This window comes from Rhyacophila brunnea, unplaced genomic scaffold, assembly GCF_057557595.1.
Source record: "Rhyacophila brunnea isolate RB1 unplaced genomic scaffold, BYU_Rbru_1.0 scaffold_9, whole genome shotgun sequence".
In the NCBI taxonomy this organism is placed as follows: Eukaryota; Metazoa; Arthropoda; class Insecta; order Trichoptera; family Rhyacophilidae; genus Rhyacophila; species Rhyacophila brunnea.
This window is the reverse complement of record NW_028233361.1, coordinates 11942539-12230896: the sequence shown is the minus strand read 5'-3', so window position 1 is coordinate 12230896 and position 288358 is coordinate 11942539. Positions and strand designations below refer to the sequence as shown.

Genomic DNA, 288358 nt, shown 5'->3' with positions numbered 1-288358 from the left:
GTCATTGTGCAGCAGTTATTTACTCACACACAATTTTAATTTTAGCATTCGACTGTACAGATGTACCTACATACCAGTGGCGAGGGACAGGGACGTAAATAGTGCACATATTTTCGGTCATACTTATTTGTTTTCATTTAACTAAGAATACAATTTGCAGGTGGTGCTGGTTGGTTTTTAAAATTCAATTAAACCATGTATAATAAACCAAATCATAATAGTTTAGGTATGCTATTGGCGATCCGACAAAATAGTGCACGTATTTTTGGTTATACTTATTTGTTTACGTTGAATTAAGAATGCATATTACAAATGGTTTTAGTTAGTATTTTAAAATTCACTAAACCCTGCCTAACCCAACCATAATCGATAAAAAATATTCTTATTTGTATAACATGTCTAAAACTATGTAAGTATGGTTTAATGGCATAATTTTAGATATTTTATATATATAGACGAATATTTTTTTACTTTTATCTACTAAAAACTAACTAATACTATTTGCAAATTGTAGACTTAGTTATGAAAACAATGAAAAGAAATATGTTAGACTGACAAAGTTTAGTGTGTACTATTTATGTCGGATTTCAACAACCTTCGCCATGCCTCGCAGCCATGACCTGGCTGCGAGGATTGATAAACATCCCTCGTGATAGCAGGCAAAATTTTCCTGAGAGCAAAAGTGCCCTACGACAGTCAAGAGAGTGAAAAGTGAGTATGCCTTGTAGAAAGGCAGTTGGAAAATAATAATATATATGTATATATCAGGGGCTAATAAGGTCGGTCGCTAAAAATATTTAATTTATTCACCCCAATTACAATGACACCTTACAATGTTGGAAAAGTAATTCAAGCTCATCCAGAAGCTCAAAATAAAATTAATGTGTTCAAAATAAAATAACTATAGTAGTTATGTAAATAAAATTTTCGTATGTACCTACAACACTTTATTTATTTTCTTAGTAAGATTCTATTTTGGTTTTAAAAAAAGTATTATATATGTGATATACCTATATAATATGTTCTTCATTTCAGAAAAAGTAAATCATAATAATATATTGTACTATTTCTTGTTCAAACGAGTCAAAACTACTCGCTCTTACAATCCGCTAGTTCTTATCTCTTCTCTTTCATATAATTATCAATCAATACACTCATATTGTGAAGAACACAAGTGATGGGAACTTGGAAGAAATTCTACAGGAAAATATTATTAAAATAAATGTAAATTTCTATCCTTGCAGTTTGATGAGTCGATAGATTACACGGATATTGCACAACTACCTATGCGCTTTTATTCGATTTGTTTAAGACATGTTTGCTTCAGAAGAATTATAAACAGTTTTACCAATGGAGGAACGATCCAAAAGAGAAGATATATTTAATGCATTTAAGTTGTATATAAATCGTACTCGATTTCCTATTTATAAACTTAGTATAAGTAACGACTGACGGAGCTCCTGCTATGGTTGAGAATCATGTAGGGTTTATTACTTTATGTAAAAATGAGGAAATAGTACCCACTTTTATCAGTTATCATTGCATTATACACCGGGTCGACCAGTTAGGTAAGAAAAATACAAATCACAAATTTGCTCGAATAGTAAAAAAAGTCGCCTGCGGAGTTATTTTCCTCGAGGTATATTTAAATTTTACAATACATGGCTGTGCGATGCAATTTGATGCGATATGATTATTGATGTAATTAAATGATAATTCATATTGTATAGAATTTATTTTAAGTATGTTTCCTGGCAAAGGGTTAGATGTTACTTGGCTACTACAAAATTTCTAATATTCGATATACAGGTAAATTGTGTAACTACGAGGGTGGGTCAATAAGTCCTTAGAAAAGCCGACAGGTGGCGCGACTAGTACTGTAAGCGGTTTGTTTTCATGCAGCGGCACTACCGTTTCAGTATGCTGCGAAGTTTCAATCAGATTGGTCGGGTTGTTGTGTGTTTCTCGTACATTTAAAAAAAAAATTTGCTTGTGGAAAATGGAAAAATGGAAAATGGAGAAAATTGAGTTTAGAGCTGTTATTAAACATTTTAATATAAAAGGGTTAACAGCAAAGGAAATAAAAAATGAGTTGGATTTAGTTCACGGCATATCTGCTCCTTCACTTGCAACTATTTATAACTGGTTAAATGAATTTAAACGTGGTCGTACATCAACAAAGGATGAACCACGCTCAGGACGTCCTGTAGAGGTGACTACACCAGAAATGATCAATAAAATCCACGATATGGTGTTAAGTGACCGAAGATTAAAGTTGAGTGAGATAATTGAGGTTACAGGGATCTCAAAAGGTAGCGTCATTTCTATTTTACATGACAAATTGGGCATGAAAAAAATTTCTGCAAGATGGGTGCCGCGTTTGCTCACAGTCGACAATAAACGCAATAGGGTGGTGGCCTCTAAAGCCCTGTTGTCGCTCATGCAACGCAATCCGGATGAATTTTTTCGTCGCTTTGTGACTGTAGATGAAACATGGATACACCACTATACTCCCGAGACGAAAGAACAGTCAAAGCAGTGGATTGCGAAGGCAAACCATGTCCAAAGAAGGCGAAAACCGTAAAATCAGCTGGTAAGGTTATGGCTACTGTATTTTGGGATGCACGTGAAATTATTTTCGTTGACTATTTGGAAAAAGGAAAAACAATAACAGGGGATTATTATGCATCTTTATTGGACCAGCTAAAAAACAAAATTGAAGAAAAACGGCCTCATTTAAACAGGAAAAAAATCCTCTTTCATCAGGACAATGCCCGTGTTCACACATGTTTACGATCAATGGCTAAAATTGAAGAATTGAAGTTCGAATTGGTCGACCACCCACCGTATTCGCCAGATTTAGCCCCCCCCCCAGTGACTTTTTCCTTTTCCCAAACTTAAAAAAATGGCTAAGTGGACAACGTTTTTTTTCAAATGAAGAAGTCATCGATCGGACAAATGCTTATTTTGAGGACCTTCCGAAAACTTATTTTTCTGACGGTTTAAAAAAAATTGAGAAACGTCTAACCAAGTGGATTGAGCTCCAAGGAGATTATGTTGAGAAATAAAAAAAAAATACAAAAATAAAAACTGTTTTAATGCTTTTTTCTAAGGAATTATTGACCCACCCTCGTATGTTGAAATTACAGTTAATGTGTACCTACTTAATTTTTTTAGAAGTGAAAGATATAATAATTGTCATTAATTCGATGTTTCTGTATCGTTATTTTTTGTATGTATAAAATATCTGTTTTCAAAATACGTATTTGAATTATAAAAAAATGTGTTTTTATTGTTCTCTCATGATATAATTACAAGTGATATCAGTCGATCGCCATAAATATTTTTTTCAACTAGTCGATCATAGAAAAAAAAGGTATGGTTTATAGGTATTTATGATATTTATTGAATTTTACTATTCAGCGTATCCCTGTAGTCTTGCGGTGAGAACTATGAATGCCCACACACTGCTTGCAGCCAGTGTTGCCATAGTATGAAAGATAAGCGAGAGCATTTTAAATATTTAAGTGGCAGATATTCTGTCATAAATTTGTGCTCGGGTAAGACAAAAGACTATTTTTGTGTCAAAGAAATTCAACGTTCTTTACTAATTACTACGCGCCATACTTATCGGCATCCCTGCCAGATAAATTTCAAATACCAACTTAGCTTGATAAAGATAATCATTATAATCATCAGCCTGGATTACTTTACATCTAGACGAAGGTCTCTGCAAGCCAGTGACGTCCCGTGGGGGTAGGCAGATTGGGCGTCGCTTGGGGGTTGCTGTTATTCAAAGAGCGGCAAATCGAGGAGAATCATTAGATATATATAGAAAGCTACCTAAACTTAGTAATAACGGAAATATCTTTCAATTAAAAAATCAGCTTACTGGTTGGAAACTAGGAAAAAGGTACTATAAAATTTTCAAAAAGACTTTTTTTGTCGGGTTCGCGATGTCTAGTTTACTTTTTACTTACACTTTACAGTTATTGAAGTTGTCAGGTGTATTTTTAAATGTACCTATCTGTATATGTACCTACCGTAGACTCACAATATTGTCTATTATAGCAGAGATGGCATTTATATTAGATTTAGTAGTATAAATACCTATATCTTGTTAGTAATGTATCCATACAACACAATTCTTAGATATTGGAGTCATGAAAGGATGATAAAAAGTACTTTATAAAAAAGAAGTGGCGACATTTTGGCACTGCCTAGGGTCAGTATTTTGTTTAGGAACGTCACTGCTGCAAGCTGAGTTTATTTGTGGACATAGGCGATTTTATTTGACGTAGATGATTCAATCGATTCGTCAAAAAATTTTAAATAGGCCCTCGAATAGTTCAATCCAGTCATAAAATCATTAAAGTATACGAAAAGTATACCACAAATTTAGCAAGTATGAATTAATGTTGCCAAAAGCATAAAATGCCAGTATTACACCAAAGACGAAATCTACCCTAACCACTCCCGAATTTATTGTGAAAATTTATTCAAAAATATTATTTAGTTACTAGAACTAGATAAATTGCTAAAATCTTCAAATGCAAATGCTCGTGTATGGATTTTAATATTTTTATTTTTCTTTAAAAGTAGATAGACTGTTTTCAATAAGACTGCAATAAAAAAATGTTTGAAGTTTATGGTTTTGATTTTATTTTTTATCGTGGGTTACAGTCAGTGCCTCGTGAATCCGCGTCTCTAAACTCCCCACTGCATGACGTGCATTTCGTTATCATTTGTATCTAACAACATAATATAATTTAATCCAGCGGTTTCTAGATCTACCGTTTGGACGTTTTGTAGCACTGGACTGGATTTATCCAGCCACTGTCACTTTTTCAAGGTTCGGTCTGCTTAAACGAATTGTCGCGAATGGTAATATGGCGTTTCTACTAAAGGTTGCATTCTAAGGATTCCGTTCCCAAATAACATGGCAACGTCGCTGGTTGAGCCAAACTGTGGTCGCATTCATCATTAGTCCCCACCTACTCAAATCCCCTTATTTATTATTGCCACAAGATCAGACGATAAGTAATAATTACGGGTCATAATACGATCGTGATGGCGAATAAGGCAGTTAGCTTGAATGACATCAAGTAAGCGATCGTGTTGCGAGCTCCTGATGGCTTAGCCGTCATTAATTACCGAGTGACAAAACATATCTGTTCGACCTTCGTTGCACTAAGCCTGTTGCGGGTTCAGTGAACGTCGCGTCCATCAATAATCCATCCTGAACTTATCATCATGATTCATCAACCTCATAATATATCATCCATCCAAAAGTGTACCTATCATCCGTTTACCTGTGCGTGAGTGCGTGAACACAGCACTAGTTCCAGTGCACGCCAGCACTCTCAACATCAACGGTCAGTGTCTGGCATTCTGTGTAAACCCCTCCCCCCTAGATTTGTAATCCACCATCCTGCATCACCTTCAAACTTACAGTCTACTGCTAAAAGCGCCCGCTTTTGGCCATTGAAATTTTAAGAAAAACAGATAGTGAATGCCATTTTGATAGCTGGATTTTGATGCCATGTGTTAACGTAAATAATCGGTACTCGTTTCAATAAAATTATGATGTAAGTATTTGAAACTAGTAAACGACTTTTATAACATTTTTATTTGACAACTATTGATTAGCTTTTCAATTTCGCCACAAAGGAAGCCACTCGATTGACTCATTATGCGTTATGGACACAAAAATCGGCTACATAACAAATAAGCCAATTTATTGACATGACTATGCATAGGGTTCTTTGTTTGTTAAAATATTTACTTTACCAGAAACTGTATCATATTAACGATTATAAATATATATTATTTCATTTCCAAGAATTAATTATTATTATCAGAAAAAACATTTTCTACGATCGTAAATCATTTCATGCGCCGTAATTTTCTTTCTCTCTCGACGTCACGTGTCAAATGAATAACCAATGAGGTTGCTTGTTATATTTTGTTTTCTTTTGTTGGCCAATCCGCCGCGAATTCCCGCGAGATATAATTATTATTTTTTCTATTGAAAACTCGACAGCGTCTGTTGATACAGCTATGGTATGCATGACGTGATATTATTTCGGTCAACATTACGTCAACATAAATGAAAATAACTGAACACATAAAAAACAACGTTGATTATGCTTTGTTGGGTTTTGTAAAATAATTGATAGTACCTATACATTTTTGATTTACCGATGGACGCAGTACAAGACGAAAAAAATGTTGGAAATACACGACAGTTCAATAAAACAGTAATACAATGTACTACGGTTGTTAACAGTAGCGTGCGATGATTTTTGAGATGATGGATGTTTCTCAAAATAAGCAGTTTAAAAATGTATTAAATATGTATTTGACATTGCAATCGATATACCTACTTATGCAGGATTTATCTGGAAAGTGTACTTTTCCCTATTCATTTTACAGCTATATTTGCAACGCAGCGATTGTAACAAAATACGGGTAACATTTAGGTAGCTTATTTTCAAATTAAATAATGTTATTTATTTATTTAAGGGCCCACATGCTCAGCGGAAGTCAAAATGGAGCTTTTATGGTATTTTCAGAGCATAACGGTGGACATTCCTTAAACGTTGTAGATAATCTATTTATATAATTTTGAAGCCTCTTTATCCTTTATATTTATTTTAAACATTTGATGACTGCATAAAGTATTTTTATTACATAAAATAGTATTCTTTCAAACCTCTCGCTCTAATGTTTTAGAATAAAGTCATATTTCAGTACATCCATGTGCAGTGGTGTTAAGATTTTTTTCGATTTATTAACTTTTAAATATATTTACATAACCATTAGTAAAATTATGTTAAAATTATATAGTGACATATTTACGATAAAAAAAATATATTTTAAAATTTTTGTGATCCCAAATTTGACAAGAATTAGGTATTTTATTATTCAAAAAATGGGCACGATTAACACATTTGAAGATAATTCTAAAGATACTGATTATAAGCTATGTCCTTGAACATTTAAATTTGATAAACATTCTACGAATAATGTTTGCTTTATAATAATTATTGACCAATGAATAAGGTAGTATTTTTTTGAAATACGCCATTTCTATTGGCATTTCCCAGTGGCTAAGCTACAACATACGGCCGTAGGCATAAATTGACAAACGATAAATGAAGTAAGGAGTAAGATCGTGATCACGTGCGTTTGATCATGTACCGTTTAAAAAAAATCGGTTAGGTCGAATTTGGAACCATAAGGATTACGAAATATAATTTTTTATCGTAAATATGTCACTATATAATGTTAACATAAATTTTACTAATGGTTTTGTAAATGCGTTTAAAAATTAATAAATCTAAAAAATCGTAACACCATTGCTCATGGACTTACTGAAATATGACTATATTTTAAAACATTAGATCGAGAGGTATAAAAGAATACTATTTTATGTAATAAAAATACTTTATGCAGTTATCAAATATTTAAAATAAATTTAAAGGATAATAAGGCTTCAAAATTATATAAATAAATTATCTACAACGTTTAAGGCATGTCCAGGGTTATGCTCTGAAAATACCATAAAAGCTCCATTTTGACCTACGGTGAGCATGTGGGCCGTTAAGCTCTTAAGGATATATACAATTTTAGAATTATCTTGGAATAAATTAAGGTGTGCTGCATCCACATCATCTATAAACCGCACGTCACTGGTTGTTAAATATTTTTTATTTAGTAACTTTTTATAAACCAGCGTGTTATTCTATATACAAGACTGCTATCGAGGGTGGTTTTTTTATATTTTTTTATTGAGGTATCATAATTTTTACAATAAGTTAAGTAGTTGTAAGTGATACAATAAGTGCTATGTTTTAACAGAACCTGTTTTGGCTGTGAAATATCACGAAAAATAAAAATTACAAAAAAATTAATGAGAAGAATGAAACTTTTGTACATTTTTTAATATTTTTTTAAATTCAGGTGTTAATTTTGTGATTGATATTCTCAAAACTACTTCTAAATGGGCATCGGAGATATTTGATCGTAAAGAATTTTTATCGAGGTTCATGATTGAAAATTTTTGTTCACATAATATATAGGTTGGTCCAAAAATAACGAACATTTTTCTTGCATAATCTTTAAGTTGGTCGAATTTATCTGAATTAAGTGCATTGTAAAATTCTGAGATTTCTTCATGACGATGCAATTCTCTTAAATCAGTGTCACACTGCAGATTAATAATCTCAAAATGTAGCTCTGTCGGTACACTATCAATCAGTGGCGCTACCGGGAGGGGGGGGGGAGGGGGCAAGGGGCCCTGGTACCCCCCAAACATGAAAATTATCAGAATGATTTTAAACATTTAAATTGAAAGCCAATAAACTATATCTTGGGCTTAGGCAAATAACACGGCAAAAAAATGATTTGTAATTCTCAGCACCCTTTTAAGAAAAATTTCTTTTATTTTAATTTCTAACACGAAAATTTCGAAACACTAATGTCAGGTTTTTTAGAAACCCAATCCCTAATGGAACTGTCAAAAAATTCTCGGTGTCCACCCAAATTTCGGAGTGGTGTAGGTCATGGCTGGGAAGGGCTGACAGGGCTCTAGCTTGGGGGTCTGGGCTGTAGGGGACCCGGCGTGTCGGGTTGATCAGATAAGTGAGATAAACACACATCATAAATTAGCTTTAATAGTAAAAAAGTCACCTGCGGAGCTATTATACTTCATGGCCATAAACATTTTCAATGATATAATTGTGCAATATGTTTTTTGATTATTGTGTGTCGATACTCGACAGCTCCATTATTAAAGTAGATGTATTAAAAATCGCCAATAATTCACTGTATAAGTAGGTACCCTTAATTTGAACTAAAACACAATTTGAAAAAAGTTAATGTAGTGTTTCACACTGCCTTTAATCTTAGCGGTAGGTAGGGGCTCGCCAAATATCCAAGCCTGAGGGCCCGTTTCAGGATGTGGGGACCATGGTGTAGGTACACCGAGTGCAATAGATACACGACCGATAAACGAGAAATTAGGCTGTGAAGAAGAAAACGAGCCTATGGAACTAATTTGAATTCTCCTCCTTGCCCCCCCCCCAATATTAAATCCTGGGTGCGCCACTGCTATCAATATCTATTGATCTACATACAATATCTACATCCCGAGCGAGATTACAATCCGAAATGTCTTTCCATTCATTCCCAATCGATGTTCAACGTAGAAAATAGTGGTTACATAATGTGAGACGAGACGCAAGGAAGACGTACTGAGATAATACATTTACGACACAACAAAATATTCAAATTTTAATCTACTGTCAATATTTTTTAAAAATATATAAAAAAAGTTATTCGTAATCAGAAGTACAATTAATGATGGCGGGCCGCAAAAAATACCCGCGGGCCGCAGTTTGCCCCCCCCCTGACGGTTAACTTATTGTAAAAACGTTTTTAAATGTATTCCGTTGTCCCCATTATTATTATCTGATGTATTCATATGCTTTCCATTTAAAAAATAGGTAGACATTCCTTATATCATGTTTACATTTAAAAACAACAAAAGAAGATTATTTAAGTATTTTAAGATGAAATTGCTAGTATCATTATCATCAAAGACGTATCGGCAAAAGAAGATACTTTCAAAATACTTTATTTCGTGGCACTGAGCGGAAAAGATTTTCCAGAGTAAAGCGAGAGTAAAAACTTCTCACAAGTAACGGGAATTGGATTATGTGAGACGGGGAAATACTTTATGCACACATATCGAATTCACGGACCGGAAAGGTCGCCGTTTCTTCTGACGGTTATTCCCCGGAAAACTTCCTCAACGACATTATTCGAAGCAATCGCGCCGAGCTTAATAGACACAATGAAACAGTGAACAGTTCCACGGGATTTATAAGTGAATTTGGCGCAGGTGTTGTGAATTTCCAGCTATTTAAATTGTATTGAAAAACTTTTTAATTGAAGGTAAACCAATTAATATTGTTTAGTGCTAAAACTGAGTGTGGGGGCATAGTAATTGAATGGGTAGGTAGGTACCTACGATTTGTTTTTAAGTGGTATTTACTTCACAAGTTTTAGCCAGGCCAGGTTTTAATGCATATCGATCAAAAAATAAGAATTTTGAGTATCTTTGATAGCTAAGTCCGAACAATAATAATTTGTAGACGTCGTATTTAAGATGTATTATGCAAATATGAAGTCCTTACAAAAATCATATTATTGCCATAAAAGAGTATTAGTGTTAACAGTTTTTTTACAGCTAAATTCACCGTAAGCTGTTGTGATATTTTTACTAGTTGTTATTTTTACTAACCAATTTACAGATCTAAAAATATTTGTTTTAGAACACTAACCTAATTAATTAAAAATGAAAAAAAGAGACACTGACTAAATTATACCGGTTATGGTTGGTATTATTATGGTGTATGATGGACAATACAATAATATTATTGTGTTTTATTTTAATTAATACAATGTTTTTCACAAATTAAACGGTTAAAATTATCAAAAGTACACCGCATAATACATTACTTTAAAAACTAATAAATAGCTACTTATATAAAATATTTTTGGTTGCGCTTTTTGCAGTGGACTGTAAATTGAAGATGCTTGTGGATTATGGATCTGGTAGGGGGGATGTAAGTGATTCAATCCAAGCACTAACATTTGATGTTGAGAGGGCTGGTACGCTGGAGCTGGTTCGGTGTTCACGCACTCACACATTGGTAAATGGACTCATGGTTTGATTTGTGTTTTAAAATAAATTATGATGACAAGTTCAGGATGGATGATAGACGCTACGTTCACACAAACCATATCAGATTTAGCGATACAAAGGTCGAACAGATGCGTTTTGGGTGGTTAACGCGGCTTTGGTCGTATCGTATCAGATCACGGCGCGATAGAGTCTTGGCTTTAACAGGACTAGGCGCGTCCTTGAAGTAACTGAATGTAGCTCACAATCATGGTCGACTCATGACTCGTAACTGCTGATCGCCTGGTCTTTGAGGTAGGTGGGAAAAAGCGACCATAATTGGCCCAACCAATTTTGTATTGGGTTTTGTATCGATTCTAGAATGTTTTACGTTCAATAATTAGGTTATAGAAAAAAATATTTTCTATGTTTTACATATTATATTAAAATACTTATATTTGAGCTTCTTTTAATTTTTTGCACTATTAATATTTGCAATGTTTTGTAAATATTGTTCACACAAATATTCTAAGCAATAATTATCGTGCAATGTATAAAAAACATATAAATCTAAGCATGTAGCTGTAATTAACTAATACAAGACGTTTTTATGTCATTAAACATAAGAAAAAATCGGATAACATAGCTTTTTTGTTAAGTGCAAAAAAAAAAAATATATTTGACTAATTTAATCGTTGGCCTTATTTAAAAACGTCAGCTTTAATTAGTACCTACATTATTATATTTAGACTACGTTTGTATAGAATATTTTCTGTAATATACTATTATTTGATCCCTTTATATTTCCAAGTGTATTTTGTATAAAGTGTAAAATAAAATATAAACATCCTTTTTCGCACGCCACTGGTTCACCCCAATCACTATCATTATTTTGGCCTCTTCGGCATAGGTACTGAAAACTTTCCGGGTTGTGTATCGGATGTTTGTACATAATATAACATGAGATGGCAGTGGCAAGAAACTTATGTTATTACACAATAATATATTTTTCAATAAAAAGGACAATATATTTTTAAACTATATGAAGGTATGTTTTCTGATATAGGTAGATACTTATTTCAAAATTACATCGTTAGTAGTTTCAATAAGAAGAAAACGATATTTAAAAAAATTAGTATATTAACAAAATACATTAAGTTGTTAAAACTTTTTATGTGACATTTTTTGTCGAAAATGGGTTATGGCTATACTAATAATTTATTGTTCACGCACGATTGCCGAGCGGCTTATGCGTCGGCTTACTTATAATTTCATGGGTCCCAGGTTCGAATCCTATGTCTCGCAAAAACATATTATATGGTTTTTTAAATCTGTGTTTGGAGTCAGAGTATGGACCTAATAGATTGAGAAAGTGGCTGACATTCATTTCTCGTAAAACAAAAATCTTTCAATACAAACCTCTACGTTGTAGACTTGTAGAGGTTCATATTATTATGATCTTATTAGGATCAAATATGGTCAAAAGAAAAAGAAAGAAAAACACTCTCAATTTGGAACATAGGTACCACTAAAATTTAAATTTAATTAATTCGAAAAACCTTAGATGTAATAAACATTATAGTTATAATATTACAAAAATAATCGCCCTCCACTTCTTCTTCTTCTTTTTCTTCTTCTTCAATGGCGCTACAGCTCAAGTCGAGCCCTGGCCTCCTCCACTGCCGTCCTCCAGCCGGAACGGTCCTCAGCACGTCTTTTCCAGTTCCTGATTTTTAGCAGCTGGTTGTCATCTTTTGTAATGTTATAACCCCATCGTGTGCGTGGCTTTCCCACTGGCCTTTTCCCGCTGAGTTTCCTTCGAGGATCTTCTTCGGTATCCGTGACTTAGGCATGCGCTGGACATGGCCTGCCCAGTTTAGCCTCTGGAGTTTTATGAAGGTGGAGAGTTTTGAATCTTGGTATAAGCGGTATAGTTCCGTGTTGTACCTTATTCTCCACTCCCCACCAACATTCATGGGTCCGTATATAATCGCCCTCCACTACCTTGTACTTATATAAATAGAGACTTAAGGTTTATATTAATTTTTATGCTTATAAATTAGTTTTTGTCTCTCTTGTAAAAATTTAATATTGTCACATCGATATTATAACAATTATATTTAATATAGATATGTTAAAAAAAAAGTAGCGTATAACCAGGGAATACAAAAGTAATGGAAAGTTAAATACCTTATAATGTATTGTGAGGCTTGTAAGAAGGTATGCATTTTGATTGTGAAGAAATGTACCTAAAACTTAAATAACTACGTGATAAATATCTTTTTTTTCAATATGTATTATCTGTATGTATTAAAGTCTGTCACGTAAACACAACGCGCGTTTACCACAATGCTTACGGGCCCTTTTAAATAATTTTGTAATTGACGTGTTCATTTGCACTTGAAAAGTAATTAGCAAAAACACAATTTTGTGCGGCCCGTAAGCATTGGGTATCGATAATATTTGAAGGATTTTCCACTACAATAATTATTGTGATGAATCCGAATCGGCAACAAGTTCTTCACGCCACTAACAGAATGTCGCCTTTTGATTTTTTGCCATACGGTAAAAACCGTATTAATGTGAAGTGAGCGTAAAGGCGCCTAGCTAGACACTAGACGGAAGTTCCGTCGCTGAAATTACGCCGCGGTAAATCTGTTACTAAACATTGCAGCCACATTCAATATTCCGTGGCAGATTATCAGTCGACTGCCAACGCTTATTTACTTGCGGACGCGACGCCGACTATCCGTCAAATACAATGCAACCTCGCCGATCTGACGCTGACGGAAAATCGGTTCACGGAGGACGGAGCAAACGCCGATGTTCAGCGGCCCGCTGACGGACAACCGATCTTCCGCGTAATGTGCCCGATGACTGCAAATTATATCAAATAAAATGTATTGGCGTTCCGCGTAGTGTAGCGCTGGCTTAAGGCTTGCCTTTCTTCATTTCAAGGATAGTTTACTTAGTTTACTACATCTACCTACTACTCGTACCTCTAAACAATCAGGTATTTTAGATATTTTCTTTATGTAATGACGTATTGCTATCAGTGTTGTTAAAAATATGTCGGATAGGGTAAGAAAATAAGTTAGTTGGCAGAAAAAATGCTAGATTGTCTCATAATTAAAAATGTACTGAAAATGGCATCTCGAAAAAACATTTCTTTTGCTAAAACAGTTTATAAAAAAAATTTGTATTTATTAGCAACTGATACATAAGTTGTACAATTAAAAAATGATGCAACCGAATCAAAAATATATATTACATAATTTATTTTAGTGTTAAAAAATAATTACACGATAAAAAGAACTTTTCATATACAATCATTTTTAAATATTTAATCATTTTTTGCTATTTTGCAACAAACAAACAAATATAGAATACTGAAATGTCATTTAGATTGCAATAGTAACGCACGTATATATTAATAATTTAGTTGATAGGACCCCAGACCCCCTAGCAACCAATAATAGTGGATTGGATTACGGATTTCTTCCAAAATAACTTTTCATACAAAACAGAATTAATTGAAAATTAATTTAATTCTAATTAAAGATGGCTAAAGGTATTAAAAAAATGCATTGAAATCGTGTTCTGATATATTATAAAAGTTTCAAATATCTAGCTAGTCGAAAAGTTAGTTAAAAATCGATTGCAAGATTTGTACCCGACAAACAACCACCGGAAAAATAAGAATACGACCTAATAAAAACGGTGTAATAAGTAATATATAATATTTTCATGCGAAATCTGGTGTAATATTATATTTTTTTTATGAGAAATATTAGGCTGTCGGTGGTGTAGAAAATTGCCATTCACAAGATGCATAGTTTGTCAGTTAGATTTTTATTTTAAAAATGATAGATTTGCCATGAAAAACGAAACACTGATTACTATAACTAATAATGGCATCGAAATAAACAAACAAACTTTACTATTCTAGATTGCTTACTTAATAACAAATGATTATCTCTAAGATACCATGTTCACACACATTGACATGTTGCAACATTAATTATTGTGTTTATTTGAGAGTAGAGTTTTGCGAAGAATCCTTGTTCAAGAAAGTGGCATTTGGAGTTCAAGGTATGATGGAGAAGTTGTACACATTTAGGGAGTAAATCGTAGCTAAGAGATCACGTAGCATATGAAAATGATCGGTCACGTGCATATTATAATGCTGGATGATAGATATATCAGCAAGACGGGGTAGCAACGAGGCTCCTAGTGCAAGATAATACCTAGACGACCGAAACTGAGAAGGCTTGACTGCGCCACAGGAGATATTTAGATATGAGAATGCTTGGTCAAAGCAACTGGATCGTGTCGGCGCTTTATTGCCCAGGATTGAGAGAGTTTTTAAAGGAGGCCAAGATCCGCTAAGGCTTGTAGTGCTATAAATGATGATAGTGATTGAATTGACATGGTATAACTGAATCATGAATATAAGTTTATTTCGTCGCACCAACAGCAAAAGTTTGTGACATTTTGATGGCTTTGAGTTATGACTGTAGTTTTGTTCGTATTTTTTTCTCTACATATGTATAGGCAAAATGACATTTGCGGAGCTAAATCGATGAAATTGGAAATTTACGAAAGAAAATACAGGACACTTGTGTATTTTGGACATTTGTAAACTAATCTTCAATTAACGTATAACAAAAACGTAACATGCCCACGACTTCGCCAGTCTATATGCAGTGGTTACAAAAATAATGTCAGAAAAGGGTATTATTAAAATGTATAATTATTTCAAAGGCTTTTGTATAAAAGAAAAGATTTTGTGCAAAGAAGGGCCATTGAGATAGACAATCTTCACACAATATGAAAAAAAAATGTAAATTGCATTTCAATCTGTAATAAATAACAATATTTATTTTTATTTTTTGAAAACACTCTTGATAAAATATAGCCTATGAAAAAATCTTTTTTGAAAAAAGTGAGATACCCGGCAGGAATGTTGGAGTGTAATTAAAGTCAGTTAGTAATTAAAGTAATAAATACTTTAAGGTATTAAAATGCCAATAGTTGAAATTTGTTGCAATTAAGCATGGCAGTCGTAACATAATGGTAATGCACAGAGCACTATACCCAAGAGACGCAGGTTTGATTCCTGCCGGGTGTCCTTTTTTCAAAAAAGATTTATTATATTGGCTATATTTTCTTATTAGCGTTTTCAAAATTATGTATGTTCAATAATTAGAATGGTACATTCTTAAAATCTTGTGAGTTATTCGTTGAATAAAAGTAGTTTAAGTAATAAGTCACCTGTGTTCTGAATTTTACTTCAAAATATTAAATAAATAACCTCAACAAATCTCAAAATAATAATTTTAATAAAACATTTTAAAGCCTCCTATATTTATATATTTTTTTGGCTTTCCCCGCATTAAGTCACAAACCAAAACTAACAGTAAAACGTAAAAATGTACTATTTTATTAAATCACTTGGGTGTTATTAATCTTCAGCTAATACTGCCGTATATATTATATTATTCATGAACGGATATTCTAAAAGTGTTATTAATTCAAGATTTAAAGGGCAAAAACCGCTTCGGATTACACATCGTTAGAGAAGAGGCTAATAATAGATTGCTTTGCTAACCACGTGAAATGTGAGATGATATTTGCCCTTTGACGTCGAAATGCGCAGAGCCAAATATAAACTGCTTTCCATATTATTATGCAAGCTCGACGACAAGAATGTGATTAATTTAAGATATTTACATAAATTTACTAGAGAAAACCATTTTTCTAATACAACAATTCACTGTAATATTATTATTCTACCATCACATCTATTATATACACAATACTGCTATAAATAGGCCGCTATCGGCAGCTATCAAGGGTGGTTTTTCATTTTTTGTATCGAAGTAGTAGCACTTATTGTAACAATTATAAAAAAATTGTTATAATTGTTATAATACGTGCTATGTTTTAACAGCACCTCTTTTGGCTGTGATAAATTTTTGAGCGAGATGGACAGTTTTGACTGTTTAGACGGCTTGAAATTGTTACGATAAGTGCTAATACTCCGATACAAGAAATGAAAAACTACCCTCGATAGCTGCCGATAGCGGCATACATCAGTCTTGTGTATAGCATGAATGCGCAGGCAGTAGTGAATTGTGGAGGTAGTCAATTAATATCCGACATAAATAGTGCACACTAAACTTTGTCAGTCAAACGCATTTGTTTTCATTGAACTAAGACTACAATGTGTAAATAGTGTTTGTAAGTTTTTAAAATTCAATTAAACCTTGCCTAATCCAAAGCCATAGTAGATAATAGTAAAAATATCGTTTATCCGTTGATCTGCATGCAATCTTGTAACTTTATAGGTACGCACATTTTTTTGTTATGTCCGCGATAATACGTGCTGTCAGCAGTAAATCCATGCACGTGTAAACGGAGTATTATTACTATAAAACATAAAAAAAGTCAACATACATACTATTAATGAACAGATTGCAGATTATTCGCCATCGCAGCTCCTTATTTAAACTTCATTATCGATGTAAATTTGATTTTTTTTACCACAATCGCTTCAATATGGTCCAATATGGTCCTGCAAAGATTGGATGATATACTAACAGACTTTTAAAAATATTTTTACAAAGTATGGTTGTCAGCATTTTTCAAATTGAAAAAAAAAACAAACTTCATTTTTTACAAGCTGTGGGCTTGAACCCGTGATCCCTGGCTTCGTGTATATACGAAGATGACCGCTCTATCAACTAGCGTGGTGTGGGTGCTAAATTTCACTTGAAGAAGGCGGGGCGAGTTGCGTTTTAGTAATTTTGCGGCGTCTTATTGCAGACGTTAAGATCCATGACCGATCCAAATAAGATCATATTATAAGCTTCCACAGAATGGAGGTTTGTATTAACAGATTTTTGTTTTGACGAGAAATGAATGTCAGCCACTTGCTCAAACTATTAGGTCCATACTTTGACTCATACATAGTTTGAAAAACAATATTGTGTACTTGCCAGACACAGGATTCAAACTTGGGACCCATGACGCCATAGGCCGACGCTTAAGCCGGGCGGCTATCGTGGAGATCTCTTCACTTTTTTTTTGTATGTCCGTATTATTTTAGCTTCAGAGAGGCATTGTATATTATGAAATAGATTTTCAAAATTATTGCCAATAAGTTTCCGAAAAGTTGAAAATTTTAAAGAATAAGGTTTATAAAAAATATCGGTGTGTGTACTTATGTACGCGCGTTAGAAGCTATACTTCTTTGGCGTAACAAAACAAAACTTGTGATAAACTAGATTCTTTGACTAGCTCTTCATTATCTTGTTAAATTACACACTCAAGAAAAGGGACCGCTTATTGAAACGCCGTTGGTATATTTCTATACACTTTAACTTATATTACTAAATTATATTATTATTTATCGTTGTTTTTATTCTTAAAGTAACAACTGCCACTATGACGTTTAATAGTTTGTTTACGTAAGGAATTGAAAATGGCCAACAATAATAAATTCGCTGCCTAGCAACGGAACAATTCTAAACTATAATATATATATATAAAACACGATTGCAGTATCATTCTGTGGCGTAATGGTTGTGCGTTCGGCTGATAACCGAACAATCGTTGGTTTGAATCCAATCGAGTGTGTTTTTTTGTGAGAAAAAATAAATTATGTGTTACGTCACACGCCAAAAATACACTCGGATCTGATTTTCTAAACGCGCCTAAAGAAGATTAACTTCAAAAAATCATGAAACATGTTAAAATATATTTTTTTTAATATTATGTAATAATATAATTATGATAGCTATTAGAATCAGGAGTTTTATATCACACCATAATACATTATGTTGTTATTTAAAAGCAGATTAAATATTTTATGCGGAAGAGCTCGGTACAGGCCACTTAGCTATTTTTAAAAACGATTTATTGAACTTTAAAATATTTACTAACGGAAAAAGGTTATCTATGGAGGCTGTGAAACATTTACGCCTTTAAAGGGTCGCCGAACAAACACTGCGGGATATTTCCACATTATGTGTTACTAACGTCAAATATATTACTGAAACATTGTAAATATTTTGAAGGTACAGTGTCTACGGAAGCTTTTTATCTTTACCGTAAAACATCTTTATTAAGCTCATCCCACCACATGTAAAAGGCTTCAAGTGTCTGGAAACAACATAATTCCGACACCTAATGCAACACCATGTGTCATACTCCTTGGCGCAATTATTGAAAAGAAAATATTTCGAGTAAAGTATCATTAAAAAAAATAATTACAAGATAAGAAGAACTTTCTATATACCACGTTTTTAAATTTTCTGTTATCGTGCGTTACACGTATATATTATTAATTTAGTTGCTAGAACCATCCCCTTAGCAACCAATAATAGTGTTTTACTTTTTACGATTTTTTTTCCGAAATAACCTTTCATAGATGGCTAAAAGTATTAAAAGAATGCATTGTCGTCGTGTTCTGATATACTCTAAAAGTTTCAAATGTCTATCTAGTCGTAAAGTTAGTTAAAAATCGATTGCAGATTTAACAAGAAAAATTTTGTACTGGACAAACAAGAATACGAGCTAATAAAAACGTGGTAAAACACCTTATACTTTTTATCCGGTAGACATATTGCATGAATAAGTGCAGATTACATCTTCCTCTTTTGTGTGAGTGCGGATATATTTAAACCAGTGAGAATTTTGTTGACACTCGCTCCCTGCATTGGCAAAGGGTAGAGAGAGGTAGGCTGTTAAAATCCGACATAAAATGCAGGGTTTCAAACCGAAACTGAACCGAAAACCGAAAAAATCGTTATTTTTGACGGAACAAAAACTAGAACCGAACAGAAAAAAAAAATTGGTTTTTTTGGTTCGGGACTTGTTCAAATATAAGCGTTAATATTATATTACTCCCCACCTCAGTTGTCGTTCATGAATGTCAAATTCAAGGCTCAAAGAAATCATTTTCGATCGGGTGACGCATCTTGATATAATTCTCATATGTAATTTATAATATATTATTTAAAAAATATATATGGCTACGTCTGTGTGGTGCAGCATAACCATTGATTTAAGAGCGTGGCGTCAGGTTATCATACAAGTACTTACCAATAAATGTGCTAAATTATAATGGAAAATATTTTTTTAATACAAATACAAACATATTAAAATGAATCACTCAGAGCTGAACCGAACACCGAATACTGGAAAAACCGTTATTTTTTCGGAACGAAAACCGAAACAAAAAAAAATAACGGTTCAAACACTAAACAGTCAGTCATAAGTATTTATTTTCATTGAACTAAGATTACAATTTGCAGATAGTGTAAGTTAGTTTTTCTAAAATGAAATGATTAGATAATTAGATACCTACTCACTAATTATACATTCAATAAGCGGATAAATCGTCATTACTGGAAAACAATGTCACTAAGTAATGTATTTAAAATTTAATAGAGTAAAGTTTTAAGTAAGACATTTTACAAAACAAAAAAAAACCTTATAATATGTCATGTCCAGTATCCAATCTAAGCATTACCGTTCCACAGCACTGAGGGTACTTGATAGAGTTTGAATTAAAAGCTTAATCAAATTACCTAAGTTTTGTACTATTCTATTAGAGAGATTTTAATATATATTAATTGCAAGTACCTACTTATGTAATAATTTGTTGTATAAACGAGAATTAACTTTATTGTTTATCAGTGTGTATGTGCCACTATTAGTAAGTGTGCATAGTGCCCAGAGATGCCGTAAAACGATACCTGACTTGCTTAACTCATTCCCTGCTGACTAGATAATGATTTTTTAATTACCACCTTTAAAATGCACGTTAATTACATCGATCGGCCGCCTGGCCATTACGCGCCAGATGCGTCTTCAGCGTCCAAAGTATTAAATGACTAAAATGGAATATTATAAAACTTGATCAATTAGTAATTACTATTTCAGTTATAAGACAGACAAAATGCGTGCCTGTTTCCGAAATTACACAAAAATAAATACTACATTTAAAAGATTTACCTCAACGAATAAATAGTTTCTTCTTGATCGTGACTAACTTGAAATTCAGTTATCTCCTGAGCGACCACGACTCTTCACCTCTCTCGATTTTCCGCTTTTCAAGGATATAGTGAAGGTTGCATCTAGTGAGTTCCTTTATTTGGTCACACCAGCGCTTCGAACCTCTTTCTTTGCTTTGCCTTCTCTGGGGGTTAAAAAAACTGCAGAATTAATACGTCTTAAACAAATTGTAGAGAGCCAGTCTTTTGTCTAGAATCTCTAAATGATTGACTGGTTTGCTCTGTGTTCTATCCAAGAAATACAAAGCATTCGGTGCCTACACCACATTTTGAAGGTATATATTATTATTGCCTACTCCTCCATTGTATACATTACTAGTCAAAATACTAAGAAAAATATTTTGACAACATCGTAGTTTGATACCTATGTTAAATGTTTCAAACCGTGTCTGGAAACTTGTGCGAATGCAGTTCGCCGTATCACGCTTCACCGTGATATGTTGTATCGGAAACAGGTATTTGGCCATAAATTAAAGACCTTCCAATCTCTTTGGGTCATGTAGTGCTGACATAAAATTCATGCCTAAATAAAGCACGTTTCTTGTTGGTTTATACTTTACAGGAAGCCAGCAGCAAACACATTTTGAAAATAGCCGATATACTGGATTATTTGTTAGGTTAAGTTAGGTTTTCATTCAAGAGTTCATGAATTCTGCCAAAATCAGCTATAAAAATTGAATTGATGTTAATATTGAATCTAATAAAACTGGAGACCTTATAGTATACGGTCATTTCTTTCCGATAAGAAAACTCAAGGTGAGCTGTGACACGGTGAAATGTTTTGCAAACAATTTCTATATTGTAACCGTTTGAAACATTGGTCAAGTTTATAATTATTATTGTTGATCTCTAGACCGCATTCTAGCCCTTCATAAAACGGTCCATTAAATTATGAGGGTAGAAAAAACGCCATAATTTTATTTTATTACATTAAAATTCTTCACATACGAAATTATTCATGATGACTGACTGTGAGATTTTTAAACTACCTACACATGTTTTGAAAAAAACTTTTGGCAGAGTACAAAAAAAGATAACAGCTTCTCCCGCGTCAGTGTAAATATAATGGGAAAAGTTAAAACCTGTGTAAAATGATTCTGGGATTTCCGTGGAATCACCTTTCTAGATTTTTAGAGCGATGTTTTCTTTCAGATTACTTAGCCCATAGAAATTTACGACGGACATTATCATGCCGGTGGAATTTTGCAAAATTCTTTTCTGCAATTCTACAAACAATTTACAGTATACCTTGTATTAAATGTTTCCTTTTCGAACGTCTTCAAAGTGCTTAGTTTTAAATTCTGTGGAAAGTATTCAAATTAAATTAGGTAGTATCACCTGTTTGCATTGAGCAAATTGAATTGACGAGCGTTAAAATTGAAGTCTTTTTCACCTGAATCCTCTCATTAATTAAATTGGATTATTTGTTGTCACTTTCAAACATTCTGCTTTTCTAAATGATGTATGTGTTGTCAACTTAGCAATTTGCTGGCGTGATAAAGTATTAATAAACCTTTAGCTTGCAAAATACGCTTCTGGCGTATGAGATTCAATCTAACGTTCTTATCATACAAAAGCTATAATAATACAACACAATATAATATAATATTAATATGCTGGCCTCTTATGCTTTATAATATATATAATTAAATGTAACATAAGACATTTAAATGATCATAAAATTTGTTACCTATTTATTTTACGGTTGTATGATGATATTTATTAGTTGCGAAACGATATTTCGTCTTCAATATATTTTGTTCTCACAAAACAATCTTCAAAAATATGATATATTTTAAAGTGATAGTTAAAACAGTTCAAAATGACTATTTAATTTTCGTTAGCTTTGATAGCAAACTATTTTACCTATCTATAAACAAATATAAATTTTCGAACTCAAAATCAATATACATTTAACTGTCTGTAAATTAACCAAGCAATGCTGTGCTAACAGTGAATTCAACAATATAAATTTGGATATTTTAAGCAAAAATTTAAAACAGAATAGAGATAGAAATGTCATTGTACCATGTACATAATATTATTATTTGGTAGTATCTTATAGATATATTTACCATAGATACAGCAAATAATTTATGTTGGTAATTAAAGAATATCATAGCCGTTTGTGTTACAATGTGAATTTAAGTTATGTGACCATTTTCACTCCTAACCGAACCGTATAGACCTACAAAATAAAATATATTTGTCATAGCTTATTCCTAGATGATGTTGCCTAAAACTTGGCACATTAAATTTAGCCACAAAGTAATTAAAAATAAAGAATCTCGAAAAACCAAAGTAACTTGAGAATTAGTTGATTTCGTCGTAATAAAGTAGGGGGTAGGTAGCTAAGTTGGTAAAGAAAATTGGCCGGAAACTGATTTCGCTCGACACAATATCCTTATCAAGACTTTCTCTAATATTTATGTCTATGAAGGTTAAAAAATAAATCCATATTTTCGTACATATCCGTGGTAATAATATCTTTTCAGATTAGTCTTTTGTGAAATGTTAAATAATAATAATATATTCTACTTAATGCAAATGTTTACAATAATTGAATCGCAATATTTTGTGTTTTGTATATTATTTTATTTTTTATTTTATTGGTTTATTATATTTTATCTCAGGTTTAATGTTTTCCCATTCAATTAATATTTATAGTTAGAGAAATACCGTTTATTATTATAAATATGATTTTATATTTCATTTGTGATCTGTCAGCAATTAGACATGCTAATTTCAATACAGATGGGTAAATTTTTCATTAAAAAGGCATAAGTATATAACGGAATTCTTAATGAAAAAAATTGTATTATATAATATAAGAACTAATATCAAATAGTGTCTATTTACTTTAATAACACATACAAAATAAATGATTCCGGTATTTTTCAGGTAAAATCTCAACGTTTACAAAAGCTCATATTATAGAGTAAAAGCTCACGTCTGTCGTATCCTACAGGCGCCGCGAAGGTAGTTTTGTAACCCTGGCCGTACCATGACCCACTGACCCCGTTATACAATTCCTTCCAGTCCCGTCCGTTTGTTTGAATATCTCCTTCCATGAATTTCAATTCCAGGCCAGCAAGGGTTCGACGTCTACGTCAACTGGATCTAATATTCGTTACAGCAAATTGTGAGGGCTGTGAATAGGATATTATTGATGTGTCTTTTTATTGAGAGTGTATTTTTTGCAATATAACAATGTAAATGGATACCTTTTTATATTCACGCCAACTAAATATGGCGTAAACTCGACACTTTGAATTCTTATGTAAATTCGATATAATGTAAGGTTTGAGAAACTGCAGAGTTTGGACAACTTATAAACTGTTAAAAGAGTATTTATTTTAGTGAATAAAAAAATGCCGAATTGAAATTGAAAACAATTAAATCATGAATGGTCAAAATCAAACATCAATGGTGAACGTACAAATTGGTAATTCATACAATTTTTAAACTTATATTATTATGTAAATAGAAATAGAAAAAATAAAGTTAAAATTAATAGGTTATCCTATTCACTGCTGCGAGACAGTGAGCGATCTAATATTCCCGCGCTGCAATTTAGGTGTTTTCTCTGGGTCTTTAATCGAAACATGGTACAAACCAATGACTTAGATTTAGAAGATTCAACTATCCATTGATAATATTGTCTTTCTGAGAAACAGGTTACGATGGTTATTGATTTGTATGGATTCGATCTTGTGATTTATTGTAATTAGGTTATACCTATTATACTATGATATTAAACAAACTTTTAATAATTAAAACACAAATAAAAATCGGTTTAAATATATTACACTATAATGGTCTTACGTGACGATTGACTTTTGATAAAAAACACAAAATAAATAAACACAAAATAAAATAAAATAAAATAGAAATAATCGATTTCATCTGCTAAGAGGGACGTTCGTATGTTTATTTTATATTTAAAAAATATTGTCATAGCTATTATCATTAAACATAATATAGGGTGCAATAATATGGGCTTACTAATTATATATAATTAATATATATCATATTAATATCTAATACAGAAAGTATGATAGTATGAGTTATCAAATTATTACTATAGATTAATTTTTAAAACGTCATAGCAGTATGATTTTTTTTCGATTCCCACCAAAAATTATATTAAATTTGTGTTCAGTATTGTTTGAAAAATTATTATGTTAAGATACACAGTAAGTTGTACAGCTTATACAAGTTGTTAGAATTTATTACTACAATAATAAATCTATTCGAGCTACGCTTCGGGCATTGCGTGAAATTCATCATCAAAATAATCGACCTACAAAGCTTACTATTTGTAATTAAATTAGAAAATTCGAGTCCAACGGTAATATGTGTAATATTAAGAATCTAAATCGTTAAAAATGTAAACGTACTGCTGAAAATATCGATGTTGTGAATGTAAGTGTGGATGAAAATCCAGAACAATCAAATACACGTCGTTTTCAAGAATTTGGACTTTCTTATGTTACTACATGGAATGTTGTTCATAAAATTTTGCATTTGAAGGCGTATGATTACTGATTATTTTAGTGTCGAAATTTTGCTGATTGTGCTATAGAACAACTTAAAAAAAAGATTAATTCATGAAAAAATCATCTTCAGCGATGAAGCACATTTTTGGTTAAATGGCTTCGTAAATAAGCACAATTATCACATTTGGAGTAATGAAAACCCACATGATATTCTTGAAATATTTACAAAAAATTAATAGTTTGGTGTGGTTTATGGTCTAGAGCAGCGATTTAAAACTGGGAGGGGCGGAGTGTTGCAAAGGTAGGCGCGAAAAGTCGGCCCACATGCTCAGCGTAGGTAAAAATGCAGCTTTTATGGTATATTCAGAGCATAACCCTGGACATTCCTTAAACGTTTTAGATAATCTATTTATATAATTTTAGAGCCTTATTATCCTTTAAATTTTTTTTAAACATTTGATGACTGCATAAAGTATTTTTATTACATATAATAGTATTCTTTTAAACCTCTCGCTCTAATCTTTTAGCATATAGTCATATTTCATTACATCCATGTGCAGTGGTGTTAAGATTTTTTAGATTTATTAATTTTTAAACGCATTTACAAAACTATAAGTAAAATTAATGTTAACAATATACAGTGGTATATTTACGATAAAAAGTTATATTTTATAATCTATGTGATCCCAAATTTGACAAGAATTAGGCATTTTATTATTCAAAAAATGGGCAAGATTAACACATTTGAAGATAATTCTAAATATACTGAATATAAGCTATGTTTTTGACCATTCAAATGTGATAAACATCTAAAAATTTAAAACTTAAAAAACACAACCTTTTTTTTCTTCGGGCCAAATACATATATTTGTAAAGTAATGCGGGCCGCATCACTACTGGTGTGACGAAAAAAATCATGAAACCCCCCTTTTTTTACAAAACATTTTTGAGATTTTAAAAATTATGCGTGTTTTTTAAATTAATCGTGTGCAATAGCACCATTCTTATACCATATCTGATGTGGACCGTAATGACAATCCTCTTCGGGTGTCACTATCTGTGCGTCAAAGTCGAAACGAATCTCAATATATACGAAATTCCTGATATTAAATGTGTTTCGGGCCGAACATAAAAGCTTAAAGGGCCGCAGGTTGAGTATCGCTGATCTAGATGATATGTGGTTCCAACACTTCCAACAAGATGGTGCAACAAGCCATACAGCTCGTGACATGATCAACTCATTGAGAGAAATATTCAGTTTATTAATCTTTATTTTATATCCCTATATTTTATGGTACAAATTCTTTTCATAATTAATTATCATATTGTTATAAACTTGCTAAACTTGTAATTTGTAATGCTCCTTTCATGTTATATATTATTATTTATGAATAAATGTTAACGCCAAGTGTAAAATTTACTCGCCATGTTCGTTGACTGATATACTTACATACATAATAAAGTAATTTATTGGTCACTTTATCTCTTTCTCTCCATTAAATTATACGTTATCGAATGTAATTGAATTGAACACGTAATATTTTAAAGGAAAAGTATGCTGCATATGACGTAGGTAGTGACAAACGTCCAGTCAGTGAAAAATGAACAGTCAGTTTAACGAGTGTCATAATACCTTTTATACTATCCAATACACAAAATATTTCAGGGATGCCATACAACGTTTCTCCTCGGTTTGGTTTTAGATCGTATGACAGGTGTTTTAAAAAACCCAGTGTTGCCAACTGTCATTCAGAAAAATATGATTCAGTAAGAAAATAAAATAGATAGCAGAGAAAAATGGTAGACTTTCTCATGTTTCAAAAAAGTGTCAAGATACTAGTCTATTAAAAAAGTTATACTTATTTGTTTGAGCCAATGACGATCCTAATCTGATCCCTAACCCAATCCAATATTCGCTACATGCGTATCATAATTATTGTCGCTATCCAGGTACTGTCATACTAAGCACGTTAATAAATAGATACCAGTGAGTTATATTACGAACTCCGTTGATTGAACACCTGTAAAGCCGTTGATACCGGTACTTGTGAATTGACCGTAAACCGCTATGTATACAGGTTAACTCATCCATCTAGTATCTTTTCGACCTCCATCCCGACCCTATTGTTTCTCTTTCATCATACCTGAAGATTTTGATCATCCTGAAGTTAAATCATCTTCTGCTGATACTCTCAGGGTGGAATGAACGCTACCCCCAGCTCTTTCACTTGGTCGCTCCAGCGTGCCAACAAATTTTCTCTGTTCTACCTTCCCGTCATTTAAATACGGCATTATAAGCACGATCATATTATGTACATAAAAAAATGTATGATTTCGGTGTTTGGTCATTTAAATTTGTCCAGAACGCAATGCGGATGTTTTTTTATTTATTGAAACCATGTCCAATCCTAAGAAGATCATTTGGGCCACCACAGAGTGGAGGTTTGCATTAACAGATTTTTATGAGAAATGTATGTTAGCTACTTGCTTCACTTATTAGGTCCATACTCTGACTCCAAACACACATTGAAAAATAGTAGTGTATTTGCAGACCCAGGGTTCAAACCTGGGACACAACGACATTATCAGTTAACGCATGCGCCGCTCGGACATCGTGGGCATAACAAAATATACTTACACATTGAAAATATATAACATTTTAAATATTATTACAAAAACATATACATCGTTATTCCGTCACTAGATGACTCTGATTCTAATTATATTCCCTCTTAAAAACCTAAAACCATAGTTGCAGACAAAAAAATCCAATAAAAATCATAGTTATACGAGGGTGGTCCCAGAAGTACCCGACCTAACAAAGAAAACACGAAAAATTTGGTAATTCTTTTTTTATTTCTCTATGTAGTCTCTTTTTAGGTCGATACACTTTTCCAGCGATGTTCAATAGCTTTGATACCCTATAATAATCGTCGAGCTTCTCAAAATAGCCATCAACCGCCGACTCCACCTCTTCATTGTTGGCAAATCTTTTACCACCGAGCCATTTTTTCAAGTTTGGAAACTGAAAATAATTCGAGGGGGCTAAATCTGGCGAACAGGGTGCGGTGCGTGAGGAAGCAATTCTTACTTTAACTCATTGATTGATTGATTTTGGCCATCGCGATAACTGATGTGTGAACTGATGAATTGTCCTGATGAAACAAAACTTTCTTTTTTACCAAATGCGGTTGTTTTTTTTCTTGATTTAATTACTCAAACGCTGCAATAAGTTTGCATAATACATGCCGTTGATTGATTTTACTTTCTGAAGATAATCAATGAAAATTACCCCACGCGTACCCCAAAAAACTGACGCCATGACCTTGCTTGCAGATGGAACTGTCTTCGCCTTCTTTGGAGCCAATTATCCCCTTTCAGTCGATTGTTTTGACTATTATTTCGTCTCAGGTGTGAAATGATGGCCCATGTTCCATCCATGGTTATGAATAGACGCAAAAACTCTGCTTTATTGCTGTGAAACTTTTCCAAACACTCGATTGAAACATCCTCACGATGCTGTTTTTGTTCCATTGTGAGTAATCGCGGCAGCCAGCTTGCGCACAGCTTTCTCATGTCCAAATTTTTAGTCAATATGTGATGTACAGCACTTTTAGAAATGCCTACCATGTCTACTAGCTCGCGCAATTTCAGTCGACGTTCATCCAATACCATTTTGTGGATTTCCGTCACCATTTCTAGCATGGTCACCTCATTTGGTCGACCACTGCGATGTTCGTCTTGGCAGAACGTACAGCCTCGTTTAAACTCAACCACCATATATGTTACTATTGTAAACAAAAAAGCAGACACCCCGAAAGTAGAATCTAGCGCCGCTTTGATATTGGTTGGACTGAAGCCTTTCAAATGAAAGTATTATATCACATAAATTCTGGGACTACCGGTATATAGATCTGATGATTAACAACCTATATTTGGAGAAAATACTGAAAGAAGAAGAATAATTTAATACCAGAATAAAATACTTGTATTTTACATTGTAAAATTAAAAGCCTTTTGAAAGAATTAGGTGGCCCCTATAATGGGTACACCTAAACCTTCTTAATTGAAGACACGCAGATTTTGGTATGGCATCAAAATAATAATATATCTCTCTCTTTCGCTTCTACCCTCTTACATTGTACGAAGAATTTCTTGAATGCCATAAAATAATTAATTACTACTCACGTGTGCAGAATGACAGGTATTCCCTGGTAAAATATAATATATTACCTAAAACCTATGTCACGGAAACATTGTGTGCTTTAGGTTTAAGCTATTAAAATATATTATGTCGCATTCATTTATTCAAGATGATACTTATATATCATTAAGTGAGAGTTTTGTACTACGAGTATAATAATATTCTAAAGTAATTGCGTATTATGTACCCGTACCTTTTAGATTCGCATGGAGGTCAACGCTGTATTATGTGAGCACAGAATGCTTACACGCGTTGAACGGTCTCGGCTTTTATGCTTAAGGCTACACTGATACGACTGCGTTGCACACTCGTATTCATAAGCTGACACTTTAGTCCTTAGTGATTGATATAGTCATAAAGAGGTCCTTCGTGTGGCTTTAGAAATCCTTAGTTCGAAGCAGGCTTGAGAGTGTGTCTATTGTTTGCGCACTGTATCAGTTGAAGTACGGTCTTATTGTAAAGTTGGTTCAGAAGAATTAATTGGTAAGTACCTACTCTTTTACCTGATGCTTTTTGGATACTATCCATAGCTTCATCCGGCCGATTTTCTTATAGGTATGCTTACATACTGTAGTCTAAGAGTCAGAAGGTTTTTATATTTAGCTAAGTATTTTTTCTAACTTATACAGGGTGTAAATGCAGGGTGAAATTAATTTGTCATTATCATACCGTTAACTAGCAAAGCGGTAATGATTTGTATTTTGTAATAATAATTGTCTCATTTTTTTTTTATCTTGAGCTGATTTGACCTAACCAGTGTCACTCTTGTGTTGGACGCCAAACCAACAACTATTATTTAAATATTGTATTCTTACTTTAAATTTATTATGTGATTCCATGTTATAACCTAGTGTCGTGGTCGGTAAACCACGGCTCGCAAGCCATATGTGGCTCTTTAGCCCCTTGGATGTAGCTTTATCAATAGCAGTTAACGAGTCTTGTGACATAAATAATACAGCACAAGTTTCACGTTTTCTACGATTTATTTCATCTACAGGTCCTAAAGAAGAACTTGTAGGATTATTGCCACTCAAATATCAAACGCGTGGAGAGGATATTGCAAAAATGCTGTAATTGAGTGTATGGAAAAACATCATATTCCACTCGATAAAATTGTGTCAATTTCAACAGACGGGGGGACGTTAAGTATAACCGACGTAAGAAAAGGAGTTGTTTTTTTAAAAAAAATATTTTGTCTATTTTGAAAGACAAAAAAACACGAGATACTTACTTACCGTTGCACCATTCGTCAAGAAGAGCTTTGTGCGCTGATATTTGCAAAGTTACGGAATTGGTGATTAAGATTATCAACTCTATTATAGATAAAGCTTATGGTTAAAGAATTATGTAGCTCTCAATTTGAACATCTCTGTGCTGATGTTGGAGAAAAGCAAATGTGAACATGTTTCACAGCACAAGTTTAATAAGACCTGGAAAAGGAAGACATGCTGATTTTTAATACCTGGAATAGTATTCTTGACTCATATGATCAGTTTAAGAAACTAGCGTTTGCTGTTATTTCCCTTTCCGGTTCTACATATTCATGCGAACAATCTTTTTCAAGCATGAACCTTATCAAGAGTAAATTGAGAAGTCGTTTTATTGATGAGATCCTGGAATCGTGCCTCAAATTAAAGACAACAACATACAAACCTGACGTATCCAAACTTTTCAAGGAGATGCAAGGCCATTGTTCACATTAAGTGTATGTCATGATTTAATTTTATGGGTAACTTACTTACAATTTAATTTTTATTAATAAATAAGAGCATTATTAAGTATGATATCAAGTTGTATTCTGTGTAGATACCTATAGTTTAATTAAGACTTAAAGTTTATTTAGTTTAAACAGTGTACCTACATTTATAGTTAAAGTTTAAGAAATTTGGCTCTCAAAAGAAAATCTCAATCGTTGTACTGTTGATATTTAGTTCTATTAACTAATGAGTTTTGCTGACCACTGACCTAGTGGAATAAAACATATGAATTTTACTATAACTTACCAAGTTTTTAGTATCCGCAAACCTATAATAATAGTGTGGCCTGTCATTTATACTTTGAATGCTAACTGTACCAATTTTAACTGTTAACCGATGATTTGTGTGTTGTTATTATTGACATTTCTATTATTGAGTCACCTAGTTTGCGTGGTTGGCCGGTTGACTAGAAATCAAAGCGGTTTATCGTGATCAACTTCAAGAACGCTTTGCAGCAAATCTAAAGATCCGTATAATAGACAGGGAACCCAGGCTTACCATACTGGATATGATCGGCACTATAAGCTAAGTGTAAAAAATATAAGATAAACTTAAACACATATTAAAGAGTATGATATTTTGAATAATAATTGCGTCTGTACCATAATAATATGCATTAAAATTTATCACTTAAATATAACGTGCATTCAATATGTGAGGATAATTGGAGCACTTTGTTTAACTTGAGTTTTATGACCTGGCCGTCATAAAGTATCCTGCTTCAAAATCATAGTTAATGGCGATGCTTTTATCATTTATTTCTTAGTAATCTGTTTTGTGATAATAGGTAATAATTCGTTGGTTTTGTAACGTCACATTTTCTACAACTCATCTCATTATTAAGGCATTCCCCCCCTCCTTAGAGCGTGACGTTGCATATGGACGACCCCTTAAATAATAAAGTTACTGTCTAAAGTTCTCACCATTATGACAATATCACACAACAAAGCATGTATTTTTTAAAAATGATATTTCTTATAATATTGTTTGCACACATTTTATACGTTATGGTAGAATTAAAATTTTCAAACGAATAATAAAAGCTTTGTGTATATTATCCAAACTCACAGACACTCTTTGTTATAATATTTTACAGTCGTGCACAACCTGCGGCATGCTACGCCATTTATTACCAATATTGATATATTGTCTACAGGAAAGGTTCGTTGTTTGCAGAAACATCGAGTATCGACTAGTTTGAGGTTGGTTGAACCAATTATGGTCGCTTTCATCCCTCCTACCTCAAAGCCCTAGTTATTGTCGCAAGTCCAGGCAATCAGCAGTCGATTGTGATTGAATAACATTCGATTACCTCAAGTTACCCTAAGAAAACGGACGCGTGTAGGCTCGTTAAAACTTAACCGTCATTAAACGAGTAATATACAGACTGATTGATGACTAACAAAAAGTTGTTCGTAGATCACCGCCAGGTCAACTTGATATAGTGTGACGGTCGTCCAAGTGATAATTCTGAACACCTGGCAAGCTGTGATACTGGCTCTTGTCATTCATCAACCTCATTTATCATAACATTCATCAAAAATATACCGTACGAGTACCTACTAGGACGTGAGGCCATGCAGGCCACCTACAGCCAGACCGCAGAACATCATAAAAGTCAAGTGTCATGTGTAAACGAGTGTAATCGCCCCCCCCCTCCCCAGCATCCACATCCATCATCAAAATCATTTCACCAATCAATTACAGACCACTATGAAAAGCGCAACCAGGGGTCATTAATATGATGTTTAAATTAAAATATTTTCCATACATAATTTTGAAAAACACTTCTGAGAAAATATATATTATAACCAATAGATAAAATCTTTTTGAAAAAAGTTAGACACCCAGCAGGATTCGAACCTGCATCTTTTGTGCTTATGCCCCGTCCGCGCATTGTCCACTATGCTACTAAGTGACATACTAATTACGACAAATTTTAACTATTGTCCTTTTATAATACATGCTCATCAGCGCTCTTTCAAATCAAGCTACTTATTGGCAATCGGTTAATGGTTAATATAATGGTTAATTTGGTTAATTTAAATATTTTCATTTATGTGGACGGCATTATGCAATGATCATTATGACTGAACCATCTGAAAGAAGTCACCACCTTTAATAGTGAGTTAAAAGAAAATTACGTCATATGCACACCCGAGAGTAAGTCAATCAGATAAAGTCACGGATAGTATCCGTACAGCTTAGAGTAGAGTTGTACATCACTGTCATAATATCATATTATACATTTTTCAGGTCGCTTTCCCTCAGTTTGGCCGCAGCGAAAATGTACAACGCTCCAGTTTTAATTGTTTTGCCAGCATTTGCTTTTGTTTGAGGCAATGTTTTGCGACTTTTATAACTCAAAATGTAAACATTTGTTTTCTTGGTTACTTTGATAATATCTTCCCTCGGTTTTATTTTGTTAAGATAACGTCTCGAGATTATATTATTAATAACCGTTACATTGTTATGTTTAATGACATTTTATTTACCGTAAACGAACGTTCATAAATGAATAAGTAAGATTTTTTATATGAAATTCTTTACAATCTAAGCGAGAAAGATATATATATATATATATATATTACATTTAACACGGTTTATTTAAGTATTGTTCTCATAAAATGAATTTACATGGGTCATTGTTTTATTTTAATAAATTAAGGTTTACCACTATTTTATTTAAGTTAAATTTCTACTATTCAAAATCGTGTAGGTTTTCTGAAAACAAGTCCATGTGCAGTGCTGCAGGTATTGACGCCGACATTCCTCTGCGGGTTTCCGGTCTGCCAGCCAAGTTAGTGACCGAGTTCAAATACGTAGGTTGCCACTCTTGCTAACGATGGTGGTATTTCCAGTATACTTGGCGTCGCATGGAGGTCTGGGATGTGTTTTGTGAGGACCAAAATGTCGTTTGATAAACGCGTGCGTGCTACGTATGCTCCTCTTGTATGGCTGTGAGACGTAGCATCTTACGAAGCTTCAAAGATCTCGGCATTTGAGCTTTGAGAATCAATATCTCCGCCAAATCTTAGGGTCATAACTTTGCACTTTTTTGCAATTTTTACTACAGTGGTTCACCTCTTTGTCTGATTATTTCGCATAAAATTAGATCAAGTAATTCTCCCGTGTATTATAAATGTAGTAATAAATAAATAAATAGATAATATATATGGTTGTGCAATTTATATTCCCATTCCACTCCTTATCTCCTCACCCACCTCCTTATCCGCAGTGTAATTGTTACCAGACAATCAATAAGCAATTACGGGTCATGAGAGACGGTGTTACAAAGAACATGGAGTTGCATCTCGACAGCGGGCGTGTGCGGGCTTCTAATAGCTTTCCGTTGCTTAAGTGATTGACTCAATAGATACAGACTCAATAGATACAGACTCATTCATAATCTATCATCATCATTCATACACCCTAACATATAATCTATAAAATTGTGTCACAAAGTGCGTGAGTGTACGAACCGGGTGACCCAAAATAACAATACCGCGCGAGCGAAAGTTGAAACCAGACCACGGAGCCATCATACATCATCACAAAGGTCAGTGTCTGGCACTTTGTTCTATCGCCCCCACCCCTAGATCCGACCTCCTCATCTTCCCACAAAATAATTACAGTCCACTTAAAAAGCTCAACCAAGATATAAAAACATATTTTAGATTATATTAAGTACTTGCATCATTTTCATTCTAGAGCCGGAGTGCAAAGTTATGAAGTAGAAAATCTACATTGGTACGATCGCGTGAGAAATACTCGAGTTCGTGAGCGGACACAGCAACCCTCGGTGATTTAGGTCATCATGAGGAGATGCTTCACGCGGTTGAGACATGTGTTCTGGATGCCACCAGAAAGTGCGGCAGTTCGTACCCTTGTGAAACAGCTTCAAGGGTTCCCTCATCCTGTAACGGTGCTAGAAAAGCAATCTAAGCACTGAAGGGCTGGCATGGCGGGAGGCGTAAGAGTAAAGTTGACGACGGATAGAAGAAAATAGCGCAAATTTGTGTTTGCCCTATGCCCCAATGCTGTGGCGTGACAGGATGAAAGAAGAATAGAAGGATTTTTCACAACCAAGGTATCACCTTTCTTCATCTTCAGGTACTATGCGCACTCACCAATGGCAAGTGCACTCTGACGCATATTATAAATAAATAAAAAGCCTTTTTATTTCTTACAAACAAAAGTAAATGACAGTTAAATGATTATAATATCTAATGAATATATATATAACCTATGAATATATCTATTATGTATATATATATCAATCTATGGTTGTATTATCTACTTATTTTCTAGTTTATATAATATTAATTATTACTATTTTTTTTTTTAAATATTTTTGTATAATACATATATGTATTAAGATTTTTTTTTGTATATAATACTATTAGAAAATGTTTATAAATTGAACAATGGTATGTAATTAGTTTGTTTGGTTACTAAGAACCCCTCTTCGGGTGAAGGCCTCCTCCAAAGTGTTAATCTCTGGTCTCTCTGGTTTCTTTCTCCATACCCGTTTGATTTCGTAGCTAAGTATTCGTCTTGTCTGGGTTACCCTATTTTTGCATTTAGGTCACCCATTATTATAAAAGTTTTATGTGCTTGGTTAATACTTTGTTTAAATTTGTATAAAAAGTATCAATTTCTTCTTCTTTCGCTATTTCTGTGGGTGCGTATACTTGTATGAGAGATAATTCGTTTACTTGTATTTTTAAATTCAATAGTGCCACTCTATCTGTTATACCTATGAAGTTTTCTATGTTGCACTCTTGAGTTTTTATGTATTAAAAATCCGACGCCATACTTTCCAGACTGACGCATATAATATATTAATTAATGCAGTAAAAGAACGTGAAAACTTTATAACTAAAACGAGTCAAAAAATTAGTTTTTTTAAATTTTACGTGGTTAGAAATAAAGTGGCAGATACATTAGATACCCACTTTTGATAAATTCAGTAAGCGAATTAAAATATCATTACACATAATAATGGAAATCGGATAATATAAAAACAAATAAACAATGTTAAGGTATATTATTACCTACCATAAATATTATATAATATTATAGTTTCGTATGTAAAATTTTAGATTGCATAAAGTAATTATTAGAGGTTATTAGGGAAGGTCAGGGTTCAGCTGGTCATACGGATAGGCACTGCAACTATGGTCTATTTATTTCTAATATTTCCTGATAAAATAATTTATTATGATCACCCGTATTACTATGAAGCAATTTCGCACCCTTTTCATTATCAAATGTATGATTGTCATCTAACCTTTTTGTAGTCTTTGGGGTGGTAATTGTTCTGAAATTCTAATATTTGATTTTAACGTGGTTAATTCTACGCGCTCTTCATTATTTATAAATTGAGTTATTACAATAAAATACCGGTTTGACACTCCCGTTACTGTAGTGTCACCTAAGGTTACCCAGCCCATTAACTGCACATATTTCAGTTTGCACTTAGGTAATCATCTTCACTTTTCCTAGAATCATCAAAGGTACATCTAATTAAATGTTATTATTTTCAAAATTGATTGCATTTTCCAGTAAATACAATATATAATTGATATATATTCGTCAGATTTAATTTGATAAATTATTATAAATGCACATCAAACAGACCATCGCATTCTATTACAAACAAAATACATAGTATAGTAAAAGTATATATGACAAAGAGAGATATACTAAATTGTAAAAAAATGTATATTATATGAAAGTAAGGGTCGTGGTCAAGATACTACTAAAATTTGTAGGGTGTAAGAATAAATTGCAATTCTTATATGATTATAATTAAGTGTTTATGTCTTTTTGATCCTTTTATGGATACAACACAAGGTGACTAGGTATTGCGGTACCGGTATTCAATTATTAATCGATACCGAAATACCGGTTTCAAAAATATAAAAAATACCGGTATCTTCGGTATTAAGAAAGCATACACGTTTATATTTTTCGAAAATGAATTTAATATTATTTTTCACTACTTACTACTATATTGAACATATATAATTCTGAAAAACACTTTCTGAGAGAATATATTATAACCAATAGAAAAAATCTTTTTTGAAAAAAAGTAAGCCAACCCGACGATTTAAGAACCAAAAATCGATTGCCAAAGTAGCTTGATTTGGAAGAGCACTGATGAGTAAGTATTAAAATTGACCAATAGTTAAAATTTGTCGCAATTAGTATGTCACCTCGTAGCATAGTGGTAATGCAATGGATAGGGCGTAAACCTGGGAGATACGGGGTTCGATTCCCCGTCAGGTTGGCTTACTTTTTTTCAAAAAAGATTTTTTCTATTGGTTTATAATATATTCTCTGAGAAAATGTTTTTCAAAATTATATATGTTCAATAATCAGAATGACATATTCTTAAATCTTGTGAATTATTCGTTGAATAAAAGAAATAGTTAATTATAACTTACTACTTTATTGTATATTAAATTTAGTGTATATGTTTTATCCTGCCAAAACGCTAATATCGACTGAAATCAAAAAAAGTTAAATAATAAGAAAACAAAATCTCTCAAATGTTTTTATAGAATTTTTGCGATGAATTAACATATTTCAAAAAAAAAGACATTCGTGGCAAATATATCCAATTATTTTGTAACTATTGATCAAACGTTGAATATTAAAACAATTTTCCTACACTCAAACTTAGCCTTAGCCTTAGGACTTGTAAAAATTAGCAGTTCTAAAATATTATGATTTATACATATCTATAAAGGTCAACATAATAAATGAGGGCACTTTAGGTTGCTACAAAATAGTATTTTAATAGTTATATTTATTAATAGGTAATTTTTCTATAGTATGTTTCGACGAATACCGGTATTCAATACCGAAATACCGGTATTGATACATTCATTCGGTATTGCAATCCCTGAAGGTGTCATCACCGTAATGGATGGAGTTTATTAGCAGCGTACGGTGAAGGTTAATAACATCTTTATTATTAATAGTGAAATATTATGACTATTTATTTTGTAAGTGTTATTTCATAAAGTTGTCTTGTAATAATATTGCGAGGTTATAATATGCAATTTAAATACAGTCATAATATCTTCCAGATATATTATGTTGGCTGAAACGTTTTGGTAATATTTCACGAAAGGATTTTCCTTTAAAACCTTATTCACAGTTTTGCCCATATCAGCTAAGTTGCAAAACCAGAGCCCCCACAAGGAAACTTTCAGCTGACCCACTTTGGGTGTAAAACTAATAAAGAAGCTTCCTTCGCAAACTTTTCAAAAATGTTAGACTTTGCTTAACCTCATCGCGAATTAGGCGAGATAATTGTAATTGAATTGTCTGATAAAGGGAAATCCCCAAATTTAGGGAAACAATTTTTCCGAAGGGCTGCCGCTAAATAATTTCCAACTTGAATAAATTTAACTAACGATGGAAGTTTGTGGGATAGATGTTTCGTTGAATATAAATCTATAACTTTTATATTGGTAATAACCAGAAGTAAATTAATTTAATTTAAAATTATAACGCTTGTAGCTTTATTGAGAAACAGTGCTGATATTATAACAGCTTTTAAATTTATTATTATATAAAGGAAATAATATGATATTTTTTCAATGTTATATTAGAGATAACCGAATTGACTCCTGACTACTACACCAGTCAGTTTTTGACAGGCCATGGTGCATTCGCTGCCAAGCTCTACGAGCTTGTACTTGTTACCCGACCGACATGTAAATGTGGCGGAGAACTATAGGATGCAAACCAAATCGTTTGGGAATGTCCGAGAATCTGCTCCGAGAGGTAAGAGATGCTTAAGTCGGTCCAACCAGCTGTTCGACCCATCAGGCCGTCCGACCTGGTCGTCACAACGGCCAATTATATTGCTTCTAAAAAAATTGCGGCATCTTAATGTGGACGTGAAGACCTCTTCACATAATTTTGTTTGTCCGTATTGTTTTAGCTTTGTTTTTTTTGTATCTTATATATCATTAAATTCATTTATTTCTGTTAAGTCTCCATGCCTTTTTCTACCATGGCACTTTTTCTTAAATTACGTTTTTCAATAAACTCAGTCAAAGCTCACTTGAGAGCGTGGTGATCTCAATCTTGGGCATCTGCTCCTGAAACATTGCCGGCGAAAAAAACTGCCGATGTTTCACACCCAAACGTAGGGTCTCGTGATACGCTCAATTAAGACCGAGTGTGATGCGGAGCGGGTTGGTTTGAAGGGGTATATGTTTATGTTGTTAATACTTGATGAAAAGACAACATATTTTTTACAATAAACACTTTAATAATAATATGTTAGTTATATTGTTATTTTCCGTAATGATTTCCACAATTATTTATTAATCAGTGCTAGATCAGTTCACTAAATTCAATTTTTTTTAACAACGGCAACGGACTTGTTATAAATAAATAAGTACGGAACATAAAAAATATTAACATATTATTTAAGTGTTATAATATTTAAATAATTATAGATATGCATTGTACAAATACGATTTTAATATTATCGACCGAGGGCACTTCATGAAATTTCAATTTCAATAATTCTAATCGATTTAAGGTGTGTACTATTTCTATCGACACGCGCTAGAGTAAGATAAAAGGTCTACATATGTGTGAGCTAGTTTCCAAAAGTGTCGCCGGTAAATCGGGACGAAACGCTTCACATAGCGTTGATAACCTGCGGGCTCGTGTTGCTAAAATTGCTATTTTTTGTGTTAAACATTAAGTCAGTGGTAAATATTTAAGTAGAAAAGATGGTTCTTTGTGTTGTCTTAAAATGTGGTAGCCGTACTGATAAGCAAGAAGATGGTATTATTACGTTTCATAGGTAAGTGATAATTTGTTTGTATATTATTATATATTTTAATATCAGTGACCTAGTGTTTCTTTAAAATAACTTAAATTATGGATATCTTTATCTTATGTTTGCATTTTGGCCGCATAAAAATACTATATAACGTAAAAAAATAGAAAATTATATTTTATTCTGAGCGTCTAGTGCGAGCACTTTGGGCGAGCTCTAGCGAAATGGTCTATGGCCTCGAACATTCGTAGACGAATGCGTTCGCTCGCCCACAAACCAAACGCAATGCACGCGGCTTCATTTAGCAATGCAACGGGTGGCGTCTAGATGTATCTATAGTCTAAGATTTGAGTCATTTTTTGCTTTCGTCATTTGGAATCTTATGCGCAGTCACCGATCGAAAATACACACTGACAACGAATTGGTAAGTGCGTATACTGACTAAAGATGGCAAGAGGCGAATTCCGGTTTGCAAAAAATACTCGAATAGAATAGTAGAAAACTAAATCAATTAGAAATAAGATTTTACATTATAAAGTGTGTATAGGTTTAATTTATTATGTATAGATGTGGTCATCATAGATGATGGACGTAAAACTGACAGGGATCGAAGATATCACCTTCATATTATTATTATATAATGTCTACTCAATGTTATATTATTTTTAATTAACTATTTTTTTTATTCAAGGAATAATTAACAATATTTAAGAATGTAACATTCTAATCGTTGAATATTCATAATTTTGAAAACACTTCTGAGAAAATATATCACAACCAATAGAAAAAGTCTTTTTGAAAAAAGTAAGACACCCCGCAGGAATCGAACCTGCATCTCCAGTTTAAAAAAAACTTGCAAATCGTAACGCCGAATTTACAATTGCAAGGCTAAAGTCAAAAGGGGACTACGCATCTTTAAAGATAGGGATCCCTGTTAAACTGAGTACGTTGATTCTAAAGCCTGATAATTGGCCACGTTACTCATTCATTAAAGAATGGGTGTCAAAAATTGAAACACCACGGCTGCCAACCAGCTGACTCATTAATATTTGCCCAAGGCAATTTTTGTTCTACTATCAAAATGTAGGTAGCTTAAAGACAAAAGCTGTCGATTTTTTGGCTGACGACTATGATGTCATAGGGTTAACTGAAACATGGCTCAATGGCAGTGTTTTTAATCTCGAATATTTTGGAAGTGAGTACTTAGTCTTTAAGAGGGATCGAGATTCCGGCGCAGGCTACAGGTAGGGTGGAGGCTGTATTTTGGGGGTTAGAAGCATGGAGGGGTTGAAGACCGAACGTGTCCATGCTTTAGAAACTCCAAATGAGGACCTTTGGGTGAAACTAACCTCTGATGGAGTCACTATTTACGTTTGTGTTGTATATTTTCCTCCAGCCAGTGATGTGGAGGTGTATAAATGTTTTGTTGAGAATATGCTATGTAGTGTCAGCTTGATTGTAGACAGAAGTATTATTGGGATGGGAGACTTTAATCTAACTTCAGCACGCAACGGTAAAAGGGTCAACAGTGGCCTGGAATTTATATGCGCTGTTTTTGGATTTTCTCAGTACAATGATATTTCTAACTCTAGTAATGGGCTTCTGGATAGGGTATTCAGCAACATCAATTTGTCAGTTTTCCGATGCATGTCCCCTCTTGTACGAGAGGATGGCTATCATCCTACTTTGGTTTTTGTGCTCAGGTTTCGGTCGACTCGCCAGCTACGAACTGAAATACCCTCACATGAAACCGATCGGTGCAGGGGATGGAAGTTTCAAGGCGGAAACTTCAAGCTACTTTACTCATTAATGAGTGAAGTGGATTGGAGTGAGTTGCTCAGGATTTGAGATGTAAATGAGGCGGTACAATTCTTTTATAATACTGTATAATATAATGTGTTTGATAAATGTTTTTCAAGGAAGTCCCCATGTCGTGGTGGGAGGGGATACCCGATGTGGTTTTCTCGAGAGATTATTAGGGACATTCAGATCAAGCATTGCTATCACAAAGCTTGGAAGGCTGAGCATGGTCAACTCGACTATGAAATGTTTAGCTATTATCACTTGAGAGTAAGGCAAGCTGTTCGAATGGCCTATCGAACATATATGGAATCGGTAGAAGATTGCATTCGTGAAAATACCAAATCGTTTTGGGATTATATTAAATCATTAAGAAGGGATGGCGGATATGCCGATTAGATGAGTTGGAAAGGCGAAGAAATGACCGGACATGGTGTGGCAGAAGCATTTGCTGGTCACTTCAGGTCTGTCTACGCAAGTAGTATTCCTTATTTGGATGTTGATTCCCACTCCACGTCGAGACAGCTATCATGCGGTGCCCAGTCCATTGATATTTTTCTAGTTGATGAGAGTGATGTGTTAAAATTTATTAAAAAACTAAAAAATACTCACTCTTTGGGACCTGATAACGTCCCTACATTTTTTTAAAGGGTAAATTGATTTTGTCAAAGGCCCACTTGCATATATGTTTATATAATCTTACAATGGAGACAGGTATCTTTCCGGAAACGTGGAAGATGTCGAAGGTTACTCCAATCCATAAGAGTGGTACAGAGTCATCAGTGGAGAATTACAGGCCGGTAGCTGTTCTCTCTGCACTAGCAAAAGTTCTAGAGATGATCATGCACAACATGATTTCTCCAAAAATTGAGTCATTTATAATAAATAAACAGCATGGATTTAGAGCAGGCCGATCAACGGAAACTAACCTGATGGTATTTACCAATTATGTGTCATCGGCACCGGATAGAGGCCATCAGGTTGACTGTTCTTACAATGACTTCTCGAAAGCATTTGACAAAGTCGATCAAGATGTCCTGATGGAAAAACTCCAACTTATTGGATTGTCTGATCGGTTTTTGAAGCTCTTCGGGAGTTATTTTAGGAACCGTCAACAATACGTGTCGTACGGCCTTTATCAGTCACAGACCTTTTGCACATTTTCTAGTGTCCCTCAGGACTCAAACTTACGGCCGTTGCTATTCACGATTTTTATAAATGACATAGCATTGGTAATAAAAAATGCTATGTTTTTGTTGTTTGCTGATGACTTGAAACTCTTTTTGGAAGTTGTCACCTTGGACGATTGTCGTCAGCTCCAACTTGATATAGATAATATATTAGATTGGGGCAGGCGTAACAAACTAGAATTCAATATTGATAAATGCAATCTTTTGTCGTTTACCAGAGCCTCAAAAGTGTTGTTTTTCCAATACTCGATGCATGGCCGAGTTCTGTTACGAATATCATCTGTAAGGGATCTTGGCATTACGTTTAAGAGTAGACTGACATTTATTAGCCAAATAGTTACCATTTGTAACAAAGCGCTTAAAATGTTGGGCTTCGTCATGCGTACTTCCCGGGTCTTTTCGGATATTACGGTATTAAAACATTTATTTAATTCTTTAGTTCAAAGCAGACTTGAGAGTGGTTCTTTTGTTTGGGCACCGCATCAATTGAAGTATAGCCTTATGGTGGAGAGGGTTTAGAAGAAATTCTTGAGACACCTTTATTTGAAGTCGTACGGATACTATCCGTGGCTTTATCCAACTGAATTTCTCTTAGGCATGCTTACGTACTGCAGTTTGCAATTTAGAAGAAATTTTTATTTAGCTACGTATTTTTTTCGACTTATACGAGGTATAAATGAGAACTCTGCCATTCTGGGCAGTGTTGACTTGTGTGTCCCTGATAACTATCTTAGAAATAGAGAACATCAGTTGTTTATTCTCCCAAGGTGCAGAACCAACTTGCCACTTAATACTACTTGCCGTTTAATAACATACTATCTATCTCTTTTTTATGTAACACTTACTGTTTTAAATTTATTTCTTGGTTTCTATATGTCATGTTGTGAACGTCTTAAACTTATAATATGTAATGTCCACAATATGTTAAAAATAAATAAATTGAAATTGAAATCTCTCGGGTATTGCACCCATGCACAATGCACATATATCACTGTGCTAAAGGCATCATACTTAATTGCAATAAATTTTAACTAATACAATAATAGGGTTTCTTATGATTTATTTTATTGTGTTAACTGCCAATACATGGTGGAACTGCATTATATTATTGATTAATATAATAAAACGCAGTTTTTATTGTACATATTCCACTTTTTTATTTAATTTAATTATCTTATGATTTGTTAATTGCGACAATATCAAATTTTTATTTTTTATATATATATCAAATTTTATTTTTAGTATGGTCCCAATATTTAAGCTCGATTTGATATAAATAAAAAGGATTTCAAGTTATACACATTTATATTTTTATAAAAATCGGTGTTTTTTAAATAAATATAAAAATATTAAAACGATGAATTAGTCAAAAATCTACACAAAGAAAAATTGAAAATAAACTAAATTTTAATAATAAATATGACCATAAAATATAATGTAATAATACATGCAACGTATTCACATTTTATTACATTTTTTATAAGTTTATCTTTGTATATTTTTAATGTTTCAGATACATATTTATTAATTAATACAGTTAAAATTGTAAATTATCAAAAAAAAACTCAAATTGTAAGCTTCTTATTTTTCCGCTAGGTTCTCTGCTGGCATGCCTCATCCCTTAATGATAAATGCGAGATGGCACAATATTTTAGCTAGTTGCGATTAAAGTTGTATCAGCCGCATATTTGAGTTTAAAGATTTTAACGGAATATGTGTAACATATTCGTACCCAATAAACGGTATTATGTTTTCACAAAATACAGCATGACTCAATACCATAAAAAATTGCCACAAAAATAAGGAACACCTTGTTTTACTTGAACATTTTCGGTGTGTAAATAGCTTATTTTATGGGGTGTTTACTTATGTAGCGTAGTTAAAATAATAAAACCGCGGGGTCTTATTTGTTTTAAATCATGGACAATTTGAGCGTGTCAATGAAATCGTTCGTTAATTCAATACAAATAAAAGAAGTGCTTGAGAAGCGTATAAAATAATTATATCGGCTCAGTCGAAAACATCTAACGAAGTGCCAAGTGCTGAAATGAAGTCCGCCCATTTTGTATTCCCGCGCATTTACAATTCGTCCGCATAAAAGCAACACAGAAGAGAACACAGCAAATTTAAAGCCTGCGTATCAAACGGAAGTATTTAGCGACTTTCTTTTTTCTTTCTGGTTGTTTGAATAAAGACTTGAGTAGAAATTAAAAAAAAATGTACGATCTTAACACTCTTGCATAGCAAACGTGTAATGAATAAAGCGAAATATTATTTTTTTTATTCAACGAACAACGCAATTTCGCAATCGCTTCATAAATATATAAAAAAACTAGTAGTTAATTTATTCGTAATAAGATAGGACGCACATAGTTTAGTTGTCAGAGCATATTGACGCGAATCCAGCGAAAAAAAAGGTTTCAAAAGATTTTTAAGTAGCCATATATTTATTTGAATTGTTTTCAAATTATGTAGGAAATGAAAAAACGTTTGCGTAAAAATATAAAAAAATGAAGTACTGAATTACTTAATCATAAATTGATTATATTTTCTTATTTACTCGTTTGCAAAAATCTGCCGTAACTAAAGAGTCGGTATAAGTTTGCCAAAGTGGTAATACGTATAATATCTATGCATTTTCTTCTGTATAGACAATGTTCTAGTATATTTTTCTGAAGTCCATGTTCTTGGAAATGATTCACTGGCAGAACATTCAAGTCAAGGTATGCTTAGGGATTGCAATACCGAATGAATATATTATCAATACAGGTATTTCGGTATTTCTTCTTGAATACCAGTATTCGTCAAAACAAATTATAGGAAAAAATAGTACCTAAATAAACCTAGTAAATATACCTATCATAATACTTTTTTATAGCAACCTAAACACCTTCATTTATTATGTTAACCTTTATAAATATGTATAGATCATAATATATTAGAACTGATAATTTTTACAAATAGTACTATAAGTCCGGGTACAGAAAAATTGCTCTAAAATTATAATGTTTGATCAATAGTTATATAATAATTGGAAATATTTTGTTTCCTTTTTCGAAATATGTTAATTCATCGCGACAATTCTATAAATACAATTGAGAGACTTTTGATGATTTCAGTCAATATATTAAATAGGGTAGCGTTTTGGCAGCATAAAACATAATATGTTATACACTAAATTTAATATACAATATAATAGTAAGTAGTGTAAAATAAAATTTCGAAAAAAATAGACATGTATGCTTTCTTAATATCAAAGACACCGGTATTTTTATGTTTTAAACCAGTATTTCGGTATCAATTAATAATTTAATACCGGTTTTTAAATACCGGTATTGCAATCCCTACGTATGTTTTGTTAACATCTTAAAGCTAATCGAATCTGTTCATGAATATTACTTAATATTATCATGATCACATATTAAATGTAGGCTAATTCCTAGTTACATAGTAGCAAGATCAACAGAAGTAAATTACGGCCTAGTTCCTGATAACCTGGTTCTACCTATGCCAGTTCAATTAGATAACGACTGAAATGTTGATTAAACCCCATATTACTGATGATGCCTTCTTTTGCCCACGTCTTACCTTCCCATACACCGTAAACTAGAGAATAACTTTGGGGGAAATAGTCATAAATTAACTAATATAATTATTCATTGCAAAAATATGTAAAAATTTACAGATATTATTTCGTGAGATCGTAGTGTTGAAGAGCGACGCTGTCGGCAATGCATCGGTAGGCGAGATTCTTTGTAGTAAGAATGTCATCGTGCGGCGTCGGCAGCGTCCACGTAGACCGTCGTTATTAGCAAGTGAGATGAACCTCGAGGGAGCGAGCCTTTAGAGAAAATGCACCATTCGTATACAAGACGGGTCGCGAACATAAAACACCCTCCACTTAAGACCGCAAAAGCCTACCGTTTTTCAGTTCAACTCGAATATAGCCTTTCTGATACTCCTCGGTGGGTATTGTTAGCCAAAACCAGATTTTTTACAAACGGATATAAACAGAATAGATTTTCTGTTTTCAACCAAATGACCGTTTTTAATAGTTTTTATTTATTAGTTATTCAAAATTAACTATTGGTTGGACCATTTATATTCGCATTCCATCCTTATTTCCCCACCCACCTCGAAATTCCTTGGTATTGTCACAAAACCAGGCAAATGCGGAGTTACGGTTATAATTCGAGGGTAAATGCAAGAGACATTCAGTTAGATTGACACAGCGGACGCGTGCGGGTTTCTAATAGCTTTCCGTCGCTTAGGCATTGATTCAATAATACAGACTTATTCAGAAGTAGTTCGTCAGCTTGATATAGTGGGACCGTCGGATAATTCTGAATACCTAGCAAGCCGTGATAGCGGCTATCATCATTCATACAATCTGCCATCATCATTCATTTATCATTATCATCCATAAACAAGTGTACCGTCAAATGGACGTCATCCGGATTCCACATCGTCCTTCAAATTATACAGTTCACTACGAAAAGCGCCACCAACTATAATTATTTGTTACAAAAGCCTTAGAAATTCTACCATATGGCATAATTTACTTAGGTATATAAACTTAAAATTAAAATGTAATCCACAAACTCTGTATGTATTGTAAAGAGTGAGAAAGGTGAATAACCTAACGGCCACCGTGACTAACATAAAACTATAATATAATATCGCAACATCGTAATATTATTATAAACAAAGCTATTTTTGAATGTCAATTGAATTTCAAAACAATATCGTTTTAAAATTATACTATTCATATTATTTATTTAGAACTAGCGAGTATCCGGCATGCGCTGCAATGCCACTAAAAAAAGTGTAATTCTGTTTATTGTGCTTTCGGATACTTATACAATATTTTTTATTTTTCCGTCGTACGCGAATAATCAGAAGGTTTTCCAACGCATGCTTGAGTCATGGATACCAAAGAATATCGTCGAAAGAAATCCAGGGGGAAAAGACCAGTGGGAAAGCCACGCATACGATGGGGTGATAACAATACAAAAGATGCCAACCAGCTGCTAAAAATCAGGAACTGGAAAAGACGTGCGGAGGACCGTTCCAGCTGGAGGATGGCGGTGGAGGAGGCCAGGGTTCGACTTGAGCTGTAGCGCCATCGAAGAAGAAGAAGAATAGAGGAAGAAGAAGATAGTTGTACTAATTCAGAAATCTTCGCGGGCGTGCGCACAACAACTGATCAAAGTTTCATTACAATCGTTATGTTTTACTTTTGATTTGTAATAAATTATTATTGTTAACGAAAATAGCTGTACAGTCATCTGTTTAAGCAAAGATGGTTGAAATAGCGGTTTGCAAAATTTTTCACACACAGGTTTTGAGATTTTTTTCTTTCAAAGTAGGTACATTCTGCATTAACAATTTGTTTACGGGCCGCACAAAATTGTGTTTTTGCTAATTGCTTTTCAAATGCAAATTAACACGTTAATTACAAACTTAATTAAAAGGGGGCTGACGGTATTTATTTCGATAAAATACCCTTGAGACCGAAGTGAATATAATCATAATAACACGCCAGTAAAATTTGATTTTTTATTAATTCGTCATTGGCACTTCTGAATCGATTATAACCGCTGTATGGCAAAGATGAGTTTTTTTGTTTTGTTACGCCAAAGAAATATAACTTCTAACGCACGTACATAAGAAGTACACACACCGATTCTTTGCTAATTGGACAACAATTACTATAACATAGTAAGGTACTGTATTATTAAAATGGATAGACTTTGAAAAACATAGTTGCATTCATTAACAGACTACTTATTTTCCATGTACTGAAATATTTTCTGGTCCCTGAGAAACCTTTAAGTTTTTAATGAAAAATTACTTCTAATGACATATTATAATGGCACAAAGTTTATTGCACGAAGTTTAGCGAGTAAACAAAAAAATATAATTTTGAAAATAAAATGCCGGTCCTGAAGACAACATTGATTTTCTTAAAATGGCAGACGGCTTCGTTAAAAGAAAATTGTACGTAAAAATCAAATTATTTACATGAAAAAATAATACTTAGTTATTACTCCGTGCATATGTAAATTTACATTAAAAATGAGGTCAATTTATGGACTTATTAAGCACTAAACTTATTATTTTGTTTGCGTGAGCTTTTTACCATGTAATAGAGTCAGGCTTAGAATTTATAATAGGGTTAATTATATATTCAAATGAAGTAAAACCTATCATATTTTTTATGATAGTAAGTACATAGATTATTGGTAGGTATATTAGATTTTTCCATACTGATGGCAATGAGCTAGATAGAAATGTATCTTTATGAATAATTAATGAACTTCGTTTTAGGTGATTTAATGTGTATAGTGACTATTTATGTGTCCCTGTCAAGGATATTGACAAAAATTTTATTATAAAAAGATGGAGTCTAAACATATTGTGAAATAACCAAAAAGAAATATAATAAACCGCGACTAAAGAATCAGAAATTTTAAGACGGTACTTCAGTGAAACGGCAAATAATTTTCAACTATAGGTGCGACGAAATTTTGGACTCGCTGGCAATCGGAGAGCGAACGTGGAGCTGTGAACACGTCAATTTGTTACGTGATGGCGACGGGGGTATTAATTTTTAAATCGTGTAAAGATGACTAAAAAACGTTACCCATTTACTTAAAAAAGAAAACATGTCAATGAATATATTACTGTTACTATTATTGTTACTAATAAAACAATAAACAGAACATTAAATGGACGCATGCTGGATTTATATGACAAATTATATTTCGTTCGGCACGCGTCATTTGCGCAATCCGTGCATCAGCTAGCCACGATATTTTTAGACCATGCCTCAACTGAGGTATAGCTTTAAAGGCTAAAATGCAAGAAATACTTTTACTTATTGAATCGAGAGGTATAATAATATTTTGCTTTCAGAATAAGTTAAATGAAAATTTAATAGATTTGAAAACTAAAACAATGATAAATACGTAATCCTCATAAATGAGGACATTGTTTTAGTTCATTGCATCGGTGTCGACTAAAAAATATCATATATTATAAAGTTATAGCATTTATATTTTATTGTGAATTTCGTAAATTATTTCTTTAATTCAACGAATTATTCACAATATTTTAGAATATTTAGTTTAATAATATAGTTTTCTGAGAGTTTCCGAACCGAGAAGGGAGTTCGTCAGGAATGTGTTTTATCTCCCCAGTTATTCAATATATATGGAGAGCATATAATGCGAAGAGCCCTAGATCATTGGCAAAGCGGAATAACAATTGGTGGCCAGAAAATACACAACTTAAGATTCGCAGATGATACCACACTAATCGCTGCTGATGAAAGAGAACTCACAGAGCAGAAAATGCGACCGGAAAACCTGGAGAGACTGGTAGTTTTGGGTAGCCTCCAGGGAAGGCAAAGCAGAGGAAGAGCGTCTGCGCGATGGAGCGACCAAGCGACAGAGCTGACTGGGGGCACCATCCATTCTGTCCTGAGAGAAGCGGAAGATCGAGACGGATGGAAAGTCTTGGTCGCTTAAAAGATGGCGAAATTTAAATGTAGTCACGATCCTCAGCCATGAGTGCACGACCAAGAAGAGAGATATTGAACATACATAATTTGAAAGTAGATTAACGCAAATCCAGTGAATACACTTTCACGTCAGGCGTTGTACTTAAAAAAAATCTACTAGGTATATTATATTCTTATGAACTTTCAAATTATGTACATATTTTTATGTTTAATGTGAATTTTATCAAAAGTAATGCTTGAATGCCAGGTATGTAGTAGAGGAACCAACACTAATCAATCAACAAATTCTGTAGAATTCGAGCATTCGAACACGTTTATAGTCCGACATTGATTTAACGGAACACATATAATTGCTTGCGAATCTTTTTCACATTCCCGTTTTTGGCCTACAACTATTTGGCTCACGACAATTGGACCATGAACACCTGGGCACCGAATTAAATGCGCAAAGAAACACACATACGTTACGACTTAAACCATCAAGTAGACAGGCAAGTCTAATATAAAAATGCAAGTTACAAGGTCGCTCCGATCCTTCACTAAAACATAAGTAGCCTGGTGGTACCTCCGCTACAAGGAACTACATTGGAGAATGTATATTTTTTACCTAGTCTCTCAAAAGGTTACCGACCAATGAGGTAGATAGTGTTTGCCACTTTTTTAAATTCAATTAAATCCTAAATCAAAGTAATATTAGATAATAGTGAAAAAAAAATCATTTATTTATTAAATAATATCAAAAATTATGCCATTAACCCATACATAATTTAAGATATTTTATAAATGGAAGAATATTTTTATCATCAATTTGTTTAGTCTAGTATTCACTTATTAATGTATATTTGGTTAAAAATATGAATTAATAATTTAAGAAATACATATTAGTAATAAAATAAAATATATAAATATTTGTCGGAAGTTGGATTCGAACCCACGCCAACAGAACTTCAATTCAAAATTAGACCGCTCGGCCACGATGATGTGAAAAATTGTAATAAAATAGTAATGGTAACATTTTTGCGTTACACCGAATTTGTGCACACAATTATTTTAATCTTACGTCGAGCGGTAAAACATATTACACATGTTAAAATCCACAATTTCTTTCTAATCCTTGTACTATAGCGATGTTCTGCAAGATTTTTTCCAAATCGGTCAGTATTTATTCTGAAATAGATGTATTCGATGTATTTTAACGATTTTTTCTTTGTTTGCAATATGTTGCACAAACCTGCAATATATATTTCGCAGAACTTTGCATAAATTATATACCTACAGTAAATTTAATTATTATTACCTTCATTATTTACGTATTGTATCGCGCTCGGCCTCGCTCTAACTGTATCATATTTTCTGTCAATACTATCAAACTTTACGCTTATGTGGTATGATTATAAAAGGTCAATATGGTTACGCAATGTTTTGTCAATCAAAGCAGTCGGCATAACATAAATTTTTAGATAATATTCTTACTATTTAATATATCTTTCCGACTATTTTTTCAATTACCATCTCATTTGAGCATTTGAGATATTCCTTTTTTCAGTCCATTAAACCACATTTAAATTGTAAAGAACCTTGTTTGAATGATTTTAAAAGACGATGAATGTTTGTGTAGAATTCTATCAAAGTTTGCTTTGATCAGGGTATCCGTTTTACGTATCGAAAAATACGATCTTATGGTGGAACGAATAACTTTTTTTCTTAGTTAAAAAACGAATAACCGTGAGCGTCTTCTTTAAGGCTATAATTCAGCTGGGGTACGGTCTAAAACGATCGTGACTGCACGACGCGAAGAATGTGCAAACAACGCGTGCAGAACGAAACATAATTTGTCACAAAAATTCAACATGCGTCCATTTAGTGTTATGTTTATTGTTCTATTCGTAATAATAATAATAATATATTCATTGACATGTTTTCTTTTTCAAGTAAATGGGTAACGTTTTTTAGTCATCTATACACGATTTAGGAATTAATTTCCCAGACGCCATCACAAAACAAATTGACGTGTTCACAACTCGACTTTCGCTCTCCGATTGGCAGCCAGTGCGAAATTTCATCACACCTACATTTGAAAATTGTTTGCCGTTTACTTATGTAGGTACGCTCTTAACGAACTGCCAAATACAAACAAAGCATTATATGAACTTATACTTTGACATTTGCACATTTAATTAGTTTTTCAATAGTCTTATAATATAATAAACATTTTTTTTGTTGAAAATTATAAAGGGGACACTTTATTGTGAAAAAAAGTGACCAATTCATATTTATTAATAAATATCACATTGGCTAGATCTAAACGTACAATAATAATATTGTTAACGCAGTTTATTAGTAGTACAAAATTAGTATGATATTTCTACAATTAAATCTACTATCTAAAAATTATTAGCAAGTTCAAGTAAGTTACAACAAAAAATCTTGGAGTGATCCGTGACGTCGGTTATTAATTAACTACTTTGATTTAAAATACAAAAGCCGATCGCCAATAGTAGCTCAATTTGGAAAGCGTTTCAGTGATTATTAAAAGCCATTGGTTAAAATTTGTCGCAATTAAGTATGATTCCTTCAGCATAGTGGTCTATGTGCGTGGGCGCGATATCCGAGAGATGCAGGTTTGATTCCTGCGGGGTGTCTTACTTTTTTAAAAAAGATTTTTTCTATTTGTATATTTTCTCGTGATCCGTGACGTCGGTTAGTAATTAAAGTAATACCTACTTTGTTTTAAAATATAAAATTCGATCGCCAATAGTAACTCAATTTGGAAAGCGCTTCAGAGAGTTTTAAGAGCCATTAGTTAAAATTTGTCGCAATTAAGTATGGCGCCTATAGAATGGGCGCAAATCCCAAAAGATGCAGGTTCGATGCTACTGGGTGTCTTACTTTAAAAAAAAAAGATTTTTTCTTTTAGTTAATATATTTTCTCAGAAGTGTAAAATTATTTATGTTCAATTAAATCTACATTGCAAAATTATAGCTAATGTATTATAATTATATATCCAGGACCGATGTGGCATAAGGCTAAAAGGAGTCAAGACCCAGGAGCCTCAAATTCGTAATGCATGGACAGTCCAAAAAATAATTTAAATAATGCGATTAATGCCGCAATGATATGGCCAAAAACAAAAACATTGTGAGCGAAACAAACAATAATACATACTTAATAATATTTGAGTAAATACTGAAATAGCTTGTGTTACATTCAATTTTAGTTGTTCTTTTTAAAATTTAAACATCCTACGGTTAAGCGAATAATATATAATAGTTTTCAATATGTAAATAAATACTTACATATAAAATATGAAAAATAAACATTGCTTAATTGCATTTTCATTTTCGTATACAAAAGTTCCATCGGAATTTCTATGGCATGCTTTTTCCAACAGTAAGTATTTCAATCTGACTGGATTTGTAGAAGGGAAATACAATTTAGGCTTGTTTCAAAAGTGCGTTGACTGATTCATAAATGTATGCATTCATGAATCAGTCAACGCACTTTTGAAATTACGATAATTTTATTGCATTTTAAAATTAATGTTTGTATTTTTAAACTCTTTCAAAATAAGGCAGATCTTAATATATTTTTGAATATTTTATTTGCGTATTTGTTTGACTTACCTTTCACAGACAATATTTGAATTATTACAATGTGAATGTTTTAGTTTCTCTAAAAACAATACTTCACGTTTTGTCTTGCAAAGTTCTTTTTGCAAATTTTTTTCAAAGTCTCGTTTGATCATATATATATGTAGTAAAAATGTTTAAAACAATAAAATCCATTCGTAATAAATGCAAGTTTTAGTAATATAAATGCATATTTAATAATTTATCGTATTTATTTAACTGAATCTAAAATCGTATTGAAATGATTGCGATTTTTTTTAAAGATGCGAGTGATAGTGTAATGGAGGCGACCTTCGTGGTACAGTGCGTAAGGCGCTGTCCTTCCACCCGAGATTTCTGGGTTTGATTCCCGGTGAGGACACAATATTTATGTGTTTTTCTCAAAACCTGGGTGAATGTGATTGTTCAAAATTACTAACAACCACCTTGTACGGAAAAGCAAGGACATGGTCATAGTATTATGAAATTTTCTACGAATGAATCCGCAATACTAGATTATTTTGGGAAAATGTTAGTAAATAGATTTACTTGTGCTTGTAATATTTTAAATATACCTAGTAGTAGGTGTTTTTTAACGTTTTTGACAATATTATTATGTCTTACTTTTTTGCTGTTGTAGTTATCATGCAAAATATTTTTATTTAATTTTCATTGGTCTAAAAAACACATCGTAGGCGAATCAAGGTAAATATTAATGTTTACTTTACAAAAATAATTAACTCTCAAAGAGTTTCTGTTGTACCATATTTTTAACCATAAACAAAGGGGCATTTAAAAATAATTCCTGGTATTTCTTGAAAACATCTTAAACATTTTTCTGTAATTTTACTTTATGTTTTTGACGGCAATCAGAAGCACTTTTTTATAATTTAGAATTGTATGGCTATTTAGAGGAACAAAATATGGCTTTGTTCATTGGTCCGATTAAAAAATAAATTTGAACAGGGTCGGCTTAGGCTAGGGATATTATTAAACAAAAACATGAAATTAACAGATTATTGAATAATGCACATATGAATAATAAAGATGTTAAAGAACACTTTGATATGTTGTATTAATTATCCAGATAGAGCTTAATTATATTAAACGAAAGCTGAAAAAGGTGCATCGAAGATAATAAACTTTATGGATTGCAGATTAATCTGTAGAAAATTTATTGTGATTGAGAAAAAACATCTAACATAAGTATGGACAATACAAACATAGACCCCATCCGAACCAAACCGCCCCGCACCATACTCGGTCTTAATCAAGGCCTCACGATTCGATGAAAAGCATCAGCGCCTGGGAATCTCTCAGGAGCAAATACCCAAGACTGAGATCACCACAAATTCAAGTGTGCTTTAACTGAGTTTACAAAAAAAATCGAATAAAACATGCCTATGGAAGACGGAAGGGTGAGTTATCAAAACTAAACGATTCTAATTAATAAATATATAGTAAAAAAGACAATGCTAAAACAATTCAAACAGATCTTAATGTTTACAATAAGATGCCGCAAAAATTTTAAACGCAACAAAATTACCCAGGTCGGACGGCCGGTGGGCCCTGGTTGGACCTGCGCAGAGGATGTGGTTTGCATTCTGTATTTATCCGCCATATGGATAAATTGAACGGGTAACAAGACCAAGCTCATAGAGCCTGCCAGCAAAGCCATCATGTCCAGTCAAAAATGTAATGGTCTGAAGTGAAAGCGGTCATCTCCATTCGCCATTTGATATTTGGAAATAGAAAAATGTGTGCGTACCTCTTGATACCGTGATGCCTTTATAACTACTGTCGAACAAGAACTTCTTGTCCACATGTTAAAACTGTGATCTAACAAGCTCCTACTGTTTAGTTAATCGCACTTCCGTTTTCAAATGAGTAAATGTATCATTTCATTTTACGCTTCCGTGGTGTACAGATCTATAACTTTACGTAATTTGATGCTTTTTTGTAATAAAAAATATGTCAGTCATCTAAAATGATCAGGAAAAATATTAAAATTATTATGATGTAGTAAACTTTTTGTTTATTGCGAAGAAGACAAGGAGTCGTACCTAAAAAGAGAGCCGATACATTATTTAAACACGCGTTGCCACCATGACAGGTATTTCACTGAGAAATTTTCCATATGCGACTACAGCGACTTCCGGTTCTCGACAAGATTTTGTTGTCGGATAGTAGTGGACACCAAACCATGATTATTAGACAATATAATATACATATTTAAAGGTGAAAAGACGAAATTTAAGGATCTTACTGTATCGAATCGTTGTAATAAGCCACCATTTTTTATACAAAAAAGTTAATATTTCTTACGTATATAATAATGTTTACTACCAATTTAACCATAATAATTACAAGATAAAAAGAACTTTTTATATACAACTTTTTTAAATTCTGTTCAATCATATAAACTTGACTTGACTAGCTTAAACGATCAAAAAAATTTGTACTTGATAGAAATATTACTGAAATGTCATTTTGACATTTCATATTGATTTCCATAGTAACGCACGTATATATTATTAATTTAGTTGCTAGGACCCCAGACCCTTAGCAATCAATAATAGTGGATTGGATTACGGATTCTTCCGAAATAACTTTCCATACAAAACAGAATTAACTGAAAATGAATTCAATTCTACTAAAAGATGGCTAAAAGTATTAAAAGAACGCATTGGCATCGTGTCCCGATATATTCAAAAAGTTTCAAATGTCTAGCTAGTCGGGAAGTTAGTTAAATATCGATTGCAAGATTTGTACTGGATAAATAACCACCGGACAAATAAGAATACGACCTAATAAAAACGTTGTAAAAATGAATAAACACTGTCAGTTATTGATGAGAGATGATGAAAATACGTGAGAATGTGTAATATTTAACATAAACAAAAGAAGACTAATAATGGTAAACTAAATAAAATCTTTGCAATATAAAAATAACAACACATCCAGTGCAAAAATAACTGAAAGTTAATCCACGTTTAATAAGATAATGAAAGAAAATGTAATCATAACGAATTCAGATATAAACATATCGGAATAATAAGCCAATTTGATCAATAACCAGCAAAATGTACCCTATTGTTTGATTAATATGTTCTCTTCACCCTATTAAAAATCTAGTCGAGAGTTGCTATTTGAGAATGGCTTGGAACTCGTATTATAATTCAAATTTAACCTGGCATCTTTTGCATTGTAGAGAAAGAAACTCGGAGACAAAGAAGCATTTTGACGAGTACGAGAAGGACTTTTCGCCCATTATAATAATGGGCCAAAAGTCCTCAATGCGACTCTATTTGGCTATGAATAAAAGACACGGTTTGAGTGACATAATAATTATAATATTACCGAAATGAAAATTTAAAATTTTAAGGAAAACTCCCTTGCAGTGGTCGCAGTTGCCTTGATTACTTTTGATAAATACAAAATCCAATTATAAATTGTTAAGAAGCCATGAGCCTACGCTAATTAAAAGTGAGACCTCTCTCTTTGAAATATCATGTTTATTTTTGTTAATCAAAGAAAACGAAAAAAGTCAACATGAAATAATTATAACTCAGTGAAAATTCGCAAACAGAGAAATGACATCGATCAAAGAGTATAACATTCGAATTCATGTTCGAGATATAATTTAACACTAGCAATAGATGATTGATAATAGATTGAAGAAATAGACTAGGTAATTCATAGTAATTCCAAATTCTTTCCTCAACATTGCGAACTTGTTATGTTTTCGGTAACGGAAATTCTGACGGGCCCCGATCATTTACGTGGTCCAGTGGGGTGCCGGACGAAATCCCGAAAGCCGAAATCCCGAATGCTGAAATCCCGAATGGCCGAAATCCCGAAAGCCGAAATCCCGAATGCCGAAATCCCGAATGCTGAAATACCGAATGGCCAAAATCCTGAATGGCCGGAATCCCGACGGCCAAAATCCCGAAAAATAAAAAAATACAAACAGTAATGATTGCGCAATCGTTAATTGCTCAAATTTTACAAGAGAGACAAAAAACAATTTTTTGTAGAACTAATGGGAGTTTGTCTCTCCTGTAAAAATTTGCGCAATCTCAACACAATTTTTTTTTTGTCTGTATTGTAAAATTTTCGCAATTCACGATAAGTGTTAATATTGAGCAATTATTGCTGTTTGTATTTTTTTATTTTTCGGGATTTCGGCCTTCGGGATTCCGGCCATTCGGGATTTCAGCATTCGTGATTTCGGCCTTCGGGATTTCGGCTTTCGGGATTTAGGCTTTCGGAATTTTGACCCAAACCCGGTCCAGTGGAAGGTGTATATCAGTAATAAGACTCAATGGATGCTATTCTTCAGTGATTTTTATTCGTCATGACCTCAAAGTACAGTTACACGGTGAAAATAAAGAGAAATAACTCAACTCGGAGAGAAAAGCTGAGTTAAGTTTGAACAAGTTGAAAGGTCCGAGTTGAATGGTATTAGAATCATTTACAACGGTGTAAATATGAAATTGTAAGTAAGTAATATTAGTGACGCTAGTGAGCAAAAATCTTAATCAAATAATCAAAATATATTGAATACTTAACAATAAATAATTACAAGGTAAAAGAACTTTTTATATACAACGTTTTTATTTTTTTCTTGATGCTCAATGTGGTCAAACTTGTACTTGATATGAAGTAAATAAAAAACAAACAAAAAAACAAATATAGTATATCTACTGAAATGTCATTTTGACATTTTATTTGGATTTCCATAGTAACGCACGTATATATTAATAATTAAGTTGCTAGGATCACCCCCTTAGCAACCAATAATAGTCTTTTACTTTTTACGGATTTTTCTGAAATAACTTTCCATACAAAACAGAATTAACTGAAAATGAATTCAATTCTGCGTAAAGATGACTAAAAGTATTAAAAGAATGCATTGGCATCGTGTTCTGATATATTCTAAAAGTTTCAAATGTCTAGCTAGTCGGGAAGTTAGTTAAAAATCGATTGCAAGATTTGTACTGGACAAACAACCACCGGACAAACAAGAATACGAGCTAATAAAAACGTTGTAAAATATTATAGTCATATAAACGCATTATATCAAAATACTTCCCACTTTTAATAAATAAATCTGGACGAGTTTCGTCCGTCTCAGAGGGACATTTTCAATAAAATAATCTTTATAAATCAGGCATTTATCAAAACAAATTCAAAAGGTGACACTAATGCCAATACATTAAATTATCCATCCAATAATATTTTGTCAATAACAATATAATTTAAATAAATGAAATAGGATATTAATAATTTACTAGCTGAGCCAGCTGGCTCTCGCCAGTCTGTCTCGCTAGGTCTTGCAGACAGCTTTTCATCATGGTGACTTGGTGTTGGATTTTAATATAATAATTGTAAAGTGTGTATATACGGCGCCATAGTTTTGCCTTCGGGATGGATTTTCATTCACGTCAGACAATTGAAAATTTATCTGATTTGCATGTCGTCACTGCAAATACAAATTTGGAGTCATGTGCGTAGTCTATTCTGGAGTCTGGCCTTCTCAATATCATCTGACACCATTTCAGGCTGCTAAGCCTAGCAAAACAGCTGGCAATCGCCGATTGCTACCACTGTCATTTTAATTTTAATACAATATATGTGTAGGTATGTGCATTTAAATATGATAAATAGTTATACATCTCAATCGTGATTATCATAAATAGCGATCCAATATAACGCGAATATTAATCTCTTTCGGGTCCCATTTACATAATAGAAAAAGGTTAGCAGCATAAAAAATAAATTTAAACATTATTTTGTTTCATTGTCTATAAAAAATAAATGCTTGGAGCCACAGAATAATATTTTAAAAATCATATTTTGTTTTAAAAATTTTCCTTAAACAATATAGTTTCCCGGTGCGGGACATTCATATCGAGACAAATGTTGATAAATAATGAAGTAATACATATTATATCTGATAAGAATAGGAATTTATAAGACCTAAAGATGTGGAATCAGCTTAAAAAGGCCTTCATCCAGCAGTGGATTGATACAGGTTGATGACGATAATGACGATATAAATGGGTAGGTATATAAAATCACAAATTTAAAAAAATATTGCAGTTTATATGACCAAGAAGAGTAGAATTAGGTTGGGATAACCTTCATCCAGCAGTGGATTAATCTTTTTTTTTTTTCTAGATGCCTTCATGGATACCTCGCATTTACTATCGAGGTTTCTTAAGGACTTTGGCACGCAAACTACTCTACTTGATGCTAGTCAAATGAAAATTGTGCCGGCTGAGAGAATATGCCTTATTGAAAACTGTTCTTCTACCCGCATCGGGTATTGCTAATTTAAATTCGGCCAGGGCCTATGAAACCGCCTTGCAAAAACCCTGGAAAATTCTTAGTAGCGCAAGGCGGAGGTGATTCTGATGAATATTTTGTCGTATTCAGGCATGAATCGTCTTTACATGTCACCATTTAATCTTGGTTGATGATGATAATGACGATATTATGAATGGGAAAATATAACATCAGCAATTTTGATAAATATAGTAATTCATATGACCGACAGAAATTCAAACAACTTAGAGAGGCCTTCATCCACCGGTGGATTGATTCAGGTTCATAATGATAATGGAAATATAAATAGATATAATATATTATCACCGATTTTGATAAATACAGCAATTCAAATGACAGAAAGGAGTAGAATCAGGCATGGGAGGCCTTTATCCAGCAATAGATGGGTTCAGGTCAATGATGATAAGGACGATAGAAATAGGTATAATATAGTAGTAGAATCAGGTTGCGGAACTCTTCATCCAGCAGTGAATTGATCCTGGTTGATGATGATGACGATATGAATATATAGATAAATGTAATATCACCGATTTTGATAAATACAGAAATTCATATCACAGAAAGGAGTAGAATCAGGCTAAGGAGGTCTTTAAGTAGTGGATTGGTTCAGGTCAATGATAATGATGATGACGATATGAATATGTAAATAAATATAATATCACCGATTTTGATAAATGCAGAAATTCATATGACAGAAAGGAGTAGAATCTGGCTAGGGAGGTCTTTATTAAGCAGTGCATTGGTTCAGGTCGATGATGATGATGATGATGACGATATGAATATGTAGATAAATATAATATCACCGATTTTGATAAATACAGAAATTCATATGACAGAAAGGAGGAGAATTAGTCTAAGGGGGTCTTTATTAAGCAGTGGATTGGTTCAGGTATATGATAATGATGATGATGATGATGACGATATGAATGTGTAGATACATATAATATCACAGATTTTGATAAGTACATACATTCATATGACAAAAGGAGTAGAATCAAGCTAGAGAGGTCTTTATTAAGCAGTGGATGGATCCTGGTTGATGATGATGATGACGATATGAATATTTAAATAAATATAATATCACCGATTTTGATAAATACAGAAATTCATATGACAGAAAGGAGTAGAATCTGGCTAGGGAAGTCTTTATTAAACAGTGGATTGGTTCAGGTCGATGATGATGATGATGATGACGATATGAATATGTAGATGAATATAATATCACCGATTTTGATAAATACAGAAATTCATAATGACAGAAAGGAGGAGAATTAGGCTAAGGGGGTCTTTATTAAGCAGTGGATTGGTTCAGGTATATGATAATGATGATGATGATGATGACGATATGAATGTGTAGATACATTTATAATATCACAGATTTTGATAAATACATACATTCATATGACAAAAGGAGTAGAATCAGGCTAGGGAGGTCTTTATTAAGCAGTGGATGGATCCTGGTTGATGATGATGATGACGATATGAATATGTTTTTAAACATAATATCACCGATTTTGATAAATACAGCAATTCATATGACAGAAAGGAGTAGAACCGGACTAGGGAGGCCATTATCCAGCAGTGGATTGGTTCAGGTCGATGATATAAGAATGATAGAAATAGGTATAATATCACAAATTCGTTAAACCGATAGTAGTAGAATCAGGTTGCGGAACCCTTCATCCAGTAGTGGATTGATCCTAGTTGATGATGATGATGATGATTATCATGACGATATGAATATGTAGATAAATAACATTAGAAATTCAATACTGTCAAGAATACAATCAACGTAGAGAGGCCTTCATCCAGCAGTGGATTTATTGAGGCTCGTGATAATAATGGCATTATATATAGATAGGTAGATAATAATATAATATCACTGATTTTGATAAATATAACAATTCATGTGTAAGTAAGGAGTAGAATAAGGCTGAGGAGGCCTTCATCCAGCAGTGTATAGGTCAAGATTGATGATGATAGGGACGAAAAAAATAGGTAGATATTATACAATATCACACATTTTGATAACTATAACAATTCGTATTAATTTATATAACTATAACGAATTGTTATAGTTATAACAATTCGTATTAATTTCTTTCATTGTTTGCAATGGCAACTTTTTTAGTATGGAAATTAGTAGCCTAGGTAATTATTCAATAAGAAAAATAGTGGGTGAACAGCCACAAAGAAGTATTTAAAAAAATCAAATTTGGAATATCACGTTATCTATGATATGACGGACAGTGGCGGACACACCTATCAGATTTTTATTTACGCAGTGAATTGTAGCAAGATTATGGTTTTTTCACCGGAAAAAAGTGCGCCAATGCCTACATTACAATATTTGAATAAAAATAATCGAATTTGTTTGTCAAATAAAGGATTATAAGGTCTTAAGCGACGAAGACGTCATTCTGCTGTACGTTAAATGAAATATGGCGTATCGTATACGGTATGTAAGAAAATATCGGATATAAACGTCAAGTACCTGTAAAATCATTGAAAATTTGTGAAATGTGGTCAATTCAAACGGTAGATGAATCGGTAGCGCACATTTCGAAGTGAAGATGTAAAAATAACAATAAAATGTCGCTTAAATGAGCTGTTAGTGAATTTTCCAAAATATCTTAGGATAATAATAATGAAAGACTCGTACATCATTATTTCATTTAGTTGAGTTGAGTTAATTTAGTTAAAAATGTCCCTCTGAGGCGAACGAAACCAGTCCAGATTTTTTTTTTAAAAGTGGAAAAAGTACTATAAAAATATTTACGTTTTATTAAATTAAAAATACAATGCATTTCCACCATGAATTGACAGTTAACACAATAAAAGAAATATTAAACGCTGTTAATGCATATAAGTAATATTTTTTTTTATATATTGCTATTCAAACAACACAAACATCGTTCAACAATCGCTATTATGTATTTTGATATAATGCGTTTGTATGACTATAATATTTTTTCGATCGTAATGATAGTGAAGATTTTTGCTCATTTCTTGATGAATGTTACATTACAAGGTTCAGTTTGAGTTTTAAATGAGAAATAGTAATCTTTAATATAAACTACCTAACATTATTTTTTGCTTAATCAAAATTACCTTTGATGTGAAGAAATAATTCAAAGCATTTAGTATGACTAATACAAACTGACAAGGCGTCTATATTTTGAATTCTGCATAAATAATCGAAAATTAAACTGCCTTGTCTGAAGTGTCATCTTGAAAGGCTTAGTAGACTGAAATATATGAGTTGAAATAGAGTCAGGAGATTGTGATGGGTACATCACAGGAATTTATTTTCAAGTAAATATTGACATCTTAAAGCTAATTTTCAAATTCAAATTCAAATTTTATTTATTTTACAAACCTATAGTGAACATTACAAATTATTAATTTAAGACGTTCACAACATGACATTTAGAAACAAAGAAATAGTATTATATAAAAAGAAATAGATCAGTACTAAGTTATTAAGGCGATACTTCAGTGAAACGGCATATAATTTTCAACTATAGGCGCGACGAAATTTTGGACTTGGAGAGGAAACATCGAGGTGTCAATACGTCATTTTGTTACGTGATGGCGACGGGGGTATTAATTCTTAAATCGTGTAAAGATTACTAAAAATGTTACTCATTTACTTTAAAAAGTAAATATGTCAATGAATATATTATTATTGTTACTAATAGAACATACGTTCCCACCACCACCACCCGTCATATATGCACAGCCGTGGATATGCAAGGCCGCTTTCCATGACGCTTTAAACGTGTCTGAAAGAAGTGATTTTAAGTGCTCATTCTGTCCCGAGACGGAGCCGCACGGGACTGATGCTGCAACCATGCACCGTAGTGCTTAAAGAAGAAAGTTAAGAAAGATTTTTTTGTTTTTGTTTTTTGGACTGGCTCTGCTGTCCGCTGACGTTAAGCGCTTTGTGTACCCGAATACTGGGTGTCACGAATTGAAATGGATGAGTCTACAGAAGAGTCACGACTATCCCGCTCCCCATACGACGTTGCGAATTTCTCGAATGCCGCAAAGTTGGCCTCGGTTGCTATCAGATCTCCATGACCAAGTAGGCCGTGAGGACGGACCCTGGCAAACAGCTCCGCTCGTTCGAATTCCATAAGCGGGCAATCCCAGAGGATGTGTTCAACATCTTGGTGGAGAACATGGTGTGTAAAATTCCCACCTCCGCTCCCGTTATGTATATGCAGCCACGTCATACGCGGCCGGCTAACATAACCCTTACGTGTGCCAGATCAAAGAATTTAAGCCCTCATTTTGTCCCGAGCAGAGCCGCACGGGACTGGTGATGCAACCTTGCACCGAAGTGCGAATGCATGATGTTAATTTATATGGCAACTATCAGAGTGACTTTAGTTTGAAGAGTCGCAAGGGGAGTCGAGAGTGTCCCGCCCCCCGTACGCTCTGGCGAATTTAGTAAAGGCCGCAAAATTGGCCTCGGTTGCCACCATGTCCGCGTGTCCTATTGGGCCCGAATGGGGTCGGACCCGGGCAAACAACTCCGCTCGTTCGGGGCCCATAAGTGAACAGTCCCACAGGACGTGCTCTGCGTCCTGCTGGTCGTGTCCACACGAGCAACCCGACCCATGTCCTGCCAAACCAAACCCCTGCAGTTTTGCCGCAAAGTTTCCATGGCCAGTCATGAATTGACTAGTCCAGTGGGTAGGCACCAGTCTCCTCGTCATGTGTCTCACCGAGACATCTGGAAAGTATAGAAAAGTCTGGCGGCCCTTAGAGGAGGCCACCCATCTCGCCTGCCATGCCGCATATGCGGTCTTGTAGACCAGCTCAGATACAGTTTTTCTGTAGCTCACGCCCTCCACTCTCGATGGCGGTGTCAGAGGGACACCGGCGAGAGTTGTATTGATCCTCCTCATAAGGAGAGTGATCGATCCTCTAATTTGAACGTGCAAGTCGAGGGGCAAGACCCCCGCAAGGACCGCCAGGGCATCCGAAGATGTAGTCCTATAGGCCTTAGTAAGGCCAATCAGAGCAGCCCTCTGTCCGCTAAGCAGAGCCCTCTTCACAATTGTCAGCGAGGCTTTGGTGTGCCACACGCTGGAGGCATAGCCAGCGATGCCCATGAATATAGCCTCGTAGGCGATTCTCAGGGCCCGAGGCTTTAGGCCCCAATTGTTGCCCGCCAGGCGAGCAACCTTCTGATAGGCTGAGTTGGCCTTAGCCACAATTACTTTAGCATGCTTCAAAAAGGTCTGCTTCTCGTCCAGAACGACCCCCAAGTAGGTCACCTCTCGAGAAAACCTTATAGCAGAGTCGCCGAAGCGCACTGCGGGTGATCGCTTATTTATGTTTATCCTTGAGCTGCCCTTTAGGAGGATAGCTTCCGTTTTGCCAGGTGCAAATGCAAGCTTATTAAGCTTACCCCAGTTAAGGATTCTCGATAATGCGTCCTTAGCTACGCGCTCGAGTGTCGGACGGCTCGACGAGCCAACTAGTAAAAGAAGGTCATCAGCGTACGCGACGAGCGCGCAGCCCGGTGGCAGAGGTAACGTCAAAACATCGTCAAAAAGTATATTCCATAGCAAGGGGCCAAGCACGGAACCCTGCGGACACCCCATGGTGGTCTCCCTGTAAATCAATTCAGTGCTAGAGTCGTATATAACTTCCCTTTTATTAAAATAGCTTTGCACTAGGGCAAAGAGGTCCCCCGGGATCTGTCGGAGCCGAAGCTTAGATAGAATTAATGGCCACCATGCGGTGTCGAAGGCACCGGCTATGTCCAAAAAGAAGCCTGCCACAATAACTCCTTCTGAGTCCTCAACAAATTTCTGTGCAAATCTGATAGCGTCCTCAGTAGACTTGCCGGGTCTAAAGCCAAATTGCCTCTCCGAGATAGGGTAGATTCTCTCAAGGTGGTCCTCCAGTCTTCTGCTGATTAACCGCTCCAATATCTTACCCAGCACTGGCAGAAGAGTGATTGGACGGTACGCTTTTGGGTCATGCGGTGGTCGTGTGCTCATCTTAGGTATAATCCTAAGGAGACCCTTCTTCCAACAGTCCGGGAAGATGCTTCTGCTCATGCAGTCAGCATACAGCCCGACTATCTCATGAGGTGCTCGAAGCCACGCCCTTCTGGCAATCACATTGCTAATCCCATCAGGTCCGGGGGCTTTGCCCGCCCTGAGGCCATCAAAAATTAATCCCACCTCCGACTGGGTAAGCTCAGGAGAATGGTGAGTTTCCAACGGCAAGATTGCAGATAGTCTTAGTTGACAGGTTCTGTCATCTTCATGTGCCGTAGGTATGTCCTGTGGAATTAGAGCTTCCAGCAGTATGGATGCAGACTCTGCGCTGTCCATCGCAAAGGTGCCATCGGGGCGCCGCATAGCCGCCATGACTTTACCAGGCCTTGAGCCCAGCTTTATCACGCGGAAAGGCGGTCCTCACGGATCATAGCCCCCCATTTCAGAGACAAATCCCGCCAGTGCTTTTTCTTGGCCTTATTTAACTCTTTTTTGAATTTTGCCCTTGCGAATTTATAAGCAATCTCCGTAGGTTCGTCATTTCTGGGTAAGTCGTTCTGAGATCTTCAAGCTCTTTGCAATTTTCTTTGGGCAAGTCTCATGGTCCTTCTCAAAGACGTCAATTTTGGTATCCACCATGGCGCAAGGTTGGGTGGCCTCAGAGAGGTTCTACCCAGCGTGGACTCCGCAGTTTGAGTAATGAACGCAGTCAAGTCATTGGCTCTTTGGTGGAGATTGTCAGCCGACATGGCAGAGGCCAGTCCACCAATTTTGACGTCGAAAGCATCCCAATTGACACCGCTCGTCCGGAAGCGCCTGGGAAGTAGTAGGTTCTCGGTTTGGCTCAATGGAGCCGCATCTCCCGCAACTCTGAACGAAAATGTGATCAGACGGTGATCGCTAGCCACCGCGTCCGTGTGGACCTGCCAGTCCACGGCGCGTCTGGCAACGCCACTGGATGTCAGAGTGACATCAATATGTGACTCACCATTTCTGGTGGAGAAAGTAGCCGGCCCGTTAGGGTCATTTAGCACCGTCAAATCAAAGGCGGCCAAGAGCTCCTCAAGCGGCTCAGGTTTGTCCTTGTTACGTCTGGGCCCAGAGGGGGCCCAGAGCAAGGACTGGACGTTAACGTCCGCCCCAACAATTATCTGCTTGCCTCTGCAAGCATATAAGATTTTCTCCAGTTGTTTTGTGCAATACAGGGTAGAAGAACTGTACTGAAAATACGCAGATATAACTACAATAGAGAGCCCCCTGTTATTAGCAATCTCCGCCACCGCGAAGAGCTCATTGGATAGATGCGAGAGATGCAACACAGTCAGTGCGGTGTCAATTACAAATATGCAAGCTAGAGATTTCGGGGTAGCTTGTATGATACGGCCACCGCTTAGGCCCCGATTGGGACCAAAGGCGTATGGCTCTTGTATCATAATTATGTCCGTATTCTGATCCCGAGCAACCTCAAGCAGCTCGGCAGATGTGGCTCGACCTCTGCCCACGTTTATCTGAGCGAAGGAGATCATTGCGGACAGTAATCAGTGCGGCTTCTTTCCTCCTCAATAGCGTGTAGGCGCGCGGGACAGTCGGGATCGGTGGCCAAGTGGCCGTTCGGCTTCTTGTAGCGCGTGCACGCAGGGCACTTGCCCGGTTCGTCAGCGGTGGGGCAGTCTGCTCTGTCATGCCCTTCTTTAGTGCAGTGGCCGCACGTTGTAACCTTAGCGTTGCAACCCTTAGCCATGTGTCCGTATAAGTGGCACTTTGCACACTTGACAAGTCCGCAAAAGTCACGCACAGGGAACGAATTCCACCCCATGAAAAGTCTGCCATCATTAAGCAGCGCCTCTCGAGCCTTTCCAGGGATCGACATTATCATATGACAACGTTCGGTCTTCGGTCCCGCCTTGTGGCTCAGTTTAGTTCCAGCGTAACCCTCAGATGCAAGGCCAGACGCCTCCTGGGTATTGTTTATGATTGCCTCCTTGAGCTGCTCTTCTGTCGTCTCAATGGGTACATTAAAAATTATGACGCGGGGAAGCTTTCTCCCCGCGACTTGGGCCTTTAAGCCGGCCTCAGTCAGCCCAGGGGCAGCCATGAGCCGCTTAGCCTCGTCGTCACTTTTGGGATGCACGATGATCCCGCCTCCCCGGATCTTGCGTACCCCGGTGATGTGCAATCCCAAAGTTTCAGGCACAATAGTTTTCATGACCGCTTCCTTTGTGGCAGTCGATTCTTGGCCCTCCTTAGTCGGATAAAACATCACCCCCGGCCTGGCGACAGTTTTCGGAGGAACTGGTGGCCATTCGGAGACTCTAGTTGGTTGAGCCTCTCTACGGGTTACGTCACTCCAAAGAGCCCTGGGAGGAGCATTAGAAGGAGCCTGGATGATGGCTCTCGTTAAGGAGGCACGATCCTTCACAATTGCCTTGTGTGCCTCCAGCTCTATCGCCATGGCCCACGTTTCAGTGATTGCCATCTCAAGCTCCTCGGCAACTGCGTTCACGGTTGCTATGGCAATACGACTGTCCTTCTCGAGGGTGGCAAGCGCCCTTTTGATGGCAATCGTCGCCCTGGACGCACTCTCCTGAGACTCAGAGAGAATACTCAAAGCCACGGGACTGATCTCCTCGCAAGATGCTGAGGTTGAACCAGCCCTTGACTTAACGCCCTTGCCCTTTGAAGTGGTGGAAGTGCTCTGCTTGTCTTTCTCTTTTTCTTTCTCAGGCCTTTTATCCTTGACCTTGGGGGCCTGCTTTGGGTCACCAATCCCCTCAGCCACGTCCGACTTCCGCTTCCTAGTGGACATTCCTTCCACTTGCATGGGGTCCCCTTTGTGGTTGACCATGGCGCTAGGTAACACTCGTCACACGTCACTCACTCAACCAAAATTTATCGCACAATAAATATTATTGTTACAATAATTACGTAACTATTATTAAACGAATTAAAAGTCACAATTCCCAGGAAAGTCCAAGGGGAAAACACACAAAAGTTTCACAAATCGTATTCCAAGGGCAGGCGAAGGTATTAGTATAGAAACGGGATCAAAAACTTGTGAATAGCAGGGTCAAAATTGAAGATAACGAAAGCGAAATAATAGCGATGCAAAAACACGTCCGCACGGCTCGACAGTTCAGTCGCAACTCCTTGGTGGAGAACAATAAACAGAACATTAAATGGACGCATGTAGGATTTATATGACAAATTATGTTTCGGTCAGCATGCGTCATTTGCACCCGTGACCCGCAATCCACGTATCGTCTAGCCACGATCTTTTTAGACCATGCCTCAACTGAAGTATAGCCTTAAACAGTAGAAAAGTGTAAATACAAAAAAATATAAATTAGATACGAGGAAGTAAACCGAATGAGCTAAGCAGATCCAATTTTAAGAATTTATGTAAGACCGTCCACCTATACTCATCCTCACGTAAGTGGAATATATCAACATTCCAATGTGATTTGTTTGAACAGAGTTATTACCCTTCCAATTGGCATCACCAATGGCAGGTTAGTTCTGCTCCTTGGGAGAACACACAACTGATGCTCCCAATTTCTAAGATAGTTATCAGGAACACACAAGTCAATTTTACCAAGAATGACAGAGTTCTCATTTACACCACGTATCAGTCGAAAAAAATACGTGGCCAAATATTGATATCTTATTGCATTTAAACTACAGTATCTAAGCATACCTAAGAGAAAGCCAGTTGGATAAAGCTACGGGTAGTATCTATATTATAATCGATTATTTTATAACGTTTCGGCCCAGTTTATTGACAGTTTAACGTTTTATATTTAGTTTTTTCATCTCAATTATTAATTTCATTTATATGTCATATAATTTCATCTAAATATATATTATCTTATTATAGCCATGAGATACAAGCTAGGCATAGTTGTCCGACTTTAAATAGCGGAGTATACTTAAAGGCAGGCTCTGATTTGACAAGCTTTTATGAATGAAGGATAGAGGGAGAAATAGACCCTGTGCGTGATGTGATTAACTAACTTTGCCTCTGTGAAAAATCTCCGACGCTTTCTTAGCCTTGTTCCGTTTTACTGTCTCGTCTGAGCAATTTACTCCGGTTTACATTACACTATTCAACGTTCGAAAAGTAGATTATGTATACAAGTATATCTATGTATGTATAAAAAAGCTTCTAAACTCTATAAGCTTTGGAAAATGGTGGTCGCACCGGAATTCATATGCGGGCACGACCAACATGATGCTGAACTAATAGTTACCATGAGATTCTTCTGAAATGGGATAAGAAATAGCCAAGTTATTGGAAGCTGTTCACCATAATAAAATTGAAGAAAATTAAGACGCGTTGTGCAGGGGATTGGACAATTTTGATTTCTACATAAAATAAAAATGATACTTCAGTACTGAGGATCCATAATTTCAATTAAAAAAAAAATGAAACATGAGCGAGTCAACTATTTTGATTTATTTATGGTTGGTAAATTTGTGAAGCTCAAAAATCTTGAAAATACCAAAATAATCTAAATTTAGGGTTTTTTTAATTGCCTTATATTAGTAAGCTTATGAATTCTACGGGTCTTTTAAAAAGTGTATTATTCGAGAATATGTTTAATTAATATACATAATTTGAAAATATCTCATGCATATTCACACTAGAAAAAATCATTTTGTAGAAAAAAATACGTCGCCCAACGGGACTTGAACCTGTATTTGCTGAATTCGTGCCGTATGCTTTTCCAATTAAGCTACGGATATCTAAGTTAATTACAATGATTTTAACTAGTAGTTGCTACATAAACTGCTTATCGAGTAGCGTTATAATGTTGGTTATCGGCTTTAGTGTATTAAATTAAAGTAAGTATCAATTAATTCCTTAATCACTAACCGACGTCACGGATTACTCCATTATTTAGTTTTTATACGTAGGTACTTAGACTTGGTAATAATTTAATAAACTTATAACCTCCATTTTTTTTTTTTTAATTTTTCAACAGCCAGAATCAGATGTTTTGATGTTTATTATTTTGTGAAGTTTTTTGGAGGATTTTTTTTATTATTTGCACGGAGTTCCAAGAGCCCATTGCTCTTTTCTAGTACTGGGCAGTCATTTATGACATATCAAAACGTTTAAGACGAGTTGCCATCACATAGACAGCAGTCATCGTCTCTCAGTTTGATTATTTTTAAATATGCTTTCAGTGCTCTATTTTTGAGATAGTTTTTATGCTTCTGATAAGAGTGGTAGTGAAAATGATGCTAAAATTTGCAAGAGAGACATAACTTCAAGAAGATGAAGAGAGAAGGACTGGCTTTGTGTTGACATTTAATAGTTATAGCCACATCACCACTCACGGCTGAAAATCCTAAAGAGTGGTTTTATGAAAACACAAGTTCCCTATTCCAAGCAGCAGGTTATAGGGTTGGTGTTAGTAAAGAGTCCACGGACCTTAAAAAATCGGTGTGTGTGTACATAATGTACGCGCGTTAGAAGTTATACTTCTTTGGCGTAACAAAACTTGTGATAACATACATTCTTCGACTAGCTCTTAATTATCTTGTTAAATTACACAGTCAAAAAAAGTGTCGCCTATTGGAGCGCCGTTGGTTTATTTTTATACACTTTAACTTATATTAGTAATTATATAATTATTTCTCGTTGTTTTTATTTTTAAAGTAACAACTGTCACTCTGACGTTTAATCGTTTGTTTACGTAAGGAATTGCAAATGGCCGACAATAATAAATTCGTTGACTAGGCAACGGAACAATTCTACTATCAAACTTGCGATTGTATACAGCTGACTGATTCGCAGCTAACTTTATAATGTCGGATACTTTGGTAACGATGTGCGCGCGCAGCTCTCAATTTCACTCTCTACCAAACGCCCCAAAAGAAGTATAACTTCAAAAAAGGTAGTGATATGTGAAGGAAAAAAAGATAACTTAAAATAATCCAGTGAGAGCAGTTTAAAATATATTAAATTCAACTGTGTTTGACATTTAGTACGAAGGCAAACATAATTTTCCGCGTCTACGAAAATTTCGAAGTTCACGCCTTTAAATATTTCTTATACCTCTCAAATTGGTTTCCTTTCATCATGTTGTTTGCCATCAAATTGAATTCATTGAATTTCTTATGCGAATGTTAATGTTTACCCATCTCGTTTGAGAAATAAATTTCATATTTGTGTTATAAGCATCTCCGGGCTGTACATATAAGGATTTCCGACACACGTTAAGTGGGTTAGTATACCTGCAAAAAATATTTATTCGATTTTCATTATCAGGATAGCTTCTATTATACACTGTAGTAACATTTCAATATAAACAATTTTTTTTCTTTATAAATAGTTCTTTTAACAATTCCACATCGGGTTTGTTCATTAAGACAATAAGCTGACTTTGACTACCTGTCGCTAAATTATATTGTGTGCAATGTTCCCTGCAAGGTGTGCGCGTGTACGGGCGCACAGCTACAAAAATGTGTCCACACACATGTTTTCATCCCCCGCACAGTCCTCATATAAAAATATTGTAAAAGAAAGTTTCCTTTGCCAGATTTTAGTTTTGCTCGAATGCACAAAACCATCACATGCACGATTCTTCGACACATTCCTCGTGTCAAGTGCGACTAACGAGAGCATGCAAGTGAAATTTTACGTCGAGTGAGATCACTGTATTATTAAAATATGTGTTTTAATGAAAAATTGTGTGTGTGTTTGTGGGGGAGGGGGTATGAATTTACCGCACCGGGTGACGGCCCGTCACTGACGGGTGATACCAACCCTAGTTACGCCACTGCTCAGATGCGTTGATGATCCGCACACACAATAGAAAAATTAAAAGGAACTTGATTGTATGTCCCATAATTTTTGAGACACTGGACACTGCTTTGAAGACAATTAAACTTTGTTAGTCATACGTATTATTTGTTTTTATTGAACTAAGTACAAATTTCAGGGTTCGGTGTTAGTTAATTTTTAAAAATCAATTAAACCCTGCCTAAACCAAAACATTGAAATCAAATGTCAAATGCATACCACAAGCGTATCCAGTGCAACCGTCGTGGTAACCATAATTGTACACAACTCTTCGTGAAAACTCCGTTATTCAAACCACCTACGTCCGTGTTACCGGCACAGGGTGTCTCTTCATTTATCATATCATTCATCAAAACTGATCCGTGCGAGTGCTTACTAGGACGTGAGCGCATGCATCTGGGACCAGCTTCAGCCAGACAGCTGAATATCAATAAGGTCAGTGCCTGGACTAGCTCCCGTGGCCCAATCCCCCAGCATCCACATCCACCATCGCAATCATTCCCTCACTCAATTATTACAGTCCACTATGAAAAGCGCAACCATATAGAATTACATAATCAAGAAATAGTTTTCACTGGAGAGACACTAAGTATTACTGAAGTTGTCAATAATTATCTCAATGTTCTACTATTTGATGGTCAGAAGACTTCTATGATTTATATACTTGGGGGTAGATATCATTGGCCGTGAAAAATTGAAAACGAAGCTTGGTATCCCAATATTTATGGGTGGCGAATAAATAAGATGTAGTTGGTCGTAACTGTCACAGATGCTTACAATACTAACAGTACTAGCATATCCAGTATATAGAGAGCATTAATTATTTGTGAGAGATAGACGGAAGTATAATATACTTATTATTTTTTTAACACTACACCAGTCCATGATGCCCAATGACAGTAGTGTAATTAGTAATAGAAGTCAAATAATTACAAATTCCTAGACTTTGATAAAATCACATAAATATATTGTGACCTCACCTGGAATCGAATCCGCAGTATTCAGATAAAAAACTAGCGCCTTACGCACTAGATTAATTTTGAATAATGCCGTATTTGAAGGTATAGTCATAAGAAAACCCTCACTTTATTATACTGTCAGTAAAAGATACTGTTATCATCATAATTTTCCGTCTCCCGCTGATTACATTACCGCACCTCGTAATATTTCTCATGTACGTACGGTCTAAGCTGTGTAATAATAATAAAAAGTATATTCCTATAATCAATGAGCGGAGTTATGTTGTTTGCAAAGTTCTTTTAAATTTATTTCTGCTAAGAGTTCATTGCTTAAGATATTCATTTTTAATGTAGCTTTTTATTTACGCGACAGTAAAAGGTGTCCAAGTGAGAGGGCGCGCGCAATAAAAACGAAAATTTCAAATTGAATTTTTTATTCGGCCAATATTGCGTGTATTTTTATGAAGTTTAAAAAGAAAGTAATGCCTTTAATAAATGGGGGCGGTGTAGGTAATGCCCTCCACTGTCCTACCAAGTTTTAACAGGGCTTATAATTTGTTTTTTTTTTGTTACTAACCTTATAACAACTTAAATTGTCCTCCGCATAAATATATATTGAGGATTAAGTACAAGTGAAAATTAAAAAAAAATACAATAATTCTAGTTAAATACTTTTTATTATAGAAATATTAATATTCATTTGATGCCTATTAAGTTCCTAAATGCGATTATAATAATGTTTTCTGATAAAGTAGGTAAAACTAATTGATTTAGTTTTGAACAGAGAATTACATTTTTTTCTATGATTTTACCGAGGCTTTGATTGCGACTCGCTGTCACATCGTCTCTTCTCATCTGGAAGAGAATCCGCCGATCAGGCCTTTACTCCAATTGTGTTAAAGAACTTTACAATTTTGCCAAGCTCCTCCGCCTAAGCCACCGCCAGGGCACCTTTCAATTCGTCGACATTCTCAAAGATATCCGCAATTCGCAGCTGTACTCTGTATCATTCATATTTATGGAATTGCTCAACTATATTTATTATATACAATGCTTTCCAAAACATACAATTCATCGTACATATGCAAATTGCTTCTTCCCATGAGCACATCAAATCTTTTACCCATCGTGTGTCCCGTTCTTATCCTCAGTATCATTTAATTATTATCAATATTTTCAACAAATATTATTGCCCATACAAGTTGAGTGTATAAATATCTGTAAGTATTATTGTGTATTCCTAACTAGTCAATAATGTACAGTTGAAGCAGACTAAACCAGTCTAATATTAAAATAATTATTACATATTATTATTGTGTTTAAGTCATTAATTGAATGGCGTTGCCTTTTCGCAAAAAAGTGCGTTATTCTTTTTTTTTTTATATGAATGAAAGTTTATTTAAAAACTTGCAGTGTTCTGCAGTGTTGAAAGTGTGCTGGTAAAATACTTATGGTTTTTATTCACATACTATTAAGTGTGATTAATTAAAAAGTAATATTCACAATAAACGTTTACCACCATGCTTTTAAGCGTTAATTTAATTAGTAAAATGCATTTCTACCAAGAATTATTGACAGTTAACACTATAAAAGAAATTAGAAATTGTGTTAGTTTCCAAATCGCTAACGATGATTTAACATTTTAATACATTGGACAGACACTTGAAATAAATTTTTTGCAAAACACTAATATGATCAGTTGTTATGTAGGTATAGATAAAAAACATGGTGCATGACAAAGAGATGGATGAAGTGCTGGGCTCATTTGAGCTGTAGAGGTCTTATCAGCAACAATAACTGTCATACTGTTATCTATGCCCATGCTGTCGTATAGACAACAGTAGATAGCTTTTGATACCTCCTTAGTAATCAAGAACTTAATTTAGAACTTTAGAAAGAAACTCATATTATCCCAATCCTTTTTTCTATAGTATTGAGGTATGCTGTTATACACATATTGTTTTTCAGTTTGTGTTCAGTATCAGAGTATGGACTTAATAGGTTGAGAATGTGACTAATATCCATTTCTTGTAAAAACAACTGTAATACAAACCACCATTCTGTGAAGGTCTATTTGATATTATTAGGATCGGATCGGTCAAAAGAAAAAATATACGAATGATAAACTATATGAATATTTTACGGAGAGTTGAGACTCTCGAGATATGGCTCTATTGACACATTCTCAACTTTCTTTGGACTGTCCAGACTGTTTTTTTTGAAATAAACAAAAAAGGCTGAGAACTTCGGTATACTATCCAAACTACAAAAGGAGATAGTACATTGTGTCATAGTACCTATAGCTATGTAACCATATCTACATATTTTTATATATTGATATAAAAATATCTTATTGTAAAATTACTAGTACCAGCTTATATATTTTATATATTTTCTGGTTCACTTACCCCAATAAAGTTGACATTGATTCAGTTAAGATCATCGTAAAATTAATTATTATTATCGACAGGCTTATGATACACCCCTGTCCATCGATAAGGGCTGATCAAAGATGGCAGCACCTCTGGGGGATGATTATTTCTAAGGGCCAGACCTGTTTTTTCTCATTCCAATACGGTTCGGTGACATCCTTTAGGCTGTCTTTACACGAACATGTTTTCAATATTGCCATCATAATATTTCAAAGTAGAGTTTTGTATATGTATAGAATTATTTTAATACATGATTAATAAAAAATAAATCTTGGAAAAAGTCAAATAGGTAGTAGTTGTACACAGACAGTGGCGAAGGTTGAAGGTAGGCTGTTAAGATTCGATATAAATAGTGCAAACTAAACTTTGTCAGTCAATCGTATTGGTTTTCATTCAACTAAGACTACAGTACTGGGTAGAATGTAAATAGTGTTTGTTAGTTTTTAAATTCAATTAAACCCTGCCTAATCTAAGCCAAAGTAGATAATAGTCAATAAATATTTATTTTTTTAAAATACGCCATTAAACCATACATCATTATAGATATTTTATATAATATAGAAGAATGTTTTTTATCGATTATGGTTTAGTAAGGCCAGAACTTTGAATTCTAAAAGAAATCTTGACTGCCTACCTTGATTACAACAGATAACTTAATTATATCACCTTTTATTGTATAAAATCCTTTTTAATATCAATTTGTAGACAAAAAACGTTTAGAATGACTACAATAATAACAATCGAAATAATGTGAAAAATAGTCGTGAACAGTAATAATAATGTAACTTTACTAACTATCCAATTCATATACATTGTCTCGCTTAAATAAAATTATAAAATACTAAGTCAATCTAAATAATACTCTTCATTAGTAATAATAATTATTGTTTATATGCTTTCATTTCGTGTGAAAATTACTTTATGGTTTGTCCCCGATCGTAGCGCTGATGTGAGAGGGTGTGAAAATGGGCGGAAACTGTCAACTGCCTACCTTTGAATCTAAAGAACGGTATTGCCAACACTCACCTTTATTTCTCTATATGCCTCTATTTTTATAATACATTTTTATTTAGAAGTATCATATTATAGTTCGATTTTTTAAACATATTGTACACATTATTTATCCCTCGTGGTATAGTATTCAACTTAGAAAATATCCATTATGAAATTGATACAAAATAACTGCTTAGCACTATAATATTTAATTATACCGGCCGGACCATTCAAACGGAACGTACGTGCATAAATTCTTTCATTTATATATCTGTCATAATTTATTTATTTATCTATCTGCATATAACGTATTAAAGAAACATGTTATAATATGTGAATATGTAGGAGAGACCAAGAAAAGGAGAAAAGAATTTAAATGAGTAATATGAGAGAAAACATACACAGGAAAACAGGCAAATTCAATATTTGAAAAACAAACTGACATGTAACTAAATGAATAATTGTTTAATAAATGATAGGATACTCTAATAATGATTTGACAAATGTTTACAGTTCAGCAGTAACATATCGAGTACATAGAAAGTATTAAAAGTCAATACAATTAATTTGTGACAGATTGACGGAAAGGTATAAAGAAGTATTGTATCGGATAGAAAACGCGATTTTGAAAATGATAGATCTCTAAAAATGTCATTTTCTGTAAGGATATGCTCAGTTCAAATTAAAAAAAATATTGGTAGTGGATAAACCGGATTTCCATGTAATAATTTCTGTTGTTGAACTAAGCCACATTCAAGAATATTATTTATATTATAATTTGATACTGAAGTGTTAAGTATTGTGACGTTGCAGACGTCGCCAACGGGCTAATTAACAATCATAATTAGTGGAGAGGTTTTTCTCTCGCGGGCAACACAAAAATCCTGCGGTTGGCACTTCAAGCTTCCGGGTTGGATAAGTCGTGGGGGGAATCGATGTCAGGCGATCGAATTTTGTTTGGATCTCCTTCCTTTTCTGGTTGACCCTTGGAAACGAGAGGACGTGGGAGGAGCGATTCCCGCTTGGCAATTGCCAAGCGGCTGTAAATACATTTCAATTTCTTTTTTAGTATTAATTAATTTTAAGTATTTGCTTTAATTATAACCTCACTCACATGTGGATATTTTGGTTTAAGTTAGGTTAGTTGCTGAGAACTTATTGTGTTAATATTTTAGTTTGCAGACGCTAATATTGTGTCTTTTGTATAACGTAAATATTTATGTATTTTAACATCGTCGTTTATGAACGGTGGTGATTTTTCTATGGCGTCATGTCGCCATTTTTGTACCATTGACTTTTAATTACATTTTCATTAAATACAGTGAGGTTAAATTATCACGGTGTTTCATTTAATTTATTGTATCCCATAATATTATGTTCTTTTCTTTCATAGAAAAGGCTTTGGCGTCCAATAGAGTCAAGTTTTCAGTGCTCGCAATTAACTCCTGCAGCGGTATGGTAAACATTATCCATCGAATACCAATTGATTTCGATGGTCCTTTCCGTAACAGGATTGGAATTCATCAGAGAGATAGTGTGGAAACCCAGTACCCTGAGCTAGCGGTGCCTGTTATCCACATAGCTTGGATAACAGTGTTAAATGGTGGTCGGTTGTTATTTTTCATTTAACAGTATTTAAGAATATTAGATTGTTATAATTGAAAAACCTCAGAAACTAATGGAAAAATGGTTACGTCCATTTTTGTATTTTCATTGAAACATGCTGATAGATTTTTACAACGTTTTTATTAGCTCGTATTCTTGTTTGTCCGGTGGTTGTTTGTCCAGTACAAATCTTGCAATCGATTTTTAACTAACTTCCCGACTAGCTAGACATTTGAAATTAGAAAATAAGAATATACCAGAACACGATGCCAATGCATTCTTTGAATACTTTTAGTCATCTTTACGCAGAATTGAATTCATTTTCAGTTAATTCTGTGTTGTATAGAAAGTTATTTCAGAAAAATCCGTAAAAAGTAAAAGACTATTATTGGATGCTAAAGGGGTGGTGCTAGCAACTAAATTATTAATATATACGTGCGTTACTATGGAAATCAAAATGAAATTTCAAATTGACATTCCAGTATTCTATATTTGTTTGTTTTTTATTTACTTCATATCAAGTACAAGTTTGAGCATATTGAGCATAATAATTTAACAGCAAATTTAAAAACGTTGTATATAAAAAAATCTTTTTATCTTGTAATTATTTATTGTTAATTCTTAATAAGAGTAATTAATTTTATTAACTCCCAATTTTTTAATAAAAATTGATTAAGTGATAATATCCTAATTGAGAGTGCTGTTTTAATCATTTAAATAAATCCAAACTATTGTGATTTACTCTGTTGTTTATTTTATAAAAGTAGTTCTGGATATTATAATTGAGTTACTGGCAATATTGGCGTAGGGTATTTCCGTACGATCTACCGTGACAGGAAATACCTCTGGCGAATGAAGAATTCCACTTCACATTCCTATAGAACCTTCTTTCGGTGCCAGCATGGCCGCAGCTAGACGTTAATACAGCTTATCGCCATCCGTGAAAAAGGTGTCCCAACCTCTCTAAATGATCACGGGAAACCGAAAGATATAATGATGGCTTTATAGGAAAAGTTACGTATGTGTAATAAAGCTTTAATATGAAAATGCTTATATCTCCGTTATAATTTCTAATATAGTCATGAAATAGTATATTATAAATAAATTAATAACTAGTAAATTAAAACAAAATACTTTAATATAATAATAATTTAATAAAGATTAGAACAGTTAGTTAGTAAATTTATATGAATTAGCTTTAAAAAAAAACTTAAAAATGGAGTCCAATAGTCGGGCTATATGGGTGACTTTCATCAATCAGTCAATCACCTCCAGCTAATGATGCTGTTGACTTTAATACAATTTTATTAATAATATATGTCACATAAACAGCGCTAGGGGGCGGAGGCATACTAATGCAGTGAGTTTTACTATGCTTTAGTCTAGAGCAGGGGTTCCCAACCTTTACCTTGTACTCTAGAGCACATTCTAAAATATCGGTAGGGTGGTGGGCACCACCTATTTTTAATCGAGAAACTCCTTTCATAACTTCTCATTTTCCCATAATTTATTTTCTTATATTCATAATTTATTAATAAATAATAAACCAAAATGTTTCAAAATAATAAAACTATTGTTTAAATTGCATACGCACAGAGAAATGTATTTACAAAACGTAAACAAAGTAAACAAAAAACACAAATATAAAGAAAACATTTTATGAAAAAATAGAATATCAATATGTCAATGTGATCTTTGGCATTGAATATCATTGACCAGTGCCTCATAATTAGGAGAGTATGACGATAATCCTGTTAGCAAACAATCATAAAGATGCTCATCGGTGAGTCGAGATCTATATCTTGATTTTATTAAGTTCATGTTTGAAAACAATGATTCGCATAAATATGTCGAACCGAAAAATGATTCAATTTTATACGCCGCTTTTTTAAAAAATGGGAACTTTTCTCTGTCCGCTGTATTCCAAAAGTCCTCTGATATTAAGGATTTAAGCAAAATATCATTCTAAAGCTCCAAAATTTCTAACTCTAGATCTTCTGTCTTACCTTGAACAAAATCTGCAATACATGCGGCCATTTTCATTACATTTATTTGGCAAGTAAAAGGATTGATACAGAAGGAAACAATTGGCTCGATATCTGTAAACTGCAAAAATCTCTCTTCAAATTGTTTTTTTAACACTTGAAGATGCTTAATAAATAATGACCCGTTTAATTCATTGTAACCTAGCATTTTATTTATATGTGGGATATGCACGAGAGAATTGATCTGCAGATGTGATATCAACAAATCCAATTTAGCTTTAAATGACTTTACAGAGCTTATCATTTCAGCTATGTTTTTGTCTTTCCCCTGCAACTCCAAATTTAAAGAATTCAATTTTTCCATGATGTCTGTGAGAAATCCCAAATCAATCATCCAGCGAGAGTCAGCTAGTTCATCATAATTTTCCTTTTTATCGTTTATAAATGTTTTTATTTCTTCAATTAAACTCACAAATCTTGTAAGAACCTTTCCTTTACTGAGCCAACGTACTTCAGTATGCAGAATAAGATCATGTTTTTTATCTTCAGTATCTTATCAGTAACAGGGCCTTGAAAAGTCGGTGTTGCAAATTGCAAAGGAGCTGCTCGAATAGTATTGATTATTTTTGTAACTATTTTCATAACGTGTTCAAATGGCAATATTTTACAACACAGAGCTTCCTGGTGGATAATAAATACAGTGGTATGACATAAAGTTTGAAAATGATTCTTCCTTCTTGCAGAGGGCAATAAATCCTTTGTTTTTACCTACCATTGCTGGTGCCCCATCGGTGGTTATTGCAGACAGCTTGTGCAAAGGCATATTTATTGACTTGGCGAATGTTCTGAATGTATTATAAATATCCTCACTCCTTTTCTGTCCTTTCATAGGTAATATTTGCAACATAATATCCTCTTTTACTGTGAAGTTACTAAATATCATTCTCACCATAACTGCTAACTGTGCGGTGTCTGATATATCTGTTGACTCGTCAAATTGTAGCGAGAACCAGTCACATATTTCCAAGGCAGTCTTTAACTGAGTTTGTATGTCTGTTGAAATTGCATGTATTCTTCTTGTGACGGTGTTATTTGACAACTGTAAGTCTTGTATTGCTGAGACAATCTCACGTTTGTTAGAAAATCTATCAAACAAACAATCGACACCAGTCAAAAATAGTTTTTTAAACAACTCACATCAATGAAAGGTTTCTTCATTTTTGCGAGCATGTGAGAAATTTTGAAAGAAGCAATGGTGGCCTTTTTAGAATTTTCCACATGTCTAGTGAAAACAGTCTGTTGTGCAGTAAGACTTGATTTTAGTTAACATATTTTTTTCTTTCTTACTTCAGATTTAAGTGGATAATTCACATCAAAAGTGGCATGAATTGTCTGAAAGTGTCATTCAACAATATGTTTTTTTGGCACTGAAATACTACTACCACACAACAAACAGACGCATTTATTTTTCACATTAATATGATTCGTCCCAGTCAGTGTTAAAATTATAGGTTCGTTGTCTTTTACTCGGTCCACTCATTTTAGAACTATATAGAAGGAATATCAAAACTCCTAATTCGTGTTTCATCAGACGAAGATGTCTCCTAGCTAACTGTTGCGACCCGAATGGGGCAGCAATCGCAATCACAGTGAAGTAAAAGTCCCTCCACCAAACCCACCCCGTACCACCCTCGGTCTTAATCGAGAGTATCACGGGACCCATCAATTGGTGATGTGAAGCATCTAAAAATTGGCCTGGGAGTGTCCTGGGAGAAGATGCCCAACACTTAGATTGCTACGCTCAAAGTGAGCTCTGACTGAGTTTACTGAGTTTACTCTAATGCAATGTGCCAGGGAGAGAAAAAGCACATGGAAATTACTAAAAAAAAAATGAAGCTACTTGTTTATTAAATTAAAGAACGAAGCTAATCATACAGGCAGCAAAATTTATGTGAAGAGATCTTCACGCCCGTAGTAAGACGCCGCAAATTTTTGAAAGCAAGATAATTGGCCTTAGTAGCAACCAAGTTGGACGGGCCGATAGGTTCAACAGCTGGTTGGACCGACCTGAGCATTTTCTCCCGTTCGGAGCACATACTCAGACACTCCCATAGGATGTGGTTGGCATCCTGTATTTCCCCTCCGCATGGACATGTCGGACGGCTTGCAAGTCCAAGCTCGAAGAGCTTGCCAGCGAATCCACCCTGACCAGTCACAAATTGACTGGTGTAATGGTCTGGAGTCAGGTATTTGGTTATCTCCATTTGCCACTGTATGTCTGGAAAAAACGTATATGTGTGCCGGCCCTTGGTCGATTTGTTCCACTTTAACTGCCAGGTCTTAAAGGCCGCATCGAGCGACATGAGTCTAATTCTGCGCCTCAATAATGCTACTCCTTCACCAGCTATCCGAGGGGGGGGGGGGGGGGGGGAGACGAGGTGAAAATCACCAACGTCGGCCTCCTCGCCCTTGAGGAACAATATTGAAGCGCCGCTGACCTGAATGTGCAGGTCAAGTGGGAGAATGCCGGCCAGGACCGGGAGCGCGTCAGTTAAGGTAGTACGGTAGGCCTTGGTAATGGACAAGAGCGCGATGCGCTGACCTCTTAAAAGAGAGATTCTAAATTTGACACTTTTGGGAATGCGCGGGCACCAAGCACTGGCGGCATAAGCCGCGATTCCCATAAAAATGGCGCCATAGGCGATCTTGAGCGCCCTTACTTTTAAGCCCCATCCTTCACCAGCCATGCGGCCGATCCTCTGGAAGGCCACCCCAGCCTTGTGGACTCGAATCGCAATTACAATGACAACAACGCGGTTCCAGGCGGGGAATGCTATTTGCACATCACTCTTTGTACACGCCGAAAACCCAAACTGAGCCGATGATTGCCGAAGCAACCGGGACGATAAGAGCACGTGACTACTGTCACGTGCTTTGGCGTTCATCGGCTCAGTTCGTGGCGTTCGTTCACTTCGGGTTTTCTGCGTGTGTCAGGCTAGCGTGAAAATTCTGTCTCTCTCGAATAGTGGCGGGCACATACGAATCGTTTCGCGGGCGCCATGGTGCCCGCGGGCACGGGGTTGGGAACCCCTGGTCTAGAGTATAGAGTCCAGAGGTCGGCAATCGTATTGGAATGAAAGGAACGCTACAATTATTTATGTAGAAATCTAGTAAGGGCGGAAAATTTGTTTAAATGTATTTTTTGACTTATGTAACATATTGAATATCTTTACAGAAAAGCTTAATCGAATTTATGCTGATATTTTAAATTTCTGATTAATTTAATAAAATGCAATTTTTTCAGAAGTTATTCCACTTTTAATTTATAAATTTGGACCGGTTTTGTCTGCCTTAGAGGGACAGTTGAAAATGTCCCTCTAAGGCAGACAAAACTTTTCAAACTTTTCGAAACTCAAAAGTTTGCGTTCTATTAAATTAATCAATAATACAATGCATAACACCATGAATTAACAGTTAACACAATAGAAGGAAAAGAAAATAGATTCTTCGGCTAGCATGATTATTATGACTTGTGTATATATTGTCTGTATTATAATATTAGTCTACACTAGGGAATCAAGTCCCGAGCCATAATTCTTATCCCGGGATTTTGGAATTACAATTTGACAATCCCGGGATTGGCATTTTTTCCATAGTTAATATATTTTTTTATATTTACAAATAACATTGATACAATCGGTAAAAAATTAAATATCTAGTATTATTTGTACTATTTAAGACATTTTTATTGTTAATATTGTGTACATTCAATCTTAAAAATACATTAGTTTAATGGAGTAAATAATATTGTTATATAAATAATAATGTGAATTTAATATGAGATTGTTGTTTCTGATAGTAAATACTTAATGAATGGGTTAGCGAGATTTAACATAGTAAGCCAAATCGTGGTGTATGCCCTTTCCGCTTCATACATCTAATTAGTCAGCCAAATATGAAACTGCCGTAAAACGTTCATGAGATCATGGTGGAATTACTTTGTTAAAAGTGCGAAGCATTGTTTTTTCCAATCTTTCTCATTTTTATTAATTTATGTGAAAAAATAAAATGAATCGGCAACTTTTATATGGGTATAAATCAAACTTCATTCAAACACCGCTTATTTCTAGATAAGTTTTTTTTTTTAAGTATTTTTTCTGTTACATTTTCGTTTTTATTTTATTTTCCATAAAAAATGATAAAAAAATCAATCCCGAAATCTTCGGGATTATGTTTACCAATCACGGGATTCATAGGTATCGAAAATAGCTCGGGATCCCGGGATTGGAATCCCTAGTCTACACTGATAGATATGCCCATAAGATTAAAAGACGTACCAAGCCCATTTTCGTTTCAACTTACATGGAACTCAGCGTTATAATTGGCCCATTGGCTATGTACTATCTAATATCAATAAGCCAACCATTGTTCGCCTTCGATTGTCTTACAAAATGTCTTTAGCTAGTATCATATTATTATAATATAATTAAAGCTAATACTATAATTATGATAAATCAGACAAGACATCCTTCCTAGACATACAAAAAATATGATAAATGTGTTATGGATCTGTAACTCCCCTCTGTATAATATCGCCCCAATGACAATAAATTGTCTTTTGTGGATTCATCGATACCCTAAGTTACTAATAATGTACTATTGTTAAGAATATTCGATCGATGTGATTTCGACTATTACGATGTACCTACTCAATATCATATTATCGATCAACCCCAATTTATCCACCCTATCTAGCTGTGTTACTACACACATATAAACCCTTGTACTTGAACTAAGCATCACTAATATTACTTACTTACTATTTCATATTAATACTATTGTAAATGATCCTTGGATTCATTCAACTCGGACCATTCAACTTGTTCAAACATAGTTCAGCTCTGCTCACCGAGTTGTTTCACTGCGGATCGAACCCTATTGAGTTCTTTCCCTTTTATTTATACACCATGTAATTGTAAATTGAGTATTGACGAATAAACATCTCTGAAGATTAACATCCATCGAGTCTTATTACTGACATGAACCTTCCACTGGATCACGAGAAGGATCGGAGCCCGTAGGTGAGGATTTCCGTTGCCGAAAACATAACAAATGTATAAGATGGTTTTTCACAAAAAGCCGGGGTATTGAATTCTAGCGCTAGTGATTAATTATTTTTGAATGCAATAAAGGAACTGCTCACAGTAAATGAAGATGTTCGATTATAGGTTTCGTTCAAATCAATAACGTATAACCACTATTTCAATATGAAACAATCATCATGTTCGACAAATAATAGTTTACCATATTGCACCCAAAGTATGAGCAAAAACTAGAACTATGATCGAGATGTATAATTTCGTGTCATGGTCTGACTATAGTAGGCCTTGATTTTTTATTGGAATTCGCTTATAAGTCATGTTTTATTGCCATTTAATATTACGCGGCTGAAATGGGTCGAGTAACCAAAGTAAACACTTAATAGAAGCAAATTTGAGAAACGCCTGTGAAAGCAATCAAGTAAATATTATTATTTTACTTCGTTTGAATAATGGTAGAAATATAGGTTTATTTTAATACAATAATAATATATTTACTCGATACCTTGATTTCTGTGTAACATATACTTGAGTAAACCATTTCATTTATTCAACGATTAATTCTCAAGATTTAAGAATGTAACATTATATATATTGAACATACATAACTAGAAAATACCTCAAATATATACCTAACCTAACCTACCAGAAAAAATTCTACCTTAATTTAATATACAAAACCGATAGCTAACCTTACAACGTAATTTGTAAAGCTAATAGTTAAAATTATTGTAATTAAGTAGGATGCCTGTAGCTTAATTCGATAAAGCACATTGGCACGATACCAGTGGTTATACAGATTCAAATCCCGTCGGATGTCGTATTTTTTTTTGTAAAAGAGATTTTTTCTTGTAGATGTAAAATATATATCTGGGGTGTTTTCAAGTTCAATACAATTAAGTAGTTTAAGAATTGCCATATGAATTCCTTAATTTTACCACTATTTAGTGGCGGCGTCATTTGTGTTAGTTTACGTTTAATGCTGGCATCTCTTTACCTGGTCTTTGATTATTTGGAGATAATAATTTCTAGTCAAGTGGGGTCGCAACAAATATTCCCAGCGGACGTCGCGTTGTCGACCTCTGGTTTAAGCTTTATCCTAGTTTTCATACTTTACATAAGTTGATCTTCCCTGGGGATATCTACAAGCTGCTAGGACAAATCGGTTCACAAAGTTTTCAATAATAATTTTGGAATAATGTTGCAGATGTGGCTTTTTTAAGTTATTTTTCTCAAAAGTTATAAAACAGTCATGTAGCTTTAAATAAATTGTATACAGAACGATTTCTCCAAATATGGAAAACCTACTATACACACAACAAAGAATTTTATTTGTATTTTTTTTTCAACCAAAAAAATCCAAAAAAAATATGTTTACCCCAGTTGTTCCTGACCCCTGTATTATAATGTAGGTACTTACTATTAATTGCATCGATTTTTATATATATCAAGCTTTTAGTTTTCAAGTCCGTAATTTTCCATATTTTTGTTCATGTACCCCAGATTATAGATTGTAATTCACGTTAGGAATAAAATATTCATTTTTCACACATTCAGGTAGATGTATGCACATTGAAGTTTGGTTGGGCCAAATATGATAGCCCTCATCCTTTCTTCCCACCTACCCTCGAATCCTTATTTATTGTTGTCGCCAGACCATGGCGACCGGCAGTTACGGATCATGACTAGACCGAGATTGCAATTTACATTGAGTTAGCTCAAGACAACTGGTGCGTACCGCATTACCGCTGAACCACAGTTTATTGATTAATTCAATCAACTCATACAGCGTTGACGACACGGCTGCCGTGTTGGCATTAGATGGTTATTAGATATAATTAGCATGTTAATTCAATGTAGTATTTAATATTAATTAGGTGGTGCGCAGTGAATGAGTTAAATAGACTGTTTCAAAAGTTAGCTCGAGAGACATCAAGAAAGCGGTCGCGTTACGGGCTTTTGATAGGTCAGCCATCGTTCCAAACGTCTTTAATAATATTATCAATATTAAATGTGCCTTTCCTTTACATGACAAGCTGAAATAATTTTTTACTTAACACATTGCACACTCAATAATCGTACTACCTTACAGTCACTTGGTACTTTTGTATTACTTGGTTGTATTTTTTTATTTTTTTCATTAAGGAAACAAACAGTTACATATTGATTACAAAAATTTAAAATATAATATTGAAAAGTTATTGCAACCAGCAAAGTTTCCATGTATACAATATAATATAGTTAAGCCTAACAAGATAGAGATAAATATAAAGAAATTACATAAGAAAATTACATGAGAAAAATGAGGAAGAATAATGAATAATTAAATTGTATACAAAAAAGTAATATATACCTATATCTATTTATACAAAATTTTGGAGATAGCGCATTTAAATAAAACAGGTGAGTAATTAAAAGAATCAACGGTGGAGAAATACATATTATAATTTAATTTATAATTTAATTTGATACCTTTTTATTCATAAAGAAATGTGTGATGACTTGAAAACGGCGCTTATCTCATTTTTTATTTATACGCCATTTGTAATCCTCTGAATCCTAATTAATGCGTTATATTGAAAATAAAAATGGCCACTAATGTCAACAAACATTGTGTTCAGTTGATCAAAATGTTGCGCTAATACTATAAAATCGTGAAATAAATTTGTTTGGACAAGATCCATTTATCACTTCCAGCAGTCTTTCTTTGGGTTGGACATAATTTAAAAGCTTTACAGTAGATGAATTTATCCAATCTTTGACGTTATTGTAAAAATATTTTGACAGTATACTAAATTGTACATAAAAATTCATTTTTTTCAAATAGCATACCGTAAATTTAACATAAATGTAGTAAAGTTACTCGAGAATACAGAAATTTGAATAACATCAAAAATATTATTTATAACCCTATTTCTCAATGAATAATATACAAAAAAATATATGAAGTAGTATTCATTATTGAATAATATAAAAAATAATATGCTTTGAAACACTTCAGTAATATACCGATTAGAAAAAATATCAACACCGACCGGCAATCAAACCTGCACATTTGCTGGCAACCGATCAATGAAGATTATTCTACCGATATTTTTCAAAACTATTTTTTTCTAATCGATATGTTTTTGAGGTTATATTTATATGTATGTAAATTATAATAAATGTTCAGCAGATGCCCGTATATTTATTTTATTAAGTTAACTAACTATAAAACAAGAAGTATTTTTTTACAAGGAAGAAGTGATTATATTATTATAACCGAATGTAACAATTAAAAATTTGTGGTAAATAAAGATTTTGTATTTCATAATAATAATAATATTAATAATAATAAAAAAAAATTTGCGACTCGTTTTCAGTTATCAGTGCAATCCTTGTCCACCCGAAGAGTGATTGCTCTTTTAAGGTGATGTTTTTACCTACCAGAGGCAGCTAGCGGAAAAATACGAAGCTTGCAATTTGAGACATTTTTTGGACAATTTACAATTTCAACTGTGTTAGTTAATAAATAATATTTATCTGAAAACATTTAAAAGAATTTATTTTTTTATTTTTAGCGAAAGATAAACTTACAATTCAAAAAAATATAATGAAATGTGAATTTGTGAATCGGACTCCACTTTATTATTAGATATATTATTTTATGGTCATATTTATTATTAAAATTTAGTTTATTACATTTTTTAAACATAATTTAAGAGATTTTTGACTAATTCATAGTTTTAATATTTTTTATATTCATTTTAAAAAACATCGATTTTTATAAAAATATAAATGTGTAAATGCTGTGTATCGTATCTTGCGATTAACCTGCTTGATGGCAACATAAAAGTTATTTTTTTAACTATATAGTATTTGTGGATGTGTTCAGGTTAAATTTTTCTATGTAGTTTTGAAGTTTGAGTTTAAAAGTTGTGGATCATTTTTAACATTGTATATATATTATGTAAAAAGATTTTTATCATATTATATTGATTTATCAGTTTTTGGAAATAGTCTCATTATATTAAATTCTTAGTAAACTCAAAATGTATATTGATGTAAAGATGTAATAATAACTAAAACTTCAAAAAGGTAACCTGCTATACATAGGAGGTGTAAGAATAAAAAAAATAAGATTAATGTATAAAACATACTATAGGTAGTTATCTAATTTAAATGGCAAAACCTCGAAATTGTATTATTACAAAATATAAATAAAGCTAAGATGCTTGGCATGGGCTTCTAACGTAATAATTAATTTATCAAGTAAACGGTTAGGTTAATTATTATAATTATCATTGTTCGTAGAAGGCATTTTCGGAGAAATTCCCAGTTGATATAATACACCGCAGGTTTCCTTTAGTGCTAGTTGGTTCGTGGTTTCTACCTGTTTGAGCCTATATTAATGAAATCAATGCTTAATATTACATAGTGGGTATACCGAGGGAAGTCTGATGACCCTCTCTTTGTCTTTGTTTAAAATTATTTGAATATAAAAAGTCGTAATATTTAATAGTTACATCTATTATATTATTTAACACAATGTAGAGAAAATATATATGTTAAAATAATCATAATATATTCATTATATTATCATGAAATTTATGAATAAACATATTTGGTTGAGCCTTTTAAGTGGACTGTAATTATTTTAGGGGAAGATGAGGAGGTCGGATCTAGGGGTGAGGGCGATGGAACAGGATGCCAGACACTGACATTTGTGATGATGTATGATGGCTCTGTGGTCTGGTTTCAACTTTTGCTCGCGCGGTGTTGTTGTTTTGGGTCAACCGGTTCGTACACTCCCGCACTTTGTGACACAGTTTTATGGATTATATGTGAGGGTGTATGAATGATGATGATAGATTCTGAATGAGTCTGTATCTATTGAGGCAATTACTTAAGCCATGGAAAGCTATTAGAAGCCTGCACACGCCCGCCGTCGAGATGCAACTGAATATTCTTTGTAACATCGTCTCTCATCACCCGTAATTGCTCATTGATTGTATGGTGACAATAACACTGGGTATTAGGAGGTGGGTGAGGAGATAAGCAGTGGAATGGGAATATAAATGGCCCAACCAATATTTTTATATTATATTTCTATATTAACCCTTAACCAGGCCGTGATAAACTGGAAATAGTTAAGTTATTCTAAATAGTGATTTGTACTTATGAAAGGCTTAGAAATAAAACATAGAACAAGTTTTTCAAAACAAAGTTATTACAAAAAAATGTGTAGGAAATATATTTCCTATGCCCACATAGGTACACATTCATGTGGAAAATAACAGTCCCTATGACTATTTAGAAAAAAAACGGAATCAACTAAAATAAGTATAAAAACAAATGAACTTAAAAATAAAATGAAAATCATCAATTAAGAAATAAAAAATAAAAGAGATAATAACATCATTTTTTTCCGGACACTACGAAATTATCGTCTTCATTTTTGTTTTCTGACAAGCCTACCAGTTTCTTCGATTGTTTTTTTAATTCACGTTGCGTTAATAAATTCTTTAAATGCCGGAAGGATTGGAAAGGTGGTACCCGGCGGCCCACGAATTTATATAAAGAAATAAATCCTTGGAAACCTCATTATTTAGAAATATATTAAAATTATAACATAAAAACTTTTATATCGGTTAAGAATATCACCATGATTACAAGAGATGGCAGTATATTATGTACAATATATTAATTTATTTAAAACAACTGACCAGAGCTAGTGTAGTGAGTGTAAAGTACAGCGTGTATCCATGCTCTATTTATATGACCGGCCTTGTTTGTACGGATTTGTAGAGCGAGTAAACGCGCTTATGGTATACATAAGGGTATAGTAAGATACATTCATTCATAAAATTTTACATATAATTATTTTCAATAAACACTACCTATTGTTTTTATCATTATAATTTGTCTAAAACACGTGTAAAACAATAAATTTGTTATTTTAATCGTGATTGATTGACCAAAGCAGAGCTAGTTTGATTTTTGTTTAAAATTCATGCCGTTTACCAAGACCCGCTGCCCTCCAGCGAAAGCGACCACTAATTTAAACACTTTCGCATTTTATACATGAGAAAAGATCAGTCATCTATCAGTAGAGCTCGCGAGCACCAGATTTAAAATAAAGCATACGAATGCTTGTTTTTTTCTGAGGCAACCAAACCGTTTTTTAATATTGAGCCCCTTTCAATAAGTTAAAAATCAATTCAATAAGCTTTTATAATCATCATATAAATAATGTGCTTTGTCGAATGTGTTTATGAGTATCAAAATAAATGTGTTTGCTCATATCCGACCATAAATAAACTACCTGTGATCAATTACCTACCACGCCCCTCCTCTAATCGAAATCGTGTTAAAGCTATAGACCACTGGTGTCACACTTTATTATATTCTATGTTATTTTAATTAATAAAATATTTCTTCACAGAGAATTGAGAGTAAACACTATTCATTATAATAATAAATTCATGTAGCCTTTTACGAATCATGAAAACATTTTTTTCACATTTATGTGTGGGTATATTTTAAAAATAATATTTTGCATATGCTTGGCAACTGGGAAAATGAAATATCACAATATCAGAATCTTCATTGATTTGATGGTTCATCGATCCAATGGATTTAAAGCATGTGATAGTATGACTGAACTAGCAGCATCACCCGGCGCTGCTCAAGAGTGGAATGGTTAATATTTGAAAATAAAAATTCTAAATTTAGTACGTAGAGTGTAAAGGATTGAATTTAAAAAAAGTAAAAAAAATATAATATTCGAGATTTTTATATTTAACATATTATAGTTTATTTTTGTAAATGTATTTCATTTAAATATCTCAAAAGTAGTAGGCTACATATTCAATTTCTTTAACGGCCCACGTGCTCGTCGTAGGTCAAAATTGAGTTTTTATTGTATTTTCAAACCATGATCCTGGACACTCCTTAAACGTTGTAGATAATCTATTTAGATAATTTTGAAGCCTTATTATCCTTTATAGTTATTTTAAACATTTGATGACGGCATAAAGTATTTTTGTTACATAAAGTAGTATTCTTTTAAACCTCTTGCTCTAATGTTTTAGAATATAGTCATATTTTGGTACATAACTGTGCAGTGGTGTTAAGATTTTTTACATTTATTAATTTTTAAACGCATTTATTAAACCATTAATTAGTATAATTTATTACGAGATAATTTTTGTAAAATATTCACGATAAAAAATTATATTGATAATCTCTGTGATCCCAAATTTGACAAGAATTAGGCTTTTTATTATTCAAAAAATCGGCAAGATTAACACATTTGAAGATGATTCTAAAGATATTTATTATAAGCTATGTCTTTGACCATTCAAGTGTGATAAACATCTTATGAATAATGATTGCTTTATAATAATTATTGACCTAAGAATAAGGTAGTGTTTTTTTGAAATACGCCATTTCTTTTGTCATTTCCCAGTGGTTAAGCTACAACATACGGCCGTAGCCATGAATTGACAAACTATAATTGAAGTAGGGAGTAAAATGATATTGACGCGCGTGTTTCTTCTTCGAATGTGTTAATCTTGCCGATTTTTTGAATAATAAAATGCCTAATTCTTGTCAAATTTGGGATCACAGAGATTATCAATATTATTTTTTATCGTGAATATTTTACAAAAATTATCTCGTAATAAATTATACTAATGGTTTCATAAATGCGTTTATAAATTAATAATTGTAAAAAATCTTACCACCACTACACAGTTATGTACCGAAATATGACTATATTCTAAAACATTAGAGCGAGAGGTTTAAAAGAATACTATTTTATGTAACAAAAATACTTTATGCAGTCATCAAATGTTTAAAATAACTATAAAGGATAATAAGGCTTCAAAATTATATAAATAGATTATCTACAACGTTTAAGGAGTGTCCAGGATCATGGTTTGAAAATACAATAAAAACTCAATTTTGACCTTCGACGAGCATGTCCCCCCTTGGCTTTTCTATATAATATAAATATCCATCCATAATAATTATGAATATCCAATCCATCATTCCAGGGCTTTTCGATATAAAATATTTGTGGCTTTTCCATTTGGTGCCAAAATATATGGATTTTTACTACTCCCCAGTCTTGATGCAGCTACATACAATTGTCTGTGAGTGAAGCATTCCAATCTAATGTGGCAGCACTGCGACGTCCGCGCCGCGCCAGCTCGGTTGGCTGTTTGCCGATTAGCGATTTTAATAACACAATTATGTGCATCTAACTTTGCCATTTGACCTCCGATCGAGCTGAAATAAACGGCAATATTTTTTTAAATGTACATATTTTAGCAAAATTTTCAATAAAAAATGCGGAATGCAACATTAACTTCCGCGTTTTAAAGCATTTTTTTTTTCAAAAACCGTAAAACTGTCCTCCGGGTGCAACGGGTAAAATCTAAATTCGAGACCTCCACCACGCACTCCAGATTGTTGACCTCCGTCCACTGTCCAAATTTTGTCGAAATTTGACTGTACGTGTGGATTTGTATAAAGAAAAACCGACACGACGATACAAACAAATATATTTTCGAAATTATAGTATAGATTTATCCAGCGGTTCCTTTTCCTTCCTTTCTTGTTATGCCCAACATACACCTTTACGTGCCACGTTGCGTGTAATTTAATATATTTTGTTATTATATGCCCGAATCCCACATAGTTCAAGATTTTTTTAATGTTTCTCAGGCAGTTTTATATTTAATAATTTTAATAAATAATAATAACATAATATTCTCAATTGTATATCTCGACGAATAGATAGAATAATGGAGTAGGAAAAAATAATAGAAATGGAACGAAATTGTTTAGTTTTGCGGTGAATACGTGACAACTCAACACACATGACCGAAAGAAATATAATCAGCTTGAAGAGACATTCATTCAGTAGTGGATAGATCCAGATTGATGATTATGATGTAGTGAATATCACTACTTAAACTACTAAGTAATACATTGATAATATTGTATGGTATAGTATGTGTATTGTATTTTAATTTAATTGATAAGTATGAATAGAGTTCATACTATACTATAAATACTAATCGCTATCATGAACTATTTCATAATTGAAAAAATCACACGCTCGAATGCTATAGCATACATTAGGGACAGGTATGCCTACGTGTCCCTAATTTAAAAAAAAATGCCGCTACGGCGTCTGAGATTTTCATTCATTTTCACCAACGCAGACAGAGAACGTTTCGGATTGAATTAAACCCAATGAAAATTTTAGTTGTGGGGCTCCAGAGCGCCAGGCCGCGGGGGACGCAGCCTGGGGGCGGGGGCGGCACCGAGGCGCGAGCGGGGTTGTAGGGGCGCTCACTTGTTACTCTGCCCGGGCAGCAACAGTCTGCCGTGGTGACGCGCCGGGAAAACGCGTCGCGGCGCCCAGCGATTACTCACTTGACACTTGGCACAGCGTCGCTCGTCATTCTATCACCGAATCGCTTAGCTTTTCTTTTTTATTCTCAATCAATGGACGCAATCATTAAGTAAATTGTAAAATTTATGATGAGTCAATACCCGTAACTGATCAGTAAAAATTTACCTATGTATGTTGAAGTTTAAGACAACACTAATCTGTCACCTGACTATATTGTGTTTATGAGTATTTGAACTAACTTCCTGTGCTAATAGTAAACAAACATTAAATAAATCGATAATTAAAATACATTACATCTCAACAAATTAAATAAATAATTACATGCTTTCAAAAAGAGTCCGAATGAAAGCTTTTTGTTATTTGTTTGTTAAAAAATATATTTTAAACTAAACATATATCTTACCAAACTTTTGGTATTTTGGTTTATTATATATTTTAAAGAAAACAGGTAATGGAGTTTATCCATATTGTATAAATTTCAGTAGTCATACTACAGTTGATAAAGCATATTATTATTCATAAGGTTGGCTAATAATTAATTGTGTTATTAAAAAAAAAGTCTCATGATTTTTTTTATTTTTATGAGAACAATAGTGAAACTTTGAATTTTATGTGGATTTTTAGTGTGGATGTTCAATACGAAGCAGAGGAAGAAATATTTTTACTGGTGAGGAACCAATTGTTTTAAAATTTACAAATATTATTATTATTTTATACAGTACATTGATTAGTAATCTTTATTTTATTACTGTTTTTACTGCTTAAGTATTTGTCACCTACTTTAATAGATGATATTTAATAAAAAAAACTTTCACCTATTAATTGTAGTACAAAAAATGACTGGAAAAAGTGTTTTTATTTGAATGAGTAATATTTGTTTAACCAAAACGAAACAATGTTTTGAAATGATGATAGGCATAATTTTATATAAAATGAGATCCCATTTTTCACATACAAACCGTGAATTTTCTTTAAATTTCTGTTAATAATTTTCAGTTCGAAATGCTTAAATATGTACATGAGGACAAATTATCTCTCCAAAGACTAATTGAGTCTCTTTTTCATGACCTCACCTAATTGTAATTATCGAAAATTGAAAATTATGAATGATATTAGCATATTAGTTTTAGATATAATTTACGTTCAGCATATTGTTATCATTTCAGATACATATAAATAATATATTATTTAATACATACAAACTAATGAGAGTATAATTTATAGGTCGAGATAAACCGTATCTTTGTCTATGGATTTATGTTTATATAAAGATATAATTTATTGAAAAAAATACTAAAAGAAGAAGAAAGAAGAAAATATTTTTTCGACCATGTCCGATCCTCATAGGATCATATGGGCCTCCACAGAGTAGAGGTTTGTATTAACAGATTTTGTTTTTTACGAGAAATGGATGTCAGCCACTTGCTCAACCTATTAGGTTCATACCCTGTCTCACAACATGTAAAACATGAAAAACAACATGTGTACTTGCCAGACCCAGGATTTGAACCTGAGACCCACGGCGTGATAGTCCAACGCTTAAGCCGCGCGGCCACCGTGGGTGTATTTAGGTAGGTAATAATACGATGTGGTTCTTTAAAGAATCCGCATTTCGGAATATTTTTTTAATAGTAGTTTTAATCGTTGACTTTAAAACATATTTATTTATCTTTTTAATGTTTTGTGTTTAAATCTGAATTATCAATAAATTGTATTTAATTGCAAGCTTCCTATATTATATGACTATACCAAGAATAATTATTAGTATAAACAACAGAGGCGACGGGTGGAAGTAGGCTTAAGATCCGAAATAAATAATGCACATAAAACTTTGTTAGTCATACGTATTTGTTTCTATTGAACTAAGACTACAATTATTTACAGGTGGTGTTGGTTAGTTTTTAAAAATCAAACCCAGCCTGATACCAAAGCAAACCGTAATAGTTTTGATATATTTTGGGCGATCCGACAAGATTGTGCACACTTTTTCAATCATATTTATTTGTTTTTGTTGAAATTTAAATACATATTTCACATTTTGTTGGTTATTTTTTAAAATTCATTAAGCCCTGCCTAAACCACACTATAATAGATAAAAAATATTTCTCTATCTACCGACTAACTTTCTTCAAGGCATGCTTGCCTTTCATTCTCTTGAAGCTCATAGTTCACTTCTGCTCTTAAAGCATTTTTCCCTGCTCTCACGTGGTATCATTTTCAATCCCGATATTCTAGAAAATTTAAATTTTTACGCACCCGTTAATTACATGCGTGGTCGCAGCCATGACCTATTTTGGGTGAAAGCTGTTTCCTCATGTCAGACTCACCAGGCACCAATAGCGAGGGCTGTGCGGTTGTTCAATGCACTCCCCAGAGATGTAGATATTTTTGGCGATCCGTTATATTTTCTGTTTTTTAAATTCTATTTTATTGTTTAATTTGTATTTTTTGAATTATTGTTGTTTTTTTTTTATTTTATTTCTTTTGTATAAAACTATTTTTGCTTTCTTTTTTTCCTCCACCTTGTTTTTTATGATTTTCTGAACAGATTATTTGTAATTTTTATTGTAAATGTCATGTTGTGAAGGTCCTGAATTAATAATTTGTTATGTACTCAACGTGTTTTTTTCAAATAAATAAATAAATATATATCCAAAGTTAGTTATTTATCTATATAGACAAAATATTAAGTATTTTTTTAGATAGATGAGTATTTTTGACTAATATTATTATTATGGTTTGGTTTTCTCATGGTTTAATTGAATTTGAAAAAGTAACCAACACCATCTGTAAATTGAAGTCTTGGTTCAATAAAAACAAATACGCATGACTGACAAAGTTTAGTTTTAGTGTGCTCTATTTATGGTGGATCTAAACAGCCTACCTTTACCCTTATCCACTGATAGACAATTGAGCGTAGTTATGCACAAAGCAGCCGAGCCACACAAACCTCAAACAGAGATAGAAGCACTTTTATGTAAATTGTGTTTCTTTAAATCAGCAAAGCCTCTGTATACTGTGTATACTTTTTGAATGATAGATATTATATATATGATTTTGTATAACTTTTGAAGAGATAAAAGCATATAATCTATGAAATTTTGGTGTTTTAGCAGTCCAGGTGTTTTGAGTAAAATGATTTTTTTTAGAATATGCATTCTGCAGAATGCAGCCATCTCTTATTTTTGTAAGAAAAAACTTTATTTTTGATTATTTTCTTTATGGGAATTTTAAAATTCTGAAAATAATTCGAAAAACTTGTAAATTATACATCAATATTTAGCTGCCTGGCACTATTTTTTTTATGAAAAATCGGTATATTATATTATATATAATAAAATGAAAAACATATAATGTAATTGAGAAAATAATGTTTATTAATTGAATGTAGAAAAACACACCTTACAGTCACGATTTTTAAAATTACGTAAGTACATAATATTATCATTTGGCTGCTTTTTGCAGAACGAATTTTGCATATTTTTAGAACGCATTTATATGACATTTTTGTATGACAGCAGCTTGGTTGCTTTATGCAAATCGAAAATGTCATATTCTGCGATTTGCAAAATCTTTAAAACGCATTTATATGAGATGTTTGTATGACAGCAGCTTGGCTGATTTGTGCAGAACGTAAAACAAACGTGTGAGATTATGGAAATCACAATAACTCATTTTTTTTAAAATCGTGGCTTGGATGCTTTGTGCATAACTACGCTCAATTCATATTAAACATACATAATTTTGAAAATACTCTTAACACTTTTGAAAATATACATATAGAAAAAATCTTTTTATAAAAAGTAAGATACCCCGCAGGAATCGAACCTGCATCTCTCGGGTATCGCGCCCACGCATATATACCACTATGCTGAAGGAGTCATACGCGGAGTAATTGCGACAAATTTTAACCAGTGACTTTTAATTCTCACTGAAGCGCTTTCCAAATTGAGCTACTATTGGCGATCGGATTTTATATTTTAAATCAAAATAGTTAATTAATAACCGACGTCAAGGATCACTCCAAGATTTTTTGTAGTAACTTACTTGGACTTGCTTATCATTTTGAGTTAACTTTTTTTTTATTCAACGAATATAATTATTCGTTAACGTAATATTAAATTCGTTGAATAAAAAAATAGTTAATTAAACATTCATATTAAGATTATAAATTTAAATTACGTTTTCCCTGAAAGCCTGGCGCTATATAAAATACGTTGTTATAAATTATCATTTATTACTTATTGAAAATCAATATTTTTCATTGAGGCTATATCATAAAAATATACGAAATACTGACAGTTGTCCTTATAAATTATGATTGACACGCTGAATATTTGATTTTGTTTCTGCCAGTTGCCTTATGTCAGTCATTATAATAGTATAACTAGACTCGTGTTAGATTTAATCGAATATCATTCAAGTTTATTTGAAGTCACGGTAATTTCATTTTTAAATTATTGAATTATGACTCTATCGATTACGAAGCAAAAAAGCTTGCGTAAGGGATTAGTCAACCAATCGATGAGTCGAAACGAAGGCACCTATTAAATTCTAACTATAAAAGTACCCTAATTTATATTGTAATTATAACATTACCATAATTTATAATCAAATTATAGAATTACCATAATTTATAATGTAATTATAAAAGTACGAATCGTCCCAACCATGCCATTAATGTGGAAAATGATACTTCTGAGATATTCAAGTTTAAAGATTTCTGGGAATTCATTATGATATCCTAGGATTATTATGAGCCTTAAAATTTTCATTTATATAATAATATTACTTATTTTGGGAACTTGTTGTATATTCTGTATTTGACATATCGAAAAGTAACTTCTTTATTTTTTTTACACAAATGTGCCACAAGAGTGCCTCTGGCTAATTTGTATTTCATGTTTTTAGGTGCGCAGTTTAGTGAAAAGTAAGGTCATTATTTCGCCTATTTCTAGAGCCAGTAGCACTTATAGTCTTTAGCATAATAAAATTTTGTTAATTTCTAGCATATCCGTGCACTTGAGTAAATTTAGTCGAAAAGACACTTTCGTGCCTTTGGTTCATTGGGACGATATTGTTTAAGGCAAATTTCTTGATTTATGTCACTACATAAATATAATATTAAGAAAACTACTACGCTTGTCATGATAGTGACTATGCGGCAATTATATATATATATTTAATTGACTCTACGTGCGGATCTTACCTCCCTCACGTAGAGGTTTCGTAATATTTTTTTTTTACTACCAATGATATTAGCTACTTGTTCAACCTAATAGGTCCCAGCTCTTAGTCTAAATACACATTGAAAGACAACTGATTTTTTCAGCCATTTTAGGCGTTGACACATCATTGGAAAATCATATAAGTATATATATTTATAAATAAATCACCTTGTAGTAGACTAAGTAATGAAAAAGTTAAAATCTAAAAAAATCCAATATTTAACAATAATTTTTTTTCAATGCTGATCAATTAAATAAGATCTTTTATTATGTTAATTTAGTGTAAGCAATAAGTTAATATGTTCTATGGGAGTAAAGGTACGTATTTATAACTTACACGATTCAAATGGAATAAAAAACTATAATTAAATACAATTTCATACAAAATTTATTTTCTATGTCTCAGGTTAATGTCTCAGAATAAGTTAAATTAATCTCAACATACATTTTAAACGTAAAATTAACACGCTATGGTCATGGATGAAGAGTTTTCGTTGTTCATAATAATATAAGTGTCAATGTGTGAAGTGAAGTCAATATTTATAATCAGTAGGTAATGAAACACATATATTATAACTGGTAATTCATTTGTGTAAGGTATGTTTATTTAAAAAAAAGTAATTGTTATATTATTAAATTGATTTAATTTTATATCTTGGTGAAACGTTTTAAAACAAACAAAAAATAACTAACACTATAAATATTTGTTATTTCTTTCAACTAACTAAATACTATTAAAACTAAATACATGTTGTACAAAGGATACCATGTAGTCGTTTTTCATTATATTTGAATTCAATTAAAACATGTTATATTCAAAATATGTAAATAAAAAATATCTATGAATAAATTATTTTACATTATTTAATGTTACCCCATTTCCACTCGTTAAGTATATAATCTAACATAAAATTGTACACAGTCGCTTTTGTGGCACTATCTTCGTGTCAGAATACATACATATTTGGGTGGTGATAATTCAATAAACATACAATATCGGACTTAGTATAAGGAAAATAAAGAAAATCTGTTGAATAAAATTGGTCAGCCGTTTTTTGGTTTTACATAATATTGTTGTGTAGGGTAAAATCTCTGATTCGACAAAATTTAAATTTTACAGAGAGATAAAACACTGTTTTAAAAGTAAAAAAATGATCGTAGACTTAATTTTTTTGCAACTTTCCATTTATCGAAATAACAAATAATCATCGAGGGTTTGGAATAGCTCCAATGTAATTATATTCAAGGTATTGCGGTCTTATTAATATAAGACATGTTACATCAGAGTTTATTTATTTAATTAAATGTATTTTTTGTAGTACACAGACCATCTAGAGCTTTATCAAAATTATAACAATAAACAAACAACGATTATAAAAGAAAAAGACAAAATTGACACATTTTTTTTAAGCAATGAAGTAACAGTTCCCGGTCCGTGGAAGTCTTCGGACGAATAAATGGGCATTTATTTCTATAAAGTCAGCTGCTGCAAACATGGGACTCCGAAAAACAAAATATATGCCAGTTCTCCATAGTACAACAAATAATATTAATATCTTTATCACTGGCGGCGATACTTTAGCCGACGTCTTAGTTGTGCAGTAAAAACATTCTGTGCTTATTTTTACAAAACTTGAGTTAATTTAGTTTTGTTGTAAATTGCTGTGTATCACATAATATATTATTTTAGCTTTCTTTGTGCGAATATCGCCTCGTGCAGTCACATAATAATATATGAAATATCAAACCAATAAAATGGTTCCAACAACATAATACTCGTATGTACGCATTTAAAAATGTTCTACATATTGAATATACAATAATTTTATGAACAGTGATCTACATAATAGTCGTAACATAAAAATTTGTTTTGACTTTATCAATGTGTATAAACTCATCACACATAAAAATTTATTTGCGACAGAAGTTTTCATTTATTTATTTACATACAGTGAATTTGACGAATTAAAACGTTCACAATATAACCCGAAAAATAGTAGGTATTAAAACAGTATTAAAAACGAAGAAATATAAGCATTATTAGAAAAACAGTATAGGTATCATGTAAACAAAGAGAAAATGCTAAAATTTTAAAGTACACGGAAATACGTCGAAAGAGCTAAGTGACCCAATTTTAATAATAATAATAACGCAGTCATTATTATGACATATTAAATTTGATTATGTACGACTTCATACTTTATATTTCTAATTTGCTTATATATCTATTTTCGACCGTCTTTCCCTTGAATTATTAAGTATTTTATTTAGACATGAATTGTATCTAAATACTCTTTATATGACTCAAAGAGGTTGGACGGTCTTTAATAATATGCAATACATATAATAATAAGTATTATACGAACGTATATTTCCGATACAACCTTTCACGATAAGGCGAACTGCATTCGTACAAATTTCCGGACACAGTCCAAATTATATACCCATTCTCAAGTCTAATTCAAACAAAGGAATTATAAAAAAATTGAAAAATCGTAATATCCGGGAAGATCCGGGAAGAATGCAAGAAGCCCAACATTATTTCGTAGCGCTTTTTTACAAATGATAGCCATATGGCCAGTAAATTGTCTGCGTAAGCATTTGATATACTAATTAGTATTTTTCAGGTAGGTATAGCTCTCGACATTTAGGTTTAAGTTTTTGTAATTTGATAACTTTTGTCAACACTGTGTCTACTACACTACGCATGTGTAGAAAAGGGTTGTTTATAATATAGTAAAAGGATAGTCGGTAAAATTACAAGTTATAATTAAGTAAGGAGAGTAATTTTTTTAAATTGGAGTGGAGAGTAATTACAGTTAAAATAGTAGTAAACTAATGTGTAATTGGTGTAAGGGGGGACATGCTCGTCGAAGGTCAAAATTGAGTTTTTATTGTATTTTCAAACCATGATCCTGGACACTCCTTAAACGTTGTAGATAATCTATTTATATAATTTTGAAGCCTTATTATCTTTTATAGTTATTTTAAACATTTAATGACTGCATAAAGTATTTTTGTTGCATAAAATAGTATTCTTTTAAACCTCTCGCTCTAATGTTTTAGAATATAGTCATATTTCGGTACATAACTGTACAGTGGTGTTAAGATTTATTACGAGATAATTTTTGTAAAATATTCACGATAAAAAATTATATTGATAATCTCTGTGATCCCAAATTTGACAAGAATTAGGCATTTTATTATTTAAAAAATCGGCAAGATTTACACATTTCAAGATGATTCTAAAGATACTTATTATAAGCTATGTCGCTACAGCCGTATATTGTAGCTTAACCACTGGGGAATGACAAAAGAAATGGCGTATTTCAAAAAAACACTACCTTATTCTTAGGTCAATAATTATTATAAAGCAATCATTATTCATAAGATGTTTATCACACTTGAATGGTCAAAAACATAGTTTATAATAAATTTCCTTAGAATTATCTTGAAAAGTGTTAATCTTGCCGATTTTTTGAATAATAAAATGCCTAATTCTTGTCACAGAGACTATCAATATATTTTTTTATCGTGAATATTTTACAAAAATTATCTCGTAATAAATTATACTAATGGTTTCATAAATGCGTTTAAAAATTAATAAACGTAAAAAATCTTAACACCACTGCACAGTTATGTAACGAAATATGACTATATTCTAAAACATTAGAGCGAGAGGTTTAAAGAATACTATTTTATGTAACAAAAATACTTTATGCAGTCATCAAATGTTTAAAATAACTATAAAGGATAATAAGGCTTCAAAATTATATAAATAGATTATCTACAACGTTTAAGGAGTGTCCAGGATCATGGTTTGAAAATACAATAAAAACTCAATTTTGACCTACGACGAGCACGTGGGCCGTTATATTTCGAAATTAAAATTTATCATAATAATGTTTTCATACATGTTTTCTTTTTCAAAATATGTTAATTATTCATCGCGACAATTCTATACTTCAGTATTTGAGGGATTATGTTTTATTATTATTTAAATCTTGTTGGTTTCAGTCAATATATTTTCATTTAGGAAGCATTAACCTTACACACTAAATTTAATATGCAATATAGTACTTAGTAAGTTTTTTTCTTCTTTTATTGTGTTATCTGTTAATTAATGGTGAAAATGCATTGTTGTATTATTGATTTAATTTATTAAAACGAAATTTTTAGTACTTTTTCCACATTTAATAAATAAATCTGGACCGGTTTCTTCCGCCTCAGAGGGAAATTTTCAACTCAAATTGAACAGTTGAACATCAACTCAGTTGAAAATATCCCTCTGATTCGAACAAAACCGGTCCAGATTTATTTAATAAAAGTGGAAAAAAGTACTAAAAATTGCGTTTTATTAAATTAAATCAATAATAGTAGTAAGTAATGAAAAATACCATAAAATTCATATCAGAAAATCATAAACGCGTATGCTTTCTTAATTCCAAAAATCCCGGTATTTTAGATTTTTAAAACTGGTATTTCGGTATTAATAAATATTAAAATTGAATACCGGTATTGCAATCCCAACCATCACCATTGAAAATATTTAATTTTGTTAAATAAACCTTGAAAAGGGAAAATAATATATTAATACAATATTTTATTTCAGTATTGATTTTATTTTATATTGTCATGTATACATTTGTAAAAAAAAATGGTACCTAGTATAAACATTTATTTTTATCTCTAAAATCAAATGATGTAGAAAGTGAGATAAAAAAACATCTTAAATTCCACACGTAAGTTTTCTTCGAACTGTCTAGAAATGAATTTCAGGGAATTGCCTCAGGTCAAGGGTATTTGCGCATAAAGACCGTGACATGTTTCATGGGTATTGTATTAGTTTAAGCTTTCCACGAAGAGAGAGGACTTCAGAATTTCAACGCGAGATATGTACGTCTTGTCTCTTTACCTGACCTAGTATTATATAGCGATATTCTCAAGCAATGACCTATATACCCAATAAAAACTTGTAAATTAATAGAAAATATATAAGCATCTGAAGAGTACAGTATTATTTAGTAGTAACGCCTTACAACTGAGTGTATATGATTACCCTTAAAATGCATGTTGTTCACAACGGTAATTTTCGAATTATTAACGTGTCCTATTTTTCCGTGAACTTTTTGTATTCGAATGTACGTTAATACCTTTTAGAACTCACGTGTGTGTTGTGGAGTCGTTCATTTGGGCATTTTGATGTTTGGGGAGTGGGAAACATTGTAACGGGCACAAATTGATAACAATGGATAACACAGATGTTTATTTTATAATTCCGCGTAAAATTATGTTTTATTACACTAAAGCGTTGACAAGCATTGGCCAATTAACGCCTTAGCAACGCATGTTCCATGTTTAATAATTTTAGCCATCAGGGTTTAAGTAACCATCATCTAAGGGGCCCAGGGGGGCGAATATATTTTGCATTGCATTTTGACGTCCGTCTTATATTTTTATTAATTTTTATTTATCTTTTAGAATTCATAATTATTTTTTTCGTTACATTTAACAATTTTTTAAATATATATGATATTTATTTGTCAAATATATATTATTATTATGTAGTATTATTTGTCTAAGTTAAGTAAGTTTCATTGTAAATAATGTGCCCGACATTTTAATTCTGGTTATAGATGTGCTCCTGATCGAGAGAAGGTTGGAAGCCTCTGCTCTACATAATGAGGCAATCAAAATATTCACCTATAAAGTAATATAACAATTCAAGCAGCATATTAATCATTTCGTATAATATCTACCTGACCTAGCCTTACATAGACAAGCTTACGACGGCATTCTATAGCAGGCTGAATTATGGAGATTTTAAAGGCTGCATAGTAATGAAGCAGTAAATTGATTACTCGTTCTCAATAGAATCTTGCAAATTCAGAAGCTGATTTACATTAGAGCTTAATTTTGAGCATAGCTTTGTCATGATATCCTAAGAGCTTATTATATCTTCATCTACAATAAATTTATATTATAATAGTTTAGTATATTATTATTAATATTATATTGTTTAGAATAAATTTATTTTGTTTGTTATCTAATAAATATTATACAGTTCGACTAAAAGGACTTTAGTTCTCTAAATGGACCAAATATTTCAGGGATTTTATTCTCAACAAGCGAAAAATATATTTGTAATTATGACACCCTATTTATTTTCTTACTATACAAAACCTTTCAAAATTTTAATGACCGCATATCATTTTTTTATATTAATTTATACTAAATTATAATATTAATGAGATAATACCTATCTGTAGTTAAATTATTTTTTGCGAGACCCTTTCAAAACTTTCCATTGAGGCTTGCAATATTGGAAAATTTGCTAACGTTTCAAGGATAATATACCTATACGAGTAAATATTTCAAAGATATTGAAACATTCTTCTTGAATAGAGATGTAGCCTAAAATTTTGAAAGTGAACCTCCGGAGTGACGTCACTGGGACCTTTAAGTCTCAATATTCAACATAGTATTATTTGAGAAAATATATTAAAACCAATAGAAAAACATCTTAAAAAGTAAGACACCCCACAGGAATCGAACCTGCATCTCACGGGTATCGCGCCCACGGACATTGACCACAATGCTAAAGGAGTCATACTTAATTACGACAAATTTTAACTAATGGCTTTTAATACTCAGTGAAGTGCTTTCTAAATTGAGCTACAGTATTAAAGTAACAAAAGAACAGCCAACTTCTGGAGTGACACATTGTACCTATTAAAGAGCCGACACGACGAAAATAAGAATACTACTGAAAGTTTAATATGGAGGAAGATTGAACATATTATTTAAAATAATTTACATATAATATATCAAAATATATTTATAAATTCATGATGTTTTATTATATTATTATACCAAAGATCATTATTTTCAATTCAATTCAATTAATAATAAATTATCAAATACAGATTTTATTAAAAATATATCTAGACCAACATGATATGGAATTACACTGCCCGTTAGTTAGTAATCGTTGGAGGACTGCTTGTACCCCGCTAATTACTTACCACACAACACCCTATCTAACGTACATTTCTCGTATATATTATTCTTTATACCGAGAGTTATCGTCATAGTGATGCATGATGTAAATGTTTGACTTTCATACCTCGCTTACTACTATAATGAGCCTCGTTGCTTCCACAGCGGATTTGGTCAAAGTGCTGTTAAGTTTAGGATAAGGGAAATAAATAAGGTAGGTAGAATGAATAGAAAGAATCAGGACCATGGCTTATTCATAAGGTGTGGAATTTTTGGTTTCAATACAATATTCCGTTGTCACCATTGAGGTTATGCGGAACTGTCAACGTATAGTTAAAATATATCTTTTGCATACGAAGTTACTAAAATTAACTATCGCACAACTGACGGCTCATGGTAATCTAAATCAAGAGAAAGATCAATGAAAGAGTAAGGATTAAAGCAATTGGAGGGTCGCCACTCAATCTTAAGGACATAGGATCATAACATGTGAGCAATTATTAAAGAAATAAAAACACGATTAGTTAAGACGACCAAGTATATTCTGATATAATGGTGTATATGTTACGCCGAATGTGTAAAATTGACTATTACATGAAATGGGTAAAATTTTGCCTAATTCATGTAATAGTCAAGCCCGTTGCCTTATTCATGAATTATGTCAATTATATGCCAAGTGCGTGAATTCGCCAGTGTATGAAATTCTTAAACTATCAACATGACAGTAGAAAAAGTAAATTTAATACGGATGGTGGTACTGTTCGGTTATACCGGAGGCAGCGGAAAACGCATTTTGAAAATAGCCGATAAACTGGATTATTTGTTAGTTTGGGTTAGTTTAGGTTCGGTTAGGTTGGGTTAGGTTAGTTTGGGTTAGTTTAGGTTCGGTTAGGTTGGGTTAGGTTAGGTTAGGTTAGGTTAGGTTTGGTTAGGTTAACCTAACAAATAATCCAGTTTATCGGCTATCTTCAAAATGCGTTTTCCGCTGCCTCCGGTATAACCGAACAGTACCATTATTTCTAATATGTTCATATTGAATGAATTACCTGTAACAGGATCTCGTTGTTTAATGTTTATGCAATATCCGTCTTGTCCCTTCCAGAAAATTAGCGGATATTGGAGAGCGTCCTATGAACGGTGTGTGTCAGCGATGAACTCCAGATTATTGTTTCTTCTTCGAATAACGATTTCTCGCGTCGATGTGCGGTCGCCAACCATGATTCCAGCAATGTCGTCAACAACAGTCGCATTTAATCGACGTACGTGCTCTCCAGCTGGTGTTTTATCAGGATTGATGACAATAGCGTGATTGTCACTTTGCAATTCGTGCATGTGTGCTTTGAAGAATTTCAATAATTCGTTGTGCTCATTCAACAGGGCGTCCAGTTCGCTGACGATGCGCCTGGCATTAGGCGAATTGAGGCTATTGTAACCGCAACGTGCATCCACATGATTGATGTCCTCACCGCCGCGCCCATGAAGTAGATTTGTAAAAATGTATGTGGTTCGTTTGGCATTGGTAGCAATGAGCCTACTTTGTGGTATACTTGGCCTTTGATTTTGAACGTAGAATGGAATTGTTGACCATTTGCCGCAGTATTGTGAACTATTTCTGTTGCTCCGGACCAAGTCATTTGGAAGCATGAATTGAATGTGCGAATGGACTTCAGGAACAGGTTTGAATCTGGAACCGTGCCGATGAGCAAGCCGTTCAATGGTTCTGGTGGTATCTCAATTTCTGGTAGTTGCACTTTTCCTGATGCGCAACACATACCGGCTGACTCATGTTTGAATTTGAGCGCATGACGATGGGGACATTCCTTGTCCATAGCACCAATTAGCACTTTCGGATGAGCGGAATATTCAATATCTGGCTCGTACTCGAATGCGAGACGAAGGAACGAAGCGGATGTAAATGTTTGATGTACTTGTTGGCGTTGTCGGTCATTTGCTCTGCGTGTGTTAACTACGAACCGGCGCGCTTGGCTCCGTTCCAATTGTCGTTGTTGATTTCGTTCAGCTCGTGCCTCTTGTGATTGAGATGCACGCAATTGCGACATGCTTACACGCACGTTTTTTTTATCTTGTTGGATTTGTTCGTCTGTTCTTTCTGCTCTACTATTTCGCACGTTTGTTGCTTTATTCGTTCGACAGCCCAAATGGCCCCCCTTGCGTCTTGCTGGCATTGTGCACTGTAATACTCGCACATCAAAATAGATAAATTAAAATAAATCGTACAAAATTTTGCACGCACTGCGTTGTGATATGCCGAATGAAATGTCAAAATGACGCGACGCTTCTCTTAAATTCTTCTCGGACGTAGCGCCATCTGTCATTCAACAACATAAATAATTTCGTTCTGTTTGAAATACGAACGACGGTTAAATTTGTTCATACAAAAATAATAAAATCGCGATTAAACAATGGGAGGGTAGGGGTAGTAGGGTGAAAATTTAGGGTTATATGTATTTTTTATGCCAAATTATAAAAAAAAATACAAAAAAAAAATTGTCAAAAAAATAAAAGAAAATTTTTCTGGATAGAGATACCCTAATCACCTAGCGGTATGAAATATACTTGTTGATCTATTCTTATACCTAACAAATATACATAAAAAAAATCATAAAAATCGGTCGAGCCATTTCGGAGGAGTTCGACCACAAACATCGTGACACGAGATTTTTATATATAATAGAGATTATTATTAGGTTAGGTGTCATATTTAAAAAAAGGGAAAAGTGTGTAAAATAGTATCGTTAGAATGATAATAGAAAAGGTTCAACAATTGTATGCACAATCGTTAAACATGGAGTGCCAACTAATTCAATCAATAAAACATGAAATATTTAGTACTATTAATCTCACAGCGTATGAGTTCGGCTTTCTGTTAACTTAAACCTTATGTAAAGAATGCTTTATAAATCATTATCTACCTCGAATAAAATGTCATTTGTAAACTCGTTTGAAATATTAAATTATAATTTTTGGGCGCCTTGAAAGGTGTGTATTTACAAATTAAATATAACAATATAAAAATAAGAACACAGCTTAATCGTTAAAAGTGTTATTTAATTACACACAACCAATTTACATTGAAATTTAAAACTGATACGAAAACAAATACAAATTTTAATATAAATTTGAGAAGCGTTCCTTGGTACGGGACATAGAGTATTTCTTTTAAGATGGTAATGATTACTTAGCTTTATGTTTTACGTGTGATGGCTGGAATTTCATCTTGGCTGGAATTATGAACTGCGAACCCCTTCCTGTCCGAAAGGAAGTAACTACAAATGGCGTTGAAACTGTATCTAAATGTTAACCGATAACGTCCGTGCTGCACTTAATCTAATCCCGGAGTGAAATCTTGTGGGCGGAAATTAGTTGTTTGTTGACATCACGCTTTCAAAAAAGCGGGAAGAACCCCCATTGGTTCTTTTTTTTTTACCGTCATTGTTTTAGAAACAAGGGTTGACACACACTTTTTAACAAGGTTGTGCCAAATTTTGTTATTTAATTAACATTATTTATTTAAGTCTGCGTTTGAAATGTAGACATGTCACGTGAAATGTAACATGACATAGGTTAGGTTTTGACGTTAGCTAACAAGTCAACAAACTATAAAATCATACTATCACAAACAAACAATCGACCATTGCACGATTGATACCCAAGTACGAATCAAATCGCGAAAATACCTTTTAATAAAATTCTTCCGTTATCATATTATAGTTCTAGATTTTTTGTGCATAGTAAATGGATATGAACGTTATTGTAGTTATTGATTGGTATATTTTTATATAATAAATGACATTTGACACATTTGGTTAGTTTGATTAGTTGCAAAAAACACCACTAAACTTGAGCGCGACCTTCTATTTTGACCAATAAATGAGGATTTGACACATTTGGTTTAGTTGAAAAAAACACCACCGTCGCGCTACTATCTAATTTGCCCAATGCATGAACTAGGCGATCCATTATATATTCTGTTTTTTAAATTCTATTTTATTGTTTAATTTGTATTTTTTGAATTATTGTTGTTTTTTTTATTTTATTTCTTTTCTATAAAACTATTTTTGCTTTCTTTTTTTTCCTCCACCTTGTTTTTTTCTGATTTTCTGAACTGATAAGTTGTAATTTTTATTCTAAATGTCATGTTGTGAATGTCCTGAATTAATAATTTGTTATGTACCTACTCAACGTATCTTTTTAAAATAAATAAATAAAATAATTAGGTACAAGATAAAAAGAACTTTTTATATACCACGTTTTTAAATTTTCTGTTGAATCATATTATAAACTTGACAATTCTATGTATTAATAAATACTTTTTTTTGTACTTGATAGAAATACTGAATAAATATAGAATACTGAAATATCATTTTGAGATTTCATATTTATTTCCATAGTAACGCACGTATATATTAATAATTTAGTTGTTAGGACCCCCTTAGCAACCTATAATAGTGTTTATTTTACGATTTTTTTCCGAAATAACTTTCCATACAAAAGAGAATTAACTGAAAATAAATTCAATTCTGCTTAAAGATGGCTAAAAGTATTAAAAGAATGCATTGGCATCGTGTTCTGATATATTCTAAAAGTTTCAAATGTCTAGCTAGTCGGGAAGTTAGTTGAAAATCGATTGCGAGATTTGTATTGGACAAACAAGAAAAAATTTGTACTGCAAAAATAAGAATACGAGCTAATAAAACGTGGTAATAAATAAAACTCAGCTCCTCTCCTCGCGCCGAAAATTCAAATCGCAATTACCCGTTCCGCTCCGCGATGTCCTTCTGCCGACCATAGTGCTAAATACTGCTGGCCGGCAGAATAAAATGGTTATAATTGTTGAACCTACAGTGCATTCTCTATGCTAAGAAAATCCACATTTAATTTTAACCATAAACACGTTGACTGGAGCTAAAACCGCTGGTGAGTTTCTCCACTCACAAGTTCTTACAATCTGGTTTACCCACAAATAGTAAACATGTACATGTGTAATTAGCTATGGCGAAGTTTTAATTAGTGTCATATTATAATATTCAAACGCGTAATTAAAATATATAGAACGTTATATTTATTAGTTTTGTAGAGTATTAATATATAACTAATGTAGTCTTCATTTGAATAAATTTGTCGTTAGTTCAAAGGTAAAACACGTTAACATTTTTTAAGCTACACAAAAAAACGGATTTAATATTCCTTTACTTCCTATCTTAGAATAATAAGTACTTTATTTTTCCTTGAATACGTTTTTAGAATAAAATTATAACCTACAATGTTTTATAGATACACAATATTTTTTCCACCATTGATTAAACAAAATAATATACGAATTTGTTCTATAAACACAATGAGCGTAAATAATTTATACCTAGCTATATTTTATTAGAGTTTTCTTTACATTAATTTATTATGATAGATAGTTGAAATAAATTTATGAACTTCTGCGTTATAACTCAAGCATTATACCCTGTAAATAATAAAAAATATATTCTTTAATATTATTAGCCAGCCGTGGATGAAACGTTTAAAAACTTTTTTTTCGAAAGCTCGTTAGAAAGCTTTCCTTTATGTCACTATTTCGAATCCTGCAAGTATATAATTCATGAAAATTGCTACAACAGCTATCGATATATTTCACCAACGTGATGGTGACTTTACATGAACGTTGTTTTATAATTTCATTAAAAATTGAGTATGTTTAACTCAATCTGGAAATAGTTCTCTGTGATCTCAATAGGTTCTTATTATTATTTTATAAAACGTTTTTTTTATATATTTTTTTTCATAATTAATTAAAATAAAAGACAATTTAATGAATGTTGTCTATATTATCTTTGGTCTGCAGGTAGGGTTTCGTTTAAAATATTGAGTATAGATTCAACATCGCAGTAATTTTAACGTACCCACACGTATAAATTGTTAACTGAATTTGTCACCGTAACAGTACGCGATGCATCATAATGTATTTTAACCTTGAGTTTCAGCATCATATCTCCATTATTAATAATCGAATAACACACTCTCGATACTCTAATCACTCGATATGCTATTACCGCACTGCGCGCATCTGTGAAAGTATTGTAAGAGTGTCACTTTTGTTTTTTCTTTACGACTCGATTAAAATAAACAATTCCTTATGTTATTCAAATTTAGAATTTGTGTTATACGTGTATATTTAATACGTCTTCTCCTTGTGCTTTTTCTCATGCGTTACAGATAATTTAAGACAAACATTTAAGGTAGGTTTTACTTCAGCCAAATAGCGTAGCGCTATTTGATTTTTTTAGAAAATATTTTGCGTATTTTTATACGCTCGTTGATGATTCTTTTCAACAGTTTTAATTTGAAATTCATACAAAGTAACTGTCAAAACTCTTTCCATGTTGTTTCGATAAGTAATCATGGTATCGCGTGCCCACGAATAAAGGAACACAGTATTTTTGTCATAAATTCCACCATAGGTACATTATTGTTAAACTATTAATAACTCTATGACAACACTGAATCGGTGATATAAGTCTTGTTTGTGTGATATAATTTCGAACTGGTAAATTATTTAATTTAATTAGCCTATATTTTGCTTAATAGCGCCAGACTTGTTTGAACCCAAAATTGTTCTTAAGGATTGGTAACGGGTTCGGTTCTAGTGGAAATATTATCAGGAGTTCCACAGTTCAGTTTTGGTTCTTTAAATTAAGCCACACTTAACTAAGGTACATATCTTAATAAGCTATGTATCTAATCGCATGCTTATAATATAGATTATAATTTAATATTTAGGCGTTTATTCATCAATAGTAAATATCATGATATTATAACAGTTTTATAAGTAATAACCTAACTTTACTGTGCATCAGGGAATTACTCTTTTCGATTGTAAATCATTTCCCTCCTTCTAACGGGTAGCATATTATAATATCATTACTGACACATTATTATTGAAAATAATATATTGTTTTAAAAAACTTAAGAAATCAATTTTTTTAGAAGTAACATTAGAAAAAAGTTGGACAAGTTGGATTCGATCTTTAATCTATCATTATTCCAGTGAGTGTTAGAGCTACTGATCTGTTTAATGGTTCATATGAATAAATTCATTCTAATGTTACGTCACTCAAAAATTTCAAATTCAACAAATAGAAGGCGAGCTTTCTAAGTAAATTAATAACAAATAAATTATAATTATTCGTGCAAGGACATGATTAATAAATTTTGTTAACACCTGACGCCATCTATTCTTCTTTTCTTTTGACCATGTCCGATCCTAAAAAGATCATAATATGGGCCTCCACAGGGTGGAGGTTTTGTATTAACAGATTTATTGTTTTTACGAGAAATGGATGTTAGCCACTTGCTCAACCTATTAGGTCCATACTCTGACTCATAAGCAAATTGAAAAACAATATGTGTACTTGCCAGACTAGTATAATATTATTAGAATGAGTTGTATGTTTTTGTACAATATTGTTATGTTCAAAATGAACATAACTAAATTTCATACCGTTGGCAACCCCGACGATTATCTATGGTCACGTCGATGGAGCGTACGCAATTTGAAAGATGTCTCTGATGGAATTTCCGGCCGCAACGGACGTCGCGAGGTGTGGAATAAGCAACTTGGCTTTTTGATTCTGACTGTCGTCTAGTATAGTCGTGCTCCGCTTGAGTTTTACCCAACATTTATAATGGACGTCACTTAACGAAGCACGATGCAGCCGCAGTGTTTGAAGCCTCTGATCGTTCCAGTTTGGTATTTTAAAACTATTATTTGATTCACTATTCTTCCAATGTTTCTTTTCAAACTTAGCCGCTTGTATTCATTATAGTATTTCCAAATTTCAATATCGAGCCGCTTAATAACCTTTTAATGTATTTCTAAACTCTTGCTTTGACGATAATATAGTTACTGTCAAGTATATAAATTGCTATTTTATTTATTGTTCCCACTTTATTCCATACTGTTAAATAATTATAATCTTTCACGGTCTCAAGATCGTGTGGCGTCCATGACTTTATTATGTACACCTTGAATCATAGATTGCATGTGCCTTCAGCCGTGTAATCCCTTGTTTTCTAATTAAATTTTACAGTTGTCAGTTGCGAGGTAATTATTGTTCGGCTTAAAAAAGATCAGGTAATCCACGGCCCTTCCTTTTGTTTCTCTTGGGTCTCATGCTCTCTTGCTATTTAACTATACTTTATTCTATTCTATTTAGAAACTCCTTCTATTTTGTGATTGTGACGACAAAAATCGCAATCACAAAATATTAATACGAGTATATCAATATCTTATTATTTAAAATAATATAGTATTTTGAAAAACTTAAGAAACCAATTTTTTAGAAATAACATTAGAAAAAAGCAGGACCAAATTGGACTCGAGATTATATTTGATTATCCCAGTGAATGCTTTTATGCTTTAAGCTACTGATCGCTTGATTTATACGAATTCATTCTAATAACTACGTTAATCTAAATACTTCAAATTCAACCAATGAAGGCAAGCTTTATAATTAAATAAATAAAGGTATGTATTAATATTACTATAAATATTATCACCCACTATAGTCGCGCGGCGTAAGCGTCGGGCTATAACGTCATGGGTCCCAGGTTCGAGTCCTGGGTCTAGCAAATACACATATTGTTTTTTCAATTCGTGTTTGAGTCAGAGCATGGACCTAATAGATTTAGCAAGTGGCTATCATCCATTTCTCGTAAAAACAAAAACAATGTTAATGCAAACCTCTCTCTGTGGAGGTCTTTTTATGATCTTGTTAGATTGGACATGGTAAAAAAATAGTTAGACTAAGTGGGACTCGAGCTTAAATCTATGATTGTCCCGGTGAGTGCTTTTATGATTTAAGCTACCGATCTGTTTATTATTGACACGAATTAATTTTAATGACTACGTTATCTGTGAACTTCCAATTCCACCAATGGAAGGCAGATAAAAAATATTAATACTAGTAATAATTATTTATAATCGCAAGGACATACTTAATAAATTTGGTTAATACCTGGCGCCATCTATAATCATATTTGCAATACAAATTTCCTTCATTAACTACACAGCTGTTTGTCTTCCATTGCATTGGTGAATTTAAAAATATTTCTAATAACGTATTATTTATTATATATAATTAGCTTGGTTCATAAATACCTTACCCAGATTATGTAATATTTGAACTTGAATCTCACAAGGTCCAACTCTTTTGTAGGATTTTATCTTTTAGCTATGCTTCTGAGGTTTTTAAAAATGGTGTATACGAGTATTTCTTTATTTTATTAAGCATAAATACGTGACATTTTACGACGAATATTTTGTTATCTGAAAGACATAACAAAAAGTATCAATTATACCATAATTTATTACAAGTCACACAGCAAAAACTCATAAAACGATAAAACCAGGCAAAATAAATATATTATGTGACACATCATTTTTTATCGGTATTAAATTGTACGTTTCTGTGGAGGCTCCGCGGGCTTAATGAATACAGTTTTTGTCCGTAACAGAGATATTTATGGCGGCAGTTACTTTTCCTTGACCGTTTTAGTAACTACCCGTTCGCTTGAATTGTTATTTTATTTGGTGCGCTGATATACCTCATGCACATCTCTATGCCCCAACGATATTTTTATTTTAAAAGCTTTTCGTTTATTTTTTCATTTATAAATTCGATATTAAATAACAGAAACTTTTTAAATAAAAAAAATTATAATTTTGAAAGAACTATACATTATTTAAATAATTTAAAATTCAAAATATTATTCTTCCACAATCTAAGCCTTCGAGTTTAATTTCTACAGGGAGGTATTGAACTATTATTTTATAATTGATTTGTAAAAATATTTCCCACGGTAGCCGAGCGGCTTACAATGTCGTGGGTCCCAGGTTTGAATCCTTGGTCTGACAATAATTACATATAATAAGTTTCAATTTATGTTTGAGTCAGAGTAATGTGGTGACATATTAGGTCAGTGGTCGGCAAACTCATTAGTCAATAGAGCCAAATATCAAAAGTACAATGATTGAGATTTCTTTTGAGAGCCAAATTTCTTAAGCTTAAATTATATACATAGGTAGTAGGTACACTGTTTATTTACTTAAAGGCCCACGTGCTCCGCGTAGGTCAAAATGGAACTTTTATGGTATTTTCAAACCATGATCCTGGACATTCCTTAAACGTTTTAGATAATCTATTTATATAATTTTGAAGCCTAATTCTTTATATTTATTTTAAACATTTGATGACTGCATAAAGTAAGTTTTTTTAATTCTATAAATTACATTACAAGTGAATTAATCCTCGAAGCGCCTAGTTTCAAAACCCCCTAAAACGATTTTAAGTAGTTTTGATAAAAATGAGAAAAACTCATAGGTATCTATTAAATCTACTAAGTCCCAAAGACTACGATGGGTGGAACATGTGGAGAGAATGCCTGAAGTTAGAGGATCATGACAAAGTGGCTACCCCAACGGAAGAGACCCAGAGGCCGTCCAAGAAGGAGATGGGATGACGCCGTAGAAGTGGACTGGCTTCATATAGGAAGACCCAGTAACTGGAGAAGTGTGGCGAGAGACCGGAGTGAGTGGAGAGCGGTTGTGCAGGAGGCCAAATCCCACCCCGGGATGTAGCGCCATGAAAGAAGAAGATCTATTAAATCTGTGAACATTATCTATTTATTTCGTACATTCTAAAGAGTATTTTGGTTTAGCCATTTTAGGAGTATTTGAAAAGCACACCCAACCATTTTAGCGGTTTTTGAAATTCACCTTAATTTAGGTATTGACGGTTTTTGGCGTTTTTTTTTAAATTCAATTTTTGGCCATCATATTATAGGTAACAAAAATATCCGGTACAGTTCGGTTATGAGGAATACAGCGGAAAACACATTTTGAAAATACCCGATATACTGGATTACTCATAACCGAACTGTACCTCTAAATACATAATATCTAACTCAAAATTTTTCAAAAACTGTTTTAGGGGGATTTGAAACTAGGTGCTTCTGTCCCTATATTTTGAGCTATCGATCCATTTATGATTTGTGAAAATTATTTTTAATACTTGCGTTCATCTTCTATTTGAATTTCCGTCAATAATTATTGTAAAACATTTTTTTTCGGATTTGAACTGCACAGAATTGCACAGAAAAGTAAATCCACAGTTAATGAAGCTCAAAACGTCAACTGCTGACAGCTGTTGTCACAAAATTGCAATTAACTTCCTGATAGTCAATTTTGCTGGACAATTTCCGTGAACGGCGATATGCGTGTTCGTTTCGAAAAATTGACTTTTCATTTACGAAATAAAGTTTGACGACTTTCGTGTGTTTCTCTACGGTTAAAATTTCTCTACAAGTAGTAAAACAATTTCTCTTAAACTATGACTCAATATAAATTTTAAAACCAACAAAATTGAAGATTATTATGCAAGACGTGTTGATAACATAATTATTTAAAAAAAATGCTATAACCAAAGACATATGAATTACCAAATATGTTCCAAAGTAGCACATAAATCAATTCAAACCACCATTTTGTATGTAAAATAACAATGACGTAATACTTATAGGTTATATGACAACAATTCTTAAATGGTAATACCTACTCACAAATAATATCAATAGTGCCTTTTAAATTTGGATATTTTTACCACTTTTTTTTAGCTCGTATTCTTGTTTATCCGGTGGTTGTTTATCCAGTACAAATCTTGCAATCAATTTTTAACTAACTTTTCGACTAGCTAGACATTTGAAACTTTTAGAATATACCAGAACACGATGCCAATGCATTCTTTTAATACTTTTAGCCATCTTTAAGAAGAATTGAATTCATTTTCAGTAAATTCTGTTTTGTATGAAAAGTTATTTCGGAAGAAATCCGTAATCCAATCCACTATTATTGGTTGCTAGGGGTCTGGGGTCCTAGCATCTAAATTATTAATATATACGTGCGTTACTATGGAAATCAAAATGACATTTCAGTATTCTATATTTCTTTTTTTGTTGCAAAATAGCAAAAACATGATTTGTTGAAAATTGCCTTATTTGTCCTAAATTATTAATACATAGAATTGTCAAGTTTACGTGATTTAACAGAAAATTTAAAAACGTGGTATATAAAAAGTTCTATTTATCTTGTAATCATTATTCTTGAGTAGGGTAACGGAGATAAAAGATTTGAGCGTATTGTATGATGCAAAGTTCACTTTCAATCAGCATATTCTTAACATCAGTACCAGATCTAGCAAAATTCTTGCTTTTGTTATGAGGGTTTTAAAATAATTTGAAAACGTCAGAGTGCTACGTACACTATACATATCATTTGTGTTAAGTATTATTGAATATGCTAGTATTATTTGGAGTCCTAACAGGTTCGTCCACGCAATTACCTAACCACCAACCTAACCAACCTAACCTAACCTAACACGTCCGTCCACGCAATTAAGTTGGACCAAGTCCACAATATAGATTTCTTAGATTTCTCTACTTAAGAACATTCGGATTCTTTCCTTATGATAATAATAATAAAATGAATTTTTAGACTAGTTTTCTTCTGGGTATGCTATCAATGCAATTCTTGTCCACCCGAAGTGTGATTGCTCTTTTAAAGCATTTCTTTTTACTTCTTCGTGGGTACATTTACAATCCGTATATACTGGCAAATATTATTTTCATGTTCCCACCAATATCATTCTTAACTGGCAAATATTAATTTTCATGTTCCCACCAATATCACTCGTAGCTCCACGGTCTTCAAGATACCTCGTCGCAGGACAGATGTTATGTTTCACGATGCTGTGTATCGTGCAATTAGCTTATTTGATGGCACCATAATGGTTGATTTGTTTTGTATTAACTATATAATGTTTGTGGACGTATTAAATAGGTTAAATTTATAATTGTATAAATTATCATATTTCATTAATATTTACACATGCTGTCTTTTTATTGTTATTTGTAATTAAGATATTTTTATACATTTGTATTTATTATGTATTATGGCGCATTGGCCAATAGCTGTGTTGCCGTAATACTCTTTTTATAAATAAATAAATAAAACCCATTTTAAACTCTACGTCTAGGGTCTTCATAATACCTCGGCGCAGGATGGGTGTGATTTCATGATGCTGTGTATTGTGCGATTAACTTATTTGATGGCACATAGGAACATAAAGGTTGATTTTTTTAAAACTATATCATGTTTGTGAACGTGTTAAATACGTTAAATTTATAATTGTATTTATCATTTTACTTTAATATCTACATAAGCACATATTTTCTTGTTATAATGGTTGTTATTAGTAACTAAGTTATTTTTATAATTTGTATTAATTATGTATTATGGCGCATTGGCCAATCGCTGTAATGCCACAATACTCTTTTCTAAATAAATAAATAAAAACTAAAACAACTATTCTTGGCGGCTGAGAAAATTGCATTGCAGTGAACTGTCAGAAACATAAATAGAGCGAAAAACCGTTTCGAATGGTAGGTAGGTACCAAAAATTGAACGTAGTTATACACAAAGTAGCCAGGCCACAATTTTGAAAAAAATGAGTTATGTGATTTCCATAATCTCACACGTTTGTTTTACGTTCTGTTAATATGTGTAATATGTAGGTATTCTTAATCCAAAGAAAACAAATTAAGTGTTAATGAAAAAGTGTGCACAATTTTGTCGTATCGCCCAAAGTATACCTCCCAAAACTATGACAGTTTGGTTTCGGCATGGTTTATACCTATTTACTAAAAAAAAGTATGTCATGTAATCACCATATTTATAAACATGATAATTCAAACCATTTCAAATAAATTTTCTACTTTTAACATCGATTTTAACTTATGAAATTCGCGGGCGTCCGGAAACCCGATTAGCAACGATTTTTCTTGCTGCAAATTCGCACACTCGACGTAAAATTATTGCACAAGTTTGATCTTATCCGTAAGGCAATGTGCGTTGTGAATAATTTACATTAGTCTGTGAAAGGGTCTGATCTTAATTTTAAAATGAAGACATTTACAATTTATACTCAACCGTCGGCTTATAATGTCGTGGGTCACAGGTTAGACTCCTGTGTCTGGTAAATACACATATTGTTTTTTGGTTTGTGTTTGGAGTTAGAGTATGGACTTAATAGGTTGAGCAAGTGGCTAACATCAATTTCTCTAAAAACAAAATCTGTTATATAACCTCCATTCGGTGGTTGCCCATATGATTTTCTAAGGATCAAACATGGTGAAGTAGTAGTATATGGTATAAATATATAATTAAGTGATTATGAAAATTTAATTTCTATGATGAAAATAGACAGGAAATACAAAGTTTACATATTATTTACGCTTAGCTCACAAAGATACCACAAATTCTTCATTTTCGATCTTTTCTTTCGACCATGTCCGATCCTAATAGGATCATATTATGGGCCTCCACAGAGTAGAGGTTTGTATTAACAGATTTTATTGTTTACGAGAAATGGATGTCAGCCACTTGCTCAACCTATTAGGTCCATACCCTGACACAGACAAATTTAAAAACAATATGTGTACTTGCCAGCCCCAGGATTCGAACCTGGGACCCACGGCGTTATAGTCCAACGCTTAAGCCACGCGGCCACCGTGGGTGTGGGGGTTCGATCTTTACAAATATAAATATGTAGAATTATTGTGTTGAGAATGTCGTAGAAGAGAAATTGAAGCGAATGAAACTGGATTGAATCTTTATACTTATATTATATTGTATATAAATAATTTCAATACACTTAAAAAATATAGCTATAAATGACTGTCGCATGCATGAAATGAGCATCGGATTCCGGCCAACAGGGTTTACCAATTTTTATTCCAAAACCTCGTTGCATAAAATAGTTTATTACGTATTCTATTTTATTTAATAGTATAATAATGTTAACTTAATATCACAATATCATAATAACACAATGTCATATTGTATATGCCACATTGTTAATCCACAGATTAACGACACATTTTTATATTCATAGAGTAGTGACGCTAGACCAAATGTGCTACATTTATTATTCAGAATTCTCCTGGCTCTGAATTACTCTGGCAGACGATAGAGAGTAGGTAGCTGGCATTAATACTCTTATACGGTGTACAAACAACAAGCTCTTAGAGGCAGTTTATGAATAAAAATGTGATACACATTCTAGCCACATGAGGCGACATTTATATTGTAACATATCTCTATTATATCACAGCGGTTCGGAAACTGTTTTATGCCAATTTTTTAATTAATATCTTCTTCTTTTTCTTAGTTTTATGTATATCCTTAATGCCATAATAAGTACATAAATACTGAATCACCTGTCTTTAGTTAACTTTTACTTATAGGGTAAAAGAATACTGTCAAGCCACAAAGATTATTAAAAGTGTCACATGGTGTCTATATGCTTCATCTAAGAAATGGACAAGGACTAAGTTAGTATCTAAACTGATTACTCATAGTATTTATGTAGTGGTCAATGACTTCGGGTCTTGTCAGCATTATTTCGACAGTGTAAAAATTACCAAGTCATTTAAATCATCGCACAATCGTCGCATCTACAGTAAACAATGGGATCGAAAGTTCGAAGTGCAATAATGCGGAGGCCAGCATATTTATCAATTACAAACTTCATCAGCAATGACTTGCAATTTACCAAATATTCATGCATATAATTCGCCAGTCATAGTTGATGAATTAGTCAGTCTAAATGCCCATTAGTACCAATCTTAATCTCCGATAGTCCGATCAGTAAGCTTCGTGTCAGTTGCTCCGCACGGCATTCTGTTCCACCGAGCTCGGACCTCGGAACAGTATTATAAGTATTGTTACTTAATGCTCTTGTAACATACTCTTGTACCGATTTTTTGTTTACGCTGCAAATAAAACTCGCTCATCCATCCAATGGAGCAACCAACAAATCTCGACTTATCATCTCTCCTCCAGTCGACCTCAATTTACACCTCCTGGTCATCCCCAATCACAGCGATCTCGTCCCTCAACAATAAGACCCGCCAAAATTATGTAATAAATTCTTCCATTTGATCACTCCGCATCAACGGAGCGTATGTGTAGGTTTCGTTCTTTATCTGATATTGATATGACTGGCTTGAGTCGGGAGCTATCTATCCGTAAGTCAGTGATTCATTATTTTATAAGTAGCCGCTACATCACTGACTCATAAGCCGGCTCGCACATAAAAACTCGTCTCGTCTGCAACGTGTCGAATACGTTGATATGACGTCATCGTTATTCACAAAACACACGTTGCCAAATGGAGCTCCACATATTGGTAGAATGAGACTTTTCAGTTGGAATAAAAACATCTAGTGCTGCTAGCAATAAATCGCATGCGTTTCGAGCTGCGAGTCGATGACGCCAGAACGCGTACACACATACTAATTGGTCATTTCTATACCAGCTCACCGGTCACCACATTCAAACGTATATTGTTTCTAGAGATTACACGCAACTGTCGCTAGGTAGATATGCGCGGTTTTCATATGTAACACCGGATCAAAGTTCCTAGATTGTTTGATTTATGACCATGCGGCAGACTAGGCGAGTTTATATAACGTGAGAAGCGGAAAACTTAACAGCTGTGACATATTATATTCCAATATTATTTATATTAATGCGCATTTCAGTCGGACTTTTTATGAACGATCTGAAGTCAAACATGAATTTTGAAGATGAATAAAGACAGAATGGAAAAGTGACCTGTTAGGTTCTCCAGTTTATAATACAGGAGAAAATCAGCATAGGCCTGGGTAAAAGAAGATTTTCTTGGTTATGCAACCTCTGTTAATGACACAACTTCCCATTATACACATTTATATTTTTTATAAAAATCGATGTTTTTTAAAATAGATATAAAAAATATTAAAACTATGAATTAGTCAAAAATCGCTTAAGTGATGCTTAGAAAACTTAATTAACTAAATATGACCATAAAATATATTATGTAATAATAGGGTGCGGTCCGATTCAACAAATTCACATTTTATTACATTTTTTACAATTATTGTAAGTTTATCTTTGACTTAAAATAAAAAAATATTTTTCTTTTTAATGTTTTCAGATACATATTTATTCATTAATACAGTTGAAATTGTAAATTATCAAAAAAATGTCTCAAATTGCAAGCTTGTATTTTTCCGCTAGGTGCCTCTTTAAAAAAGGCTCAGTAAAGACTTCACCTTAAATGCAATATATTTGAAAAAAATAACACAATTTAATATTTGAGAAACACTGTTATAGCGTATAATACCTTACCTGGGGGTAATAGCTATGGTTACTATCATAAGCATCACTGAAACATATTATTATGAAAGCTTTTTGTAATACATATAACATAACATCGAGTTTCATTGAAACATGGTATTTTAGTATCGTAGTAATACAACAAATTGTATTCTTAACAAGTCGTAATTTTACTAAAATAATGTAAAATATTTGACAATACAATAATTAGAGACCTTCGATATTCGATAATATAATCATTAATCATGACTGATATATGTATTAAAAGTGACTAATATCGCTTGTAGAAGATAGGCAGACGATTATAAGTATGAAGAATAAACATAATGCACAGTAATTAGAAATAAATCATTCATTGCTATACCTAATCGCCAACTCCATATTCCAATAGCTCTTATTACGTTCACGGCCATTAAATAACAATCCTCGCGCAAATAACATCGTAAGTCAATTATAGTATTTAAATCATCAGACATAGGTTCCCACACTTTCAGTATTTCTACCCACCCATTCATACAGTCCACTTAAATTAGTAACTTAATTCATTTAGTGCCGACAATGCGACTGACGCGTTTGCATTACCTGGCCATTAGATATAATTAACATGAAATTTAAGTGTGGTAATTAAATATTATTTAACAGGTCAGCAGTTATTGTGATAATTAATAGTAATTCTCAGTAGATACTTAATGTGCGGCATTTTTTCCTGCAAAAATATATTTTTTGGAAACTTCTGAAGAATTGCATTAGTTATTTTCAAACAAAACCATATTAGTCTGTTACCAACAATTTCAATATATTTCACCTCCTTCACGTCATGTTGTAGTGTGTAAACTGTGGACAAACTTATTTCTGTACTCTTATAATTTTCACCGTTATCCGTCAGCGTTGATCTACTGCTGGATGAAATTCTCCCCTAGCTGCCTCTACTCTTCTTGGTCCCTTATTCTTTACTAACTCGTAAAGCCACTGAAATTTATGATTTCGTCGATTGAGCAGGTTTTAAGGCATCACACTGTGGTCATTTTGTTTCAACTGGGAAAGATAATGACGGCATTTCATTTGCCGAGCAATATATTCAACACATCGCATACTCTCGCTGCCTCATTATTTATTGGTTTAGTTTGTGTTTATGCCAACATGCACCCAGGGGCGGCTCTACCTTATAGATTTGAAGGGACCATCCTCACATCATTCTCATGCCAAAAACACACGTTCGATATATTTATCATTGTCACCTCATTTATAGGATTAAATAAACTATTTTTTTTTATCCATCTAAACAAGTCGGAATTTTAAAGAAAAATTTAATATTATTATACAAATAAAAAAAAGGAATGATTGTAAAGTATGTAATAACATAATGATGATTACGCGGTATTACAATTATCATTAATAAATTAAATACGCCATATTTCACGGTGACACATATGTACAATTAATTAAGAACACCATGGCGTCTATTTTTCGCTGACCGGGATCACTCAGTCCCTCCATCGCCGTGGTACAAATCTCGTTCATTAGCATTAGTATGCGCATACTGGGGAGCAAATCAAATAAACCCTAGGTGAGTAAAAATGCTCGCTGTCCAAAACTGATAATGGTCTATAATAATTATTATTATTAATTCAGATAATATTGTGTGATTAAGTAACGACTCAGATAATCATGTTATTTATTCTGAAAAATTACTAATTTCTTCATTCATAAAATTATATTATTATAAATAGCTTGGTACATAATGTGTAAAAAAAGAAAGTAGGTAGTGCTGAAAGTTTGGAAGTCACATATTCAATATTTTGCAGGAGGGCAGTTTTAACATAGTTAATCTAATCTAGTTAAAATACTCACTCGCGTTCGGCCTAAAACTCCTTATGTTGGACTTCTGCACTTTTGCAATTAATCTTTTTGCTATAGCTTAAAACAAACATGACTTTAATTGGACGTCCACTCTTTCAGCTCTAAAGTAGGTATAATAATTGGACTACCGTCGTTTTAGAAGTAAGTATTTTGAAAACCGTGTGACATTGGAGTCCCAAATTTTTAGCATTAAGAGAACGTGAATACATATTTAAATCTACATACTTAACTCAAAACTGATAAAAATATGACTTGTTTTTACTCTAAGGTACAGATGTATCTAATATATAAAAAATAATATTTGTTTGTTTGTTTGTTCGTTTTGAATACACTGCCATACCGTTCATCCGATTGCGATAAAACTTTGTTAACTTATTGCTTGCACTTTCATGAAGAGTATAGTAAGAGTAGAGTAAGAGTATCTTATATATAAAAATGAATGTCTGTCTGTCTGTCTGTATGCCTGTTTGTCTGTCTGTCTTTCTGTCTGTCCCGTATGCGTTCCTATACCATTCATCCGATTGCGATGAAATTTTGGTAAGTGGTTGTATGCACACCCGCAAAGGTTTCTGAATTAGAAAAATTATCATCTTCTTCTTCTTCATCATTCTATTTTCTTTTATTCGTATGGTTCCTATACCATTCATCCGATTGCGATAAAACCTTCGTCAGTTGTTGTGGTAACACCCGCAAAGGTTTCTGAATAAGTACAACCATCTTCTTCTTCTTCTTCTTCATCATTCTATCTTCTTTTATTTGTATAGTCCCTATACCATTCATCCGATTGCGATGAAACTTTTGTTAGTGGTGGTGCCAACACCTGCAAAGGTTTCTGAATTAGTAAAACCATCTTCTTTTACGTCTGCTTCATTATATCTTCTTTTATTCGTATGGTTCCTGTACCATTCATCCGATTGCGATGAAACCTTCGTCAGTTGTTGTAGTAAGACCCGCAAATGTTTCTGAATAAGTACAACCATCTCCTTCTTCTTCTTTTCCTTCATCATTCTATGTTCTTTTATTTTGTATGGTCCCTATACCATTCATCCGATTGCGATGAAACTTTCTTTAATGGTTGTGCCAACACCTGTGAAGGTTTCTGAATTAGTACAACTATCTTCTTCTTCTTCATCATTTTATATTCTTTTATTCGTATGGTTCCTACACTAATCATCCGATTGCGATGAAACCTTTGTCAGTTATTGTTGTAACACCCGCAAAGGTTTCTGAATTAGTACAACAATATTCTTCTTTTATTTTATTTTCTTCTATTCGTATGCGTTTCTATTCCATTCATCCGATTGCAATAAAACTTTCGTCAATAATTGAGCCAAAACCCGCAAAGGTTTCTGAATTAGAATAACCATCTCCTTCTTCTTCTATTTTATCTTCTATTCGCAATGAAAATTTGGTGAGTTGTTGTGCGCATGCCCACGAAGATTTCTGAACTAGAAAATCATCTTCTTCTTCTATTCGTATGCGTTCCTATAACATTCATCTGATTGCGATGAAACTTTTATGAGTTGTTGTGCGCACACCTGCAAAGGTTTCTAAATTAGTATTATATAAAATACAACGTTTAGTGTTTGTTTGATCCATGCAATTTTGATTTTTTTTTATTACATATTAATAACATTATTAACGTTTGCATATTTTGGATTCGATTTTAATTTAGTGGTCTTTTGTTTGACCTTTACTCCTATTGGAATTATTTTCATATTGCCATATTGTATAACACAGATATTTTAATATAAAAAAATAATTACCTCTTATTATTTTTTAAATATCTAAGATAAATGTATCCACGAAGCGACCCTGTTCGAAACCGGGTACTTCAGCTAGTATTTAATAATTGGCTAAGCCCCACTGCATTCACCTTTCCATGACACGTTACGCTACTTATATTTTTTGATTCTTAGGTCCACTTATGAAGGTAAATTAGTTCTAATGGAATTAAGGTAATAAAATTTAAACTCTTCTCGTATTTTAATAATTTATCAGGTATATTGTGTCTTTTGACTTCATATTACAAAGATTTGGTAATTATTTGCATAATAGAATTATGCCCGTACGGGATTAGTACTACTTGATGATGAAATCCATAGTGTCAAAACTCTCCTGTACTGTGAAAAGTTTCGAACTAAGAAGTTCCACCAGACGACATTAAATTTGGAAACGTTGACACGTGTCTGCTTCGCTTCTAGCTGTGCACGTGCGTTCATTAAACTGTCTCGCTTATAGAGTTAATTTAATAGGCGAAAACTTAAATATTTACGCCAGTTAGTAATGACTTGTGGGGGGGTTTATTGATAAATGCTCAAACTTGAGGTTCTGCGTCAAGGAAAACCTTTTTTAGATGTTATTTATTAAGGCAATCCATTCGTATTAATCTAATTATCATTACTAGAATGATAAAGCTTAGAACATATACCTTTTATTCGGTGGGTTTCAATAATTAAGAATTGTAACGAAGAATGGTATTTATTTGAAAATCAAAACATTACATCTTAATATTCTTAACCGGAGAACAGATTATCAAGATATAAATATAAAAGCCGGTCATCAGCTTTGAAACCGCATTTAATTTAATACTTTGACAGTCAGGTCTTAAAATGCAAGAAATACAAAGCGCGTAGAGTGTCATATCAATATTTAATGCGCGCTTCGTTTACGTGTCAAACTTTAATTCATACAAACGTGGTTATTGAAAAAAAAACATGTAATTACTTATTTAAGTTTATCCCATATTTCTAAAAACTCTACAGCCTCGCCAGAAAGCAACCCACTTCCCAATGGTTTTGTGTAGTGCACTTTACTTGGTCTTAATCATGTGTAACACAGGGTCCTGAATTTAGATATGAAGCATCGGCATTTTTTATGACTGGGAATGTCTCAGGAGTAGCTTATTTCTTAAGAGATTATTTCTTAATTTTTGCGTTGAAATAAAGATAGAGGAAGTTTTCTTTGGTGAAGAAGAATGATAATGATCGTTTATTTTAAATTTAATTCTTTGAATAATGGCTTACTATAAAATAGAATTTTTATAGAGAAATGCCAATACAAACTCATTAGCATTTACTACTAGGTCATATTTAAAGTTTTGGAAGTAGATGATTAAGTGTAGATAAAAGGTCATAGTTGCTTGGTTGTTTAGTTTAGAGGAGAGTTTATTGATCGATATAAGAATACAATAAATACAATAAAACTTTAACAATGATGATAAAGATGACGGCGTGAGATTATAATCGCGGGTAATGATTTAATGGTGTGATCAAGAGATTGATTACATTAATGGACTGAGAGACTTGATTCGAGTGGAATGATGGTTTTCTATGTCGAGCAAAGGATTTGTGACAATAGTAGTGCGTCGCGTGGCGGACTCGATGAGTTGAGTGAGGATGCATGCATTGTCCTCCAAATTTATTCAAATACAAATACATATATAACAAGAAATATTATCACAATTAACAAATCTAAACATACCCTACTGATCTTGCTATGATTGAGAAAATACTGATAATATTATCGTACTACTGTTTTGGTTTGATAAAAACAAATTAAAGTGCATACATAAGTACTTATTATAGTGTGTTACTCATATAAATCACAAATCTGAAATTAAAAAGTATTGTACATACATAAATTAGACATTTTCAGAACATCCTTATTAGGAAATACGGTTTTAAAAAATATAAGTGCTTTAAGTTTAAAGCACATTGGCTTAAATTAAAAAAAAACGGATTTGGGTAGTTAGCACCCTGTTTGAACAAAAAAAATTGAAAGAATACATACCTCTTTTGCATATTTAAAAAAATATATTGTCATGAATAAATGCATTGGTGTCTTAAATAGTAAATCATTCTGTCTATAATACGGTAGCTTTTCTATTAGCTCTATTTCTAAGGTTGTGTATAATAAATAAAGAAAGTTTATTTATTAAATTCTGGATATTATTCAGTTCCAAAGATAATAATAATTAACATACTTTTAATCGTATCACCTTTTTTTAACTAACTGAAGAGTATGTGGTTTAGTGAGTTTGGTTTATTAAGTTTCCCAAATTTTCTCTGTTTATTAGGCGGGCCTGAAATGGGCATTGTTATTTTCCGGCAAAAAATACAGAACAGCAAAGCAGCCTGTTGATGCGGCGAGCTGAGCACATGTAACCGACGGAGCCTCCACCATAAAAGACGCCATAAAACACCGCAAAGCACCTCGCGGGAATCGGCCGACGCCCGCGCCCTCTTCGCCACTTGCCATTGCAAGCTTTTATACCCTAACGTTAGTGTTTAATATTTCATCACACGGAGCTTTTTTAAAGTCTCGGACTTAACGACTTATAACACAAAAAGTTTTTGGGCTTTTAAAAGAAACAGTAAGTGCCGGAGAATTTTATTTTATTATTGTCAAAATACTTAACATCTTGTGTGCAAGTAAGAAATACATATACTTAACATCTTAGTCGGAAATTAAAATATATAAAGTTTCTATACCATGAAATATTTTATATTGATAAATATAATTAATCTCAGGTATAAGCTTTCAGATCGTGATTTACAAAAAAGTTAATTTTCTTTGAAGAATGTTATATTGGTACTCCATTTTTGGAGCACCATATCACCCTATTTTATAAAACGTATTATAACTGAATTGTTACTCGTACCTATTTACTGAATACTAAGAGGCTATCCATAGACTGAAACCGTATGCGGTTTAGAACCGTGTGCTATGCAAAACTTATGATTTCTGTTCATGAAAATGTATTTTCACTATGTTTGTAAATGTAAGTGTATGATATTAACGAATACGATCAGATGCTTATAATATACTTTGTTAAAGTATATTTCTATCAACATAATTCATTAATTTTGTATGACATATGGTTCAAAACCACTAACGGTTTCAGTTTATGGATGGCTTATAAGTCTGTGAGTATAAAGATAATAATAATAATTTGAGGTCGGAGGGAAATATAGGGATGAGGGTGACCATAGTTGGCCCAACCAGTATGTTTTTATATGTACTGTGTCATACAATTTATAAAGCTATTTTGCTTTTTGTTTCATTGACAAATTGAGTCGCTCAGAAATTATCAATTAAAATATGACAGTAATATTTGAGTAGATTAATAGCAAAAATGCTATACATTATTTATATACGAGATATACGTATATAAATAATGACATAGTTCCGATAAGTTTTTATGTACATTATAAGTTCATATTATAGATATTTTATTAAAAGAGTATACTGAGCTATCTTTACTTTTGATTTTATTAAAGATAACTTTGTTATTTAGTCATTATTTATTAAAAATTTCAGCGAGTAACTTTTGTGAATTTCGAAAAAATGATGGTGTTAGTAGGTACACAGTCAAAATGGCAATACCAATTTTTTTGTTAATTTGATCGAATAACTAATAGTAAAGTAAATAAATTACTTAAACTCTATTCTTATTTTTGAAAAAGAAAGAACTATAATCAATAGTAGTTGTCCCAGAATAAATATGGTAATAGAAAAGAAGGTTTAGTTTAGATTTATTATATACACAATAAATGACTATTTGAAACATCATAACGATTGCATAAATTTTTGAGCCGGGAACGTATAATGAATGATTCTGCGACTAGTTGAGAGTATTAAAATGTTCAAACACTATTTCCATAACTATATTTAAAATGATAATAAATTTCTGGAAGTTATTATTCACTCGTTCATGAAAATGCGATATTACAGATGAAAGCTTATACTTATATTCCGGCTTTTATTGTATTTCAAAAGACTTTTATTCTTAAAACAGCACAGAAGTATATACACAAATTTGAATTTCTTTGCTAATCCGCATCTCAAGTTATGAATATTTTTCAATAAAATTATTGGGTCTTTGTCAATAATGAGATTGCCACACTTTTCAAAACCTTTCAAAGTGAAAAGGAATGAATAAATAATAATAATATATTTTATTAATGGAGGAAAGACGTCTCGCATCAATCATGTTTCCATTATGAATATCATTATTTGCGAATTACAATTCATCACGTGGCGTGAATCAAAATAAAAATCTCGTTGTATTCTTGTGCGAGGCATTCAAATTTTCTCATTCCGGGAATAATTTTTTAAATCCCCTTAAAATGCCGTCCCTTTTCTATATTGCTCTGGCTCCGCCCAACTAAATAAATGATTTTTCTTACTGCGCGAATGGAAATTATGCGAACGATTTTCTTTATATGGAAAACCTTTTCACCATGACTCCATACGTAAGCTGCTTAAATGTGGCATGTTTATAATACGAACATGAGCGATATTTATTACATCCTCTTTAGAAATGAAATATTTTAATACTAAGATATTATTATTGAGACGTGTACGAAATGCGAATATAAGGAAGATATTAAATAGGTACATACTTATCTAATATAATCTTCAAAGACCTTTTTATTATGTTTTATTTTGTATAAATATTATGTTTAATATATAATAATACGATATGAATGTTAGATGTTTTTACAACATTTATTTATTAAAAAAAAATATATATATTTTATGATAAAACAGTAATTGGCAAATACATCACATAATATATAATACATGTATAAAGTACGTAGTAGATATATAAATAAAATATACTTAAATACTGGAATAATGACAAGAAATATAACATAATACAGCCTTATGGTGGAGAGGGTCCAAAAGAAATTTTGGAGACTCCTTTACTTTCGGCTGTATGGATATTATCCGTGGCTCTATCTGACTGACTTTCTTTTAGGTATGCTTACATACTGTAGCTTAAAGTTTAGAAAGGATATTTATTTAGCTACACATATTTTTCGACTTATAGGCGGCGTAAATGGAAACTTTGGTCGTAGTGACTTGTGTGACGTAGTGACTGATAATTATCTTAGGAATCGAGGGCATCCGTTGTTTGTTCTTCAAAGGTGCAGAACTAACCTGCCATTAGTGTTGCCAATTGGTAGGGTAATAACTATGTTTAAGCAAAACGCTTCGGATAATAATATATTGCACTTACATGAGGTGAATTCAGGTGGAATCTAGTTCACTATAAATGCTTCCATGTATTTTTATTTTTCTAAATATGATATTTTACCAAATAGATAAACTGCGTGATTAATAGGATTATCAAAAATCTGATCCATTAGGCAGATGAATATTATAAGACTTATGAAAACCGCGGAGTTTCTGTTAAAGAAATAAACATAATATTATTCTTATTTAACCAAATCCTTCAGGAATCTTGCATCGTCCCAGATCAACATCCCGTATCTCCACCGCATACACTATATGGATGGTATTTAGTGGTTTTCTAGGACAGAAAAGTCAAGTTAAAATTCTCAACTACAATAATAACGAACTCTCAAATTAAAAAAATATGAAATAAATGTAACAAAGGAAAATTATACAAATGTATAGAGATATGAGTGCCTTGGTGTATACTTATTCGGTCAGATTTTAAGGTCGGCGAAACGGTGGGAAAAAATATGCATAGATAGCTGTGTTGCAGCGGTCATTTTATTGTCATAATTATGTGAGATCTCAACTAATTTACCAATAGTATAATTTAAAACCATTCATTAATTGAATATTCAAATTCCTTCGATAGCTTTGCCCTTATCCGAATAACAGGTAGGTAGCTCTACGTTCATAAACTCTCTCGTTCATTTCGATAAAGAAGCATTGAAACTTCCTTCATTCTTTATCTATACATACGCACTATATTGCTATGCTTATAATGTACCTTTTTACAATATTGTAAATATTAGAAAACTGTTTAATTTGTAAAAATAATTCTTTTCTTTGGTGAGTAATAACTGAGAGAAGTTGAAAAGGGTCATTGGCGCCATATATATATAATACATATCACGTGGTGATGAACGTACAACCACGTTTTATCATTTTAACTGGACATTTTCAACTAATATAATATAACATACTTACATAACTTGAACACCCACTAGAAAAAATTATATTTGAAAAAAATACGAAACTCGACGGGATTTTAACCCGTATAACCCTTGGTGTCACGCTAATCCTTGCATTTTCTGAGGTGTTTTCAAGTTATGTATGTTCAAGATATGGAATGTTACATTCTTAAAATCTTGTGAATTATATAATAAAGTAGCTATTATTTTATGATGTCAGTTATATAAAATCCAATATATTTTTAAAGAATTATTTGACTTATAAAATCTATTGTTACAACGTTTTTATTAGCTCGTATTCTTGTTTGCCCGGTGGTTGTTTGTCCAGTACAAATCTTGCTATCGATTTTTAACTAACTTACCGACTAGCTAGACATTTAAAACTTTTAGAATATATCAGAACACGATGCCAATGCATTCTTTTAATACTTTTAGCCTTCTTTAAGCAGAATTGAATTCATTTTCAGTTAATTCTGTTTTGTATGAAAAGTTATTTCGGAAGAAATCCGTAATCCAATCTACTCTCAAATTATTGGTTGCTAAGGAGGTGGTGCTAGCAACTAAATTAATAATATATACGTGCGTTACTATAGAAATCAAAATGACATTTCAGTATTTTATATTTGTTTGTTTGTTGCAAAATAGCAATAAAATATTTTGCTGACAATTGGCTTATTTATCGTAAATTATTAATACATAGAATTGTCAAGTTTATATTATTCAACAGGAAATTTAAAAACGTGGTACATAAAAAGTTCTTTTTATCTTGTAATTATTTATTAATTAAACTAGTCAAAAAATCGGTTTGGTTGGTATGAGGTGTTTGGGACAGCAAAAACATGTAATGTACATGTAACCTTCTAAATATCATGAAGATTATTATAATATTTATCTCCAGTTTTAGTACATCTTTCGTTTATAATTTACTTCTATTATGGACTTTTTATCTATGACATTATGTATAAAAAGGCTAATAAAATACAAAAAAACTATATTTGACATGATACACAAAGTTATCAAAATATAAATCAATAATAAATACGAAGATTCAATACCAATACATTTGTAATAACTGAGTTATAACAATTTTAGTATAGTATAGTATCAGTGTGCTTTTGTGATCCTGAAAAATTCACCCCGTCTCCAATGGGCTTAAATGATTAGATTACTCACCCCGCCGCTTAAATACTTGAGTTGGAATCTCACTTAATCCAATTTTTTCTAATAAAATATTTTAATGTACTCTATTAATAAGAATCTAACATTACATCTTGGGCGGCTCTGGTGGTGCAGTGCGTAAGGTGCTTGCCTTCTACCCAAGAGTTCTGGGTTCGATTTTCGGTGAGGACACAATATATATTTGTTTTTCTCAAAGGTGTTTGTGATTGTTCAAAATTACTAACAACGACCATGTAAAAAAATGCAAGGATATTGTTAATAATAATTCTAAAAAATAATTACAACGTTTATCATTGTAAGATTTGTAAGGTAGGTATACATTTAAAATTTATCTCAAAATTTTGTGTTTGTAATTATATCTATAGATTGAATTAACAAAATGATAATTCATTACTAATATTATTAATTTATCTAATAGTAGTAAGTAAGTTTTCAAGCAATAATCTTTATTTAGATAAGTATACTATACCCACAGTGATCACAAGTTTAAATGGATATGCTAATATATTAAAATTTTCACTTGATATTTTGACACTATCTTTTCTACAGTTCGTCATCTTGCCTATCACGAAACAAAATAAACAAAGAAGCGTACCACACGAACTCTTCAAAATAAAACGATCTTGAAAGAAATTCGCGGGCTGCATATTTTATTCAGGTAGTTGAAGCATTCATTTTGGTTCTCACTGGCAATATTCTATGAAAACGCCGACGTAAATTGAGAAACGTTCCCATGGCAACACCATTGGAGTGTACATACAAACGCATTTGGCTTGGTTCAAATGAAGCCTTCTCCACCAAACTGGTTACTTATTAACTCGGCAGCAGTTACTTTGTAATGATGTTATGAAAATGCAGATAAAATTGTTTGCTTTGAAATTAGATTTTAAAACAAAAAATCTTTAGCCGATGTAGAGTAAAATTGACTGAAGGAAAATAATGTGATACTATAATATTTCATCACGAAATATTATAATACCGAAATTAGCGATACATGATTAGTATCACAAATACTGTGACACTAATTATTAACGCCTCCGGATATATTCCGACCGCCTCCCACCTAGAGTTGGGTTTCGGGAATTCTCGAGAAATTTTCGAGATTTTCCATTTCGAATCTGGAGAATTGAAATTTTTAACATTTCGGGAAATTCCGGATTTCGAGAATCTTTTCTCGGGATTCGAGATTTCTTCATTATCAAATGTTAATTGAAAAAACGATTTTCTATATGGATAAAGTGGACAGAACACACAAAACGTTCAAAGACTGATCGAATACAATGAAGTGAACGTCGACTCAATCAGGGAAAATCAGGAAATTTTGTGTCTCAAAAGCGTACGCGATTGTCAGACGCAGCGATTGACAGTCTGTGTTTTTAAAAGTCTATTTTAATAAGTAATGTTTTGAATTATTTTTGTTTTCCTACATCTATTTTGTTTGTCTTCTTACATAAATTTTTCGAATGTGTCTGTTTTTACACTTATTTTAGGATTTTTACAGTTTTTTTTTCAATTTCCCGACATCTCGAGAATTTTCAAGATTTTTTTTCTGGAAATCCTGAATCTCGAAAATTCAAAATTCCATCATTTCGGGAAATCCCGAATCTCGAGATTGAGATTTTCTCGGGAAATACCCAACTCTACTCCCACCGTAGCAGTTAAAACATTTGTCTAGACGGGCTCATTATAAACCCATGATGGCGCAGTTTGTAGTCAGCAATCCGCCTGCTCGTGTAAAATGGCTCTAAGTCTACTATATGACGTAATTTGATTTCATATTTAATCCCCATACCTCTTGACGTGAATCATTTAACCCTTTCAAATCAATTCATTTAGCACACAGGTGGGAGACAACAAAGTGTTGGCTAGTTGCTACTCAGAACTAAATAGCTTATGATGCATCACGTCACATTGTGTATTGTTACGGTTCATAATTATAATGTTCTAAGTACATGTCATGACGTAAAAAAAAAATATTTACTGGATGTTCTTATGGGCAAGTGAAAAACCCTATTGACATTCGACCATGCGAACAGCAAAGCTCAAAAATTGTAAGAGAAAATATGACATATTATATTTTATGACACTGCCAAAAGTTGGTAAGTCTCAAAATCATGTTATGGAGTAATAATTGCAATTTGAAGTCTGGCAAGCCTTCTAAAATAAAGCATATTGCTAATTTATTTGTGATTTATGTGTATATCGGGTGACATTTTTTTTTTTCTAGCACACATATTATATATAATTAAATACACATAATCAGTTGTTAACTTTAAATCACTAAATTATTGACCTACCAATTTTTGCCAGCATCTCCACGAATAACGTAAGAAGTTTTTAGATAAATAGAGAAATTTAGTGAAATACAATGACTAAGAATATTTTTTATAACATACTATAGTCACATACAATATGCGTCTGTTTCTATATAATGCTATTGTAGATATTAGCTATGTTGTATTATTAACACAGCTGTTAGAACCCTAAGTTTTTAATAGTTTACTTTTAGGTTCCGTATGGGGTTTGGATCCATCAAGTCAAAAAAATAAGAACCTCGGTTCCGGCTGTTTTAAAAACCCATATACCTGTCATACCTAAGCTATAAGTATATTATTGATATTTTATTTTAGTTTCTCAAAAAAATATGTGTCAATTCCATTTTTTTTCAATATATCTTATATATATACAAAATAATAGATAGACAAAATGTATTAATTAACATAAAAGGTTTATAAGGACTGTCATTTTTTGTCGATGTCTGGTTTACTTCCGTTACCCTTCGACGTCCTTAGTGACCAACAAGGACACGTCTAGATTTGCGAATTACGTTTCAATTATAGGAAGGTTCATACTTCCCTAATTTTTAATTTATCCATATATTTTAGTCAGTCACTCGCAAGTTTTAGAAGTTATCAGGTTTATTTTTAAATGTTTCTGAAATCGTAATTAAATTTGATACTGTTCGTTTGCATAATCATTAGCAACCTTGGCCCTAGTAGTAAATATTTCACGATGAAATACTAATTATACACTATAATCGACTTGCCTGAATAGATAGTGCATATGGACACCATACTTTGTAGGCTTTCAACCACATAAGTATTTTTATGTCAAATACTACGTCATAATAATAAGAGTATAATTTATTAATTACTATTCTTTAGAATTACCAGATATATCATGGGTGAATTAATTAATGGTGATCAAAAATAATCGAACAATATAACCGTCGAAATAATGTTGACATAACAAAATATATCAATTGTTATTGAATAATTTTAAAATTAGTATTCAATAAAGTAATATATTGATAACACAAATCAGTGTTTCGAGTATACTTTAACCTTTTCAATGAGATGGGTAAATTCTCACAATACATTAATATTCAAGTAGCTGAGGTCGATGTCTATATTATGAAGGACCTATATCATTACGTACTGAGTTTAAAATTTTAACCAAAAGACACTACATTCTCTCGTACCGTCTAATTGAAGCGTGGTATATATATTATTCATATACTCGTAGAACTAGATGCTTCGTTGCAGGGGTGGCAAATGCATATTAATAATCTGTTGATAAATTTAAATAAAACCGTTGGTTTTTTGTTGAAATAAATTATTAACAAGTACGTAAGGACTCCTATGGTGGCCGAATGATAACGTGTCTGGTTTTAGTAGTCTTATTATATATTTACCTATGGTATAATTCTAATACACAAAATACATAATAATACTTATGTATCACCAGAAAACGAATGATACCACAGAACAGATTAAGAGCATACAGCAGTGAAACGGCAACTAATTTTCAACAATAGGTGGGACGAAAAATCGCGCTTGTTGCCAATCGGAGAGCGATAGTCGAGCTGTGAGTACGTCAATTTGTTTTGTGATGGCGTCGGAGGAATATATTCTTAAATCGTGTAAAGATGACTAAAAAACGTTACGCATTTACTCGAAAAAGAAAACATGTCAACGAATATATCGACGGCCCCAGGAAAAACCGGTGTAAGTCTAAAATCACAAATGTTCAGGAGAGCGAAAAAACTAAAATATTTACGCTATTAAATTCATCATATAAAATGAGTGAGTTTTTTCTAATCTTATTTAAGTAAATCAGATAGACCATTTTATGGTATATATTTCTATCAAAATTTAATGGTGATTAATTGATTAACAGCTAAGATAATGACCAAAAATCGTTTTTATTTGGAATAATATTACGCGCTTGATGTTTTGACTCGGTTCAACATGCTTTTGCGCGGACAAAATAGATCACTGACTCCGCACAGCAGACTTATATTCTGGCATAGAACGGTTTTTTACGTCGCGTTTTTCTTACTCTATACGATTTTATTAAACACAACCATAGTTATCGTGCTCTTGTACGGAACAACCATTATAGCGCATTATTTAGCTCGAAATAGGACAGCGTGAATACAAAATAATGACAAAGAGTAAGGAGACATATTGACATACAGTTTTTTTGTACGAAGTTTTTATTACAGAAAAGTATCTAAGTATGATAATTTTTAAAAAATCAAAAAAAAAATGTAAATTATTTTAGTTATTTATATAAATATTGTTAATATTTACAATAAGTAATATAAATTATTCAGGAAAATGGTAATTATGGAAGGATAAAAAAAGTTATGTAAGAAATTAAAATATAACGCAAGTAACTACGAGAGAGAAAAAATGTTTATTTTTATACATAATAACACAATTTACATTAAAAATATGGAAAGAACAATCATAATTTTAATAAATATTTTATGTTAATACAAATAAATCACATTTTATTCATTTTATTGGATTATTGATAACACAATTTATATTAAAAATATGGAAAGAACAATCATAATGTCAATAATTATTTTATGCTAATACAAATAAATCACATTTTATTGGATGATTGATAACACAATTTACATTAAAAATATGGAAAGAACAATCGTAATGTTAATAATTATTTTATATTAATACAGATAAATCACATTTTATACATTTTATTGGATTATTGATAACACAATTTATATTAAAAATATGGAAAGAACAATCATATTGTTCATAATTATTTTATGTTAATACAAATAAATCACATTTAATTAATTTTATTGGATTATAATTGATAACACAATTTAAATTAAAAATATGGAAAGAACAATCATAATGTTATTAATTATTTTATGCTAATACAAATATCTCACATTTTATTACTTTTATTGGATAGTTTATACACCAATCAACTATTTTTCCTGCCTTCGAAATATATGTGGAGCCAGTATTGATTGATGTTTTCAAAATATTTTTTTTCCAATTAATTTCTTGTCGTCTTCTCTTTGCACCTTTAGATGGAGAATACGTTGATCGTACATCATTTTCATCATGTGTAGTCGAATTGGGATTATTTGATTTTTCATTTGTCAAGGTATCATTGTCCATTATGATTTATGGAATGGCGATTATGTCATTACAATGCACTGAAGTGGACGGAATCGCAATATCTTGATAATCATTGCGGTATGTTTGTATTGAATCAGTTTGCGGTTTCGATATTTCATCCATTAAGTAATCCAAAACTTCAGGAGATGCGCATTTAAAATATTCGTCAATATCTGGAGCACTTGATGTAAACAAAATTATACTGGGACAGTATTCTGAATAGCTAGAATTGTAATCCTTACCTGTCGTATCGTTAGAATCTGTAAAAACAAAATATAAAATTAAAATTTAATACTCCAATGTATATACCCTATGATTAAAAAAGTAGATAACAGAGTGATACCAGTAAAAAACATTCCTAAAGATGAGTTTACAGTACCTAAACTTATAGAATTGCTTATTTTTCAGAAATATTAAAACTTAAATGTTTTCTAACATCTCAATATTTCGTGGTATTCAGAAAATACATAGATCGTCTGCTACATATATAACAAAAAAATAGGTTTTATCAATATAAAACGCAATATAATTCAAATACTTATTCCCCATAATTTACTACCTATGAGGGTTTGTTTCTTCTACTTTGATTGGATAGTGTTATAAAACTTATAAACCAACACAAAATCTTTAAAAAAATAAAATCTTCTATTGAAGCATAAAAAAACGGTTTGTTGTGAAATTATGTCAAATAATATTACATAAATTGTATTATATTTTAATAAGTGGTTAATATACACACAGTCTCTTCACCAAGAATCGAATAATATTTTAATAGTCTTACGTTGTTATAGTGGTTATATCATATTATGCTTACCTATGACTTCATCGTTGTCAAGGGATTCTTCATTCACCATGTTTTTCACATTGCAGAATACGCCACTTGCTTCATCCAATATACAAGTATAATCTTTAAATCAATATACAAGCACATTAGATACCATGATTTGGTAGATATTCATAAAATATCTCATTTAAATAGTAAAGTAGTTAAATATATAAAAATACAGATAAGTATGAATTACAATGAAGAAATGTACAAAATAAAATTATTTTAGAGGGTTGGCGCAAACCAGCAATCATTGCGTTATGCATTAAATTTATAAATTAATCAACTTAATATTAACATAAGCTAATTGGTTATCAAATAGTATTTTCTTTAAATAGTGGATATCATTATCTAAGCGTTTCATTATGAACTTTCAAAGAAACAGGGTTTAATATCAATTTTCATTCATATCTAATTCTTTTTTATTTAGGTAATTATACAAAATGTAAACTCTGTCCAATTTTACTAGGATTAAATAGCTAATAACTTTCATAATAATAAAACAATCATAATCAATAAGTAAAAAGTATGTAAATGTATGTACTTACCACTCTCACCACTACTAGATTTTTCAAAATTAATTGATAATTTATTTTGAAGTCCACCCGATGCTAAATGCAATATATGTTTTGCGCGATCAGATATGATATAAGTACTAATTAAATTTTAAAGAAAATAACGATAATTATAAACCGTTGATCATAACATCATATAAATAATACCAATTAGGTCACTAGTCATAAACACAAAGATTGCATAGGTAGGTACTTAATACTTATTTGTAAATAATGATAAAAATTCTCAGTCGCTAATCAATGGGAAAGTTAAACGAAGAAATTATTCTGTGTACATTTCACCATCTACACGACGTTTTATTTGTTTCATCTTTTCCTAAATTTCTATTATAATAATATATAGGTATAATATAAGGCACCAAGCCCAAAAATTTAAAATTAAAAGAAATTCTTCAATATTTATGTAGAAACGAATAAATGCTTCTTTGACTGCATTTTGTATATTTTTGTTAATGTTTTATTGCGGCCAATAAATGCGTCTCTGTGAAAGCCCGCCTAATCCTTTTAGGACATCCCGCCAAATAAAATTATTTTCCCAGGATACTTAGAAGTGAGTAAATTTAATGATTTTGTCTACGAGACATATTTAAAGTGATAATATAATAACAATACTGGCTACATTGTCATATTTGCAAAAATATTATGTACATGTGCTGTACTTAGGCCCACATTCAATAATTTAATGTTTGAATTTATTTTGATCTTAGCCGAAGTCATAATATTATTATAAAAAGGTAATATTCCCACAAAATTTTATCGATCTTTTGTAAAAACTCACTATTTTGAAGTGTCATAAAAAGGATTACCTATTTAACTTGTTTGTGTCATAAATATCAGTCCAAAATTACTATGTATTCCATTACACAAATAATAAAATTAAGTATCTTTACTAGGTATTTGTTTTCTATTAAATAATGAAAATTGTCAAAATTAGAAATAACATTACCGACTATTTTTGTAGGAATTTGTAATAATTTCAAGAGCAATTTGTTTTATTAGTGTATATTATGTTTTCCTACTAGGATACATGGTGGTATAATACGTATCGAAATTATCGGCAGAGTGCATAAAACGTTTGAACTGAACCTTGTGTTGAGTTTAAATAGCAGGGTGTTTAGTCAACGTGTGTTTCAGTCTCCAATGTAAGCATTCAAATTTTTATGTCTTGTTAATTAATAGAAAATCCGAAAAATTAAGATTCTTACAATCTGTAGCAATAATGACGTATATGTTGACGAACACACACAAATACAGAAAAAGGATCGAATGAATAAATGAGCAATCAAGAGTCTGCGGCGTATTTAGGTATGTCCAACCCTTAAATTGAGATGGGCCGGACATAATATATTGCAGATGAAACGACCGCTGAATGAATGCAATAATCCAGTAGTTTTAGAGGAACGTAAGATAATTAGAATTATAATAATAATGCTATATTGACAAGATATTTAAGTTCGATGAAATCACGTGCCCGTGAAAAATAATTAACCAAAAAGAATGGAAAAAGCGTGAGGAGGCCTTTACCACAGTGAATAGAAACAGGTGATGAAATAATATAGTTTCACAAATTTTAATGCAAATTAATTTGTTTTCTACGAGGAATTTATTTTATATTAAGTAATATAATATTTTCACATTCGGATATAATACTACTGACCAGTTTTTAATTATTAATGCGCATAAATTCTGAAAATATCAATCTTTTTCGAAGATATACCAAAACAAATTACGAGTCTTATGTGATACATCAATATAAAACATGGTGTCTATTCAGATATCCGTGAAAGAGCGTAATAGCAAGTATTATGAGCCTCTTATTCGAAAGAAAGAGCGCACGACACGTTGTTTATTTAGATATGACTATACTTTTCGGAAATTTCTGTGAACACAAATTTAGTCGACGCAATATGTTGATATATTGCACAATCGTCGAAAACCTAACTTTGTCAATTTTTATGCTAGAGACCTGAAATTTTTACAGGACATGCACAAAAAATATGATATTATAAAAAGCTAATAAAACTTAATACGCTATTTTCAGACTTATAATGGTTTTTCTAGGGCACGTCGATATTATTATTTTTACGAATATAACAATAAACAGAACATTAAATGGACGCAAGTTGAATTTTTATGAAAAATTATCTTTTGTTCGTCACGCATCGTTTGCACAATCTGCGTATCGCGTAGTCATGATCTTTTTAGACCATGCTTCAGCAGAAGTATAGCCTTAAGAAATAAAATTCCGATAGGATATATTTCAATACAATAATTTGCCGTAGGGTTTTGAATGTGTTAGTGTCCTGCAAAAATGACCAACGCATTATAGCTGTGCAATATTGTATGTTGTTATCTTCATTTCACCAATATTAAATAAGAGTCGATGCATAAACCGAGAACAGTTGTCAGTATTCGACGAATGATGTATTCTTCCACGCTCGAAATCGGATGCCTGCTTCTCCACACCCGTTAGGTATTTCAGTTCCCATTATTTCTGATTTCCTTGAATGATAGTATTAAAAAATACGGTATACCTTGAAATATGACACGTCATATACAAAGGTTCAGCATTACTACACAACTGTCTGAAAATATTCTGCTTTTCACTTTGTACCTTATTACGTATTGATGCCGTTAAAAGGTCCCTTTACTTAGGAAGGATAATGGTATGAATACTTAATTTGGTATGCAAAAAGTGTTTCAAACTAATTTCGCGCACGGGTTTACATATTTGTCATTTGATAATGAACGACAAGAAAACTCAGAATAGTTTTCAATAAAATTATTTCTTTCATCACAGTGTGTTATACTTCTTCTTTGAAACTTTGGATACGCGACAGACCCATTCTGAAGAGATAATTACGTATTGAAATATAGTGTATGAATGCGAAGGTTGCTATGTGTCAAAAATGGTTCTATTTAGCGAACGTTGCTCTACGTAGAAAGAAGGTTGCATAGTATTACGATAGCTTTTGAAACTAGAGATACCAAATCGGATATTTTAGTTTGTTTAAAGGACCGGAAGCCAATCAAATATCACGATAATACTTGTTTAAGGTTATAAGCAATTTATGCAATATACACTGTTAATTTTTTGAAAATCAAATTAAAAATAAAATTGTATGAGTAGATAATAAATTTTCTTTCCATATTATATTCAATATTTGCATTTGAATTTGCAAGTATCACATCACGACTTTATGAGCGAATGCATTCGGTGATTAAAATACTCATGAAGAGACGCTTCACGTGATTGGGATATGCGTTTCGGATGCCGTCAGAGAGTGCGACCCTCCATACCCTTGTAGCATAATCTCAAAGTGTACCATACCTTGAAACGGTCCTACAAAACCTATCTACGTGCTGCAGGTTTCAAATGGCAGCGAAACGTAACTACGGACCAAAGGGAAGTGTCGAGATCTTGTGTATGCCCTAAACATGGCCCTCACATCCTGAAGCGGGCCTCCAGGCTAAGATTTTTGGCGGGCCTCTCTACCTATCGTTAAAGATAAAGGCAGTATGATGCTCTACAGTAGCGTTTTCCAAATGGTGTACGCGGTAAAATAAATGTGTATATTTAGTGTTTTTTTGTATAGGTATTTTAATACATACATTTGAATTAAGGAGTTGTCGAGTATCAAGTACAAAATAAAAAAATTGTATCCTACAACCACATAATTTTAAATAATAACATTATTGAAGAAAAGAAGCGCCGATTTTTGATGTGTATTTCACTTAACTGGTCGACTCGCCACGCCAGGCCCTTCCTGAGGCCGGGCCCCCAGGCTAGAGCCCTGTCAGCCCCCCCTTTGTGGGGCCATGGCCCTAACATTGGTACGTGACAGGGTTAAATAAAATAAATAATGAAACATATACTTTTGAGAAATCTACAACCAATAGAAAAATCTTTTTTTCTTGAAAAAAAATACGACACCAACAGGATTCGTATCTGCATCTCCCGAGAATCGCGCCCATGTGCACTGACCACTATTCTATAGGTATATAATTGCTTATCTAATTGCGACAAATTTTAATTAATGGTTCTGAAAATACTCTCTGAAACGCCTTCTGTTTAATAAAAATAAGGTTATATTTTTAAAATCTAAAATTATTCATTGGATAAAAAAAATAATGAAATAATGAAACATTCGATGAATATTTTGTATTAAAAGACAATTTCAAAATAATTTACATCGCTTCACAAATTCCATTAATATAATATTAAATAATTAATTAATTAATATCCTAAGTGAGTATTTTACACTAAATATAAAATGAACCATTTTTTTTTATTCAGCGAATAATTTACAAGATTTTGAGAATGTAACATTCCATACATTGAACATACATGACTTGAAAACATCTCAGATATATACCTACTAGAAAAAATAATATTTGAAAAAAAAATACGATATTCAATGGGATTTGAACCCGTATAACCAGCATACACGAAATGCTTATCAAATTGTGCTATTATTGACAATCGGATTTTGTGTATTAAATCAAGGAATATTAATTACCTTAATTACTAACAAATATGATTTTTTCTAGTGGATATATATATCCTGAGGTGTTTTCAAGTTATGTATGTTCAAATATAAAATGATTTATATTGAGTTTTATTTTAATTAGTCATTTAATTATGTAGGTGATATGTATATATTACGTTTTGTGCTGCATAAGAGTGGTGTATATCGACAATATTCGTTTAAAAATGTCATTCTCATAAATGATTATATTATTAGGCACACAATAGAAACCTACAACGCATACATCTTTAAAAACTCATCTGGAGAAATCAAAAAAATACTGGCAGGCTGTGAGCTTTTGCCAGTGGAGGCATGTGATTATTCCTCCCTCAACCCCCTCAGTTGCCAGATTATGGCTGTATGACAGCCAACTCAATTCTGCCATCTCCTTCGATAATAATAATTGTCCCTCGCGTATTGGATAGAACAAGCTCTCTGAAATCAATTTAAACTCGTCCGCCATTTACTGGATCGATTTGATTCGATATATTTTTGTCATCTTAGCTTACTTGCGCTCAGATGGTGATAATAATGCCGTGTATTAAATAGTGAAATAAACTATTTTCATCCATCTTACGATTCAACTATTCCTATTTCGATAATGTAAAAATGTATATTCAGATATTATATATATATATTTTTTGTCATTGTTTGTACGAGGTCGCATTCATTAAATATCTTACTTAAAAAAATAATATAATTGCTTTCTGTAATATTAAAAATCTGTATTACATAAAACCTGTCAAAATGAAAATAATTCTGACAGCAACACAAATAAAAGAACATATAATTAAAATTGTATCCAAAATATGCAATCTTTATATTGATCTGTTATGGAAATTCAAAATTTGAATCGGCAGGAAAGGTAGTTTGAACAAACAAACTTTCATTAATACCTATTTAAATACTTTTAGATAAAATTTAGATAAAAACTTTATGCTTACACTTAAAAAAACTAAACTTAACCATTAATTGTTGTTTAATTTAATAAAACGCAATTTTTTTGTAGTACTTATTCCACTCATCAATAAATAGGACTGGTTTCGTCCGCCTCAGAGGGACATTTTCAACTGAATTACAATCAATACTGCCCGTCCAAGGAAGAAGGCGGTAACTGGCTCTCACACACTCGAGATAAACAACATATGAGTTTTTTTGAAATTTTAGTACCTACTGTGAATTAATGAGAAACGGTGATATTTTTTATTAGTAGGATATTAAAATACAAACAAAGCAATAATAAACAAGCAGTGACTAATAAATAGGTGCAATGACTGCCTTTTTGCTAAGAAATGTGTTTCATTTTAGTATATTATTTCCATTATTTCACTAAGGATTTTAACGATATTTTAGTGAGAATACTGATTTTGAAGTGAATCGAATATAATATAGCTTTCAAAATTATCTAACGGATGGCATTCATAATTCAATTTCACAAATTTTGTGAGTTACGACTGCCTTCTTCCACGGAAGGGCAGAATATAATATGTTGTACTGTCCTATTAGATTTAGTATATCAAAAATAAATATTTAAAGCATCATAATAATTGCTTAAATTCATACATTCATGCATTTTCGTCGGCGGTATATTTTGTGAAGTTGATCGACCACATTATAGTAAATTTTCAAAAACTGTCTGTACTCGAAAAAAATCATTACAATCAATAATAGTTGTCATACTATTCTAGCACGAAAAGTTAAATAATTATTATTTGACACATCATAACAGTTACCTACCTAAATTATTACATTCGTTCATTTGCGTCGAGAAGAGAACAACTGGGCGTCAGGACAATTGAGCGCCGCACTCTCGAATGAAATAAATAGACGTTTGTTACAATTTTATACAGAAAGTAGACGAGGAATTTTAATCAGTTTCTATCTACTACTAATTATTAGTTTTAATTAATTTTGCTCTTAACATAATGCTTTCTATTGCGAATTGAGAATTATCATGCCTGAGGCTCTATATAAAAAATAAAATAACTCTCTTCTCGTTGGAACTTAAATATAATATACACAATTAAGTCATTAGTTAGTTGTGCATATTTACAGTCTCATCAAGTATTAAATATTAATATTAAATATATATTTTAAAAGTAGGTATCTATAATTCACGAACGTCTATTTATTTTAGATTGCGTGGCGCCCAGTTGTCTCGGCGCCGAATCGTCCTAGACACTTTGCGTCGGTGGTGTATTTAATTATTGATCATTTTATGAGTAGTGTAAAGTTTTCAATATATGTGTCGCTACATTTCAAAATCAGCCAAGTCCACGTTTAGGTATTTTTGACTTTTTTGTGAATTGCTGAAGAACTACTGCTTTCTAACATTTCTGCATTAATAAAATGTGGAATTTATTAATTTTAATTTTTATATACTCGAAATAATAAAAACTTTCACCCTTGTGACTGTGTATTTGAGAAAACAAAAAGCTATTTCTCTCCTATTCATCTATTATGGACTTGGCTGATTTTGAAATCTAGCGACACATATGCTACGAAGGATAGAAGAGCGGGTGGTACGAGTAACTCATGTTTCTAATCTTTTACTAAAAGGTTATGTATAAACTTAGTTTAATATGCACACTTCGTACAAATTCGCGGCTAAATACCCAGAAAGTTACGCGTAACGAATTAAAACGATACGTTAATTATAACGCAATTAAAATTCTTTCTAGCACCTTTTTAACAGGTAGATCAAGAGCCTAGCTCACCTTTGTCTAATTGTACCTAGAACACAGACAATTTATTGATCGTGTATATTTCACAGGGTACCATTTAAAAATAATAAGAAAGAATTTTGAATGCGCTCCGAGGTTGCACATTATTTACATACGATCCAATCAATATATCGGTACTGCGGTGGAAAATGGTTATATTATTTATCTGTCTGGAAAATCATTTTACGGGGGAGTGAAAGTATTTTAATAATTGATTATAAAAGTTATCGTAAAAAATAATTTAGAGCACTTTATTTTAAATATAAAAATAATTGAAGGGTTGGGGATGAAATAATGAGAAAAAATGTCAAACAATCAAAAAATTGAAGGATAAACGGTTAGGATCAGTTTCACTCTTTCTATTAAAAGATAACAGCATTTTATTTCTAATATTAGATTACACTAATTCATGGATTCATGTTATTATTATTTTCACGACAAGGTACCTATTTAATTTGAACGTTTTTGCTTGATTTGTCAAATGCTTAAAACAATAATAAAGTAAAATCAATACATTTGTCTTAGAATAATAATATTGGATGAATATTGAGAATAAGAATTCGTTGAAAACAGTTGCCTGTATAAATAAAATTATTTACTTTTTAAGTCTATTTGCACAACTTAATTACGTGTGCTCTTTTATTCATTCAATCCACTATCCACAGTTTCTAAAGTACATAATATATATTATTTTCCATGTAATTACTATTATTTTAAGTTTTAGTTTTATTTATTAAGCTATCTGATGAGGCTTATTTTGCTGTTTATTTTTAATACACTGTTATTACATTTATTCAACATTAATGATTATAAAAACAAACAAAAAAAATTGTATTCATAATGAGTAGGGATATAATATTATATGTCAGCTCCAACTATGTGGTATTATAATTTATACCTGTCGGTTATATTCTCTAAGAAATATTTGAATACACAAAACATGTTTTGATGTTTGGCTGAGCTATAAACATCGCAAGATTAAATGATAATTTTGTCTTTTTCTTCCAATAAGCCTCAGTTATTGACCATTATAAAGCAGACATTATCAAACAACTGATTTATATCTTCATTGTTGCCTCTGCATTGACTAAAACTAGAGATGCTGCAAGATTGTAAAATCACAATTAATAACAATACACTATGTATAACATATTTTTTTTCAAATTAGCATATACACAGTTTTCTTTACGCCAGCAAATTAATGTAGCTGTAGTTATATGAAATTGTAAATCAAAGCATAAATCATTAATTGTAGCTTTATATTATTATTAAGATGACAATATTAATAAGGAGAAGAATAAGTAGATTTTTTTCTTCTGGTGGGCATGGAAAAGTGCATGTTGTATATAGCGCTAAAAATTCCACAAAATAAACTTGGTAATAAATTAATATCAAAACGTGAAAGGATAGTCCCTGAAAAAATGTAATGAAGTCCTACAAGTCTACACTACGGATACTAAGGGACTATCTTCACTAAAAAAAACATGTCTCCAATCAGTGCATCCTGCAGGTGTTGATGTATGAGGCCGCAGCCATGACCCTCACTACGAAACCCTCCCATAAACTATGAGTGGCCCAGAGGGAGCGATCCTTGGTCTGTATCACTTTGAGGGATACGGAAAACAACGGATAGTTCTCAGCCAAAATTCAAATTATACCTAACATCTGACAGGTAGAACACAGGTCTAACATATTAATAAAACATTTCTTTTATTGAACCAATAATATTTACCAGATTTGAAAATGTAACATTCTTTATACTGAACACACTTACATAATTTGAAAACAACTCAGATATACTACTAATTATTACTCGTTGAAAAAAAATAGTTTATCAAATTATTAGCAAGTCCAAGTACCTATGTCAGGGTTGGCGATCCTTTTTATGTACCCGTGCCAAAATTTCCCAAATAATATTTTTCAACTGACTGACGTGCCAAGCAGTTTTTCATGGTTAAAAAAAAATGTTTTCCAAAAAAATAGTTTTTAAAAATTCTATTAAAAAAGTTTGAAAATTATAATTGAGTTCTTGATATTAGATATATCTTTCATCGTATTTCTAGCTGATAGCATATTTTTTATTCTTTGGCTTACTTGTTCTTTGTATATTAATTATATTTTCATTTCTTGTAAAATGGAATTCTACCAAGTAAATGCTAACTCAATTAATAATATCTTTTTCTATGCTGATTATAGGATAAAGGCATAAAATTATGATATTTCTTAAAAATATATAGTACAGGAACATTTTTCGTCTTGAATCCTTTAAAATTATAGTATTTTGGGATATTTAGTCCGATTTAGTTTTTCCGTTTTCATCCGTTTTTAGAGATTATAATTGTTTGAGGCAAAATAACATACAGTTATTATATTTGAATGGCTGCCGACAATTAATTTCATAAGGTTTGTTGTTTAAATATTTTTATTTTTAATTGCCCAATCCTAAGGACCGACTAATGCAATTTTATATTAACATTAAACTTGCAGGATTTGCATGATATTTTTTTTATACAATGCGATTTGTCATTTATGCATGAATTTTATCGTTTCCGTTTGCGCATCGATTGGTAAACATAATATCAAAAACTGAAGAAAATACGCATGGCTATATCTTCATTATTTTTTAAATATTACAAGCTGAAGTACCCGGCTTCGCACAGGGTCGCTTTGTGGATACATTTATCTTAGATAATGAAAAATAGTAATAAGTTATATTTTTTTTAATTATAAAATATCTGTGTAATACAATATAGCAATATGAAAGTAATTCTAATAGGAGTAAAGTTTAAACAAAAGACCACTAAATTAAAATCGAACCCAAAATATGCAAACGTTATTAATAGTAGATATTAGGTAATATGTAGTAAAAAATTCAAAATTGGATGGAACAAATAAACAAAAACTTTGTATTTTATATAATACAAATTTAGAAACCTTTGCAGGTGTGCGTTCAACAACTGACAAAAATTTCATCGCAATCGGATTATTGGTATAGGAACGCATATGAATAGAAGAAATAGATGATTTTCTAATTCAGAAATCTTTGCGGGCGTGCGCACGATAACTCACTAAAATTTCATTGCAATCGGATTAATGGTATAGGAACACATACGAATAGAAGAAGATGGTTGTACTAATTCAGAAACCTTTGCGGGCGTGCGCACAACAACGTGTCAAAAATTCAGATCGCAATTGAATGAATGGTATAAGAACGCATACGAATAGAAGAAGATAGAATAGAAGAAAAAAAAGAAGAGAATGGTTGTATCAATTCAGAAACCTTTGCGGGCATGAGCACAACACTTGATCAAAATTTTATTGCAATCGGATGAATTATATAGGAACGCATACGAATATAAGAAGATAGAATAGAAGAAAAAGAAGTAGAAAATAGTTGTATCAATTCAGAAACCTTTGCGGGCGTAAGAACAGCACTTGATCAAAATTTCATATACTAATTCAGAAACCTTCGCCGGTGTTGGCACAATTACTGACGAAAATTTTATTGCATCCGGATGAATGGAATAGGAACGCATACGAATAGAAGAATATAGAATAAAAAAAGAAGAAGAAGATGGTTGTACTAATTCAGAAACATTTGCTGGTATTACCACAACAACTGACGAAGGTTTCATTGCAATTGGATGAATGGTATAGGGACCATACAAATAAAAGAAGATAGAATGAAGAAGAAGAAGAAGAATAATATGGTTGTACTAATTCAGAAACATTTGCGGGTGTGACCACAATAACTGACGAAGGTTTCATCTCAATTGGATGAATGGTATAGGGACCATACGAATAAAAGAAGATATAATGAAGAAGAAGAAGAAGATAGTTTTTCTAATTCAGAAACCTTCGCGGGTGTGCATACAACCACTTATCAAAATTTCATCCTTATCGGATGCATGGTATAGGAACGCATACGGGACAGACAGACAGACAGATAAACAAACAGACGTACAGACATTCATCTTTATATATAATATATAGCCTATACTCTTTGCGCAAGTGCTAGCAATAAGTTGACAAAGTTTTATAGCAATCGGATGAACGGTATGGCAGCGCATAAAATACGAACAAACAAACAAATAAACAAACAAACAAACCAACAAACAAACAAATATTGATTTTTATATATTAGATATATAGTACATGGAGGAACTTATATATTTGTTTGTAAAATAATATATAAAAAAACACTTTTTAAATATATATAAAATAGTAATTTCTTTTCTCTTCAAAATGAAATATTCGCGTGCCATGCAAAATCATCTCGCGTGCCACAAGTGGCACGCGTGCCATATGTTCGCCATCCCTGACCTATATTATAATTAAAATTTGGAGTGATCTGCGCGTTGGTTAGTAATTAGGACACTTAATTGATACTTTGATTTAAAACACAAAAACAGTTAAATATTTTTTTTAATTAAATATTTTTTTATTCACCGAATAATTCACAAGATTTTAAAATGTAGCATTCTAATTATTGAACATACATAATTTTGAAAACATTTCTGAGAAAATATATTATAACCAATAGAAAAAAATATTTTTGAAAATATTAAGACACCCCCGCAGGAATCGAACCTGGATCTCTCGGGTATCGCGCCCACGCACATGTACCACTATGCTAAAGGCGCCATACTTAATTGCGACAAATTTTAACTAATGTTTTTTAATACTCACTGAAGCGCCTTCCAAATTGAGTTACTATTGGCGATCGGTGCTTGTATTTTAAATCAAAGTAGGTATTACTTTAATTACTAACCGACGTCACGGATCACTCTTTTTCGATTTTTTGTTAAAGTTCAAGTAAGTTACAACAAAAAATCTCTCCTAAATGTTTTATTTATAACTTTAAAAGGAATGAAATAACATATATTATTATACCGGTTAAAATCCATTATCTCATTAATTGTGCGAAATTAATGAATCGATTGCTACTTTGATTGATATTTTTATGCAAAATGTAGATCAAATTATTGGAAGTGAATTGCTTGCCGGTTCTGGAATATGCATTAAAGTTTGTCACCTAAATTTTTATATTATTTATATTTATATTTAATATTGGTTATATCTGAGGACGCTGCGCGATTTGTTTGAGTTTTATAGCCTGATCGTTATAAATTTGTAATAAATTAAACCAGTTTTCAAAAATTAGGTCCATGTCGACTGACTTTCACATTTATATTTTATTAATCTGTTCTGTGGTGGTTGTGATATTCGACATTGGGAGATCAAAATGTATGAATAAACAAACATAAACGATAGAACAGAACTTTATTTTTAATTGAAATTAAAACTCTATCTCGCCCCTTATTAACAGGTGGATAAAGGGCCTAACTCACCTTCGTCCGAAAATCCTTCACCCCACACTTTTATTGATCGTCTAAAAATAAAGTCCTTTTTCGTCTGAATATTCACACAACTGACTTACGGGCTTTACGGCTCCTGTTTTATTATATTTGTATGAAATAAAAACTCCGTGTTTGTATAGGTGTGTAATAAATTTTGGCACTAAACAAAGGCGAGGCTTAATCTTGGGAATTTTCGTAGTAGGATTAGTTTGTTTTTGTTGTTGTTATGTGTTTATATTATAATTGGTTTGAAGTGGTGATAATATTGCTTTTTTGTGTTCATATCCGTATTAACAGACATAGCTATAAACACCAAATTAAGTAACTATAGTAGGTTTGTGTAGAATATTATTTACCAGAGAGCTATTAAAATAGCATACAAAACTAGAGGTGGATACAAATTATTTTATAAACTCTTGAGCACCAATTGAAAAAAAACTAGGAGGGTCTAGGGCAGGGGTCGGCAAATTCTTGAACCAAAAGAGCCAAATATGAGTGGCACAACGGTTAAAAAAAATCGAGAGCCATACGTATATTTTTATAAATATGATTTATTTAAATGAATTAATTACATACATTTTACAATTTTTTTATTTATTAAGTGAAACCCGAATAAAACTAACGTAAATACAAAATATTGTATGTTTTTATTGTTGACATTATAAATATAATTTTTACAGAATATGAATTACATACAATTTTTTACGCATTCCTTAAAACGAATGTGAACCTTCCTTGCATTTCTTTGGAGAGTGTGTATGTTTGGTATATAACTTGTAGTTTTTAATTTCAGGCGCGACTCAAAAAAAGTCTCAACGGTTATTTGGCTTCTATAAATGCTATTTATATTGTTCATGTTTGAAAATGATTGTTCACATACATATTATTATGTAGACTCGAATATTAGTTCGGAAAACTATTCCATAATATGTATTAAAAATCGTAGTATCTATTGTATGTACATCTTTTAGAGCGCCCCACTTGTGTTGTGAAATTTAATTACATTTTTTTCTCTCCAAAACCTCAATTTTTGTGACAAGACCTACAAATTTTGAGTTCCATAACTATTTGCTGGTTAAATCCACCAATAAAATTGTATTTCAAAAGTGCTCGTGTCAATATCAAATGGCGAAAAATTTGATTTGTTGACTTTTGCAATGGGCAGATTTCAAACAACAACAATCATACCTTTTTGCATCAACCATCACGGAGGAAAAATTAGGCTCGCGATAATGTCGTTATATAATATTATAAGTGTACAAATCAATGACAAAAAATAAAAAAATGTGAATTTTTCAAAAGTTTTTGTAAAAATTGGGAATTCGGCAAAGAGCCGCACGCCAATACCCAAAGAGCCACATGCGGCTCGTGAGCCGCGGTTTGCCGACCCCTGGTCTAGTGTAATTTGGCAATAATAATTGTTTAGTTAAGTTTAACATTATGAAATAAACTTGTGTATATGTATTAATTAATATTACTAAAAGCTACGACAGTTCAACAATAATTTATTGTATACTTCCTAATATACCTATTCATTACAGTGGCAAAAGGTGGAGGTAGGCTGTTAAGATCTGTTATAAATAGTGCATAATAAATTTTGTCATTCATACGTATTTTTTTATTGAACTAAGACTACAATAATTTACAAATGGTAATAGTAAGTTTTTAAAAATCAATTTAGCCCTGCCTAAGACAGACCATAATAGTTTGGTATATTTTGGGCGATCCAACAAAATTGAGCACACATTTTTGTTTACATTGAATTAAAAATACATATTACTTATGTTTTTGGTTAGTTTTTTTTTAATTCATTAAGCCCTGCCTAAATCAAAAATATTATTCCATCTATAAAATATCCAAAAATATGGATAATTTAATGGCATAATATTAGATATTATTTTATAGATATATTTGAGTATTTTTTGACTATTATCTAATATAGTATGGTTTTCGCAAGGTTTAATTGAATTTTAAAAACTAACTTACACCATCTGTAAATTGTAGTATTAGTTCAATGAAAACAAATACGTGCGACACACAAAGTTTAATGTGCACTATTTACGGCGAATCTTAACAGCCTACCTTCACCATTCGCCACTGATTCATTATATAGGAAGTAGGGAAAACAAAAATAATGAGAAGTAAGTTAAACCTCGAAAGTGGAAAAATAAAGGCCTAATGTCTTAAAGACGTGTTATTGAATAAGTCGTTTTCAAAAATTACGTCTGTATCGTAAGTTTGCCATATAAACGTATGCATTTGATATTGGTAATATTTAAGGACACTGCTCGCTTTGTGTTTCTAACGTTTTATTGCCTAGCCGTCATAAATTAGTAAACAAAATCAGGCATCAAAACATTGATCTATGGCGACTGATTTTCAAATTTCTATCTTATTAATCTGGTCTGTGTTAGGAAGGTAGGTACTCAACATAGGCAAGCATGCAAAATAACAAGTTTATTTTTAAATAGGATTTATTTATTTATAAAAATAGTGCATACACTAATAATAAAATAAATGTAGCTGCCGATTTCTATGAACACATTATATCGATAACGCTTATTATTATTTTAGGGAACATGTAAAAGAATAATTAGATTTCTAATATTTAAAATATAATGTATTAAAAATAGTTATAATTTATTGACAAATACTTTTTTAAAAATACATAAAGTATTTTACAGAATACATAATAATAACGTCATGTGTATAAAAAACTGAAATTTCCTTAGCAGAAAACACTATGCAGAAACATTGTCCTTAGTTAAGATCATTTCTATTGAAAATAATACCATATTTAAAAATTCTCTTTCCTTAAGTTTAGGTAAATTATTTTATAATTGTTAAACGATGACAAAAATATGACAACTGCATTTCATAAATGCAATAACTATAAATACATATTAATATTTAATTATAATACTCTTATGTTTTTCTCATTATACGTGATTCCACAGGCACCGCAAGATATTTTTTTAACATGGTAACACTAGCGTCAAGTGTCATTCTTCACCTGGCATTTTGTATTTCTGTGGGCTGGCGTATAAAAGTAAAATAATATTCTCCAAGTACATGCCAAACGAATTAACACTATCAATATCCATATTGAGATACATTGTTAATGAATTTGAGTGTATGGACTGTTTTATAGAAATGCGAATTTATTTTGACAGCAGCTGTCAGTGGTAAATGGTAATACAGAAGGGGGCGTGTTCATAATAAAAGTAGTCTATGGTTAAGGATTCCTTAACTCTATACTCAGGATTGTCTATAGTTAAGTCATGCTTTCCGGCTACTTATCCTTAGGATCGAAATTTTAAATTGTGCATTCCGCTCTTAGAGTTCTTAATAGTAACGTAACCTTTCGTCTTTGAATGTTTATGCTTATTTGATATCTTAGGTATTTAGTTGAGCGGTTGTCATCCAAACAAAAATCGATCTCTGCCACGGTCCTCAAAACAGGTAGGTGTATGGTTTTAAATTCGCGTTAAATTATCATTTATCAAATTGTCTGTAGTGGTGTATTTCTATTGTACGTGACTGGTAATCGTAAGGTTTGAGATGTGAATTTGCATGCCGCGTACATTTTCATTTCACTTTCAAAATATAAAAAATAGACTAGGTATTATAAAACATATACATGACAATTTTACAGTAATGGTGTGCGGCAATATTGAGAGTGTACGCGACTGGTAATCGTTAGGTACAAGGTTCGAATCTGCATGCCGCCTAAAAAAGTTAAACTTAAAATACAAATATTTGTGTGTTATAGCAATATCTCAAATTAATATAAGAATCTGGGAACTCAGAAATAATGGGAACTGAAATACCTAACGGGTGTGGAGTAGCAGGCAACCGATCTCAAGTGTAGACGAATATGAGATAAACTTAAACACCTGTTAAGAATACTGCTGCTATCGGTTTATGTACTGACGCTCATTCAATTTTGGAGTATTTGAAGGTTGCAACACATATAATTGCACGTCGTTAATAATATATGGTGCATTTTTGTAGGACACTACTGCGTCAAAATGTAGTGTAACGGAATTATATTTATTTCTTTTCTGTGATAAAAACCCATGACCAGTGAGTTGTCGTTGAATATTTTTAATTGTTGACACATAATATAAGAACACGTTAAATATTATGTATTTATTTAATTCAATTGAAGGAAAAAATGGGTTTTGTAAAAGAGTTATAAAAACATAATAATAATTCTTTTGCCGTTATTTCTTCTATATATTTTCTTTATTCTCTATGTTTATAAATTACGATCATTTCAAACATAATAGCCACATTTTATGATAGAGTTTTGTTAGAAGGTAAAGTGAAACTTTCATATTCTTTACTTACAAGAATTTATTCCAATGTCTAAAAACTGCTTTGTTACAGTATACCTACCGTAATGTATACAGTAAAGAAAACTGTAGTTCCGTTTAGCAGTGGTGTAGTACCGACTTAACATCAAAAGTCAGAACGTAGTATGAATTTTTTTATAAAGTATTTTGGATGGTATAGAAATCATTTATACATAAATCTCTTTGTGTTCTTCAGCTTTTCCAGTGTTTCTTTGTATAAACCGTTCAAAAATTGAAACCAAAATGACTTCACGGAATTCAAAATATATTTAAATAACTATTTTTTTTTATTCAACGATTAATTCACGATATTTAAGAAAATAACTTTTCTTTTATTAAACAAAGGTATGTAATTTTTAAAAGAATAAATACAAAAACCGATACGCTATTGAAAAGCGCTTCGGGGAGTATAGTAAAACCATTAAATAATTTATCGTAATTAGATAAGACACATATAGATTAGTGGTTAGTACAAATCCCGAGGGCGCAATTTCAAATCCTGCTGGGTGTCGTATTTTTTTTTCAAAGAGATTATTTATTTCTCAGAAGTGTATGTATGACAAATATATTTTTTTATTCAATATAAATCTTGCAAATAAATATTTCTAACTTTTTGATGTTATCATTGTAATATAATTATTAGAAATTACCAAATATTATATTATTAATATTAACATATAATTTAAAAAGCGTTCTCGCTTATCTGATAATCGAATATTAGGTATGTATAATATGCATTTATATTCAAGGCGTTCAGTACGATGATAACATTAATTTCAATTAAAATTTAAAGAAATTATACCTTTTTCTTGATTTACCAACATTTTACTGTCATTTTTGTATCAAGAACTCTCAAATAGAGTATAATAATCGCATACAATCATCGCACTGCAATCTTTGAATAAAATTGTCAACCCCTAATTTCAAATTAATATTATTAAGATTTCAGAATGTTTAATATATAATATACATTCTGAAATCTTGTGAATTATCATGGGATAAAAGAAATTGTTATTAAAAATATTTTATTTATATGCGGCAAAGATTTTTCTAGACGAAGAATATAGCCATGCTATCAAATTTTAGAATTTGTAATTTACGAAGTTCAATGTAGTATAATATATAAATATATACATTTAAATTTAAATAATAATATTATAATTAGATTTCGTTTAGAGAGTGAAGGTTTTTTTCAATGGCTTTGGTGTATACATAATATCATATTTATATGGGTAAAATACTGCTCAGCTATAATGCAAGGGAAATGTTTAGTTTGGCATTAGAATTGCGTACATGTTTTTTTTATGACCCAATAAAACAACGACCGCTATGCCAGTCTACTTGGAAAAACCACTCGAATTTGTTTACCAGAATTATTTTACATAGGGTTAGGTACCTCAGAGAAGAATACTAAATGTGCAGATAGTATTTTGTATGGCTGTATATGGCCGATTTCTGTAAGTATATAATAATACAATTTGTTACCTCAATACTACAACTAGATATCTTGATTTTAACTGTTTTTTAGATATGTAGCTATTGAATATGATTCTACCTTTACGTCTCTACAAAATGATGAAACTATGTACGTCAGAAGTTAAAAGGAACTGTATTATTTTTGTCTTTGAAAATATTAGATAACGTAAAACCATAAATGCAGTAAACATACATAATTTTGAAAAACACTTCTGAGAAAATATATTATAACCAATATAAAAAAATCTTTAATTTGATATGATAGTGATTTAATAAACAAAAACCGATTGTCAAAGTAGCTTGATTTAGAAGGGCGCTGATGAGTAGGTATTAAAAAAAGGCTAATAGTTAAAGTTTGTCGCAATTATTTTGTCACCTTGTAGCATAGAGGTAATCCACGGACGGGGCGTAAACCCAGGAGATGCAAGGTTCGATTCCCTTCTTACTTCGTCTTACGTCTTACTTTTTTCAAAAAGATTTTTTATATAGGTTATAATATATTTTCTCAGTGTTAAGATTTAAGAATGTACCATTCTGATTATTGAACATACATTATTTTGAAAAACACTTTTTGAGAAAACAAATTATAACCAATAGAAAAAATCTTTTTGAAAAAAGTAAGCCACCCCGGCAAGGGATCGAACCCTGCATCTCCTGGGTTTACGCCCCGTCTGTCGCATTTACCTCTATGCTACGCAGTGACATACTAATTGCGACAAATTTGAACTATTGGCCTTTTTAATACCTACTCTTCAGCGTTTTTCTAATCAAGCTACTTTGGCAATCGGTTTTTGTTTTTATTAATCAAAGAAGATACCTATTACTTCGATTACTAACCTGGTCTTCCAAGATAGATTTTTTTGTAGGAAACCATTACTAGTTGTATTGCCAGAACTGATGATGACTATTTACAACATGCGTTCCGGTTTAAAACTGTATCTTTCCGGTCCAGTAAACCCTCACCACTGAGTGTTTAGCATTTATTCCAAAAAGTAACGTATTTTTTACGCTAAGAATAATATTATCTCCCCATTCAAAGGTTTATTTCTCAGCTAAGAGTGTCTATAGAGAGAAGTTTGGCTATTCCCTGTTCACTATTTTCTTCTTTGTATGCGAGTGATGAGACTTTCAAAAAAATAAATTGCATCAGTTATTTTCCCTCGTAACCGGAGACAACACTAAAATTATTTTGCGAATACAAAACCCCCGAAAGACATCATACTGTAGAATATCTGATAAAAATAAAGCTTTTAGTTTTTCTGTGTTTTTTTAATTATAAAAAAATAATACAGTATCTTCATTATCTATGGTGGTTTCTGGCCTCCCCCAGTCCAGTTTTTCCTCCGAAATCCTCCTACAAACCGGAATCAAATCACTCGTACATCTTGGGACACGCCATCTAACCACCACAATTAATTTGGGTCTTTCAACACTCTTCCAGCCAGATGGCTTTGCATTTAAAACTTACCGGATTGGTGGGTTCAGGTCCATTCGTGAAACATGTCTCACCCATTTCATTCGAGAAATTTTGATAGTTTGGACGTTTGGAGTATATTGGTTTTCCCAATTCCTCAAAACTTCGTGGTTGTGACATGTTATATGCCACACTCTATCTCTATTCTTTAATCCAAATATCACTCACAGGATCTTGCATTCAAAATGATACAATAATATAATAATATGAAATCATTTTTAAACTTTAATATATTTTATTTGTCTTTTAAAAATAATGATGTTTGCGTTTCTTTGTATTATTTTATGGGAATGTTTTTCATTGAATTCTTGGAATACATCGGATTTTTTTAAATTATATTCTTTAAATATATTTCATTTTCTTATTTGACCATGTCCGCTTTTTATATATTGCATATGGATACAACGCAGCGTCTCCAAGAATCCCTGTTGCTCGCCAGTTTTCTTATGTCTTTCCAGGTCATGTGACCATCCTGTAATTCCGCCGTATACACTCTATTGATTGAACCAAATCCTCTAGGAGTATCCGAGAATGTAGTCCAAGAAGGAAGAGATGCTCAAGTCGGTCCAACCAGCTGTTGGTCAATCAAAGACCAATATCTTGCATTTTTAAAAATTGCGGCGTCTTACTGCGGGCATGAAGATCTCTTTACATAGATTTTGCTGTCCGTATGATCAGCTTCGTATTATGTTACCTATACATATTTTAAATTCATTTTCTTTTTTGTCAATCTAATTTTCGTTTTTCACTGAGTAATCACTAACCGATACTACTGATTATATAAAAATGATTAAGTAATATATTGCGATTGATTTGTATGTCACGGATTTTGCTGACAATGCTTGGTTCTCACGGGACTCGTTGATTGCCACAGTTTTGTAGATACTTTTTTAATATATTGTATTAGTTAATTCGTAGTACTATCAAATATAAGTTCTTATATGCTATTTAACTTGTATATTAGTCTACAAAGAAATACTATATTTATGTGGATTTAACCTGCTTTTACCATTGCTTAATATCTTTATTTTACACGACATAATATTATACAATGTGGAAAAACTAACAAAACATAATAATAGACAAATAGCGTTCATATAGCACAACTTTATACAAAGAAATAATAGTAAATAAAATTAATAGTCAAACATCAGTGATATCAATAAAAAATGTGTTTTATTTCCATAACCAAATCATATATCAAAAACCGCTTCCGTTTTCAAGTCATACAATAAATATTTCAGCAGGCATTATCTTCATTGGAGGGCATTCCATTGCCGAGGAAATACTTTCGCGAGAAAGTCATGAATCATAAAAGTTTTAAATTCCTTGTTTTGCGAGGCACAGGGGCACAGCGCGTCGCTTCCCCGTAAAGGATTATTAAATTTCTTTTTCTTCGTGCGAACTCACATTTCTTTGTCGAGTTAACAAACAATATTTAACAGGTCTACGCTGAAAGGAACCAACGCACAAAAGAAAATTATTCATATTATAAACGTAAATCTTTTTAAATTAGTCTGATTTTTTAAGTTTGGTTTTATTAATGCATATGTATTAAATCATTAAAAATGTCAATAATATTTTGTATATTACTCACATTATGAACGTCATGAATATTTAGGTTCGCGTTGTAAAGGAACCCGTGTAAAACTTTGGCGGTGACAGCTGGTGTTGGAGGAGAAAGAGACTGGTTGGAGGTTGCTGAAAAACGGAGGAGCAAGAGTTTACGATTGTGCGACAGTTGAATGACTCGCTGATTTTTCATAATCACGCTGAAAAGCCTGAGGTTGTTGACCGATACAAATATAAGTAAATTTAATTTATTTTTAATTCCCATATTTTCCATGTATTACAGCAGAAAACAGTTTGTCAGCTTATTTAGAAATGACTAATCAAGAGAATTGGTCGCAATTTTAAAACGTTAACTAAAGCAGAATAATTTTTATATATATTTTGTTATTTAATGTTTGTTAATCATGTCTAAATAATGATTTACGTGAACGATGCAAATAAACGAATTTAATATTAAGGACATGCGATCGTTATGATAAAAATTATATAAAATCATTTTTGGTTTATCATATCACTTTCATCCTGAGACAATATTATTCGCTCTAATGAATTGTTTTTCGTGTGCAAGCATAGATTTTCAGTAACGTTGTTGATATTAACTACATTATAAAGAATTCAATAAACTAAACGAAAAAATTTACTCAGAAATACGTGTCATCAATATTACTTTGGTAGACCTGGACCAACTGGTAATCACTCCTTAATTTTTGAAGAAAATATTGCAGTCTTATTTAATTAATAATGTTTGAACAATTTTAATATTATTATTGCGATAAACCGAGTATACAAATATAAGATTAGTTCTTTTATTTCTTCAAAGTTTTAACGCAAACTTTTAATATTTCGTTTGACGTGGCATTTAAAAAAAACTTTAGGTACTATTTGATAACTCAACAAAAATTGAAAAAAAAATATTGAGCTTTTATAATTTAAATATATTATTATATTATCGTACGAATTATTCATATTATATTATATTCATATGTTTGTTATGCGAACAAGGCTTAGGATCTTTTGCATTGCAGTGATGGTTCCACTTATTTTTTTGTGGTTGGTAATTTTATAGTCAACTCTGTTCAATTAAGATTTTGAAATATGTTTCACCAAGTCGTTTGTAGCGCTCTAAACTTTGATAATAAAAGTATTAGAAAATAAATTCAAACACGAATGAAAAATGCTGTTATCGCAAAAAAACATCGTTCTCGGATTAAAAATAATTGGAATATTTTACGTTCAATCAAATTTTGAAGTGAGGAATTCAGAATTTACACCATATCGATTTTATTCCATAATGAAAATTCTATTAAGGTATAATAATTATACTACATTGATTTAGTTAACGATGTTATGTTTGAATAAATGTAAGATATTATTATATTGAGTAAGAATCAGGCCAATTTAATATAACCCCCTTAATTAAAATATTACAAACAAAATAAATTTTGATTTGGTGGCATTTTTTTATTTCAACACCGTGACATTTTTTTAAATTCACTTAGGTTTTATTTATTCATATTAATTATAATAAAGAGAACTTCATCTAACATTTTAAAAAAATCTTCCAAAATTTTTTAAACTAATTTTGTTTATTATAATAATGTACCAAATAGTTAAAATCCTGTATAAATCCTAAACGAGATGACAATGCATAATGTTATACCATCAAATGCAAGGTGTTACTTTTCGGCAACACTCGTGTGTGAATTAAATTTTATTAGAAAAAACTTTCAATTCTACATAGTAGCTAAAGTGTGCTAATATAATAAATCAGTTTTAAAACGATTTAATTTATAAGTAACACTGTTATAATAATAAAATAACAACTAATTAATATTATTTCAAACAAACAGTAACATGATATTAGATTACATTGAGAATTAATAAATTATATTCCGACCATATCCGATCCTAATAGGATCATAATATATTATATAAAATATTTTAAGGCAATACACAGAGATAATCATCTCATTAACAATAATTACGTATTTGTTGATTTATTGGATTACTTATATATATAAAATTTAGATAACAGGTACCTAAATCATGGCCATCTAAGTGTGCAAAATGGAGATAGTCTAGAAGATTTAATGGTGATTCCTTTAGAGTGATTAAAATAGTAACCATATACATTTTTGTTATACTAGACAGCTTTGAAACATGCCAAAATAAAAAAAACTGGACCTACGTATGAAATACTGTTATTTGCAATGTTTTTTTGATTATTCACCTAAAATTTTTAAATAATAATTATGATTTAATTGTTTTAAGGTATAATAGAATATAATATTACATAATAATATCGGAATTATAATAATCAAAATAATAATAATATTATTTCTTTATAGCATTTAGCACCAAGGTTTTTATAGCTACATAGCTTTACTTTAATTCTGCATCAAAATCATCCATCAAAATTATTTTGAAACAAAATAATAGGTTGTTAATATCGTGGCGGACTGAGAAGCTATTATAGGTAGAAAATTGCTCTTGCAAATTATCATTAAAAGTTTTGATCGTGTTTTATGGGCGAGTGGATCAATTCGGAACTTGGTGAGAATTTACAGACAAATTTAGAAATTTCCAAGAATCTCCGTTTGACAAGAACATCTGAGGGAAATATTAGAATGAAAATGGTTTCTCTTGTATTATTAACAGAGTAATATTTGAGTAATATAAACCGGAGCTAATGTAAATTTATCGAAAAGCTACCTTTGAACTTAAATTCATTAGAATTATTACAAGTCTTTATCACTGTTGAATGATAGACAAAAGCTTCGCATAAATCCGAAATATTTTAAGACAGATTTAGATGTCTTCATTTGTAATAATTTTAGTACTGCGCACATTTGTAATTAAATCCTTTATTATTTTGTATATAGGTATAAAGCAAGTCCAGCAATTAATAATATAATTTATTAAAACGAATCAAGATATCAAGTGATTCTTATCATTAATAATTACCATGGATCAATTTAAACTTTTGAAAAAAACTTTTTTATAATAAAGATTCCTAAAATCAGTGATGCCTTTATGCAGTTTTATTCTTCCCACTTCCATATTTTGTTCTTGAAATATAATATTATGTAACTTCATTAAAAACTATAATATTTTATTACTGAATAGAAAAATAATGCAATAAAAAATTCTGACTGACATTTACAGAGGGAGGAAAAATCCGTTTTCCACGATAATTTTCCAAAAATACTCTCAGAAGTTATACTGTAAATTCATTTGCAGTCGTTTTAAGAATTTGAATTAAGCTTCATTACTATTATATAGGTACTATATTATAGGACCCTAAGTAAAAGAGAGATCCAGAAACTTAGAGTAGCACAACGTGGTATGGAGAGGTGCATGCTGGGCATAACGCGAAAGGACAAAAAGAGGAATGAGTGGATAAGGAAGCAGACAAGAGTTTGCGATGTAATAGAGTTTATTAAAAGCCTTAAATGGAGATGGGCTGGACACATAGCTCAAAGAAGAGACAATCGTTGGACAAATATAGTCATCCAGTGGTATCCAAGAAGTACAAAACGTCCACAAGGTAGACCTAGAGGCCGCTGGATCGATGAAATGATAAAGTTCTGCGGAAGTACGTGGCAATGCAATGCACAGGACCGAGAGAAGTGGAAGCAACTTGAAGAGGCTTTCATCCAGCAGTGGATAGATTCAGGCTGATGATGATGATGATGATGACTATTATATAGGTACTAAACTTGACTCGATATAAATAAAAAAGATTTTAAATAAAACATATTTTATTTATTTATAGCTTTGTCATCTTTGAAAAAAATATTTAATTACATTTTAATGATAAAAAATAATCATGCAATTTAAAAAATCGTTAAACATATTTATCTTTAAATTATTAATTTTTCTTTTTATTTGTGAAGATATGTATATATACAATTATTAAATTAGTATTATTCTATCGCTAGATGTTCTCTTCAATTTATTAGAATGATTTGGAATACTTAATTCGAAGTTTTAATGTTTTTTTTATTCAATTAAAATTTGTTTTTATTGAATTAATACTACAATAATTTACAAATAGCGTTGGTTCATTTTTTTAAATTCAAACACAATCACTGCTGAAATTTTAATTACTACATTTAAAAAACAGGTTAATTATATCTAATAGTTCTCCAAACGCGCCAGTCGTGGTGTTAGCACTAAATGAGTCAAGCCTTGCCTAAACATAACTATACTAATTATATAACACATATTATTCTATATATAAAGTATCTACAATTATGCAATTAAAATATGATATATAACTTTGGATAGTTTTTTTTATATTTTATAGTTTGATTAGGCAGGGCTTAAGGAATTAAGAAATGAACCAACACTACGTCTAATATGTATTCTTAATCCAATGAAAACAAATAAGTATGAATGAAAAAGTGTGCACAATTTTGTCGTATCGCCTAAGTAAGATGTACCAAAACTTTCATTGAATTTGAAAATTTAACCAACACCACCTTTATATTATTGTAGTATTAGTTCAATAAAAACAAATACGTATGACTAACAAACTATCCCGCAATGGCCGCGCGGCTTAAGCGTCGGCCTATAGCATCGTGGGTTCCAGGTTCGAATCCTCGGTCTGACAAGTCCACATACTTATTGTTTTTCAATTTGTGTATGAGTCAGAGTATGGACCTAATAGGTTGAGCAAGTGGCTGACATCCATTTTTCGTATAAAAAAATCTGTTAATACAAACCTCCATTCTGTGGAGGCCCATGTGATCTTATTAGGATCGGATATGGCGAAAAAAAAGTTTTAAATGGCGAATCTTAACAACCTATCTTCACCTTTCGCTACTGATATCAACACTTTTACTTTTACACAAAGTGAAAAGTACACAGGCATGCAATTTAAAAGCGGAAACTATTAACAGGGATGGAACGGTGCTAGTATTTTTTTATACTAGTGTAGATACTCGTATTATAATGAATGTTTACAATGGGATATTCTTTTACATTTACAGGATACCAACCTATTTTGCAAAATAAGCTCTTGTAAAGTGTACGCAAATCAATTTATTTTCCAAAACGACTGCAGATTGATGAAATGGCTTTCCTTCACTGTTCAATGCTCGTTCCTTAGGATAGTAATAAAAAACGACCTTTCTACAAATCGAAGATTTTTGCTCTGCCTGCAAAATGACTTCCCCCACGTCCATTCAAACCCAAATCTTATTTGACGTTTACTTCTTTGTGTTACGCTACAATATTCTTAGGCCTGTCTCTTTTTTCGTTTTATTTAAATCTGCATTGACAATAATTTAATTTAATTAAATCCATATAAGGTAAGTACAAGTTAAATTATAACATTACAATTTTCAAAATTTAATTACTATTACTATGTAGGAATTAATCAATATAGGAATAGAGTAGAAATGACATATTCTTTTGGCTCTTTCAAAATAATAACGCCTGTACACGTTCATGGATTTACTGGCAGCAATAGTGCGTGACAATTACTGTTTACACCAGGGAACTCAGAAATAATGGGAACTGAAATACCTAACGGGTAAGGCGATAGCAGGTAACCGACTCGAGTAAGGAAGAATCCGGGTTAAACTTACACAAGTGTCAAGAATACGTTGTACGTCGAATACTGAAAACTGCTCTCGGCTTATGCATTTACGCTTATTAAATGTTGGTGTATTACACATACTATTGCACGTGCATAATGCGTGCTTCATTTTCGTAGGACACTCAAACATTCAAAAACCCTGCATCAGCATGCGGCGTATTGAATATAGCCTATCGGTATTCTATTTATTATCATTCTGTTCTGTGGTTTACACGTAAAAGTGCTGACTGTCTCGCCAATCTCATTATTTAAGAGTAAGCGACACGCGATGTTGTCATTTTATGGTACTATTTGACAGGTAGTAAAAATCGGTTAATCTTAAAATGAGTATAGTTCGTTTTTTTGCTGGCAGGTTCACCACTATCGTTCTACTGCGCAGGCGCAGATCGATAAAATCCCTACTGTCGCATGAAAATTCAGAAGCTTCCAAACTTTTTTGATTCATGCATGCCAGCTAGCAAGTGCAGGATAATACATGTTTACCTATAAATTATCTTGTTATGACCGCGATAAAACTTACTGTAACAGTAACAGTAAACAGGGTATAAGTCACTTCAAAGCTTCGTATAGTGTAGTAATTTTGTTTTTATTTTATATTTAATTCTCGGATATTACGTAATAACTCGTTTTTTTTTCTACTTTTAATTTTGCCCTCTACTCTATGCATTTTTAGCAACGCGTATTCGCTGGTTGACTTCGTACTACTTAATGTCTCTACCTATTATCGGGTGTATCACTTATTTTGTATCATATATGCATAAATATTTTTATTATATTTTTATATCATAAATAGTGATTGGTCTTAACTCCAATACCATAGTTCAGTAATGGAACTCTCACCATACTGTAAATATTAATATACTGGAATGAGTGCAGAAACGTATTCTAAAGCATTCCTCTTTTACCAGTTACCTTCTCAACGTAAATTGACTGATTATTCTTCCCAAGTAGAATATTTTAAAATTCACTCTTTAGCAATTATGCGTATTTTTCTATCTAAAAATTAATTAAAAATGCCTCATATTACCCACAATTATTACTCTCGAAAATTAAGTTTCATACACACAGTCAATATTCGACTTCGCATCTTTTCAATTCTACACATTCAAACATATACCTACAATTAATCTAGAGTACTATTAATTGGCCAGTGACTCGACTCTGTAGAACTAAACAATATCATTATAATGATCGTGTAAAACTGTTTTGTTCTCTAGTCTCTTTTATATTAAGCTACCCCAAAATTTATCACTATAAACTATCACTATCACTGGACTACTATATTTTTAAAACTTTTTTTATATGATATATTTTATTTTACATTTTATCATAAGTACTATTTGTTTTTACCTTATTTTTTTGTTTATTTTTCTAGTTTTAGTGAGCTGCGCAGCAATGGCCGAGCGGCAATAAGTCTGCTTATAAATTATAGGTTCGAATCCCACGTCTGACAAAATTCTATGTTGTTTTTTCAATATATTGTGTTTAGACTCAGAACATGGACCTAACAGATTGAGTAAGTATCTGACATTCATTTCTTCTAAAAACAAAAATCTGATAGGAAACATTTTTGTGAGGCTGCCATGATCCACATAGGGTTGAAAAGCAAATTTAAATTTTGAAAAAATAAGAGTCGTGTTTAAGACTGATCTATTTCATTAATGCCTGATGAAGACTAGGATGTATCTGTCAATGAACATGTCATATAAATTGTAATGGAGGTTTGGGTATAGCTGGTATAAAGTAAAAAGTTAGATATGATAATAAAATTAATTGTCAAAAGTGTAAACTCCCTCGCCTTTACTCTGCAAGTTTGTAACGAAATATTACCACAAATTCCCCAGTACAACGACAGCTCAGTCCTTGAGTAAAGAATAGAGTAAAAATGAGACTTTATAGAAAAAAAAATAACAACACGGCACGAGTCGGATTGTCTACGCTGTCTGCCTCAGTTCAACTCGTGCACAAGTAAATTTAAATATTAGTAATTTAAGGGCGCCATGCCTGACCTACTCTATTGGGCAAAACACAACATGAAAATAGTCAGGCAACATTTGAAATATAAGAATATTTATGTTAGGAACCAGTCCATGATCGAAATGATGGTTTATTATAACACAAGTTAAGAAACACGTGGTCGGTCAATATACACGTCGATGCGAAATAGAAGTTAATCCATAGCGTATAAAATTGATACAGGTAAATACCGCAATGGCGTTCGGTCGGTCCGATCGACGAACGTAAAGAGCCCGGGCGCTTCCTTCAAAGACGTCCTTCTGCTGCGATGTCGGGTGTAGAACTCTCTACATCATGGGTGGCCAAACCGTGGCTCGCGGGTCACATGCGGCCCACTGGGTGTCAACTTGTGGCCTGTGGAGCAGTTAGAAAATAAAAATAATATCAAATGCTGCCGCTAGTTGTGGTAATTCCGCAAATTGAGATTCGATACTGGCTCAAGATTTTAAGAAGCACCGTGTGCTTTTTGCTGCATTTCCAACGCCATTCTCCGTAGACGTGAATTTATTACCGGGAAATTTACAAATGGAATATTGTGAAATATGTTGCGATGAACAATTAAAGGAGAAATTCTATCAGGTTGGTTTGGAAGAGTTTTACAAAACATCTTTGGGCAAGGAGAAATATCCTGCATTTTACAAACATGCTCTAATGATGACTTCGCTATTTGGAAACACACGTGTGAACAGCTTTTAGTCGGATGAAGCATATCAAATCCCGAGTGAGAACACGAATCACTGATGTGCGTTTGGAAAACAGTTTGCGTGTAGGAACAACCTCACTCGATATCGATATTAATGCACTTAGTTCTGCCACACAAAATCAAACTTCTCACTAAAATTTATTATTTTTATATTATTTTGTTTATTTTTTATTATTAAAACAAGTCTAATTTAATAAATATGTTTGATTCTCATTTTTGTTTTGTATAATAATAAAATCAGTTGTGCGGCCCGGTAGGAAATCTCATTTTTAGAATCTGGGCCGGCTGCTAAAAAGGTTGGCCACCCATGCTCTACATCGATTGGCGTATCGATCTCTCTCCGTGTTTGTGACGTATTCGTGACAACGTAAAAGTCCAATATTTCTCAGTCTTGCAACATAACGGCGGCTTGCTTTTAACTGCCCGGTATTGCCAGCGTTAAGTAACGTATTTATAATTTAGGTGGATAAATATCGTAACAATATGTCTGTAAACGTATTTTTCCAAATATAAATAATGTCCTTGCGTAATCACTTAACTCAATCTGCAAACATATCTATCGAATTAAATGTAGTTTAAATAGTTCATCATACGAATTTCAAAACAATATTGATTTGTGCAATGAGTTATATAACATTTTGGACTAGGCTTAATCCGCGGCATTAGTTACAATGAAAACTACAATACATTGTACTAAAAATATGTAGGACTGTTTAATTTATTTGGTTAAATACAATTATATTGATATATTTTTAAAATTATATATTCATAACATTTCTATCTTTCTATCTATCTTTTCTTATTAGAAATCAATAATTTAGTACTACATTTATATAAAGGTGTTCATATAGTAATAGCTATATACCTACCTAGTTGATGCCGGATCGATTGGAAGTAAGTTAAGTTTGAGAACTATTGAACTTGGTATTTTACGAATAAATACTCTCACAGAATAAACTTGCTAGAGCAATTTTCTCTGTAGATATCTGTAACATAATATTATATTCATTATATACCAATTTCATTTCCTTAAAAGTTTACACAGACGTTATCAAAATGTGCAACGTGGTGTTATGATGGGGTGCCGTATTATATTTGAAATTTGTAATTCTTCCAAACAATCTTATTATTTGCACGATTGTGGTTATTTCATATATTTTATTATTGCACGGTTACAATGACATAATTATATTTTGTATTGTTATTGTATTGGTGACAATAATAACCATTGAGTAAATCACAGGTTATATTTAAGCCCTTTTATAAATTTTGTCAGTAAATTGGAAAAAAATATATAGTCGGCTATCAGGGCACTCAAATTCCGCCTTATGTCGGCTATAAAAGGTAGATTTTTTGAAAATCAAATCTTAACTTACTAACTATTTTACTGTTATTCTATCTTTCCTTTTGTTAGAATATGAGGAAATTGAACTGGAAGAGAGTACCTAATTTAAAAACAAAACAAATTTTAGAGAGTTACTGTTGTCATTATAAAATGAAATATCATTCAAAACTCTCCGTATAATGATGATAGACAGCAGTTGTACTTATATATACCATATTTATTTTATTGTGTTAACTATTCATGGTGGAAATGCGTTGTATTATTAATTTTAATATAAAGTGGAACATTAATAACCCCCCGAAAATTTAAACTCGAAAGCTATTGCACTGTTTTTAAAGCAGAAATATTGGCTATCAGAAAATCTCTCGAGTGGATACTGAAGAGATTAAAGTTCCACAGATACAACTATGTTAACATACTCTCAGATAGCCAATCCAGTCTGGTAGCTCTTCAAAACTCATCATCCACACACCCACTAGTAAGAGACATTTTAACACTATCAACACAGCTTTGAATGATAGGAACAAGCCCTAAATTCTTCGGGATAAGAAAATCACACAGGGATAGCCAGACACGAGGAAGCTGATAAATACGCTAAACAAGCCACAACAGATAAAAGGCTTTCAACCTACACACACTTCCCTCTAAGTTACGCAAAACAAAAACTAAACGAAGACACAAAAGAGCTATGGAACCACAGATACACAATATCCACCACAGGATCAATAACGCAGAAATTTATTCGAAACACAAATTCTGCCATCACTCTTGCCATTAACATAAAAATATCAAACTCACAAAGATACTAACAGGCCACGGAGCGGTGCGAGGTTATCTAAAAAGTTTTAAATTGAGGGATTATGACTGTGTGGCATGTCATCAACGACTGCCCTATACAAGAAAGGGAGCGATGGACTCTCAGGATTCGGTGTAGACAGCATAATCATGAAATTGACCTCCAAAAGCCTCACGAAGTATTAAGGCAATAGAACAACACAAGAACATACACAAAATATTTAATGCTGGCCATAAAGAAAATTAAATATATAAATGGAGGAAACTAATTAGCCCCACATCAATGCAACTAACTCACCCAACCACCTTGTACGAAAAATCAAGGGCATGGTTATTAATACTAATATATATATATATATATATACTAGCTGACCCGGCAAACGTTGTTCTGCCATATAAATTATTTCTAGTGAATATTTTTGTTGTTAAATAAAAAATAACGAATGTATCGTAAGTGTGTAGGGATGGGATCTATGACAGAAAGAGGAATGGAGGGCTGTAGACGATCACCACCGATAAAAACAAAAAAACACCAACCATTCGTTTTCTCAATTCAAAATGAGTTATGATGTTCATAATGAATGAATTACCTGTGATAGAATCTCGTTGTTTAATGTTTATGCAATAACCGTCTTGTCCCTTCCAGAAAATTAGCGGATATTGGAGAGCGTCGTATGAACGGTGTGTGTCAGCGATGAACTCCAGATTATTGTTTCTTCTTCGAATCACGATTTCTCGCGTCGATGTGCGGTCGCCAACCATGATTCCAGCAATGTCGTCAACAATAGGCGCATTGAATCGACGCACGTGCTCTCCAGCTGGTGTTTATCAGGATTGATGACAATAGCGTGATTGTCACTTTGCAATTCGTGCATGTGCGTTTTGAAGAATTTCAATAATTCATTGTGCTCATTCAATAGGGCGTCCAGTTTGCCGACGATGCGCCTGGCATTAGGCGAATTGAGGTTATTGTAGCCGCAACGTGCATCTACACGATTGATGTCCTCACCGTCCATGAAGTAGATTTGTAAAAATTTATGTGGTTCATTTGGCATTGGCAGCAATGAGCCTACTTTGTGGTATACTTGGCCTTTGATTTTGAACGTAGAATGGAATTGTTGACCATTTGCCGCAGTATTGTGAACTATTTCTGTTGCTCCGAACGAAGTCATTTGGAAGTATGAATTGAATGTGCGAATGGACTTCAGGAACAGGTTTGAATCTAGAACCGTGCCGATGAGCAAGCCGTTCAATGGTTCTGGTAGTATCTCAATTTCTGGTAGTTGCACTTTTCCTGATGCGCAACACATCCCGGCTGACTCATGTTTGAATTTGAGAGCATGACAATGGGAACATTCTTTGTCCATAGCACCAATCAGCACTTTCGGATGAGCGGAATATTCAATATCTGGCTCGTACTCGAATGCGAGACGAAGGAACGAAGCGGATGTAAATGATCGATGTACTTGTTGGTGTTGTCGGTCATTTGCTCTGAGTGTGTTAACTACGAACTGGCGCGCTTGGCTCCGTTCCAATTGTCGTTGTTGATTTCGTTCAGCTCGTGCCTCTTGTGATTAAGATGCACGCAATTGCGACATGCTCACACGCACGTTTTTGTCCCAAATGGCCCCCCTTGCTTCTTGCTGGCATTGTGCACTGTAATACACGCACACAAAAATAGAATAATAAAAATAAATCATACAAAATTTTGCACGTACTGCGTTGTGATATGCCGAATGAAATGTCAAAATGACGTGGCGCTTCTCTTGAATTTTTCTCGGAAGTAGCACCATCTGTCATTCAACAACGTAAATAATTTCATTCTGTTTGAAATACGAACGACGGTTAAATTTGTTCATACAAAAATAATAAAATCGCGATTAAAAATGGGAAGGTGGGGGTAGGAGGGTGAAAATTTGGGGTTAGAGGTATTTTTTGATGCAAAATAATAAAAAAAATACAAAAAGAAATTTTCAAAAAAATAAAAGAATTTTTTTTCTGGATAGAGATACCCTAATCACCTAGCGGTATGAAATATACTTGTTGACTTATTCTCATACCAAACAAATATAAAAATCATAAAAATCGGTCGAGCCATTTCGGAGGAGTGCGACCACAAACATCGTGACACGAGATTTTTATATATATATAGAGATATAAAGTGGAAGTAGCACTATAAATTTAGCGTTTTTATTAAAATTAATAATACGTAATATATAACCGTGATATTTTATAATTTTTGCAAAAAACCAAACCTAGCTTGAGCTTAATAATCACAATGGCCGTGCGGTTACCACGTCAGCGAATAATATCATGGGTACCGGTTTCGAATAGCGGGTGTGGAAAATTCACATTTTGATTGATGTTCTCACGATCGTTAAGATTATTAACAGTGATTAGTAATTGTTGATAGATAATAAATACATTTCCATTTTTTTCATATTGTTCTTATTTGAAAATAAAATATTATAGAAAAAAGGAATTACTGTTTAAACCAACCAATTACGCTTGATGCATTGAAATAAAATTTACCACTAATATTGGAACACACCCACGGTGGCCGCGCGGCTTAAGCGTACGACTATCACGCCGTGGGTACCAGGTTCGAATCCTGGGTCTGGCAAGTACACATATTGTTTTTCAATTTGTGTGTGAGTCAGGGTATGGACCTAATAGATTGAGCAAGTGGCTAGCATCCATTTCTCATAAAAAACAAAAGTTAATACAAACCTCTACTGTGTGGAGGCCCATATGATTCTATTAGGATCGGACATGGTTTTAATATATATATATATATATATATATTGAATTATAGATTAAATTTAATGGTGTTCTTAATTAGACGCGTCAATTTACATTGATTTATTTTATATGGTGTAATTATTATATTAATTAATTCGATACCCACTTACTTACACTCTACTCGTAGTATCACATCATGTCATGGTTGTTGAGTTGGGAGATTGTTGGTCATGTTGGGAAAAACTTGGAAAGATAATAAAGTAAACCGATGTATAAATATGCATGGTTAAATTTAGGTTGTAATAAAATAAATGTCGTTAAGTTGAAGTTAACACGGCTTAAGCGTTGGCCTATAATATCGTGGGTCCTAGGTTTGAATCCTGGCTCTGGCAAGTATACACATTGTTTTTCAATTTATGTATAAATCAGAGTATGGATCTAATAGGTTGAGTAAGTGGCTAACATCCATTTCTGTTCCATACGTCGCTTGCCGGGTAAACAGCACCATAGACAAATATATTTAAACAGTGGTACATAAGAAGTACTAAATGACAACAGGACCTCACTTAATCAATGAAGTCACCAAGGAATAAAATTAGCTAAGGGAGACCTTTATGAAATAGTGAATCGACTCCGGCAGATGATGTTGGCGTCAATATAATTCTGACGATAAGGGAGAGTCAATTAAAACAGATATTTATCTGTTCTTAATAGTATTTAAATTAAGTCAAAGTGTGATAATAAAAAAGTTTAAACCTTCGATATTACCTAATGCCTTGACAAAGCTGATCAAATTTGCAACAGAAAAAAAATCATGCGAAGAATATCGAATAAATTTTCGGCACAAAGGAAAATGGTAACATGAAAATGACTTGTTTATTTTAGTATCAAGGATGTGTATAAATTTTGGTGGAATTTTCGTCGTGAGTATTTTACCGCTAATACGATTTCCGCTTCTCTCAAAACGTCTAGGGTTGGTTCCCAGTACCATTTTGCAACTTCGAACTTATTATCTGAGAAGATATGAAATTTATCGCGTAACTGAAATTGAACACTCGAGACTTATTATACTCAACGATAATATACATTTAAAATATAAAAATATTGACAAAATATTAGATTATTTATAAATTTAATTAACCATTTCTTTTATTCAACGAATAATATTGAATATCAGTGGCAAAGGCTCTATAGTAGGCGATTATTTAAAGCCTACCTTCTAAGAAAAATAGATCTTTAAGTAAATAATTTAATTTAAAATAAATAAATACACTGAGAAATCCAAACCAATTGAGAGTCATCTATCGTCAGAATTTAGAAGTTTGTTTTGTTTAGTAAGGTTTATAACTATAACTAGCGCTATCTGGATTCAACTATATTATGAATTAAATAAATACTTTTTCCAGATTTGTTTTGTATGACTTCATTTTCACGGCGCCGGTCACTGTCTAGCTTTTTATTCCAAAATCATAGGTTGTTTAGTAAGCGCTTACATTTGCTAGAGCATATTTATCCAAAATAATTATTAATAAGATAATTTAAAAAATAATTTCCATGGGATTCGATCACATATAAATATTGATTGTTGTTAAAACTATTTTCGCAATTTTTATTTATCAGATATTTATACCTAAGTCTGTGTTTTAAATATAGAAGTATTTTAAAATGTCTAGTTTTACGGGTTAAATTATAAATTTTTATGGAAAATATTACACACAAGAACGGATATTTTCAAAGATGAGAGGTAATATTATATTTTGAGCGTATGTTACGTTTATAAATATTTAGGAAAATACATAATTCATAATTGCATATTTATAAACTAATTATATCAGCTTTTGAAATTTCATCGATTTAGTGTAGGATTCATCAATATTGAGTTATCTTCTTATTTCCCGTAAATATATCTGACAAGCGTGGTTACTCCACAGCCTACCTCTTTCCAAAAGTCACCCTTCGCCACTGTTGAATATACATAATTTGAAAACACTTTAGATATTTACCTACTAGAAATTTTTTAATACAACGCCCTGTTACGTCCCCAAAAGCAATTTTGTTTTAAGTTATAACTTTTTATCACTTTCACAACTTACTTTATGGTTTAGTAATTTATTATTAGATATTATATGCAAGGGGCTATCTTTGATAGACCTCTGTGATTTAACTCTGCTTTGTCAGGATGTAAGTTATTCAAAAAGAAGAAAGGATTTCACAGTAAGATTTCAAGTAAGAAGAAGATAACTTGGATATAATATGTTATTTATTCACGCAGAAGAATTACAAGTGGTACAATGTTGACGGTTGACAGAGAACTAACAATTATATGACGTGTACTTCAGTTTATATATTAATTGATATAATTTTCTAGAAACTTTCATTTTTCAATGCAATAATATTATATTATTGTTTGTGGTTTCTGAAAATAACTTGATCAATATTTTAATTAATAATATTTTCGATATAATAGAGGATGCTGCGGTTACAAGATAGGATGTTGCGGCTTCTATAATATCTTGGAGTCTTATCTGTTTACTTAACAGCCTGACAGGACGTAAACCTGTAACCACTGAATTTGCGCCAACGTGTCCGGAAACTTGTACGTATGCAGTTCGCTGTATCACACTTTACCGTGAAATGCTGTATCGGAAATATATGGCTGTATATTAAAGACCGTCAAACCTCTTTGGGTCGTATAGTACCGACATAAAATTCATGTCTAAGTAAAACACGGTTCTTGTCGATTTAAACCTTACAGGAAGCCAGCGGCAAACAAATTTTGAAAATAGCCGGTATACTGGATTATTTGTGAGGTTAGGTTTTCATTCTTAATTCATGAATTATGCCATTGAATTTATATTCTATTTATTTTTTATACCTATTCCATTTGCATATTTTTCCCTCCTGAGTCACCCAACATGTAATCTAGTTCCATTGCCGAGTAATGGTATTGTAATGTGCTTATAGTATAATAATATTGATAGTATATAAAGTATTTACTGCGGATTTTTACAAATGCTTTAAATATTCAAAATAAGAAAACTTCGTGGTTATACAATATATAATCATTTTTGTGTCGCTACATTTCAAAATCAGCCAAGTCCACCTTTAGGTATTTTTGACTTTTTTGTGAATTGCTGAAGAACTACTGCTTTCTAACATTTCTGCATTATCAAAATGTAGAATTTATTAATTATTCTATACTCTAAATAATATAAACTTTCACCCTTGTGACTGTGTATTTGAGAAAACAAAAAGCTGTTTTTCTCCTATACATCTATTACGGACTCGGCTGATTTTGAAATATAGCGACACTTTTACTTTAGGTAATAATGCTTTTACCTTCTTTTATTGTTTTTTTTATTGTGAAACTATCAATTCGTGGTGGGACTGGATTGCATTATTGATTAATTTAATAACACGCAATTTTTCTAATACTTATTCCACTTTTATTATTTTATTATTTAAAAAAATTGCGTTTTATTAAATCAATCAAAAATTCCTTTATTGTATTAAATTGCTATATAAACAAGGATTAACTGTATTTTTATCAGTATTTATTTATCATTAGTGGGTACGCATAGTGCGTGAAGATGCCGAAAGGCGAAACCTGGATCGTAAAAAATGACTTAAATATAGTAGTACAAGCCTCAAAGCAATTAGAATTTAATTATATTTAGATGGTTACTCACCTCTGATATGTGATGGCACAAGAATTATAAGTAATAAATATTTATTAATTTCATAACAAGAAAAATGACTGAACAAACAAATTCTATAAGATGTTAAAAAAATTTTTTAGCGGCGTAGCAAACATTGGATGCTTTTTTCGTTTTTCTAACAGTAAAGCCGCTTTGGTAAAAATGTTGGAAAATACTGGTTTAGTCGGTTAACTTATTGTAAAAATTAACCGTCTCAATACATACATATGATAAACTATCGTCCATATCCGCCTTGTGTATATAATAGACCCGCAGTAGTGCTAATACAGATAATCATAATATTCCTACATTTACCAATTTAGTATATAATAACACATTTAAAAATAAATAATATCACCTATAATTGATTTTAAACTATAATACATAATTTTTGAAGTTATAAAATGCTTAATGTTACAATGCATATTGTATGATTCCGATACCTACTTATGATTAATGGTTAATACGTATCTACTTATTATTCATCAAGGCTTTAATTTTCCAATGCCTGAGAAATTCTTTACTTAGAAATAATTACAAGATAAAAAGAACTTTTTATATACAACGTTTTTAAATTTCCTGTTGAATTATTATGCTCAATATGCTCAAACTTGTACTTATATGAAGTAAATAAAAAACAAACAAATATAGAAATACTGAATACTGAAATGTCATTTTGATTTCCATAGTATCGCACGTATATATTAATAATTTAGTTGCTAGGACGACTCAGTTAGTAACCAATAATAGTGGATTGGATTACGGATTACGGATTTCTTCCGAAATAACTTTCCATACAAAACAAAATTATCTGAAAATTAATTCAATTCTGCTTAAAGATTGCTAAAAGTATTAAAAGAATGCATTGGCATCGTGTTCTGATATATTATAAAATTTTCAAATATCTAGCTAATCGGGAAGTAGGTTAAACTACTGGACAAACAACCACCGTACAAACAAGAATACGAGCTAATAAAACCGTTGTAAAAATACTCAAAAACGGAACTCACGAAAAAATACATTCAAACGATTTGTTACTGATTAAACAGAGTAGCAACTGATGTATTTATATTTGTTAAATATTTATCTAAACACGTACTACAGAAAGAACATAATATTATTAGCCTCGTCATGGAGTTTGTTATTTTGTTTTATCGGAAAAAAAATATTTTCCCGAGTAACATCTTTTTATCCGATACTAAAAACAAGCATGCCGATAGATTACAAGCATCTCGACGGAAGTATCGAATCAAAGCCCATTTAACGACTCAGTTGTTGTAAACACAATGTTTACGGGCCCTTTTAATTAATTTTGTAATTAACGTGTTAATTTGCATTTGGAAAGTAATTAGCAAAAACACAAATTTGTGCGGCCCGTAAGCATTGGGTTAATCGAATACAACGTCGGGATTTCACATAAAGAAAATAATGTATTTGTAATAATAATAAATTATTTTATTTTTCGTTTACAATAATATGTAATACAAAAGTATTAACAACACATTTTTTAATATTAATACTGTCGACCGATGATACTGGTATTAGGTGGGTTTATTTGTGGATCTGTTATATATAAAAAGACAATATATTATAAAAAAAATACAAAAGTAAGTATCATGTATGAATATTATTGAATATTATTTTTTTAAACAATAACTGGTCTATTATTAGGTTTTGAAGATTTATTATAATATGCTTATCGAGTGTATTATTATTAATAAGATAGGGGGTTTTTTACGGACGCTTCAACTATTCTTAATATATTTGTTATATTTTTTATAGTCTTGTACTATTCCATTTGAGTCGTTTTTTGCGACCCAGGTTTCGCCTTTCGGCATCTTCAGGTACTGTGGACACTCACCAAAAGGCAAATACACACTGACAATTAATACAATAATAATACTCTAACTTATAATATAATAAATGAGTACAATAAAGTCGGTAACAACTTTATCACCTACCTATTAAGTCAAGGATCACAATAAAACAAACAAATTAATAGTTAATGTTTGTAAAAAAAACCTCCTACCTTATTATAATAAAATAATACACTCGATAAACGTATATAAATCGTCAAAACATAACAATAAATCATTAGTAAATTATTATAAACAATAAAAATACTACACTCAAGAGGTGTAAAATTGTCCATTCTGGGAACAATGGTAACGTATTGGGAATTAATGGAGTTAACTAATGAGATATAATATGAGAATTTAAATTCAAATTCCATCAAGTACCTTCGATTGATAGTACTTTTAATATTTTTACCGTTATTTGTTATTGAGCTGTCGAAGTGTATTTATCAACGTTTCGAGTTTATTATTATAATATAACCAGATCGTATTAACACTTAAACACATAAAATAGTATACTATTATGGTGCTTTTCATAAATAAATAATTACAAGATAAAAATAACTTTTTATATACCACGTTTTTAAATTTTCTATTGAATCATATAAACTTGACAATTCTATGTATTAATAAATACTTTTTTTGTACTTGATAGAAATACTGAATAAATATAGAATACTGAAATGTCATTTTGACATTTCATATTGATTTCCATAGTAACGAACGTATATATTAATAATTTAGTTGCTAGAACCCCCTTAGCAACCAATTATAGTGTTTTACTTTAACGATTTTTTTCCGAAACATACAAAACAGAATTAACTAAAAATGAATTCAATTCTGCTTAAAGATGGCCAAAATTATTAAAAGAATGCATTATCGTCGTGTTCATCATATTCTAAAAGTTTCAAATGTCTAGCTAGTCGGAAAGTTAGTTAAAAATCTTCAATCGTCCAATACAAATCTTGGACTCACAAGAAAAAATATGTACCAGACAAACAAGAATACGAGCTAATAAAAACGTGGTAAAATGATTGTTTCATAATTAAACTTCTATTGGGTCAACACGCAGTAATTTACTGCCGAAGTATTTTCTGCAAGGCAAAGTTATCCGAAACAGATGGCCAAGTGCAGTAAACTTTATGCTCAGTACACGATGCACTCACTTCGTGCAAATTAATCTCTAGACCAACCAACATTCCCAACAAGTTGTCTGAAGGAAGGACTCTGAAAACTTTTCACTCGACGAGCGACCAAATTTTCTTCGCTGTGTTTGAAGAGTACTCAATTTTGTGACCCAACCCAACACTGCAAAGTTTACTCTCGTCTCATAACGTGGCTCTAATTAGGCTTGTTAGTGCAACCCATGGACGTCTTAACCGACATGTTAATTACTTGGTTATATTATTTTTTTATTGGTCGATGTAATAATATAGGAAAATAGTTTGAATAGTTTATTAAAAATCAAATAAACACTTTCACTTAGAACAGAACAATTTTAATTATGTCCCCTTTTAAGAATATACACAATGCATCAATGCAACAGTAGGACAATCTGCAAATCAATGGAGATAATGGCTGTTTTGTGTTTTGCAATATCTTAAATATGATATATTACACACAGTTTAAGATAAGTGTTACTTTTTTTGGTATTGTTTTAAAAAAAAAAATTATGGTAGATGTACCTAATTATAATTTTAAATATTTTACAAAAAGGTTGCTATTGAGAATAAAAATACACATTATCCTAGTGTTGCATTGAAGTATGTTATATTATTACGTTTATTTTGTATATTCAGTAAGAAGGAGAATGGAGCATATTAATATTATTTTAAGTAAACATTAATAACGCCATTTTATTTTTTACGTTTTACAAACATAATAAACATAATTAAACAAATGTTAAAAAATGGTTCAAGTCATTTAAACAAACTAAGAAAATACATAAGCTTACAAAAATTTATGAAACCATAAAAAAATAATATCCTATGTAAATTAATATTCGTTGTCTGATTGTACATTTTGAATAGTTTCAGTAAGTATCTCTTAAATTAAAATAATTACAAGATAAAAAGGACTTATCATATTCAACGTTTTTAAATTTTCTGTTGAATCATATAAACTTGTCTTGACTAGCTTAAACGATCAAAAAAAATTGTACTTGATAGAAATTCTGAATAATGAAATGTCATTTCATATTGATTTCCATAGTAACGCACGTATATATTATTTAATAATTTAGTTGCTAGAACCCCCTGCCAACCAATGATGGTATCGAAATAACTTTACATACAAAACAGAATTAACTAAAAATGAATTCAATTCTACTTAAAGATGGCAAAAAGTGTTAAAAAATGCATTGGCATCGTGTTATGATATATTCTAAAAGTTTCAAATGTCTAGCTAGTCGGGAAGTTAGTTAAAAATCGATTGCAAGATTTGTACCGGACAAACAACCACCGGAAAAATAAGAATACGACCTAAGAAAAACGTTGTAGAAAAACGTTGTAAATAAAAAATGAATTAGAAGCCCAATTCATGCAATTTTGCCATAACAACAGATGATTTGTGGGACGGTGTGAGCCGCGTGGTATCCTGGTACTATACTGAAGGGTGGATGTAGGCTTTTAAGATTCAACATAAAGAGTGTTCACTAAACTTTGTCACACAAACGTATTTGTTTTCATTGAACTAGACTATACTATTGTGTAGATTTTGTTATATTGATTTTCAATTTTCATTTCATAATAAAATTAATCTTTTTTTTATAGAGAAAATGATAGTAAGTAAGTAGGTTTTTATTTATTAAGGCTATACTTCAGCTGAGGCACGGTCTAAAACGATCGTGACTACGCGACGCGAAGATTGCGCGAACGACGCGTGCAGAACAAAACATAATTTGTCATAAAAAGTCAACATGCGTCCATTTAATGTTATGTTTATTGTTCTATTAGTAATAATAATAATAAATTCATTGACATGTTTTCTTTTTCAAGTAAATGGGTAACGTTATTTAGTCATCTTTACACGATTTAAGAATTAATTTCCCCGTCGCCATCACAAAACAAATTGACCCGTTCACAGCTCAACTTTCGCTCTCCGATTGCCAGCCAGTCCGAAATTTCGTCCTACCTATAGTAAAATTATTTGCCGTTTCACTGAAGTACCGTCTTAATATATTTTTTTACTCGTTTGTATTGTAGTTCGTAGACGATTGCGTAAGGCACTAGCATTTAATCCAGAAAGCCCGAGTTTGTCGAAAACGATTCTCGGTCAGGTCACAATATATTTAATGTGAATTTCTTAAAAACCTGGTGTTTGTGAGAATTTCTCTGGGCATTATAGCTTGTTGTAGTGTTAAAAAGAATATAATATACTTACAACGATTGTGTTTACTATTTTTTGACAGTATTATATTTTGAAACCGTACCGATTATGACGTATACATACATTAAATTTGTGTAATGAATGTTATTATAGGTCACTCATAAAATTATTTTACTTTTAACTAAATCAATCAATATTTTACTAATGGCAATATTTAAAAAAAAATAAACAATATATCTATGGTCTCCATCATGCAAATTCCAATTTTAGTGTGGTTATATCGATTAGAAAATGAGATTTTAACTGTTGTTTTCATAAAAGTTTCTGTTACGTGTCAATAATACCCGTGTGTGTCGTTTGTCGTGTCGAGAATCGCTTGGAAACTTTTGCAGCCTTTATTTATCGTACAGTGTAAGTATATTGAACAGAACCTTCTGAAATAGCTGAGTAATATTTTTATTAATTGCGTATCCTGTCAAAGATTTATCAAACCTCTTCACCCATAGTAAATTTTTGACGTCTTTATGAATCGTCTTCATTTACTACTGTCTATTTCAAATTATATCAGTTTCCTTAGATCAGCAGATGCCGTTTCCTTTGTTACATCGTTCAATTATATCAATTTTGATTTTTCGAACCTCATATTTTTTCTTTTTTAGTATATTGATAAAAAAGCTCTTATAATAGTAAGGTGGCTTTTTTTTAGAAATATGGGTTAACTGCATCATATTTATTTTAATAACCCAAGTTAACAAGTGTGCCTATGTACATAAAAGGTTTTTATTTCGAATAAAAATGTAATACTTTTGCTAACTTAATGAAGGCTCTTGTTACTAAGTTATCGACCCAAGTAATTTTCTTTCAGATGTTTTATAATAGTATAACTGAGGGTTTTTTTTAATTTCATAAATGGTTACTAATTACTACAAGCTCTTAATTATTACAATTTTCTATTCAAAGAGATTTGATAACTTAAAATATTGAGTGTAACGATTTTATATTAGCGATTGATTCTTAACCGGTCCTATGCCTTCAGCCAGTATTCTCGCTCTATGAGGCCGTGATCGACAGGCCGCACATACAAATTTTGCGAGTTATCTCGTCCAATATTAAACTAAAATTACTAGCCACTGTCGGTTGATTTGCATAATCTAAAAAATCAAACACACATTGACATCTGTTTGAATATTTATGAACTACTAAGCCACAAATTATTGATATTACAGCGATTGTAGTAAAAGCTTTGCTCTACATTCAACGTGTGTTGTTAAAAATCTGCGGCCTGTCAGATACTGCCTTAGTAATATGGTAAGGCATAGAAAAGATTGATAAATATAATAAAAATAGAATGTAGAGAACACTTCTTAATGAAATACTATTCTAGATAAATGTTTGAATTACATTATACATCTTGTACAACACCTATTTTATAGTTTTGAATAAAAAAATATATTATAAACAATAACATTTATTTAAGTTTAACTTAGCCGTAATCATATCAAATTTATAAGTTATTATCGAAATAAAATATAAATTATCGTATTAAAAAAATATATATATCTCTATATATATAAAAATCTCGTGTCACGATGTTTGTGGTCGAACTCCTCCGAAATGGCTCGACCGATTTTTATGAAATTTTTTATGTATATTTGTTAGGTATGAGAATAGGTCAACAAGTATATTTCATACCGCTAGATGATTAGGGTATCTCTATCCAGAATTTTTTTTCTTTTATTTTTTTGAAAATTTCTTTTTGTATTTTTTTTATTATTTTGCATCAAAAAATACTTATAATCCCAAATTTTCATCCTCCTACCCTTACCCTCCCATTTTTAATCGCGATTTTATTATTTTTGTATGAACAAATTTAACCGTCGTTCGTATTTCAAACAGAACAAAATTATTTATGTTGTTGAATGACAGATGGCGCTACGTCCGAGAAGAATTCAAGAGAAGCGTCGCGTGATTTTGACATTTCATTCGGCATATCACAACGCAGTGCGTGCAAAATTTTGTATGATTTATTTTAATTTATCTATTTTGTGTGCGTGTATTACAGTGCACAATGCCAGCAAGACGCAAGGGGGGCCATTTGGGCCGTCGAACGAATAAAACAACAAACATGCGAAATAGTAGAGCAGAAAGAACAGACGAACAAATCCAACAAGATAACAAAAACTTGCGTGTGAGCATGTTGCAATCGCGTGCATCTCAATCACAAGAGGCACGAACTGAACGAAATCAACAACGACAATTGTAACGGAGCCAAGCGCGCCGGTTTGTAGTTAACACATGCAGAGCAAATGACCGATAATGCCAACAAGTACATCGAGCATTTACATCCGCTTCGTTCCTTCGTCTCGCATTCGAGTACGAGCCAGATATTGAATATTCCGCTCATCCGAAAGTGCTGATTGGTGCTATGGACAAAGAATGTCCCCATTGTCATGCTCTCAAATTCAAACATGAGTCAGCCGGGATGTGTTGCGCATCAGGAAAAGTGCAACTACCAGAAATTGAGATACCACCAGAACCATTGAACGGCTTGCTCATCAGCACGGTTCCAGATTCAAACCTGTCCCTGAAGTCCATTCGTACATTCAATTCATACTTCCAAATTACTTCGTTCGGAGCAACAGAAATAGTTCACAATACTGCGGCAAATGGTCAACAATTCCATTCTACGTTCAAAATCAAAGGCCAAGTATACCACAAAGTAGGCTCATTGCTGCCAATGCCGAACGAACCACATAAATTTTTACAAATCTACTTCATGGACGGTGAGGACATCAATCGTGTGGATGCACGTTGCGGCTACAATAACCTCAATTCGCCTAATTCCAGGTGCATCGTCAGCAAACTGGACGCCCTATTGAATGAGCACAATGAATTATTGAAATTCTTCAAAGCATACATGCACGAATTGCAAAGTGACAATCACGCTATTGTCATGAATCCTGATAAAACACCAGCTGGAGAGCACGTGCGTCGATTCAATGCGCCTGTTGTTGATGACATTGCTGGAATCATGGTTGGCGACCGCACATCGACGCGAGAAGAAGAAACAATAATCTGGAGTTCATCGCTGACACACACCGTTCATACGACGCTCTCCAATATCAGCTAATTTTCTGGAAGGGACAAGACGGATATTGCATAAACATTAAACAACGAGATCCTGTCACAGGTATTTCATTCATTATGAACATCATTACTCATTTTGAATTGAGAAAATGAATGGTTGATGTTTTTTTTGTTTTTATCGGCGGTCATCGTCTACAGCGCTCTATTCCTCTTTCTGTCATATATCCTATCCCCACACACTTACGATACATTCGTTATTTTTTATTTAACAACCAAAATATTCACTAGAAATAATTTATATGGCAGAACAACGTTTGCCGGTCAGCTAGTATATTATAATATATGACAATATGTATTAACAATTAATAGTGATTGTCAACAAGGATTCCGTATGAATTCTCAAAAGCTTGTGAAAAAAACCTGCAAGTCAAACTTTTTTTAAACAAATAAAGTGCATGTTTCAATGGTTCCCATACATAATTGATTAAATAATATGCATTTTATGGTTAAGTGTAAATTGTACGTAAAACATTTCACTGTGGCACAGTTTGCCGTGAGCTTTCTTATCGGAAAGAGATGACCGTATACTATACGGTCTTCAATTTTATTTGATTCAATATGAACATTAATTCAATTTTCATAGCTGATTTTGGCAAAATTCATTAATTCAAGAATGAAAACCTAACCTAAAAAATAATCCAGTATTATTTATTTATAAACTATTTTCAAAAATTGTTTGCTGTTGACTTCCTGTAAAGTGTAAACCGACAAGAACCATGTTTTATTTAGACATGAATTGTATGTCAGTACGACCAAATAAACCAAAAGTACTATACGACCCAAAGAGGTTGGATGGTCTTTAATATACCGCTATTTATTTCCGATACAACGTTTCACGGTGAAGTGTGATATGGCGAACGGTATTTTATAACCTTACTGAAAGTCACGTCCTGTAATTTTAGGAGTAGATTCCGAAGAAGTTTTTTTTTTCACCTGTGGCGCTAACAAAGTTGATATGTGTGTGAACGTGTAAAATTATCAGAATTGTAAAGATTTGCCTTGCATGCGAGGTTGTAAGTTTCAGTATAAGTCAGTTACCTCCATCTTCGGCATAAATAAAATCAAGAAAAATAATCCAAGATGGCCGAGCAGCTTACGCGTTGGCTTATAATGTCATATTGTATCACTGGTTTGAATCCTGGGTCTGGAAAATATACATATATTATTTTACAATTTTTGTTTGGAGTCTCAGTATGGACCTTATTGAGCAACCGTTTTTTCCAGTTAGGTAAGGTTAGGTCAGGTTTCAAACACGCGCGTTAACATGATTTTACTCCCTACCTCGTACCCTACGGCCGTATGTTGTAGCTTAGCCACTGGGAAATGCCAATAGAAATGGCGTATTTCAAGAAAATACTACTGTATTCTTAGGTCAATAATTATTATAAAGAAAACATTATTCGTAAGATTTTTATTCACATCACATTCACATTTGAATGATCAAAGACATAGCTTATAATCAGTATCTTTAAAATTATCTTTAAATGTGTAAATCTTGCCTATTTTTTGAATAATAAAATGCCTAATTCTTGTCAAATTTGGGATCACAGAGATTAGCAATATAATTTTTATTGTAAATATTTCACTATAATAATGTCGACATAAATTTTACTAATAGTTTTGTAAATGCGTTTAAAAATTAATAAATCTAAACAATATTAACACCACTGCATATGGATGTACCAAAATATGACTATATTCTAAAACATTAGAGCGAGAGGTTTAAAAGAATACTATTTTATGTAATAAAAATACTTTATGCAGTCATCAAATGCTTAAAATAAATATAAAGGATAATAAGGCTTTAAAATTATGTAAATAGATTATCTACAACGTTTAAGGAATGTCCAGGATCATACTTTTAAAATAGCATAAAAGCTCCATTTTGACGTACGCTGAGCATGTGGGCTGTAGAGGGTAAAAATCTAAAAATAGTATTGAGCAGTATTCGTATTCTCATTCCGCGGCACGTCTACACTTTATGTGTATTTTTGTGTTGTTTACCCCTCAGTACTTTAATATGCTGGTTTCCTCCTGATATTTCACAAAATGTTTCAAGGGTTTCAATAAACAAAAAAGTTTTCGAATCACTTCTCTATGAGAAAAATTTATTTTCCTTTTATAAGCCTAGGAGTTCAAAAACATAAATTTCCTCTGGAAAATAATAACGCTGTTCCATACCATAATAAATAATATAAGAGAAGTCACTTAAAAACTTTACTGAATGTTATATCTACTGAGCCTCGCAGTTGCATCATTTATTTTTATTTTATCTCTTTTCTTCCTGTCGTCGATGGCTGGGAAGAAAATTTTCTATTAAAATAAAGTTGTGTAAGCCAGAAACATCTGTTGCCCTCCATTGTGTATCATTATACGAATAGCTGGCTTGTGTACGAAACATAATTGAAGATTATAATAATATAGGAGTAACTTATATATGAGGAGCCTATTTTCCAAAACAGATAAGTCCACATATGATTAAAATCTTACAAAAATACGTACATATTATATTTGTCATGGCATACATTAACTTTCAAAACCAGGCAATAACATATGATTTTTTTAAAACTCGACTGAAGAAACTTTGAAGTTAATGGCCCCACCAAAACACACCCGTTCCGTGCCACACCTGGTCTTAACCGTGTCATGGGACCCTGCGATTGGTGTGAGGTATCATTTTTTATGACTGGGAATGTCTCAGGAGCAGTTACCCAAGACTAAGCTCGCCATGCACTCAAATGTGCTTTTACTGAATTTACATGACTTTATGTTAAGGTACCCATGCGAGAGATTGCATATATTAAAATTAATTGTAGTAAGTAACAAATTAAAGCTAATACAAATCTGCTAAACATTCTAAGTGAAGAGATCTTCACGTTGGCAGTATGATGCTGCAAATTTCCTAAGATAAATAAAATTGGCCTTTGTGGCGACTAGGTCGGATGGTCCGATGGGCCCAACAGCTGGTTGAACCAACTTAAGCAGCTCTTCCCTTTCCGTACACATTTTAGGACATTTCCAGAGGATGTGGTTTGCACAGACTTACAGAAACATATTATATTAATTGCAATAAAGAGCTTATGGGCTAGAAAAATAAACATATGAGACTATTAGCTTCAAAGCACGTTACTTCTTTTCCCTGCAATTTTCAAATAATCACAAAATAACTATCCAGAAAATTTAGGACTTCAATATAAAAAGAAAATAGCAAAATTAAATGACCCAAAAGTTATTCGAATTAATAAATAACTATGTTTAAAGTTGATCGAAATTTATTTTTATAAAATGGTGACTGATGAATATAACCGATTAATACTATGTTACATAAAAACAGAGCTAGATTTCAGTGTTTATGAATGTACATACAATGGAAAAGTGTTTAAGAACCACAATCAAGAAAAATATTAAAATGGAAGTATCCGACATTGAAACCAATATCTTCATAATGTTATTATTTTGTAATTACTATAGGTATGTCCCAGCTTCTAATACTGGATCTGACAAATACAAGTTTGATTTTCGATTTGTGTTTGGAGTCAGAGCATGGACCTAATGGGTTGAGCAAATGGCTGACATCCATTTCTCGTAAAATACATAAGTCATTATAGTTCTATTAAAATCGGACATAGTGAAAAGAAGAAGAAAGAAGAATGATGGATAAAATAAACTAAAGTTAAAGCTACGACTTCTAACCAGTTAAGTTTGACATTTAAAAACGTATCACCTGTACACTAATCGATCGATATTTTTATTATGTATGTTAATAAAATTTATGGACATATAGACAGTCTATGTAATAGTACCATCTCTTTTATGGACGTTGAAAATCATGAAAGCGATCTTTACTTTTGAAATCGCTGACCGGAACATAGAGGTTGTGCTCTTGTAAAACCATATTCATAGATTCTTCAACTATGATGTCCTGCTCGGACCGTTTCTACAAGAATTTATTCTACTCTTTATCATAAGTAATTTAATTCACTTATCTGTTTTCATTAAAAAATACAAGCATGCAGCCTTCACAGAACAATAGTTAAAATAATTAGAACAGTGAAATAATTATATGTACTTATAAATAATAATACAATGACATAACAGTACGATAAGCCACCATCTACAAATGTAATGTAATATCATTTCATTCAGTCGTTCAAGGTACTCCTTATTGTTACCATTCACATTGTCTGGTATATTATTGAGTAAAGTTACTTAGGTAAAGGTTTTGAGTGTATTGTATGATGCAAAGTTCACTTTACATCACTATAATAATATTGATCCGTACTAAAACTGGTAAAATGCTAGGTTTTATTATAAAAGATTCAAGATCATTCGAATTCGAATTGTCTGAGTACTACGTATATTATACATGTAAATGTGTATTTTTTTCTACTTAATAACATTTGAATTCATTCCTTATGATAACGACAATCAAAATAAATTTCCGACTCGTTTTATTCTGTGGATGTTATCAATGCAATTCTTTTCCACGCAAATAGTGATTATTCATTTTACTTCTTCGAGGGTTGATTTACAATTCATCTATACTGGCAAGTATTAATGTTCATGTTTCCACTAATATCATTCGTAACTCTGTAATCTTCATGTGACGCAATTCCATGACGGATGTGATGTTACAGTATACTATTGTGTATCGTACGATTAAGCTATTGGATGTAACCATTAAGGTTGATATAATTATTTTTTGACCAGCTTAATCTTTGTATATTTACGCTGCTGTTACTGCCAAATGTTGGTAAGTCGATAATTTAGGTATTTAAAGTAATCAAAGGATTATTTGTCTTTATATTTTATAAAAAATACGCATGCTAGAAAAAATTCAAACTCATCCGACATTTAGAACATGCACATAAAGCACAAAGAAATTAGCATTACCTATGTCTGATTTTAGAAGGCATGTAAAACTTCAAATTGCAATTACTCCATAACATGATTTCGAGACTTACCGACTTTTGGCAGTAACACCATATTACAATTTATAATAATTATTATTGTGTTTATTATAACCTGGACGTTAACTTTGCAAAATGAACGAGCCCTGAACATCTTTGAAAGAAAAATTCTCCGCCGTATATATGGACCAATCAGGGATGGCACCAATTGGAGAAGAAGATATAATGCTGAGCTCTACGGGCTGTACGAAGATTGCAGCGCAGTTCAATCAATTAAGATTGGGAGACTGCGATGGCTAGGTCATGTGCACCGTATGAATGGCAATGAACCGGCTAAGAGAGTGATGTCCAGCAATCCAATAGAACGTAGAAGATGAGGGAGGCCAAAGATTCACTGGTTAGATGGAGCTGCCAGTGACTGCCGTATTCTGGGGGTACCGAATTGGAAAGCGGCCATACTGGATAGGGACAGATGGAGAGGGCTGTTGGAGGAGGCCAGGACCCACACCGGATTGTTGCCACCCTGATGATGATGATTGTGTTTATTATGTATTTAACTATCATGCTACATAAAATATTACTTTCCTTATTCTTTCTTGAATTATATTAATTATTATCAGTAACAAATTTACATTTTTTTTTAAATTTTATGCTACTTTATATCTTTATACGTATACGTACTTTGTATTTTTTTATGTATATTGTATAATAACTTAATGTCCAATGTCCTGTAATGCCATATTACTCTTTTTTCTAAATACATAAATAAATAAACGAATTTAAACGATTTTGTTGTATACAATTATTTTTTCCAATTGATGTCACTAATAGCATGTTAGTTTATCACTTTGGCAGAACAAGTTTAATAACTGATGCTCCCGATTTATTAGATAATAATTGTCAAGCACACGCAAATCAAAGTGGTAGAGTTTTGCGTGACCGGAAATTTGTACGTATGCATTTCGTCGTATCACACTGTGAAATGTTGTTTCGGAAATATATGGTCATATTATATTAAAGATCGTCCAAACTCTTTGGGTCGTATAGTACTGAGATAAAATACATGTCTCAATAAAACACGGTTCGTGTTGGTTTACAGGAAGCCAACGCTAAACAAATTTTGAAAATAGCCGATATACTATTTTATTTATTAGGTTAGGTTAGGTTAAGTTAGGTGAGATTAGGTTAGGTTAGGCTCGGTTTTCATTCTTGAGAAGGAATATTATTGTCTGAAATGCTCCACGAACAACGAGTATTTTTTTTATCTCGGTGCTATTTATAGAAGAAAGAGAAATATAAGACAGCTCACGGCGAACTGTGCTACGGTGAAATGTAATACGTACAATTTATATGTAGCCAGAGTTTTCATGTACCTATACCACATACAAGTAGGAAAAATCATAGTCAAATAAAGATTGCTTACGTATATCTTTTAAACTGCAGTATATAAGCGTCTGCCGTGTTTTATTTAGATTTATTTATTTTTATTTCAGTACTATACAACCCAAAGAGGTTGTATGGTCTTTAATATACGACCGTATATTTCCGATATAACATATTTTCACGGTGAAGTGTGATACTGCGAACTGCATGCGTACAAATTTCCAAATACGTTAGTTAGTATGCCATGAAACAAATCCCCTTTCCCCAGTGTGCTGTCAGGTAAAAAAGTTTCACAGACACTGCATTAAGGCATTAAGCTATCAAATGTAGAGACTGATAAATGCGTGTTTTAAATATTGCCTAAGAATATCATAAATTAGGCGTGACATTTGTAATATCTTAGAACATTTTGACAAATTTTCTTCTACGTTCATTGAAGAAAAGTCATAAAACAAGTAAAACACACATTATTCAATTTTGTTTGTCGAAGCTATCAGTGGCATGAAAAAATCCCATTTTTTTGTGCTAAGACATAAAGAAAACCCTAGTTTTTTGTCTGATGAGAAACATATTCATAATGACATCATTTGGTGGCATCTGCTGACATCAAGTTCACCATTCTTTTAGTGAAAATAATAATTTCTGGTAATATTTGTTTAGCGTGTGACGTCATATTATGTGAAGCTTTTGGGCGGCCATTAGCCCGTCATATTTTGACGGAAGGTTTATGACGCAATTATCATAAATGATGTGTATTTACGTAAATGGATGAGCGCAAACAAAATCAAAATATATATCGACTCCGAAAATTATAAATCCCAAAGAAGAAAAACAAATGAAAACTAGTGTTTAAAAACAACTTCAGCGCCAAATTTCAAAAATGGAATTTAAAAGGTTTGAATCATAGCGATTATTTAATTTATTCAATATTGAAACTCGATTAAAGTTTAATTAATAAATCACAAGTAACATTTAACATACACCCACGATGGCAGCGAGGCCTAAGCGTCAGCCTATAGCGTCGTGGGTCCCAGGTTTGAATCCTGGGTCTGGCAAGTACACAATATATTCTTTTTCTATTTGTGTATATAATATCATCACCTAATAGGTTGAGCAAGAGGCTGACATTTCTCGTAAAAACAAAATCTGTTAATACAAACCTCCACTCTGTGGAGGCCCATATGATCTTATTAGGATCGGATATGGTCAGAAAAAAATATTTAGTTAAAGACGGTTTAACGACATATTACATTATATATTTTTCTTGATTAATCTGTCTATCTGTACTCTATCTGTAAACGCAACAGAGCATACATACGCAAATACATACACTATTTCTCTGTATACCAAAGGTATGTACAACTAACAATGAGCTATTTCTCTCTGACGCACGTAAATAGTTTGCATCTTTGTTGCGCGATCACATAAATATAACGCGCAAATTGTATCTCTCTCACCCTTACCAACCTTTGGTAGTAACCTCCCGATATACCTACGATATAGCTTATATTTCGGTGGTTTTTATTATGACACGAACTTGATCTCAATACTATACGGCTATCTTTTCCGATAGAACAGCTTATGAAAAGCTCCTGGTTAACTGTGATACGGCCAACTGCATAGTACAAATTGCCGGACACGTGTTTTTTAATTAATAAATTACGTGTAAGAGCACGACATCTTTTAGTTGTGTGTTGGGATTGCAATACCGAATAAAAATACTAATACCGGTATTTCAATATTTCATATCATTCAATACCGCTATTATTACTGCTATTCATGTAATATATGAAAAAAACTGCAGTATCTACCAATCAATAATTATATATTATATTCATAGATAAATCTCTTCAAAATATTAATATTTTATAACACGGGCCATTGCTGGTCTCCAAGGGCGTTGAAAAGCAACGGAAATAAACCAGACATCGCGTAACGCGACAAAAAATAGTCATGTTAAACTTTACACGTTAAATAATACATTTTATTTCCACTTTCAATACCGAATATATCGGTATTATCTGATTTTTAAAACCGGTACTTCGGTATCGAAAAATACTGAAATACGGGTATTGCAACCTCTAGTTGTGTGTAGGTATATTGTACACGAATGGTGTAAAGTTTATAACATCGGTGAAAGTTCATTGTATTTTCATCAATCTCCAATTATTAATTTAATATTTCCAAAGTACCTAATCGTAAGCTTTTCATTTGAAATTTATAAACTCGATATTGAACTTTAGTCATACAAACAATTAATTGACTAGGGAAACTTTGAAACATGTAAGTAACATTATAAATTTAATATATTATTATCTGGAAGTTATTGGAAATATTTGAGTGGAAATTATTATGATTGGGAATACTGAATTTTGGTTATGTAATCATTTCTAACGGAAGTTTTCTTCGCGAAAGTTTGCAATAATAATATCGAGAGGTTATGCCATTTTACAATTAAATATTAATTTAAAGCAACTCGCGAATCCACTGTCGGAGATAAAAGTTGGAAATTTTTCCAATTTTCAGCGGGCGTAACAAAAACAAACTTTTAATAAATCGTATTAACGTTGTTAGTCAAATATAATTGGCCCGTGCGTCATTTTTGTTGAATAAACCTTTGACGATTTATTTTATATTTCACAGTGTTAATGACGAATAAATAATTTTATGCACGTTTCTAGAAACGCTTCAGCAATTATCAAGACTCTAGAGTCTAGATTCTAGAGCATGTGAGGAACATTGAAGTGATTTACTATTAATTATTAGTATTATATCTAATCGACGATAGTAAAACAGTATTTTTTTAAGAAATATATACATATCAGAAAACAAAATCATAACAATAGTTTGTGGCGCTTTTAACTATAAGCTTTGAACTGTAATTTGAAGGTGATGGTAGATGTGTGGATAACCGATCTAGGGGGGATTTACACGAGAATACCAGGCACTGATCTTTGATGTCGAGAGGGCTGGCCCACGGTGTTCACGCACTCACACACTGGTAAACGGACGATACACTTTTGGATGGATGATATTATATGAGTTTGATGAATGATGATGATAAGTTCAGGATGGGTGACATAGACACGATGTTCGCTCAAACCTTAACAAACTTAGTCCAACGAAGGTCGAACAGATACGTTTTGAATCACTCGGTAGTTAACGCGGCACGGCAACATGCACCCATTCGTATTCTTGAGGTGACTGAATGTTCTTCTCAATTACAGTCGCTTAATAACTGTACTCCCCGTAACTGTCGGTCACTTGGTCTGATGAAAATAATAAATAAGGGGATTTGAGTGGGTAATAGGGATCACGGCCACCACAATTGGTCAAACTACTAGTAATATAAACAGATCACAAACGAGGCATCAATTTATGCAATGGCATTCTGCGTAGCCTGATGTATGGCTGAAACTCCTCCGGAGAAGGCATTCATGTTACATATCGTGGTTTTAATCTCACCACACTCGCAAAATAGGGATTTCAAACTCGATTTATACATTGATTAGATTAAAAATTTTCACGCTTTATGCTAGCTAGCCAGTCACGTCAGCAAGCATCCTCCAGCTTAAAGCAGCTCCTCGTCTACAATCCAGAAATGATTCTTCCATCGAAAACGCTTCATTGGGAGAAACGCCATGTCTTACATTTTCTTATATAGGTACTCCCCCAATGTGTCCATGTTTCACCTAATATTAATTGTTATTAAATGCTAGACACTATCCAAGCTACATTAATTCTGTATAGTTCCATTTTGGGAAAAGTAACTATGGCACAAAAACATCTGACACTGCATAGCGGCATGGAATGCAGCCGTGCATAAATAACGGCTGCATATAGATGCCGGATGTTGAGATTGGGTGACTGAAATCATTTGTCCTTTAATAAAAATACACATAGGTTTAAAAATTTTAGATTATTATTAATGAATTGAACCGTAAAACTTGGACTGAATGGAATTCGAACTCATATGTTTACTGTCTGGATGAGTGATTTTATCATTTTAGCTAATGCTCCATTTTTATGCCTCATGAATCCTACTCGATCTTACTTATTCTTGGATTTTTAGCCTGAAGTACTTACGTACTTTTAAATTAATATAATTCCGTGAAGAGTATAGATTAATTTCAATTATTTTAGTGTTTTTTATTATTTTATCGTTACAATGTACTTATATTTTGTAACAGTTGAGAATATTCTATCGAAATTGGCAAAACCAGTCCTGATCATAATTAAATTATGTACATAATAACACATAATATTATATTGTGTTTTTTAATGAATAATATTTTTTATTTCAGTGTCCCAAACTGTGGTACATGCGCCCCTGGGAGAACAGGAAAAACTTGAAGGGGTAAGCCGTTGAACTCATTTATCGTAATCAAATATTTTACTTATAAATGATTTGCACAGTATTGTTATATCATATAAAAATATATATGACAGTCAATATTGTATAATTCATAAAAAAATACTATTTTTTAATGAATCGGTAAAGAAATATTATAAATAATATATATATTGCATATAAATACGACAACAATAATACATACATAAGCTGAAAACGTTGAAAAGGTATTGTACAAGAAGAAAAATAAGTTGTATAAGCACATAGTTACAAAATTCGGGTACAACAGTAAAATCTATGTCTCTTAAGAGGGTACTCGCAAGACGTATTTTTGAGAACGACTGTTGTACCTATATCTGTGTAGGTTTGTGTATTGTACTACTATAAAATAAAACTGTGCATGTTTATATTTATGTTTAATATTATATTAGCTAGGCATTAAATAAATATCCATTATCCCGAGCTTTAAAAGCTATTAAAAATAATGGAAAAAGCTTATTATTATCCCCAGTAGGCGAGCTACACGTAGTTCATTAAAAATATGTTTTCCGATAAAATATTTTTTATTATCACGTTATAATTAAAACATATATTGGGTTTTTGCATCAAAATAATAAATTGTCTAATATGTACTGAAAATGGAGTATCATTTTAATATAGAAAAACTTATTTATATATTGGGAAATGAATGAATGGATACACTCGCCGTATCTCATCTGAATAAATCAGTTCAATCGTCAGATTCAAAAGCTTTTTTCAGCTGAGTCTAACAAAGCCAAGAAATATGACTATCTCTCACCTAAATATATTGCTTGTCCCCTGGGTTTCGAGACATTTGGACCCTGGGAATCGTCTGTTTTGAAGACTGTGGATTAAATCGGTCTTTGCTTGACTGATAAAACATGTGAGTGCCGTTCAACTGAGTACCCGAGGCAGCGAATAAATATAGAAATCCAAAGATGTAATGCAGTCACTGTTTAAGGTACTCTTGAGGTAAAAAGATGACTGGAAGAGGCATTTTATATACTTGGAGAAACATATTATTTATATAGATTTTATTTGCTATATTATATGATTAATATATATATATTATATACATATATATTCTATTTAACACTTCAACATGTCAACATGTTAAAGTGAAGTAGTAGTGTAGTAATAAAAGTGAAACAGTCACAAATACCCCCCCCCCCCCCCAGACAAAAGCCAATGCATAAGGTTCTGGTATGCTTGAATGCTGTATTTCGAAAAATCTATATGATAAATATTCTAATATGATAAATTGAGTAAATATGATAAATTCTCGGTCACATTGTAAGATAAACGTATTGCATTTTCTGGTCCAGTATTATACACTGAAAGATCATCAGCATGGCCTCCACAAAGGGGGGGCTGACAGGGCTCTAGCCTGGGGGACCCGGCGTGGCGAGTCCACCAAATAAGTGAGATAAACACACATCAGAAATTTGCTCTAATAGTAAAAAAAGTTGCTATTTCCTTTTAATAATCGTTATATTTTGAAATATGTGGTTGTGTAATGCGATACAATTTTTTACAACTCCATAATTCCTATTAGTACGAGTATTAAAAATACACTAAATACACTTAATTATACCGTGAACACCATTTGGAAAACACTACTATATAGCGTCACACTGTCTTTAGCCTTGGCGATAGGTAGGGGGCCCCGCTAAGATCATAGCCTTGGGGCACGCTTCAGGAAGTGGGGGCCATGATCATCAGTATACGTAGTAGCGAAACATCACACCATATTATTTGTTATTACACATAGTATAAGAATAATTGCCATAATAGATATTACTATAAGTGCAGATTCACCAAATTATTTTGAGTAGCAAGCATTAAAGTGATTAGCACTCTAATACAGGCCGATCTTTGATAGGGAATGACTAAAGGTAAATAAAATTTTCTTTTTAATGATGTTACCTGTCTATTTTTGGTTAAATACAAAATAATTCAAAATTTGTATACGGTTGTTGTTGATAATATCCAAATCAACGTAAATCTCCGATAACCAATCGTGGGTATTCTGAGAAAAAGCACTAAGTCAAAATTTTGCTGTTTTGACTTAATAATGAGGTAATCTTATTAAGAGTACGCTCTATAGTCTACAAAAACACACACAGTCATATCTATAAAACTGATGAAGATAATTTATGTTATAAGTCAAAAAGACATACATCTATTCAGAGAAAAGGCACTAAAGGGACTGAGTGCATTTGCTTCTCTCATTCTCAGGCTATATTCACAAAATTCTGCTTGCAAAACTGCACTAAGTCATACTCAAAGCAATACCGCAGAAAGGAATTTGCCTTTTATATATATAAAAAAAGTTAAGACCGTCCAAACTTTCAAACTCGATTATCTCAAAACTAGTATTTTTGACTTAATGCTTATTCGCAGAATACCCACGCAATACAACGGGAGGGAAGTCAGGTCCTAAGATGTTTATGAAATTAATAATACGGACTCTGATGACGATTTTATTTTTCTGCTCAAAATATGAATTTTGAATCTCAGTTGTTGAATAAAATAAACTCTTGAATAATACTGCACCATTCAAGTGTGCATTTTTTCGATTAATCAAATTCAAATGGCTATATATATATTAATTTTTTTTTAACCTACCGCGAACATTACAAATTGTAAATTCAAGACGTTCACAACATGTCATTTAAAAACAAAGAAACAGTGTAAAGAAGAAATAAATATATGCCGTATCACAAAAACAGTATGAAAAGTAAAAAAGTAAAAGGCACAAAAATTATATAGAAAAAATATAAATTATAAGCCATGGAAGTACACCGAATGAGCTAAGTGGACCCTATTTTAAGAATTTATAAAACAACTTCCACCTATACTCATCCTCACGTAGGTGGAATATATCAACATCCGAAGCGATTTGGTTGAACAGAGTTACTGACCTCCCAATTGGCATCACCAATGGCAGGTTAGTCTGATAGTCCACTGTCTACTGATAGTCCGATTTCTAAGATAGTTATAATGGACACATAAGTTATGTATCACAGACATTCCTTTAATATATGCACCCTTCGCCACGGTACCACATAATATCTAATAAAGACTTCCATGAAGAATGATACACATGGCAAAGAAAATAATATATTATTATAAATTGTTTTGTTCAATACTATTGCAGTTTAATTACGAAAATAACTCAACAAAATCAGAACTATTCAAATATAGGTAACATAAAACTCGATGGTATGTTTTACATGCGGAAATACGTATTTTCCCTCCCTTAGTCTTAAAAGATGTTTATGATAGAAAAGGGCCAATTCCACAGTGTGCTTTGAGATTCGGAGATCGCAATCAATTTGGCAATCTGGCCTAGGCTTAAGCTAGAAAGACTGCAATCTGATACCTTATCAGCTATTTCGTCCAAATTTATACAAATGAAACTGTAAAAATAGGTGGATACTATTGTATCAATATTACGGTTGTTTCTTTTACATGCCAATAATTATTATTTTAAGTACTATATTAAATAATGTATTAATTTTCATTTAAGATTCTTTTAATCATCATTGTTATCGGGTATTAACAATATTTTCATCAATCTGGAGGAATTTAACATAAATTATAATTGATTTATGTTTTGTACTACCCAATTTGAATCGTGTATGGCGACCTGTGTTTCATCAATTTTAAATTAATACCGCCAAAAGGTATCATCACCTAAGGATCTAAATTAATAGAACAATAAAGAACCCGTAATAATTATCGCGCTGACTCATAGAAATATGAGCAGGGTTGACAGCGAAACATAGCAATTTATTGTCATCGAACTACTTCATCCCCCCCCCCCCCCCCCCTTCTACGGCAGTGGCGAAGGGTGACTTTTAGAAAGAGGTAGGCTGTGGAGATCTGATAAAAAGAACACACTTGTCGGGAAAAGAAAACACCTACGAGAAATAAGAAGATAATACGATATTACTACTAATGAATAGGTACACACTAATGACAACGAAATTAATGAAACTTTCAAAAACTCACTGACGACATAAAATTAAGCGATCAGTTTAAATTACCTATTTTTTAGAATTTTTTGAAACATAATCCGACCTTTGCGGTGCGCTGTGGTATATTTTTTAAAACCTTTGCGGATTGTTTTGTAATTATATGTGTAATACATTCCTACACATACGGCATCTCTAGTTGGCAAAATAAATTATTTTATAGAATATATTATAATCAAGTGATTATATAAATAAGTCAATATACAATTAAAAAATACTTCAAATAATCACCTAGTATGGAGTCTTTGCCACTGCCCTACGGAGATGACAAAATACACACTGCTAACTAATACAATAAAATAAGGTAAAAACTATAATACCTAAAGTAAATGATCAAGTATGAAAACAAATTTTAAATATTTGAAATGCTAGTAAAAACCCGTAATAGATACAGTATCGTATTTACACATTCAGTAAGCGCATAACAAATTTTTTAAACTCTTTTACTTTCGGCTGTATGTATTGTATTGTTTGATTTAATAAAACGCAATTTTTTTTGTAGTACTTATTCCACTTTAATAAATAAATTTGGACCGGTTTCATTCGCCTCAGAGGGACATTTTCAACGTGTCCCTTGTTGAGTTGAAAATGTCCCTCTGAGGCGGGCTAATACTAATTGGGAGAGCAATAACTATGTTTAATCAAATCGCTTCGGATATTGATATATTCCACTTACGTGAGGGTGAATTTAGGTGAAAGTTGTTTTATAAGTTTTTAAGATAAGATCTATCAAACTAGTTCACTATGTGTGCCTCCGTGTACTCTCATTTATCTTATTTTATTATTTACCTTTATATTTACCTTTTATATTTTTATTTGAAAATTTGTTAACACTACTTTATGTTAATTATGTCGAGAATGGCTTGAATTTGCACTTTTTTATGTGCATTATAATATTATGTAAAATAAATAAACTTGAATTTGAGTTTGAAATTTGAACGTTCACAACGATAAACAAAAAATAAAATATTTCGGTACATACCTAAATTGTATATCATAAAAAAATAATAAATTTTATAATTTAAATTAAATCATCTAATTTAACAGATGCGCTCTGGGATAAGATTATCATTTTCTGCTACAGTTATTTGCGTCTTAAAAGAAAGATTATGTTAGTTTTCACTCTCCGCTTTGTTGTAACACCCTCATTTCCAAGTATTTTTAGCAGCTTACAAATCCCTTTAATCCAAGAAAATCTGGGGCGGTCTTTGTGCCAACTAAAACGCGATTTTTTATTTTACGTTTCTACATTGCGACAGTCTTCCTATGTTAATTTTTATGTAACATAAAAAGGACCTTTTTAAATATATTATAAATGTAGGCGTCTCCAAAATTTTTAACTGTATCATAAATATATCAATAAATTAATCATGGTGGTATTGACAGAAAACATTAAGTCATTAAAACAAGTTCTGAGATAATCGCAAAAAGGACTTAGGAAGAATAACCTTTTTAGCATACAACACATAAGATTCGATGTCGATAAGTTGTATGTATATTTAAAAAATAATATAATTTTAATGTAACTGCTAACTTAAGTAATGCATTCTGCTAGTAATTATTTTAAAGATCGCTTCAATGTAATAAATTTAATAAATAATGAGAATTAAATGTTAATTTATATGACATAATATAAGAATATTAATACCTTCTGCTATTCAATACCGCATAAACATAAATTACTTTCCGTTTAGAATCCAAGCGTAAATCAATTTAAATATATAATAAAAACGCATATAAAACATCAGTAGCCTAAATAATGCTGAGTATCTCCGCTACACGAAAGTACATTGGAACACGTATATGTCTGAGAGCGATTTAAGACACATATCAACATTCCAGTGTACTTCCATGTAGTTAACCCCACTAACCAAATATTTTTTCAAAATTGATTTTTTACCCAGTCTCTCAAAAGGTTACCGACCATTGATGTTGATAGTATTTGTTACTTTTAAAAATTAAATTAAGCCCCAAATCTAAGTCATATTAGATAATAGTCAAAAAATATTCATTTATTTATTAAATATCTAAAATTATGCCATTAAACCATACACAATTTTAGATATTTTACAAATAGAAGAATATTTTTTATCGTCAATTTTTTTAGTCTAATATTCACTTATTAACGTATATTTTAATGAATATTTGTCTTACTAAGGTTAAAAATATAATTTAAGAAATTCATATTAGTAATAAAATAAAACATAAAAATATTTGTCGGAAGTTGGATTCGAACCCACGCCAACAGAACACAATTCAATTTGTATACAATAATTACTGCAGCCTTAGCGGTACCGCTTGGCCACCGTGGCGATCTTGTAAAAAATTGTAATAAAATGAGTATCACGGTAACATTTTGCGTTACTCAAATTTGGTGCACAGAATTTTATTTTAATGTCGCGACGAGCGGTAAAACATAAATACATGTTAATACTACACTTCGGCATTGTTATTTAGTACAAAAAATCTTTAAAATTAATTTAAATCCATTAAGAACTGTAGTAGAGTAAGACAAGTAATCATAATGACCATTAAAAGGCAGTCATTGCGAGTGTCAGAAAATCGAAATACTAACTGAGCGATGTTAATATTAGAAAGGTACACGGCAAAAACAGGTTCGTCGACAAATTGATAATTGCGCAGGAGAGTAAAAACAAGAAAAAATCGTTATTGGTTAGAAAATGGGTTCGATTTCTCATTTATTTTCAAATATAAAAAAGTAATAAAAACACATACTACGTTTTTTGTGCAGTTTCATACACAATAATTTTTGCTTTGACCACACTTTATCCCCCCTTCATTTAGGAAGCAATAAAATCGATGTTGATAGTTTTAATGATACAGTTCTTGAGCACTTCCTCTTTTAAACAAATTAGCATTTAAATCTCAAACATGAAAAAATGCGATGAGCCTGTTTTTACCGTGTACCTTGTGGAACTTAACCACGCTTCATGCTTTTTATAAACAATTTAAAATATTATAACAGAAATAATAACGTGTAAGGATCCTTCTATTTATAGTCTAAATTCTTTGGTCTTAACCATACTCATTCATCATAGCCAAATGATAACCTTATACAAAAATTAGCATCCAATACAGATGGATATTGGTTGATTTCAGCACCTATCAAGTCAACTGTATATTCATGTCGATCATGGAGACGTGGGGTAAAAATGATATTATAACAACGTTTATATAAATATAATTTAAATTATTCTACAAAACGTGATAAAGCATTTTAAATCACGTCATCAATATTATATTGCCTGACGAAACATTACATAAATGTTCGTAAATTTTCGTCACAAAGACGACTCAAGTACTGTTCTATGGTGATAACTTCAATACGCGAACAAAGGCAATTGTAAACATTATTTGTAGTCACTTGGGAAATCAAAACATACCAAGAAAAACGTTTGTCGAGTAGAAAATATATCTTTTTAAGGATATTAGCATATTAGACGCAAATCTTGTTATAGAGTATTTCCTTACAAACGTTTGTACTTTGTCTCAATCTTATTATCTCTCACGACAAGGCTTTAAAAATAAATCTTATTTGATTTTTATCGCTGTGGCATAATTTTATTATGTCAATGCCAAATCAATATAGTCAAGCCGCGGTATGAAATTGTAAATTTAGATCATACTGATTAGTTATTCAACACGCTTCAAATGCAATATGGTAAACTGTTTACAGAAAATTATGACTTTTTTTATATTGAAGTAAAATAAATGGTAATACAATAATTGATTTGAACGAAATATGCAATCGAAAATCTTCATTTACTTCAAACAGGTTAGGTACCGCGTTGAATTTGAAGATAATCAGTTAATAGCATTACTATCGTAAAAAACAATTCAGTGTCACGGTTTGACTATAATAATCGACCCTGACATATTTAAAAAAGAATCACAATATATTTTCGAAAAGTAGAACACATCTAATACAAAAATTCTTTAACAATCGAGGCGCATATTTTCAAATACTGATTAGTAGTTTTAATGAAGCTACATAAAGCGAAATAAAAGCATCCCGTTTTGTACTTAGTGGAATACTAAAACACATCTTTCGCTTGCTGTGAGGGTGCTCACCTTCATTGCATACCCTTTTGCTATAAATTTGTTAAAGTGAATCTTTTCATGTGCGGTAGACCAAAATTGCCAGTAGAGTAACATGAGTAACACCGACTGATGCGTAATGAAGAACGCCGTGAAGATAACCATGACGCCCGAATACCGTCGGAAATTACCAATAATATACGAAGGCGCAATGCAATTTACGTGTCAGGAACACATTTTACGATGTGTTCTACGATAGTTAGGCGAAAACACTCACCCGAAAAGTGAAAGACGTGAGTTCGAACCCCACTTAGTCCATTTTTTTTTTAAATATTACGCATGTATATGAGGTTTTTCAATTTTTTTTTGAATGCATATTTCCAATCAAATTTTATCTATTTTAAATATAGTGAACATTACAAATTATTAATGTAAGACGTTCATAATATGACATTTAAAAACAAAGAATGTCTATTACAGTGGCGCACCCAGGACTTAATATTGGGGGGCCCAAGGAGGAGAATGTAAATTAGTTCCATAGGCTCTTTTTCTTCTTCACAGCCTAATTTCTAGTTAATCGGTCTTTTGTCTATCGCACTCAATGTACCTAGTCTTGAAACGGGCCCCCAGGCAAGGATATTTGTCAGCCCCCCTACCTACCGTTAAGATTAAAGGCAGTGTGAAACACTACATTAACGTTTTTCAAATTGTGATTTAGTTCAAATTATGGGTACACTTACACAGTGAATTATTGGTGATTTTTAATACATCTACTTTAATAATGGAGCTGTCAGTATCGACAGATAATAATCAAAAAATATATTGTACAATATTATACAATTGAAAATCTTCATGGAAATTAAGTAAAATAGCGCCGCAGGCAACTTTTTTTTACTATTAACGCTAATTTATGATGTGTGTTTATATCTCACTTATCTGGTCAACCCGAGACGCCCGGGCCCCCAGCCTAGAGCCCTGTCAGCCCTCCCCAGCCATGACCTACACCACTCCGGAATTCGGGTGGACACCGAGAATTTTTTGACAGTTCCGTTAGGGATTGGGTTTCTAAAAAAACCTTACATTAGTGTTTTTGTTAGAAATTAAAATCTAAGAAATTTTTCTAAAAAGGGTGCTGGAGAATTACAAATCATTTTTTTGTCGTGTTTTTATTTGTCTAAGCCCAAAGGTATAGTTTATTGGCTTTCAATTTCAATGTTTAAAATCATACTGATAATTTTCAAGTTTGGGGGGTGCCAGGTACCCTTGCCCCCCCCCCCCTGGGTGCGCCACTCGTCTATTACATGAAAAAGGTTTCATAGCATGATAATCATAATAGAAAAGTATTTTTTTAAATACAGAAAGTTTATTAATATATTCTGCTTTTCGATGGAATTACAATAATTAGTAAATTATATCTATATATTCTTATTTTTGTATATATAAACACCTAGGTATGATAAATTTTACTTTATAAGTTAATATAAGAGAATCAAAATTCACCCAAAGATTATCGAATCATGGCGGATTGGTAAAATCGTTTTAAATAATATATTATTTAAAATCTTTACGTAAAAAATATTGCACCCCACTGGAATTGTTTAAAAAATATGAAAGGAAAAATTCTGTATGCTTATTGGCAATACAACGATGTATTTTTATCCATGAAGACATTTCGGTATTCTATTTTTAAAAAAATCCGTATTGAAATAGTGAAAAATTATTCTAAGCAAATCGGTCCATTTCCTTTTCAGTATTACGTCGATATTATAAGATAAAAAAAACCGGATAAGTAAGAGATATCTCCCCAAACTCTATTTGACTGTGAATTCTCAACATTTTTCGGACAGGTCATACCCTGACCTCATGTCATATCCAGAGGAATTCGGATAGGTGCCGTACAAGTCATCACGGAGTAGTTATAATTCATTAGAGGCCCGACCTTGGTTCCCGCCAATTTTAGTGTCAGGATTGCGAGAGGTCGCGGGAGAACATTTCGAATTACGAACAGGAATGCGGCGCGAAAGCTTATGTAATGCAGGGATCAAGTAGAAGGGCGCTCAAAAGCATTTCAAATTACGAACGGGAATTCGAGGGCAATATTAATAATTTTGTATTCGTGACCGCAGCCTTGCCTTCTCAATGACGTACTACTTTTATTGCGGGATTTCTCTGTACATTATCGCTTACATAATAGGTGGGCACTACCTCAATCTTACTACTTGTAGATAATTTGTTCATACGCATGACGGAAGGGTGTCTATAACAGAAAAAAAAACTATCCATAGTCACTTTAAAAATGTTATTGAATCACGTTGTATTCACCATTTAATTTTTTTATGTATGTAACGGGCAATTACCTCGGGATTTGTCGACGTTATTTCGACAATGTAAGAATCAGCAAGTAAGTAAACTATGGCACATCGCATTTACAAACAGCATATTCTACACGTTTGACATTCTTCGATGGGATTCGACTACCTCGGCATTGGTCATCGAAACGTCTCGAAGTTGCAATAATGCAGGGGCCAGCAGATGACATCAATAAAGACTCTCGCAAATTACAGAATATTCATGTATATACATAGCGAGTAATGGTCAATGGGATACCTCTGTCAGACTTTAGTCTCAGTTAGCTCACAGTTTCAGTATCACTTCGCATAGAATCTCTTCCACCGAGCCATAGACCCGTGCACTATCTCGCTACGTCTCACCATAAAGCATTCTCTCGCCGTGCCTGAGACTACAGCATCACTTCCACCGAGCCTCAGATCGCTAACATAATTCATGTATCATTTAGTCTTGCACCAACTGTATACTATTCTACTTCATCTGAGCAACCTCCAATCCGATTTTCGTCTCTACGCCTGTTTCCCCTAAAACGGTCTCGCTCCTTTACAACGAGATCTCAAAATATATGTTGTTTACTAAGTTGACAGCTTTATTAACAAAGATTCCAATATAAATACAACACGTGTCGTATAAAATGAATACATTTCATATATTGTGGTATTTTAAATGTTTACAATAATTTCATATAGAGAACATAGGATACTAGAATAAAGATAGTCCTGGGTGATTCTTATTTGCAATTCTAATAATAGTATCTTAGGCTGTGAAACTATCGTTTAATTTTGATTATGAAAACTAGCATTACTTTGATGATTATCCAGTAGATGGTGTCATCGATTTTTATACATACTTTATTCTAAGCAAGCTATTCTTTGATAATTGCATACAGAAACAACTTCGATTAACGACAGCTATAACCCTAAAGGTTGTATAATGTTAAGGCGGTACTCATTTTACACATAATTAAAACCATGTATCTACGAGTATAACGATGATGTATTTAAGATGTTTTAACATTTACATTATACTTGTATTAATCTGTATTAAATATTTTATGCTGTAACCATAATCGTACCTTTTGACTCAATGAGCAATGATTATTCCCGGTTGAACGTCTTCACATCTTTTGTCAATTTGCTTACTTCGAAAAATTAGTGTTTTGAAGATTTGTTTTTAAATATTTTTTTATTTCGATATACATAAAAAAGGGTAATTTTCCTTTTTTGTTTCTTAATGAAACATATGGGTTTACACGGACTGGGAATATATAAATATCATTTTAAAGATCGTCGCCCAAATAATACCGAACGAAAATTCGCAACCCAAAAATATATCGTACCTAATATACTAAATCGATTCCCAAAAGTTCCAAAAAGGCGGTTCAGTGGTGTTGCAAAAACCTCTGAATATTTCACTTATGGATAAGAAGTGTGTTTTGCGTCGGAGAGGTTAGTGAAAAAATCAGGACCCCAGAGGTTTCAAGTCTGTCTGTATAAGAGAAATTTTATGTCAAATTTATCCGACCGCAGTAGAGAATTTTCAGCATTCTTAATAAAATATTTAGACGCAATATTACGTGTCTTGACTATGTGAATATAAAAATAAACATGTATACATAATTTATTTATTTCACAAACTTTTTTGGATTATAATAACAATATAAATTTTTATTTTACTTATGCTAAATATAGGGATAGAAAAGAAATACTGTATCCAATTTGATAAAAGAATTTTAAATGAAATTTAAAAACACGTGACATATACTATTATTAGTATATTATATTTGAAAAAATGTATCACAATCACGTTAGGTATAATATTATTCAATGATGTACGTACCTAATACTCTTTTTATATTTCGTATCGTAAAAATAATTTCCTTTATATTATACTGTTTTTAGCAAAGCCAGCTACCTCGCTAGGCTTTGTATGCAGCTTAGCGCCCTAATAAAATAGTGGTGGGTTTTAATAACAATAATTATAAAATAAATCTAATAATCATGAAACCAATCGTCTTGCGGTGCCTGAAGACTTGATATAATAGTGATATAGTGGTTAAGATGGTTGCGAGATTTTTCTTGCAGTAAAAGAATACATTTTTTTATTCAATAGAACAATATCCTATTAGATCAAATAAATTACTACCAATTATTTCTCGTCAAAGGTCTTTTTAAATAATTTCTTTCGCTTAGAGACGATAGAGTGATATTTTATTTGAAAATTACTATTTAATGCTCTACTCAATAAAATGACAATTTAAATTTATTATTATTAAAAAAATACTGTTTCCTGTAGCTCAACCTAACTACCTTTAACAAAATATCGAATAGGACAAGGTCTAGTCTCTGCTAACTTCTGGTACGGGAAGCTAATGAAAGCTGTGTTGTTTGCCAAAGAAACCTGCGAGAGGGATTTCACAATATACAACATAGACAATATGACAATATAGACCATAATTTATTCTTCTAGCGTTACGTCAAATAATTATTTCCTTGCCACTAATATTTTTTATATTTTTAATTGAAAATTTCTAGATATGATCAGAGCTGATACAGAATAACCTAATTTTTGTAGTAAATGCTATTTTAATTAAAACAGTTGTTTTTATAGTTTTTCTTTTAGCCTGATTGCATATCTAAGCTCGTCTCAACTGCAACACATCAAATATGTCAATGTGATTTTATCGGTATACACAAAACAACATATATAATTTAATCTCCGCACACAGCTCGAAAGCTTAGTTTAGAAAACAATTTAGTTTGAAAAAAACAGGTACCTAGTGTCAAATTTCACCCGAAATTTGACGCAAGTATACCACCAAATGACGTACTTCATCATTCATTTTAGCTAGCCGTGTGACGTCACTGTCCCGCAATGGAAACACCAATACGTATGGAAGAAAGATGCAACATTACGCTCAGTTTTGATTTATGACTATATCCCAGTCGAAACGATTTTCAATATTCGACTGGGCTTAAAATGCCCATTATCTCATTTTCCTGTCATAATTTAAACTTTTACCTTGACTTAAAATTAATAAAAAAAGATGACATGCTTTTCGTTAATTATGTCAGCCGAAAAAGAATTAAAAAAACATTGTCACATGTTAATTATTCTACGGCGGTCATTTTGGCCGAAATTTTTGTTGGAATATTAAATTTTAGGCTCTTAGATATGATATAATTATGCCAGGTTTTTTTCTCTCCTCAAAAAGTGCTCTTTTTTACTTACTCTTGCAACTTTAATAATATCGTTGGTTGTGTTATAAAATATAAATTATTGTATTCAAATGGCAACACCGATTATGATAACCACGTGCCGGTGTTCATTAATAATTTATAATGGGCGATACCAGATGGAATGCATCGTCCCGCTTAATTTGAATTCGAAAACGACGTTTCGATCGGATTCCGCCGCGCTGACGGGACGGCCACAACTTCCGGCGGAATTTCATAGCTGGCCACGTCCGGCTTGACAGCGCCGCCATATTTTTGACTCTTGACACATGTACATGATAATATATTATGTCCGTACACGGTGAATTAATAAACATAGGGTGACAGGGAAAAGTGAAGTATAAATTTTTCATATTCGAAATTCTAATAAAGACAAAATGGATGACGATAAAAGTATTACATTCTACAAATTGACGTTTTAAAATGTAAATTGTATTGTAAGATAAAAAATATGATAATATAAATTTTTCATAAATACTTTAAAAGACGGTAAAGCCGCAAGCATTCCACAAAATTTTAGATTCACTCAAACAGTGAATTATTAAATATGCAAAATTTCCAAGATTAACTACTGTGAAATTTAAATGAGTTATGAATGGATGCTATTACTATATAAATTAATTACTATTTACACATAAAACATGATTGACTATTAATTACCGATACAAAATATTAATATTAAAATACAAATTAATATAACTACAATTGACTGAATGAATGGCCCGCAACAATTATTATCCAAAGATAGGCCGTATACAATAAAAAAATAATTTAGAATATTTAGAAGAATAACCACAAAAATTGCACATGTCATACGTATATTGCTGAAATATATAAATTACTACTTATGGAAATAATGTATAGTGCCCATATTTCATTGCATGGTTTGCATTGTTCGGTTTCCTCCGTTAAAGCATACAAGTTGTAAGACTCCATAATGACGAACTACGTGGTCTGAACCTCAACACATTCTAATGACTCTTTCAAGCTCCAATAATTATGGACATGGCTCCCACATCCTGAAGCGGGCCCCCAGGTCAGAATTTTGGCGGGCCCCTTATCTATCACTAAATTTAAAGGCAGTCTGACGGTCTACAATTTTCCAAATGGTGTTCGAGGTCAAATAAAATTCAGTGTATTTTTAGCGATTTTTTAACACATCGAATTATGCAGTTGCCGAGAATCAACACACAGCAACCAAAAATAGCATCGCACAACCTTATACTGTAAAATAGTAACAACTCCAAAATAAAATAGCACCGCAGGCGACTTTTTTTACTATTAGAGCAAATTTAAGATGTGTGTTTATCTCATTTATCTGGTCGACCCGATACGCCGGGCCCCCTTGAGCCCGAGCCCCTTGACTAGAGCCCTGTCAGCCCCCCCCCTTTGTGGGGGCCATGTATATGGATCACATATGAATTGCCCACACCTGATTCATATAATTTTTAAGATTATTAATATACTATATACATACGATATTATTATTCAAAATAAATATTCATTCCTAATGTAAACAAAATATCCCATTCCCAAATAATACCGAAAAACAGGCAACAAAGTTTTAATAATATTATATACGCTTTTCAGTGTATTCTACCCGTATAAAATATTCCTAGAATACGTACAGCACCCGTATAAACATTATTTTTGACTTGAAATCTGATATTACGCAGAACTACTCACTTAAATTATCTGCCTACGTTGTGTACACCCAATACAAGATAAATAGAAAATCACTCTGCAGATTAGGTTGTAAATGGGAACGAAAGCTTCTGCCAGTATACCTGGATAAAGCCTCTCCAATCAGAGAGCTTTTCAAAGCTCACATCTATATACATGTGTGTGTGGAGGCACTTATATGATTCATGGCCGGATCATTTATATAGTCTGATTCGACTGTATGGCTATACTTATATTAATGATAACATGTCTACCTATTATAATACTGTGCTGACCATTTATTTCTTGTAATAATATAATATATTTTTGATTTAAAATAAGTACACAAAATAAATATCCAATATTTTATTATTGCAAATACATAACTTAAAGAGAATCAGATTAGATATATTTTTTTACAGATTACTGTAAATTGGAATCACTGATGGTATCTTGTACGTTTTTTATAAATTTAATTTGGGTATACATTTTGTATGTTGTTATATTATTAAGTACATAATATTATAGCAATAATTAAATATAGACAAATAATGCAATATTTATGTTCTGTTATGTCAAAAATTAGACCGATGACACCCATCTGTTGCAATCTGGATAGTGTCTTTCAGGAAACTTTTAGGCTATGAAGGTTTTAGGTCAATAGATTCGTTAATAATTGGGACTATCACGATTGTTTGTTATTGTAATAGATTTCTAAATTGTAATTGTGTGTTATTCCTCCTTCTTTTTTCGATGTATCGGGCTCGTTGTAGCGGCCATTCTTAAGATTAAAGTATATTATTGGGTGTATGAATCCAAATTCCGCTCTTTGCATAACAAAAGACTGAAAACAACAAACTTACAAAAGATTTTCTCAGAAGTGTTTTCAAAATTATGTATTTTCAATAATTAGAATATAAAAAAAAATAATTAAAAATTATTAGCAAGTTCACGTAAGTTACAACAAAAAATCTTGGAGTGATCCGTGACGTCGGTTAGTAATTAAAGTTATACCTACTTTGATTGAAAATACAAAAACCGATCGCCAATAGTAACTCAATTTGGAAAGCGCTTCAGAGAGTATTAAGAGCCATTAGTTAAAATTTGTCGTAATTAAGTATGACACCTTTAGCATAGTAGACTATGTCCGTGGGTGCGATACCCGAGAGATACAGGTTCGATTCCTGCGGGGCGTCTTAATTTTTTCAAAAAGATATTTTCCATTGGTTATAATATAATATTTTCATAGAAGTGTTTTCAAAATAATGTATATAAAATATGATATTTCAGAGTTGTGAATATTTTACTTAGGTAGGTTTCTTTTTAATATGTTTCATGTTATGTTCCTGATGTTTATTTTAACTAATGATTAGTAATATTTGCACAAATATGTATGTTAATAAATAAATGAATTGAATTGAACTTCCATTCTGTTCGTGAATAAAACTCGCTAAGTATGTGACTGATGTCTAAAATATTCCGTTACGAAAAGAACGACCCCATCTATCAACCGATCGTGTGACGTCATCCAAAAGGCAAATAATTCATCTGGCATTTGAATGGGAAGGCTGTTCTTAGCCTCCTCGGAGGGATTAGGCAGGAAGTCAGTCGGATCTCAAAGGCGGGACCTTGGAGGATGAAAATATGAGGTCGCATCGATCATCTCCGCGTGCTCAGGGTTCGCGAACTTACCGGACAATGCGAAAGAAAATATATGTAAAACCTGTTTGATGGTAACTTTTATTATCGGTTAACCGGTACCATATAAATATTATATCCTTGTCAGTCAAAAAATGAATTGTTTGAGCATGAGAAACAACCGATAAAAACAGTTTTTTCTCTCTCCGAGTATTTTAACTATGTTCAGTCTCTTTTATACAATGGAAGAATGAAAAATAACACAATAAACTATTTTTTATTCAAAATATAAGAATATAACATTCTATGTATTGAACATACATAATTTTAAAACATCTCATGCATATACACACTAGAAAAAAACATTTTGTAGAAAAAAAATACTACACCCGACGGGACTGTATCTGCTGGACTCGCGCCAGTATTTTTCCAATTAAGTTACTGGCATCTTAGTTAATTACGACGATTTTAAATAGTAGTTGTTACATGAAATACTTATCGAATTGCATTATAAGGTTGGCTATCGGTTTTAGTATATTAAATTAAGGTAGGTAGGAAAAATAATACATATTATTTTTACGCCAACGATGGCCGAGCGTTAATGTATCAGCTTTTAATGTCGTGGGTCCCGGGTTCGAATTCCGGACCAGCCACATTCACATGTTGTTTTTTATAGGAGTATGAATAGATATAATAGGTTGACTAAGTGGTTAACACCCATTTTTACATTAGCAGCATTGAATGCGTTGCTATATTTCTTGCACTACTTACTAAAGTGCTTTTCCGTGATCATTTATCTAAATATTGATGATTGAAAAACCACGTTTTATCATCTGCCATTATTCCATTGTACTCACTGTGAGTGGAATATAATATCACGACGAGATTATTGAGTTTTTGTTTTACTATGGTTACTTTAGAGTTTAGACAATTGCATAGAGTAACCAAGGTAAATACCATTAATGATAATTTTCCCACCAAACCATACGCTTGCGGTTTAGGTAGTGATTTTCATAAAAATAGTGGCGTAAGCAATTTTAAGCGTACTTATTCTTATACGCCAATACTGGCTTTTTGGAAAACTGTTTCGGCCACGTAGAACGCAGTTTTAACGTCATGACGATCGAATTTTAATATATTACCTAGTTCAACGACGAGATAGTTGGCTTTATTGGATACCTTAATGCTGGTATTTATCGCTGACTCTATGGTAATACTAATAACAACTCAATAATCTCGACGCTGAACCTCAAGAAAACAAAACTATTACTAGTAGCAAAAATAGCGACACCAGACACCAACATTTGTCATTAACAGCGAACCAATTGAAGTGTGGCCTATTATAAATATTTAAGTACATTGGTCAATGTGAAATGGGACCAGTCTCAGAAAATAAAAACTGGAATTATTGAGATCGCAAGGAGTGCCTTTCTCAAAATGAGACGCCTCCTTAGCAATCGAGACCTTAACCTAAGTCTGAGACTTCGTATGGTACGTTGTTAGGTTCTCTCAATTCTTTTCTATGGTTTGGAAGTATGGATGCTAAACTAAGAGATGTCACGGTGACTTGAAGCTTTCGAGATGTGGCTGTATAGACACACCCTCAAAACTCCGTGATTGACCGGCTGACTCAATCGAATGGGGAAGGACCGAGAAGTTCTGCGTAGTATCAAAACCAGGAAACTACAGTACCTTGACCACATTATGAGAGGACAAAAGTACAGCATTCCCCATCTTGTCATTCAAGGAAAGATCAATGGTAAGTGTAGCAGAGGACCACGCTACACTTCGTGGCTTAAGAACCTCCGTGATTGGTAGCGCAATTCCAGTGGGCAGTTCCTGGTAGCAGATGACAAATTTAAGATCACCTTGATGGTGGCCAACCTCTGCTAGGGGATGACACAATAAAAAGAAGAATCTTGACGCAACAAATTATACTCACGGTAGGTACAATGGAACAAAATCACTGGTGCTCATGGGTTTTCAAAAATACGCCAGCGTTTAGAAATTCTCGACATTGGCGTGGAAGCGAGACGTGAATAAGTGACGTAAAATAGTTTATTTTAACTTGTTTTTTTTTTTTTTTTTACTGCCTACTGTCTTTATGAAGAAGAGGATTGGTAAACGCTACCGTGATAATGAAAATAATGTCAGTACTAATAGCAATTTTCTCTTTTTCGCTAATCTTGAAGAAAACGTAGATACATTTTCCGAGTATGATTAAAACGAAATGATTCAAACATGAAAAGTCACTTATTTATATTTAATAATATTATAAATTTAATGTTACCATAGAAAAAAATAAGTAGTTGATATAATATACGAGTATTAGTGTGATTTAGTCGTGTTTGGAAGATATAAGGTTTTGCCAAAACAGTGAGCGAACGTGAGCAATCTCCTTAATGTACCTACCCTCGTCTTAAGGTAATGCGATAATGGATATTATTAGGGTATTTAACCGGTTAATCTGTAGCGATAATATTATCCAAGCCTTGAGCCTCAACTCTAAGGTGTTACGTTTGACGCTTGCATCTTTAGACATATAGGTATATTATATAATTATATTATATGGGTGTGCAATAACGTCTAATAATTGTAATAGTATATCTTAAAAACATATTGTACCTACCATAAGATTGTGATGGCATTTTGAAGATATAAATAAATCTTTTGCAAATTTTCTTCAGATAATTACGTTTTGAAATCTTTACTTTATTTTTCCTGTTGATTAAAAATAATTTATATAAATAAACTACGAACCTTTTTTTAATATTTTAAAATTATTATAGTTTTTTATTTTTTTCTACGTCCGATCCACGGAGTTTCCAAGTTTGTGTTAACAGATTTGTTTTTACGAGAAATGGATGTCAGCCACTTGCTCAACTTACTAGGTCCATGATACATGATATATGACTCAAACACAAATTGAAAAACAGTATATTGTGTTTTTTTTATTCAAGATTTAAGAATGTAACATTCTAGTTATTGAAAATAGGTACATAATTCTGAAAACACTTCTGATAAAATATATTATAACCAATAGAAAAAACCTTTTTGAAAAAAGTAAGACACTCCGCAGGAATCGAACCTTTATCTCTCAAGTATCGCGCCCATGCACATAGATTACTACTCTAAAGGAGTCATACTTAGTTGCGACAAATTTTAGCTAATGGCTTTTAATACTCACCGAAGCGCTTTTCAAATTGAGCTACTATTGACCGATCGCCAAAAAGATTCTTCCTATTGGTTATATTATATTTTCTCAGAAGTATTTTCAAAATTATGTATGTTCAATAATATATTGTATATTTTCCAGACCTAGGATTCGAGCCTGGGACCCACGACATTATAGGCCGACCCTTAAGCCGCTCGGATTAATCAATCATAAGCCTATCCAAAGATATTTTCTTGGCATATATTTTGTTATATTGAATCGTATATTTTCATGAAACCATAATCAATTACCTAAGTATTTATTTAGTATTATAGATTTTGTTAATAAGTAATATTTTGCATGCGCGTTAGCTTAACCTAGAGCGGCTGTATCAAATATGAAGACGTGGATCATAGTTTCGAATACGTGTCCGGTCCAAAAAATGTATATTGTTTAATCAATGTATATGTTATACAATGCAGCGATTCAATGTATTAAGCGAATGGCTAACAACTATTTAACAGTCTTGTTAATACAACTTTCACTATACGTATGCTCGTAATCGTCACTCAGTAGCAAAAAAATGTGGAAATTTAAATTGCGTTTGGCGGGTGTATATTACACATAAAAAAATGTTATAAATGATGAAACAAAAAACGTGTGAAAAATACTTACTATACTCATAAATATACTCATGTCAGGCTCACCAAGCACCAATAGCGAGGGCTGTGCGGCTGTTCAATACACTCCCTAGAGATGTAGATATTTTTGGCGATCCATTATATATTCTTTTTTTTAAATTCTATTTTATTGATTAATTTATATTTTTTTGAAGTATTGTTGTTTTTTTATTTTATTTCTTTTGTATAAAACTATTTTTGCTTTCTTTTTTTTCTCCACCTTGTTTTTTCTTTAACTGATTACTTGTAATTTTTATTCTAAATGTCATTTTGTGAACGTTCTGAATTAATAATTTGTTATGTACTTAACGTGTATTTTTCAAATAAATAAATAAACAATTTGAAAAAGGTGTTAATTTTGGTACCATAACATAAAAGAACATATTTTGTTTTCCTTTATTTTAAAATATTTTATTACAAGGAAGTATTACTACCATCTAATTTTTACTATGGTTTCTTAAATAAACGTCATGGTAAATCATTGATATATACTTAAAGAATACAAATATTTCTGGTTTTTAAGAGGCTTTTGTACTAACGATTATAATCGGAGGGCCTCTTACTATAGAGAGATTTATCATCCTTCCATCACTTCTCAGAAAGGAGGCATACATAAGTATACTTATACATACGTGTGTCAAGATATTCATCTTCATTCAAAGCTCTCGTCGGAATTCGGGTTGAATATACTGATTATAAATTAATAATTACATAATAGGTATAAAAGTATCATCATTGAATATTCTTCTTTTTATTCACTGTGTTTCAGGTTATTTCAAGAAAATATCCACAAAATATATAAATATGTCCACCTCTTTCATAGTGTAGTTTTTCTCGTATAAAATACTCTGTGAACATTAGTTCCCACAATTATTCGCAGTATGTATTGAAAGAATGGTTAAATATATACACTTGAATTTATAAGAAAGGGTAGTATGAAGTGCATCTTTGCGTCAGTTAGGCAGCTTAACCCCTTTTTGTGATTACATCTGCCATCAAGGACTAGCATATCAGCTGAATTGTACAACGTAGTCATACCTGTTAATAACTTTTCTAGTTGTATCTTTTGTTGGAATGATCATTAGTCTTTTAGTATTATAGAATTTAATCATGTGGGAGATCAAATCTCACTCAGTCTAATTTTTGATAAGATTTTTCCAAAATTATGTATTTTTGATAAAAATATTCACCAGACATGATGTCGGTTACAATTAAGTTAGTCATTTAATTTGCCTGAAGTTATTACAAAACCGATCGACTTTCTATTAATTGAATTTGATTAAACAAAGTTATTATAAAATAATTTGTATGAATCATCGACCAAATCATAACTGAATGGTGAAACATGAAATATGTGAGTAAAGTCCTACTATGTCTAAATTTTTATCTTGGATTTTTTCCAATACGAAGGTTTAGAGGTTATTCAAAATTATTCAAATTGAAACTTATTTATTTTTAAATACCATGAATATTACAAATTATAAATTTAAGACGTAAACAGCATGACATTAACAAATAAAGAAACATTGTAAAGAATTAATAAATATATGCAGTATCACAAAAACAGTATGAAAAGTAAAGTAAAAGGTACAACAATTATAAAAAAATATATATAAAAAACATAAATTATAAAGCATGGAAGCATACCGAATGAGCTAGGTGGACCCTATTTTAAGAATTTATAAAACAACGCCCACCTATACTTATTCTCACGTAGGTGGAATATATCAACATCCGAAGCGATTTGGTTGAACAAAATTATTGCCCTCTCAATTGGCATCACCAATGGCAAGTTAGTTCTGCTCCTCGGGAGAACAAACAACTGATGCTTTCGATAACATAGATAGTTATCAGGGACACACAAGTCAATACTACCAAGAATGGCAGTGTTCTCATTTACACCACGTGTAAGTCGAAAAAAAACGTGGACAAATATTAATATCTTCTAGCATTTAAACTACAGTATGTAAGCATACCTAAGAGAAAGTCAGTTGGATAAGGCCACGAAAAGTATCCATATAACCAGAAATAGAGGAGTCTCAAAAATTTATTTTAAACTCGCTCCACTATAAGGTCATATTTTAACTAATGCGGTGTCAATCAATTTTTAGCCGTCGATAGCCGCCTTGTGTATTGAATAGAACTCAAACCTACATCCATCGGATTCCAAAAGTCAAAAAAAATACGTGGCCGAATATTGGATATCGTCTGGCATTTAAACTACAGTATGTAAGCATACCTAAGAGAAAGTCAGTTGGAAAAAGCCACGGATAGTATCTACATAACCTTAAATAAATCTTCTAAAGAATCGTTCGATGCAGAGAGGGGCAGATTTGTAATGGAAATATTATGACTCGCTCCATTCAATATTTAAACTTTTAGGCCGAGAAAGAAAAGGTAGAATTTTATTCAACAACAGAAAAAAATATACACCGTTTGAGCGGGTTGTTGGTTAAATATTGTATCAGAGTTACGCGTTACAAACAAAGCGGTCGTAGCACACCCCCGCCCCTGCAGAGTGAGTTGACACAGCTCCCCTGATTTTTGTCGCACCGCCCCTGGGGCCCACTTAGCATCACCTAAAACTTTTACCATCCGCCTCTGCATTGGGTTCGACGGGGCATTATCGGGCGCCGAGTTCTAATTGCGCCCCTGGGAACATACGACTCCGGAACGGTGGCTAAATTTTAAATGTATTAGGCGACATTATTATTACATTTTTAGTTAAAACTTCACCAGTTGAACTCGTGAAATTATTAATGAAGTTGGCAAATTGTTTCATTTTTCTTGTAACTTAAAATGTACAAAAATAATAAAGATTCGTTTTCCTACTTTATTTTTCTGTGCGTAAGATTTAAAACAGACCCAGGATTCAAACCTGGGACCCACGGCATGATAGTCTAACGCTTAAGCTACGCTGCCACCGTGGGTGTAACTAGGTAAGTCAGAAATTTTACGGAACTCTATTAATTTTGTGTTTGAAAATATTTGATAACTTTAAAACCATAAATGTATTAAATAAAAAATATATATATATCTACAATATTTTTTCATACAATTGAACATTATTTAATTGTTCCCAAAAAGACAAGCACAATTTTCCATTTTAATGTTAAAAAATAATTATAACTTAGATTTATGTTAATCAAGTAGACGTTTAAATTTCATTTTCCCAACAATGACCAAATCAGAATTATCTAGTTGTAGTATTGAGGTGACGATATAATAATGATGAAATAATAATTTTACTTAGGCTTTGTATAATACGAGTATGTACTTTTTATACACTGATATTCAATTGTAATGCGACCAAACAGTGTATGGAGGTCGTATTGACAGATTTTTGTTTTTACGAGAAATATATATTAGCCACTTACTCAACTTATAAGATCCAAACTCAGATTGAAAAACAATATATGGATTTTCCAGACCCGGGATTTGAACCCGAGATCTAATAGGTACCTTTTAGGCAAAATAATTTTAACTTTTTATTGGCATCGCTATCGATCTGAAGCCTCCATCAATAGATTCCTCATAGGCAGTGTCCAGATAATATACACAAAATAATTTATTTGAAAAATATTTTAATACAATATGAATGTTTTTTGGTATTTTTGATGAATTCTTGTCACAACCTCATAATATCTTAATTCAATAATATAAAAATGTGCTAAGAAAGGTCTTCTTCTATGACGATAAAGAATTAAAAACTGGTTTAAAATATTAAAAAATTAAACAATGCAACAAATTATGTGAGCATATTATTCTATGGATTTAATGAATAATGGTTACCTTTGATAAAAAAAATCTTTCTATTTTCCTAACTCTTTATCAGGTTAGTATTTATAAAACCGGTTTAAATATTTTTTTATGAAAACCATATAAATTATTATAATGTTAAATTACACATATAAGTTTGTATCAGAAAATCAGGTAAATATGATATACATATAGGTATTAGTATGTGTACTATTATTCAACGAATAAGACACAAGAATTGAGAATGCAACATTCTATATAAATTGAACAATTTGAAAACATCTCATACACAATAGAAAAAAACATTTGTAGAAAAAATATGACATCCGACGGGACTTGAACCTTTATCTGCTGGATTCACGCCAGTATGCTTTTCCAATTAAGCTACGGGCGACTCACTAAATTAAAACGATATCCAACAATATAACGCAATTCGATAAAAAAATCATGTAACAACTAGATTTACCAAGAGGATATATTACCATTCGGCTATTACGGGTGCTCTTTATGGAAATGGATCATATTATTATTTTAAAAGTGAGGCTAAAATAAAAACGCTACCGATGAAATTATTTGGAAGATTTTCCCCGCATTACGGATATATTTGATGCAACTTTACACTCAGCTTTTATGTTTATTTTCCATTTAAATAAAAACGACTTTTTCATAGTGTTACATCATGAATGAAGTTTTTTTTTACATTATGACCCTAAAACAATCACCTACCTCTACTTACCTTAGCATAAATAATGTCAACAGCTTTGCTTTTGTTCAGGGTTTCCCAAACTATGTTTTGCGGAACACCAGTGTTCTACTGAACCTGAATAGGTGTTCCGCGACAATTTGGAAAGGTTTTATACACTTTTGCAATATTTTCTGAAAACTAGTAAGGACGATTCCTGGTTTTGGAATCCATTTTTCTTGACAGCTAAACCATTAAGTTAAAGCGCTAGTGACTATGAAGATCTTATTGATTTAATTAGTGACTGTGATTTGAAGATCAGCCTTTAAATGATTTCTGGGCGAGCTTGTCAGAAGAGTACCCCAAATTTTCAAAACAAGCTATTATTGTTTTCATGGCTGACAGGGCTCTAGTCTGGGGGCAAGGGCTCTGGGTGGGCCCGGCGTGGTGGATTGGTCAGATAATTAAGTCAAAATTAAACATGACAATATATTATATTATAGTTGTATATTTAAAAATATGTAATTACTAAATCAATAATGTGTTTTAATAACATTTTTTTTTAAATTTTAACCAGTAGGAATCAATCTAAAAAATAAGCTATGTGTTCCGTTAAAATTTCCGGGTTTGCGAAGTGTTCCGTTGCAGAAAAATTTTGGGAAACCCTGCTATAGTTAGTGAGAGTGGACTAAATTTTAAACTCATTCTACATTATCATGATTTGTTGGTAATTTAAAAACTCTAGACACCTCACGATGCTTATTTGCACTACATGATACCATTTATTAAGACAGTTAGTGTATTATGGATACGTTAGATTAGGTTATATAAGTTTAGTCAAGAATAATGAGATGGAGAGGCCATCCATAGACTGAAACCGTATTCGGTTTAGAACCGTGTGCCATACTAAACTTATGATTTCTGTTCATGAAAATATATTTTCACTAAGTTTGCAAGTGTAAATGTATAGTATAGACGGATACTATCAGATAATTTTAACATACCTACTTTGTGAAAATATATTTCCATGAACAGAAATCATTAGTTTAGTATGGCACACGGTTCAAAACCACATTTGGTCTCAGTCTATGGATGGCCTGGGAATGTGTACAAAAAAGAAACATCGCATTTAAATTATGTTTTACCAGATGTGTTTTTAGTAGTGATGCATTGTGTTCGTATAACAATGAATTTCGAAGTTGTAAATAATTTGTTAGTTGCTACTAAACTCTCGGTGACAGTAGCAAAGTGTGGAGGTAGGCTGTTAAGATTCACCATAAATAGTGCACATTAAACTTTGTTAGTCATACATATCTACTGGAAATGAATCTAAGCGACCTAGCCTGCAAACTTCTACCCTCAAAAAAATATGTGGTTCCAAACCTGGTTCCAAATCGTGTTCTGGCGTTGAAAAACGCAGAAGTCTACATATTTGGTCATTACACCCAGACACTACAGTAAGCGGCCTAACTGATTATGTGAAGGAGAGTGTAGGTGATATAAAATTTGAAGTAATTAAATTAAATACAAAGAATAAATATTCTTCATTCAGGATAACAGTTCCAGAGTCCTCTATTGGCCATTTTCTTGTTCCTGAAATTTGGCCGGTTGACTCGATAGTCAATGAATGGCGTTGGAATAAGTCAGCTTCACCCCATACTACAAGCAAAAGCTCGTGACGGTCACCTAAATACATTGACGTTTATTATCAGAACGTTCGTGGTCTCAGGACGAAGACAATCGAGATGCGTAACACTCTCCTGACAAGTGACATTTCTGTCATATGCTTGACTGAAACCTGGCTCAATAACTCGATTTGTGATGCTGAACTTTTCGATAGTAGATATATTGTATTTCGTTGTGATCGTTCATTTGGTCAAAGGGGTGGCGGTGTGTTAATTGCCGTTCGCTCTGATCGGGTTGATAGTGTATCTGTGATTGACCACATATTTACTGGTATCGATATAATTATTGTCAAATTGCTGTGTAATGGGTCGCCTTTTATTATTAGCTGTGTTTATTTTCCGCCTCGATCATCGTGTAATACTTACAATATGTTTTTCTCATATTTTGAAAATTTGTCTATTGGCAGCTCAATTGCAATCATCGGTGACTTCAATCTTTATTCGGCATCCGCCAATGTTGATTTGGAATTTGCGCACTTTCTGAGCTGTATGCACTTTAAACAGTTTTCTCAAATTAAAAATGTAAAATCACGCATATTGGACTTGGTCTTGGCAGATACAGATTGTAATGCACAGGTGAATGCTTGCGTTGATCCCCTTGTGCAGGAAGACGCTTACCATCCTGCTCTATTAGTTGAGTTGCCAATCAATTATCATAATTTTTTCAATAGTCGTCTTAGCGATAGCAATAATTTCAATTCTGTTAGCTCGGAAACTTTCTTTTTTAATAAATGGAATTTCTTCAAAGGCGACCTATTACAAATGTATTATGAAATGCAGAGTATTGATTGGAATGCTTTATATAGTACCGATGATATTAATAGTGCAATTGATGTTTTCTATGCAAATATTTATAGTGTATTTTCCAAGTCTTTTCCCATTAAGAAGTCTTCGGGTACTTCGCGCAGCTACCCTAAATGGTTCACTCATAGCATTATTAAATCCATTGACTTGAAAGCCATCTGTCATAAACGATGGAAGCGCTCGAAGTGCTTGAATGATTATGGCGCTTTCTCCGATATGCGCAGAAGAGTTCATCGCGCCATTGACGCTGCTCACAAAGCGTACATTGAGAAAATTTCCTTGAATTTAACCTCAGACCCGAAAACTTTTTGGACGTATGTTAGGAGCTTACGTAACTCTTCTGCACAGCTATCGTCTATGTCTTTTGGGGGTAGTGTATTGAATGGCTATAAATCCATCGCTGACGGTTTTGCTGAATATTTTAGGTCAGTTTATTCCACGATTCCACCAAAACTTCAACCTCAACCTGAATACTTTTCGTCTTCTTGGCCCATACTAAATATTGGTCCTCTGGATGAGTCAGATATGAAATATGCTTTTTCTAGACTATATCCGAAATCCTCAGTAGGTCCAGATGGCATTCCTCCATGGCTATTAAAAGGATGCAAAAAACTTTTAAGCGATCCTTTGTTGTATATTTTCAATCTATGTTTAAGTAAATCTACCTTCCCTGAATGTTGGAGCTTAACTCGTATACGACCGGTGTATAAAAATGGCTCGGTATCTGAAATAACTAACTTCCGACCAGTGGCTGTTCTCTCTGCACCGGTCAAACTATTTGAGTCCATTTTACATAAATATATATATACACACGTGGATGGTCAGCTGACTGACGCTCAACATGGTTTTCGATCTACTCGATCAACAGTTACCAACCTCATGGAGTACACTGAATACATATCTCGTTCACTAGACAATCATTGTCAAGTTGATGCAATTTATACGGATATGTCAAAGGCTTTCGATCGAGTTGATCATGATATTCTTTTAACTAAACTGAGTGCAGTAGGCGGATCTATTAATTTTGTAAATTTTTTCAAATCTTATTTTTCACATCGTTGTCAATATGTCGAGTACGCTGGGTGTGCATCTGAAGTCTTTCAAACTCTTTCAGGTGTTCCCCAAGGATCAAATCTTGGACCAATTATGTTCCTCATATTTGTCAATGATATAGTTAAAGCCATGGATGGAGTAGAATTTTTACTTTTTGCGGATGATTTGAAATTATATGCACCAATTCGCAATGAGTTGGACTGTTGCATGTTACAGAGAAATCTCTGTTCAATTGAAAGTTGGTCAAAAAAGAATAAATTAGAATTTAATACTGACAAATGCTTTTGTATTACTTTTTCTAGGTCAAGAACTCCGATTAAATACAATTATATTATGTCAAAAAATTCTTTAAAACGTCAATCTGAGGCGAAAGATCTTGGGATAATTTTTGATTCTTCATTATCCTTTCACTCGCATATAACTTCCACGGCTCTACGTGCGAGTAAGCTTCTAGGATTCATCATGCGACAATCCAAACCATTCAAGAATCCTAATGTATTACGTACACTCTACGTCTCATTAGTGCGTAGCATTCTTGAATATGGGTCGATTATCTGGTGTCCTTATGAGGTTTCCTATAAGCTTATTTTAGAACGCGTCCAGAAGAAATTTCTTCGATGTCTTTATTTTAAAACATTTAACTATTTTCCTTTCGATAATTCGTCAGATGATTATTTTCCGACTGCCTTTCTACAAGGCATGCTTACTTTTCACTCTCTTGAATCTCGTCGGTCTCTTCTGCTGTTGAAACACTTTTGCCTGTTATCGCGAGGGATGGTTTCCAATCCTGGTGTCCTAATGAATTTGAATTTTCATGCGCCTGTCAATTACCTACGTGGTCGCAGTCATGATTTATTCTGGATTGGAACCGTTTCCTCGTGTCAAGCCTATCAGGCACCATTAGCGAGGGGTGCAAGACTAGTAAATGCGCTCCCTAAAGACATAGACATTTTCAATGATGTACTTTGCATTTTATTTTTGAAACTGTATTTTTCTGTATAAAATTGTATATTTTCCGTTCTCAAAAATTATATTTTTCTGTATTAAATTATATTTTTCTGTATTAAATTATACTTAAGTATGTTTTGATTATTTTTTATTTTTTTTGTTATTATTATTGTTATTATATATATATTTCTGTTTCTATATTCTCTTCTCTCTTGTGAGGGTAATGTTTGACTTATAATGTAAATCTCATGTTGTGTACGTCTTGAATTTAGATTTGTTATGTCCACAATGTTTTGTATTCCTAAATAAAAAAAAAAAAAAAAATATTGGTTTTTATTTCACAGATGGTGTTAGTTAGTTTTTAAAAATCCATTAAACCCTGCCTAAACCAACCCATAGTTTTGGTATACTTTGGGCGATACGACAAAATTGTGCACACTTTTTCATTCATTCTTATCTGTTTTCGTTGGGTTAAGAATAGGTACATAATATTACATATTATATCGTTGGTTCATTTTTTTTAAATGGCTAAACCAAACTATAAATAGATAAAAAATATTATTCTATCTATACAATATCTAAAGTGATGTGTGATTTTATTGCATAATTTTAGATATTTTATAGATAGACGAGTATTTTTTTTACTATTATCTATTATGGCTTGGTTTTTGCGTGGTTTAATTATTGAATTTTAAAAACACCATCTGTAAATTGTAGTAAAACTGACAAAGCTTAGTGTGTACTATTAATTTATGGCGGATCTTAACAGCCTACATCTAACCTTCGTCACTACTCGGTGAGGACATACAGATAGTTGCACTTCGATAAATCTTGATTTCATGACTTAAAAAACCTTTTTCTTTTATGGAAAATATAATATGACTGTCTTCCTATCCTTTTCGAATGTAACAAATTTCAAAACTTCCACAAAAAAGAGCAAAAAAATTGTAAAAGTTTATTCGTAAGATATCTCTCGTATTCAAAAGCTTTTTTACTCTCTTACATGTTGCATACTTTCTTTGATTGGGAAGGCAATATTTTCCACCGAATTTAAATAAGTAAGTTTTCCTCTGCTCTTTGTAGCATTTTGTATGTAAACGATGTTGGATATATACGGATTTTCTTTCTTTATTGTAAAAGCCACTTTTACCATCTATAATTCAAACCAAATCATGTATATATTATCTCGTGTTACATACGCGATCCTAAAAGATTCTCCTTGTTGGTAAAACATTTAATCTTTTTATATTGAAATATAGTATATTATAGTATAGTATATTCTTTTTCTTGTGAAGTCGTATTCTACAAAAGTTTTTCAAGTATATTGCATTGCGTTGCACCTTCACGTTAATCATAAATAGTGAATTATAATGTTTGCATCTAATATGGATAAAAAAATTGGAAATTACATTTTGAATCGGCTACTTATTAACACAGGCGAATGACAACTGGCCTGTCTTCTATACCTGCAGGCATATTCTACTTCTTCTTCTTCCGCCATATCCACCCCTTAGTTGGAACATATGGATACCACGCGGCACCTCCAAGAATCCCTGTCGCTCGCCAGTCTTTTTGCTTCATTCCAGTCAAACCAGCATCCCGTAGCTCCGTCGTATACACTCTATTATAAGTTTGAGGCTGCTTGGTGTGTTTTATTATCTCCTAGTTGCTCCTAAAGCCATACCACCCGTACACCTAGTATCTTACGCAAATCTGTTTTCTTCTTTGCTTCAGTAAAAGCTTCGCAAAAGTTTCGTAAGGTGCCATGATTTGCTACCGTAAAGCAGGACCGTCAGAATGCAAGCGTCGGATAGGCGGCATTTGGTTTTTACCTAGTACAATCGCATATTCTAACATATCACTTAACATCCGAAAGAGCTAATTGTGTTAAATATATCATTTATATTCAAGCGGTTAAATGTTAATAAGTTAACTGTTTGAACTGTCAAGAAATGTTATCTTTTATTAGCCCCTCTCTTGGCTGTGTTAACTTATTGAGCGAGACATGCATATTGATAATTGAGATCAAAATCCGACTGTTTTGAAATATGATTACGTCATGGCCTGTGTCTTTATTTATAGTTCCCCGCGAGCTGTCAAATATCGAGTGGCTAGTAGCAGCTAGTAGTAAGGTAATATTTGTTTTACTGCAAGTACATTTTGTGCTGCAATCGCAATGGCATGACTAATAAAATTGTGTATGACGTTTCAATACAAAATTCTTGCGTTCGGGTATATCTGCTTGGGTTCGGCCGTATCCATTTAGTGTGAGGCATCAGTGCCGGCGTTCGGCGCAGCGTTGAGCGTTATGCGCAACTCAAACGTATAACCGTATAAATGTTTACCAAAAAAAAGACATTGTCTACGAACATTTTCACACACGGTTATACGTTTAAGTTGCGCAAAACCCTCAACGCTGCGCCGAACGCTGCCACTCAGGACGTACACTTAGATTCAGACGTATCCACAGCACGAACACACCCTAATTCGACTGACATGTCGTCCAACCTAAATTTTCACCGTATTAGGTACGAACTACTGGAGATGGCCGCCGATAACTGCTTTGTGTATGGAATGCCTTCCATGTTAATTTGGACCAATGAAAATAACGGAAACGTGCTTAAGTGGTAACTGTTAATAATAGCTGCCCTGGTTAGAATCAAAGTGCTTATGTTTAGACGTTCGCAAGAAGAAAGCGCATTTTACTAAAAACGCGTCAAATTTAAATAAAATCGATCTGAATCTATATCCTACATCAAAAATAATACATCATTTCACATATGTGATGTTAACTATACATGAACGAAACTTCTTTCTATGACGCTTCGGTCTCGTTTGAAAGTCATTAGCAAGAAAAAAACACAGAAAATAATGAGATACCCGAATAAATACATGTGGTACTATGGAAAGAAAAATGGCGTAATCCACACAAATCAAATTTTACAGGAGGCACAAAAACGTTTTTGTTATGGTTTTCGGTGAAAATTAGAATACAAATTAGACATAACCTTGAAGTGCATAATAATTTATAATATATTTTTATCTTTAATCTAATATCAATTATTAGGTTAATTAAAAAAAAACAAGAAAAATGGTTAAGTCGTTTTTCCCACGTCACTTTTTTTTTTTTAATTACTAGCTAAATTTAGATAATAATTCAGCATTTGCAGCTTACGTCTTTTGAACACGTGTATTTAGTTGTGTACAACGTTATGCAATGAAATCTATTTTGAAAAAACTGAGGGTTACGCCCTTTTTCCTGTCTACAGTCAATGTGATTTAAAATTTTGTTGTATTGCATTCATTTTTTATTACAAAATGATGATTCTATATGTATGTATTCTATATGTGAGTACTTTGGAACATATTTTCTGTCAAAAAAATAATGACAGATTACATTTCAAAGAAAATGGTGGTATCTTTTTAATAGGTCGATGACATCTGTCTCACCTGATATAAAATCCTTTTATTCTGCTCTTTTCTGATGAAAATCAAGACCACCAAAGACGTATTATTTGTTTATATGTTTCATCTCGAAAGGCGGCGGTGGAGTAACGAACTAAAATTACAGTAAAAAGCTTTTTACTCGAAGGTGAAATTAGCCTTTCGTTTCAAATGGCAGGGCGAAGAGACAATGGGTCTTACAAAGTAAATATTGCCTTTGCATAATAAAATGCCGACTCACCGCTGGGAAAAGTATACTTTTAATTTATGTTAAGAAAATTTGCTTGCTTCAATTAATTAATTCTACGAATCGTCTGAATCGTCGTAAATTATGTAGCTCCAAGCGACAAGAAAACCATTGTAAAACATTTAAAATAAGTAAAATTATTCCTACACCTCCTTAGTCAGTAAAATTAATATGTCAGCTCTTATGACGTTTTTGTATTCAAGGTGCTTTACCTATTAATATAAAAATATATGAAAGCTTAAATTATTATGGTTTGGTTTATACAGGGTTTATTGATTTTTAAAAACTAACAAACACCATCTATAAATAATTGTAGTATTAGTTCAATATAAAAAATACGTATGACTAACAAAGTTTAATGTGCACTATTTATGGCGGAACAGCCTACCTCTACCCTTCGCTACTGGTGCATGATAACTAACTTAAGTAACTGATCCTGAAATATTTTCAGTCATTAAAAAATACTATTGCTTCACAATTAAATGTAGAAACTCGTGATACCTCTGATTAAAATCAGGTATGGTTCAGGACGGTTGTGGTTTGGCGTAGCTTCAAAACTTCATCAATTTTGATTTATAACTGGAAAAACAGACACACATACAAAGAGATAGACAGATCAATTATTATAGTATTATTATATATATGTATAAATAATGATTATATCTTGTATTTTTAACGAATATCACAAAAGATACGAAAGAAAAAAAAACAAAATCTCTAATCCAAAAGCGAAGCTCAAAAGCTACTTTTATTAGAAAATAAGCTTCGGCTCACAAGTGCTTAATACGTAATAGTAAAGTAAGAGTTTTTCTCGGATATGTTCGATCGGAGCCTGTTAAACGCAACTTTACTTTGATGCGAAAATTTCGTTTTATTAAAAAGCCGGCGCCATTGTGGAACTGTGAAAGTTTCAAGTTTGAAAGCTGCAAGATGGCGCCATCTTGATAATAATACTGCGAACGGGAATTTAGTTTATGGCCACCGGAGCAAGTGCGACTTATTGCATGCTATACCTAAACTACGTGTTCGGCGACAAATAAAATAAATTTTTAAATTTTCAAAATGTCAAAATATTCGCTTCGATTTTCTATACTGAAAGCTTAGATAATAAATAGTTTTTCATTTTATATAAGTATTTATATCAAATTTACTTATCACTAATTATAAATTCAAGATATTCACAGCATGACGTGAAAGAATAAAGACATAGTATTAGGATTAAAATAAAATTGAAAAGTGGAAGGAAGTATGTCAAATAATAGAGTATGGTAAAAGTAGACCTCATTTTTAAGAATAATTATCAAAACAACATTCACCTCGTCGAATGACCCTATTTTAGAAATTTATGAAACAACGTCCACCGTAACTCATCATAAAGTGGATATAATATAATATTACTATCCGAAGCGTATTAAATAGAGTTATTGCCCTCCCAATTGGCATCACCATTTGCAGGTTAGTTCTGCACTTAGAAGAATAAACAACTTAATTTATGCTCCTGATTTCTAAGATAGTTATCAGAGACAAGGGGACAGGAAAAGCGCTTCGTATATATAAAATCAACTAGCTACGTAATATCGTAGCGATTTGGTAGGACGTACATAGCTTTGTTAATAAAGAACATTGGTTGGAATCTAGTGAAAGCGATATCAAAATCGATTTTTAACTAACTTCCCGACTAGCTAGACATTTGGAACTTTTAGAATATATAAGAACACGATGCCAATGCATTCTTTTAATACTTTTAGCCATCTTGAAGTAGAATTGAATTCATTTTCAGTTAACTCTGTTTTGTATGAAAAGTTATTTCGGAAGAAATCCGTAATCCAATCCACTATTATTGGTTGCTAAGGGGATGGTCTTAGCAACTAAATTATTAATATTTACGTGCGTTAATATGGAAATCAAAATGACATTTCAGTATTCTATATTTTTGTTTTTTTGTTGCAAAATAGCAAAAAAATGATTTGTTGACAATAATTGCCTTATTTGTCCAAAATTATTAATACATAGAATTGTCAAGTTTATATGATTCAACAGAAAATTTAAAAACGTGGTATATAAGAAGTCCTTTTTATCTTGTAATAATTATTCCTTTTAATTTTTCTGTATTTTTTTTTCGCTTATGCTTTCTTGGTATTTTTACCATTTCTTGTTTTTTACCTTTTCAAGAAGTAATTAGTAAGTAAGTAGTAAAGTCCAGTAATCAAATTTTCACCGAATTAAGAGATATAAAAAAAATGTGCGGAGATGAGATTCTAAGAACAGCATAAAAAAGGTTAAAACATATTCTTGCCGAGACGCAAAAAGATGACTTATTTAAAAATTAATAAAACGCTCGTCTTGAAGTGAAGATCTAATGTATTTTACAGTTTTACACAGGGCGAAATTGCTTTTTTGGCAAAAATGAATGATCACTTCGCAAATGAGATACTTTTTCCGCCTGGATAATTGCAAAAGTTTCGACGAAAAAAGCATCGTTTGTTTGGTAATTTTTAAAACCGTGACAGAACGATGTTCGTCTCAAAATAAATTATCTAACCTTAAGCAACTCGAAAGTAATTTACGGACCTTATTAAATTAAACACAGCTAGTTGGTAGTTCTCTCTCTCTCTCTTTCTGTCTGTCTTGCTCAAATATTCACTTATAGAATTTTCCCTTATTTTCAATTGGTGACGTTTTAAGGAACGTATTTTACAAAAAAATTCCGAAGCACAGAACAGATTAATAAACAGAATTCCAAATTCACTGCATTTTGATGCAGGGTTTTAAATGTGTGAGTGTCCTACAAAAATGAGCCACACATTATATACGCGTATATCAAAATTTGTCACAACGTGTCAAATACGTTGATGTGACGTCATTCTTATTCACAAAACATACGTTGCCAAATGGAGCTCCCCAGATTGGTCGAATGCGACTGTTTAGTTAAAAAAATATTTGCTGTTGCAATCGACAAGTCGCATGCTTCTCGTGCTGTGAGTCCTAAACGCCAGGATGCATACAAACACTTCCAAATTGGTTATTCCTATACCGGATCGCCGCATTCAAATATCTATACGTTTAGAAGGTTATGTGCGACTGTCGTTAGGTAGATGTGCGCGGTATTCATGTGCGACACTTGGAAGGCTTGATTTATGGCTGTGCGGCAGACGGGGCGAGTTTAGATATGAGAGGCGGTTAGTAGTGTGCATTGAAACCTACAAATACACTAATATTGAATAAGCGTCAGTGCATAAGCCGAGAGCGTATTCTTAAAACCTGTTTAAGTTTATCCCATATTCTACCACACTCGAGGTCGGTTGCCTGTTATCCACAGAAGTTAGGTATTTAAGTTCCCATTATTTCTGAGGCCCCTTCTCCCAAGCATCGGTATATTTTAATATGAGTCGCATAGAATCAAAGATAAAACCATCCACAGTTCAATGTCAAGTTGCTATCACTACCTGATCGTATCGTAAACAGTGAATTACCAAACACATTAATATTATGTATTATTTTGATTATAATACAGTGCTCGAAATGGAAAATTTCACGAACAGGAACGCTCGACAATTTTCCAAAAATGTGTGATATTAGATATAATAATATCTGTAACATAAAAATAACTTTTAGTTTTACATGATATACTTTTTTCATCATCATCTTCGCCCAATACGCTATCGGCTATAACAATTAGTGGTAACACACATATATAGAGTCATTTTAGTTTACGAAATCGTTTTCTTAAAAATACATTAATAATTATACAAATATAAATAACTAAACGTATATGAATCTAATTGGAGTGGGAAATATTATTAAAATACATGAAATAATAGACAAACTAATCACAATTTCCCATTGGTTTCGTTAGCAGTTTGAATAAAAATATGCAACTAAGAGTGGATAGAAATATGAGTGAAGATACTTCGGCTTAAATAAAATACATGCGGCTTTTTTCAAAGCTCTGATTTTTCGTAAATTCGAAATATTTTGATTAATGTAAACTATTTTTTAATCAAATTAAAATCCATCGTATACGAAAAAGCAAGGGCATGGTTTTTAATAAATTAATTTAAAAAATATGTAATATGCAAGATTTACAAATGTAGCATTCTTTATTAAATATGAATCATTTTAAACAACCTCAAAAGTGCAGGTACATATTATTAGAAAAAAAATATTTACATCATGTGGACATGTAGAATAATTTATTCTAATAGGTTTCCAATGTTATAGAAATTGTTATATGCAGGGAAATTTTTCATATATTTATCCCATTGGATTCTGATTGATTTATTTAAATATTTAACCATCAAAGACACAATTCATTCAACCCGAAAAATATCCATATAAAATTAAAACAATAAAAATATGAGGTAATGATGTTTTTTTTGTCACTCAGTGTAAAATATTATAATAGATTACGATAAATAATTATTATCTGGCGATTCCGTAACGTTGAGTAGGTAGGTAAAACGGCGAATACGTAGATTCTGGTCACAAGGAAAAGCATGACTGTATTTACTATTTAATATGAAATATTTTACCTCCTAAGAAATTATTAAACAACAATTTAAGCTATTAAGTACCTACAAAGAGTTTTTAAACGATGTCAGAGCACAAGTTTTTCGGAAATTTAAAAATTTAGCAAAGCAGCTGCAATAGTTAGGTTTTTTCAAATATGCAATAATAATTATTTAGAACCCAACCCATCAACCTTAGTCGATCCAGTGCTGGATGAAGGCCTCCCTTATTTTATTCCATCTCTCTCGGTACCTACTTAGTTTTTCACTGCAAAGTTTTTTCGCTGAACTTTATCAATTCATCAATAATGTAAGAAATATATAAAAATAAATTAGTGTAGAGCAGCAAAGCATGGGGGTTACCGGTTAGGTAATGGGAAACCAAAAAAACACAACTTAAAATGATTAAATTTGGAAAAATAAGGAGTCTAATTTTGTCGCTTCCTCTGATGAAAACGCTTATCATTGGCTGCATACAACTTAATATTGATAAACGACCAATGAACGACCCCGATTGCATTACGAAATACAAAAACTATGAACGCGTCAAACCCATGTAAATTTCGTTAACATAATAATATGATAAATGGACAATTCGGTCAATTATGGTTGCCTCGATACAAAATTTAAAGTTTCATTACAAAAAACAATTGCCTACTACTGCCGTATTGATCATAAACGTGTTCAAGAATTTCAACCCTTGGTAGGACAGATATAGTACTTATACCTATCTCGGTAGATACTTAGGTAGGGCACGTAGTTTTATTCACACTATTTTTACTATGTTCTTTTTGTGCAATATTTAACAAATTAATTATATCATTTATACAGTAAATTATTATATGTATTTAATGTGTTTCATTTAAAAAATTAAAAGTTCCAGTGTGCATTATAACTATTAGGTACGTTATTAACTCACTATATTTAGGCATGTACCTTAACCTTAACTGTATTAAAATAATATGTATGAAATTGAAAAAAAATAGTTTCTCGTTTTATAAATTAATACTACAGTAAATCTACATTCCAATGTAAAATAGCTTCCAACCTTTCCTTACAATCATAAAAACCTTTTTTTTTCAAAATAATTATTGTCCCATACGTGCGTGCGACAATGCAATAAATCTTACCCAGTGCATTTCTTTGTATACAATTTTATTGTTTTATCACCATTGACGCAAAAGGGTCTGTCAATTAGTGCATTCAATGCCAAATTCGTTGAAAACAGTATTGTCTTGAAAAAGGTTAGTTCTCAAATACGTTGTCTTACATTTACTCTATCACTATTTCAAAAAAACTTAAGTACATTATGTACGGGTCATAGAAAATTCAGTGGTTCTAAACCAGAAAAATTATTTTTTAATAAAAAAAAAAATTTATGTTTTTGTACCTTTGTACCTATCAATTCATTTTCGTCAATTTTAAATCTAACCTGGAACGTAATAATATTAAGTATGACGCTTGAGGATTTTACTAGACGACTCGCTGTCCGTCGGATATTTTACGAACCGGTACGCCATTTTCGAGGTTTTAACGAACAGGAACGCCATCCTTGGAAATCCCACGAACAGGAACGGCGCTCCGGGGCGTTCCGCTCCATTCCGAGCGCTGTTATAATATAAACCCACAATATACCTACAGTTGATACTACACTTACTAGAAGAGTTATATAAACATGACAACAAATTATACATAATTTGAAAACACATATATATATATATTTAAACGTACTAGAAAAAAACTTTCGAACAAAATACGGCGCCCAGCGGTATTCGAACCCGCATCCAGTACTCACGTAAATTCATTTCGTTCCCACGCTTCTTAACCCATTCATATATCATATTATATTATATTATATTAAGTTTAATTATTTTTATAAATATTTTTTTTACACCAGCTTTATCGACATATATATCTACCAACCTATATTAATATTCAAAGCGTTCTTTAGCGGTTATATTATTTTTCTTCTTAATACTACGACAGGCTACAAGGCTCAACGACTAATATAGTTAGTAATTAATGTGAAATAATCACAAATACCCATCAGGATTTTGAAAAAGTTATGGCCGTGCGGCTTAAGCGTCGGCTTATAGCCGCGTGGATCCCAGGCTCGAATCCTGGGTCTGACAAGTACAAAAATTGTTTTTCAATTTGTGTATGAGTCAGAGTATGGTCTTAATAGGTTTATCAAGTGGCTGACATCCATTTCTCGTAAAAACAAAATCTGTTAATACAAACCTCCACTGGACTACATATTGTTTTGCTTATGATATTATATAAGTGAGGCATCTAATTACAAAAAGCGACATGTCCACAATTCGATATTTGCGAGAAACAACGTTTTTATGTCTCAAGTTTCAATTATTTGTTTTAACGTAAGATTATTTTTTCGGTTGTATTCTATGCTGAAATTAGAACCAAATGGCAATTCGTTTCAGCCGATAAACTCTTAAATGTAATAAATACAGGCAAAATAAAATTGGACGTAGCGCTACTTGAACCTCACTTTTTAATGTATTCCGCATACGGCACATATTTCCGTGGCACTGTCATGAGTTAACCGGATGCTACAGCGTGGGAGACGCCATTTCCAATATTGAACGTTCCCTTATTGGCTGACTTAAATACGCGCGAAATCAACCAATCTTTAAATAATATGAAACACGGACTTGGCGCTTTTTGTAATAAATCGAGACTTAAAATATTTTTTTCCGTAGGTTTTGTCGCGTTTTAGAATTTATAGATCAATACATATTATGTAAAATTATACAAAGAATACGAGCGTATTTTTATTTCGATTTACGACCAAATGTGGCTTTTTGGAATTAGACGCCTCAAGTGTACATTATTATTATAATTATAATAATTTACAATATATTGTCGTCAAAATATACTACAACTAGGTAACATCTATTTTGACTTTGACACTAAAGGAAAATTGAATTTTAAACTTAGTATGGATACAGGGCACAAATTTGACTTCGAGACCAAGATATTGGGTCGGAATAAAGGATATTTCGCACAATTGGTAAAGGAGGCAATTGAAATCCACAGAAACCCTGATAATATTAATAGGGATGATGGATTACGGTTAAAAACGTCATGGCTTCCGGCACTATCAGCAAAATCTAATATTCGAGCCGGTATCCCCGGTCGTAATGATTGACAGATTACTCTGAGCAACGTTTGATCTTAGATAATCGGATTCCTTTTGACATTCTAAGAGCAACGTTTGCATTCACATACCTACACTACATTTCATCATAAAACATATCTCTTGATAATGGCCTCTGCAACGAGCTCGAAACGTCGAGTAAAGAAGGAAGAAGGAGACACGGTGAAAACCCAAGAATATACTCCTGACTCCCCTTTTGATGTCTTCGAATCATGTCTACGAATCATGACTGAGAATTTCCTTTGTCTCTACGCTGCTACGGCGTAGACAATAGTCAATTTACTAGCGTAGAGAGTATATAAGCTTCAATTCAAACCTCACTGTAATCTTCTTTATTTTCATTAACCTGTACCAATCAACTGCTGAATGAAGAACTTTCTAAGCTGCATCCATTCTTTTCGTTCATGTGGACTGCATTCCCACGTACTTTAACATAATTAAACTATTTTGACGATCCAGCGGCCTTGTATAATTTATATATTTTAGGTAACACTCGATGACAAGACTTTTCTATTGATTGCGACGTCTTTGAGTTTATGTAGCCTATTTATATTCAGATATCTTTGAAATTTCCTTAAAATCACTCTGATTCTTTATTTTACGTAATGCCCAAAATACACCTCTCCATTATGTGCTACTCTAAGTTTCTGGATCTCTGTTTTACTGTTGTATTATGTTTTTCATGCATATGTGATTATAAAAGTACACACTAGTTGAAAACAGTATTTCAGGCATACTATAGCTCATTCTCATGCCAAATATATTATAATAAGTATACCTTTTTTACGTAAGTTCGATCCTATTTTCACGCTTTTCTTGACAATAATGATACGTGGAATTATAACCTAAAACAGCTTTAGACGGGAGCCATTTTGTTCTTAAAATAAAAGATTTCAAATAATAATAATTGATAGTTATGTTTAAGGAGTAAAACAAGTAATTAAAAAAACACTATTTGGTAAGTATATTATAGAAATGAGTTAAACATAATATGAGTCGCTTAGAATCACACATTTTGCAATTTTGTCGTTTTTGAGTTAAATATGCCAAGTGATTCTAAATGCAGTAATCTATATACAGAAAATAGTTGGGTATCAAAAAACACTTAAATCTATGTGAAAATCGTTGACAAAGTTCACTGTTGGAGTCAAAACTCACATAATTCAAAGAATAATGTGAGTTTTGACTCCAAGGCCTTTCTAACCAATCAGAGAGCTCTATTCCTCAAAGTGTCATGGCGGATTTCGCATCTCAATAAGAAGTTGCTGTTCACTTGTGTAGTCATTGTGTTTGATAATTTCGGCGTTGTTTGTTAAAAATTGACTAAAAATAATATAGAATTATTCAATATGGATATAAGTGTATCCACAGTCACAGGTGGAGTCGTAAGAAAGTGAGGAAAGTACATGAAAACTGGAAGAAAAATAAATCCAAGACTGACAGGTCAGTACCAAAATGTGATATTGAATTTCCATTGATAATAACTTGTATTTTGTCATTGTCATTACTTATACCTTCTGTATAAAATATAATGTTTAATAATTATTCTTAGCAGTCTCAGTAACTTAATTAAGCCTTTTAAAGAATTTGTCATTGGCTGTTGCCAGTCAATTTGCTCTGGATCTATAGGCTCTATTGTTTGACATGACATTACTCACATGAGTTTGTAAAAGTTGTTTTCAACTAGTATACACATTGAATGAAGTTATAATATTATGTTCAAATAATTTGGTATGTATTATTAGTTATTTTATTACTTTGCACAATGACACTATCAAATAAATTCAGCTCAGTGCTTTATTGATATATTATATATAGCCATGAATACCTATAAAAGATTCCATTGAGTTATCAAAATAAACTTTACAATGAGTGGACTTATTTTTTCCAAGACCTAATAATATTTTAGTAGGTATCTACGTATTCCTTTTGTTCCAAAATATAGGGCAATACTTGGCAATACAAGGCAAGTGGAATGTCTATAATATCCCTTATGTACACATCAGAAAGGAGCTAATCTTTGCAAATCGTTATCAATCATAAGAATGCAAGAATTTGATCATAAAAAAAATGTAATATCAATAAAATTCAGTGTCTGGAGTCACATTAGGAAGATGATCTAATATTATTCAAAAAACAATTTATAATTACTGCTAATAATTACGTAAGAACAAAATAAAATATGACAGAATGTCCTACAATAATTAGTTTTTTTTCAAAATTCCAATCATTCCTACCAAATTTGTATAAAAACATGATGCATCTACAATCTACAAGTATTAATATTTATGTAGCTTGGTATCAAAACTCACATTATTCCTACACATTGGGATCATAACTCACATATTCACAAAGTTGGTGTCAAAACTCTTATTATAAAAATTTTAAATGCTTCCCGTAACCTTAGGAGTATTATATATATAAAAAAAATTATGTCAATCGACTCACTCACTCATTAATATTTAATGGTGTTCAATATTTTTCTTCTAATTACTAAAAATAGTGCTCTGGTGGTTTTTTGCGATTATCTCAAAACTCGATTTTTGGAATATGTGAGTTATGATTCTAGGCGACTCATATTTTCAAACCGGCAAGCTATGATTATAAACTCTAAAACAATTTGCAGAAAATTCGAATTTAATTTTAGATTAGTATCATATGCATGAACAGAATTATTGTAGTAATGTTACATCTATCAACAAACTTAAGATTACAATAACAGATATTTACTACCTTTAAACAGATTAGTCCGAGACTAAGTACGACCTACAGGACGCCATCGTTGGCTGTTCACATTTATCACTTTTGTTCCGACCATTTGGTCAACTCATTCTTTTGTTGTGATTTTTCCAGACGTAAAGAAAAAGAAACACGATGCATTTCCGTTTCGTTTGGCTTGTCGGGCAGAAGTCACCTGGGCATTTTTAAGAGTTGTATTTTTAGTCGCCAGTCTTTGTGTGGCGAGTATTAAAAAATATTTTAATCCCGAATTTGTTAATTTATTTATACTATGTAGCGCTGTCTGCGCTTTTTATAGTGGACTGTAATTGATTTTGATGGAATGATTTTAATAGTGGATGTGGATGCTGGGGAGGGGGGTAAACTGGAGTTAGTCCAGGTACAAACTATATTGATGTTGAGCTGTCTGGCTTCAGCTAGTCTCTGGTGCATGTCCTAGTTGGCCCTAGCACGGTACACTTGGATTTATGCTAAATGAGGAGAAACCATGTGCCAGTAACGCGGACACAGGTGGGTTGATTAACGGAGTTTTCACGGAGACTTGAATAGAATTATGGTTTCCACAACGGTTACACGGTACATGCTCGTATTCTACACTTAACTTTTTTAATCATTCTGTATGCGCTTTGAATTATTACTCGCGAGGGTCGATGTGTTACAAGCCTAGATGCACTCGTTGTCTAGACTGAAGTAGACTGATAACCCGTAAATCAGTCACACTTGGACTTGCAATAACAACAAGGATTTGAGGTAGTAGTAACATATAGGAATGAGGGCAGCCATAATTGACCCAACCGTTCGACTCTAGAAAGGAAAAAGGATGTAACCCTCAGTTTTTTCAAAATATGTTTTATTGCATAATAACACGACTAAATACACGTTGTGTTAAAAGGATGTAAGCTGCAAATGCAGATTTGTTATCGAAATTTAATTTAGTCATTTAAAAAAAAAGGAAGCGACGTGGGAAAAATGACTTAACCATCATTTTTGTTAGGTTTTTATTTAATTAACTCAATATTAATATAGTGTTAGGAATATATAAACAAAATTATTAATTATCACGCACTTCACTGTTATTTATAATTTGTATTTTAACTTTGACTGAGAACCATAAAAAAAAAGTTTTCGTGCCTCCTGTAAAATTTTATTTGTGTGAATTACGCCCTTTTTCCTTTCCAAAGTCAATTTTTCTTAGGTGAATAATATGCACCGAGTTTGAAAATGCCAAAAGCGAAACATGGGTCTCATAAAATGACTAAAATAAGATATTAAATAGTACAAAATAAATCGATTGGAAATTTTAGAAAATACCTACATACCGTACATAAGAATAAAATAATTTTCGTAAATTTTCAATCAACAAAAAAACGATGTACGACCCCTAGTCTAACCTTAAGCATCTAGAAAGTTATTTAGAGACCTTATTAAATTAAATACAGCCCGGTCTTGGTGATCTCTCTTTGCGAGCGTTTACCCGATCAGATAACGGGCGCCATTGGTGTTTCCCTTCTTTTCAGATCGCTTCCTTTCTACATACATTTCGAGAAGAATGCCTTTGTACAAAAAGTGACTCGCCTTCAGATTAAAACGGTTCGGGTCTTGGTTTTTCTGATAACAATACTCATTGAAATATACCCACAACAAACGCCGGAGAAAGCGCTCGTTTATTTTATTTATTTCCAAGGTAGACTTTCCTCTCCCCAGTGGCGAGGAAGCCATTTCAAATCAGTATTGATAAATACATACGATCGTATTTTCGTTTGAATTGCGTTATCGTATTCTTTGAACTTGTTATTTTATTTTGTACTTAACTATTTTATAATTTTACCACGCTTTTATATATAGTTTATTAATCCAATTAACATTATTCATATAGGTATATATTAATTATTTCTAAATTTTGCATTTTCAACCATTTCTTATTTTACTCGCGGTTGTCTTGAAGCAACCATATTCAGAAGACAAACTGACCTTGCACCCTCGCAACTAAACCGCCACAAGTCAAAATCTACGTGTTTTCAGTTAATTACTACATTTCATTGTCTATCGTTCATAGTATACGTACCGAAAATTTTATATCTCTAAGTCATCAAATTCAAGTCAAAACTTCATTCAATATCTAAACATTTTTCAAAAACTCAGTACAAAAATGCGAAAGGTAAAAACTTAAAAGCTGATTTTCTCTGTTTGACGTTTTTTGGATTGTGGCAGTTTAGTTGCGAGGGTGCGACTTTAACTCTGAAGATTATGTTGTTAAGGCTATACTTCAGCTGAGGCATGGCCTAAAAATATCGTGACTAGGCGATGCCCGGATTGTGCAAATGACGCGAGCCAAACGAAATGTAATTTTTCATAAAAATTCAACATGTGTCCTTTTAATGTTATGTTTATTATTATATTCGTAATAATAGTAGTATATTCATTGACGTATTTTATTTTTCAAGTACATACGGAACGTTTTTTAGTCATCTTTACACGATTTAAGAATAAATTCCTCTGACACCATCACAAAACGAGTTGACGTGCTCACAAGTCGACTATTGCTCTCCGACTGGCAACGCGGCCAAAATTACGTCCCACATATTGTTGAAAATTATTTTCCGTTTCACTTATGTACGCTCTTAAGAATTTAAATGTTACACGTATGCATAAGCTAAATATTAATATATCTATAAATATATATATTTATTGGTTATTTTAATTAAAGTAATTTCTCTTTCTAACTTCTAATTTCAGATGATTTTCAAAGATTTAGTGAAATAATTGTAAATATGATAACTCGTGTCCGTATGTATTCGAACGTATGCAGTTAACCGTACCACAGTCAACGTAGGTAAGTTATTTATAAATACAATCATATCGTAGGTATGTATTTATATAAAATTTTGAATGATTCAAGTAGGTTCTCGTAAATTTCGTCACCGTTCAAGCAAAAGTCACCAACCCTCAAAAAGGCTGTTTTGAGTTGAACGTGTCAACCAAAGCATAAAATTGTGTTTTTTAAGATGCAAAAGTCACTACGGTACATTAGTTATTAAACTGTTGCTTAAATCGAAAATATTTATTTTTCACTAAATGACTTTCGATAAAATCTTAACAAGCATATTACAGTCATTATATGCGAATAGACAATATTGACACTATAAACAATAAATCCTTCGTTATAAATATAGAAGCAAAAGTTACTTAACTATGTCTGATGACTTTTATTGTTCGACTAATTCGAATTTAATATAATTAAGACATTGCAGTTTGTAATGCGTCACGAACAACGCGTTGTTTTTAATCTCAATACTATACCCACGGCTATTTCTTTTCAGTACGACAGCTCACGGTGAACTGTGATATAGTGAATTTTAATATGTTAACGTACGAACTATTGACTTGTTTAGTGAACGCCACTATCCTAGAACCCATAAATGTGTCGTTAAACTATTTGATGCCGGATATTTATATTATTATATTTTATATACAATTATTAAATTTACGTTTTAAAGTAGTATTTGGTTTACCTTATAATACAACTAATGAAAATTGTAATGTTGCATGATAGGTATTATTATAAAAAATGATGAGACCATGAAGATGCAGCCATTAAAGTTAGTCAAAAATGAGATAGAAACCAAATTATAGCATAAATTTACATAATATACATGAATTTGATACTATACATAAATACGATACGACATGATATGTGTCAATAAATGTGATTTATCAAGTAAATGCCGAATACTCACTCTATCGGAATATTTCGGTCGTGATGTCTTGTTTCAATGTTTTTATTAGCTCATATTCTTATTTGTCCGGTACAAATATTGCAATCGATTTTTCACTAACTTCCCGACTAGCTAGACATTTTAAACTTTTATAATATATCAGAACACGATGCCAATGCATTCTTTTACTACTTTTAGCCACCTTTAAGCAGAATTGAATTCATTTTCAGTTAATTCTGTTTTGTGTGGAAACTTATTTCAGAAAAATCCGTAAAAATTAAAAGACTATTATTGGTTGCTAAGGGGGTGGTCCTAGCAACTAAATTATTAATATATAAATCAAAATGAAATTTCAAAAGTACATTTCAGTATTCTATATTTTGTTTGTTTTTTATTTACTTCAATCAAGTACAAGTTTGAGCATATTGAGCATAATGATTCAACAGAAAATTTAAAAACGTTATATATAAAAAAAAAAATTTTATCTTGTAATTATTTATAGTTTTACTACCAACCAGGTTAAAACGCCATTATGCTATTTTTTTAATTACTGCGTCGAACTCCTGAGCTTTAACAAAAATCGATGAGAGCGAGCGAACACCATAAGTAAGATATTTAAACAGCTTTTTGGAGCTTTCTGTTCTCTTAATACATATTTTATAATAACGAGGTATTAAACAGTCATTTGTATAACAGTATGCAGTATTCTAAATTATCATATCTTTTACCTCCTACGGCACTGTTTCTAGTATGTAAATCTTGTTTTTGATCACAAGTCGGTCCAATTATATTCAAGGACTCTTTTGATTCAATCATTTTGAACGGCAAAAAGATTTCATGTGAATATTTTATTATACCTTTTTACAGAGGTCTATTTTGGTAACAGATTGTTTTATATAATAAAAAACATAAAATGAAACACATCGTTCCTATGTCTCATTTTTTTTATCTTTTACAATCAAATAAAATATACGTACATAATAAATTTGATTACGTACTTAGTGAATATGCTTTAGAAAAAAAATCTAGATAAAGCATCGGTTGAAAACCATCTCTAATAATAATTTATGTCTCAATATGTTACGTCAAAGTAGAATACAAGCCAAACAACCGGATTTATTTTAGAAAAAATGGTAAACCCCCGATTTTATAATACACATCGTGTTAGTAATATCATAACATCTCAACTCAATCACAAGCTGGTCGTTTTATCTTGGCAAAGTTTTAAATACTTCCGATGATACAAAAATATTAGATTTGATTTATTTGCATGAGTCATAGTCGAATCGATAGCTCAAAGGATAAGAACACTAATACGTTATGAGGATTTGACACCCACTTGATCTACTTTTTTTTTAAGATTCTCTCTAATACTTATTTTTGAGGTTTTTCAAATGGAAATATTATTTTAATTGTTATTGTATTAAAATCTCAAAGTAATTTTATATTTTCTTAACTATACCATTACTGTGATGTCACTGTAAATATGTCAGTTAATATGCATGTCGTCGTCAATATTTCGGCTCTTCCTAGAATCATCAAGAATCATTAGGTTATCTAGAATCATAAAGAATCTAATTAAATTGACGCCCACGGTGGCCGCGCGGCATAAGCGTTGGACTATAAAGCCGTGGGTCCCAGGTTCGAATCTTTCGTTCTGGCAAGTACACATATTGTTTTTCAATTTGTGTGTGTCAGGGTATGGACCTAATAGGTTGAGCAAGTGGCTGACATCCATTTCTCGTAAAAAACAAAATCTGTCAATACAAACCTCCACTCTGTGGAGGCCCATATGATCCTATCAGGATCGGACATGGTCGAAAAAAAAAATTAAATATTATTATTTTCAGATTCGATAGCATTATCCATTAAATGCACATAATTAATAGATGTTCATCAGATTTCATTTACCTGTCATAAATTATAAATGCATAATGTAAACAGAGCGTCGTATTCCATAAGTATATGCGACAAATAGTGAGATACTCAATGAGGTTGTGAGATAGAGATAAGAAAGTAAGTTGTGAGATCAAGATAGTATAAAGACTTGTAGGCTGTTATATATAGAAATATTCTCAAGATGATTGTAAGATTTATGTATACTGCCAAAATATGCATTTTTCTTTTATCTGTAATATATTGTGAATCTCAAACGCTAACCCAAAGTGACATCTCAGGAACGGACGGAATTTATTAGCATCGTAAAGGAATAGTTAATATCTTATTGAGTTATATAAAAATAGACATTGGAAGAAACTTGTAATCAGTCTATGGGATGGGAACCGTAATGTCCAAATTTTCATCATAAGGAGAAAATATCGACTGTTTAATTTGCAAACCAGCTAACTCCATTGGGCAAATTATTCAGAGAGGAGAGAAAACTTAATAATTTAACTATCGAGCGGAATTTAGCAATTTAAAAAATACAATTTTCTTACAAATAAGCTGCGCTATAAATTACTCTATTTTAGCTTCCTTTTATATATAAAGAATATTTATAATATATATATATATATATAATAAAGTGCGGAGTTGTTCCATTTACGATATTGAAAATTTAGCATCTGCAATTGGCTGTTTTGTGTGAAGAACGGTATCGCATTTATTTATAGGTTTAGGAGTTTGAAAATTGGTGTGAGCATATAAAAAACATGTTTTATACCAAAATTTTGTCAAAATCTCATTTTTGCTCAAAAGTGCAGTTAGCTGGTTTGCAGATTAAGTAGTCAATATGGACCAAAAAAAATAAGATTTTTTAATTGTCTTCATATCTGTCGAACACATTTTAAGGAACATAACAATTGATATGGTTTTTTTGTTAGATAATATGTAAAAATCGTACTTAGGAAACTTTTCATCCATTGGAACGATATTTACTGACTCACTTATAATTTCTCTTTTTAACGATTTTCCGATGGCTTTCCCAATTCATAGAAAGTGCTATTGGAATCTGTAAAAGAAAATGACGATAACTCGAGAGATAATCTAATAAAAAAGTTGCAATCTATCTCCCTTTAACCGTCAAAAGTCCTCGAGTTTACACTTGTGAAAAGGTATTTAAGGATAAGAGAGGTAAGTTTGAGATTAAAAGTATATCTGATTACAAAGTTTGAAAAAGTTTTGGTTAAAAAACATCTGCTGTGATAACAGATAATAGACTTTTTTATTTAAAAAAAAAATCTAAAACATTTTTGTGTATTTCTTAAAAAAAAAAATATAATCACACGAAGTAAATGAAATAATAAAAATAAGTTTTCAAAAAACTTACCTGGTTCGGCAACTATGTAATCGTAAAATTATTTTTTTTCTTCGTTAGATACGATATAATCTCAAAAGAATTTAAACCACGACTAAGGAAAAGTGTGGGGCTACTAAGTAATTCTAGTGACGGAATAATTACCAAGGACATAATTCGTAATTTTAATTATATTTTAATTTTGTATTACGTCCAATTACTAACTTTAGTTTTTTTTATATGGTTACATATTTTATTGATAAGCACAGAACTGTTTTTATGGTTGTTTATTAATTGTTTCATGTCTATTTTAATAATAAATGACAGTAGGCCTATATTATTTTGGAAATGTTATGTCTATTGCGAACACAGTATGCGAGGAACGATTATTTAATTGAGAGATTTTTTGTGAACTGCTTGATTGAAAGGTTTGATAACGACTGCTCATTATATCTTATGATATAATGAGCACGACGAGTACTTCTTTATCAAACGATAAGTAATAATTTATACTGATTGTCCAAAATCACTTGGCGTAAAATTGGTGCAGATTGCTTCAATGAGTCAATTCATTAACCAATGCATGAAGTGAAGTTAATAGTAAAAGTTTTTTAAATTTATTTGGTAATATTGTTTTGAATTTATTGATTTGTCGCTCATAGTGAGGGAGTTAGTATGCTTTGCAGTATAAGAGAAATGGCGCATTGAAAATTATATTATATTCATCCTATAAAACGGTTCTTACCATGTTGGGTTGGGTAGTGGGCGGCAAATTTAAAAAAACAGACACATTTTTCACCTCAAAGTCCATTGTATCTGACCGTACTCGAATATAACACAAAATAATACTGTACAGCAGCGTTCCTCAAATTACGGCATGCGGAAAAAGTTTAACAAGGCGCGGATGATTTTACAAAAATAACAATAATGAAATTCATTATGTGCAAACAAACAGAATTTTATTGTCTTATTGTCTTCAATTTTTGGATTATTACTGTATTTTCTCTCGACAATTAATACAATTAAGCCATCCGCTCACGCAGAAACTAAAATCTGACGATCTGATTGGTGATAGAACTCATAAACTGGCCAGTGACTGATGGTCCGCACACGGCGCTACTGAAACCTAATAATCTCATTACTTCAAACTGACAAACCCATTGTCTTTCCTACTTTATTCTAAACTTCTTTTCCATAATATCTTTGAGGCAATTATTTGGCAGCCTGTAATTATACACTGCTCAACATCTGCCAAATATTTTAAATTAAAAATCGGTTCGCCCATCTTTAACTTTTAACGTCTTGGGTTATTATTTCTTATTCAGTTTAATTCAGTGTCACCAATTTTGGTAATAAAATATGATTTTTCATCGAATCTACTAATATTGGTACCACTGTTTTATGGTTGACTGGAAACTGAGAGACTGGGAGACTAGCATGTCGCGCCTCTTCGGTTTCGGTCGCGAACGTTTTGAAACTGAGAGATTTCAGTCTTGCCGTCAGCGAGCCGCCATTGATGTCTTTTTTTAGTATTCTACACGTGAGCGGATGGCTTTGGTGATTACCTGCGTAATATTACTTCAGTTTATTTTATTAACAGATAGACACAACAATTTATTATAAAAACTATCGTAACTCTTTACTTTCCTAATATTATAATATGGTATGGTACCTACTAAAAATGTTTGGGAGCCTCTGCTTGCGTTTTGGTGTTAAATTAATATAAGTAATAACAATAATAATCCATTGTGCGTATTTTAATTAAAAAAGAGTAATAAAAGCCCATTCATTGTTGGCGCGAAATAAATTTTAATAAAGCACATAACGGAAATAATTTCGCCGCGGTGTAATAGTCGGTGAAACTTCCCCCAAAGAGCCATTAGCACATTAAAAGGTTTTTCTAAGATATTTCTTGCCATTTAATACACATTACCATTCCTGTCACGCGTCCCCTTCTTATCCGCTAAAACTTGACAAACAAAAAACTTGACCCTTCTACTTTTCGACTTACTTGAAACTGGGGTGATAAATTACCCCAGTTTTCTCTACTAGTATAAAGTTTCACCGAACAGAAAACTCAACAGTTGCGTTACTTCTTACTAACTATGATTATTGATATAGCGAGCTTTTAAAGGCTCCGTAGACTAGTAGCTAATTGTTGTTTAATCTTACCCTTAAAGTGCTAAAACCCCTTCTACCCTTACCCGTCAAATTGCTTTACCTTGCTACATTAAAGATAACTATATCTTAACTCTTAACATACATATATCAATTTTAATAATATATCGTTACATTTTAGAATTTAAAGTATCAAAGAATTAAACATTCTTATTCTTCGTTTACCCTGTTACGCCCCAGTAATAATTGGGGCATAGGTTAAGCATAATTTCGGTCAATCGCCAACTCTCGCGCCTCCCGCCATGCCAGACCTGCAGCGCGTAGATCACTTTTGTAGCACCACTGCAGGGTGAGGGAGGACCGGCCATGGCGACGGAGCCCTTGAGACTGTGTTACAAAGGTACGAAGTATCGCACTCTCTCGCGGCATCTGGAACACATGTCTCAGCCACATAAAGCATCTCTTCGTGATAACCTCAATCGCTGAAGGCTGCTGTGTCCGCTCACGAACTCAAGTGTTTGTAATGCGGACGTGCCAATGTACTCTTGGGATTCGGTGGAGAATTAAATCAGTTGACGAAAATATAACATTGCCTATTTTCTAATCAAGAAACTAAATTAAATAAGTAAAACTCGTTCACTGCTTAAATACAGATATTATACACCTACTTATAAATTATCCTCACCCCAGTTTTAACTAAACTTGTTGTAATTAGTTTTGGGTTAATAAAATTTGGAGATTGAATCCAAATATCATTATTCAATTCTAGTAAATAAGAAAGGTAGATTGCTGGGTAGCAAATACATAATTCGATTGATAAAATATTGCAATATTTATTGAAAAAGACTAAAACTACACACATTTTTGTAATAAAATTCAAAGAAGCCATTTTCCCTTACAACATGTTGACAGCAAGCCGATAATAGATAAATTTATAAATATTTTTTGATCAGCTGTTTTGTCGATAATATTATGAAAATCTAAAATATCGGGTGAATAAAATCCATACCTAGTAACTAAAATTTGGTAGTGTGGATTCTTTGGCTTAAGTTTTGTACTATTCTATTTTAAAAGTCCTACCTTTTGCTTTCGGTATTCCTTCTTATCAGGCACCGAAGCGAATGCATTTATTCTCTTTATATTATGTAGTGAGTTATTTCTGTTATAGAAGTTTTTAACGAAATGGGAATTTGCTTTTTGGCTTACCATAATAATATATATATTCAGATGTGGCAAATTATACAAGTGAAGTGGCTTTCTGATTATATATCAAATTAACATAATATTATTTAAAGATAGTTTAAATAAAAAATGTTGTAAAAAAGTTTCTTGTATAGAGTTGAAGCATACACCTAAGGTTGGGCCAATTATGGTCGCCCTCATTCCAATATTTTTCTATTACCTATAATCAAAATTATTGTCGCAAGTCCAGGCGCTAACGCAATCACGGGTTATCAATCGACCATGATTGATAATGTCAGTTATTCCCAGACAGCGACCGTGTCAATTTGATACCCTGTAACCGTAGTCCAAGCGATAATTCAATTCGAATGTCTCATTAAGAACTCAGTTAATTACACCACTTATCAAGCCATGTTACCAGCACAAGGTGTCTCAAACAAACTTGTCTTTATCATTCTTATATGTAAGTGTATACCGTACAAGTGATAACCAGAACCGTTTTCCTACAAGTGAACAATATCAAGGTTAGTGCAGGGATTGACACGCGTTTAAACCGTCCTCCTCCAGAATCCACATCCACAATTATTCCAAATTACAGTCCACTAAAAAACGCAACCAACCAACGAAAATTATAAAAATTATAGCTTATTACGGACAACTAGGATAATAATTATGTATATACAAATAGAAATGGAAATGAAATGTCTAAATTACATTAATAGGTTATGTTTAAATTTACTCATGTCGAACTGAAAATGAATTTTATGTGATACACACTGAGATTTTTGTAGAAAAATCTCAGTAGGTATCACCCAGAAGAAAATTCAACATATTTGGTGAAAATGTATCGTTCATAATATTTAAGAATAATATATATTCCCGCAATATTGTAAGAATATGTTAATTTACTTTTAGTACACAAGCAGCAATTGAATATTATGCATATTGTCCAAAAATGCTGAAAAACAAACCCCGGGTTGCTAGATACTCGTAGCACAAAATTTAAACCAATTAGAAATTTGATAACAATTTCATCTGGTATTCACAGTAGATAGTATTAATTTTTAAAGTGTCTTGACATCACAGATCGGGAAAGATTCTTATAAGTACATATACAATTATTTATAGATTCAAAGGGTTTCTATCTGCAGGGTTTGCTGTGAGCAACGCACAAAAAATCTTAAATTTATTGGTGTGGCTTTCACTAGCGTAACTTTACTGAACTACAGTTTGACCACTGGCAAAAGAAGGAGAAACTTTTTCCATAACTACATTCATCCGCATCACTAGATAATCACTTACAAGGGACAATTGGTCGTTTTTAATTATTTAACTTATGTGGACGTATTAAATAAACAAACTCTTAATAATAAACTAATCATTTTCATTACGTCATTTTCAAACGTTTTATTACTGTTGTCAAGTTTTCTTTTTATATTATAAGTATTAATTTATTAGTATAATCAACAACTAAATATAGCAACAACTATTCATGTATATAGTCCGACAACGAGAGATTGGCGATAACAGGAAGGCGCTGTAGTCGCCGTAAGACTTTTCAGTGATGTACCTGTCATGGCGGCAAGGCGCACATGGCAGGCTTGTTTAAATATTGTATCAGCTCTGTTTTTAGTAAAGAATCCTTTTCTCCTCTGCAATAAACTAAAATTTTATTAATAATAATTCTAATATCACTCCTAGTCATTTTAGATATATTTGTATTATAAAAAACTTCTAATTCCGTAAATTGATAGATACGTACATTAGTACATTACGGGAGCGCAAAATACTGACTTAGGCGGATATGGCGGATTCACATAATATACTCTGATGCCATTATAGATGAACGTGATATTGAACAATTTGTTCGATAAAATTTTTTAGGTGGATTGTATAGTTAATTATATTCCTCCATTTATATCTTTATGACCAGAACTAAATATTCTGTGTAGTGCTCTTGGGTTGTTTTGTTGTTTAGTATTTCGACAGATGTTTAGAGGTAAATTTAATGATGATCAGAAATAATGAAATTTTACATTGTTTAATCGTTTGTGATAAATTGAAAACTGTAAAACTGAAATGTAGTGTTTACAATAAATTAGTACTTTTGTGATTATGTTGTAAACATCACGTATGAGTGTGTGTGTCATATGTACAGTTTACTGACAATGAAGAAATTATGAATTTGTATTAAATAAGTTATTTTAAACGGCTAACTTAGCGATCAAAAAATGTTGTAATAATGAAGAATGAAATTTCACAATTTATAGAATAGTTCACAACGTCACATTGGTTTTTTTTCGACCATGTCTTACCCTAATAAAATCATATGGGCCTCCACAGAGTGGAGGTTTGTATCAATAGATTTTTTGTTTTTACGAGAAATGAATGTTAGCCACTTGCTCAACCTGTTAGGTCCATAATAGGTCCAAAAACAATATGTGTACACTTGTCAGACCCAGAATTCGGATCTGGGACCACATTGGTTAGTTGATAATATATAACAAAAAATCAAGTAAACACAGCATCCACAAACTATGATGTAAGCGCCAGCGTGAGATGGTGCCTTTAATCGAATACACGTGTATTAAATATAATTTTGAATTTTGTCAATATTTCCACGTGATCACTCCAAGGAGAAATTTACCTATCCTTTTTCTGAACTAGCTGCCACGCGGACCAGTGCATACCAGATAAGCGTGACGTGTGTATATTCAGATTTTAACTTCAGAAAAATGTACCTAAAATATTTTGTTAGCTTTGTATCAAATAAAAATTACAGGTTTTACCGGTGTTAATAGATGTACAAGTTTGTTGCCGTGTTGTTATTATTTAAAACTAGTGAGGCCGTTTTAAATTTTACTGCGTTTGTTTTCGCGCTTTAAAAGACTACGTGAATTTATTGCCGTAAAGTTGTCAGCCTGCAGTAAAGCAAAACTAACCTCACACTCTACTCCAGCGGCGTAGGACGTTTGTATCACAACATAATATTATTATTTATGTGAAATAATAATAAAGGGGGTAAAATTTGTATTCACAAGGCGCTCCCGTATTCACCGCGCCATTATCGGCTAAACTTCACGGGATTTTATTGCCGATTCCAGGCTTTGCTGAAATCGGCAAATGCGTCCCAGGATGTGATGGCGTCGTTAATAAATAATCCGTTTTCTGTATTGTTTCCCCGCCCTTTGGGCATAGCGAATATGCCTGAAGTTGCCAGTTCATTGATTATTTATAGAGCCGTATCGGATTATCCAATGTAAACGTAATCATTTGATTGAATATATTGAACAATTCGACAAAATTATGACAGTATAATAATATCATATTTGTTGTTACACAATTCATCGAAATAAACATTTGAACGAATTGGTTGCAACATCAACAAACTCATTGAACTGCAATTGTAAATTCAATCATCTCTACTGTAGGGTGAATACCTTACCGGCCAGCATGACTTGGCAGGAAACCATTAATTTATAACTACAATGTAACTTGAAACATAATATTGTTAAAATTGTAAAACAAGCGATTTATGAGAATCAATCAAATTTCAACAGAAAGCTAATTTAGCAAAATAATATAATAATTCAAATAATCAATAATAAAAATTAAGAAATAATGCTACGTAAGTTTACCATGATATGTACAAAAGTTGTTTGTATGAAATCAATCTTACGCAATTATTAAAACTGCATAATTGTTTAAATTAAAATCAATTGTTTATAATTTATGAAACGAATCATGCATTGCACAATAAACCTCATAAGCATGATTATCAAAAATATTCAAGTAGTTGATAGCAGCATTTTTTATTGCATCGAATCAATATAAAACACTCAGTAGAAGAAAGCAACATCAAGCACAGTCATTCAGTTATCAAAGACTTAACCGTAAGGTTATCGGTCGCTTCGCCCGATCAATCTCGCAAGAACGCATACTCGTGATTTCACCCATCTAAATTATACTCTGTAAACTTATCTGTAATAATTAAATAATATTTATTTGGAAGGAGATAATAAAACCAGGGTTCGTTTAATGCACGCATCAACCTTCTGATTATTGGACTCAAACCAACCTACCCTCCGGTTCCTTATTCCATCTCACTTCTAAACTACTTTTCATTTTATTCAATTTGTTTTAAAAAATCTTTTATTTTTTATTATGTACAATATTATAATGTTAGAACAATTTAAGGGCTTTAACCATTAAATTCTGTGTGTAACGACATTATATTAAGTAATTTTATTTATACAATTAATAATTAATACAACTTGATGATTGAATAATTATTATTATATAGTTAAAATTATTATAATTGTTTGGTTACATTTTTAATTGTTTAATAATAAGTGTTTTAAAGTAAATATGTTATTTTCTGTCTTTTGAATGATATGGATTTATTGTGACATAATTAATACGGCGATATTTAGTTTTCCAAGTCAGATTTTCTTCTTTATAAGAGGTTGATAAAAAATATTTATCTCCTCACCCTGGACCAGTCGTATCTATCAGATCACCAATGTCTTGGACATTAATGAACCACTTATGTATTATAATATATTTATGTAACATAGCCAACTCCTTCTGCCTACGCTTTTGCTCCTTCTATCTTTCCCTGCATGCTGAAGTGGTAATTTTTCACTAAAATTATTAACTTAATTAAATAGACATGATAATATTATAAATCGTATATTTAAAATGCGGTTACAATTAATTCTCTAAAAAAATCCGATGAAATAATCTAAACATGGGGTCCCCATATAACGTAGTTCTATAAAACAACCATTGTTTTTGATTTTGTCAAACTTCACCAATATATTTGGGCCATATTATAAATTTAATATGTTTTATAAATCCAAATACATATATAAACTATTGTAAGTCAACAAGTATGATACATCATGTATGACAATACATTATATACAAATATGTACATTTTGTACTTGGGAATCAGTTGAAACAACGATTACCTATATCAAAATATATTTATTTATTTGAAGAATTTCTATTATTATTTTCAACATTTTTTTAAATTCAAACGAAACTAATCAAAAATATTTTTCACATCACATTTAACGCGAAAATAAATTGATCATTCAAAAGGTGCTATATCAAATATCTTACGCAAATTTAATAGAAAAAAATATTAAATCACAAATTTTTTTATGTTGAAATACTGATGTAGTAGAAACACATACATCCTATTAACCTTTATAACGAGCCATTAATAAAATTACTACAGCACTAGCTGGGAAAGGAGTTTGCAAAAACATGGATACCTATTTTGCCTTACATAAACATAACGAGCTTCAAAGTTAAGCCATATTTCAAACAAATTCATACGTACAGCTTTCCAAGCTTTGACAGAGGCAAATTTTATAATAATTGTATTAAAAACGATGTTTTTTATATACTTAATAAAATACTACAATACTTTATCTCTAAGCTGAGTATTTATCAAACAAATACAATATGTATTATATTTTAAATTCTATATAAAATAGGATGCCTAAATACTTGTTACAGTTTACAGTAGTACCATTGTTAATATCATATTATAGAATGCTAATTATTTGTTATTAATAACAATTTATCTCATGGAGTAATCCCCGACGTCGGTTAGTAAATAAGAAATTAATTGATATCTACCTTAATTTACTCGTAATGTACTAAAACCGATAGTCAACTAACGCGATTCGATAAGCATTTCATGTAACAACTACTATTTAAAATCGCTGTAATTAACTAAGATGCCCAGGCATACTATAGATTGGACAACATACTGGCGCGAATCCAGCACCCGTCGGGTGTCGTATTTTTTTTAAACATGTTTTTTTCTAGTGTGTATATGCACAAGATGTTTTCAAATTATGTATATTCAATAGATAGAATATTGCATTCTCAAATCTTGTGTCTTATTCATTGAATAAAAAAAAAATTTTATTACATCATAGATTAGTGTTTTTATTGGCTCTACAATCTGATGTAGATTATGATCGCCTTCAAAGTTTTTTTATATCAATAGTAAAAACTGAAACTGATTGTTTGCCACTCACTCAACTTGGCATATGCTCTGAATCCAAGTGCACATTGAAAAAAAAAAATTGTCGATTTTGAAGGCACGAGATATATGAATATCTGCTACCCACGGTATTAAAACTGGACAACTTATTTGATTATGAATATTGATACCGTCATAAGGGTATCATCTCCCAGGGACCCGATTCCCAAAGGAGTCCTGAACTAGTATCCAGCTACCTTATATCATTTATAATATGATGAGATTGACTGAAAAAAAGTAAAAATAGCATACGTTTTATAAAATTTTGGATGTTAAAAGTATAATTTAACATACCAAAATTTATTATAAATTAGAGTACCTATTATTTTTAGGATAAGATATCTGCATTTTTGTAATTTAATATATTTTATTAATTTCAGTGTAAATAAAATTACAATAGCATTGACCGGAGACTAATAATAATATTACTCATAAAATACCAGCTGTAAAAATATTGTAGATATACCGGATACCTGAATATTTTATATTAGCGAATATCTAAAAGGGTGAGCAACCGAAGCTGGTTGAACTAAGCCAGACACTGACGCAGAGTGAAAGGGAATATCATCCCAAAACCACGGGTGGAAGAAGATAATTTTTTTCGCCATTCAGTAGCTAAACCCGTATGATTATTAATTTTAATTCTTGCTTTCAGGATTGGATCCATCCAGATCGATAACGGTTACTCTGGTTTTTGACCTTCTTACTTACAATATTATATGAAGTACGCGTGTACGCGTTACAATTTGTAATAATCTCGTTGTAAATAAATGTCGCCGTTCTCTATACAACCCGTTTTTTTATCCTTTTTATCCATCAATCCTTACGGCATCGTGATCAATCCTCACATTATGATCTAATCAGCGTAGCCACTACAAGGCTGTTTCACTCCGAAGTATCAATACATAGTATTCATACATGGCATATGTTTTAGTAATTTGAATAGAGATACCTACTACATATGAGTACACCTGGAATTATATTCAAAACATTCGTAATTAACTCAGTGAAATTAAGACACGCCGGTTCTGATATACAGTTATTATGCTGATACAAAATGATTATAAATAACAAAGTAAGTATATGTCATTCCATCTTGTAACATCTCAGCATATTTTTAGACTATACTTCATCTAATAAGCCATAGTATACACCTAAAATTACGTGAAAATATAACAGATAGTTGATAGAATTCATGATATTCCAAACAATTACCCGTGTAAAGGTAAATCATGCTCAAAATAGATTATTTAGTGATTCTCGTGTTTATTTCAGATTAATTATTATTTTACACATGAATAACATTGAACTATTATTTTCTCGTTTTATAAAGGCGTATACTTTACGTGTACCCTAATAATACTAATTACGTAATAATTTGGCCTACAACTTATTTCAACCCTGTACCCTGACAAACAGACAGTTTCTGGCGTACGTGTGTTATTACAACATTTTGTAAGAATTAATCGTTTAAAGTATCTATTATGATTATTTATATTTTATTTTCCATCATTTACGCTAAATAGAAAGCCATTGTAATAGCGTTATTTATGTAATTATACAATAATGAGTGCTTCCATAAAATATTATATAAAAATACACAATTTTAAATAAAAATAAAACCCAGAAAAGGTTGGATCTATTTAGATTCAAAGCATTTTAATACATTTATTTAGAATAAAGTAAACGAGATAAGTATTAATGATGTGGGTAGTCATCACTGTTGGAGCCATGGTGTGATGGATGAAGAGGCCGAGATTTGGTGGTTGCTCCGATGTATTTAAGAGCGAGTTTTATTTGCAGCGTAAACAGTCGGTACAAGAGTATGCTACAGTAGTTTTGTTACAATACTTATGATACTGTTTCTGAAGTCCGAATCTCGACAGAATGAGATGTTATGCGGAGCGCTATAGAGACTGAGATTCTAACAGACCGGGAACATATTATATTCAAATGACATGTCCAATGAATTATGATTTTGACGTATCCACAATCAAAATAATATCTTCAAAAGAATATTTAGGAAATAAATATTATAATTTAGTCTGCTACTATAATGGAGTTTGCGTCATCGGATGTAGCTGACTATATTGGGAAAATGAATATCGAGGATACAATAACTGCATCAAGCTATTTACTGAATTTGCCATAATTGGACTCTACAATATGCTGACACGGATTGAGTTGTTTATCCCCATAATGATATGACTATTATTTTATTATCTAGGATTGAACAAAATATTAATCCTCTTAGTCTGTAAATTACTTGAATTTATTTTGAAGCTGTTGTAAAATTCTATTTGTGCCTCTTGCAGTACGTAATTTTAATTAACTAACATCTTTGTTGACTACGTTAAATATCAAAAACATAGCAGATTTCAATAAGTTCAAACTATTAATTAGCTGAGTTCCGTTCGCTTCAGTAAATTGACTTCACTATTGATGTATTCAGATACATATTGTTGGATCTAAGCTTCGTGACTGAAAATTGCCTTCGGCTCTACGTTGCTACGGCGTACACAATAGTCAATTTACTGGCGTAGAGAGTCTACGACAAGCTTCGTTAGAAACTTACTATTATATTATTAACAAATTATTATTGTTTATATTATAATTGTTATTTTATATAATAATTAAAAACTATACTTACACACTATTTAAAGAAGCAGTTAAGTATTACTAATTAATTTGTATTTTTGGACATTTAATGAATTAAATGATAATAATTACAAGATAAAAAGAACTTCTTATATACCACGTTTTTAAATTTTCTGTTGAATCATATAATCTTGACAATTCTATGTATTAATAATTTAGGACAAATAAATCAATTGTCTACAAATCATTTTTTTGCTATTTTGCAACAAACAAACAAATATAGAATACTGAAATGTCATTTTGATTTCCATAGTAATGCACGTATATATTAATAATTTAGGACAAATAAAGCAATTATCTACAAATCATTTTTTTGCTATTTTGCAACAAATAAATATAGAATACTGAAATGTCATTTTGATTTCCATAGTAACGCACGTATATATTAATAATTTAGTTGCTAGGACCACCCCCTTAGCAACCAATAATAGTGGATTGGATTACGGATTTCTTTCGAAATAACTTTTCATACAAAACAGAATGAACTGAAAATGAATTCTATGCTATTTAAAGATGGCTAAAAGTATTTAAAAATGCATTGGCATCGTGTTCTGATATATTCTAAAAGTTTCAAATGTCTATATATACTTTTAACCATCTTTAAGCAGAATTGAATTCATTTTCAGTTAATTCTGTTTTGTATGAAAAGTTATTTCGGAAGAAATCCGTAATCCAATCCACTATTATTGGTTGCTAAGAGAGTGGTTCTAGCAACTAAATTATTAATATGTACGTGCGTTACTATGGAAATCAAAATGAAATGTCAAAATGAGATTTTAGTATTCTATATTTGTTTGTTCGTTTGTTTTTTATTTACTTCATATCAATTACAAGTTTGAGCATATTGAGCATAATAATTCAAAAAAAAATTTAAAAACGTTGTATATAAAAAGTTCTTTTTATTGAACATTTTATAATTTAGAAAAACACTAACTGAGAGAGTATATCACAACCAATAGAAAAAACTTCTTTTGAAAAAAGCAAGCCAACCGGTCGGGAATCGAACCGGCCATCTCCAACGGGTAAACGCCCCAAACTCGTCGCATTCAGCCATTATGCTACGGAAGACATACTAATGACGACAAATATTTAAGCTATTGGCTATTAAATACCTACCACTCAGCGCTCTTCAAAATCATGTTACTTCGGCAATCGATTTTTGTTTATTAAATCAAAGTAGGTAGTTATTTTACTATTACAACGATTACTAACCGACGTCTAGGAATTTCTCCAATATTTTTTAGGCAACTTCTTGTACTTGCTAATAATTTTTAATTAACTATTTCTTTTATTCAAACGAATAATTCACAAGATTTAAGAATATATCATTCTGATTATTGAACATTATATAATTTAGAAAAACACTAACTGAGAGAGTATATCACAACCAATAGAAAAAATTTCTTTTGAAAAAAGCAAGCCAACCGGTCGGGAATCAAACCCGGCATCTCCAACGGGTAAACGCCCCAAACTCGTCGCTTTATCTTGTAATTATTTGTATGCCAGTTTGGTTCTGCGGGCAATCTCGTCATACACACAATTACTGACAATTGACATGTTTTGTCCAAGATAGACATAGTTAATGATCTGCTCGTTTTAAGTGCCTTTGGTGAGGATTGCTTTTGGTTTTATCATAATTTAAATGTTTGAATAAAAAATATAAATTAATTGTGATCTCATTATGAATTAAGCTCGGAGCAGATAAAAAGCTGTTGCCTTCCATACTGGACCACCGCGTTGAGATTTTAATCTCATATTTTACAAATATATTTTATTTAGAAAGCGTTGTATTCATTATAACATGTAACATCATCTAGAAAACGAAACATAAATAACAAAATATAATAAATTACGTTGGTACATTAGTGTAAACATGATTAATTTCATACAGCGTGTTGACAAACCTTTTGCTAACAGTCGCCATATACCAATATTCGGCCGCAAAAGAGTCTAAACACCCAAATAAAGTCATATACGAATAAAAAGACGCGACATAAAAAAATACAATAGATTTGACAACAATGCATCGGGCTTACAAAAACTGAGTGGATTTCACATTTCGGGTTTCTAGTGGAAAAAAATATACAGATTTAAAAGAAAATTTTCTGATCCCAACATAAAACACTCGGATCATGAATACTTTTCACGAGGAATGTGTTCCGAAGTGAGAACTGTTTTATTAAATTCATTATAAATTAAATACGTAAGTCACCATTAATTTATACAGATGATAATATTAATATACTAAATTCTACAGATTTTTTATAAGTCGATAGCTATTTTGGTTATGATTTTAATTAAATTTAATAATGGTTTTGAAACCAAGTTTTGATAGTTGAAAAATCATAGCAATAAGTTAATCTTTATTCAATTCAATTCAATTCAATTTTTCAATTGAATTTATTTATTTTTTAACATATTGCGGACATTACAAATTATAAGTTTAAGACGTTCACAACATGACATTTAGAAACAAAGAAATATATAGAAACATAAAATAAGAGATAGATCAGTAGAAAAATTAGATAGGTACAAGGAATTACACCGAATGAGTTAAACAGACCCTATTTTAAGAATTTATAAAACAACGTCCACCTAAATTCATTTTCACGTAGGTGGAATATATCAACACCCGAAGCAATTGAATTGTTGAACATAGTTATCGCCCTCCCAATTGGCATTACTAGTGGCAGGTTGGTTCTGCACCTTGGGAGAATAAACAACTGATGGTCTCTATTTCTAAGATAGTTATCAAGGACACGCATGTTCTCATTTATACCTCGTATAAGTCAAAAAAAATATGTAGCGAAATAAATATTTCTTCTAAATTGCAGACTGCAGTATGTAAGCATGCCTAAGAGAAAGTCAGTTGGATAAAGCCACGGATAGTATCCATACAACCTCAAGTAAAGGAGTCACAAGAATTTTTTCTGTACCCTCTCCACCATAAGGCCATACTTCAACTGATGAGGTGCCCAAACAATAGACCCACACTCAAGTCTGCTTCGAACTAAAGAATTTAATAACGTTATAACACACTTAATACAATAATCGAATTCTACCATAGAAATTTAAGTTTAAAAAAAATATATAATACGTGCCTGCAACGCTAAATGCTTTGAGAAAAGATATTATTACGATAAGCACTAGTAAAAAATAATAATATAGTAATGACCAGTACGATTACTTTATATTAAAAATATTTAGATAAAAATGTAGATAGGTATATATATAGAGTTGGTTATCGGTTTTGTTTGTGGTCTAGATTGGGATGTAAGGAGAAAATGATTGAGAAACGCTGTCACACAAAAAGGCGTGTTGCGGAATCCACCCTTTATTATTCGTCACCGCATCTCCTTTTCTACTGGCAACCCCTAAAGCCTTCTGCGGTCTCACATGTCTCGTTTAATTATAAAGGATTTTAGCGCCACTGTACGCTATTAGAATGTTTGCGAAAAACAATCCTACAATTAATTAAATAATTAAATTCTCACTAGAGTAGGTTCATTTTTACCATAATTACAAATAAATTATTAAATAAATAACTTCTACAAATTACTGGTAGGTGGCAGTTTGTAGTTGATAGTAGGGTGATACATTTCAGCCGCTTTGGTAAGTATAATTCTGAATCGGAATTAAAACACAGTTCCTTTGCCATTTCTAATAATATTTCTATGTATTATCACACTTAGGAAATCCAATCCCGAGCCAAAATTCTGATCCCGGGATTTCGGGATTACAATTTGATAATCCCGGGATCCCGGGACTGGTCCCGGGATTGGCATTTTTTTTCCATTGTTAATATAAAAATTTTATATTTATAAAAAAATAACATTGATAAAATCGGTCAAAAATAAATCTAGTATAATTTATACTATTTAAGACATTTATTGTTAATATTGTATACGGTCAATCTTGGAAATACATAAGTTTAATGGAGTAAATAATATTGTAATATAAATATTAATGTGAATTTAATATGAGATTGCTATTTCTGATAGTAAATACTTAATGAATGGGTAAGCGAGATTTAAAATAGTAAAGCAAATCATGGTGTACTTATGGCCTCTCCGCTTCATAAATCTAATTAGTCAGCCAAATATGAAACTGCCGTAAAACGTATGAGATCGTGGTGGAATTACTTTGTTAATAGTGCTAAGCATTGTTTTTTTCCAATCTTTCTAATTTTTATTAATTTATGTGAAAAAATAAAATGAATTGGCAACTTACACATGGGTATAAATCAAACTTTATTCAAACTCAGTTTATTTCTAATGTAGTTATTTGTCATTAAAAGTATTTTTTCTGTTATATTTTCGTTTTTATTTTATTTTCCATAAAAATTGATATAAAAGATCAATCCCGAAAGTTTCGGGATTATGTTTATCAATCCCGAAATTCATAGGTATCAAAAATAGCTCGAGATCCCGGGATTGGAATCCCTATTCAAACTCTATTAATATATTAAAATTTTCAATAAAACCGTCAATCGATAAATAAATTATGTATTCTTCGTGCAACATTAAAGAAGGAGTGTGTAATTATCTATTTTCTTACTTTTACTTACTTTCTTTCCAATAAATATTACATTACATAATATATCGTCACCTCAATTAATACTACAACTAGATAACTTGATTTTCTCTGTTTTTGAGATAGCTATTGAATATTATTCTACATGTCCTTCTCTACAAAATGATAAAATAAGGTAAGTCAGAAGTTAATGGGAACTATCGATACTGTGACGGTAAATGGTTATAACTGCAGTTTCTTCATTTTTTAAATTTTCTTTCATAACATGTTCTAAATTGTACATTATATTTGATGTAGCAAAATATTAGAGCTGCAATTTTATTGGTCACAAAGAAACGTTAATAGATATCTGCATCTGACCAAATGTGAAAAAAGTTGATATGACAAAAATATATATCTGCTAAAACTTCAATCTTTTTAGAATAAATATTTTTTGAGGTTTCTGTTGGGATGCTTATTCCGCTTATTTTGATATAAAATACTTCAAAATGTCTTATAAACTAACTCTTGTCAGATTGATTTCAAAATTTTGTTTTTGCTCTCCTGTAAAATTGTAAAAACAATAGTTATAACTGGAATAGGACAACTGGACTCCGGACAATTGGACGCCGCACTGTCGTAGACACGTATACAGAACGTAGACGAGGTATTTTAATCAGTTTCTATCTACTACTTAGTAGTTTTAATTCATTTTACTCTTAACATAATGTATTCTTTATTGCGGATTGTGAATTACCATGCCTAAGGCTTCATATAAAATAAAAAACTCTTTTTTCGTTGGAACTTACACATATGCACGATTAAATCATTATTTACGTCTGCATATTTACATTTTCACCAACTATTATATCATAATATAATCATTTAAATATAAATAATATTTTTTTTAAAGTACCTATAAGTACTTAACGTCTATTTGTTTTCGAATTCGCGTTTGAAAATATTAGATTACTTTAAAACCATAAATTCATTACATATATAAAATAATATATATACAATATTTTTTCATACAATTGAACATTATTTAATTATTCCCAATTAGACAAGCGCAATTTTTCATTTTTATTTTAAATATTATTAATTATAGCCTAGATTTATGTTAATCAAGTAAAGTTTAAATTTTATTTTCCCAACAATGACCAAATCAGAGCAATCTAGTTGTAGAATTGAGGTGATGATATTATATATTTTGTGTTGGATCATTTTCGTAAGTGCGATACTCGAGAGATGTTATAAAATATTTTCTCAGAAGTGTTTTCAAAACTATGTATGTTCAATAATTATAATGTTAGATTCTTAAATCTTGTGAATTATTCGTTGAATAAAACAAAAGTTTCTTACAAATTATAGATGGCTTGATATAACACTCATCCGTCAGGTGAAACATATGAGTTCGAGTATCAGTGAGTCCAATTTTTTTTAGATTTTTTCTAATTGGTATGTTTAAAAATTCTTACGTATTTTTTACCATGTTTTTCTTAGCTCGTATTCTTGTTTTTCCGGTAGTTGTTTGTCCAGTACAAATCTTGCAATCAATTTTTAACTAACTTCCCAACTAGATAGACATTTCAAATTTTTATAATATATCAGAACACGATGCCAATGCATTCTTTTAATACTTTTAGCCATCTTTAAGTAGAATTGAATTAATTTTCAGTTAATTCTGTTTTGTATGAAAAGTTATTTCGGAAGAAATCCGTAATCCAATCCACTATTATTGGTTGCTAAGAGGGTGGTCCTAGCAACTAAATTATTAAAATATACGTGCATTACTATGGAAATCAAAATGACATTTCAGTATTCTATATTTTGTTTGTTTGTTGCAAAATAGCAAAAAAAATGATTTGTTGATAATTGCCTTATTTGTCCTAAATTATTAATACATAGAATAGTCATGTTTATATGATTCAACAGAAAATTTAAAAACGTGGTATATAAAAAGTTCTTTTTATCTTGTAATTATTATTAAAATACTACTTACCGAGCAATAATTTAATAATTCATGTACTTAATGTCAATTAAGTATTATTTACTAACAATATTATCAAAATCAATAATCGATATCAAGAACTAAAATTATCTATTTCAACATTAAATAAAAAGGGTTAATCATTCATAAATATATACTTTTAGAAAAAAAAGTCAGTGCATAGCATGGACATATTATTTTCATATTATAACTATGTACTTATATTAATGTATTGTTTCCTTTTTTTCCAGGGGCGTGAAATATGCGAAGATATTTGAATGAGTAAATTAAAATTTATCTGACATATCATAAATTCAAAAAATTTAAAATTATTTTTAGTGAAAAAATATTTTCCTATCAGAAGTGAAAAAAAAATATAAAAATAAAAATGTTGATTTTACACAATACCGTGAGCTTTTCATACTATATAAATATGTAATTATTGTGATAATTCAAATAGTTAGTGAAAGAAGTGACAAAATATGGAGGATATTGAGAACAATATTCTTTGGAGTTAATCTCTAACCAACTTCCCCTGAGCTATCCTACAATCATCACCCATGATGCTGCCAACTAATGTTATGTCCTTCGTGAAGAAGGTGAGTGATTGTTTAATCTTCTATTTTATTTGATCTGCTCAATTTGTGCTGTGTAATACTTATTTGCGCCAATACTGTTTGAAAATACGTTTGTGTGTTTTTCGTATTTTATCTGTTGACATCCTTTGTTATAATACTGAGGATTTAGGTGTTGCCAATAGTCGGGATCACAATTCTTTGTATATTATTTTCCTTCTCGCACCTATAGGATATAGATTTAATAACGGCTACCAAATTAGTCATCCAAAGAACTCATAAAAATACCAGGACTTCAAACCGTTATTTTTTTCGTTTCGGTTTTTGTTACGGTCCTTGTAAAAATATATAATATATCAGTTCAGTTTCCGTTTTCGTCATATAGAATCTCTTCTTTGTAAATTATTTTTTTTTTCTTTTGCTGTGATAGACCACCCTCCACGTAACCTTGCAATATGGATTTTTTGAATTATTTTGAATTATTTGAGGAAATCAGCCAATTAAGCACCTGGCATTTACTAATACACTAATACGCAGTGCGTATTACACGCACATTTTGTCACTATGTACAATAATTGCAAAGTTACGTGGAGGATATTATATACCTACTACATAATATGTGCTTATTTTTCAATGATAAATAATAATCATTAGAACTTTTGAAGTACCTATCAGAAAAATATGTAAAAGACGGATGTCATTTGACTGTATTATTATGATGTATTTTTAGATTTTTTTTTGTCAAATGATTCTTTTGCGGATAAAAAATACTTTTAAGACTTTTTAACTCATGCTATTTTTGAAAGAAGGGTAAATGATAGCATATAGACAACATTTTACAAATCAAAATGACACCTAAATCTCAAATATGAAAAAACTGACATATTATGTTTTTCTTGTAATCCACCCTTCAATTTATTTTCTACCATATCATTTAGAACATTATATGGTACTTGTATGATAGTCCAGCGCCACGCTCCGAAACCAATGGTTATACTTCCGTACGTATACGGCTGTTGTCATATATATTTTTTTAAATAATTATAATACTATAAATTATGAGAAATATGTCGAGATGCGTCACGATAACTGAGGTGGTGAGTAATATCATGTTAAGATATTATTATTTTTCGGTTCTGTTCCGGTTTGCCTTCCGACAAAAATAACGGTTTTCCGGTTTTCAGTTCAGTTCCAGTTCGAAACCTTGGTGAATACCACTTAACAATTAGATTGCTGATTATAAATTTCCCGATTTAAGCACAGTACATAATAATATAATAAAATATACTGTATTAAAATATACAAATCTGACTATATAACGAAAGTTATCACATGACGTTTTCCGGTGTAATAATATGTGTCCTCTATACATACTATTTCACTACCATGTCATTATGTTTGTTTATTCTATCATTAACAAACTATCACCACTATGATTACATAAGAGCATTCTAATATTAAATCAAATTAATAATATATTAAATAAGTAAAGTATGTTGTGAGAGAACAATAACTAGCAAAATCTTCAAATATTTACTTTCTATACACTTTCAGTAAAATATTTATCAAAATAGCTATTTTTGTAGTCTTTTATTCTACTTTGCATCTCAATATAATAATATACATTTATCTGCGAAGTTATTATAATATATAAGACTGAATGTAACTTTTATGAAAGAGATATTAATATAATACCTTCTACATATTATATTCTGACTCTATAAAGTGAATAGCCTTTTTCTCACTCATATACTCTCACATTTTTGTCAAAAGGATAGAAGGTTGTTTTTAATAATACTTCTCTAAAATATCATACATTATTTTAGTATTCAACACGTCTTGGAGAATTAAATTAAAACTCAATTTTGAGCTTTATAAATAATAATATAACACATAGTTTTTAGCAACGCCGTTATAATTTACTTGTTGTTTTTATTCAGTGGTTGGGTCATATATATTCCCATTCCACTCCTTATCTCCTCACCCACCTCCTAATCTCCAGTGTTATTGTTACCAGACAATCAATAAGCAATTACGGATCATGAGAGTCAGTGTTACAAAGAACATTGAGTTGCATCTCGATAGCGAGCGTGAGCGAGCTTCTATTAGCTTTCAGTCGTTGACTCAAGTGATTGACACAATAGATACAGACTCATTCAGAATCTATCATCATCATTCATACACCCTCACATATAATCCATAAACTGTGTCACAAAGTGCGTGAATGTACGAACCGGGTGACTCAAAACAACAATACCACGCGAGCGAAAGTTGAAACCAGACCACGGAGACATCATTCATCATCACAAAGGTCAGAGTCTGGCATTCTGTTCCATCGCCCCTATCCCTAGATCCGACCTCCTCATCTTCCCACAAAAGTAATACAGTTCACTTAAAAAGCTCAACCATTCAGTAATTTAGTTTACATGTCTGACTGAGAATTACTACATTTTGTTAAAATTAAGAATTTGTGAATTTTCAATATAATTAATAAATATAATATTTCAATGACTTACGATGTAATAATTAACAAACGAATAAATTATGTCATTGTTATTTGAATCGTTAATTTAAACCGTAAGGCAAAAGATAATTTATTATTCATGTTTTCAAGAAATTTTGTAAGGTAATAAATGATTTGATAAATGTATCTGTTCTAATTAGATTAAAACTACAAATTATTTCATTTTCAATGCAAACAAATTTGTTTGATTGTGGAAACTTTCTTAATTATAACGTTATTTTAATTTTTATTTTTCAAAAGCCTTAGATTTTTAATATTAATATTTATATTTTTGTTTATTTAAAAATCTATATTATTATTATTTTGTTACTATCTGTGGATTAGTATCTAACAATTTCTTTTCTGGCCATTTTCTCAAAGCTAGTAATTTCCTTAGTTAAAAGTCTTGAAGAGATTTCCTTTATCTGAAAGCCTTTTCAGCTTTATTCTTTGGCTTAATAAGTCTTCTCTTTGTCCTAATGACTTGGTCTGCGCTATTCAAACCAAAAAGGATAAAAAAAATGTTTTTGGTCTCACATAGAATTACAATAAAAATAATCATTACATTGTAACTATGCCAATACTAAGCTAGATTGATTAATGATTTTTCTTCTAAATTATTAATTTTTATTCCTTTAGGTTACCATATTATGGACGAATATTCATTGTTCTTGTCAGCACACTGCAGTCCTGTAGTATATTGAGCATGGCCCCCACAAAGAGGGGGCTGATAGGGCTCTAGCTTGGGGGCGATTTGACCAGATAAGTGATTTAAACACATCACAAATTCTCTCGAATAGTAAAAAAAATCGCCTATTTAGGACTATTTATCTTCAATATTATTATTATTTAAAATTATGTGGTTGTACGATACAATTTTTAATTGTGTATCGATACTCGACAACTCCATAATTCAAATAGATGAATTCAAATATACATAAAACACTAAATATACACATTAATTTTACCGCGTACACCATTTGGAAAACACTACTGTAGAGCATCACACTGCCTTTATCTTTAGCGATAGGTAGAGGGCCCGTTAAATGTCCTAGCCTGGGGGCCCGCTTCGGGATGTGGGGGCCATGATATTGAAAGAGTGAATTATGTGACATTCGTATCTGACTTTTGTTTATGAGCAGTAATGATCAGCCTCTATACCACTGTCTTGAGAAAAACAGTGTGTAATTTACTGTGGCAAAAAAAAGATATTTATACTCGTAGAAAATATTGTGACAAAAGCTCTGTCAGATACGAACTGCAATCAAATACAAAAACGGCTACTTATTATAATATGGTTCGGTATATCGATCGTCCAGTTCATTTGTCAGACAACTCCAAAAAATGAAATTCGAGTTAAATATGCAGTTTTCTGTAAAATTTTACTCTACCTGGTTTAGTACTCAGATATCTCCAAAATGCCACCAAAAAATGCTAATGCTCATAAACTTCTAAAGAATTAAATGAAATATTAATGTTGTCTGGTTCATTAGAAGAATATTTCTAAATGTACTATCTAAATATCTCTAAAAATACCTAATCTTTAAACACCTGATGATAAAATATATAAAATTAGGGCATAAATCAATAATATTTGATTTTTTGGTGACCATTAAAATATTGCTTTTGCCATTATCTTAAAACACTTTGAGATGTCTGACTAATGAACTGGATGATCGATATTATGCTCCATTCCATATTTAACTGCAGGCAATTGCAAGTTACCGCGGTTGTATACTTGTTTGCGGTCGTCTGATATACAAATTGAATGCACAATAGTGTATGTCAACAGATTAAAAAGACGTACTTTTCTATCATTAGCAAGATAAACGTTTGACAAAGACTCGTTACTTACCTACTTTATACTCATCAGTTTTTCTACATCATAGACCACAATAAGATCAGTAATCTAAAAAACTCGTGGTTTGCATTCAATTTAAAAATATGAGAGGATGAATAAAATACTACCTACCTCCAGATTTTTCATTAACACAAATCCTGGGAGTTTTAAATACTGTTATGGAAATCTCAGTCTTAAACGAGGCTAACCAGTAGCTAAGATCAAAGATATGGTCTTCAATCACAAAAGCTCTAAATAACACGTTTGGGAGATGATGGAGGAGGAGCGAAGAGTGGAGACTGAAGACTTGAAGAATGGAAATTGATAGACGATGTATGAATGGCAGTTGTGGTTTGATTGCGTGATTTATTTCCGGTTTGTAAGAACGGATTATATAGGTACACTAAAGTCAATAATATAAGATATAAAAACTAGTGAGATATGTAGCCTAAGGCTTGGCAATAATGAGTGACAGTTACACGATCAAGATAAAAGCCGAGTGAAATATTCATTCAATCGTGATAGCCTATTTATTGAATCCCTCACGATTAAATTATGCTGACACTGAGTATCCCATGCCTTTTCTGAAATGTATTTTAACGTAACAATATTACTGAGATAAAAGTTCTTTTTTGCAACTGGTAATTAAATTCATGTGATATTTATATGTTAAAAATATCTGAACTAAACAATCTTATTTTTCCACCGTCATCGTTCTCACTAACCAATACTGCTGACGACATCTATATATATAAAACAAAGTCGGGTTAGTTACACCATTTATAACTCAAGAACGGCTGGACCGATTTTTATAATCTTTGATTTGTTGGATTTGTCTCCGCCCCGAATAGTAGAATAACTATTAAAACATTGGATAAATCACGGAAAAAATAAATTATGAAGAAAATTCATTTTCTCATACATTTTGACATTTTGAACAATGAATCTCGCCATTCGAAAATAAAAGAAAATCACAAAAAAAATAAATCCGTATACAACGCCATGTCTGATACATGACAGAAACAATAAACAAGAAACAAACAAACAAAAGAAAGTATGAACATGTCGTTTTTGACTGTTGATTCAGTTCAGCCTCAGATAATACCGAAAGACGTTGTTGTAGAAAAATAACAATTTTGATTGTGATTTTCAAACTATAAGTTGCCTTCTCAAATGTTCACTTTGTGAGGTTATCAAATTTGTAAATGTGCACGTATCGATAATTGCTTTATTATGTAATTTTGAATTGTGTGATTAATTTTCCAGTGTTATATACAATGCCGCGAGCCAGAAGATCTAATCTATCTATCTATATAAAACAAAGTCGGGTTAATTAAACCATTTATTTTAATATAAAATATAAAAACGGCTGGACCTATTTTTATGATCTTTAATTTGTTGGATTTGTCTCCGCCCTGAATAGTAGAATAACTATTAAAACATCGGAAAAATTCACAGAAAAAGAAATTATAAAGAACATTCATTTTCTTATACATTTCGTATGAAACGGCTTTTTTGGTGATGTCTATTGATGATATAGAACTGATTGACTGATTTCGGTGATTTTTTTTTTGTTCGTCTCGGCCACGAGAAGCTTCCTCGCGCATTGTAAAAGTAAGAAAATCACAAAAAAATCCGTATACACCACCATCTCTGATACATGAGTATTGCAATTCAGTAAAGTACATCAAATACATCTGCAAATATGTCACCAAAGGCAGCGATATTGTGGTTTTTGGCCCAATACCAACGATGAAATCACACACTATCAAGTTTGTCAATATGTGAGCTGCAATGAAGCAATTTGGCGTATTTTATTATTCCCCATTCATGAACGTCATCCCACTGCTGTACATTTGGCGGTGCATCTGGAGAATGGTCAACGAGTTTATTTTAATGCATCGAATGTTGCTCAACGTGCTGTAACACCTCCAGCGACAACATTGACCAGTTTCTTTTCAATTTGTCAAAGCGATCCGTTTGCACGAACGTTGCTCTACTCTGAGATGCCACGTTATCACACTTGGAACGCTTCATCGAAGAAATTTCAATGTCGGAAGCAAGGCGATGCGGTTCCTGATCATCCGGATGTGCATTCTAATGATGCTCTTGGTCGCATTTACACAGTTCATCCGAAGAATGACGAATGCTTCTACTTGCGGTTGTTGATGGTAAATGTTCGTGGGCCGACATAATTTGAATCACTTTGAACTGTCAATGGTGTAGTGTGTCCAACATTTCGTGCTGCATGTCAACAGCTCAATTTGCTTGAAAACGATATTCATTGGGACATGAAAATCGCTGTAGCAATTGTTTCTGCATCTCCAAGTCAGATACGCACATTATTTGCTATCATTATTTCGACATGCTTCCCACCAAATCCATCTGAACTGTGGAACGAGTACAAGGATGACATGTCAGAAGACATTTTACATCGAATTTGTGTCAGTTCAGAGAATCCCTATCTCGAAGTGAATGAGGAGATACATAACCAGGCTTTGCTTTTGATCAAAGAGATGTGTTATCTCATGTGCGGCAGCTTATTAGTCAAGTTAGGAATGCCAACGCCACATCGTGGAATGAATGACGCTTTTAATCGAGAATTGGAACGTGAACGTGAATATGATCGAGATGCATTGAACCTATCGGTTCGATCGAATGTACCAATGTTGAACCCCCAACAGAAGGAAGTGTACAATACGTTAATGAAGGCAATTGATGATGGAAATGGTAGTTTATTTTTCCTCGATGCGCCTGGTGGAACTGGGAAGACATTTCTCATGTCATTGATTTTGGCCACTGTTCGTGCGAGATCCGAAATTTCTGTAGCAGTTGCTTCTTCTGGGATAGCGGCCACGTTGTTAGAAGAATGCCGAACGGCTCATTCAGCGTTTAAATTGCCATTAAACCTTTAAATGACTGAAACACCGACAGGCAGTATTGCGAAATACTCAGCAATTGCCAAAGTTTTGGTAGCAAGTAAAATCATCACCTGGGATGAATGCACAATGGCGCACGAATGCGCATTGGCAGCACTCAATCGAACTATGAAAGATCTGCGCAATTACTCAAGATGTTTTGATGGCGCAATGATTCTACTATCTGGCAATTTCCGCCAAACACTACCAGTCATTCCAAGATCGACCGCTGCCGATGAAATGAACGCTTGCCTCAAATCATAGACTCCGTGGTGCTATGTGAAGAAACTTCAGCTGACGACGAACATGCGAGTTGCATTGCTAAACGATCCATCTGCCGAAGATTTCTCTAAGCAATTGCTGACTATTGGTAACGGCCGTGTTCCTGTCGACGAATCGAAAGGGTTGATTTCCTTTCCGCTGAATTTTTGAAATTTCGTCTCAGCGAAGGACGACCTCATCAACAAAGTGTTCCCGAACGTCATTGTTAACCACAAAAATCACAATTGGTTGAGTGAACGAGCAATTTTTGCGGCAAAGAACAAAGATGTGGATCACTTAAACTTCACAATTCAAAATCAAATCGTTGGTCCAATGCATTCCTTCAAATCTATCGACTGTGTAATAAACGAAGACGAAGCAACCAACTATCCAACTGAATTTTTATACTTATTGGATCTGCCTGGCTTGCCACCGCACAATTTACAACTGAAGATTGACTTGGTAGTTATCATGCTTCGAAATCTGAACCAACCAAAACTATGTAATTTATTTAATTTTGATTTGATTTTTGCACATTTATTGAACTTAATTCATTTTGAGTATTTTAATTCAGCTAATAAGTTAACACAATATTATTGATTCTGAGGTGGTACGAAGTTCGCCGGGTCAGCTAGTGTATATATAAATAATTAAATAATATTTCCGCGATTGATTCGGATGTCACGGATTTGCTGATATTGCTTGATCTCACAGGACTCGTTGATCTCCACACATGTTTTAATTCAATATCATCTGGTAACAATATTTTTTAAAGATGGATTATAAGAACATTAAAGTTTAATTAAAAGGAAACCTAGTGGTTCTTCTAACTTGTCACGTGAATTAGATTTTGTACGCCGGATTCATACTAGACTGACGTGTTGTGTCGTGATGCATCAGAAGCACATCGGAAGCCTATATTTTGAATAATACTGGCGTCATTATAGTGTGGACGCCTTCATGCAAAATATATGCTTCCGATGTGCTTCTGATGCATCACGACACAATACGTCAATCTAGTATGGCTGCGTCATTACTATTAGCAGTCGTAATTTGTATTAGTTTAATTTTACAATAAAAATATCAATATTGGTAAGTTAACGTTTTGTTTACTATTTTAATTGCACTGATTCTCCTCAAATGTCAATGAGTTGCTGTGTGCCAATGATGGGATTAGAGATTGCAATACCGAATGAATATATCAATACCGGTATTTTTATTGATTAGCGGTATTAATACCGGTATTCGCCAAAACCTAGTACGTATAGTAAAAAAAATCTGTCTATCAGTAAATATAGCAATTAAAATCTTTTGAAAACACTATTTTATGGCAACCTAAAGAACTTACCTACAATTTATTATGTTGACCTGTATAAATATGTATAGATCATAATATATTAGAACTATTAATTTTTACAAAATAAATACTATTAAATCCAGGTACAGGAAAATTTCTCTCAAATTCAATGTTTTTCGGATGTACCTAATGTCAATGTTGGATCGATAGTAAGTTGTTATAGAATAATAATTGGAAATATTTGCCACGAATGTTTTCTTTTTTGAAATGTATTAATTCAACGTGACAATTATATAAGTATATTTGAGGGATTTTGTTTTATTATTATTTAACTTTTGTTGGTTTCAGTCAATATATTTGCGTTTTGGCAGCATTAATCTTGTAACATTAAAGTAATTTTTAAAATAATAAGGTAAAAGGAACTTTTTATATACAACGTTTTTGAATTTTCTGTTGAATCATATAAACTTGACTTGACTAGGCTTAAACGATCAAAAAATTTGTACTTGATAGAAATTATACTGAAATGTCATTTTGACACACATTTCCATTTCCATAGTAACGCACGTATATATTAATAATTTAGTTGCTAGAATCCCTGACCCCTAGCAACCAATAATAGGAGATTGGATTACGGATTTCTTCCGAAATAACTTTTCATACAAAACAGAATTAACTGAAAATGAATTCAATTCTACTTAATATTAAAAAAAAATGCATTGGCATCGTGTTCTGATATATTCTAAAAGTTTCAAATGTCTAGCTAGTCGGAAAATTACTTAAAAATCGATTAAAAGATTTATACCGGATAAACAACCACTGTACAAATAAGAATACGACATAATAAAAACGTTGTAAAAACACAAACGTGTATGCTTTCTTGATACCGAAAATACCGGTATTTTGGATTTTTTTGAACCGGTTATTCGGTATCGTTAAATAATTGAATACCGGTATTGCAATCCCTAGATGGGGTCATTGGAAAAGACCTTAATCAGTTCAAATAGCATATTAATGTCTATAATATTCAATAATTCATTCAAATAAATTCACGGAAATATGGTAACAAAACGTGGTGAAAAGATTGTTGAAAACTGTGTAATATTTATCGCCAGTCTCGTTTACACTTCACACGCCATGTGATTTTAAGTAACGCTGGAGCAGGCCATAATAAATGAAGCTAATTAATTTTGCGAAACAAGTCAAAGGTCTCCATTTAATATACCCGCCACCCCCCCCCCTTTTAACCCCCTATCAAACCACGCTCCCTTCCCAAACATTGCATCATCAGTTTTTCGGCAGAGTTCGGGGAAACGTAACGACAGTATACAAACTCTCGTTGCGAACCCCTTTTAACGTCATGTTTGTACTTTTTGCCGTGTTAATATTTAACAGGAACTTGTATTAATATTTACAGTTAAACACATCATTAATAATATTACTAGCGTTGTCTAATAATATTTACAAATATTTTTGAAAATACGAAGGTAGGGCTATAATGTAGATGGTATTATGAAATAATCAATCATTTTTGCATTATAACGCAATTCGATAAGCATTTCATATAACAACTGTTTATAAGAGACGTCGACGTCGAGGGTCGATGGTGTCGTGGATGAAAGACGATCGTGGTTATTCGTGATGATGGAGGGGTGAGAGTTTATTTATGGTTACAATCGGTACAATAATATAAATAAACTGACAGTAGATAGACTGAGATAGTAACGGACCAGGTACTAAGATTCGAGTGACATGTCCGATGAATTATTATTCTTCGCTATATACAATCAAAATAATATCTACCCATTATAATTTAGGAAATAACTATATTAATCCAGTCAGCTACTTACTGTCATTTGCGTCAATGGACATACGAGCAGCTAACTATTGTATATAATTTATCGCCATACAACTACTAGTTTAAATCGTCGGCATTTAATAAAATTCCCGTAATTGGAAAAGGATACTGGCACGAGTCCAAATAGATACAGGTTCAAATCCCGTCGAGCGTCGTATTTTTTTCTACAAAATGATTTTTTTAATATGCATAATATACATGAGATATTTTCAAATTATGTAGGATCAATCATAATATGCACCAAAATTATGTACTAATTAATTATGACTTCTGAAGTTTTTTTTTTCATAAATATGCGATTTTAAATTTTGCATGATTTTTTTTAATATTCTATAAATGAGGAATCATTTATACGTAAGATATTCATACCATTCAATGAAAAAACATTATAATTTAATTCCTGTTTTTAAAACCATTAAAAGAAAATAACTACTAAGAAAAAAAATATTCAAATTAGACACGTTTTTTATAAAAAAAACAATACCATTTTATATACAATCAGTCATTGTGGTGTTATCATCCTTACACTTTAGTTCTTAAAAGTGCCACAAACGTCTCACACGCGTTAGCTCCAAAAGTGGCGCTACTTTTTTGTAAAGTATGTATTCATCACATCTAAATGTATATATTATATAAATAGTTCGCTGGCATGTGTTGCACTAATACAATTAATTATCTTAGGTATATTCTAGTCTTGATTTTTCTGTAACGTATGAGAGAATACATAATAATATTATTATGAAAATGTGTAAGAGAAAGAGTGAGATAGGAAAAAGATGTATTAAACATACACGTAAGCACAAATTCTGAATTTGAAAAGTATATGAATAACATTATTAAAGAATCGTTTATTTCAAAAGAATCCTGAATGAAAGCAAACGATACTCTCATAATAGTTTCACAGATTCTTATAATGCAGTAATAGCATATCGAGTATTATAGAAGATTTCAAACGACATTACAATTACATTGTGATAAATTAACGGAAAGATATAATGAAATATATGTATGAAAACATGATTTTCAGTCTGAAAATGTTACTTTTTCTATAAAAATATATTCGATTCAAATAAAAAGATTTCCAGAGTGCATAAGTCAAAGTGTAAGAGTTAAAATATCAACAAAGTGGCATTTAGATAAGAAATTAGTATGTTATTTAAGATATTTAAGAGTAATTATTATAAAGATAGGGTGTTGTTTGTTACTGACTGTAAAGGCAGTACATACAATCAATCAAAAAATAGAAACATTATGGATGAGGAAGAGCCATCGGCTAAGCATTTCCAGTTAACAAATTAAAGAGTTCAGCGATGGCAAAGTCAGGAGACTCTACAAAGACTCTGCCAGGGTAAGTCTAATTGTGCCAAAAATGATTTAATTAGAGATTTTGTACCAAAATTATCATATCTGTCTTGTCCAGTTCACACATTGAGTCGATTGATAACAGAAACCCGAAATTATTAAAACAATAAAGCCGTAATGGCATTAAACCGTAATGAAGGTTATCCGAAAGTACTTCTTTTTGAGATAAGGCAGTCTGGCTCTAAAATATCTCATATTCAAAGTCATATACATATTTAAAATAATTAGTGCATTAATTATTATCCAGATATTGTCAAAAATGCAAAAATCTACAATACTCGACAACGGCGGCTTCATTTGTTTTGTGGATAACAGTTTCTTGCAAATTGTTTTTTGTTGCTGACCAAATTAATTTTGCATATTTTTTATTGCTTGGTGGTGAAATGAAAAACCACGGTAAAAAAAAAATAGTACGAGTATGTTACGAAATGGTTCTGCAGAATTGTTTTCGATTATTTTGATTGTCGAGTCATTCGGTTATCGAATTAAGCTGGGATTGTCTCTAGCAAACTATCCAGCATAACAAATTAAAACTTTACGATAAACTTGGACGACCATGGACAAACAAAATGGCGGGTAGAAAACTTTTCATTACTGAGCTGTCATCAATTTGTCATTTACCTTACTATTATAAATCTGCCATACTACATTAACTAAATTGATCATTTTGTATAACTAACCTTTGTAAAATGTATCAGAAATAAACTGAATTGAAATTAGTTTTCATAAAAGTAATGTTTTAATATTGTAAATATGAATTTAGATAAGAAAATATTGTAATCGAAAACATTATAATATTAGGTACGAGGGTGGGTCAATAAGTCCTTAGAAAAGCCGACAGGTGGCGCGACTAGTACTGTAAGCGGTTTGTTTTCATGCAGCGGCACTACCGATTCAGTATGCTGCGAAGTTTCAATCAGATTGGTCGGGTTGTTGTTTTTTATTTTCGTACATTTAAAAAAAAAATTTGCTTGTTTACAAAAATGGAGAAAATTGAGTTAAGAGCTGTTATTAAACATTTTAATATAAAAGGGTTAACAGCAAAGGAAATAAAAAATGAGTTGGATTTAGTTCACGGCATATCTGCTCCTTCACTTGCAACTATTTATAACTGGTTAAATGAATTTAAACGTGGTCGTACATCAACAAAGGATGAACCACGCTCAGAACGTCCTGTAGAGGTGACTACACCAGAAATGATCAATAAAATCCACGATATGGTGTTAAGTGACCGAAGATTAAAGTTGAGTGAGATAATTGAGGTTACAGGGATCTCAAAAGGTAGCGTCATTTCTATTTTACATGACAAATTGGGCATGAAAAATATTTCTGCAAGATGGGTGCCGCGTTTGCTCACAGTCGACAATAAACGCAATAGGGTGGTGGCCTCTAAAGCCCTGTTGTCGCTCATGCAACGCAATCCGGATGAATTTTTTCGTCGCTTTGTAACTGTAGATGAAACATGGATACACCACTATACTCCCGAGACGAAAGAACAGTCAAAGCAGTGGATTGCGAAAGGCGAACCATGTCCAAAGAAGGCGAAAACCGTAAAATCAGCTGGTAAGGTTATGGCTACTGTATTTTGAGATGCACGTGGAATTATTTTCGTTGACTATTTGGAAAAAGGAAAAACAATAACAGGGGATTATTATGCATTTTTATTGGACCAGCTAAAAAACGAAATTGAAGAAAAACGGCCTCATTTAAACAGGAAAAAAATCCTCTTTCATCAGGACAATGCCCGTGTTCACACATGTTTACGATAAATGGCTAAAATTGAAGAATTGAAGTTCGAATTGGTCGACCACCCACCGTATTCGCCAGATTTAGCCCCCAGTGACTTTTTCCTTTTCCCAAACTTAAAAAAATGGCTAAGTGGACAACGTTTTTTTTCAAATGAAGAAGTCATCGATCGGACAAATGCTTATTTTGAGGACCTTCCGAAAACTTATTTTTCTGACGGTTTAAAAAAAATTGAGAAACGTCTAACCAAGTGTATTGAGCTCCAAGGAGATTATGTTGAGAAATAAAAAAAAAATACAAAAATAAAAACTGTTTTAATGCTTTTTTCTAAGGAATTATTGACCCACCCTCGTATATACAATAAGTTAATAATCCTTTTGTGGGACTAGTTGCTATATGAATATCGAAAATAAATAATCTGAGATTTCTTTCTGAGAGAAGCCTAAAGATGAGGAGAAAATGAAGAGAAAAAGAGTAGTAGAAAGAAGTAGAGTAGAATTTGTAAAAATATATGTAAATGCCATTATGATTCTCTTCATAGTCTCTTCTAACTATACAAATTAGCATAACATAAATAGTAATACCATAAAACGTATAACCCCGTTTACACGTGCATGGATTTACTGCTGACAGTACGTATTATCGCGACCAAAATGCACGCCTTGTACATACGTATTATCGTGCAAATTGCAAGATTGCTTGCATGTATTGACAAGTTCAGAAGCTTCTGAATTTTCACGCAATAATTGGTACTTGCATGGCGGTGTGCCTGCGCGATATAACGATAGCAGCAAACGTGCCGGTAACAATTTAACGCTTACTCTTAAAGAATGAGATTGGGGAGACAGTCAGCACTTTTACGTGTAAACAATTATTATCGCGATAGCTTAAAATACATTGTTGGTGCAAGTAAATCTATGCACGTGTACAAGCGCTATATGATTGTAAATGTCATTGTGATAAAATTAATAATAAAGCCTTATTTGTTAGGTACTTCAGATATCCTTGGTTATATCATTTTATTCTGACATATATTATTATAACAATTATTATGTTATATTTTAACAATATAATATGGTAAAGTATATTATGGTTTCGATATTTTTATTCCATTCTACCTACAGCGAGTGGGGAGTATCGCGACGGGATTATTGAGTATTCTTATTGCCTTGGTTAATTTCCTAACCACTAAATAATCACAGCGCGACACATTCCACTCGCGGTGGGTGCGATGAAATTAAAGCGCGTAGTCCATAAATACCATAGCTGTTTTAACTATCACTGACCTTGACTACAAGTAGTCTTGACGGTACGGTGGTAACCTAACTATTTATATAATTATACTAAAAAAATACATTAGTTTATTACAAGAAAGTATTTAAAAAAAAAAAACTATACATTCACTCGTATGGCGGCTGGATCTAGGCGGCAGCAGAGATATTCAAACAAAACCACAATCACAAACACCGGTGTTCCTTTCTCTCATGGGAACATTTTAGTGAAGAAGTCAATTTAGTGAAGAAGACAAGTAAGAGTAAAAAAAATATGAGTTTAGGGTATCTTTGGGAGCTAAGTCTAAATAATATGTAGACTCTATATGAAAGATTGAAAGATGTACTTTTTTCTTCTTCTCGTAGTAAATAACATATATTATGATCATATAACATTTATATTAGTCAACGTTTTTAAGATAGTTATAATATGTTTGTGGGGTTTTTCAATTCAATTATAAGAATCTCACATTATTAAATCTTGTGTATATTTAATACTAAATATATGATATTATACATCTATATATTATGGTTTAAGTACATCTCTCCATTTAATGGGTGTATCTCCTCACCAATGGTTGTATGTCAACAGTCTATAGTCAGGTCGCGGCAGTAAATGGTGACTTCCGACAGTAGTGCCAATCATTCGTTAATGTTGAATGTCATGTGGTAATCTATTTGCACCAAATGAAGATTTTTGATTGCATATTTTGTTCATATTAACTAACATATTATTTTCCAATGTGAAATAACAGTTTACCATTATTGTATTGTGTTCAATAACTAGCATTATGACCGAAATTTACAGTTTCGTACTTCGGCCTGAATATAGTGGGCCTTTGTGTAACTGCATGTGGAGATGTTAAAAGTTTTCCAAACTCATTTTTTGATTATATATTATACTCATCTAACTCTCAGCAACAAAATTATTCTATGTATTTCGTTTTACGAAACGTAGCCCAAACGTTTGAAAAAACATTTCGAACGCTAAAATATCGAAGGTTAAAACAAATTAAAAACGAAAATTAGAATTAAATTAAAACTAAAAATATGTATAAAACATGATTAAATTTCAAAACATTTGTTATTTATACGATTGTTACCACAAAAACATATTATTATCATTGTATTGAAACATAGTACGTAAGTATTTAAGTTGTTTCAGCGCATAGTATTTACTACCACGAGCAAATAAGCGGCGTGACCACAAATGAGATTTGCACACACACATTAAAGCAGAACCCTTTCATAATCAGCTGTTTTCCTTTAACCAATTTGCACATTTGTACCCTTAAAATTTCTGAAACAATTACGTTAGTTTATAATTTGATGCATATATCATTTACATAGTACATAAGCTCAGTAGTTTACAGAAAATTTGGTTGCTAATTACAAATTATTAATATTATTTATAAAAAAAAACTACGACAACACCAGATTATTGAAAAATATATTGATTCTTAGGCCGGTTGTACATACAACCTCGCCTTGACTGTAACACGTCAAATTTGTCGATGTGATTTTGTTGGCATTCGCAAAACATAATAATATTATGCAACTTATGTAAAATCGCACATCGCGTAAACGCAATATTTTTGGCAGAAAAGAACAGCTACTGTCGCATGTAACAAATTTCACACGACATGAGTAGCATCTCGAAGATGATAAATATTTCAACAGCAAATGCAGTGATTTTTATAAGACCATAATACCTACCTCCAATACATATCAACATATTGCAGTTATTACAAAAAATAATAACGATGACCCTTTTACAATTTTAAACATTCGAAGCCGACCTTCATATTTGTACTTACATTTTTTTCTGTTCTGTACAATTTAAATTCTGTCATATCAGAGGTTTTAACCTTCCCTTTATGATACTGATAAATTCTGTCCGTTCCGGTGATGTCATTTTGGGTTATCATACAAGATTGACAATATTACAGTAGATAAAAGGAAAATACCTTGGCACTTAATACATATCTAACAAGGTTTTATCATCATTATTTGATATTTGTTTTATCTATAAATGATTAAGGCATCAAAAATTAATTATAATAATACGACTAATTCTATAATATATTCTTACACCCTACAAGTCATAATATTATACCGATCTCACCCCTTACTTTCATATCCCTTTCTCACAATTTGAATTGAGTAAGTTTTTCTTTGTCGCATATACTTTTAGATATATCTATTTGTTCGTAATGGAATGCGACGCTCTGTTTTCAATACGCACTTATAATTTATGACATGTAAATTAAATCTGACGGATATCTATTAATTATATGTATTTACTGGAAAATTCTATCGATTTTTAAATTTATAACATTTTAATTAGATACAATATTAATTATTCTGGAATAAGCCGAAATAATAAGATGACGACGTGCATATTAACTGAAATATTTGCAGTTTATTAGACTGACAAACGTAAGGTGACAATGCAGTTACGGTAGTGTTAATAGTTTGACAATAATCTATTAAAATTTTAAAAGTGAGATGGAATAGGCAGGGTAGGTTGGTTTGTCTCCCAAATGAATAACTCAGAATTTAGTGCGTGAATGAAATGAACCCTGGTTTTATTATCTCCTTCCAAATAAATATCAATTTAATTATTACAGGTAAGTATACAGATTATTATTTAGCTGAATGAAATCGCAAGTATGCGTTCTGATGGATTTACGAGATCGATCGGGCGAAGCGTAACGATAACCTTATGGTTCAACCTTTGATGACTGAAAGACCGTGTTGCTTTCTTCTACTGAGTGTTTTATATTGATTCGATACAATAGAAAATGCTGCTATCAACTACTA

The 288358-nt window shown here is 32.2% G+C and overlaps 1 long non-coding RNA gene and 1 pseudogene across 1 annotated transcript; both read left to right on the top strand.

The window, feature by feature from the left end:
* The first annotated feature begins 95802 nt into the window (after positions 1-95802).
* Positions 95803-270270, top strand: LOC147063268 (uncharacterized). The gene is made up of 3 exons (XR_015072111.1): positions 95803-96505; positions 200497-200549; positions 270156-270270. It is a non-coding gene; the product is annotated as an uncharacterized LOC147063268 (long non-coding RNA).
* LOC147063269 (uncharacterized) lies at positions 188821-189992 on the top strand (annotated as a pseudogene).
* Positions 270271-288358: the final 18088 nt, after the last annotated feature.